We start from the raw sequence: 241,814 nt of genomic DNA, 5'->3' as shown, positions 1-241,814 counted from the left end.
GTACCATGACACGTGACACAAGACACACGAGATATAGTCGGATGGACGGAAAGGGCAACCATTGCCTGTAACCTGGTGTTGGATATACACAGTTCAAAAGGTCAGCAGGAAGTGGTTCAGTGTTATAGTTCGGTCTCTACTCCGTCATGCGGTGATGTCATCAGTGACGACAATGTACAATGACGTAGAAACGCAGCAGACTGAGTACTGAAGCTCAAACAAAAATAATTGTTGACAAAGTATAAGAAGACCACAGAGTCACTACAGCCTGTAGGCACCACACTCGTAGAAAATTCACTCTCAAATCGGTATATCACAGAGATTCACATAGACACATACGATCTGTCTCAAGCAGAACTATGTCACACTGATCGAAGGTAAAAATGAAACTGTAGAGAGCGGTCACCACTGATCATCTCCCGCACAACAGAACCGAAACCGAGGTCACCAGGATGGAAAGAGCATCATATCCAAACTGTCGCAGCCAGGCACGCTTCAAATTAAAGTTGACAGCAAAGCCTAGGGAAGCAACAATAACACATCAGGCAAGACCGAAGACAAAGTAGGTTCCACCCATCCGCCATCTTACTACGTCACTTTAGTTCTGTGTACCGTATTAATTACTCAGTTCTTTCTTTGCAACAGTTAGCAATGTGTACGTGTGTGACTGTTTTTTCTTTTGCAGTGCGTTGGAATAGATCAGAGATGTGGACTTTTTCATTGTTGCCAGGGGCTCATATGTGATTATCCCAAAGGTCGTGATAACAGGTATTGCCTAGTTCCAGCTCAGAAACCATGAACATCCTCTGACTTCTTCACAATGTGATTGGCTACTTTTGTCTCATGTCGTAGCCATGTATCAAGACATGAAGAATATTTGTGCGGTTTGATGCTAATAATGATCATGTCAGACATTGTCTACTCTGCTTGATGAGTAAAGGATAGAGAAATGCTTTACCTGTGTCAACTGATTTTTACTGTCTCGAGAGCGAGTTTTCCATTGTGTAAAACTTATTATTTAGTTTAGTGTAGTGGATTCATCTACCTTCAGCTGACGACTTCAAGCAGACCTCATGGTTGTTTTCTCAGGGAAAGTCTCGCTACACAAGGCTAAGGTCACCCTGTGATGTACGATCACCGACATTTTGTTCATATTTTTCATCCACAACAAACAAAACTGCTCCTCAGCACAAGTAGACTTTGTTTTATGCAGATTAAAAGCAAGTAGTTTGAAAAACCTTCAGACCTTGACACTGGATGAATTTTTACCCTACACAAAAACTTCCAAACTTTCACAAACATGTGTAATCGCGTGTTCACACACACACACACACACACACACAGCAACAATAATCTGAAGATAATACAAATATAAAAGACTACCTCTTTATCATACAAACATTAAAGAATAACAAGTACAAAGCATACAGATAATTAGTGTTACCAAAAGCTTAAGTTCCATTACATACTAGAAAATATTGTTTCCTACAAACACGCAGCATAAGAAAGGGAAAGGAACCTTCTACACAGGTACTCATTGACAGACGACACCTTTACACAGGTACCACACACTTGTATTGGTCGACGTTTGGCAGGTGCTTTTTCCCATCATACATATGATAAGCTGGTATGTAAATACGCAAACATTGATATTGCTTATTTGTTTTTTGCTATTTCCGACACGCGTACTCACTCTTCACCATTATCCCTGTGTGTGTGTGTGTGTGTGTGTGTGTGTGTGTGTGTGTGTGTGTGTGTGTGTGTGTGTGTGTGTGTGTGTGTGTGTGTGTGTTAGTGTGTGTGTGTGGGTGTTAGTGTGTGTGTGTGTGTGTGTTTGTGTTTGTTTGTGTGTTTGTGTGTGTGTGTAAATCTTTATGGGACCTTGTAGGTGTAACATCTGGTTAGACAACACTCCCTCTCTCTCACACACACACACACAAACACACTTGTAAACACACTCTTATTATATATTATTATTATTATTATTATTATTACATAAGTGTTTGTGTGTGTGTGTGTGTAAATCTTTATGGGACCTTGTAGGTGTAACATCTCGTTAGACAACACTCCCTCTCTCTCACACACAAACACATGAACAAACACACACACACACACAAACACACTGGTAAATACACTCTTGCGCAAACAGCTAATGGCAGCACAATATTATTAATCAATAGAATAATCACATATAAAGAAAAGAGGAGGAGGAGAATTTATGAAGCAAATAATTGCGTGGCTGTATATAATAAGCATGTGTTCTACGCTAGATACGACATGAAAGAACGAAAGGATGAATACCGCTATATAGCCCGGAACTTTCTTTACCAGAGAGCCCAATACCTAGGACCCAATAGAGTGATACTGAGAAGGAAGAACCAGAAAGAAGCAACATCTTCTGGCGATCGGCATCGATGGACATCACAGCGCCAATGTTACACCTGTGAAGGATTTGGACACATCGCTAAGGAGTGTCCCAACCATAAACACGAAGATCCCACGAGTGGAAATGAGAAAAGAGACAGCAAAGACACTAAGAATGAAAAGCTTGAAGTCGCTGAGATTCAAAGTGAGTTGTCTCCACCAAAACAACCATCAGTGCAGAGAGAATCTGATTTTCAGGAGGTTCAGGATGAACTGAATAACAAAATTAACGACCTGCAGAAAGCCGTAGCAGAAATCAGAGACTTGAAGGAACGTGAGAGAAGTCTGACCAAAGATCTTGAGAATATCATTACAAGAGTGAAATCTCTGGAGGAAAACTTAGAAGCAGAAAGAGCTGCTCACCTGGAAGCTAAACTTACCTCAGAAAATTTTCAGTTGCGTCTTAGGAACCTGGAGAAAACATTAGAAGCGGAGAAATCAGCTAACAAGTTTGATGGGGCAGAGAAAGATTTGATAAAACAAGTCAAGGAACTTGAACAGACATACGATGAGAGAAAAGCAATGAAAGTGTATCTGAGAAGTCGACTTGGGAAAAGGAAAGAAAAAGAAGAAACAAGTTACGGTCATCTTATCTAAGGACCATCAGAAGAACTTAATTAAGTCCAAAACCGAGCGGGGAAAAGTCAAGAAAAAATGGACATTTATAGAGGACTGCTGTGAGACAGCTTCCAAACACTTAGAATACCATCAGCTAAAATTTCATCAAGAGGATAGGAGCAAGGAGACAAAGACTATGAGAATTAATAAAGAAAGAAGCGAGATTCCAAAATTCAAAGAGGTACTTTTCATGATCCAGGAAGCTCCTCATAAAGATCCTAAAGAGGTTTGCACTTTTTCAAAATTTTCAGCATGCCTATGTACCAACAACCTGGAGACTCCGACAGCAATCGACAAACTGAGCTCGGAGATGGAGCGCTTATGGATTCACTGCAACCAGCCTAAAGTTGTTACAAGTTGTACAAACAATGATCCAGTATGGCGAAGAGCATATGACTTACTGTCATCGATTCCACCCTGCAAGAATTCAAATTCGGCATCAAACCTTTTAAGGGCACAAATAATAAATTAGCAGACGTCTTGTCATGAGCAGAGACAGATCAAGAAATCCCTTAGCATTATAGTGAGAAAAAGAGAGGTACAGCAAAATGTGAAATTCTTTAGCATTGTTGTGAGAAAATGAGCGGTACGGTAAAAATGTGAAATTCCTTAACATTGTAATGAGAAATAGAGTGGAACGGCAAAATTGTGAATCTCTTTAGTAATATAGTGAGAAAGATAGTAGTACAGTTAGCAAAAATGTGAACATTTTTGTTTTGTAAGAGGGGAGGAATGTCAGGGACCAGTTTATTAGGGACAGGAGGTTGTCGCCCCTGTCTTTCGTTTTGTTAAAGATTATTGCCTTGCATTTATGAGTGTGTTGGATGCGTCGCGGTTTCGCGTCAGAACCCGACGTCATTTTATGACGCAAATTGTAGAGAGACGCAAGTGAAAAAATATTTGGAAGAAAGCAGACGGCTGTGAGCAGGGAAGAAAGGCGGACGTAAAGTGTGTGTGGTGTTCGCTTGGGATATTGTGTGTGTGTCGATCCCTGCAAGTTTATCTGTGGTGCCAGCCTTGGATCATGTGTTGATCCCCTGGAGTATATTTGTGGTGCCTGGAGTATATTTGTGGTGCCGGGAGTATATGTGTGGTGCCGAGAGTATATTTGTGGTGCCGGGAGTATATGTGTGGTGCCAGCTTTGGTTCATTTGTTGAACCCCTAAATTCGTGCAGTGGAGTGTCGAGAACACCATAAGACGGTACACGGACTGTGTGTATGTGTGTGTTGAACGTTAATGAGCACACGAACAGTGCAGATTGAAACGGACTTTGTATATATTTCGTTAATATCGATTGCGTTAAAGTTTTTGTTGCCCTCGACAAATCTTTGTGTTATATGGTTGAAAGAACACGCAAGGGGACGCGTGTGTGTTGTGAGAGAAAGAGATTTTAAAAACACAGAGAGTTTCTGACAGTGTGAACGCCCTCTCAAGATATTACAATACTAATAGAATGTCGTTCAATATACTCAATGTTCGAGCTAAAATAATATTATCGTTAGAAAGTTCTCTCGGAATATTTTTCAGCAAAATCAATGAGACATATTATGTAAGTAAATCTTTTAGTCTTTAAGGAGAACTGGTAGGTGGACATCTGGTGAGCAAAACTCCCTCTCTCTCATACACACAAAAACACACGAACACACAAACACATGAACACACAAACACACAAACACATGAACACAAACAAACCCTCGTCCCCTCACCAAATTTCTAATGACTGTGCTGCAAAGCAGTTGAACTTTTTACCTCCAACATCCGCCTCCTCCCCACTGTGACTGCTTTCATCGCACACTCAGACACACCTATTGCCGAACATTATGACACCTGTGAATATGACTGTCAATAGTTTGTGGTTATAGTCGATTTATTTCTTCGGCTGCTCAATCTCCTCTCTATGTTTATGACACTTTCCATCTTTACTGTTTACCCTGATGGGTTTTTATTATTTGTTTTTATTTTCCGTCTGCGCAGTTTTTTCTCCTTCTGTCCTTCCCATTCTAGCCATGTCTCCTATTTGTCTGAAGCGCTGAAAGCATGATTTTTCGTGAGAGTGATTATAAGCTTAATGAGTCACACGTTAATTATCATTATTATTACCGCAAGGTATACATTTAAATACTGAGTACGTCTTCGAGAGACAAGTGTGGGGATGGGGAGGCTGCTAAAATCCAGTGTGAACACTAAAAATGAGCCGACTTTCAATTATATTCTTAGTTAAACAATCAACCAATAAAAGGAACTATCTATTGAGAATGTGTAAACAGTTAGAGATATTATTATGCAATGATAAGAGGTGAGTAATGCTTGTATACTGATAACTAATTTGATTTGAGAGTGATGTCCCTTGGCCTAACTGGATGAAGAGGATCAGCTCTCAGTTGTTTTGTTTCGTCTGTGGATTACGTCGCGTTTTGGTTTTTCCTACTCGTCTGTGATGTTTGTTGTCTCCTAAACTGTGATGTTTGTTTCTGTCTGTCGCTCTGATCTCTCTGTCTCTCTGTCTCTCCCTTTAGTTTTGTTCGTGGATGAGAAGGTCACACGGTCACTGTACTTTATCCTATCAACTCTGTGACGATGTAGGTCCTAGCAATCGACGATGATTCGATGTCTGGACAAGAACTATTTTTTCTGTCGCATTTGTTCTCTTACAGGTCACCGATGATCTGTAGATCTAACCGCGAGGTGTAGATAAGAAACTCTGACACATCCTAAACCGTTACACGTGGAAACTACGGAGTGTGGCTTGTATTCAGTTAATGTGGTGATGCTGCCTTTACTTACATTTTTATGATACAGAGGAAATGAACTACATAAATGAAGGAATTAAGCATTATAGAAAATATGGTAGTAAACATAAAGAAAGGTGGATATCTACCAGGTGATGGTTAAGAAGAAATATGCATATATTTACAAGGTTACCTAGAGCTGGTAGGAATCTCTAGAGGCCTCATCTATATGTCTGGAAAGTGTTCAGACAGAAGGCGTCGAAAGCAGTTCAGGGAGTGTAATAGTTTGAGATGGAGAGGGAAGGTGTTCCATTGCACGATTAATGAGTATTTCAGACTTGATTTGAAGAGGTTTAGTCTAGAAAGGGGATATTAAGTTTTTGGAAGGTTCTAGAGTTATTGAAGGAAAATAGTAGAGAGAGTCTTGGCGATAGTTTGCCCGTCAGTATTTTGTACATGAAAATGCATTTGTAAAATTTAAGTCTGGTTTTTAGCGGAAGGACGCCTAGAGAGGTTAAGTCACGTGGGTCTAATTTCGGTTTTAGCAGAAAGCACATTTTTACATCCAATATTAAAAGGAAACCATAAATGACATTAATTCTTAGTTGCTGCCATTTCGTTTAATGGACAATAATCAGACGATACATGTCGAGGAAGTTTCAGGTGACTGACAGCAACACCGACCTTCTGAGGTTATGGCGAACATAAATCTGACCAAGCACAATTTTATTTTCTTTATTTGGCTGTGTAACCGGAAGTGTGTCCAGAAGAAGGAAAGGAAAAAGCAAACAGGGTCACGTGCTGTTTAAAGTTCATAGACTATTGAAGATAAGATAAAGAGGTTTGCTTTCCGTGATTTTTGCATCTACTTTCCGTTGTTCGGACAGTACTTTAACATCAAGAACATTAATCAAGGTGCGGGCAGCAGTTGTCTCGCATTGCCCCGCCATGCTTCGTACTTTGGGAAATCCACTCTGATCATTAGGGAGTAATCGTCAATCGCTGCAATAAATCAGAGAGCTAAATGTGTTATATAATTAAATTGATGATGTTTTAGCTTTTTTAATCTACATCAACAACATCAACAACTTTACAGTAAACATCTGTTAAATAATGAAAACATTTTTCTTCTTATTAGCTTTGTTGTAAATAGAACAACATGTGTGATCCATCAATTTTGTTTGTTGTGAATAACAAGAGTCAAGCTACAAATTCTGTAATACCTTTAATTGTTCAACTTCCCGCATGAATTGTTTGATATGTCGGATAGTGGTCATAACCTCCATAAAATGTCCCCCATGAACCCTTTGATTTTGTAGATGTTTCTCTTTGTGTGGATGAAGCGTGACGATGTCTCCAACCACAGAGGGCTTCATCTCTGCTGTTTCTACACAAGATCACACACATATATATATATAAACACACACATATATACCGTGTGCGGACGTTTCACCAACGGACGTTTCGGAGTCGGACGTTTTGCTGACCAGCGTTTCGCCGCATTATGTCAGAGAGAGAGAGAGAGAGCTTACTTACTTCTCAAAGAATGAAAGTAACTACTAGATTACACAATAATTCTTTATTTCAAACAAATTTTACACACAGACTTCACAGACAGTTCACTTTGATTGTCACAGATTATGCGCAACAGCTTTGAGAAAAAACTTGATACAATGGCGAGAGAAATGTGTGAGCTAACGGTTCACATGAGGAGGGATAGTGAGAGAGTTCACTGATACATTGATACAATGGCGAGAGAAATGTGTGAGCTAACGGTTTTCTCACATGAGGATGGATAGTGAGAGAGAGTTCACTGATACATGATACAATGGCGAGAGAAATGTGTGAGCTAAGTGGCGTCAACACACTTGACTTCTTCGGCTAAAGTCCCGCGTGAAAATGCCGAAAATGAAGTGCACCGCGCCGAAACGTCCGTCGGCGAAAGTCCGTGTACCCATATATACACACACGGTTTCGGCTATGCTGTTCATGAGATTGTCGGCATTCTACCTTCTGATCATCTGTAAGTTCATTTCATGCTATAAATATTTTACAATTAAAGTTCGAACGATTTTAAAATGTGTGTGGATAGGGAGAGCGAGTGCAAATACCGTTGTTTTCTGCTTCTCAAGCTAAAATGATTCCAAATAATATTAAATGTGCAAAATTCTTGTTTATGATAGGTATCATCGTTGACGACATTATTTTACTCACATCTTCTTAGAGTAAAGACTTTGACTACATTTCAGGACCTTGCTAATGTCTCTTCATTGGCATCTTTTCTGGTACACGATTTTCTCATGACACCCGAGTCGTGTTCATAAAGCAACATTTCTGAGACGGTTTTTATTGTCCCCTCGATTTCTGCAGAATGCAATCCTACAGTATGCAATCGTGATAGTTAAGGTCAACGTCCCGTGACCATTGCCAAAGTCTTGCTCAAAATGTCTGGCTGTCAGGTTGGCTGCTGTCGGAAGAGGTCGGAGGACATTAGATTTCTTGTCAAACTTCTAACCATCACTAACAGGAAAGCGAACAAGCAGAAGCTGGTGGCGGGTGCGTTAGTGATTACATCTGTACAAGATTTATATTGTTAATAGTAAGAGGTTTGCTCGTTTGTCCAAATTCTCCGTATGCTATATTTATATAGAGCTATATTTATTAGCAGGTACACCATTGCACGTAGAAGTTAGGACACGTAAGCAAATCCGCGGACGAAAGAAATATCGATACGTTTCTTTAAAATGTCGACAGCCGGCATCGTCCACGTGACCACACACGTGACCTCAACGTGAAGCTAAAGGACCACGCAGGTGTCACAGGTTAACTTGGGGCTAGATGGTAATAAGATATGTGTATAATTACTACCTGCCTTTAACTTCAAGGCGCACTTTGTATCTTGATAACCGTCTGGTCTCTCGAGTTCCTTATCAAGAGAACAGAATATATTTTTTCCGCCATAACCGACCCATCATTCTCGGTTCTTAATTTTCGCTCACTAAAGTCAATAAGTTTTCAAGGACATAATCATTTTTGTACAAATCTTTTTAGTACATTATAAACATACCTTAGGGTTTGTGAAATGTATGTAGGGAGTCGAATTGCATGCGTGCTCGACACAAGGCGAGGTAAGCAACCTTCACATGTGGTCTTGACATCGAGATAGCAGACTGAGAAGGTTCACAAACAAATTAATTGTGTTTTAATCCTCAATTTTCATAGCTAGGTATTTATTTATTTTAAAAAGTTAGAAAACATTTTAGCTTGTTGTTTGAAATGGAGAGCAGCTAATCACATCTTCCGCGTTACAGATGTGTTTGTCAGCGTGATAGTTCAAATTGCAGCAGAAGGTTGAGCTTTTAATACCACACTAGTCTCTGCCGTCTGCGCCATGTTTATGAAATTAAAAGGTGAACGAGGGTTTCTCGAGTTCCTTTGTATTTCTTTTCTATGGAATTTTGTTTTATAAAAACAGAAGATTGCCAGGACATACAATATGCTTTGTCTTAAAACCAGCCGTGCTTAATAACTGAGGACAAAGGTTCTCTCAGCAATGACTGGCATAAGATGTCACTTCAAAGTCTCAAGACTTCAAGATTATTAGGTCAGTAAATGTCACGTTGACATTGATGATGACATGATGATGATATACAAACACACAAACACACATGCACACCTCAAATAAGCAATTATGAATGTATTTTTGGCCCCTTGAATAAACTACTTACTTACACATGCACACCTCCAACTAATACTAATATGATGTCCTCACAATCTATTCCCACATTCTAAACAACCTTTCGTTAGCATGTTGAATTTTCAACCTTTTTTATTATCCGCATTACATTGACTACAAAGAACAGCAACCCAGTCGTGTAGGCGGCGTGACTCACAGCCAGCCAATCGTCTTGAAGCACTAGTGACGTGTGCACGCTGTCTGGCTGGGCAACGTGGCAGGCGCCCTCTATAAAAGCCATTTACCTGCTACAGCTGGGTACCTGTCTTCTGCTGCTATCTACACAGGTAAGTATACATCACTGTTACCTGAAATTATTAGATGAACAGCAGTCTGTTTCAGTTGAAGCTAAGTCCAATCACTAAATGTGTTGATTAGTGTCTAAGGTAACATAAAGAACGGTGTTATACACAGTAACCTTTCTTCACTATTAACTAAACTTCTTTTTGCTAGTCGACTATGGACAGTAGTTGTGAGGCTAGGTTAAGCCATTACTATGGTTAAGTAATTCAAATGGGTAAGTAATGTTTTTGCCGTGGAACTCAAGGACAAGGCTCTTGTTTCCTTCTAACCTAAAAATCGAAGAATGTTTCTTCGGACATTTTCACCTCTTTGATTTAGGTAATAACCTTCTGTCTGACAACTCCTAAAAATAGTCCCACTCTTTTTTTCTCTTTGTCCTCGGGAATATAAACAGCAGCACGAGTTCTTCTTCTGGACAGACACACAGAAGAGGCGAAGATAGTCAGGTTACTTTTGTATTAATGTTTGTTAATGTTTTTATCCCAAAGTCATTTTACATTCAGGGAAAATTACGATTGCAAATTGCTTTTCTTGTATTTTTTGATTTTGTTGTATTATATAAACTTTTAACTTCTTGGATTAACAGTTGCAGTTCTTCTCGAAATCACCAGATCGTCCTTTTGATTATGAAGCTGATTACAATAATCATAATGATCATCGTGGCTTTGATGTTGCTACAAGCAGTATTAGGTGATGAGGTAAGTAGCGAATTCTTATTCTTAAAACAGTTGTTATAGTGCTAAAGGGAAATCATTCACCATAAGTGTTAAAGAACTATTAATAATTCTTCATATTTCTTTTTCTTCTACTTCTTGTTCTTATAATTATTGTTATAATTGTTTTTTTCGTGTTATTATTGTTACTATTATTACACATTTTAAATAAAATAGTCAAGATATAGTTTTTGTATTATTTATTGTAACATACTCTTTGCATCTCTTCCTTAATTCTATGTTAGACCTAAAGCCATAAATTATTTAATGTTTATATGTATAATTCTAGACCGCATCACTTCACTAAAATAAAATCTGAAATAATATATAAATAATGTGTCGAGAAATTGATAAACCATACTAAATAGAAAAAGACAAGAAAATGACATAAACATGCAAGAAAAGATATCATCATCAAAGATAGAACCAAGTATAACCAATCAACAATGTAAGTGTATGGCGGGATAACAATTCTACAGTTATAAATAAATAATAACAAGGAAACAGAAAAATAGTATAAACAATTTATGTGTAAGAATTTGTATTTCGTTTTAACTTTTAAACTATTTGAATCGATTGCAAAACTTTTTTCTTCTTTTTTAGGATAGACACAATGAAACCTTCCAAAATCATTTTACAGTATTAGACATCACTATTGCACAGTATAGTAACACCACCCTCCACCTCTCATTTTAGTGACACGTTTATTAAGTGTTTTTCTTACATTGCAAATTTTGTACATTGTCTTTTATTGCTATCCACCCTCTGTTGACTTGGATTAATTCTATTTACTACTACTACTCAACCTAATGTTTTCTTTTTTCCACTTTTGATCATTTCAAGATGTATACAGAAAAAATAAAAATTCCGTTTTCTTTCCTTTTTCGTTTGGACAACACATGAATAATGTAAATAAAATGTTGGATAACTCTGACACAATCTGCACTTAGTGTAATCTCTGTACACTCTTGTCACGACCACGTGCTGTTTGTTGTGCCACCTACAATATCACAACAACAACTTTCAGTCGGAATATTTGACATGAAGTCGACTGTATGATCAAAGCAATCCATTATAATTATTTTATAGTTACATTTTTTACAGCTAAATTTCCGCAAGTAGCTTAGCAACTAAATTGTTTACTTGTTGTGTGTGTGTGTTTTTTTTTTAATAGTTTGTTTGGTGATGTTTCTCTTAATTATTTGATGTCTTTTAGGTCTTACAATAGAAGTCGGACATCCCGTATCTCCTATATAATCATTTGTTCTCAATGCCTTCTACTTAATCATAATTAAAGCTACAGGGATAAAAAAACAACTGTCTAATGGTAGCGGGGATTTATTTTATGCTCAGAGATTTCAGTCACCAAAGCGACATTATTTGACCCTAGACAGGTCACATTCATCAGTCATCTTCTTGTTCAAAGTTGACATTTCAAATCAATGTACAAAGTACAAAGTTAGTATAGTAGGCTGAATGAGACTAAACTGCTTGATCACCAAACTTTGTTCTGTGTACTATATTAATAATTCAGTTCTTTCTTTGCAAAAGAGTTAGCAGACAGTTGTATGTGTGTGTGTGTGTGTGACTTTGTTTTGTCTGTTGCAGTGCGTTGGACGTGGACACACATGTCGAGGTTATACATGTTGTCAGGGGCTCATTTGTTCGAGTCCTCCACCACATAACTTCAGGATTTGCGACAATCCAGGTTAGAAAAGATGAGCATTCATTGACTTCTTCAGAATGTGATTGGCTACTTTTGTCACATGTCGTAGCCATGTATCAAAACATGAAGAGTATTTGTGCGGTTTGATGCTAATAATGATCATGCCACACATTGTCTACTCTGCTTGATGAGTAAAGGATACACAAATGCTTTACCTGTGTCAACTGATTTTGACTGTCACGAGAGAGAGAGAGCGAGTTTTCCATTGTGTAATATTTACTGTTTAGTATAGTGATTATTGTAGTGGATTCATCTACCTTCAGCTGACGACTCCAAGCAGACCTCATGGTTGTGGTCTCAGGGAAAGTCTCGCTACACACGGCTAATGGCAGCCTGGGATGTACGATCGCCGACATTTTGTTTAGTTTTTACATCCACAACAAACAAAACTGCTCCTCAGCACTAGTAGACTTTGTTTTATGCCACTTAAAAAATAGTAGTTTGAAAAAGCTTCAAACATTGACACTGGATGAACTTTTACACTGCACAAAAACTTCCAAACTTTCACAAACATGTGTAATCGCGTGTTCACACACACACAGCAACAAAAATCTGAAGATAATACAACTATAAAAGACTAACCTCTTTATCATACACACATTAAAGAATAACAAGTAGAAAGCTTACAGGTAATTAGTGTTACCAAAAGCTTAAGTTACATTACATACTAGAAAATATTGTTTCCTACAAACACGCAGCATAAGAAAGTTAAAGGAACCTTCTACACAGGTACTCATTGACAGACGACACCTTTACACAGGTACCACACACTTGTATTGGTCGACGTTTGGCAGGTGCTTTTTCCATCATACATACGATAAGCTGGTATTTAAATACGCAAACATTGATATTGTTTATTTGTTGTTTGCTATTTCCGACACGCGTACTCACTCTTCACCATTATCCCTGTGTGTGTGTGTGTGTGTGTGTGTGTGTGTTTGTGTGTGTGTGTGTGTGTGTGTGTGTGTGTGTGTGTGTGTGTGTGTGTGTGTGTGTGTGTGTGTGTGTGTGTGTGTGTGTGTGTGTGTAAATCTTTATGGGAGCTTGTAGGTGTAACATCTGGTTAGACAACACTCCTTCTCTCTCACACACACAAACACATGAACACACACACACACAAACACACTGGTAAACACACTCTTGCTCAAGCAGGTAATGGCAGCACAATATTATTAATCAATAGAATAATCACACATAAAGAAAAGAGGAGGAGGAGGAGGAGAATTTATGAAGCAAATAATTGCGTGGCTATATATATATAATAAGCATGTGCTCTACGCTAGATACGACATGAAAGAACGGAAGGATGAATACGCTATAGCTTGGGAAAATGGCAAAATACAGAGAAATCACCTGTACCATGGCAACGGGGTATTGATCCCCCGACTGCTGGTAGTGGAACAGCGACACGTACATCACATTCTCGAGAACCGTTCTTGTGTGGCGCTGATTAAATGCAGGTGTAAACGATGAAGTAGGTTTAAAAAGTTGATGTTAACTCGGGGTAAGTTCTGACCGTTTGGCTGTTCGCCCAGTACACGAGTCGATTCAACCACTGTCCACAGCCATAGTCCATAGATGATAAGACAAAATCATCATACCTATGATAAGCTGATATTTAAATAAGCAAACATTGATATTGTTTATTTGTTTTTCGTTAATTTTGACACGCGTACTCACTTCTCACCATTATCCCTCTGTGTGTGTGTGTGTGAACGCCCTTTCAAGATATTAGAATACTAATAGAATGTCGTTCAATATACTCAATGGTAGAGCTTACATGATATTTCGTTAGAAAGTTCTCTCAGAACATTTTCCAGAAAAATCAATGAGACATATTATGTAAGTAAATCTTTAAGGGACCTGGTAGGTGCAACATCTGGTTTGACAACAGCCCCTCTCTCTCACATACACAAACACAAACACATGAACACACAAACACACAAACACACAAACACACAAACACATCAACACACAAACAAACCCTCTTCCCCTCACCAAATTTCTAATGACTGAGCTGCAAAGCAGTTGAACTTTTTACCTCCAACATCCGCCTCCTCTCCGCTTTTATTGCGCACGAAGACACACCTGTTGCCCGAACATCATTACACTTGTGAATATAACGGTCAATAGTTTGTGGTTATAGTTGATTGATTAGTCCGGCAGCTCATTCTCCTCTCTAAGTTTATGACACTTTCCATCTTTAATGTTTACCCTGATGGGTTTTTATTATTTGTTTTTATTTTCCGTCTGCGCAGTTTTTTCTCCTTCTGTCCTTCTTATTCTAGCCACGTCTCCTATTTGTCTGAAGCGCTGAAAGCATGATTTTTCGTGAGAGTGATTATAAGCTATATGACTCATACGTTAATTATTATTATTATTATTATTATTATTATTATTATTATTATTATTATTATTATTATTATTATTATTATTATTATTATATATTTTTACCGCAATGTATACATTTAAATACTGAGTACAGCTTCAAGAGAGTACAGCTTCAGTCTTGATAATGGCAAGCACACAGGTGTTCCTCCGACTCACATGTCAATAATAACTAGAGGCAGGTATGAGAGAATGGTGAAGTTTAGAAAACATAAGCTCGTTTCAAATAAGTTTTCACAGGTGACATAAGGTGTAAAAAGCTTGCACAGCTAGGGTGGCTGAGGAACACTTTTTAGAGTGAGTTATTGTTTTCTTTTCAAATTGAAGAGAAGGAGAGAAAACAATGTAATTAACTGTCACCGACCAGCGCTTGATTTCCCAAGAAGACGGAGGCTGCTACAGTCCAGTATGAACAGTAAAAATGAGCCGACTATAAATTATATTCTTAATTAAACAATCAGCCATAAAAAGGAACTATCTATTGAGAATGTGTTTACAACTAGAGATATTATTATGCAATGATAAGAGATGAGTGATGCATGTATACTGATAACTAATTTGATTTGAGAGTGATGTAACTGGATGAAGAGGATCAGCTCTCTGTTGTTTTATTTTGTCTGTCGATTACATCGCTTTTTGAATTGTAATGAAACAAATGCGGCAATTTAAATTTGAAATTCATAGTAGAGAGTGATTTTTAGGCCTTGGTGGTCCGTAATATTTTTTACTTAAGTAAAGTGGTCCGCGGTCTGAAATACTTTGAGAACCACTGGCCTAGAGAGGTGAAGTCACGTGGTCTAATTTATGTTTTAGCAGACAACCTTTGACAGCTCGCCTGTGAACACTAGCTACAGGTTTGATGGCAGCTCCACTAGCGGAGTCCCAGTAGTGGAGGTATAGTCAAAGACTGACTGTAAGTAGGTGGTAGAGAAATGTTTTCTTGTGTGAGTGTCCAGGAAATGTTGAATTCTTGACAGCAGGTCCACGTCCATGCAGGTACTCACTACTAGGAGGCAGCTTAAAGTCGAAAAATGTCACAATAAGCAAATAAAGCAACCTTCTGTAAAAGTTAAACATCGAACATTTATCGATGACCCAAACAACGTTGACACGTGGTGTCATTAGATTAGTCTACCTTCATTGCTGGAGAACCAATGTTTAGCAATTAATCGGAATTTAAAGGTTTTGATGACGATGTACAATACATACTCATGTTATTTTGTAAGGTCTGGGCTGCTTTCCATGTCCCTGCATCGAATTAATTATCTGCTATAATATGACTCGTCCAATGAGTTTAATCTTGTTTTCGCAATTCTGTTGCAACATTGTAAAATAATAGGTGTTGTAATCTGCTTTAAAACTTCTTGAATTTAATGATTTTATTTAATTAAACAGCGATAAATCTGTTAGACATTTTATCTGAATTTAAATGAGAAGCATGATCTAACGCACATTTTGTTCAAATTTCCGCAGAAGGTTGAGCTTTTAATACCACACTAGTCTCTGCCGTCTGCGCCATGTTTATGAAATAAAAAGGTGAACGATTGTTTCTCGTGTTCCTTTGTCTTTCTTTTCTATGGAATTTTTCTTATAAAAACAGAATATTGCCAGGACATACAATGTGCTTTGTCTTAAAACCAGTCGTGCTTAATAACTGAGGACAAAAGTTCTCTCAGCAATGACTGGCATAAGATGTCACTACAAAGTCTCAAACCTTGAAGATTATTTTTAGGTCAGTAAATGTCACGTTCACATTGATGACGACATGATGATGATATACAAACACACAAACACACATGCACACCTACAACTAATACTAATATGATGTCCTCACAATCTATTCCTACATTCTAAATAACCTTTCGTCAGCATGTTGAATTTTCAACCTTTTTTATTACAGTATCTACATTACGCTGACTACAAAGAATTCCACGTACAGCTTCGGCGTGACTCACAGCCAGCCAATCGTCTTGAAGCACTAGTGACGTGTGCACGCTGTCTGACTGGTCAACGTGGCAGGCGCCCTCTATAAAAGCCATTTACCTGCTACAGCTGGGTACCTGTCTTCTGCTGCTATCTACACAGGTAAGTATACATCACTGTTACCTGAAATCATTAGATGAACAGCAGTCTGTTTCAGTTGAAGTAGTAAACGGTCGCCGCTTGAAAACGAAGCTGGACATTTTTTCAGGACAACTTTTTTAGTAAAAATACTCGTTGTACCTTATGTCCGCGGAATGGTATCTAGTTCTACGAGTTGCCGCCAGGTGTTATACAGAGTTCGGTCAGTGTTGCTTGGCTTACTCAGCTACTGAAACTCTGTCTTGAGAACAAATTTTATTTAATGTTTTATCATTTGACTGATGCCAGCTGACGGCCATGAAACGTGGAAAGACTCATCTGCCGACAGGGTCCCACCTAAGCTCATCTTCAAAATTTAAAATATAGACTTTAGTACAGTCAGGTTTTTTTCCCTTGTGAAGAAGCTATAGTCCCCCAAGGATCATCACTATATGTGTCGATTGGTGTCTAAGGTAACATAAAGAACGGTGCTATACAAAGTAACCTTTCTTCACTATTAACTAAACTTCTTTTTTGCTAGTCGACTATGGACCGTAGTTGTGAGGCTAGGTTAAGCCAGTACTATGGGTAAGTCATTTTTTGCCGTGGAACTCAAAGACAAGGCTCTTGTTTCCTTCTAACCTAAAAATCGAAGAATGTTTCTTCAAAGATTTTCACCTCTGTGATTAAGGTAATAACCTTCTGTCTGACAACTCCTAAAAATAGTCCCACTCTTTTTTTCTCTTTGTCCTCGGGAATATAAACAGCAGCACGAGTTCTTCTTCTGGACAGACACACAGAAGAGGCGAAGGTAGTCAGGTTACTTTTGTATTAATGTTTGTTAATGTTTTTATCACAAAGTCATTTTTCAGTTAGGGAAAATTACAATTGCAAATTGCTTTTCTTGTATTTTTTGATTTTGTGGTATTATATGAACTTTTAACTTCTTGGATTAACAGTTGCAGTTCTTCTCGAAATCACCAGATCGTCCTTTTCATTATGAAGCTGATTACAATAATCATAATGATCATCGTGGCCTTGATGTTGCTACAAGCTGTATTAGGTGATGGTGCTGTAAGTAGCAAATTCTTATTCTTAAAACAGTTGTTATAGTGCTAAAATTAAGTCATTCACCATAAGTGTTAAAGAACTATTAATAATGTTACATATTTCTTCTTCTTTTATTTCTTCTTATTATTATTGTTATAATTGTTGTAATTTGTTTTTTGTCATTATTGTTATTATTATTATTACACATTAAAAAAAAAATAGTAAAGATGTAGTTTTTGTATTATTTATTGTAACATACTCTTTCCATCTCTTCTTTATTTCTATGTTATACCTAAAGCCTGAACTATTTCATGTTTATATGAACAATTCTAGTCCGCATCACCTCAAAAAAATAAAATCTGAAATAATATATAAATATTGTGTCGAGAAATTGATACGGAATATTAAATAGCAAGCGACAAGAAAATGACATAAACATGCAATACAAGATAGCATCATCAAAGATAGAACCAAGTATAACCAATCAACAATGTAAGTGTATGGCGGGATCACAATTCTACAGATATAAATGAATAATAACAAGGAAGCAGAAGAATAGTATAAACAATTTATGTGTAAGAATTTGTATTTAGTTTTAATTTTTAAACTCTTTGAATCGATTGTAAAATTATTTCATTATATCATTTTACAGTATTAGACATCACTATTACACAGTATAGTAACAACACCCTCCAACCTCCCATTTTAGTGACACGTTTATTATGTTACATTTTGTTTTCTTACTTTTTGTATTTTTTCTTGCATTGTCTTTTAGAAAAATTTTGTACATTTTCTTTTATTGCTATCCATCCTCTGTTGGCTTGGATTAATTCTGTTTACTACTACTACTCAACCCAATGTTTTTTTTCCACTTTTGCTCATCTCCAGATATATAGAGACAAAATAAACATTTCGTTTTCTTTCCTTTTTCGTTTCGACAACACATGAATAATGTAAATAAAATGTTGGATAACTCAGACACAATCTGCACTTAGTGTAATCTCTGTACACTCTTGTCACGACCACGTGCTGTTTGTTGTGCCACCTACAATATCACAACAACAACTTTCAGTTGGAATATTTGACATTAAGTCGACTGTATGATCAAAGCAATCCATTGTAATTATTTTATTGATACATTTTTTACTGCTAAATTTCCGCAAATAGCTTAACAACTAGATTGTTTAATTGTTCTGTGTGTGGTTTTTTTTTAATAGTTTGTTTGGTGATGTTTCTCTAAATTATTCGATGTCTTTTAGGTCTTACAATAGAAGTCGGACATCCCGTATCTCATATGTAGTCATTTGTTCTCAATGCCGGCTACTTAATCATAATTAAAGTTACAGTGAAAAAACAATAACTGTCTAATGGTAGCGGGGATTTATTTTAAGCTCAGAGATTTCAGTCACCAAAGAGACGTTACTTGACCTTCGACAGGTCACATCCATCAGTCGTCTTCTTGTTCAAAGTTGACATTTCAAATAAATGTACAAAGTACAAAGTTAGTATAGTAGGCTGAATGAGACTAAACTGCTTGATCGCCAAACTTTGTTCTGTGTACTATATTAATAACTCAGTTCTTTCTTTGCAAAAGAGTTAGCAGACAGTTGTGTGTGTGTGACTTTGTTTTGTCTGTTGCAGTGCGTTGGACGTGGACACTCATGTCGAGGATATACTTGTTGTAAGGGGCTCAGCTGTTGGCCAACTGCCATAAATACAAGAACGGAATTCATTTGCGACTCGCCACCTTAGAAACGATGAACATCCTTTGACTTCTTAAGAATGTTATTGGCTACTTTTGTCTCATGTCGTAGCCATGTATCAAGACATCAAGAGTATTTGTGCGGTTTGATGCTAATAATGATCGTGTCAGACATTGTCTACTCTGCTTGATGAGTAAAGGATAGACAAATGCTTTACCTGTGTCAACTGATTTTGTCTGTCTGGAGAGCGATTTTTCTATTGTGTAATATTTACTGTTTAGTGTAGTGATTCATCTACCTTCAGCTGACGACTCCAAGCAGACCTCATGGTTGTGGTCTCAGGGAAAGTCTCGCTACACACGGCTAATGGCAGCCTGGGATGTACGATCGCCGACATTTTGTTTAGTTTTTACATCCACAACAAACAAAACTGCTCCTCAGTACTAGTAGACTTTGTATATGCAGATTTAAAAATAGTAGTTTGAAAAACCTTCAAACCTTGACACTGGATGAACTTTTACACTACACAAAAGCTTCCAAACTTTCACAAACATGTGTAATCGCGTGTTCACACACACACAGCAACAATAATCTGAAGATAATACAAATATAAAAGACTACCTCTTTATCATACACACATTAAAAAATAACAAGTACAAAGCTTACAGGTAATTAGTGTTACCAAAAGCTTAAATTACATTACATACTAGAAAATATTGTCTCCTACAAACACGCAGCATAAGAAAGGGAAAGGAACCTTCTACACAGGTACTCATTGACAGACGACACCTTTACACAGGTACCACACACTTGTATTGGTCGACGTTTGGCAGGTGCTTTTTCCATCATACATACGATAAGCTGGTATTGAAATACGCAAATATTGATATTGTTTATTTGTTTTTTGCTATTTCCGACAGGCGTACCCACTCTTCACCATTATCCCTGTGTGTGTGTGTGTGTGTGTAAATCTTTATGGGAGCTTGTAGGTGTAACATCTGGTTAGACAACACTCCCTCTCTCTCACACACAAACACACAAACACATGAACAAACACACACACACACACACACACACACACACACACACACACACACACAAACACACACACACACACACACAAACACACACATATACACACACACACACACACACACGAACACACTGGTAAACACACTCTTGCTCAAACAGGTAATGGCAGCACAATATTATTAATCAATAGAATAATCACACATAAAGAAAAGAGAAGGAGAAGAATTTATGAAGCAAATAATTGCGTGGCTGTATATTATAAGCATGTGTTCTACGCCTGATGCGACATGAAAGAACGGAAGGATGAATACCGCTATAGCTTGGGAAACTGGCAAAATACAGAGAAATCACCTGTACCATGGCAACGGGGTATTGATCCCCCGACTGCTAGTAGTGGAACAGCGACACGTACATCACATTATCGAGAACCGTTCTTGTGTGGCGCTGATTAAATGCAGGTGTAAACGATGAAGTAGGTGTAAAAAGTTGAAGTTAACTCGGGGTAAGTTCTGACCGTTTGGCTGTTCGCCCAGTACACGAGTCGATTCAACCACTGTCCACAGCCATAGTCCATAGATGATAAGACCAAATCATCATACATATGATAAGCTGATATTTAAATAAGCAAACATTGATATTGTTTATTTGTTTTTCGTTAATTTTGACACTCGTACTCACTTCTCACCATTATCCCTCTGTGTGTGTGTGTGAGTGTGTGTGTGTGAGTGTGTGTGTGTGTTTGTGTGTGTGTGTGTGTGTGTGTGTGTGTGTGTGTGTGTGTGTGTGTGTGTGTGTGTGTGTGTGTGTGTGTGTGTGTGTGTGAACGCCCTTTCAAGATATTAAAATACTAATAGAATGTCGTTCAATATACTCAATGGTAGAGCTTACATGATATTTCGTTAGAAAGTTCTCTCAGAACATTTTCCAGCAAAATCAATGAGACATATTATGTAAGTAAATCTTTAAGGGACCTGGTAGGTGCAACATCTGGTTAGACAACACTCCCTCTCTCTCACACACACAAACACAAACACATGAACACACAAACACACAAACACACAAACACACGAACACACAAACAAACCCTCTTCCCCTCACCAAATTTCTAGACAACAGTCCCTCTCTCTCACACACACAAACACAAACACATGAACACACAAACACATGAACACACAAACACACAAACACACAAACACACGAACACACAAACACACAAACAAACCCTCTTCCCCTCACCAAATTTCTAATGACTGTGCTGCAAAGCAGTTGAACTTTTTACCTCCAACATCCGCCTCCTCCCCACTTTGACTGCTTTCATGGCGCACGAAGACACACCTGTTGCCCGAACATTATTACACCTGTAAATATTGCTGTCAATAGTTTGTGGTTATAGTCGATTGATTAGTCGGGCAGCTCGTTCTCCTCTCTAGGTTTATGACACTTTCCATCTTTAATGTTTACACTGATGGGTTTTTATTATTTGTTTTTATTTTCCGTCTGGGCAGTTTTTTCTCCTCCTGTCCTTCTGATTCTAGTCACGTCTCCTACAGGGCCGCCGAGAGCCAGCCCGGGCCCCGGGACAGACCTCTCCGGGCCCCTTGTACTTGTAATCGTAAATTATTTTCCCAGTATTTAATGTATGTTTACAATTCTACAGACTTCAAACTCAACTTCTGCATGTGTAATGCTTGGGTGTTCTGTCCTTAGACCTTTCTTTAAAAGAAAAAGAAAAGGAGAAGAAGAAAAAAAAATCCACTGACCAAGGCCGGGCCCCCTTGACAGCCGCTGGCCCGGGTACACCAGACCCCCTGTCCCCCCCTCTCGTCAGGCCTTGTCTCCTATTTGTCTGAAGCGCTGAAAGCATGATTTTTCGTGAGAGTGATTATATGCTAACGGTCACAACAGCTAGCGGTCACATATATCTTGCAGGTACTCTACATCCTCTATAATACTTACATAGTAAAGGTGTCATACATAGGAGTAGAAGGCAGCCATGTTTTAATATCAGGTAGAGGACAGGTGTCACGCTGGTCTCTACATCTCTCTCTCTACAGTCGTAGGAGGCCAGCGCCTGTGAACAGTCTATGACTACTCCAACATGCTGATGGCTGCCTACAGTACTTCAGTGTGAAAACTGTTGAACTATCTATCTATCTATTCCTCTTCGTGCATCAGGTTGCACATAAGGCCTCAACCAGAGTCCGCCACCGATGTCGATCGGCTGAAACCCGCGCTAGGAGACCCCATGACCAGCCCTTTCCTTTCATCTCCCTTTCCACTGTTCTTCTCCAAGTTTCCTTTGGGCGGCCTCGTTTTCTTCGGCCGTCTGGAGTCCATCGTAGGGCGACTCTGGAAAGGTCTGCTGTCTGCTGGCGGAGCACATGTCCAATCCATCGCCAACGCCTTCGTTGAACCTGCGTGGTGATGGACTCGGTTTCAGTTCTTCGGTGGAGTTCTTCGTTGCTGATGGTATTTGGCCAAAAGATGTTAAGTATGCGCCTGAGGCATCTGTTTTGGAAGACGTCAAGCTTGTTACTGATGGTTTTGGTCATCTTCCAGGATTCTGATCCGTAAAGGAGGGTGCTGATCACATTTGACTTGAAGATTCTCAGCTTGATCTTCTGGCTGATGTTTTTTGCCTTCCATGTGCTCCTGAGTGAGGCGAAGGCCTGGCTGGCTTTCGCCAGTCGGGCTAGAATCTCCACCTCCGCATCCCCGGTGTTTGACATTTTGGACCCAAGATAGGTGAAACTGTCAACTTCCTCAATCTCTTCTCCATTTAGTTTGATGCCGTCTTGGACTCTGGCATTCACTCTCATACTTTTCGTTTTCTTTGTGCTGACCTTCAAGCCAAGGTTTCCAGCTGTTTCTGAGAAGGCCTTTGTTTTTTCATGCATGTCTTGGTGGCGGTGTGACAGCAGGGCAATGTCATCAGCAAAGTCCAAGTCTTCCAGCGTTGTTGTTGCTGTCATAGTCATGGTCCATCTGATCCCTCTCCTCTCACTGTCGGTGGAAGTCTTCATGATCCAGTCCATGGCCAGGATGAAGAGGAACGGCGACAGAATGCAGCCCTGCTTCACCCCGGTACTGACGTTGAAGGGGTCTGTGAGCTCTGTGTCACAGACAACCTGGGATTTGAAATCGCTGTACAGCATTGCAATGACCTGAACAAGTTTTGCAGGGACTCCGTAATGCCTCAGGATCTTCCATAAGGACTCGCGGTGGATGCTGTCAAAAGCCTTCTCCAGGTCGATGAAATTGATGTACAGCGGTGTGTTCCATTCGTTGCTCTGCTCCAGAATCTGTCGCAGAATGAAGATGTGTTCGGAGCAGGATCGCCCAGGACGAAATCCTGCTTGCTGTGGTCGGAGTCTTTCTCAAGAGTTGCCGTCAGTCTTGACAAAACAATCTTGCTGAAGACCTTGCTGGTGAGGGAAAGAAGTGTTATGCCCTCCAATTATTGCAGTCTCCAAGATCTCCTTTCTTGGGTAACTTGAAGATGAGCCCTGTCTTCCACGCAACAGGGACCTGCCCTGATTCCCAAATTTGCTTGAAGATTTCAGTCAGCTTGGGAGCTGTCACATCTATATCTGCTTTCAACATCTCTGCTGTTATTCCATCTGCCCCTGGTGCTTTGCCGCTCTTCATTGTCTTGACTGCTGCTGTCACTTCTTCCAGGCTTGGTGGGTCTGTGCAGATGTCAAGGTCTATAGCTGCTGGCTGGATGTCTGCAAGCTGAGGGGGATCTGGTCTGTTCAGAACTGACTCAAAATGTCCCGAAAGTGGATTTACTGAAGCCGAGGCAAAAGTTGAGGGTGGGGTGCTGGAACGTCCAGACCTTGTACCAGACTGGCAGGATGCTCCAACTAGTCAAGGAGTTTGACAACTACAACTTGGACATCCTGGGAGTCAGTGAGGTCAGATGGACCGGCACGGGAAAGAGGAGACTAGCGTCAGGACATACCATCTTGTTCTCAGGAAGATCAGACGCTCAGCACTCTGAAGGAGTAGCTCTACTCCTCAACAAGAAAACGGAAAAGGCACTGCTGGAATGGAAGCCTTATGGACCCAGACTTTTGAGAGCAAGATTCCATTCAAAGTACACCAAGCTGACAGTGCTAGCTTGCTATGCACCAACAAATGACTCAGAGGCAGAAGACAAGGATGCTTTTTACGATCAGCTCCAAGCAGCCTCAGAGAGCGTTCCAGCCCATGACATGTTGCTCATCATCGGCGATCTCAATGCAAGGTGGGAAGTGACAACACCTGCAGGGAGCATGTCATGGGCAAACATGGAATCGGAACCATCAATGACAACGGAGAGAGACTGGCAGACTTTTGTGAAGAAAACAACCTACTGATTGGTGCACACTCTTCCACACAAAGACATCCACAAGGCAACATGGACATCACCAGATGGGAGCACAAAGAACCAGATAGACCATGTCATCATCAACCGAAAATGGAGGAGCTCACTTCAAGATGTTAGAGCCTACAGAGGAGCAGACATTGCAGTGACCACACTCTTGTGATAGCCACAGTTTCTCTGAAGCTGCGTCGATCACGAGGAAAACAGGCACGTCAGCAGAGAGTGGACTCCGGCAAACTAAAAAATCCAGCCACCGAAAGGGCCTTTGCTATGGAAGTAAAGAACAGGTTCCAGGCACTAGGAGACCAACAAGAGATGACTTTAGACGACTTCAATCGAGTCTTACAGGAATCAGGAGAGAAAATACTGGGCTTCCAACGGAAAAAGAAAGAACAGTGGATCAGAGAAGAGACATGGAAGAAGATAGAAGAGAGAAAGTCAGCCAAACAAAGAATCAACAGCACCAGATCTGAACGCCTGAAAGAACAACTCAGACAAAGATATGCAAAACTAAACAAAGAGGTAAAGAGGATGGCAAGAACCGACAAAAGAGACCATATAGAGAAACTGGCAGATGAAGCAGAAAATGCAGCAAGTAAAAATGACCTGAAGACACTGTACAAGATAAACAAACAGCTAAACAACGGGTTTAAGAACAGTGATGTGCCAGTGAAAGACGTGAACGGTAATGTCATCGAGGGAGAGGCAGAAAAACTTCAGCGCTGGAAAACTGTTGAACATGCTCTAGATATTTCTCAGTGATTGTACAACGAACCTGATGAATGATCTTACTGCTAGAATTCTTCTATTTTTCTATGACTGTTTTTGAGAGCAACATCTATTATTTTGTTTGTGTTTTTCTTTTTAGTAAATCGTTTTGAGCCCACTTTTGATGGTGGGAATGTAAAATAAACATTATTATTGCTATTATTACCTACATGTATCGTGTATTTTTATTAGTGACTGTAGATTTAATTTAATTAAATGCATACAGGCCTGCAACAGGCAGAGAGAGTCGCTCTGTTTTTTTCTGAAGTAACAACGTACAGATAACCAGTCGTCTACGTGTACGTGAGTGTGACATAAGTATTTACTAGAAGAGTATATATAGTAACTGCCATGGAATATTCACGAGAGACTGAAAAACGGTATGTGGGAGTGATGTCCCTTGGCTAAACCGCAGCGAAATTCTGTCTCGCGCTCTGATTCTTTCTCTCTCTGTCTCTCCCTTTAGTTTCGTTCGTGGGTGAGAAGGTCACACGGTCACTGTACTTTATCCTCTCAACTCTGTGACGATGTAGGTCCTAGCAATCGACGATGATTCCATGTCTGGACAAGAACTATTTTTTCTGTCGCATTGGTTTCGTTACAGATGACCACAGATCTAACCGCGAGGTGTAGATGAGAAACTCTGACACATCCTAAACCGTTACACGTGGCAACTACGGAGTGTGGCTTGTATTCAGTTAATGTGGTGATGTTGCCTTTACTTACATTTTTTATGATACAGAGGAAATAGACTTCATAAATGAAGTAATTAAGCATTATAGAAAAAATTGTAGTAAACAGAAAGAAGGGTGGATATCTAGAAGGTGATGGTTAAGAAGAAATAAGCATATATTTACAAGTTCACCTGTAGTTGGGAGCAGGCCTGACGAGAGGGGGGGACAGGGGGTCTGGTGTACCAGGGCCAGCGGCTGTCAAGGGGGCCCGGCCTTGGTCAGTGGATTTTTTTTTCTTCTTCTCCTTTTCTTTTTCTTTTAAAGAAAGGTCTAAGGACAGAACACCCAAGCATTACACATGCAGAAGTTGAGTTTGAGTGTAGATATTGAGATTCGAATTGTAAACATACATTATATACTGGGAAAATAATTTACGATTACAAGTACAAGAGGCCCGGAGAGGTCATCTGTCCCGGGGACCGGGCTGGCTCTCAGGGGCCCTGGTTGGGAGGAATCTGTAGAGGCCTCATCTGTATGTCTTGAAAGTGTTTAGATGGATGCCGTCGAAAGCAGTTCAGGGAATGCAATAGCTTGAGATTGAGAGGGAGGCTGTTCCATAGCACGCTTCCTGAGTATTTCAGACATGATTTGAAGAAGTCTAGTGTAGGAAAGGGGATATTCAATTTTGGGAAGGTTCCAGAGTTATTGGAGGAAAATAGTAGAGAGAGTCTGGGCGATAGTTTGCCCGTCAGTATTTTATACATGAAAATGCATTTGTTAAATTTAAGTCTGTTTTTTAGCGGAAGGACGCCTAGAGAGGTGAAGTCACGTGGTCTAATTTCTGTTTTAGCAGAACGGCTTTGACAGCTCGCCTGTGAACACTAGCTACAGGTTTGATGGAAGCTCCACTAGCGGAGTCCCAGTAGTGGAGGTATAGTCAATGACTGACTGTAAGTAGGTGGTAGAGAAATGTTTTCTTGTGTGAGTGTCTAGGAAATGTTGAATTCTTGGATTAACACTTGCAGTTCTTCTCCAAATCAGCAGATCGTCCTTTTGATTATGAAGCTGATTACAATAATCATAATGATCATCGTGGCTTTGATGTTGCTACAAGCTGTGTTAGGTGATGTAAGTAGCGAATTCATATTCTTAAAACAGTTGTTATAAGGCTAACAGGAAATCATTCACCATAAATGTTAAAGAACTATTAATAATGTTACATATTTCTTCTTCTTTTATTTATTATTGTTGTTATTGTTGTTGTTGTTATAATTGTTGTAATTGTTTTTTGTTATTATTGTTATTATTATTACACATTTAAAAAAAATAGTCAAGATGTAGTTTTTGTATTATTTATTGTAACATACTCTTTGCATCTCTTCTTTAATTCTATGTTAGACCTAAAGCCATAAATTATTTCATGTTTATATGTATAATTCTAGACCGCATCACTTCACTAAAATAAAATCTGAAATAATATATAAATATTGTGTCGAGAAATTGATAAAAAATATTAAATATCAAGCGACAAGAAAATGACATAAACATGCAATAAAAGATAGCATCATCAAAGATAGAACCAAGTATAACCAATCAACAATGTAAGTGTATGGCGGGATCACAATTCTACAGTTATAAATGAATAATAACAAGGAAGCGGGAGAATAGTATAAACAATTTATGTGTAAGAATTAATATTTAGTCTTAACTTTTAAACTCTTTGAATCAATTGTAAAACTCTTTCATTATATCATTTTACAGTATTAGACATCACTATTACACAGTATAGTAACAACACCCTCCAACCTCTCATTTTAGTGACACGTTTATTAAGTTATATTTTGTTGTCTTTTTTGGTATTTTTTTGTTGCATTGTCTTTTAGACAAACTTTATACACTTTCTTTTATGGCCATCTCCCCTCTGTTGACTTGGATTAATTCTGTTTACTACTACTATTCAACCGAATGTTGTCTTTTTTCCTCTTTTGCTCATCTCCAGATATATAGAGACAAAACAAACATTTCGTTTTCTTTCCTTTTTCGTTTCGACAACACATGAATAATGTAAATCAAATGTTGGATAACTCAGACACAATCTGCACTTAGTGTAATCTCTGTACACTCTTGTCACGACCACGTGCTGTTTGTTGTGCCACCTACAATATCACAACAACAACTTTCAGTCGGAATATTTGACATGAAGTCGACTGTATGATCAAAGCAATCCATTGTAATTATTTTATCGATACATTTTTTTACTGATAAATTTCCGAAAATAGCTTAACAACTAAATTGTTTAATTGTTTTCTGTGTGTGTGTGTTTTGCGATGTTTCTCTAAATTATTCGATGTATTTTAGGTTTTACAATAGAAGTCGGACATCCCGTATCTCAAATGTAGTTTATTTGTTCTCAATGCCGGCTACTTAATCATAATTAAAGTTTCAGTGATAAAAAAATAACTGTCTAAAGGTAGCGGGGTTTTATTTTATGCTCCGAGATTTCAGTCACCAAAGCGACATTACTTGACCCTCGACAGGTCACATCCATCAGTCATCTTCTTGCTCAAAGTTGACATTTCAAATAAATGTACAAAGTACAAAGTTAGTATAGTAGACTGAATGACACTAAACTGCTTGATCGCCAAACTTTGTTCTGTGTACTATATTAATAACTAAGTTCTTTCTTTGCAAAAGAGTTAGCAGACAGTTGTATGTGTGTGTGTGTGACTTTGTTTTGTTAGATGCAGTGCGTTGGAAAAAGACAGTCATGTCAGGATCAGGCTTGTTGTGGGGAGCTCACATGTTGGAGTTCACCAGGATCAGCGTATAAAACTTGCTACTAGTCAGCTTGGAAACCATCAGGGATGGGCAAGCTACTTTTAATTTGTAGCCGGCTAGGCTACAGCTACTTTTTTTCAAAATGTAGCCGGCTACACTACAGCTACAATTTTCCAAAAAGTAGCCAGCTACTTTGGGCTACTTTTAAAATGTAGCCAGCTTCTTTTGGCTTCTTTTGGCTACTTTTAAAAGCGTGATGTTATAACAAGTTAGCTGTAGCCAGCTGGCTGTAGCAACATACACAAACATCAAACATACACACAAAACACTATTACTTGCTTTACAAAGTTTTTATTATAATAATGAAACGGAGAACTGCGATATACTGACAATTTTATTTAGTGAATCCATAAATGCTTTCATTCATTCCTTGCCCCCTTCCTCCCCCGGCCTTTTTCACACAATAAGTACACGTATTTTACGATTATATTAAACATTTCTGGATCTTTTTCCTCATCCTGTTTTAGTGACAAAAGAAATTATATAAGTTTTCCGATAACATTTGTTTTCTATAACTATTTGTTCCCTATACTTAGAAATGAAAACTAAACAGATGCTTAAGTATCAGGTACCTGGTGGAATTTTCAATAAGTTAGGTTATGTGGTGATGAAAAATGTCAACCTCTTATCAATACTGTGACAATGAACAACAGACCATTGAAATAAATGAGTTTGCATGGAATATAAGTAAACACTGCTTAATCTAATTTAGGCAAGCAGATCATAAGGCATTTTTTTCTAACACTGACACTGAAAACAAAGAAAAGAACACAAACTAATTGTTTCCAAAAGCTGATAGGGTGAAAAGTATAGTCCTGGAATACTAGAATAGGCTTTAATTATATAGTAGGATGTCAAGTGTAGCATATAAACACTGAAATATATTTTTCAAAAATGATCTGATACAAGATATATTTATTTTAAATCTTTAAGCTTGAATTTTTCTGTTTGTTGTTTTTGACATCCAGTCATAAACTATAAAAACATATTTCTCAAGATTGGCTTGAGTTACAGCATTAAAATTTTGCAATTTTGTTTACAAAGGCATAAGCTACAAAGTGATGCATTTGAGAATATGGTATAAACATTACTTGTGATAAAATTAACATTTTTCTAAATATTTAATTGCCACATTCACACTGAGTCCGGGGGTACCATGTCTGATTTTTTATATCTCCTAGAAATCTTGAGATATCAAAACGGCTTATGCATAATTTTCTTATCAGTGCCTCTAGTTTACAAAAAAACCAAAACCTTTGGTATATGACTTATGGTATTGTGTAAATTTGTTTTTAAAATGCTTGTACGTTTTGAAACAAAATCGTTGATTAAAGTCACAATTTTCACTTTAGGTACTCAAAAACAGTTTTAAAGTGCTATATTTATGTTATTTTGTTACTCTATATTTAAAAACCCTTAAAGATATTTAAAATATGGATTTTAATTTTTGGAGTGTACCGGTAACCTTAAAACAAATCTACATTCTTTTAGTCCTTCATAAAATTGAATTTGACCAGAACTTTGGCCTCGAAGTTGCTGTGTGTTCCCCTAGTGCGCAGCTTTGTCATGATAAGTCCTGCCAGACTGAACTATCTCTCAACCGCAGCACTGCTTGGCAAGACGGTGTTGGTGCGCAGATAGAGTTGTTTGACCGTGGGCTATTTGTCCAGATCACTGACATTCTGCGACAATCCAGACATCAGGAAGGTAGTTGTCTCAGGGGTGCATGTAACTTCTTTATAAATGAGGAAGTCTGCCTGTTCAGCTGAGCACTTGCTTGGGGATTGGACTGGCGTGTCCATCAATGCTGCCTCTGCAGTCAAGAGGGATCTGCATTTCTCACGCAGGGTTTGGTCCCCAGTCCACATCAACTTGCACCTGAACAATCATCAACATCATTCCTTGTTACTCCTCGAGGAGCATAGGGCCGCAACAACACCTCGCCAGCGAACCCGGTTTTGGGCAGCCCCCCTCAGTTGGGCCCATGTGGTTCCGGCAGCCTTTGCCTCGCTCTCTACTGATCTTCTCCAAGTCTGTTTTGGCCTCCCAACTTTCCTCTTCCCCTGCGGGATCCAGTCAAGTGCCTGCCTGGCAATGGTGTCAGCTGGTTTGCGCAGGGTGTGTCCTATCCAGCCCCACTTGCGCTTTTCGATGTCTTGACTAGTGGCATTCTGGTTAGTTCTTTCCCACAGGCTGCTGTTGGAGATCCTCTCGGGCCATCTTATTCTCAAAATATGGCGAAGGCATCGGTTGGTAAAGGTCTGGAGCTTGTTGTTGATGGTGTTTGTCACTCTCCAAGTTTCAGAGCCATACAGTAGGACTGCCTTCACATTGGTGTTAAATATGCGGGTCTTGCTGCGAAGGGATAATGCTCGGGAGTTCCAGATGGGGCGCAGACTGTTGAAAGCATGCCTGGCCTTGTTTATGCACCTGAACAATGCACAATAATTAATGCTTTGTTTAATTTGGTTAAAAAATTTTCTTATTGTTTTTTAATTAATTTTATAAAATGTACTGGCTTTTATGTACTTATTTTGATTTGTACGCAAGTGTCACAAGACCAGTGACAGTGAATATTATGTTTTGTTTTTTAAATCAACATCCCCCCCCCCCACATCAAAAGTTTATTGTTTCATTTATTTACGGATATTTGTATAGCGCTTATTCTCGTTTAATCTGAGCTCTAAGCGCTTCACATTCTTCTCATTCTCAAAAAAGCAGTGACACAGAGTAGCTTATAAATGAAGAAAAAATACACTGAAATAACGAAAACTCTCCCTCACCTTGGGTTCGACACAGTTGCAAGCAGGGTGCGGTAATCACGTTGATGCAACCCCTTACCTTTCCACAATCTTTACAACATGTACACTCCTCTATTCCAAAAGCAGACAAGCAAGAAGATGAAGAATGAAGATCGATGAAAATCTCAACGAACTTACCTGCAAGTGCGTTCTCAAATTAAACGCCGACGTCTTGTTCGTTGAGTACTTTTTCGTGCTGCCGCACCCATTCTTGCATTTGAAACTATAGCCACATTTTGTGGCTTCGCAAAATGTAAAAAATTTCAAATAAGGCTGGAAATTGATGGGTACGTCCATCTTCGTTTTTCAAATCGCTCCCGCCACATGGACGACCCGGTACTTCCGGTTACTGAGCGTGCGAGACACGTGGTGTCTGGCTGTCAACACACCGAGCAGTGAGAGCAGTGGCTGTCGTCGTCTTGCTGACACGCTGTCGACGAATGGTCTTGAAAGTAGCCAACATGTAGCCAAGCTACTTTTTGACGGCTACTTTCTAAAATGTAGCTACGGCTAAAAGCTACTTTTTTTTTAATTTGTAGCCGGCTAAGCTACAAGCTACAAAATTTGTAGCCAGCTACAGTAGCTGTAGCTAGGCTACAGCTACTCCCCATCCCTGGAAACCATGAACATCCTTTGACTTCTTCAGAATGTGATTGGCTACTTTTGTCCAATATCGTAGCCATGTATCAAGACATGAAGAGTATTTGTGCGGTTTGATGCTGATAATGATCGTGTCAGACATTGTCTACTCTGCTTGATGAGTAAAGGATAGAGAAATGCTTTACCTGTGTCAACTGATTTTGACTGTCTGGAGAGCGATTTTTCGATTGTATAATTCTTACTGTTTAGTGTAGTGGATTCATCTACCTTAAAATACTAATAGAATGTCGTTCAATATACTCAATGTTAGAGCTTACATGATATTATCGTTAGAAAGTTCTTCATTTTCCAGCAAAATCAATGAGACATATTATGTAAGTAAATCTTTTAGTCTTTAAGGGGACCTGGTAGGTGCAACATCTGGTTTGACAACACTCCCTCTCTTTCACACACACAAACACAGGAACAGACAAACACACAAACACACAAACACATGCACAGAAAAAAAAACCCTCCTCCCCTCACCAAATTCCTAATGACTGTGCTTCAAAGCAGTTGAACTTTCTACCTCCAGCATCCGCCTCCTCCCCACTTTGACTGCTTTCATGGCGCACGAAGACACACCTGTTGCCCGAACATTATTACACATGTGAATATTGCTGTCAATAGTTTGTGGTTATAGTCGATTGATTAGTCTGCCTGCTCGTTCTCCTCTCTAAGTTTATGACACTTTCCATCTTTACTGTTTACCCTAATGGGTTTGTTAAATATTTGTCTTTATTTTCCGTCTGCGCAGTTTTTTCTCCTTCTGTCCTTCTTATTCTAGCCATGTCTCCTATTTGTCTGAAGCGCTGAAAGCATGATTTTTCGTGACGGTGATTATAAGCTATATGACTCATACGTTAATTATCATTATTATTATTTTTACCTCAAAGTATACATTTAAATACTGAGTACAGCTTCAAGAGACAAGGAGTTGTAAGTAATTAGCAGCAACTTTTTAAAATTAATGTAAACACGGGATGTTCGACTGAAACAAGACTACCACTCCAGACTTGATAATGGCAAACACACAGGTGTTCCTCCGGCTCCCATGTCAATAATAACTAGAGGCAGGTAAGAGGGAATGGAGAAGTCAAGAAAACATAAGCTCGTTTCAAATAAGTTTTCACAGGTGACATAAGGTGTAAAAAGCTTGCACAGCTCGGGTGGCTGAGGAACACCTTTTAGAGTGAGTTATTGTTTTCTTTTCAAATTGAAGAGAAGGAGAGAAAACAATGTAATTAACTGTCACCGACCAGCGCTTGATTTCCCAAGAAGACGGAGGCTGCTACAGTCCAGTATGAACAGTAAAAATGAGCCGACTATAAATTATATTCTTAGTTAAACAATCAGCCATAAAAAGGATCTATCTACTGACAATGTGTTTACAATAAAGATATTATTATGCAATGATAAGAGATGAGTAATGCATGTATACTGATAACTCATTTGATTTGAGAGTGACGTCCTTGCCTAACTGAATGGAGGGGATCAGCTCTCTGTTGTTTTATTTCGTCTGTCGATTACATCGCTTTTTAAATTGTAATGAAACAAATGCGGCAATTTAAATTTGAAATTCATAGTAGAGAGTGATTTTTAGGCCTTGGTGGTCCGTAATATTTTTACCTAAGTAAAAGTGGTCCGCGGTCTGAAATACTTTGAGAACCACTGGCCTAGAGAGGTGAAGTCACGTGGTCTAATTTCTGTTTTAGCAGACAACCTTTGACAGCTCGCCTGTGAACACTAGTTACAGGTTAGATGGCAGCTCTACTAGCGGAGTCCAGTAGTGGAGGTATAGTCAACGACTGACTGTAAGTAGGTGGTAGAGAAATGTTTTGTTGTGTGAGTGTCTAGGAAATGTTGAATTCTTGACAGCAGGTCACGGTCCATGCAGGTACTCACTACTAGGAGGCAGCTTCAAGTCGAAAAATGTCACAACAAGCAAATAAAGCAACCTTCTGTAAAAGTTAAACATCGAACATTTATCGATGACCCAAACAACGTTGACACGTGGTGTCATTAGATGAGTCTACCTTCATTGCTGGAGAACCAATGTTTAGCAATTAATCGGAATTTACATGTTTTGATGACGATGTACAATACATAGTCATGTTATTTTGTAAGGTCTGGGCTGCTTTCCATGTCCCTGCATCGAATTAATACCACTGCTATAATATGACTCGTCGAATGATTTTAATCTTGTTTTCGCAATTCTGTTAAAACATTGTAAAATAATAGGTGCTGTAATCTGCTTTATAACTTCTTGAATTTAATGATTTAATTTAATTAAACAGCGATAAATCTGTTAGACATTTTATCTGAATTTGAATTAGAAGTATGATCTAACGCACATTTTGTTCAAATTGCAGCAGAAGGTTGAGCTTTTAATACCACACTAGTCTCTGCCGTCTGCGCCATGTTTATGAAATAAAAAGGTGAAAGAGGGTTTCTCGTGTTCCTTTGTCTTTCTTTTCTATGGAATTTTTCTTATAAAAACAGAATATTGCCAGGACATACAATGTGCTTTGTCTTAAAACCAGTCATGCTTAATAACTGAGGACAAAGGTTCTCTCAGCAATGACTGGCATAAGAAGTCACTTCAAAGTCTTAAACCTTGAAGATTATTTTTAGGTCAGTAAATGTCACGTTCACATTAATGACGACATGATGATGATATACAAACACACAAACACACATGCACACCTACAACTAATACTAATATGATGTCCTCACAATCTATTCCTACATTCTAAATAACCTTTCGTCAGCATGTTGAATTTTCAACCTTTTTTATTACAGTATCTACATTACGCTGACTACAAACAATTCCACGTACAGCTTCGGCGTGACTCACAGCCAGCCAATCGTCTTGAAGCACTAGTGACGTGTGCACGCTGTCTGACTGGGCAACGTGGCAGGCGCCCTCTATAAAAGCCATTTACCTGCTACAGCTGGGTACCTGTCTTCTGCTGCTATCTACACAGGTAAGTATACATTACTGTTACCTGAAATCATTAGATGAACAGCAGTCTGTTTCAGTTGAAGTAGTAAACGGTCGCCGCTTGGAAACGAAGCTGGACATTTTGTCATGATAACTTTTTTAGTAAAAATACTCGTTGTACCTTATGTCCGTGGAATGGTATCTAGTTCTACGAGTTGCCGCCAGGTGTTATACAGAGTTCGGTCAGTGTTGCTTGGCTTACTCAGCTACTGAAACTCTGTCTTGAGAACATATTGTATTTAATGTTTTATCATTTGACTGATGCCAGCTGACGGCCAAGAAACGTGGAAAGACTCATCTGCCGACAGGGGTCCCACCTAAGCTCATCTTCAAAATTTAAAATATAGACTTTAGTACAGTCAGGGTTTTTTTCCCTTGTGAAGAAGCTAGAGTCCCCCAAGGATCATCACTATATGTGTTGATTGGTGTCTAAGGTACCATAAGGAACGGTGCTATACAGAGTAACCTTTCTTCACTATTAACTAAACTTCTATTTGCTAGTCGACTATGGACAGTAGGTGTGAGGCTAGGTTAAGCCATTACTATGGGTAAGTAATTACAATGGGTAAGTCATTTTTTTGCCCAGGAACTCAAAGACAAGGCTTTTGTTTCCTTCTAACCTAAAAATCGAAGAATGTTTCTTCGGACATTTTCAACTCTCTGATTAAGGTAATAACCTTATGTCTGACAACTCCTAAAAATAGTCCCTGTCTTTTTTTCTCTTTGTCCTCGGGAATATAAACAGCAGCACGAGTTCTTCTTCTGGACAGACACACAGAAGAGGCGAAGGTAGTCAGGTTACTTTTGTATTAATGTTTGTTAATGTTTTTATCACAAAGTCATTTTTCAGTTAGGGAAAATTACAATTGCAAATTGCTTTTCTTGTATTTTTTGATTTTGTTGTATTATATGAACTTTTAACTTCTTGGATTAACAGTTGCAGTTCTTCTCGAAATCACCAGATCGTCCTTTTCATTATGAAGCTGATTACAATAATCATAATGATCATCGTGGCTTTGATGTTGCTACAAGCAGTATTAGGTGGTGGTGCTGTAAGTAGCAAATTCTTATTCTTAAAACAGTTGTTATAGTGCTAAAATTAAGTCATTCACCATAAGTGTTAAAGAACTATTAATAATGTTACATATTTCTTCTTCTTTTATTTCTTCTTATTATTATTGTTATAATTGTTGTAATTTGTTTTTTGTCATTATTGTTATTATTATTATTACACATTTAAAAAAATAGTCAAGATGTAGTTTTTGATTTATTTATTGTAACATACTCTTTCCATCTCTTCTTTATTTCTATGTTATACCTAAAGCCTGAACTATTTCATGTTTATATGAACAATTCTAGTCCGCATCACCTCAAAAAAATAAAATCTGAAATAATATATAAATATTGTGTCGAGAAATTGATACGGAATATTAAATAGCAAGCGACAAGAAAATGACATAAACATGCAATACAAGATAGCATCATCAAAGATAGAACCAAGTATAACCAATCAACAATGTAAGTGTATGGCGGGATCACAATTCTACAGATATAAATGAATAATAACAAGGAAGAAGAAGAATAGTATAAACAATTTATGTGTAAGAATTTGTATTTAGTTTTAATTTTTAAACTCTTTGAATCGATTGTAAAATTATTTCATTATATCATTTTACAGTATTAGACATCACTATTACACAGTATAGTAACAACACCCTCCAACCTCCCATTTTAGTGACACGTTTATTAAGTTACATTTTGTTTTCTTACTTTTTGTATTTTTTCTTGCATTGTCTTTTAGAAAAATTTTGTACATTTTCTTTTATTGCTATCCATCCTCTGTTGGCTTGGATTAATTCTGTTTACTACTACTACTCAACCCAATGTTTTTTTTTTCCACTTTTGCTCATCTCCAGATGTATAGAGACAAAATCAACATTTCGTTTTCTTTCCTTTTTCGTTTCGACAACACATGAATAATGTAAATAAAATGTTGGATAACTCAGACACAATCTGCACTTAGTGTAATCTCTGTACACTCTTGTCACGACCACGTGCTGTTTGTTGTGCCACCTACAATATCACAACAACAACTTTCAGTTGGAATATTTGACATGAAGTCGACTGTATGATCAAAGCAATCCATTGTAATTATTTTATTGATACATTTTTTACTGCTAAATTTCTGCAAATAGCTTAACAACTAGATTGTTTAATTGTTCTGTGTGTGGTTTTTTTTTTAATAGTTTGTTTGGTGATGTTTCTCTAAATTATTCGATGTCTTTTAGGTCTTACAATAGAAGTCGGACATCCCGTATCTCAAATGTAGTTTATTTGTTCTCAATGCCGGCTACTTAATCATAATTAAAGTTACAGTGAAAAAAAAATAACTGTCTAAAGGTAGCGGGGATTTATTTTATGCTCAGAGATTTCTATGACCAAAGAGACATTACTTAACCGTCGACAGGTCACATCCATCAGTTGTCTTCTTGCTCAAAGTTGACATTTCAAATAAATGTACAAAGTACAAAGTTAGTATAGTAGGCTGAATGAGACTAAACTGCTTGATCGCCAAACTTTGTTCTGTGTACTATATTAATAACTCAGTTCTTTCTTTGCAAAAGACTTAGCAGACAGTTGTATGTGTGTGTGACTTTGTTTTGTCTGTTGCAGTGTGCTGGAATGGGAGAGTCATGTGTTGATTCTTTTTGTTGTCGGAACCTCGAATGTTTTCAACATGCAACAGAGGAGATTAAGACTTGCTTCTAGTCAGCTTGGAAACCATGAACATCCTTTGACTTCTTCAGAATGTGATTTTGTCTCATGTCGTAGCCATGTATCAAGACATAAAGATTATTTTGTCAGGTTTGATGCTAATAATAATCATGTCAGACATTGTCTACTCTGCTGGATGAGTAAAGGATAGAGAAATGCTTTACCTGTGTCAACTGATTTTGACTCTCTGGAGAGCGAGTTACTCATTGTGTAAAACTTACTGTTTAGTGTAGTGATTCATCTACCTTCAGCTGACGACTCCAAGCAGACCTCATGGTTGTGGTCTCAGAGAAAGTCTCGCTACACACGGCTAACTGCAACCTGTGATGTACGATCACCGACATTTTGTGTTGTTTTTTCATCCACAACAAACAAGACTGTTCCTCAGCACTAGTAGACTTTGTTTTATGCAGATTAAAAACTAGTAGTTCAGAAAAGCTTCAAACCTTGACACTGGGTGAACTTTTACCCTACACAAAAACCTCCAAATTTTCACAAACATGTGTAATCGCGTGTTCACACACACACACACACAGCAACAATGTCAAATTCTTTGCAGAGCTTTATAAGTTCCTGACCAAATTTATTTATGCTAAGATCTTTGGATGAGCGTGGCAGGGGTGTTTCAGATGTCTCAAACAGAATTTTAAGGTCTTTTAGGGGGTGTACATGTCTATCGCTGTCATCATTGTCAGCATCACTAAGTTCCGCCATGCGGGCATTAAAGTCACCGCATAACAACCATGGTAAGTACGGATGTTCACTAGCTAATTGATTCATATGTTGACCTAAATTTTCTATCCCGTTACTGTTGTCATCCCCATAGATTACTGATCGTTCTGGTGCTACATATACACAGGCAACAATAATACCTCCCTAGCAGTTCAAAACAGACTTACCTATTTTAAGAAAAATAAAATCCTCTGCCAGCTTAAGAAGTCTAATATCTGACGACACAGTTTTATGAATACAAACAGCTACACCACCCTTGAGTCTCTGTTCGCGTGAAGATAAGTATACAACATAGTCTGAGAAGGCATCTTCTATCTCACTCAGCTGACATGACCAGGTCTCTAATAAAGCAAAAATAGTAAACTTTCCACAGAACTCTCTGAAGGATGGCATTTTTAGTTTGTATTTTAGTCCTTGAACATTCCACGACATTATCTTCATGTTTGAAACACAGATAGCAGGGGAAGTTAATGTTTCCTGTAGGTCACAGGGCCACATCCCTAGCTCCGGTCCGTTTCTTGTCTCTGTGTACCTCTCGTGCTGCCAGACCAAGTGGTGATTGGTGACCTCTGGCTAGCCCCATCACGTGACACTGTGTTGTCATGACGACGTTGAGTGGTTCCCTCTACGATCAGTCTGTCTCCCACGTAGTACGCATGTAGTCCTTGGGAGCGATGTTCTCTTAAAATCTCTCTCTGTCTGGCTGTAAGGTCTCCTGACACCTTAACGCCTCGTTCATGGAGTTTGTTCCTGCCTTTTGTGAGCACCTCCATTTTGTCTGCCCATCGAGTAAAGCGGACTATGACAGCGCGAGGTTTGTCCTTTTGATGTGGGCCGACACGGTGCGCGCGTACTATGTCGGACAGGGCCCACACTTTGTTGGGGACAGTGTCGTGTAACACGTCGACCACCTTCTGAGCACAAGTAGAAAATGTTTCTCTGTCCGATTCCTGTATTCCGTAAAATTTGAGGTTGTCTTTCCTTGAGTACGCCTCCAGCTTGTCTATCTTCTCATTTGTAAAAGACATGAACTCTCTCAGCCTACCTTCCATGTCCGTAACTGTACAAGTTGTTTCTTGAAAATTTCCATAGACTTGGTCGAATTCCTCCTCTAGATGTACAGTTCTAGTTCTTAGGTCACTGATGTCAGATCCAAGTGTACTCAACGCATCTTGGACAGAACTTAGTTGATCTTTCACGGAGTTAAAACCAGCCATTAACTGTTCTTGTTGCTGTTGAAACATGGCAGTGATCATTAGCTTCATGTCATCGTTAGAACCAACGTCTCTAGAACTTGCCTTAGGATCAGTATTCTCTGAGTCCTGCTCGGGGCCTGGGTTTAGCTCCACGTCCCCGGAGCACAACAACAAGCTAGCGACCACGATCGCCAGCAACACACACCGAACCCTCAATATCTGGGCCCTGCTGTACAGTCTCGCCGACGTCCGAGCTCGCTTCTGCATGAAAGACCATAAAGTCCACACAAATCGACCACAAAAGCTCCTGAAAGTTGAATACTCTGCAGGCATGATTAGCAGCACTCCATAGGGCACAAATCACAATGTTTAAATTGAAATTGCCTTAATTTTAGGAGGAAAAATGAAATCCAAAGTGACCGCAAGACAAAAGCTTGCGCACACGGTCTGTCTGTGTGTGTGTTAGTGTGAACGCCCTTTCAAGATATTAAAATACTAATAGAATGTCGTTCAATAAACTCAATGTTAGAGCTTACATGATATTATCGTTAGAAAGTTGTCCCAGAACATTTTCCAGCAAAATCAATGAGACATATTATGTAAGTAAATCTTTAAGGGGCCTTGTAGGTGAAACATCTTGTTAGACAACACTCCCTCTCTCTCTCTCACACACACACACACAAACACACGAACACACAAACACACAAATACATGAACACAAAAACAAACCCTCTTCCCCTCACCAAATTTTTAATGACTGAGCTGCAAAGCAGTTCAACTTTTCACCTCCAACATCCGCCTCCTCCCCACTTTCACTGCTTTCATCGCGCACTAAGACACACCTGTTGCCCGAACATTATTACACCTGTAAATATGACTGTCAATAGTTTGTGGTTATAGTCGATTGATTAGTCTGCCTGCTCGTTCTCCTCTCTAAGTTTATGACACTTTCCATCTTTACTGTTTACACTGATGGGTTTTTATTATTTGTTTTTATTTTCCGTCTGCATAGTTGTTTCTCCTTCTGTCCTTCTTATTCTAGCCATGTTTCCTATTTGTCTGAAAGCTGAAAGCATGATGTTTCGTGAGAGTGATTATATGCTAACGGTCACAACACTTAACGGTCACATATCGTGTAAAGAGCTAGTGGTCACATGTATCTTGTGTATAGAGCTAGTGGTCAGACACATCTTGTGTATACAACTAGTGGTCACATATATCTTGCAGGTGACATGCTCTAGAATATTTGCATAAGAATGGTGTCATACATAGGAGTAGAAGGCAGCCATGTTTTAATATCAGGTAGAGGACAGGTGTCTCGCTGGCCTCTACATCTCTCTCTCTACCGTCGTAGGAGGCCAGCGCCTGTGAACAGTCTATGACTACTCCAACATGCTGATGGCTGCCTACAGTACTTCAATGTGAAAACTGTTCAACATGCTCTGGCTATTTCTCAGTGATTGTACAACGAACCTGATGAATGATCTTACTGCTAGAATTCTTCTATTTTTCTATGACTGTTTTTGAGAGCAACATCCATTATTTTGTTTGTGTGTTTTTGTTTTTAGTAAATCGTTTTGAGCCCACCTTTAATGGTGGGAACGTAAAATAAACATTATTATTGCTATTATTACCTACATGTCAGGGACGTTGTTTTAGATCACACTTTCACTCACTACACGCACGCGTCCCCTTGCATGTTCTTTCAATCACAAATCACACAAGTTCCCCAAAACGGACAATCCATACACTCTGTCCGCTACTCGTCCTTTCTCCCAACCGTCTCTGTATCCACACGTACAGTCAGACAGCTCCTCAGTTTTCCGCCAGTCCTCTCTCTCCAAAAATCTTCACCGTTCGCTTCTCATCACCTCTCCGGCGGTTTCTTTGGGATTCCACACTCCCAGTGACTCCCTTCGTAGATCCTTGACTGGGCAAGCAACTTGTTTACTTATTACCGGTCCCTGTATCCACACGTACAGTCAGACCACTTTCCCGCCTGTCTTTTCTCTATCTCGTCTCCCGTCGTCTGCTTCTTCCAAAAATTTTTCACTCCCCACACAATCTAAAACTACGTCATGAAATGACGTCGTGTTCTGACGCAAAACCACGACGCAGCAAACACACTCATATACTGACTGGTAAGGGCGATAATCTCTGACAAACAAAAGACAGGGGCAACAACCCCCTGTTCCTAACACTACATTTATCGTGTGTTTTTATTAGTGAGTGTAGATTTAATTTAATTAAATACATACAGGCCTGCAACAGGCAGAGAGAGTCGCTGTTTTTTCTGAAATAACAACGCACAGATAACCAATCTTCTACGTGTACGTGAGCGTGACATAAGTATTTACTAGAATAGTCACTGCCATGGAATATTCACGAGAGACTGAAAAATGATATGTGGGAGTGATGTCCCTTGGCTAAACCGACGCGAAATTCTGTCTCGCGCTCTGATCTCTCTCTCTCTGTCTCTCTCTCTCTCCCTTTAGTTTTGTTCGTGGGTGAGAAGGTCACACGGTCACTGTACTTTTTCCTCTCAACTTTGTGACGATGTAGGTCCTAGCAATCGACGATGATTCCATGTCTGGACAAGAACTATTTTTTCTGTCGCATTGGTACTGTTACAGGTCACCGATGATCTGTAGATCTAACCGCGAGGTGTAGATGAGAAACTCTGACACATCCTAAACCGTTACACGATGCAACTACGGAGTGTGGCTTGTATTCAGTTAATGTGGTGATGTTGCATGTACTTACATTTTGTATGTTACAGACGAAATAAACTACATAAATGAAGTAATTAAGCATTATAGAAAAAAAATTGTAGTAAACAGAAAGAAGGGTGGATATTTACAAGGTGATGGTTAAGAATAAATACGCATATATTTACAAGGTTACCTAGAGTTGGGAGGAATCTCTAGAGGCGTCATCTATATGTCTTGAAAGTGTTTAGATAGATGGCGTCGAAAGCAGTTCAGGGAGTGCAATAGCTTGAGATGTAGAGGGAGGCTGTTCCATAGTAAGCTTCCTGAGTATTTCAGACTTGATTTGAAGAAGTCTAGTGTAGGAAAGGGGATATTCAGTTTTGGGAAGGTTCTAGAGTTATTGGAGGAAAATAGTAGAGAGAGTCTTGGCGATAGTTTGCCCGTCAGTATTTTATACATGAAAATGCATTTATTAAATTTAAGTCTGTTTTGTAGAGGAAGGACGCCTAGAGAGGTGAAGTCACGTGGGTCTAATTTCGGTTTTAGCAAAACAGCTTTGACAGCTCGCAAGTTCTCGCTTCCGTGACAAGTAAAAACACAAAGATATCAAGAAGTCAAGAAACCTGAAGAGAGTCACGGCTTTGATTACTGGCCGCAGGGCTTCTGCTTACGCAAAAAATTGCGTACAGTACGCATTAAAAGTTCGGAGGACCCCTTCAATTTTCGTCAATGGGGTCCCCTCCAAAGTTGGGCGAAGAACAGGGACCCCTTAAAAATCTGAAGAAGGGGTCCCTGGGACCCCAAAGAATTTAGCCTTAGCAGAAGCCCTGACTGGCCTTAAAAAATCTTCATTAATTTTAAACATAAATCAAGTGAAGAAAGTCTTTACAAGTAGAAAAATGTTACAATTAGCAAATAAAGCAACCGTCTGTAAAAGTTAAACGTGGAACATTTATGGACCTGTGGTGTTATTAGATTAGTCTACCTTTATTGCTGGAGAACCAATGTTTAGCAATTAAACGTAATTTAACTGTTTTGATGACGATGTACAAGACATACTTATGTTTTTTGTAAGATCTCAGATGGTTTCCATGTCTCTGCATCGAATTAATACCGCTGCTATAATATGACTCGTCGAATGAGTTTAATCTTTTTTTCACAATTCTATTACAAGATTGTAAAATAATAGGAGACGCAATCTGCTTTACAATTTCTTGAATTTAATGATTTTATTTAATTAAATAGCGATAAAATCTGGTAGACATTTTATCTGAAATTGAATGAGAAGTTCGATCTAACGCACATTTTTACATCCAATATTAAATAAAACCATAGATGACATTAATTCTTAGTTGCTGCCCTTTGGTTTAAGAGACAATAGTCAGACGATATATGAGCTATGTCGAGCAATTTTCAGGTGACTTACATCAACACCGACCATCTGAGGTTATGACGAACACAAAGCTGACCACGCAGAATTTTATTTTCTTTAATTGCATCGCAGGTAATTACCTTCTGTCTGACAACTCCTAAAAATAGTCCCACTCTTTTTTTCTCTTTGTCCTCGGGAATATAAACAGCAGCACGAGTTCTTCTTCTGGACAGACACACAGAAGAGGTGAAGGTATTCCGGTTGCTTTTGTATTAATGTTTGTTAATGTTTTTATCACAAAGTCATTTTTCATTCCGTGAAAATTACGATTGCAATTTGCTTTTCTTGTATTTTTTTACTTGTGTTGCATTATGTGAACTTCTAACTTCTTGGATTAACAGTTGCAGTTCTTCTCGAAATCAGCAGATCGTCTTTTTCATTATGAAGCTGATTATAATAACCATAATGATCCTCGTGGCTTTGATGTGTCTGCAAGCAGTATTAGGTTCTTATGTAAGTAGCGAATTCGTATTCTTAAAACAGCTGTTATAGTGCTAAAATGAAATCATTCACCATAAGTGTTAAAGAACTATTAGGCTGAATGAGACTAAACTGCTTGATCGCCAAACTTAGTTCTGTGTACCGTATTAATTACTCAGTTCTTTCTTTGCAAAAGAGTTAGCAGCTTGTTGTATGTGTGTGACTGTTTTATCTGTTGCAGTGCATTGGAAAAGGACAGAGATGTGGGATTTTTAATAATTGCTGCAAGGGGCTCAAATGTGATTTTCCCCCAAACAATTGGAACAAATATTGTTGCGAACCGTCAGTTTTCAAAATATGAACATCCTTTGACTTCTTCAGAATGTGATTGGCTACTTTTGTCCCATGTCGTAGCCATGTATCAAGACATGAAGAGTATTTGTGCGGTTTGATGCTGATAATGATCGTGTCAGACATTGTCTACTCTGCTTGATGAGTAAAGGATAGAGAAATGCTTTACCTGTGTCAACTGATTTTGTCTTTCTCGAGAGCGAGTTTTCCATTGTGTAATATTTACTATTTATTGTAGTGGATTCATCTACCTTCTGCTGACGACTCCAAGCAGACCTCATGGTTGTGGTCTCAGGGAAAGTCTCGCTACACACGGCTAAGGGCAGCCTCGGATGCACGATCGCCGACATTTTGTGTTGTTTTTTCATCCACAACAAACAAAACTCTGCTTCTCAGCACTAGTAGACTTTGTTTTATGCAGATTACAAACTAGTAGTTCGAAAAAGCTTCAAACCTTGACACTGGATGAACTTTTACACTGCACAAAAACTTCCAAACTTTCACAAACATGTGTAGTCACGTGTTCACACACACACACAGCAACAATAATCTGAAGATAATACTCCTATAAAAGACTAACCTCTTTATAATACACACATTACAGAATAACAAGTAGAAATCTTACAGGTAATTAATGTTACCAAAAGCTTAAGTTACATTACATACTAGAAAATATTGTCTCCTACAAACACGCAGCATAAGAAAGGGAAAGGAACCTTCTACACAGGTACTCATTGACAGACGACACCTTTACACAGGTACCACACACTTGTATTGGTCGACGTTTGGCAGGTGCTTTTTCCAGTTAACTGCTAAAGTGAGGCAAAAAGCTACAAAGCTTCCAGTTTAGTCTCATTCTTTGTTTTGGCTCGCTAAGACTAACAACGGATTACTTCGTAAGAGGGTTAGCGTTGATCTTGGCAGACAGACAGCAATCCACCTTTACACGTCCATGCAGGTACTCACTACTAGGAGGCAGCTTCAACTTCCCTCCGAGAGAAGGAGAGAAAGACAGACAATTGCTGGAGAACCAATGTTTATCAATTAATCGGAATTTAAAGTTTTTTGATGACGATTTACAAGACATACTCATATTATTTTGTAAGTTCTCGACTTGTTGAATAAGTTTAATCTTGTTTTCAAAATGCTATTCGAAAATTGTGAAATAAGAGTTGTTACTTGCTCCTGCATGAAAGTGCGCAAATACTTTATTTTACTTAATTTAACAGTGATGAACTCTGGTAGACATTTTATCTTGAATTGAAAGAAAAGTTCCATTTCAAGCACATTTTTTAACCAGTATTAAAAGGAAAACGTAGATGACATGAACTTTAAGTTTCTGCCATTTTGTTTAATGGACAATAATCAGACGATACATGAGCTGTGTCGAGCAATTTTTATGTAATTGACAGAAATGAAGACCATCTGTGGTTATGGCGAACTACAGGTTGGTCACGCAGATGTTTGTTTTCTATAATTGCATCGCAGATAATAAGCGTCTGTCTAAAAACTCACAAAAAATAATCAAACTATCTCTTTCTCTCTCTCTTTGTCTTCCGGTGTATATCCAGCAGAAGAAGCTCTGTTCTGACCAGACATACATAAGAAATGAAGGTACTAGGTTATGTTTTTATAATAATCTTTGCTTATTTATTAATCACAAAAATAGTTTTCATTTTGTCAAACTCAATAATTGCAATTGGCTTTCTAATACCTTTTAACTGTCGTTGCATTCGAGAAAAAAATTATTTTCAATCAAAATTTTCTTTTAAAGTCGATTTTTTTATCTACAAATACTTGTTTAACTGGACGCAAGATTCTAAGAATGCATAAGAAATTGTCAGTCTTATAACCACCTGATAATGTGTTAAGATAAGAAAGCTCTTGTCCACATTTTATTTTCGTTGTCTAGAGAGTTGTCTATTTTACACCATGAATTGTATAATGTTTGTTTTTATCAGTAAAAACTCTCATTAAACAAGGCGTGAATAAGATAGAAGTGAACACGAGGTAGCATCATTATAACAAACTATGAAAAATGGAAAGTCTCATTATTTTTTTTTCTTTTTGTCCGATTATGGGTTCCATTTTGTCTCGAAATCAGTGGACCGCTGTTTCCTTTATAAAGATCCTAATAACCATAATGATCATCTTGGCTTTTGTGTATCTACAAGCAGCACTTGTTGTAGGGGTAAGTAGCAAACTCTTATTCTTAAAACTTTTTGTGACAAACCAACCAACAATAAAAACTGTCTGACGGGATAACAGGTCTGTAGTGAGAAATGATGAATACAAAGGATGCAGGAGAGTAACAAACGGTTTTTGTGCTAGAATGTCTATTTAATTGCAAATATTCTCTTCCCTCTCTTTTTAAACAAAACTGGGATTATGATAATAACTGATGATAAATATGTACTTTGTACACAGCCTCTCCACTTACAGTAATCTCTGTCATGACCAGGTGGTGTTGGTTGTCTTAGCTACAATATCACAACACGGACTTTCAGGTTAAAATATCTGACAATGAGCATTAATGCCATGTATCTCAACGATTTTCTGTAGGCATAGACATTTGATACACCATTTCAAATACTAGCTTAAAACTTAGATTGTTCAGTTAGTGCGTGTGTGTGTGTGTGTGCTACTTCGTTTCGTCTGTTGCAGTGCTTGATAGAAGGTTTGCCTTGTGAGCGTGGAAACTGTTGCCCGGGGCTCAAATGTGCTGTTGATACAACAGGGACCCTTTATTGCCAAAGCAAATAATCATGGACGTGTGTAGGTGGATTGCTGTCTGCCAAGACCAATTCTAAGCCTCTTGGAAAGTTCTCACCTGTTAGTCTCTGCGAGCTTAAAAAAGAATAATACTAAACCGGAAGCTTTGTAGTAGCATGCCTCATTTTAGTAATTCACTGAAAAAACAATCGCCTGCAAACAGTCCAGTCATACAAGTTCGTGACAGAACTGCACGGAAACTGACGGATATCCTTTTTTTCAGCAGAAAGTAGTTCGCTACTTTTGTCTTATGTCGTTAGCCATGTATCAAGACATGAACATTCCAAGATTATTTATCCGGTTTGATGCTACTCATGATCATGTCAGACATTGTCTACTCTGATCAGTAAAGGATTGAGGAATGCTTTACTTGTGTCAACTGTTTTTGACTGCTTGTCCAAGTATTTCATTAGTTAAACCTCGCTTTTTCTTTTCTTGTCCATTCTGTCCTGTAAAATATAAAATATCTGTTAAAACAACTAAACACCTTCATAAATTTATAAACACATTCGTGTACAAGTATTCGTGCAGTCATCAAAGTTTACATCTATCGATACATCATAAGGTTCAACAGGCAAGGCTTTCTTTAAAACCTGAGTCTCATCTGTTTCACGTGCGATTGATATTAGTTGATGCGATAGACATGGGAGACATATGAAGATTAATTTTTAGCTCAGTGATAGAAATTCCGCATGAATATAACTAATACATGACCAGGTTTTTTATTTTTGTTTTTATTAGCAGCTTTGTCAGGACATTTGTGTGTTTTATATTCACGCACGTGTCAGGAAACGGTTCCTTAACGGGACTGGATTTCCACGATATCCACCACACTGGAGAGCGAACGACCTGTCGTACCTGGAAATACACCTCTACTACAGAAAAATAAGGAGGAAAAAAAGCAATAAATAAATAAATAAATAAAATAAAAAATTTAATTAAATTAAAAAATTAAATAAAAGGAAATAAAACAAGTAAAAAAGACAGAGTTCTCAGAATCACGTGTCTGTGTTATATACAACAGAGAACGGATAGATAAAGGTAAATGTGTTATTAATAACATAAAGGAAAGGTAAGAAGATTATAGTGGGTAAATAACACGACAATAATTCAAAACCTGAGAACTGTTCTTCCAAGAAAAAAATCAGTTCTACTGCAATTGTTAAACACAGATTTGGTACATAATCTTAAACTAAATACCTGCTTCTGCTATTTAAATTAAATATCTTACCTTCACAAGCTGACATCCTCCCTTCAGCTCACATCTGACTGTAGTCGCTACATTTCTGCCTCACTTATGTATTCTGTTCTATGCTTTTAACAGCATTGATCATCATCATCATCTTCGTCGTCGTCGTCGTCGTCGTCGTCGTCATCGTCATCAGTTAGCACTATTAGAGATGGTAGATATTGCGATTACCTGCATGGCAAGGCTTGGTTACACTTGTCACTGAATGTGTATGAACATGATCTACAATACCCTTCACCTTGTCGTGTTCACCATCAAACAAGGTCCGTAGGGCCGCTATTGTAGATGGTGAATGAGTTCTGTGGTACAGGTGTGAATTGTTGCCTATTTGTAAAGGTACAAACATTAAACCCAAATGCAGATGTACTTTATGTCAGTCTCTATGAGAATAAACTGAAAATGATGAGTATTGCAATCCCTTATAAGTAGACAAAGATACAGAAATATAAAGAAAGACGAAACCAATAAAAATAAAGTTTTAAAATTCAGTTGTCTTTGTGTTTGTGTCGTTTCCACTGTTCGTCTTTTTTCTCCTTTAATTTTTGTCTCTATTTTATGGAGAATACATTTGATTGTCGGTCCTAACCCTGACAGTACATGTATGTTCAATTGCAAACCGTTTCACCTCAACTATCTAAACACCAACACCAAGGACTGGGCTGAGAAAGACGTGTCATTGCTCAGGTAGTTGGCACCGCCTGTGATCTCCACCCGGCCCTAGGGTCCGGGTAGCAAGTAGAGAAAACAGACCGTGTGTAAAAGTCATCGTCGTGTACTTCTGCCTTCCCATGCACGGGCAAAAACTACTTTAGAAAACGCCCACAAGACGTTCCACTTTTAAAATTGTGAATTCAAGTTTTTCAAATGTCATCACAATTAGATTAAGTGAAATAAAAACTGATAATAAACATTTTACCAACAGCTGCCTCTACAGACATCGTTAAATATTAATTTTGAATCCTATAAGACGAAAATGATTTTTAAAATGAAACTTGGGCGGGGGGAATAGGTCTTTGCTTATTAATGGAATCAATCATTAGTAGAAGCCCCACATGCAATGCAGCTTGGTCGAATTCATTTTTTTTCTTTTTTTCATCATCATCTGTCTCGCGGCAAAGAAAACGCGATATAAAACTTTATTACAAGATGTAATGCAAACTAGAATATTAAAGGTGGCCTTTGACGGGGATGGCAGCTGGGGCAATCGTTCTAGGTCCCGCACATGTGCTGTGGTATGTGGTCAAAACTTACGACTAGGAGCTGTACGTGATGCTGCTGCTCATGATGATGATGATGATGATGATGGATGATTGATGATTGATTGATTGATGATGATGATGATGATGATGATGATGATGATGATGGATGATGGATGATTGATTGATGGATGATGATGATGATGATGATGATGATGATTATGATGATGATGTAATCAATGTTTTTTAAAGTATTTAATAAAATGCATGTGTGAATCACTTTTCTGTTTATAAGTAAGTGGCAAAAGTCTCTTTGAATCAATATAACTTTCACACTCTGAAGGAAGGATTGAAGACACATTATTAACGTCATTCTTTTTAATTACAATATGTCCTACAAACGTAAAGCAGCGCAGTTGTCATCCCTGCGAGACCTGACAGGTCTGAGTAGTGGACCTTGCCAACTGCCACGTCGAACCCCCAGCGGCGGTGTTTTGCCCTATAATGTAGATATTATTCGAGGGGATTGCTAAGTGACGACTTCAGCAGTTGGATTTATGATATTGCAACGTATATCGAAGGTATGCAGGTACGCTTGTCAGTTGGGTTTTTCCTGTAACAAGTGAGCGCCGGGCAACAACTCCTAGTTTCACATTCCCATTTTTCTCCCTGGCACTGCAACAGACAAAACGTAGTCACACACACTACGGTCTACAGAACTAAGTTTTGTGATCAATCAGCTTATGCACATTCCGCCTACTATACTTTGTACTTTGTACATTTATTTGAAATGTCAACTTTGAACAAGAAGACGACTGATGGATGTGACTTGGCGAGGGTCAAGTAATGTAGCTTTGGTCAAGAAATCTTTGAGCATAAAATAAACCCGCTAATTTAAACAATTATTTCTTCTTTATCACTGAAACTTTAATTATGATTAAATAGCCCGTACTGAGTAGCAATGACAAGAGAACAGCTACGGATGCACACACGTATATTGACATTGATTTAAGTTTAGCACTATTACAAAAAATGTTTCAAGAATAAAAATTTGCTACTCACTCCATCAACTAATGCTGCTTGCAGCCACACCAAAGCCACGATGATCATTATGGTTATTATCAGCTTCATAATCAAAAAGACGATTTCCTGATTTTGAAACGAACTGGAACTCTTACTCTAAGAAAATACGAGAAAGGCAATTGTAATTCGGAAGTTCAACTGAATGAAAAATCACTTTGCGATACAAAAATTACGAAAGTTTAATACAAAAACTACCCGATTACCTTGTTCTCTTACATATGTTTAGTCAGAACAAGATCTAGTGCTGCTGTTTACATACCCAAAGACAAAGAGAGAAACAGAGAGTCGGATTCCATTTATTTTTATGAGTTTTCAGACAGAAGCTTTTACTGCGATGCAATTATAGAAAACACAATACTGCGTGGTCAACCTTCTGTTAGCCATACTTATAGACAGTCAGCATTTCTGTCAGTTACCTGAAAAGTCCTCGACATAGCCCATGTATCGTCTGATTAGTTTCCATTCAACGAAATGGCAGCAACTAAAAATTAATGTCATCTATTGTTTCCTTTCAATACTTGATTGAACATTTTTTTTTTTTAGATTAAATTTCTCACTTAATTTAAGATAAAATGTCGACGACATTTAATGACTGCATGTTAAATTAAGTGAAATGAGTATATTTGTACATTCTTCCAACAGATTGTGCCACCTATTATTTTACAATGTTCTAATAGCATTTAAGAAAATAGATTAAACTCATTCGTAGCATGCAATCAGAAACTGAACGCAAACCTCATTTTTTACTTCGAAAATTAGTCTCATTATCTATCTTTTTTTTAACTCACACGCAAACGAGCTCACACACACACACACACACACACACACACACACACACACACACACACACACACACACACACACATAGACGCGCGTGCAAAATTGAATAAACTAAATGAAGCAAATTATCCTACAAACGTGAAACAGCGGAGTTGTCATTTCTGCGAAACCTGTTTAGGTCTAAGTAGTGGACCTTGTCAGCTGCCACATCGACCCCCTAGCGGCGGTGTTTTGTCCTGTAATGTCGTTGTTATTCGTGAAGACAACGATTCCTTAATGACGGTGTCAGCAGTTGGATTCCTGAGACTGAAGCGTCCTCCTAGTAGTAAGCACCTGCATGGTGGTGTGTAGATGGATTGCTGTCTGTCTGCCAAGACCAACGCTTAGCCTCTTGCGAAGTGATCCGCTGTTAGTCTCGGCGAGCCGTAACAAAGAATGTGACTAAACCGGAAGCTTTGTAGCCTAATGCCTCGTTTCAGCAGTTAACCGAAAAAAAATCGTCTGCCAGCAATCCAGTAATACATATTCGTTGTACCTGTGTAAAAGGTGTCGTCTGTCAATGAGCACCTGTGTACAAGAGTTCCTTACCCTTTCTCTGGCTGCGTGTTTGTAGGAAAAAAGTTTCGTGGTGTGTGATATAATTTAAGATTTTTGTAATACTATTTCCATACATGTAAACTTTGTACGAGCTATTCTTTAATGTGTGTATTATAAAGATGAAGTCGCTTTTATTAGTATTATATTAAGGATTTTCGTTACTTAATTCGCGTTGTGTTCCTTTTATTTTTTTTATCCAGTGCGCACCCGCACTCAGCCGACCTTGGAGTCTACAAGAGACCCTGATTTACTTGCTCAGACTAAAGTGTCTCTTCTATCAGAGCATCAACTCTACGGATCTTTGCGTGTCTTCTCTCTGCTGCTGTCATCACTACATGGACAACACAAAACTCACTCGCGCTATTGATACAAGTTCACCTCATTTACGCGACGAGGACACGGGTACTACACATTAGCATTCGTTCGCTGACACTGACACGCTCACATATGTCAACAGTTTCAAGACATATATTTATTTACGTAATGTACATCCACAGCTACTATATCTATGCTACCTACCTAGCATATTACAACCTAACACCTAACTCGATCATTGGGGAGGGGAAATGACAATGACAGTGACAATTCTTTATTTACGAGGGGTACAATAAGCAACTGAGCAAAATAAGCAATAAGCAAAAAAATTGTAGTAAACATAAAGAAGGGTGGATATTTACAAGGTGATGGATAAGAAGAAATATGCATATATTTACAAGGTTACCTAGAGTTGGGAGGAATCTCTAGAGGCGTCATCTATATGTCTTGAAAGTGTTTAGATAGATGGCGTCGGAAGCAGTTCAGGGAGTGCAATAGCTTGAGATGGAGAGGGAGGGTGTTCCATAGCATGCTTCCTGAGACTTGCAGACTTGATTTGAAGAAGTCTAGTCTAGGAAAGGGGATATTCAGTTTTGGGAACGTTCTAGAGTTATTGGAGGAAAAATAGTAGAGAGAAGGAAAGAAGGAGGTAGAGTGATGTGAGCCGCCGGGAAAACAGATGCAATCTATTTGTTCTGGACAGTGTGGGTACTACGTCACCCGCTGTTGTTGTCCGTCTCGAGCTGCGTGGGGTGGAAGAGGATGAAGGAGGAAACGTGGAGGAAACAAGCACTGTCAGCGGTACCCGCTGCCCTCAACAAGCGCTCCCACCAGTGTAAAAATATCAATATAATGTGACAGCTTATTAGTAGTATTTATTGTTATGTGTTGAAGCAGTTTTTACATATTTATCACGCATTTTTATATTTTTGTTATTTAATCTCTTCAGCCCTTGTGAATAACATGTGGAAAACTATAGCAATTTGATAGATTTAATCATCATTGTGTGCAACAAGGTTATTGGTTAATTTTGTCATCAATACTTATTTCTATTCGTTCTACTTTTTAACATATCGTAATTTGTTTTGAGCAGTACATGTAATTCCATGAGAGAAGAGAGAAAGAAAAAGAGTAAGTTTAAGCAACACATGTATTCATCAAACTCAATGGTATTACATAGCGTCACTAAAATATAATAACTAAAATTATAGTAATTAGTACCTACATACATCTAAAACCAAAGAAAACTTTTAACATATTATTATTAATCTACACAGCATTTGGACATATAAGCAATACAAGCAATACCACAAAAAAAATCACACTAATATTTTTTTTCTGTTGTCATATGCAGGTGACAGAGTGATGGTCAAGTGCAAAGTGACCTGTGTGACAAAAAGTAAGAAAAAAAATCACCTTAAAAGAGTATCATTTTTAGCTTTTAAAATTATTTAAAATGTGCTTTAAAAATCAAAATACTGCATAATTATTTTTATTTTATTTTCCTAGTGAGGTAAGCCAGTTAGAAAAGTGATAGTAATCAGCTTAGTCAAAGAAGACTACATGTCAGTAAAGATTTGATAATAAAATACCAACAAGTCATCTTCATGCAGTCAGCAAAAATAGTTAAGATAATAAATCAACAAAATTTCCAGTTAGTCAGATGAGTTGTTTACCTCCACTGTAAAACACTGTATTTACTCTGGGTCTTAAAAGATAGTTTATGTCATTTTTGTGTAAAGAGAGACTAACCTATTTGCTGTTTTGAGTGGCTTGCTTTACAACGGTCACCTTTTGGCGGGGAATAAAATTGCTGTAAAAAGAAAACTCACTTAATATAGTAATATCTAATCTAAATAAAATATCATTATTTTGTTATCCATTTCTTAATTACAAATGACTGTACTCAACAAAGATGTTTGTCCTAACCTTGTGCGTGAGTAGAATAAGGATGTGTGTGTGTTGTAAAACAAAAGCATGTCAGATGGGAAAACAATGTCTGTAACATAAGTTTTTATTTACAATAACAACAAATAAACGTGTTAAATGTACAGATCAATTTAGCAGACCCGACCAGTTCGCATGAACACAGAAGGAACGGAGATGTGTTATATACCTTAGTTTATATATCAATTGTGTAAACTACACCAGCTCTTTCCGAAGTCTCTGCTCTGGGTTTTGATAAGCATGGTTATTGCTGTGTAGTTAACGTGACTCACCATTCTTGTTCTCCCTGCGTGTCTATATCAGTACCACTGAAAGAGAAGACATCCTCTTCCATTTCTCCTGGAAACTCTGTGTGATCACTGAGTAACAGAAAAAAAAATTCTCATTAAAAAACATTTGATCCATCAGCAAACAGATAGACCATGAATGTAAGTGCATATGTTGGCAGCTAGAGCAGCTCAAGTGAAAAATAACTATACTGTAAAGGAAGAGACCACAAAGTCACTAGTAAACTTTACTAACAGAATCACTAATGAACATGGAAGAAATAAATACTGTAATATTTTTTCACAATTATTCAACTGCAAGTAAAAATGGAAATATCTTGCTTGCTTTTCCATCCAATCCTTAGTCTTGTACAAATATGCTTACAGCTGCACAAGTAACTGACCTTTCCATTTGTATTCGCATGTCACTATTGGCGCCATTTGCAGAGGTGGTCTCTATTCCTCCACTAAATCACACATCGAGAGAACAATGCGTAGGCTCAAATGTGTTCATTTGTGTGAGAACAGATCAACAAATAAAAAACTAGAATTTGTTTTAAAACATTATGTTGTCTTATAGCTTTTCCTGATGTATCTAGTTAACTGTTTTTTATGCACATGCACAACACATACACACACATGAAACAGAAAAAACAGGAAAAGACAATATGAGAGAGAGAGACCGAGTGAAGAGAGAGATGTCCTGCATAGCCTATGAACTGGTTTATAAGGGTAAATAACATAAAATTTTAGAGTCAAACCAACCTCTTTTATAGGTCTGTCAATTTTTGTACAATGCATTTATTTGTACATACACAATAAAATAGTGTACCTGTGAATGTCGACGTCTGTGGTATCACATGTGATCGTGCTGGTGTCTTTCTTTTCTTCCCCACAGTCAGTGCTAAGCATTGAGAAAAATGTCTTTTTTTAAATTAGTTTTTTTTTTTTTTTTTTTTTTAAAAAGTTTATTGAAGGAAAGAATAGGCCAAGGGAGACAAGCTAAAACATAAAAAAAAGAATGGTACAGCAGACAACAAGGGAATTTGGAACAGTTCATATTTTCCTTTCTACTCTAGTGCATCCATTTTTATGGAACACATTTTCTCTAAATCAATTCCTTCCCCCTGTTATCGATTCAGTGAATTAGCAGTTGTTTAAAAGCGGGGATGGAAAATATCGTCCTACATAATGCAAGTTTGAAAACACTCACATCTTAAGATAGATGAATGTGAGGAAATGTGTGTTTAGGTACGGATCTGTATACATGCTCTTGTTATATAATATATATATCTTATAACTTACCTTACTATCTGTACTGGTGTTTTTATAGGCATATCAATATCAGAAGAACAAACAGGATCTTCGGCTTCCTCTTCGACAACTGTGTTTTCATTCAATCTAAAAAAAAATACTGGAATATATTCACCCATTCAGACATTTTTTTTAAAATGACAGCTTACTGAGAAAACAATGACTTCTGTACTAGCATCCACTTACTGACATATAGGTATTTTCAGAAGCAAAGTGACATAAAAATAACTGCTTTACATTTGCAAATAAACATACAAACTTATCATTGCAGACATCAACCTTTTGGAATGAACTCACTTTCTCATTCTTTCGCTGGTGGTGATTTTGTCTCGAAATACAATAGTATCACAAGGAGGTACAACATCTGTGTCACTGTAGTACCCTGTTCTCTCCTTTTCATCTGGAATCTTTTCACTAAATGGGAAAGAAAAAAATATTTTAATTAAATTCAGGAGAAAGAACTCTATGATCGTTAGAATTCCTGGAGCATGATGCAATATCCATTATTTTAAAGAATTTTTTTTAAATCTAGTCACAGGAAAAAGTTGTTCAGCAACATAGCCACTTTTAGCAAGTATTACGTAGAGCTTGAAATTTTTTAATGAATTATTCAATTCTTAAGAATATTTTAGGTCTGAAAGGTAAGTATCACAAAATAAAACTTATCTAAAAAAGATAAAAGTCAGCTGAAGCTGTGTGTAATCCAAAGTAATAATTATAGTCTAATTGCCTTCCGTATCAACTGCACAGTGCTGGTGACAAGCACATTTGAAATGAGTGATGTCCCTTTGCTTTACTGGCTACAGGGCTAGAGGGTGATTGATGTCCATATTGTTCCGTCGTTTTCGCAGATCTGCATTACCCTTTGTGTCTACTGTTTGATCTGTGCTTTTGCTATACCACTGGCTGTCTTCTGGATTGTTCTTCTATGCCTGTGATACATAACTTCCTTGTAAGGACCACTTCAACTAGCAGACTCAATTGACACATCTGTACCATCTGGCTGCTTTTAGAACTATGCGTCAGCGGCATAATTTTACTCTTTTATAACATGATTTTGTTACTTTTGATGCAGCTGTTATGGCACTCATCATTGTTTGGGTTGGAATCAACAGCTATGTTTTCTGCAGTCTCATGTCTCTGTTGATTTGCAACATGTATTACCACTTCGAGCCTTTGGAGATGTATCACTGGAGTCGAGTTAGTGCGTAATATGATTGCTCCGTATTTTCTGCCAAGTTTCCTTCTCTAACTCTTATCATATATCTGAACAGATCTCTTCTGGAATTCATCTTTTTCTGCTTGCAGTCTACCAGTCCTTTCCTACGCCAAACCCTTGGCATCCTTCATGCACAGATTTTTCTGTCTGGCATGTATGTTGTTTTGTCTTTAACCGTTTTCTTGCTGATGTTTTGGTCTGTCATCGGTGTGTGTTATATATCTATATATATTCTGTATCAGTTTGAATGCGTGCTGTCAGTGTTTTGTGTTCTGAAAATATTTGTTAAGCAGATTGAGTCTATAGTATGGTAGAGGTATGTGCTATATTATAAATGCTTAGCATTATTATTACTATTATTATATGAATAAAACCTTTGAGTCCTCAGTTCCTGAGCAATTTTGAGCCTTCTGCCTGAGCTCGTGGGCTAAAATTAGCTAATAATGGATATACAATGTTTGCTGCCAATATTATAGTTGTAATAAAAGAGATAAGATTGATACTTTGCCTGACTTTGTCAATGGCATCAGTTTTGTTGATTGTGGTGTCAGTTTCATCAATAGAATGCCAAAAAAGCCAAGATAGAGAGAAAGCGCTCCCTTGACATCACTTTTCGAAGCTTTACTGTTGCTTTCATTTGTAATCTTAGCACAAAGCAAGCTTTAACCTCTGCTTCTGTTAACTTTAATTGCCTTTGAATATTTTGCTATAATAGTAGCCTAGCTGGCTTTGCTTGCTTGATCTGCATAGACAGCTGGTTTGTTTTGTTAACAGAATTGTCCCAGAAGCAATCATCCAGAAACAGGCTAACAAAATCGACTGCACAAAAACCTTCATTGACATTATCTGGAACGCACTCAGAATCATCAAGCGCCACGTCATTCGCCTGATATCACTTATTCCAGCCTTCTCAAAACATTGCCAACATCATTGAGACACGCCTTACATAATGCAAGTTTAAAACACATCTTAAGATGAATGTGAGGAAAGGTGTGTTTAGGTGCTGATCTGCCCATGCTCAGATTAATAAGTGTATAAAATAACTTTTATTGCTGATTATGCAGGCCGTGGTTCTTTTTCAACATCACTGTAGCCGAATCATTCGTGTCAGATATCGATCTGCCTCTCAGAGTAATAGTTTATTTAAATACTTCTGATAAATCATCAAACACATCGATGACTTGCTGCGTTCTAAACATGCAGTTGTTTTTGTTTCTGATTTCACCCCTGACGGGCCAGGTTGAAGCTCGGTACGCTTTATGCTAAAATAAATCAATCCAATTCTATCCAAAACACATCAGAAGGGAGCAGCCATGTTGCACTAAAAGTACCGATGTCAGAATGGTACGGGCTCTCTGATTGGCTAATTAAAAAAAATTAAGCCATTCGCGAAACGCGACGCAAGTGTGGCAAGGCATATGCGCCATTTTTCTCTGTGCCACCAAGAAAGCGGTGTCGAGTGCTCAGAAAGTGTCAAAGATTTACTGGCATACCATAGCATTAACTTTTCTGGAATAATTTAAAAGAACTAAACTGAAACATTATTCAACATCAGCATTAGCTAATAATATATATAAGAAAATATTCTACATTTTTTTCATATTTTACAGGTCCTTTGATATACCACTTGCAAATGGAAACGCTGTGTATTGAGAAACAAACACGAGCGTCATGTTTGCTGAAATATTTACCTCTCCGTTTTCAATAGTTCTGTTCTCTCTCCCGGCCTGTCGTTAGTGAAATCTTTATCTGCTTGAGTTTTTTCAGTCATCTTTCTGAACATTTTGTTGTATCTATGGTGAGAAACAAAAAGTCTATTAATTTTTTATTTCTTTTAGTCAGCATTGATGAAGATGCTTACCTCATTATATCTTTCTATTTCTTTCCCCTTAAAAATAATTTAAAATCAAAGACAGCAGTATATCATGTAACTATCTGAATGACATGATGATGGGGTTCATGTAAAATAATTAGCCTGATAATGTTATTCTAAGTAGGTAAGTATTAAGACCATTGCAAATTATATGATACAACAAATTGATAATTGAAAATTATTATTACTAATCCAATGATTTCATTAATTATACTTTTCCATGCTTGATTTGCTTTTTCATGTTTGCAGTTTGAGTAAAATTTACTGAAAGTCTCATCTCTAGCAACCATAAAATCAAGCCACTATCAAAATTCATTTATCTTTAATGTGACTGGAATAAAAAAAAAAAATGAAAGAAAACATTGACAGCTTTTAAAAATGATGTAAACTCCATTCCAGCCAAATAATAAAAAATCACAAATAATATAACTAATAGGTTATTTCCAGCTCCACATAACATCTACTGTTTAAAATATTAACACAGAGACTAGATTACTGACTTTGTTTAATTTATGAAGTATGAAGAGTGCTCTGACTGAAACCAAATGTTTGCAAATAGTGGAAGATGCTCTCAGACATGTCAATCATTCGGGACATTTTTATCCTTGGTCAAGTTAAAAAGTATAAGTGTCATAAGCTTCATTTAAAACTGAAATTTTAATTAATGATCCATAAATTGATATAACCTGTTTACTGACAAGAATGAGGTACGCAATCACTGTGAGAGCATTGAGCAGTTGCTAATTTGGAATCGATCAGTCACATAATAAATATACTCCCCAAATGGACCCCCCACGCATGAAAAAGAAGGAGAAATTGAGTCTTCCAGTATAGTGGACTAAACTCTTATTGTCAATCTGTTGCAATTATTATATGAAAAAGAACTTTGAAAATAGTGTGCACTTGGGTGAGCTGTTTAAATGAGTCAGTTTGTGAAACAAAAGCTTGATAGGCAATTTGCATCAGATCAAATTACTGTTTACTTACAAGGTCCACATCTTGCAAGTTTTATTCTCTGAAACACACAATTATATATGCTTTAAATACCGCATTAAATATTTACATCTTTTGTAGCTGAAAAGAAAACTTCACAATTTACTATATATGTGCATTTCAATCTTTTTTTCAAATTCATAAATATTCAACAGACAATTTTTAACAGGCTTTATTCAAATTAAGAGACCTTAAGAGATGGCAGTGAATGTAAGCTAATAAGCTTAGATTACTGAAAGTGCACCTTCAATGCTTGCTTATGATTTTAATAAACAGAAAGTTATAGAAATGTCATATTTATAAAATTTTTGTCTAAGCATAATTTTTTTTTAAATTATTCAATTGATATTTGAACTTGATAGAAAAAAAGATGCATTTAATGTTAAATTTCTGTACAGTTTAAATAATAGGTTCACAAAAGTCTGAAAACATTGAAAGGAAGGGTGTTTTTAGGACCTTTTAAGTACTTATAAACCCATTATTAGGACCATTACAGTATGTTTTCATTACATGTAGAGAAAGCCAACTACAGGTCATCTGTCTCTCATATTTTATTCTATCACAGATTTACAGATTAAAGAAGGAAAATGTAACCTGGGACACAATTTTGTCAACTATTTTGTTATCAAGGCTGAAAAAGTAACTTTTAGCTCTATGGTGCTTCTCCTTCTTCACATTTTTTTTTTCAGTTTGCTTTTAAACTACCATAGCCATAATAGCAATATTTACATATATTCATTGCAAAATCCACTGCCCTTTTGTCTTTTTTGACCTACAGAATCCAGATGATCTTTGTAATCTTTTTCTTTTAAAACTCTCTGTTGGAACCTTTTTGCAAATTGCAACTTTCTTGGCATGATGACTTTGTTCACTACCTTGCAACTTGTATGAAATAAATTTCCCCAGCTTGTTGAAAACTGATACCCATGCATACAAATCAAACTCATGCATTGTTGGGAGCCAAAACACATTTTGGGACTGAAGTATGGTCGAATCCATACACAATCCCACCTTTTTCATATCTGAAGTTCACAAAAGCTAAATGACTCTTAGTGACAAAAGTGAACTAAACTAAATATTCTAACAATATTATGACTTAAAGCATTTAAACATATGCATAGATATTTAGACAAACAGTTAAGCTTCAGCTTTATTAAAAGTACCTTGCATAGCTCAACAGGTAGGCAGCTCTTTTAACCTTGGGAATTTGATTTTATTTGTGTGAAAATTATATGGTTGTAATGATGTATGGTGTTAAAAGCTTTTTGCCCCCCAGACGTCAAAGAATAAATGGAATTGGTCTCTAGTAAGTAAGGCCATATGACGGCAAGGAAGCTAACCCTGTAAATAGATGCTTACTCTTTCCAATCCTTGAAAGTGGAATATGCATTAAAGCCAGCAACAATAAAGCAAGCCCGATGCCCACAGGAAGTGGGAGATTCATGGTATTATTATCTGTAATGTTAAAGAAAAAGTGTTACTTTAGTATTCTCAAAAAACATGTTTGTTTATAAATAGTTAACTAAAATGTATAGTGACACAAGAAAGAAAGAATAAAAAGGAAATACAATAAAAATATTGATCCATAGGTGCAATTAAAAATAGTGCTCATACTAACATACATATACATATACATGGTATGAAAGATGATATAAATGTACTTATCTCTCTCTCAAACACACACATTCCTAACAACAGCAGATACAGCGGGTAACTCTAGGCCACCTCAGGTTAGTACAAGATGACGGCCAGTAGAGTTTATCAAGTGAATGGCACACTCAAATTAATGAGTAGCAGTGATGATAGGTTCTGTATACATACACCGCGTACCTACAGGCAGACTGTAAGAGCGAAAACTCACATGCCAACGCATGATCAGAAATAGTCAAAAGTGAAAACTGAAATGCCAACACATGATCAGAAACAGAAAGGATGTGTGATGTCTTCCTGAGGATTTGCCGATGACATAAAGCTGCCAAGTCCCTCTGCCTGGTTTCGGTAATCTTGGAACAGATATTTATTAACAAGGGCGACAAGACTGTTCCTGTTTCTTAGGGAGATGATGTGGATCAGAAATATTTTGCTTTGGTTTATTACTCTGGCCATCAGAGGCTTTCTAAAGCAATTATTGGCTTAATAAACTTATTACAAAGAGAAAACATGAATTATAATTAAAAGGATGTCTTTTACGTTATTTAGGTGAACTACAATAAATTAGCCTTTGTTAGTTTTTATATTCTTGACCTTTATTTATATCCTATTTACGTAACATTTTTTTAAAAGATTACTTTTAAATCATTTAACAATCTAAGCACTTTATGTGCCATATTGATAAATTATGTATAACAATAATTTTTGAATGTGTATAGAAAACTTACATCTTATGGCTGCGTCTGGACTGAAAAGGGAGTTATTTCCTTAAGAAAAATAATACAAACATGTATTAATTGAGCAATAAGCAATACATTTCAGTAGGAGCGTAATTACGAACTTAGCTATAGTGATTACCTCTCAATAAACATGGTATCATTATAAATGTTTGTGTGCAGAGAGTTGATTTTTAGAAAGACTTTGTCACAAATTTCAGATGGCTTTATCATTATCTCTGTGGAGTGAGTATCAATGAGTTGTCCTTCCTTGTTAAAATTTTATTGCTATCACTTTTCCTAGCACTGTTTATCCATGTTGATATGATACCCATTTCTACCCCAGATTTACACTGTTTACCACCTAGCTCAATCAGTAGCCATATCAATAAAAGATGTATGTAACGTGAGACATAAATTTACCATTTGGAGGCCACATGCAAGACATGGAATTTTTGGAGTACATTCCAATTCCAGATACCTGACAGAAAAATTCTCCAGGTTCTGTAAAGTTGGTAGGAACTGTTATTTGAGTGGACGAACTGTCACCGTTCTTACAGCTGAAGCCATGGTCATTGTAAATGTCAAACCCAGGTGAATTACATGTAGCTACTTTCCCTGTAGAATTATATAGTGAAAATAAATGTACATATTTGAAATATACAACTACTCATTATTCAAACTTTATGCATTAATAATAATTCGTCAAGGTCAAAAAATAATTATTGAGAAAAGTCGGACATTTTGCATATGGGCTGCTTTTAAGCTAGTAGAGGTGATGGCAGCCTGAATTAAAGTAGCTCACTGTCCTTAAAGCAAATAAAAGAATAGAGAAAAGAATGTGTGACAACTGACCTACTGAAAGAAATTACATCTGACAAAAATACCAACTATAGCAGCTAAATCAAGAGTACCAATCTGTTTACTTATCATGCAGTTCTTCACTTATACATTTAGTTCATCTTGTCATCTGTTTTTTGACTCTTAATTTCATAAACAGATTGTCAGTTTGTTTGTGGTCTTGTAGACTGTAGAGCATACAGCTCTCATCTACAATGTGCTTTACTACTACTATAATCGTTATTATTAGAGCCAATATTTGCAAACATGTCAGAACAAAAGATAGAGATGAAATCAATTACTTTGTGATCCATTTTTGGGATGAAAATAGATATCAAGCGGATCCTTTCCTGGATTAGCGCACGTGAATCCATTTTCATTGGGAGCCAATGTTATAATTGTACAGTCCGGTGTCAGATGCCTACAACAGATTAAATTCAACAATGTAAAACAATATGGTTATTATTAAATTTTCCAGAAGCACCGTCGTTTAAGGAAAGAAGAGCAAAACACATCTTAACAAGTGTGCATTTTTTTATTTATATGCGGGATAATCACTTAAAATAAATTTTAACAAGAAAATGGCTATATTGGTCCATTTTCTTGGTATTTGACAAAAATCATATGTCACTCAAAAGCCTATATCACTTGCAACATTGTACAGAAAAAAATCAATCAAGTTCTAACTGACAAAAATGAATAAACTGTGTACAAAATGCAGAATTAGTTTGTCCTTTGTTAAACACAACTAGTAAAATACGAGATAGCTGTTAACTATAGTCATTACATCATCCTTAATTGTTTTCGTTCTAAATTTCCAGTTTAGGTACAAAGTTTCACCCTGAAATAATTTTAATTGGGAACGATTGGTCTTAAAAAGACATGTGTACAATATAATAGTAGGAGTGTGCAGGATTGAATAGAAGAAAAAGTAATTGACTACCACTTACATTTTCGATGGAGTATATAACCTCAATTTGGTCTTAAAGGCCTACGCCGGAAAGCATACTCACACTTTCGGTAATTCCCAATCTTACGTTAAGTAGGTTTCTTTGAGATTAGTTCATACTAATTTCGTTGCTGAAGCCTTCCCCATTAGGGTTTACAAACGTTGAATACTCTGCTTAATTACTATTAAAACAGTATTTCATGAACACGTATATCAAACACAATGACTAGAATATCTGATCGAAAGACATTAATGAATTAAGAGATTTATTTAATTCATCAAACTTCGTCATGATTAACCGTACAATTTTAAATGTCTCCTGCACTGGTATCACTGCTGTCATCAATATCATGGAATCATCGTCTTTCTTTGTTCGTACGAAAGTGAGACTGATTGACTAAACGATCGAGACAACCACGGAAACTGAAAATGATTTGTAGTATCAGTGTATTGCGACCTTTAAGATTTACTACTGTATTTTTGTTTTAGAAATATGGTAATATACAAAATGGGACAGTTTTCCATCATCATCTTCATCATCATCATCAATCATCAATCATCATCTATACGTTCTTTTCTACAAGACTAGAAAGTATCTGTCGAACAATTGGCAAACTACACTCGCTGTTCAGATTCAAAAGGAAGTATCAACAGTTTCAGACATGTTAGATGCTAAATCATAACTTCCTGTCCTCTTGCTGTCCTATATAAACTGACATCGTTAACACTATAGGAAACTAAGTTTTTAAGAATGAGTTCTGGTTTAAGGTGCTTGTGTTGGTTGGTTCTTTTTTATTTAAAGGGTGTATATACTTCAACATGTGAGTTATTATAATATATATATGATTAGCTACTACATCGATTAGGTGGAATCTGTCAGCCATACACCTATTTTTAAATAGATATATCTTTGTAGAGAAAATTTCTGTTGTAATAAGAATCTATGCACTGTTAAATATCTACTGCAACTAATGTTTAAATTTTAAAAAAATCAACTAAACCTATATTAATAATTATATATACAACGGCATATCTAAAAGAAATTAATATACAGATATAATTTTCAGGTTTTGTAATTTTCAATGAGCTTTCGTTGACATTAACAGTTTTCTATTCATGCTGTCAACACTTTTCTTAACTTTGGGTCATAAAAGCAGTCGTTCGTATTTAGAAGAATTAACATCAGTGGCTAGCAGTGACAATTACAAGATTACTGAATCTTTTTTACGTTGTAGGTGGATTCACAAACTTCATCGAAAGGTGGTATAAGAATGAAAACGAGATTGCAAACATCAGTTATATCCTTAACATCACGGATGGACCAGATGTTTCAGTCTCCTTAAACATCTTATTTGAAGTATGCGAAAACAACTACCTGCAAACTAGATGCAACTGCATTCTGTCAAAGCCCTCGAATGAACCGGTTTCTGTCGTCCAATGTATGGGAACTAACCAGGTTTGTGTTTTTACCAATCAAAGTCTTGGAAGCGTAGACATCCACATCTCTTATCCATTAAGCCTGCCATTGAGTGTAATGAGACTGTCGTGGAGGTCCAGAAGCTCAGCCTATGAAACGGCGAGGATGATACGTCTTCATGTCTCAAGTAAGTTATAATCATGTCGCCATCACCAACACTTTTATTGTGTTAGTCATTTTCGACACCACGCCGATGTTTGAGTAGTTATAATAGTAAAAAAATGTGCTTAATTGTTGTAAGTTTTTGTCATATTAAGCATAAAGAAGGGTAAGACTTTCTTTCTTGCCATGCACATCTCTTTCACTCCATCTCTTGCTCATTTATATATATATAGTTTTCTTACATGTCTGCATTTCAATAACTGTACAAAAAAGCAAGTACATATCATGCTTTGTCAAATTTGGTTTTGTCGTGACTGTATTAGCAATTACAAAACAAGTTTCAGGAGTATCTTTAATAGTAAATTAGTACACTGTATAAAGATATATATACTTCGTTGATATAGCTTGCGCGCGTTTGTGTCTCCGCTCTCATTTCTATAATGTTTGTGAGTGAGGGATAAAAATTAGTAAAAAAGAATGGTTTAGTCCGTTATATTCAGTCCGAGGAAATGTTCGAGCATACATTAATGTATGTGAAAGATAAAATTGCTGGCAGGTATGTTTTATTGTCTTGGTTATGAGAGTGAAAGTGAAAACTTACAGGATTTGCTTTGCTTTTGTAAATGAAGGTTATCCACCTACTAGTTATCGTCCTGAAGATGTCAAAGGTCAGACTCCGGAAACTGTTAAACACAAAGGTGACGTCACTTATTCAGCGAATAGTAAAGGTAACGGGCTGAGTACAGGATACCAAGAAAATGGTTTCGAACAGAAAACATCTGCGTCATTTGATGCCCCACGTAAGTACAAACATACAATCACATCTAAATTTCATTGGCCTTTTCACCTTATCGTCAAATATTTCACATATGTTAATCAATTACAACAGCTTTTTTATAAAATAAAAAATCATATATTCCAGTATGATAGAGAGCATTGCAATTAAACCATACTTAAAACAGATTCCCGATGTATGCATTGTACAGCATTTGACATTGGTTGCTTCTCATTCTAGACAGTGTTATTCAGGAAAAGCGGAATGAATTTTAAACTGAATTGGACTTTAGCTAACTTTATAGACTTCCCAGGTCCTCAAACAGGGTCACAACCTTCTTGAATTTAAATGCTTGAGCGGGCTTACGAAAGGAAAGATAATGACAATTTTATGAAAGCTATTTTGGGAGAACTATTTTACAACTGTACAAAACGTACAGTCTAGCTGTATTATGAATAAACAAAAATATGAATGTTTGTGCTTTGCGTGGACTTTAATTTTATTCATTTCTTTGGTGAGACAGCGACCGTCGTTTAAATTTAAAGAATTTACTACCGTGACATTTTCAACCGCTAAAAAAAATAAACAAACAAACAAAAAAACATAGAAAGCTGCTGGACCGACGACCTGAAAAAAACCTGAGAGGTATAAATTACTTTCTATAAATATTTAAGGTAAGTATTATACCTTCTATTTTTCTTTTTACTGTGCATTATAAATATTTTTAACTGAGTTTACTATTACAGAGCCCTACGATTATGATACACGCCGGTTAATAGAATGTTTGATATCTGGCGAGCGAGACTAACAGATTCATTAAATTACAAGAAAGAAAGAAAACAAAGAGAAAGACAAGATGATGTACAGATAAACAGACTGCACGCAGACTTAATATCTAACAAACAAAAGGAGAACCTTGCAAGCGACCTGTCAGTCAAAGACAGAGACACAGAGGATAGAAGAGTAAATAAAACGACCAACAAAATGTATTTTACCCCTCATGTATTTTTTGCACTCGTCTACTCTCTTGATGTGATCTTGACATTAGCATTTTGTGAAAATGTTGGTAGTGATTTATCTATATTTTAAATTTAATTGTGCTTTTTATTCTCATGACTGACTTATCTCATATTAATGTCAAGTCCACCGCTGGTCTGTGAGATTTCTGACCACTAATGTATACTATTGTATGAGTTACTTATTCACATCTAGTGTTTGCAAGTGGTTCAGAAATTTGGCGAATGTATGTAGGCTGTAGCTTTGCTTAGAAAAGGTTTTTACGACATGTGGATTTTAAATCGAAGAATCAAACTCAACAGACCCGATAAGAACTTTATATATATCATCGTGAAATTTTGACGGTCTATAGCCAAGCTTATAAATTAAACATCTGCTTGTTATAAGCAGGATCTGGGAAATGTTTGCTTCCTTATACTAAGATGCTTAACAGTATACACTTATGCTAGTAGGATACAGTTACATTGTGAACCAATTCACCCCTCCAGGCCAACAAGAATTTCTTGTACATCTGCACTTAATGCTAAAAAAATGATAACAAGCATTGCTTTTATATGTCCTTTTGAAATGACAATATTTCGTTATGAGTTCTGTTTTTCTTAAGAAGCATTCATTTGCAATATTAAATTTAAAAATTGAACTTAATTATAAAAGTACAGAAATGAACCAAACGTATCATGTGACCTTCCTCTAGACAAAACAAGTACTGTTAAATATGCATTTTAAGTCCTACAAAATGTGAAGATTTTCATAGTTATGCATGAAATTTATTATTTTAAAAAAATGGAATTTAGTCAAAAACTCTTTTCTATCAGCACTTTTTAAATTTACAAAATAAAGTATGTTTTTTCGTAGACAATGCGCGTGTGAGAGGCTTGAATATGTTGATGTGTGGATTTTGTTTTCTTGAAATCGTCGTCTGCTGTCAAAATATATATGAATGGAAAATCCTACACAGTTAAAAATTGCTATAGCTGTTACCATCAGTGATATGAAACGCAAAGTTTGGTGTGATTACATATAATGTCTGAACAGTTATGAACTAAAGGAACTGTGTCGGTTTTGCTTTATTTAGTTTTCTTTATTCTGCATGCATTATGTCAAGCTTTTTGTCACTTCTTCAACTGGTTTTTGTACATTTCAATGTACAATTTCAATTGTCTTGAATGTATGAAGTATCATTATTTAATATTACTTAACCTTTATAACTTGGATAATACTAATAAACGCATTTAAGAGAAGATTTGTTTTTATGTTCTTACTTTAAAATACTTCTCCATGCTATATAATAAATTGTTCAGAACATCTTGCTCCAGTCACAAACTTGTTATATTGCCCAAATGCATTAATATGTATTATGCACGCTTACCACACACAAACACACTACATCAAACGTTTTTATAAACAAAGCTTTCAAGAACGCATGTTAATGTATTCCACATGTAAAACTGAAGTAAAAATTCGTATTGTGCATGATGAAATTAAATTGGTTTCCTTGTGACCAAGCATGTGATTGTGGAATATCATGATATGATTATGTCATAAAAAAATACACATGTCGTTTAAGTGATTTCTTACCCTAGTCTGTCAACTGCTATATGTCACTCATAAAAACTAAATAATAATTAGTAGTGTATAAACAGAAACAAACAAATGAGGTAAAACTGAGTGCGACCTGTTATCACTTTTGTACTGTCATATGCGAATTAATATACCAATTGTGTCCCTTTGATCTCATCAACATTTTCATATCGATAGTACTCCAGGACAGGTACCTGTGTCAAAGATTTAGATAAATACCTGAATTTTTTTTAAAAGGTCTATTTATGGCAATTGTTTTTTTTTCAGCTGTCTTATTTTGACAGAAATCCTTAAATATGTGGAATATATTTCGATAACAACAGGCCTAGGTTTATATCTGTGGTACCTTGTTGCCATTAAGCTGTACCAAAGTCTCTTCTAAAAGTTATCCATTTATCATTAGCCGATATGACTCATGCTAAACAAGTGACAGCTGTCTGTCATTCTACATATTATCATAGACAAGTTACAGCTGTCTATCAGTCTGCTTGTTAAAATAGACAAGTTACAGCTGTCAGTCTGTCTATATGAACTAAACAAGATCAATACCATCAGTCACATTGTCTCTTGTCTGTGTGTTTGTTTTATCCAGACTTGATTACTACAACTCCTTGTTTGCTGGCTGCCCTGTATACCTTCTTCACAAGCTCCTTGCTTGCTGGCTGCCCTGTATACCTTCTTCATAAACTCCAGAAAGTACAGAACTCTCCTGCACGTCTGGTGCTTAGAGACAGGAAACGGGAGCACACCACCCTCTCCTTCGTTGTCTACTCTGGCTTCCCATCCTTTCTGGCATTACACATACATGTACACATACAGATACACAGAAAGAGGCAACCATGAAAAACAAGCAGATGCCAGCATATGCATGCATACACATGTAATAACACATACATATGCGGTTTCACTCAAAAGCATTTATTACTGGAATTGTACTTACAATTTAAAACAAAATATCGCCATCAACAAAGAAAAGCTGAAGCCCTTTCCCCAATGAACTTACTGATGTATAACTAGACTGAAGGTCCAGTTGTTGGCAGATCCAAACTAGTATGTCTTTATGTCTCCTTGTCTTCATGCAAACGTTTGTATATATGTACGCATATATTATGAATATGAGTGCCTGTTAATCAAGAACGCCTCTGTCCTTATTAGTTATGGCTCAGGACTTTATGGCGAACAACACAGATAAATATGTATCTACACTAAGTTCTCACTAGAGTTTGGTCAAAAGTCTATCCTATGAAGTACATGTATTAATTTCTCAGTTCATAACTTACTCATTAAAGTTTCCAAAGTTCGAGTTCTCGATATATCAGCCCTATCCTTGCACACTAACTCACCACCATACACCTTCTAAGCATCATCTCGGTCACTCTTTAAAATTTCAGTCGTCCATAACAATAGTCACAATTCTGCGTTCAACTATCTTAGGGTTGTCGCCCTTCGCATGTCCAGCCAACTAAGTAACAAATAACACAAATTGCACTTCCCGTAGAATCAGTTGAGGGTGGGGGTAAGAAACTTTCTAGTCGCTCATCGTAACTCATGGTTGACGACACTAGAAAGTCGTACACCTGGCCGTGTCAGTGAGGCGGTGACCGGGGTCACAGCGGGGTTACTCCACGGTGACGTCATGGGGCCTACGGTACTCCACTGGCGTACTCACTACTCCTCGATAGGCCAGTTGGTCAATCTCGTACAGTTAACCCAAGTGCTGTTGGGTGCTGGACAGAAGTCGGTCAAGGAATGGTCCTGGGAGATGATTTTTCTCATCCATAAGTACTTCAGTTCTTCCAGCCATAAAATATTGGTCATTTCACAAGGGGTCAGTACCACGTTGCATCGAGCGTCGATGGACACTACCCTAGTCTACTATGTCATCTCAACTCGTGAGATGTACATTTCGTGACTCGAGAAGGGGTTAAAATAATGTAAAAACATGGACACACGAACTGGTCGATGACAGGGTCTGTACCTCTAGTATGTCGTCGGTATCTTTACAAGACAATGTGTCCAGCCAGAATGATACACTGATGCTGCTGTTTTCTAGTATGTAAAGTGGGTTTCCAGTTAAAAAGTTAAACATCTACAATACCGTGATAGAATATGTTGAGATAAATGTATTTAAACATATAATAGAGCAAAAACTAAATTTACACAAAATTTTAAGAATACAATGTTTTCTTCAACCATTTCTAAATATGCCACCTGACTCATCATCTCTAATGGATAAGCATTGATGTATCCCCCTGCTTTAAAGTTAAATAGTGTATAGTCTTGATAATAATATTATTATACTTTGTGATCGTCTGTACAGATATAGCAGCACCGGACGTTACGTATAATATCTCGCATCATGCTATATCGTATTACATTGTACTGTATAGTTTTGCATATTAAGAGAGTGAAATGAACAGTACTAAACATTACATCTAGTTTGATCTTGAGTTCAGGAAAGACTAACTTCAGACTAAAGGCAAAGTAATTTTTGACGAGCATTACCAAGAGGTTAGACAAAGTCTTTACAGTTCGCATACCCTGCCAGGGTTAGCACAAGCATTGCTTGGAAGACACAGCTCCCACTTCTCCATCTTCGCATCTCCCATGTCTCCATGAAAGGTGAAGTCTTCATGGTTTATTATCTTCCTATGATCTGTGCCTTGGGTGGAAGACACAGTCTTCACTTCCCCACACTTAGTGTCCTGGCACTTGCTGTCTTCTTGAGAGATGAGATGAGTTAATTATACATCTCCTCTCTCGTATTGCTTCATCCTTTCCACTTCTCTATGGAGTCGGGTATCTATTTCCCACGTGACATTAAACACGCTCAGTTATGTACTCAGGTGAGAGTGTATATGTGTTTGGTGATGTCATATTTAGAACCTCTGGAATATTAGAGTGGTAAAGAAATGGTCTTATTAACTGCAAAGCATAAATATTTGTGCTAACAACTAGACTTCTGCCTGTTGATCAAAGTGGAATATCAGGCCGTTCTCATCTCAGACTGGTTTCAGGAACTAGAAAGCACACCACTGAAAAAAACAAAGAACTTCTTTAAAACGCAAATATAATGTAAACGCTAATAGAATATTAGTAAATGCAGCAACTCAAAATAAGAACACCAACTGTACCACCTAAACATGACATATCATCTATCAAGCAGTGGTGTCAGACCGATCAGGAAGCTGCAGGCTAGCAGCATCAGCACTCACTTTCCTAAAACCATTTTTATGCAACAGTATACATGTAAAAATACATTCATTGGGTGTGTATGTTGCTTGTGAGAGAGTGTAGCAGCTTTTGATTGAGATGGACTAAGCATCTCTGTCTAGACATCTTTAAATCTGACAGCTGACTGTGTGTGTGTGTAGGTTAGTGTGTAGGTTAGTGTGTGAGAGAGAGAGTGGGGAAGAATTTATTGGTATCATTGTAGCCAAAGCGTATCCACTCTGTTCCCAGAGGTACACTACACTTGACTTTGTGTGTGTTTGTCTCTTTCTCTGTTTTTAACATTATCAGAATACTCGTGAGAAACGCCGCCTGGAGCACTCTGATACCTGATTATTGACTTTTTCTGTTTGTTTATTTATTGTGTGTGCGTGTGCATGTGTGTGTGAAAGAGGGAGAGAGTTTGTGTCTTCCAATTTCAAGATGAAATGTTTTGAGCGTGTCTACTGAAACACCTCAGTACGTGATGCTGGACTTCTTGTGTGCATCTTAAATTTCTTCAGTCTCTTTGTTTTTTTCTTTGTTTGTTTGTTTGTTTTTTTTTGCTTGTTTTGCTTGCCACTTTTTCTTCTTTCTTTTTCTTAATTAAGCAGTCAGTATCAAATGGTACCTTAAATCTTAAAATCCTATCTAACACTAGCTCCTGAATGAGAGCGAAATGGGAAATATCCGATATTACGGAATCGACGATCAGTGGGCCTACGCTCATTTTCATAGACTTCCTTGATAAATATAGCACTAGACAATCTCAATGAGGTTTTTTTTTATGCGAGCGTATGTATATCGACATATTTACTATTGGTTTTATTTTCGTTTGGTACTTAAAAATCAAATATAACAATGAAAAGGAGGAAGAATTTGAATTCAGTTTCGTCATGTCACTTACTTCCTCTAGTCTTCAATATTTTGGAGAGCAGCCACAACACACAATCATACCCTAAAATTTACTGTCATAATTTAATTTTAGCCACAGATTTACCTTTGTGATATTAAGAACCTTGTTTTAATACTTACTGTCATCTTGCTGACTGTTCACTGGAATATTCTGATGTAATTGTTTTAGTTTTTCCGCCACATTTGTTTCCCATTTTATCAACAGTTTTGGCTTTAGGTCTGTAACTTTAGTCCAGTAAGGTTTACCGAGGAAAAAAGATTTTTATTAGATTCATGATAATGAAGTTGTAAAACCATTTAGGTTATACACAGGTACGGCACACACACACACACGGCACTCTATCTCACATACACACACAGATACACACGATAATACAGTCACAATAACAGGCACTTGGACATTGCCCATGAGACGATAGACATGACTAATATTGATATGATTTCCTAGAAATAGCACAAGGCTTAAGCCACTTTTTCAAAGAACTATGTAATTCATCTCATGCTGACTCGACTGTGCCTAAGCTTTCCAGACTATAACACCAAAAACATATAACTGTTTTTAAATTTAATATAGCAACAGTTAAATGCGTTATTTCACATTAAATATTTTATATGAATGATTTCCTTTCCTGGGCCTATTTTTAACAATTTGATCGTGAATTATTAGCCTCCATATTCCACACACTTTGCTCATAGCTAGAAGAGATTCAAATAAAATTCTCTATTGTCCCATTATTACACAATTTTACTATACTTACATTTTGTGTAAATGGGATACGTAGGTTTTTTCCATTCGAGCACGGCATCATTGTGTAGTTTCTCTTTTGTGTGTTTAAGATATTCTTCCTTACTCTGAGAGGCAGGTCCAATTAAAGATTCGGTATCAACGGCCTGCTTTCTGCAACTGATTAGTAAGTTATCTCTGTATTTTGATGGTGAACACTTTTGACTCATTTAATCATTTTTCTTGAGGCATCATATGAAAGAACTATCTTTAAAAATGGATTGTATGTTAGAGGAGATACAATTTTTATAGAAAAAACAAGTGCTTTACTTTAACTTACCATATGCCACTCTTGAGAATAGCCAGTGTCAAGGAGAAAATAGAAACACAAATGATAGTTTCAGCAAGTAGAACGGTCGCCCATTGCTCCTTATTTAAACCCTCTGAAAGAAAAGATTAGTATATAGCTTATTAAGGGAAGTTAGATGATAGGAGATAAATTACATTTATAAGGTTATCGAACAGCCAAGTAAATAACGGCTTAAAGAGAAAATTACACATTCTCTGTTTCTTAAAAACTTTTTGTAATTTCAACATTTCCGCCAGTCCCAGTCTCCTTAAAAATTAATCATTTAGTACAGCAGTTTTCCAAAAATGTTTGGCTTAAGTTTAACTATGTCCATCTGCTCAAATTAGTTTTCTATATTCTTTTTGATGTGCTAAGACACCTTCATGCTTCCACTTAAAATTGGTATTAAATTAATATATTTTTAATGCTGATGGTAGCACCCATGTTCATATGGTTAAATCTACTCCATTACATAATAACATTTTACATGATTTGCTGTTGTATACTCTTTCAAAATGGTAAGGAAAGGACTATTCATTCATGCATGGAAATAAATACAGTTGCAATATCTTAAAACTCTAAGTGGGAAAAGGCAATATTTTATTTTCACCTATTGGAAATTACTTACGTCTTTTTTCATTGCAATTTTCTTTCAGTGGAGTGACGTCCTGTTTGCCTACAAATTACAAAAAAAGGATGTAATCATGATCAGCTGAGTTGTACTCGTATGAACAAACACAACAGTATACTGCTAGATTCCTCGCACGCAACACACACGCACACACAGGTGCAGAATGCAAGAAAGCAAACGCTAAAACAGTTGGAAAAGATTTACACTTACAAAGAATTTTCAGCTTCACTGTACGTTGCCTTGTCTTCATTATTTGTTGCTCAACGTCTGTCCAGGACCACCTGAATGTAATTTCTTCATGGGATCGATTCACTATTTTATAAAGCTCTGCCGGGCCTTGGTCAGAAGTGCAGTGAACAGCATGTTCATATGTGATGAGACACTTATTGTTACGACTAACAAGCCGTCCATCATATTCATAAGTGCCATCACTTCTCTTCGTCTCTATTTCTAGTCTATAGACTTTACTGGGGCCTTCTGAAGAAGACGTGTTGAGCCAGAAGGTTATATTGAGGTAAGTGTTTTCCAAGATGTAAACTTCATCTTCTTCAAAAGAGGGAAAGTACAGATCCGGGCCTGCGAAGGATCACAAAATATTATGTGGGTGCCATACTCCACACCACTATGTATAAATGAAAAATTATAGAATAACTTATGAAACATCAAATTAAAGTTGTTGGCAGTTTAATAATGTCGTTATTTATTTGTTTCTGAATTGAAAATTATCTATTATTTTTAAGAAAGAACATATACGTGTGTGTAATTAATATAAACTACTGCTATAAATCAACTCATTTGAAAAATAAGTTTGAAATCAGGGAAGTCTTTGAATACCTTGGCCTGCTTGCACGTAGAAACTCATGATGGCCATGAAGATTAATCTCAATTTTATATCCATTTTGAACATCTGCAAAGAATAGCATTAACAGAACCAATCATACATAGTTTTGCATACCTAGTCAAGTCAAATGTAAAAAAAAGAGAAGAGAATACAAAAATGTATTCCAATAAGCTACCTAAATAGAAGCTCTATGTTACCACTGGAAGAGAAAGGACAGTTTAACAAATACTATTGTTTACAATACCTAATTATGCATACAAGAAGTCAGTAAGCTAAGGTAATAGGTCAAGCAACGAGCAGGGGAGAGGGAATAGGCGTGTTATGCAGACCCTTGCAAGTAAGGTTGTATGACGGGAATGCAGCCAGCCCTGTGAATTGATGTCACATGCAGAAAAGCACACTTTGCCCGATACGAGACCTAAATCCAGGACAGCCAACCCTCCCTGTATTAGTGACAGACCCTAACAGCTGTACCACCGGTCCACCCGTCAAAAGACGAGCAGCTGGGTAGCCCTGGATATACAACATGACTATTAGGCAAACTAAATAGTACAAAGATCAAATTCATATAAATCATCCACATACTTATATAAATCATGTTTAAAACATATATATAAACACTGATCATACAAAGACTGGTAAGCGTAAAAGTAGTATTCACCTTTTCGGATGTGTACAGCAAGAATATCCGGGATTTGAGAAGGTAAAACCTTCGTCTTTGCAGGACGAAACACTGCGGTAAACAGGTTTGAAAGCGGAGGTCTTGCCAATCCCTTCGTATGCAGCTAATGGTTTTTTTTTTCGTCGATGAGTGGCTGAGCAAAGACCAGCTTGCAGTTGGCTGAGAGTAGTACGCACGCGGCGTATTCAGCTGCAACGCGGAGAGAGACGCGCGCTGCAACTGGGTCAGGCTAAGGTCACTGTTGTAGCCGTAATGAATTCTGCTGGGTTAGGCCTCACTGGTGATCGTGCTAGTCACCGTTACTATAAACACGAGTACCATCACTACAGTGGGAAACGCTATATGTCGTGGGAGTAGCCTATGTGTGTATGAGTGACAGAAATTCATAGATTCGCTGGCAGCTGACGATCCTCTGACATGTCGACATTCACAACACACAACATTCCTTATCAATAGGTTGAGATCAGTAGCATTATATGCCATAGCAGTTCCCTTCCTGGCTTAGTAGAAACTCTAATACAGGGAATACCTGATGTTTCGTAACAGCAGTAGACAATCGGTTTGCATATATGAGCATCTCCAAAACTGATAAAGATAGAGTTTTCAGTTTCACGTGAACACAAAAGTACTTATTCAACATAAAATAATTTTGTGTGCTGGAAGCTACTTTAAAAATTGAAGTTATGTGAATTAGACTGGTAGCTCAGTAAATAGAATTAGGTCTGTTACACAAGTATTATCATAAGAAGAGAAAGACGATTCTTGTTTCAAGTACTATAAATAAAACACTTACATACCCATTTACATTTCTCTTTGTTTGTGCACAAATGCATGATATTAAATGTTTATACCGTTCTGAATGAATAAGATGATGCTGCAATTTCAGTAATGAACTTTGTGATGTTCACATTAATATTGAGAAAAGACAAAACTGAAAGCGTTATCTAATCTATAGCTGAGTGACTGACTTTTGCAAAGTCGGCTACGGGCGGCTGTGTAGAAAATTCTGTCAACACAAAGAATAATCCTACGAATAAGAAAATCCCTAGGCTAACCCTTTTTAAAGAGGAAAAAACCCGAACAAATAAACAACGCCAGTAACCGTTGTCATGAGGGGCCACAATGTTCCTGCATTTCACGTCAAGCAAAAGGATTGTCCTCGGGCAGCTGGGTGACAGTTTTCTATGAAATTCCTATCCCTCATGTTAACAAAATTTTAAAGGAAAATGTTTTGTAAATTAATCACACGTAACTCACCATCTGCCAAGACTGCTCTTACCATAGATGTAGGTAACCTTTTTCTCTTGCAAGGGCCATTTTGATATTTATAACATCATTCACAATTAGCTTGCTTCATTTCATCAGGTAGTTTTACCACTGTCTGTTAGCACTTTTGTAAAGTTTTCAGTCTAAGACTATCTGAAACAGCTGTCCTTCGAGTCACCACAACCCGCTTTTTCATAATGAAGTGCTTGAAAAATATACTCTGCTCCTATTCTTATGAAAAGTATAGAGAAACAACTGTTTGGTTTCTGTAAAATAAATGTTAATAATTATAGAGCCCCTAGAGTGGACAGAATGTATAGTAAAAAATGTTTTTTTTTTCTAATGCACAATTTTCTGTTTGTGGTTGTGCATTGAAAATACATTAATAATAAAAAATCCTCACTATCTAGAACACATATAGCTCCTCCTGATGGAGTTAGTGGCATTTACAACGTGTCTACACACATGCTTCACAAACAATTATTCTTCACTTGCACAAATAAACTAACTTATGAACCCAAACGAATTTTTATCAAAGGTTTTTGTTTATTTCCTCATCCTTTGGAAACCTACGAACGCATATTTCTGCAAAATCAGCCAACGAGAAGGAAATGTGTTTGTCCCGTCATGTACTCTGTCTATCCTTTAATGAATGTTCCTTATTTGTCCCTGAGTTCGCGGGCCGGACTTCCCCATCCCTGTCTTACCCGGACACAGATGTGATGGAGATGTAGTGGTGCACTCGTCAAACTTTGTATTTCCTTATGTGGTGGTGGAGACAACCCAGGTCATTTCTAAGTGGATTTATGTGGCGGCTTATTTTAGCATTTGACTGGTTTATTCATCTCGTGGCCTGCATGGCGAGGTACTTCATATTAAAGAAACTTTGTTCAATGTTTAGAGATCAGTTGTGAGGAAATTAACTTTGTAATTTTGTTTTTCTTTTTCGGCCTGCCACTTTCTTACAAATATTGAGAACAAGGTTCTGAAGGGATGCTCAAAATCTCGAACAGGAATCGCCAAACCAATAATTTTTCAGAGAATACTATAGCCATTCTCGTAGAACACTGAGGACCTCTTTTTATAAGCGATTTTCGTGCGGTTAATGTCACCTGGAAGGATACGCTTAGGGTACCTCGTGGGGTAGTTGAAGCCGAGGTGGTTAGAGGAAGGACTAGCTGGCAAATGTCAAAGCACTGACTGAACAATATCCCCACTTAATACAGGTAAAAGAGGCAAACCTTGTCAGTCGCTGCTAATTATGTATGTATGCACGTATCTGTGTGTGCTTGCATAATTGCAATCCCTCAGTATGTATGCATGAATGCAACAAACATCATAGGAAATTATAAGGTGACAATAAAACCAGACAGTGAATTCAAAGTATACCAAATAAATAATTAAAAAAGTCAACCATTAATAATATTTATTAGAATTGATTTTTTTAAATAGAAAACCTGTACAGAAATATACACAATCACATGGATAAGAAAGCACAAACGCAACCTCAGACAAACCTTACATACTTCTGCTTTCTGGTCCAAAGGTCCCAGGTAACATAAATTGTTTGTGTAATAGCTCATTATATACCTTGATGATAAATGTCATAGTTTCTGAAAGTTGGAAAAACAATTGCCAAGTTAAGCGATAAAGGCACATAGAAATAAAACTCCATTGAAAAAGAAGGTAGTCTTTTTCTGAAGCACAGTACCAAGAAGTCTACATACTCTCATTTTGTCTAATTGTCCTCTTCATTGGGACAAGCTAGTAATCAACAGTCTTAAGTTGTGCTGACTGGCTGGTGTGTCAAACACGTCGGGAGTCCTTTTTTCTTACTGCAATAAATCAGGAGAACAAAATATGATACAATATCTGGTAAGAAATAGTGAAATATTTGTTTTACAAATTGAAAGTTGGCCCTACTAGTTCTGCCAAGTGTTTATAAAATCTCACATTTAATACAGAAAATAGTTTGTTTAAGATTACTCTAACTTCAGAAAAAATGGAAAAGAATTAGGTTCAGGTAATTAACATACCAGAAGTAGAATATAATAGCAGCCACAACAGCCACAGAACAGAGCGGCACAAGTATAACTGCTACAATCCACCCACGAGAGTCTTCCTCATCTGAAACAAATACATTGGTACTGATAATGATGTTTGGTTATCAAACTAATGATATAAAATGATAGCAGCTTTTTGAATAATATGAAAAAGATCTGGTTTTGCTTTGTGTTATTATAATTATAAAACGTTAACTTTGCTTCTCACCATTAGTTGGATTTACTACAGGTGGAGATGTAGTCCCCACATCTGCAGAGAGAATAAAAACAAAAGCAATTCACCATCTGTATCTCGATTAATTCTTTCCCAGATGCAAGCATGTGCATGATGAAATGTTTGTTTTAGCTTATACAATTTTTTTTTTATTTCTAGCAATGGGGATATACTGTCAGTTAATTAGGAGGTGCTGGAGGAGAAATCCATAATTCCTTCAGGATATCTGTCTACATCTTTGACCAGATGTAACATTTAGAGACAACCAAGAAACTATTATTTCTAATAACCACGTTCTCTTCTTGTTCTTGATCATGTAATTACTGCTGCTCTTGCTCTTGTCTTTATATTTGATCAAATGTACCCTTTCCTTTTCCTTTTATTCATGATTTTGTATCTGTTGCAAATAATGCCACTTTCATTCCAAAATGTTACAGGAAACATTAGGACTACAAACTATAACCAAACCTAACTTTTGAAAGAGTGTTCGATGAGGTAGTTCCATCGCTTGTGAATGTCTTCAGCCCTGAAAATAAAAAAAAAGCGTATAACCTTCCTTCACACAAAACTAACCCTATTATAAATTAATGCTCTAAATAAGTCCAATTGCTTGATAACTTAATGTGTACATTGATCCCTGTGATTTATTATTATTATTATCTTTTGTGGCATAATGCCACTTATTCAATTCTCAAATAGGTTACCAAAAAACAAAAAAGGAAATAAAACAACTAAGTTATCAACGTAAGTGCTGTATCAGGTATGATAAGTCATTTGGTGATTGAGTGAAAGAAAAATGAAGATGTTAAAATTTAATTTTGTATTAATGACCTTATTACACTGATTCTCTTACACACTCTTGAGTTTACTGAGATGCGTTATTTTACACTGAAAGCTTGATAATGATGCAAAGCAGCATATGAGTTGAAAAAACTTAAGTCTTGTCCTTTTAGTGGTGTTTCTTACATTTGTTTCCTATTTGTAATCCAGTTTCCAACAGTTTGGCATGATAAGTTCCAGGATTATAGAAAAAATCAGTCTTAGCTAAAATTACAATAAAATTAGTTTCTTGACCAATATTGATAATAATAATAATAATAATAATAATAATAAGAAGAAGAAGAAGAAACTTTATATCCACATTTTCCCATCGGAAGATAAGCACAGGTAAAAGCGAAGTAAAAAAAATGAGTTGTGAGAGAAAGAAGAGAAGAAAATATCATATGATACCATCTTTTTCATTTTTCAGGCTTCTGGCCCAGTTTCATGGAAGGGGGTACATTATATGATGATACAGAATATATAATATGTTTAAGCACGCTCACCTCTACACCCAGTAATGCATGTACAATACACATGATATAACTAAAGACATATTAAGTCATTTGACAACATACAATCATGTAGACACAAGATAATAGTTATCGAATCTTTAACCATCTTTTAGCCTTATATTAACAGCAGAACCTTACTATTAAAACTCTTGTTAAAAGGGTCGGGAGCAGAAGGACAAATTTTGAACGATGTGAAACAGGTTGATAGGTTGTATAAAATTGTATTAACTACATCTACTTGTTAATCCTCCCAAAATGACTTACCATTTTTAGATCGACATTTAATACCGTCTTTTGGACCATAACCAAGCTCCAAATTATTGTTTTTATCACAGTTGTCAAAACTGTTTAAAACAGCTTCAAAAGTCCCATTTACATGTGCAATGCAGTTGAAGCTGCCGCACTGACATTCAAAATGATCTGTTTGCCAGTCGCAGAATAACAAATTGGCTGTAACAGATAAAATAACCAAATATAAATAAATATTATGCAAATTAAAATAAGTCGTTTGAAAAATGTTATAGATAATTATAAAAATCTCAAAATAGATTTGTATATTAAATTGAAGGGTCTAAATGAACAGTGCTCAATTATCCAAAGAAATGTTGCTCACTACAGACTAAGGAGAAAATGGCAAATATACAGGTTTGGCTACTTCAAATTAGTCCACCTTTGGCACGTATTAAAGGGGTACTGTACATTTCAATGTTTCATTGTACAGATATCGTATTAAGAAGGAAGCTACGAGTGTGTCTGTGTAACAGAAACTTGACATTTCTAAGTCGGTGTTATCTCTGAATCCGGTAGACATTTTGATAAAACTAATTGATAAGAGAGAAAAATGCAATACTTAAAAATAAGGGTTAAATAATTCTTTTCTGTCATAAGCTTAAAGTTTCACTTACAAAGTGTGATCGCTCCATCTGTAATTATTTTATTTCTGTGTAGTGTCCAAACATGAATATAACCTGTGTGATTGTTTGAATAGAGATGTCAATAAATTGTTATCTTATGGTCTTCTAGAAGTAAGGTGTCTTACCTTTCGTGTTGTTGGGGAAGCGGTGGAAGACTTCAAACGATATATGTTTTAATCCGTTTGCTGATATTTTTTTTATACAACTGTTAGCTTCCTCCCACACGCAAAATGCATTGTCTGCCACAGGACCCACTCGAATAAAATATAAAAAATAACATTTTGAATCTATACTTTTGAATATGGTACCATATCAGGAGGGTAAATTTTTAGTTGTTCTAGTAATAACAGCATGTTTGTACCCATTAAACTCCACACAAAGAAATGTAAAATAGTTGAAATAGATAAAAAATTTTTAGTCATTTATTTAATTATCCTAAATCATTGTAATTATAATTATTTTCTTGGTGTATTCATATGTTGATTGTACGCAGTTATGTCTAAAGATTCACTTCCCTTTTAAATTTTTTTATTCAGTCTCGATTTCATTAAATTAAATACGATAACTGACTATATGAATGCACTATCTGTTCTCATGACTACAGAGATAGTTCTGCACACATATATAAATGTACATACCCAGTAAACTCATCAAGCTAGCAATAAGGATGGACGTGTTTATGCCGGAGCCCATTCTAAGAATCAGCAGCAGAGGCGCAAAATCAGTCAGCCTTTAGAAAAAAAGGAACATAGTTTACACACATTCGTACTTGTTGGTACGACAAATATATGACCCATTGCCCTCCCCACTCAGACTTACTTGTGCGCATTACACTTGCTCAATGTAAAAATGCATAATAATGACCGTTTTGCTCAAAATAATTTATAAAATTATGTTTCAGTTATTAACGATCTTACCTTGAGATTAAGATACTTTTATACAACGTAACAGAAACAAACACATATACACTTACTCCACCAGTGTCAAGGCTTCACACGACTAATAACTAACTTTGGCAAATAAGTTATGGATTTACCAAAAAAGAAGGATCATAGACAAACTAGCATGCTCCATGCGGTATACGATAAAGACAACACTCTGAAAGGCAGGAATGCAAATTCCTTAAATATCAATAATTTTTTTGCATTTATTTTACATCATATCAATGACTTCAGGGTGGAATACTTTTGACAATTAAAGACAATTAAGGTTTTTTGATTAGAGTGGACCAAAAGAAATGATAAGGTTAAGTTGTACTCCATCAGTTTCAAAGTTATGTGTGTAGCGAAAACAGCCGAACCCTTTGTGAATCCTGATAAACTGACAAAATCAGAGGATTTGTATTCTCCAGATTATTGGGAAATGAAACAGTGCAGCGGTCTAGTACAGACAAGCACATAAACTTCGTGTTTACAAATGTAAATGTCTCTCCTAATTAACTTAATCGAGGACTAGAGTTCACATGAAAAGGAATAATCTTTGGTCTTCAGCAGTTACAGTGCACACATTTGTGTCTAAAAATGGGCGGGCGTATAAGTATTTTTAATGATGTCCATCATTAACACTCGTGATAGGCAGTAGGGAAGAAGACATTTTCCTGTTCGAAACTTAGTCGAGGCTCATCCTTGTTTGCTCACGGGCATGAATTTGAATCTTGTTTCAAGCAAAGAACAACTGGCTGCAGTATGTTCATGCCGGAATTTTTCACTCGATGCAGTTTTGAATGTTCGCTAAAAGTATCAATCTTCATTCAAAAACAACTTGTTATCTTAACATGGTCATATGGCAAAGCCTTTCAGTTCTGATGACTATTTTGCTGCAACATAAAATTGGTGCACTATACAGGAGCTGTAAGTAATGTTTTATAATTATTTTATAATTTATGTTATGATTATCAGTAAATTTCGATTAAAATTTACCTATTAATAGAGGGGATGTGCAATGGTATTTTCAGTCAGGAATCACTTTAAATATACATGCAGTTTATTCAGTAGTGACAATGGAGAAATTCATGTAATGGCACCGTCTTCAACTAAGATATTTGGGATTGTCCAAAAGGTTCATAGTTAAACACACTTACAATAAATGATCTTAAATAATAAAAAGTAGTATTCAGGTCACACCCATAAGTTGTAAAGTCACTTATTTGTCAGTGAATAACTGCCGATAAATCATACACCCTCCACCAGTTGGTGCAACTCACCTTGTAGTGGTGTGGTGGCTTGAGCTCTTTGTGGATCCGCAGAGCGATGTCGGTGGGAGCCTTGTGCTCCTGGCAGGTGTAAGCAAGCCCAACACGTCTGTCAGGGGAGAGGCCAGACTAAAATGTTGCACCCTGGCCCTCCAGGTTGGATGTTTTGTTTTGGGCTGACAATCCACTCATAAAAAAAGGTGTTACAGAAACCGCAACAGTATCACATTAAGGGCCAGGTCGGGAAGATTCCTCTCTAGAAGAGCTCATGAAGCATCCTGGTCTTAGGGAAACCAGCTCCCCGATTCATCTTTTGACGACCAAGGCAGGATCCAGGATAGGGACCTGGAACATCAGAACCCTCTATAAAAGTGGCAAGTCAGCTCAAGTGGCAAGAGAAATGAGAAAATACAGCATAGGGGTTCTTGGATTATGCGAAACCAGATGGAATGGAAGTGGCTGGACCAGACTAACATCAGGAGAAACTATTATTTGCTCTGGCCACTGAAGATCTGAAGATCATTGAGGACAAGAGACGCTTCACCCATGAACTGACAGAGGAAGCAGAGACAGCAGTTATACAGGGAGACATGAAGCGATTACACGAAATAACATGATCTCGTTCAGGCAGGAGCATCAACACAAACAATCCAGTGAAAGACAAAGACGGCAAGACCATAACAAACGATGCAGAACAAAGAGACCGCTGGATGGAAAACTTCGAAGAGATCCCGAATAGACCTCGTCCATCGTCTTTACCTGACATACCACCAGCAAATGAACAACTTCATGTTAACACCAGCCCCACGCTAAGACATCATCAAAGCTATCAAAAGCATGAAAGTGGCAAAGCAGCAGGCGTTGATGGCATACTCTGAGAAGCACTATAGCCAAACCCAGAAACAACAGCAACAATTTTACTAACCCTAACCCTTCTACACAAGATATGAGAACAAGAATGGAAACTAGGCGAATGTTACTGAAAAATCACTTAGGCAATAATTTAAATTCCTTTGTTCACATTTTTCTATTGTATGCATGTTAACATATAGAAACTTACACGTCATTATCTTTAATAATAAATGATTAATAATGAAACATTTTGCTATTCTCATTACAGGTCCTGACTTGTACTTTTACTCTTTAAAAACTGACACAGTCTGCATCTCCGAAAATGCCAACATCAGTCTTACATTCTGGCTGAATACATCTCTTTGTGAAGACATTGCTTCATATTACAGACTGGAAATACAGACGTTGAAAAGCGATGGCACTAGTGAATTCGATGGTCGACTCGCTCACCGGAATAATAGGTGTTTAATCACATACAAGAATACTGTCCATTGCATTAGTGGTACTGGCCCAGCTGTGCTCTACAAAACACTCAACAGTTCTGACCAAGAAATTGTTTGGCGATGGTCATGGACAGATAATGCATCTAGAAAAATGGAAAATAGACAAAGGACTTTGAAGCTGAACGCATCTTGTAAGTGTATTTTTAGTTGATTTGTTAATCGTTTTCCTTCTTCAGTCTCCCTTTGCGATCTGGAGTAATTTGATGACATAGGTTTTGACAAATTGAAGAAGTTTATTTCTATATTTAAATTCAAAATTTAGCATTTAATTATAAACCAACTAGAACAGTCGGTGAGACTGGGATGGGCTTAGATAATAGGTAATATTTTGTGTTTTACTGTTATTTTTTATTCAGGTCCAGATGTTCAAGAGAAGAGTACTGACTCAGGCTACACGAGTGAGTATCAAAACTAGTGGCCTTAAGCATGCACATCTACTATACAAAGCAACAAATAGTTTGTAAAAATGCTTTCTAAAAATGGACTGACCCAACATTTAAAACTCCAGCTGAAATGTTCAATGTGCTAACAATTGACATATTGATGACCATTAAAGAGGATGGTTTCTTTTGATATTTTTTTGTAAACTACGGAAATAATATGTATTGTATTTCACACTTAGACGATACAAGCAAAATGCATACTACTTAAATAACCGCGTGTAGGGTTCAACATGTACAGGACGATTCCGCGAGTTTCCGTCCGCCATGTATACACTCCTTGATAAACATCGCATTATTTGAAATTAAATGGGAAGCAGGAAGAGTGTCAAGTAGATAGCAACATTCAGCTAGGACATTGAAAGTGTTAAACACTAGGCTCAAGGGTGTGCAACAAGGTTTAAACAGACTGAACTTGAAGAGCACGTTAGTGTAAATCTGCGTTGAAGGTTTAAATGAAGTTAAGAGAGAGAGACTGACTTAAAATAAATGCTTCAGAAATTAGTTGGCTTTTTTTTTTATCAAATCTACTCTGATTTCAAAAGCCAAGTGAAATAACAACTAAAACAATGTGATTGTGTGCATTTTGTTGTAAATAAATCTGTCAGTAAGTGAATACGTAAGAGAACTAGTGAGTGATTCAGTTACTCGGACAGACTGTGTGGTAAAATTCAGTTTTTGATTTCTATGTAATTAAGCATTTTATGTACCTAAAATTTCAAACATGCAAGCACAAAAATGTTGCCACATACAAACCAATTGCTGCTAGCATCCCTAGTAAAAAGTTGGAAGCACTCAGTCAATAATTTCTTGCTCGTGAAAAAATGGCAGGTCTCTTTGGAACTGAAGTCTCGTACAACGATACTGTTACATACAGAGGTAAGTCGAATTCATTTTTCTTAAAACGAGCTGACATTCTCCTTTGTTAGTTATGCCTCCAACAACCAGAATAGTATACCTAAATAGCGCTCCGAATACTGTTAGTATCAAACTGGACTGTGCGTTAAAAAATAGAAAATTTCTTCTATTTTTTTCTGCACTATTTTACGGGCATCAAAGTCGACACTGCAAAGTGAAAGAACCAAACGAGAGATAAACATTATTTTACACCAATAAAATGATTCGCATTTTTGCGCTGATCGAATCAATCTGAGCGATGATTTATACCTCCGGAGAAGGCTTTGAGAAAGGAAAAAAACTTTACCACAAAGTCTACTTTAAAAAACGCCTGTTAATCGACAATCTCAAAGCAACAATCAAGGCTTCATCCAGTGTCAAAGACGAGTTTTCAGCAAGTTGCCACACAGTAACAGCAATTATCAGATCAACGCAAAGTTCTTTAAGGTAAGTTTGGACCTCTTTTGATTGTAAACTAAAATTTCCTCCCATCCACCCAACCATAGACGTAAGTACACACACCCACACACTGACACATACACACAAACACACACACACACACTAGCACACAGACACACACTCACACAAGGTAAAAAGACAGTGTTACTTGTAAATTTGCATAAATTAAATGGTGCTTTTTTCACATCCAGCACGAATCGGTTGGTGGTTGCATTCGACATCCTCATTAAATGGAGATACAGTAAGACTGGTAAGTCCAGCTCTGAAAGTGCTTTTGCCAGACTCTTTTTTTAAAGTGAAGAAAGGGACCCGCTATCTGGCCTTCGCTACAAATGCTGAAATACTGGTTCAATGTATTTACACGAAAAAAAGGACAAAAGAATAAGGTAAGTCGAAAGTTAGCATAGAGAGAGAGAGGATACGATATTTTGTGGCCCAATTCATACGGAATACACTATAATAATGCATAATGTATATAGCACGTATTTAAGCATGCTCGATAGACTTGCATGTGTTTATGTACAATTCACAGGGTATAAATATAAAATTGCATAAAATCAAATCAAGCATACGCGCATACACAGATGTGTATCAAGACAATAGTCAGTACAATCATGTATGAGCACTTACATGCACAGGTACAAGCAAATATTTGCATTACGTCATTCAACACCATACAGTCATGTAACTATACAGGTACAAACACTAATATGTATCAAAACATTATTCATATTACATTATGTAACCAATTTACATTAAAATTTCTATATGGCAATTCCTTGCAATGGGCTTTAATTAACGCCACAATGTTTTTAACGTATTGTATACAAAAGAGGAAAGATAAACTGTAAGAAGCATCTGTTATGAGACAAAAACAGTGTGGAATGAAAATGGGAGGATGCTTAGAGTATTTTATGGAAGAAACGTTTACAAATACTTATTTATTTCAGAAATACTAGCAGAAAGTGTTGTTCAGTTTCAGGACAAAAGCAGCAGTTCAAAAAATCTGGGGTAGTTAGACAATAAAATTGCTGCTTGCATTTAAATAAAGTTATACTCATTCTAACTTTTATTAAATTCCCTTTTATGCCTGTGTGCCCCATCCACACAAGATTGTTGCTTAAAATAATCTAAGCAGGGGTAGAAATAGAAAGTGAGCGATTGGTCTATTTTTTTTTCTATTTTGTTCATCAACATTAAAAGCGCTTCATAATCAAATAAATAATTTTAAAAAACATTTCCCGCTGAATGTATCTGATAATATGGAAAATATTGATCTTTTAAGTATACTGGTATGCAAAAAAACTATGCAGCATTTAACGTTTAAAGTTTCTGTTGAGCTCGTTTTGTTTACTTATTAAAACCATTCACAAAAACATTTAATGTCTGGCAAACAAACATCAAACAAGCCTTATCTTTTATCACCTGTAAACGACATTTTACCTGTGTCGTTAAACATAAAGATTGATAAAAAATGTAAAGAATTAAACAGCTACGACTTTTGAACATATCTGTAGTCGTGTTAGCATGGGTCACTGTCTACGCTATAAAATGAGACTCATTTTCTCAATGGAGTGTAGAGCTTTCTAGAACATGTATATTATGAATAACGGGCTTCCAGTGCAACTTACTGCTGATAACGAGCTCTAGTTGTACAGTAAAGGAAAGCTTACCTCTAGCGTATAATAAAATATTTTAGAAAATAGAGCACTAAACGTAAAGATACTTACCGATATTTCTATGTATTCTTGTTTGTATCCTTTACACACAAACATCACAAATGTCAACTTTAGTAGATGCCGCTTGTCAAGTACCAGCAGATTAAAAGACATATACACTTTTGCTGCAAAAAAAAGATGCAATACACAACCATCGGTATGTATGCTACTGGCTTTTAGCAATTTTTTACATGGATATAGCGAGACACGAGGAGTACAGAACTCTGCTGCAAAAAGGCTTAGGCCTTCAAATGTTTGCGCCTACGGTGAAGGATGACTAATAGCTGTTACCTTCGTCCCCTTCTCTCCGTTTGAGGAAGTCAGTGGGTAAGGAGGTCTTTTTCTTCTTGTTGTTTCGTGGATTCTTTTATAATAAATAAAGTTTAGAAGAAACTAAATAATGTGATAACACTTAATTTATTTGGATCCCCCTTGTTTTTATTATTTTTTTTAAAAAACGTGTTAAAATGGCTGCCTGTTCTGTGGGTGACTTGCTGGTTCCTAAAAATTGTGTTTGAGAACTGTAAATAAGGTAAAAGTCTTTGTTTGGATGCGTTAATCTTTAAGAAAAAGTCATTTTTAATGTTTCTAAAAACTTTGTGAAGGCAACCTCATTTTCGGGGTTTTTAGTGTTGAAATACTAGTTGCTAGTTGTATCCACATTTCAAGCTCAATAATATCATTACAGAAATGACCTGTCTCCTAGTATTAAAATTGGAATGTTGTGCAGGTCAGAGTTTTCTTTTTTTTATCACTACTATTCTTGTATGGCAGATTTCACAAGAGCGATTGTGTCCATCCATGTTAAATGTCTAAATTAATTAAATATTCTTAATTGGTGGACTTAAAGCTTCTTTTTCCCTTCCTATAATCATGTCAGTTTTAGCCAAATGTGTCTGTTTATCTGATCTGTTACACAGGTTGGCAAGATGTAAAGTTTTCAAATATTCCTGTTTAAATAGATGACTGGAATTAAGCCATAGCTTATTTTTTTTTTAGGTTTCAATAAAGATAATTTTATTTGTTGAGTATATTGGAAAAAAATGTCCTCAACTGCTAGCACTATCAAACATACTGTTGAATACCTAAGAGGTTTGTACAACAGTCTTACCTAATTCAATTTACGAATTTTTTTAAAGAATTTGCACACACCGTTTGTTAATGGGCCCATGTAATTACAATCTAGATTAATTATAAAGTAAATTATATCCTGTTTGTTTGAGCTTTGGTTTTTTTTTTACTTTTGAGCCATTTGTATTATTGGTATTAGAGATTGAAAATATTTCACACTGTGTGGATAATAGTTTTAATGAATAGTGAATATCAGAATACAATTAATTAAATTCTGAGGCATTTCAACCTTTCATCTGATAAAAAAAGAATTTTCTAGACAGTATAAAATCCTCTACAATTTCTGAATTTTTATACGTCAGCTTCTGTTTGTTGTTTGCTAAATGCCATTCTGACAACAACGACCACCCAAAACGTCAGTGTGTGTGTGTGTGCGCGCTCGCCCTGTGTTTTTCTGTGTGTCTACTCGTAATTATCATGGTAAAGTTACTTTACTCTATGTGTGTTAAATGACACGAACGAGACCAAGCCATTCTTACTTCCCTTTGGAACCCCTTTGCCAGATTTGAGATTCTCTCCATCTGTTTCTCTCTCTCTCTCACATACAACATTAATACAGTTGTAATGGTTGAAGAGAAAACATAATGAAAATATCTAAAAACGGAGGAGGGAGAATAAATAAATAAAAACATGAAATATAACCATCGTAGTGTTATTGTTATTGACTGGTAGAGCTTTTCAAAATATTTGTGACTAATGATGTGTGACATCCAGACTTTCAAATGCGGCCAAATGTTTATCACATACAGCTCCACGCGGTCTCTTATTTACGACACTAACAGAGCTGGGTTAGTACTGAATCTGTGTTTAGGGAATGCCCGCCATGAAAAAGCGAGAGAAGATGAAAGGTGAGGGGAGGGGAGAGAATTAATGGGTTATGCAAAGCTAGCAAATAAGACTATATCACGGTAAGTCTGCCAGGCCTGTAAACAGATGACACTTGCAGAGAAAGAACAGTGTGCCCAAACGAGAATTGAACCCCGAACAGCCAACCTTCGCTGTACTGGTGACATTACGCCGCCGGACGGCCCTGCGAGCAGGTGAAGCCAGACAGCTTATCCCGATAAGCGTGACAGAATACGAATCCAGAAAGTACATTTATAGTTTGTAATTCTAAAAAATATAAATCAATAGCATTTTATAAAGGAAAGACAATGTGCTTACCTTACTAGCTTAGCCTTGATGGAGCGTAGGGAGAGCGAATAATCGGACGAAATCTGAGCGGCATGTCATTTCACCACGACAGGAAGTCACTGCTTGCCGAGCCCAATAAGTCATGTGATAAACTGTCGGCGCCATTTTGTGCTCTAAGCTGACGACAATCGCACACATTTAGTGATTTTGGAAGTGGGCCACAATTAATTTTCTGACGGAAAGCAATATCAAAGAACTTTGTAAATCAGATCTTCTTACATCGTCCGTTCCTATTACTCGTTAAACAATCACCGGCGTGAATAAAGTGACAATAATATATATATATATCGATGTTGTCAACTACCTAGCTGTAGGGTAAGCTTTCATACATCAAGTCAAGCATAATATTAACAATACTTTCGTCACTAAAATATTTTAAAATATGAACCGTTGAACTGGATTATTATTTTTTTTCTTTAATTTGAATGCTTACTCGTTTTATCTATAAAAGTACTTAATGAAATTTTATTTACCTTATATAATAAAACTTGGTAAAAGTGTGCGTATTGACAAATTGCGTCGAGTGTTTTACCTGTTGTTGGTCTGAAAAGATTCTACAACTATGCATAATATTAGATGTTAGATTTCATAAATAATGAAATATGTTTTTGACATATCAAGGACAAAATGAGATACTTTAAATTTGTAGAGGTGTATAATGTATTTTGAAAAAAAAATGAACACAGAAAAGAGTCCATGTTGAAATCAAGGGTCTTTATATTAGAATAAACCAAGGTGAAAAAGTAGCAATATTATTTCTTGTATTGCTTAATGAATATTTAAGCCAACTGTGTCGTTTTGCTCCTGTTATGTAAATGTGTATGTTGTAAGAAAAGTATTAAAATATTGTGATGATCACTTAGGACTGGCATTTAAAGAATTAAAGTAATGAACACAGACATCAGGAAAAGTGGAAAAAGATAGATATATCATGAGATCAGAAAGAATGAGCTTATTATCAGTCTTCCCTTGACCGCCACATGTGGTTTGGGGGATCACATGGATAGAGAAGGCAGGTGACAGGTCCACCACTCTTGCCTATTTTGGGCGATAGTCAGCAGGTCCGGTGCAGGACGACCAGTCTTTGACCTTAGTAATACAGTTCTTTCATTGACCACTACAGCGTCGACCACCCTTCAAGATTTCGTGCCGGGTCACATGACCAAAGAGGACCAGCTTACGTTGCCCGACCGTTGAAAGTAAAGGTTCCTGGTGTTCTGCGACTGTCGCCATCTTGTTTCTTACAAAGTCCTTAGTGCTTTGTTCTTTGTTTGAGATAGTGTATAAGTTTATTATGCAAAATGCAAGTCAACGCTACACATTAATTCTTGTCTGAGTAAAATTTAAGCTACAAACCCTACCCAGATGTCTTGTAAAAGATCTATGTCACAATTAAGTTAAAAGATTTTTTACGATTGACCTCTTAAATAATGAACTATAACGTTTCACTCATAAATATGAGTTATTTTTCCAGGTAACTTAAAGCACATTTCAGAGAAATCTTTGGAACCAAGGATTATAATTGAAATAAATCTGTCATCTGTCTATTGCACTTTCATGGCAGGACTTGCTGAAACGTGCAGACCTGTGAGGATAATTCTTTCTTTTTTAAAAAAAAATATGGTATCTATTTTACTTTTAAAAAACGCTTTTTACTGAAAGGTTAAACTGATTTGTTCCTGGGGTCTCAAAGTTTTCCTTAATACATGTATATAAAAGATCTAAAAGAGTGGAGCTATTAAAATTTGTGATTTTTTCGATGCAAAGCAAATTTTAGCACAAATTCGTCGAATTAGACTGAAGTGTAATGAACTTCTTTTGATACTGTCATTTAATCAGCGGCAATACGATTTATGCTGAGCAATCTTCAGGTTATTAACAAAGTTTTAAATCCTCTATGGTCACTGCAAAAAGGAGATTGATCACGTTGTGTTTTTAATTTGAAAAAAATAATCCATTTTACAAAAATGTTACCAAGAAAAAATCCAAGAAACTGTTTGGTTTTTCTAGTACTTATTATTGAAGTTTTCATCCCAAGAATTTTTTGTAAGCTAAACTCATCTTTTAGTAAATCATTTATTTGCTTTCTTCTTCTTTTCATCTTTTGTAATCAATTAAGATTCTAAGCTGTAAATTAAGCTGTTAGATTTATCTATCTTCAAATGTATACATTTTAACGTCTTGTCATTTCTAGATAACAATAATATAGGAAATATCTGATAATAGGTCCAGAGAAAAGGCACTTCAGCACGTTTTGTCTTCATATCCTGGTAGTCTCTTCCTTTTAATTGCTCTTTTCAGCAGCCGCGGAGATAATAAAATAGAAAAAAATCAAGCAAGATAGCTATTTCAAACTGAAAATTCAAAGTATCTACAATCTCTAAATTTGTGTCTTCTTTCTTAGAAAACATTGACTTTTTCTTAGCAATGAAGCTAACTACAACAAATATCTTCACTTTGGTGTGTCTGCAAGCAACACTGGCGAATGGTGTGAGTAGAAAGCTCCCTTGTCCTCGAAACATTTTAAGAAAATAGTGATGAAAATAAGTTCATTTTGACTTTCACGCCAACTGTTTTATAAAAAAACTTTAAATTAGATTACGGATATTTAAAGCTTTTACGAATTTACTACAAATGTGTTTTTGAATGTAATTATAGCTTCAAAAGGAAATTCTGCATATTGCGAATAAAATACACTCATTGCTGGACCTTCATTCAAGACACCGAATTGTTGTCCCAGCTGAGGTTGTTGTGGTTTCAGGGAATGTGTCCCTCATGGCTTGTTTACCATGGAAGTAGTCTAACATCTTAGTATTACAGACTTGTATATGTAGACCTTTGTCATGTGGACACACCAACAAGTGGTTCTCCTACCTGGCAATAAGCAGGTTGATTGTTCTGATTTGCATTTTTAATTATCTTGGCCTTCAATCGGCTTGCAACTTCCTCTTCTTAATTAGTTGTGCAATTTATAGATAAATATAATTGTTAAATAGTTAAAGCGCAGTTCATGGGTAAGAAAAGCTGTACATAGTTATAATTGAGAAAAAGTGTATGGATTGTTGTTCATCCAGTTGGCAATACTTTAATTTAGCAATCGGTCTACTCCTTCCGTATATTAGCAGTTGTAAGGTTGGTGCAGACGAAGGAAGGTTGAAGAACGCTTGGAATAAAATCATACCATACAGTTACATTCTGTTTTTTATTGACTTACTACATTAAATTGAAGACACACTTCCAAATTTCGTTCCTTACAATCATACTCCAACTGATGACTCATATTCCTTCATTTCTCCAGTAAAAATAAATTTAATCAGAAAACACTTAACAACAGCAGTTTATTTCCATCAGCATTATTTTTTCTTCTTATTTACAGAACTCAGATTTGTAATATTCTTTTGTGTATGCAACATTCTTTACGAAGACATAAGGCAGTCACTAATTCTGAGTTAATATACGGATTAGAAGTGATAAAACTAAAGAGATTGAAAAATCAAGGCGGGTTAAAAAATAACTTTTCTTTCTTTTCTCATGAGCACATTTACATGATAATCCATCGGCCCTTGGTGCACTGCATCTTACCTCCCTTTACAAACGAGCAGTCGCCACAAACGACGACAGTATCAACATTGGTTATCCAACGACTTGGCTGATGAGTGAAGTCGACATTAAACCACTCTATAGGCACATCAATATTAAGCCTTTAGCCATGTTTTAATGAGTAACTGGCTCTATGCTCTCAAACTCTCTATATATATAACAGATAGTAGTTTTGGTTCTGTAAAAATGTATGCTTTTTCTTGTAGGAAATGTATACATATAGATAAACGTTTTTACAAACTCCATTTTAAAAGTTATTACTTTATCAACACCATTGATTAAAAGCTAATGAGTGGCACTTAACTACCTGGAAGGTATTTTATTTTACAGAGATCTCTTGAAGATTGCGTGAAACTCAGTTGTTGTAGATATTAACAAACTATATAATATTACATGTTGTTTTATCTCTGTATACGAGTATAATGCATAAAATCCTCAGACTGTTCACAATATCGTGTACACATACAGTTACAAACCAACATGCAAGCATGACAAACATACAAAATGCAGATCCTTGTATTTGCATTCATGCGCCTGCACACAGTGATGCAATAGGCGTCATAAGCAAAGAAAAGCTTAAGCCCTTTCTCTAATGAGATGACTAATGCATGACTAGACTGGAGGCCCAGTTGTAGATGTCTTGGCTGGTAACTAGGAACTGAGCAGATATGGTAGTTTTTGTTGATGCATCCCATCCGTGGATGATCAATGGGTAACGAGAAACAAACGCTTGCATTTTATAAATTATATCCCTGATACTATATGAAAATGTTGTCAGTAATCGAGGCAAAACACGATCTTCCAAACACGCATTTTGATTTCTATATCAGACTATATTTTGTAGAGATAAAAAACAACATTAAAATTGGAATTTAAAAAATTAATTCTATTAACCAAATTAAATAAAAATAAAATTTAGCTACGCATCAGCCAGAAAACTTCCCTCGTCATTTGAAGACATTCTCCTAACTATTCCTTTCACCAGAACCAAATATGGTCACAGTATTTTTAGTTATTGTACAGCAAAACAATGAAATTATTTCCCTGCAGCCAAAAAATTATTGAATTCTTTAAATCTGCATTAAAAACGCGTCTCTTCCTTGAGTATTTCTCCTAACAAATCCACACGATGCTAATCCTTTCCATCCTTCCCTTTTTTCCCCTTATCTCTATTTCCCTACTCGTTTTCGTCTGCAGAATCACGACAGTCTCAGTTCTGTCTCCAGGCGTTTTCTATATTTTCTATTTTTCGTCAGTGCTGTTGTTTATTCCTCCGTCACTCCTACGCTGCCCATGTTGTCCATGTATACGTTTTGTTTTAAGCATCAAACGGAGCACATTAAAAAAAAATACTCCAGGTCTCTTTCTACCCAACCAGCCATCTCTTTCAGCATTTGTTTTGACCTTAGGTAAACGTTACATAGCACATAGGATGAGAGCATCGATGTTTCGCACAATGTCTCTCCGTTAATATTTGAATGTGAGTCACTTGTGTTAGTTTCTCTCTCTCTGTATGCATGTACTTGCGCACAAGACAAAGACATTCATCCGTTTGACACGATTAGCAAGGGCATGAACCTTTCGACGCTCTATGTGGTGCTTGTAGATGTGTATCGATTGTGACCTTCATCCTACCCTCATTGCCATATTCTACATGCAGAGCAGTATATGCGGGGTACGCTAAATTTTTGGAGGATGCAACCCACCCGGCTAATACATGTTCCTTCTAAAACCCTCTTGGCTTAGGTTTCGACTAACCTTGCCCAGACTTCCTGGTTTCAAAATAGCTTTTTTGGTTGGAATAAAAGCCTTTCTGAACTCTGACATCCCTCGTGTCGGGTGTCGCGGATCGACCCGAGGTCGCCGGGTGCACGTTCGCAACCGCTCACACAGCCCGGCACGAATACACAACCACTCGCTCAGCCACAGGCGACAGACGACATACCTGTCAAACCTTTGATGACCTTAGACCACAACAAAGACGTTATGAAAGGTACAAAAAATTTTTCAATCACATGTAGATGAAAATGAGAAAAGAGAAAAAAACATTTTTTGAAGAAATACACTTACGCGTCCACGCACACACGCAAGAAAATAGGGGACAACCCCCACGCCCCAAAAATGGTAATGAGAGAAGTTGGTAACAGTAATAAGATAAACGCCAAAGACCAGCACAGTACTGGCAGAGTTCTTGCCCTTGAGGCCTTCAGGCCTGATGTTAGATGTGGAGCACTGTGTACTCTGTTGACCCTATCTCCTTCAGCTTCTCGCGCTGACTTCCACTGAACTGTCTGTCTGATGTGCGCAGGAACCCTCTGCTGGTCCACAGTCCGGGCTGTCTCGTTGACCACTCGACGCAGGAGCGGACGACGAAGGTGACGGAACGAAGAAATGAAGGGAGGACGAAACGTAGAATGGTTGAGACTCCGCACACACAAGGGCGGAAAGGGTGAAGAAGAGGAGATGATGAAATTGAAGAAACACAGCAAGGACAAGAACCAGGACCTTGTTGACTAGATCACATGAGGATACGAAGAATGTAACAAGTTAACAAGAATAAGATGACGAACAATGCAAGGATGATAAAGATGATAAAGGTGATAACGATGATAAAAGCCTGCGGAGACAAACAAAAACTAAGAATTGGTCACTTTGTGGCCTCAGCATGAAATAAAAAACTTCCCCCTCCTAGGGCTACAGGACCTACCTATGTAGCCCTATTGAGTACTCCTTAAACAATTTAATCAATATAAAGGGTGCGCACCATATGTGCTACCCGGTCTACAGATCTCTAAATCAGTAACCATGGGGTACTCTAATACAACCCCTATCTTAGCAAATAAAGTTTTAACTATGGTGCAGAATAAACATAGACTATCACACACACATGCGCAGTCTCTCGTCTGTTAATCAAGGCTTTCACGTATTTATATAAATGTAAAACCGCGAAGAAATCACGCACTTACCCATGCGGCTTGTGATGGGTCCGGCGGTCACCCACTCACAACCAACAGTACCAGAAGCCCACTTACGTCTCACACAGACCCTGGTGGTCAAGCTTGAATGGTCATTCCTGGCTACTGTGTCCACAAACAGTACAACCCCTAGCCTGCTGGTCACTCAAGTACAAACACGGCACCTTTCCCAGGTGGCTTCTCACCTTTCACAACCACCCGCTCCTCTCAGCGCCTCACGAAGATGCCCAAAGGGACGCTACGCTGTGGGGTTCGCTACATTGTCTCCAAATGGAACCAATGGCTAGCGCCCACAACACCCACGTGACGCTACAGCGCGTGAAGGCTTTTCGAGCCAAAACTGCGAACAGGTTTGGGAGGGGACATGAACAACGAACCCCCATTGGTACAACAAGCAGCAGACAGCATCAAGCAGACTACATGTGTATAGCATGGACATGGCGTCAGGCGTTGCTACAGTCATCGAAAAAAGCCTGGAACCGCGAACCCGATGAAATAGCCTGGAGTATGACGTCAGATGTAGTCTGCTTGCCTTTCTATTACTGGTACGGACGTGTAGAGGTGGACTGCTGTCTGTCTGCCAAGACCAACGCTTAGCCTCTTGCGAAGCTCTGCGCTGTTAGTTTTGGCGAGCCTAAACATTGAGTGTGACTAAACCGGAAGCTTCGTAGTATCATGCCTCGTTTTAGAAGTTAACTGGAAACATTCTTCTGCCTGCAGTCCAGTAATACAAGTTCGTGAATGCCGGTGCCTCACGAGCGCTGAGAGAAAGTCAGGCACAAAAATATGTCTGACAGGCGACATCGCGAACAATATTAGTGGAATATGTCCTTCATGGGGTTTGTGAGGGCCATGCAGCGGACAACCAAGCATCCATGTAGGTTTACTAACATATATACTTTGGTATCTATTGTGACTGTGCAATGTGTGGGTCATGTCCAGTCAATGTTGGCAGTGTCTATGTATGTACGTGCATTTTTGTGTGAAGTTAATGTACGGGGGTGTGTAGCCAACAGTGCAAGCTGTAGCGTCTGCAAGTTAGAGTGTGAGTGTGATGGGTATTTGTTGAATAATTGGTGACCATCATCAGGCCTAATTCCTCCTGGACTATCACTCACTAAATAACTTTTATTTTATAGGTTTTAAATTATCTTTTAGCAGTTACTAAATAACTCTTTATTCTCACCAATAAATAAATAAAACGTTGTCCTTAACAATAGTTAAGTATAAGTAACATTTTGCCACAGATTAAATTTTTTTTTTAAAAACTTACTTAAAAAGTAAAAGAACCCAAGACCGGTTACATTATTTAATGCCCATACAATGCTGCAGAATCTACCATATATCATACATCACCTGGATTTTCTCTACTTACTTGAAGTGACACGCAGTGTTGTCTTTGCTAACCCTTTCTCGTTTTCAAGAAGCAGCATCCAGTTTCCTTGGACAATGTTCGTTTCATTGCGTAGATGAATAGTTAATTCGAGATCAGGAGGTTTACCCTTCAAAGTGCAGTTTACTTTCTTTATGGCTCTGTCTTCTAACGATACCGATGTCAGAAGACATGAGTTGATGACTATGGTGTGGGCCTTGACACGAAGTGTTATGTCATCAAGCAACAAGGAATTGAGGATTTGTGTCGAGTTGTCTACAAACTGAACAGCACCTGTAATAGTTAATTTAAAGAACATGTCTCAATTAAATATTTATTTTTATGTAGTTTACATTAGATATCATATGCTTAAACCAGATTACCCGCAGGACTAAAATTTTTAGCATAATATAACGCCGTTGACCATTTGTTAGAAAAACTGTCACTCAGACCAAAATACAAGTTTCCAGGATTAAATAAAAGATATAAAAACATACATAGTGATAAATAATGCAGCAGCATGCAAATATGTTACTAGCATTGTTTAGTGAGTGCTAGTCTGTGTGTGTGTACAAACTTAAATAGTTAGGGAAATTTTTAAAACCAAAAAACCGCAGACAGTACTAAAGCAACGAAATACCTACATTGGGAAAAAACACATAATTATAGGTACAGATAAGGAAAATTTGTTTATGTTATTTACAATTCACTTTTTAATATCAATAATTATAGAGTAAATAAACGTGTGAGGTGTACAATTTTAGAAATAATGTGCACTTACATCTGACAAGAATTGCAACGGATCTGTTGTACTCAGACCTCTCTCCCTCACACCGAATGATCGGCCAGTCATCTTCACAAAGTACTGCAACTGTAAGACTGATATTTTTGTCATTATCAGCACGTTTGAGCTCCTTTCCATTTTTATTCATCAGATAGAAATTTGCTGCTGGTCTCCCCTTTTCAAAGAAACAAGTCACAGTTATCTCCTGACCTTCATTAATAAGATAATCACCTGTGACTTCATTGTCATCAACTGCGAGACTCGTGACCTTTGGCTGGTCTGTAAAAGCAAAAAAGAACATATATCTCTCTGTAAATAAAATTAACTAAAATACATGAACATGAACATAGTGCTACATTGGGAAATGCCTCTAAAAATAGATAAGACTTGAAATAAATGGGTACACACTCTTCATTCTATTGATAAACCGTTTTCCACATATTCACAAAGAAGTTAAGTGTATAAACATCTGGAAATAATAAGAAATAGATATTAAACATAAGACAGTTGACTTATGAAACATTTTTAATGTTTAGCATGCTGGATATACATTAACAATGATAAAATCTGTAAATTAAAAAAGTTCTACATAGAATAAAGTTTTGACACATTTTCATTATAAATGATTTGCATAAGTCTGACATATCTATACTTACACAGCACTTCAAGACATAACAGACTCAGTGTCTTGGGTTCCTCATTGCTGGCAGTTATGGACAACTTCAAGAAGCTAAGGTGGCGACGGACCAGCTGGGAAATGTGGAATTCAAACATGTCTAAAGAGCTGTTGACATCATGGTACCTCGCTGAGCAAATTGTTTCATTGCCTGGGTTCCAGTGTACAATTGTTATGTTATTAGAAGGTTTTCTCCATGTAAAAGTGCACTGAGGTGTTGTTTCAAGCTTTTCACACACTTCAAAAATAACTTCGAATTTGCTTGAATATTTGGAATCAGCTGTTACGTTGAGATAAAAGCTGTCGTCGACAAACTCCTTTTCTCTCACTTGCTTAGTTTCATTGAAGTGTTTGGTGTCACCTGAAAGAAATATAGTATACCGAAGTTGCTTATATTTCGTTATCACATTTTAACAGTAAACATGTCCAGTGTCAGGCAGGGGCCAGATAAATGACTGACTAAATGATGATGGTGATGGTGATGATGATGAGGAGGAGAGAATTAATACTCACATGTGTTTGCATTATCCCCTTCTCCATTCTCCATAATGAGCAGTACAATAAATAAACAGAAAAAGTATTTCTTTGTCTTCATAATTAAATATGTATATTCAACTGTTCAGCTTGCTCTCACTGCAGTCTAAACGTTTTTTTGCTAGAGACGACCGGTCCTTTCTTTTTTTTCCAAAGCGTCCTAAAATGGCTCACGGACAATGAAACCGGAAGTCCTCTACAAAAAGCCTGACTCATTTTATATCTGGTTAATTCGTATATCTCGGTCTTTGTAAACATATCTCCATTAAATGTTTAAATTTTGCGTCGGGCACACTGTGATCGTCAAGTCTGCTGAAATCAGTGTCCTCAGAAAATAGTCACACAAGCCTGTACACAATATATATATATATATTTAAATTGTGTAACATTAAAATGTTAAACACGATCGCCTGAAGTAAATAACAACCAAAAGGCTACAAGTAAAAGAAGGCCTTTTTTTATTACAGATGTGATAATGTACTATTCTTTGTCTGTCTATCAGTAAAATAATTTACTGGCGAGTTCCACTCTGCAGTCTCACCATGATAAGACAAAAGTGAGATCAGTTGCATTGCAGATTGGACCAATTTTTTAAGTCAATGTAAGTAATCAGTGACCTGAAATGCAGAAAGCTGTTATATGAAATGATTTCGTTTATCGTTTAGATATTATGATATTTTATATTAATCAATGAAATTGAAAATACCAGACACTCAGCCATGCGATCATTTGGCAAGGAAAATATTTCATTGCCCTAGTCTACCCTTGCTTCATGAACAGGGACCCTAGTCTACCTTTGCTTTATAATCAGAGACTTGAGTCGCCTTTTGCCTTCATCCTTCACTGCTATAGAAAATATTCAGTACTCTATGTTAGCACCAGGCTTGTGGGGTTAGGATGGAGGATGTCAGACCCGGATGGCGCCCAAACTTGCTGACCTTATGTTTTAAGTTCAAGTCAGTGACCACTTAAATAATACATGTGTAAAATAGAGAAATATATATATATCAATAATAACTCTTTCAATTATAAAAGAATTAATGTTCAAAGGTCAGCAAAGTACTTGATTTATTTCCGCCCATTTGTGCGCAGTTCACTTGTGAAACCAGGTCTTTGTTGGTCTCTTCAGTAGATGCTAGTGTGTAGCTGAGCTTTGGGATGTTCACACTTCCACATAATACTCTTCTCTGGTTTTCCCATCGGTGCAGTCAGCTAAGCAGAGATATTAAATGACAGTATTTAATTTTCAGAATCCATGAAAACTTAAGAGGATTAAGTGATTACATTCAGTTTAGAAATCCAACTCCAAATGGATTGCAACAACCACGTTTTGTTCTCCTCCGCTTTGACAAAAGGTGGCTTTGTTCCATGAATGAGATGCTAACTTTTGTCTTCCATAGAGAAATTGCACAGATTGCTAAGTTTTGGCCGTGTAAAAATCTACATCAGCACACACGATAATGAGAATCGGGTTCAGTCGTGGGTTCAAATTTCTACGACATACCTCTCTCTTTCTTTCTCTATCTTTTCGGCTAAAGCTCACTTTGGTGCTTGAATAAAGCCAGATAGAAATCATTCTATCGCTGTAACATTAACATTTTCTCGAACTCTTTCTCTCTGATAACAATGCATGCACGCTCAGTCCGCACTTTTTTTCTCTTTTACACATAAAAGGCAAGTATACTGTCATTGACACACAAACAAACACACCAACATAGAACGACGCGCGCGCGCGCGCGCGCGCACACACACACATAGTATGTGGTGGTCATAGATAAACAATAAGCGTGTTGTATAGATATATGCGATACATTTTGTTTTTGTATTTATGTTTCACTCTGTGATATGATCCTCTTACTCCAGCGTAAGCATACGACTGCACACAACAGTGGGTCTGAAAATCCCAAAGTGCAGAGCTAAACCTTGCAGCTGGTGGTCTTTACAAGAAATATTCTAAATGCTTAAGGTCAGGGTTTAAATTAATGCGCACTTACCGATATCATTCCCGGAATTACTCATTTTAGAAGAGGCTTAAGCCAATTTTAGTGGCTAATACAGATACTTGTTCACAGTATAAAAAAATTCGCCATTTTCCATTTTAAGCTAAAACCTTCTTATCTGTCAAAAACTTATTAGCACAACTTTACTACAGACCTAACTGTTATCTCCAATGCTATTTCTGTTGTACAACTGTAAAATCAAGTTCCATTAACTGTAGCTAAGCTTTTATGTTGAAAAGTTAGTAAACACGATCGGAAATATCCTAAAGAAAGGATTCTTTTTATAGCATGTAAGGCTTAAGCTAAATTGAGTTCATTCACAGAAGCCATTTTGCTGCAAGACTTCCAAGGAGGAGGACAGAATTTAATGGAGCTGAATCATTTTGTAATAGACAAGTGGCATGATGTTATCTGTTGAAGCTTAAATTTTTTCAGTATATTCTAAGCCTATACGTATTTTAAGAGATTGTTCAGCCTCGGTAGCAGCATTGAGTGAGGTCAACGATCTGAACAACTCTACGAGGCCTGGTAAGTGTAAATAGAAATAATTAATGTAGTGCATTAAAAATGAAAATATATCAGAAGGAAATCTTTTCTCCAGATATGACAAAACTTAAAAACAGTCAAAGTTAGATAGTATCAACTGATAATAGTGAAAATAAAAACCTTTGCTAGCCCCTAATATAATAATGAATAATTTTCTGTAAAATGTGTAGGGCAAACTTATACAGCAAAGTAAGAAAAGTGCTTGCAATTATTGACAGCATGCGATATAAAACGGTATGAAGGAATAATTGCAGACTGTTAGGAATAGTTACAGAAATGAATAATGTATTAACTTACATATATGGTATGTCAATGAGTGGGATGTTTGTGGGTGTTTTTTCCAGAAAAAAAAGAATGACTTGTTATATTGAGAGCAGCCGCCTGCACTGCACATCGACAAACGAAATCCAAGGATTGTCTCTTTATTCCAAACCAGACGGTGGCGATGAAAGTAAGAAGAAACTAATAGAAACATCAATGACCTCGCCATCCCCTGTTCTCTCTCTGTCTTTCCCTCCATCACACCTAATTTGTACTGAATTTTATGTTTAAATGGTGCTGCTTAATGTTTTATGCAATAATCCTGCTACTTAACACAGGCATTCCATGATTAATTTCCATTATTTAAGGTATTCCAATTAATCTACCAAATTTATTTACAAAATGCTAATTTATCGCACAATATTTATTAGAGCGATACATAAACTATGCTCTAATTGTACATATCCTTACAAGACTTATCTTCCTTCTTTGTTTTTCCTTATCAACCAGGACGAGTTTTCATTTGTCCGTCATTAAACGACAACGAATGCAGTAACTTCAATGGAGTCCGACTGATAAATCATACGCATGTCGAAATAACATTGTCTGAACATGAAAATATAACTTTTAGATGTGTGATGAGAGGATCGCAATCATTAGAGACACAGCGCTGCAGATGGACACCAGGTAAGGCGACAATATTATTAAACTTTTGATGGCTTTCGTTGGATTAGCAGGCTTGATATTGATTACCATCTAACTAAACATATGATTTCTCTTGTCTTTTTGTGTTTAGCGAATCATTACTAATTCTTTTTTTGCTTAAACTGTTTTAAGTAGAATTTAATTTATAATTTATAATGTTTTCAGAACACTACTTAAAGGATTTTTGAATATATATTCTAAACACTAAATGGTGGTGTATAAATAAGTCTGATTTGAGATACTAGCTGTATATCTACAGCAGAAGTTTCCATTTAAATGAACAGTAAATGTAAATTTTCTAAGTCTTTCTATCATCTACTGATTATTTCAGAGAAATGAGTGTGGGTACCGTCGGTAGCAATGCTGTGTTTGTGTTTATATTTTTCTAGGAGCTGAAAGTCAGAATGGTACTTCAACGGTTGAGACACATATCGGAAAGATGAAAGAATTAACCCTTGGTAAATTAATTTCGATTTGTAATCATAGGCTTTAAAACACTGAAATGAAAAGTTCTATATATCACCAATTTATAGTATGAGAAAGGAAATATACCTGTAGCCCAAAGAGGATGAATGAAATACGACGTCCACCTTTCCATCACAGCACATTGTAATCGGTAAGTATTGGCAGGTTTGTATACTCCAGTACAAGTATGTCAGATCCCGGAGGTTCTGTGGGACGTGATTAAATGGTGGAGACGCTGTTTTTTCACCTCTTACCGAAGGTTTCCTAAAGCAGACCCGCTTACCAGATTCTCCTTTCAAAAAGTGTTGCTATTAATAAAGATTAACTTTTTAAAGAATTTTCTTAACTGAATCATTAATTCATCAATTTAACAAATTTAATTGCTTTTTCTACATTAAAATGCCACGCAGTAAGCTTGTCACTTAAGTTTGGAATTTGTTAAAGTGGTTCAGCAGGAAACACCTCCCTTGTCTGACATATTTAGGAGGTTATTAAACTTCTCCTTAGCAGGATCCGACCCTGTTGTGCTAATTGTAGCATATTTTACAAATAACATAATAATGCAATATTTATGATGATTCACTGCTACACTCTCCTCACTTACTGGACGACATGAAAAATACTTTAAAGGGAAAAATTGATTTTGTCATCAGCAGCTTTGTAAAGGGTTTGCTGCCTCCTGCTTTCAGGTGCTGACCGGACTATAGAATATAAACAGTATTGCAGTACTTCTGTTTAACAGCTCAGGATATTTATTCATATTTTTCTATTCATAAGTGCAAATTTGGCTGTATTTGTATATAGATATATTACTATCTAGCTTTATCTAGATAATTATTTGTAAGTATATCATCCTACACTTCACTACAACAGGTTTTCAGAAATAATAGTTATTAAAGATAACCATCATCTATGGCTTGACACAACAGATTAACAAACGGAATCTGTCATAGCAGGCGGCTTTTTGTCTTTTCCTGAAAGGGGAGGTAAACATCCTTCTTCAAAGTAGGAGAGTATTACTTGGTCAAACACTGAAGGATTTTTTTTTTTACTTTAGTTAATAACTAATAACGACATATTTTATTTTTATTAAGGTTGTCTTCGAACTATTTTAAGCTATATTGTCTCGCATTACTTTACTGAATATTTTCCAGTATGTATTAGAAGATTATTAACTTCTGTCTACTTAATTTTTGCAAAATTGGCTACAAATGCAAATTGGTAACATGTCTTGCTGTTGGGTGTTTATTATGTTAATTTTAATGGCAGTTTTTTTTCAGAAATGTTTTAACCTTTTGATAATATTTTTATCCAATCCCAGTCCAATCTCCATCATGTGCAAAAACGTTCTCTTAAAGACTGTTAGAGGACTAGGAAGTTTTCTTTTGGTTTTTAAGACGAAATGTTAGACTTGCTAACTTTGTGATTTTTTACTTCTAGGTAAGGCTGCTACCTTTAGTCCTGAACCAGAAATCAAAGGCGAGTTTCTGAAATTGCTTGAGCAGCTGCTGAAATCATTTCCTTAAAATTCTAGATGCTTTTTAAGTATGTGCTTCTTTACTAATAGCAGAATGGAGCTGTCATAACATCAGGTAAGGTAAGAGAAATGTGTAAGATGTTCGTCTCCGCTGTACATTGTATACATAAAGCAATAGCACAAAGACCAGGCTACTGCTACTCAAAGTTTTTTTTAACAATTAAAATTAAACTTATTTTTATTAAAATTTATTTTTTTCTCATAGCATGTCATAGCTAGATCATAACCATGAACCCATTTTTTAAAACGACAAATGAGTGGTGCACAAGGGAAACAAAAGAAAGAGAATGTTGTTATGTTAATATTTATGTTGATATGTTAATATTTCTTATAATCTAAGCATTGTTTATGTTTTATGAGTTGTTTAATTTTTTTCCATAGATATTTCAACCGAAACAATCATTGGTGCAGTTTTTGGAGCTCTTGTAGCAATTATTCTAATCATGGCAGTAGGATATCTGCTATTCAGACACTTCAAGTCAAAAAGAAGTAAGTTTTTTTTCAAACATTTAAAAATAGAAAGAATAGAAAGCATAGGATCTTAAAAATAAAGCAAAAGATTCGAAGTTTTTTCATGAGTGTACTTAAAACGCGCAATAATGACGAAACCGGCGAGGTAAACTTGGTTCAATTTTTAAAAATTACTCGATATATTGATAAGATATTTAATTAACTGTTTTCCTAAGTCCCCAAGTAGGACAAGTAGTAAAAGGTTGTTAATCTACAAGGGGCGGCATGTGTGCGAACACTTTACATGGATTTGATGACCGAGTGTTGTAGATGATGACTGAAGAAGATGTGAGGGAGAGAGAGAGAGAGTGAGAGGGATAGAGAAGCTGATTGATCATTAATTCAAATTTCTGTACTAATTCCACAAAACCATGAAATCATTTTTTTTTCAATCCAGCAATGAGCTCAAGGGTCTTTCCCTCTTCTCTCATTTTTCTCAGTTTGCTTGTCTATTATTATCTATTTACTTTATGCTGTAGTAGATTATTTCACGATGTAATATTATTATTTGTTTTTTAACTTTTAAGATGACTTTTTCTTAAAATCCGTATACATAATGCATTTGAATTCTAAGAATATCATGTATTCTGTGTAATACCTACTTGCATAAGTTATTACTTAAGTAGTTCTTGAAATAACTAAAGATTCTTAAATCTACAGTCAAAGCTAAAATTCAAAAAACTTTAAATGATATCATTTTTCTCATATTTTACCTTTAAAAAAAAATAACATTTTGAATGTTTCAGATCTTGAAGGTCCTCGAAAACGCAGCATGTGAGTATATTCCAACTTCATTTTTGGAAAAAATGTAGTTTGAAAGAGATGAAAGAGGTCATTTTAAAGTTTGTATGATTCTTTTAATTCCTTCAAATGTCTTTGTTCTTAAGAAAAAATTGCAATTAATTTTCAATGTATTTATCTTCATTGCAGTTCATGTATTAAGGCACAGAAAAGTGAACTATGTGCCTGGTACATCTGCGCTGACAATGACTTAAACTCACAAGCTGCCGTTGGAGCAGATGCCTCACCGACTCCATTACTTACAGTTAACTCAGCTCATACGCCAAACAGGTGGGACGTTAGGTCAACTTTCTACTTCATTCTCATCTCCAATAAAAATAATTTTACCTTTTAAATTGTTCGGCAAAATTATAAGCAAGTTTCTGCTCTACGTCTTTTCGTATCTTTAAAAATTGTGTCCTTTATAACGTGTGCTTCCTATCATTATGTATAAATAAATAACAGTCCTAACAGAAAATTGTGTTGGACTGCCACATCGTTTGTAAATGAATTTTTTAAAATGTGGAGACCGATTGAAGGCTATTAATCAAATATGATATTATTAAATTACTGACACTTTCTACTTAAAATTTTTGTTCTCATTTTGAAGGGAGGAAGAAAATTCAAAGATGAAAGATGACGATGAGGTGTCAACATCTGTCATAAAAATTAAGAATGGAGGGTTAGGCACTCTTGGTGAGAAAAAGCACATTAACGGTAAAACATAAAGAGACACAGAAAATCGTAACGTGCAATGAACGAAAAAAGGTGGCAAGGCAGCTGATACATCATCATTAGTGTTCAAATCATGAGTGTTCGATAACTGGTGAAAAATCGTTCAAAGGACAAGAAGTCTGTGAGTGAGGTTGTGCCCCCTACCTTCACATTTGCATTTATCAGATGAAAAAGTCCTGAATGGCGTTTAGAAAACTGAAGACATCAAACTTTTTTTAAAAAGTTGGAGCTTTAAAAGAAATCCTTGTTTGAGCACATCTATGTCATCTTTAATGACTTTGTTTTAAAAAAGTGGTGTCATGTCTCTAAGTAAATGAGTGAGTGATGAGAGTTGACAGGAAGTGTTGAATGCGATGGGGTATGAAGTGCAAAAAGTGATCTTATTTTGGTTTGTAAATAGTTGATGCCACTTCTATTTATGTCACATTTCTCTTGTTTTATGAGGTATTTATGTGGCAATACATGTTTTTCAAATAAAGGAAATTTTTTTAATTGCATGACTTATTGATGGATCGGTGAAAAACGCATCTATGTATGTACTAACACTAACACAGACGAACTAAAACGATCAGTCACCTTAATTAATCTGCGAAACACTTAAAAGAGGTTCATTCCTTTTATTTCAATTAAATTATAAAACACATTTTGTTTTTCATTGTAGTCAAATTTCTTTCTGAATTTTTAGTGACAAATAACACATGCAAACTCTTCATTTTTATATTTTCATACTTTAATATTTAGTTGAGCGTTTACGCTCAATCGGTTTGGTCCTCATAATTTTAAATATCTAAAGATATCGTTTTATGTCATTATCATTTTGCATGATATTGTTTAGAAATTTCAAACTTCTTGGCAGGTGTCAAATATTTCTTCCATCCAGTTCTTTCCCCTTGTTTGTTGTACACGTTGATGAAGTCTCTGGATTGTGTGGTAAAGAACTAAGAAAAATGAACCAAAGTACTTCAAATTAGACTTGTAGCTTCTACCCATCCATCATTTTCATGCCTTTTTGTTACTTCTACATTATAAACTAAATCGTTTTAAGCTGATTTAACTGAGACAAAACTCTAACTTGTAAAAAGAAAAAAATATGTATATGAAACTAATATAAATAAAGACTTTAATAAATAATTAAGTCGATCAAAGGGCCATCATGCTTGCAAGAGGATCATTAAAGATCGAGCACTATTAAAACTAAACTATTTCTTGTCAGATTGTTAATGATTGTAAACAGTCTACCGTTGCAGCGAACTTACACTCAGGAGGGAAAGTTTGAACTCAAGGGGAAAGAACTGAATTATTTTAAATGACGAAACTTGTACACACCTGTCACATTGAAAGAAACGTGTTAATCAAAGTATTTTTTTCCATTTCTTCTTTCTTCTTTTGGTGGGGAAAGGGGTAGTTTCTATTTTTGTCTTCACGCATAAGACCAGAACAAATAATTTACACAGTAAACACTGATGTCTTTCACCTAAAGATAAAAAGGCTCTATTTAACTCTATACTATTCGTTCAAAATAACATTTTTGTTTATTATTATTCACATTTCTTTAATTAGCAAGAATTTTTAGTCCTTAATCCCTTCAAAACCAGAGTAAGCCAGTATTATAAACGACCACGGAAAATGGGTCCACGGGTTACCTTGTTGAATATTGTTGAATTTTGTGAGGTGAGACTAACGGTTTCTGCTGCTCAATATTTCCACCGAGCAACTCTGGCTTTTAAATCTCCTAAAGTATTTTGTCAAGTAAATTTTTAAAATATCCCTTATTCACTTTCTTTCTCACCCGTTCTATCTTCTTCCTTGTCTATAGAGTTTAAAATAATCATAGGTACACTAATGCACAGACACCTACCTAAGTTGCTTTGGATTACCTAATAAGTGACTGTTCATGCAGGATTCAAATGTAAACATTTTTGTTTCACACAGTTTGATCTCTTATTATTAGTTTACATTTTTTTCTATCTCTTACAGTTATTTTTATGATTTTTTTTAAAATCTGTGAATTTAATACTTACGAGGGGAATGTGACCTCGGTGAACTTTTCGACTGTAATGAGTTAAGAAGATCGCAAGTTTTTTACGATAAGCTGAATCCGGGTTTATCGCACTTTTAGATTCTAATAATATAAAAAGGCGCTGAGATGAAAATACATTTACATTATACTTGTGAGACTTAAGGCTAACATCCTACTCCTACCTTTGAACAGTATGGCCACACTAATGTTACATATACTACTGGCCTTATTTCTTTATCATTGTTACACCAAAGCTTAATCTAGATTTCAACAATAAGATGTAACCAGTATTAAATTTAAATTACGCCTGACACATTTGCAATTTAACATTTCTAGGAACTCAGAAAAGTGATAGGCAGCCAGGTTTGAACGTATTATCTTGATAATAATTGTAAGGACCATAAAGTAAGAAATAAAGCCCAAGAACTGCTGCTGATGTGGTGATGACAAACGATAAGAAGATAACAGTGTGAAGTTGTGAGGAGAATCTGACACCTCAGCTCGCAATAGCGATATCAACAATGTGAAAATAACTAGAACAGAGAGGGCTTACTTGACAGACATGAAAATAAGAAGACCACACTCGCTATCTAGGTGTTTTATAACATTCTAAACTCTCAAAGGAAAGATGATGTATATCATATAGTATGAGTATAATCAAAAGGTTTTCATAATCTGTTTGACCATATATGTTGTGGTTACGACTTTCAGCACCTACCAAAAAAAAAAAAAAACAAGAAGAAGAGGACATTCACATGATTGCCGGTTTGTTGATAATATAGTGTGTTAATAATCATTCATATACACAAGTGGAAGTCACAAACAAGACAACATTAGCGCTAGAAAGTCATTGATAGATGAGAAATATTTTATGCTCACAAACATTTTCTGTAGTAAATACAAATAACTGCCTCTTTTAATTTCCAGAGCACAAGAGGTCTTAAAGAGTTGATGAGCGTTCATGAACTCAATATGCTACACGGAAGAGGAGAACTTCCTGTTAGTTTTTCTAGTTCCGAGCAGCATTGCCCTTTTCAGTCATTCCAGATATTTGGTCATGTGAGTAACATGTCAAGATGTTCAAAGCAAAGTTTATCATGCTGATTTTACTGTTGCGACAACCAGTAAACGCACAACTGAAAAGATGTAAGTCTTACGTATGTCACATAATTTATCTATCAGTAAAATATGAAACAGGAAAAACAGCCAGGAAACAAAGAAAACCGGATCACACTTTAAGCGTATTGTGAGCTATTTAACAGAAACGTTTGACATGTCAAAGATTTTATTATTCAAAAGTAAATTGTCACGGACCAGTCCGTGCCTCCTGTGTGTGTGTGTGTGTCTTTTTGGGAGAGTGTGAACGTGCCCGTGTTAAAATGAAATCCTCGTGCAAACCGGGCACAAGTAGTGAGTAAAGTTCACCCCAAGCTTAGGCTTAGAGAACAGTGTATGAGCATTCCCAACGAAACCGCCAAGTCGGATGGTCTTGCTGTACGTGTGGTTACAGGGACCGGGAATGATTGGTTTAAGTTCCTTGCCTAGTCAAGGTAACAGATTAATTGTTGCAGAAATAGTGAATTTTGATTGAGGATGTAAAGAGAGGTGTTTCTAAATGATTTGTATAAATGATTTAATTTTCTAGAGTAAATATATTTTTCACTTGAAGTTTTGGCACAATATGTAGCAGGATATAAATTCAGTACATTAATTAACCCACCGAGTTACAGGAACTTATGGAGAGAGAGAACTTATGGAGACCAGGAACTTATGGTGACCTGGAACTTATGGAGCGAAGTGCTTGCCTAGTCAAGAACTTCTGAGAGGGCTTCTAAGAAACTTATGGAGAGAACCTACGTGGAAGAGAGAGAGAACTTCTGCGAGAACTTACGGAGAGAATGCTTGCCTAGTCGAGGAACTCCGGAGAGAGCTTCTGAGAAACTCCTGAGAGAACCTAGGAGGGATCCACTGGCAGTGAGCACTGGTGAAAGATCCATTGGGAGTGTGTTGTCCCAAAGAAGCCGCTGAGACGTGGAAGGTTTTACAGTGCAAGTGGTAGCTGTCCGCGACCCCAGCGTCGTGGAGTATGTGTTCTCAAGTGTATTAGCCTAGTGTGAGCTGGCTACGGAGATTCCGTGGGAATATGTGTTTTCATGTGTGAGTCAACCTGTACGCTCGCCGTGGACTGCGAGGGAGCACTGGGATTCTATTGGAATAGGTGTTGCGTGTGTAAGTGAGTCTGTACGTTCGCCGTGGACAGTGAAGGAGCGTTCGTGCCCCAGAGATCGGACTTTTATGTCGCGGCGGAGACGTGAGTAAACAAGTAACTGTAAGTGTTTAATCTTTATATACAATATCTGAGAAACTATGTGCGCTCGAGACTTACTTCCAGAGTGGCGCTTTGTATTATCACACCGCGGGAATTGGACAGGCACGGTGGACTACCACCGTTGAGAGAGGACAGTGTGAATGTCATGTGTATTGGATAGCTAGTGAATGTTTATGCTTTGTGGTTTTGTTTAATTTGTTTTCGGGTCTACCAGACCTATGACCCGCTTTCCCCGAGAGAGAGGATAAGTAAGGGCTTTATTTTCTTTTAGTAAAGTACACGAGAAGCCCATTGGCAGATCGCAGTGTTTTGTGTTGTGTGAACGCGCGTGACGTCAGTGTGTGACGTGATTTGTGACATATTTGGTGACCCCGACGTGATCTGTCGTGGGCCTGTCTCGTTTGGTATTGTGTTGTGCGGAAGCTGTACTTTGTCGCTTATCATCTTCTGTTAGCACTACAGTTTTGTGTGTGTTGTGGTCACCGTTTGCGGTCGCCACCCATTGCCTCATGACTTTATTTTGAACAAGTGCTGCCAGAACGTGTTACCAGCACTTTGTATTTTTTTGATTAATTATTTGGTATGTGTAGTTACGCCATGCTGTGATCCCGTCTCCAGTTTTACGGGTCTACGGGTGTGTATAGTTCTACCCGTAGTAAGGGACTAGTTACTGTGCCTTCCTGTCTCTCGTCTGTCGCTAAATTTCTCTGTTCTTCTTGATTGGATGTGTGAGTGAGTAGGAGTAAGAAGTCTTTCTCTTTTAGGGTCGCTTTTGCTCTCTTACAATTTTACGAAAAATTTTTTTGGGCTTTCTCTAATTCACTTTGCCATTTGATGCTGAGTGTGAACTTATAATATTTAATTCTTTCTGTGATTCATGTCCTAGTTTTGAGTGGGAATTTGAAAACGATTTGACAAATTCCTTGAAAAGCACTTTACCTTTAATGATATTCTGTTTACCTTTGGTGATATTTTGTTTAAGTGTAGTATGGTAAAATTTTGAACGAGAGAGTTTTGCAGGTTAGTGTAGTCACTGGTAAATTTGAGTTTGCTAACTTGTTTCTGGCTAGTGACAGGGTATACCTCTGTAATTAGAAATTTTGTGTTTTCTTTTTAGAAGTAATCATGGATATTGAGGCCTTTAAAGCGCAAGGGGAGAGCATAGGTTTAACGGGCGAGGCGCTCACTAAGTATTTAATTCAGCGAATAGAGAAATATGAGAAGGCGGAAAGGGAAGAGAGGCTTGAAAGGGAGAGAAATGAAAGGGAAGAAAGACGAGCGAAAGAACAGGCAGAAAGGGAGGAGAGGTTGGAAAAAGAAAAGATTCAGCGAGAAAGAGAGAAAGAACAGGCAGAACGGGAGGAGCGCGAGCGAGAAAGAGAGAGGGAATTTGAACTAGCTAGACTTAGGTTAGGAAATGGTCAACCTAATGGCGAGGCACAAGTAAGAGAAGTAACCCCTAAAGGATTTATTCCGAAATTACCTCTATTTAAGGAAGATTTAGATGACATAGATTCTTTTCTTTTCCGTTTTGAGGCCCATGCGGAAGCCCTCCGATGGCCCAGACATTTGTGGCCATTACATTTGTCCGCTACTATTCAGGGAGAAGCTCTCAAGTTATATCACGCACTCTGTGCGCAGGGACAAGTGGCGTATGAAGAGTTAAGAAAGCAATTGTTGTTGAAATTCCAGTGTACGGAAGATGGATTCAGAGAAAAACTGAGGTCAGTGAGACCAGCGGAAGGAGAGTCTATGCCCGCTTTTCTGACTAGAGTAACCAGCTTACTGGATAGATGGATAACGTTGGCAGGGATAGACAAGTCATTCGAAAGCCTGCGAGACCTCGTCTTAAGAGAACAGATAATGCAGAGCATTTCTAAAGATATGGCAGTATTTCTAAAGGAAAGGGATCCTAAATCGGCAGCAGAAATGATAGAGTCGGCTGAGAAGTATCGGAAGGCCCATCCCGGTAAGAACATAGCGCGCCGACAAGAGACGACCATGTTTGCGAATGCAAGCTGCACAACTCCAAGGACTGCTAGGCCGCAAGGGACAACTAATAGACCAACCCCTCCTAGTACCTACTCTCATAGGACTCCACCAGTTGACAACAGAAGTAGGCCATCGACTAACTCGCCACCAGTACACCGGCGACCGTGGAGTGAACAAAAACGAACAGTATCGCCAAACCAGTCCAAGCCGGATTCTGTCAAACCAAGTACCAGACTTCAATGTTTTACATGCCAAGGTTATGGACACAAAGCACGCTTCTGTGCCAATAATAGACAACGAGCTCAACCTGCTTCGGTGTGTGATGTAAAGCAGGAAGTGGCAAACGTCGCAGTCTTGTGTTCTACCACCACGCAAGAGGCGGGGTCATTGCCTCTTTACCCTGGGATGGTAAAAGGAAAAGCAGTGCAGGTATTAAGGGATACTGGAGCGACTACAGCTGGCATTCGAGCGAGTTTAGTGGCACCTTCAGAATATCTGGGAAAAAACCAAACGTGTCTTACCTTCGGAGGACGTAAGGAAGTATTTCCTCTAGCACGAGTGCAGGTGGACACGCCTTTCTTCACTGGACCACTTACATGTTGTGTAATCAAGAATCCAGTAACTGATGTCATAATAGGCAACATTCCAGGCGTGCAAGAGGTAACGTTTACAGCCGAATACCAACCTGTATCAACAAGCGCTGCAGTAGTGACAAGAGCACGAGCCAGGGAAGCGAACCAAGCACCCGCACTCTTGAGTCCAGCCTTACCAGCAGTAGGCATTTCTAAATCGGAGTTAATCCAAAAGCAGAGGGAAGATCACACCCTAACGCCTTACTTTACGAAAACCGACTGGTTAAACAGCTCCTTCAAAGTGGAGAAGGGTATCTGGTACAGACATTTTCAACGGCCACAGCAATCAGATGTCACTCAAATAGTTGTGCCACAGGCACTAAGATCTACTGTCTTGGAATATGCCCATGACAGCCCATTCGCTGGACACCAAGGCACGAGAAATACCCTAGAAAGGGTCTTCAGCCACTTTTGGTGGCCTGGCATACGGAGGGACGTACGCCAGTATTGCCAAACTTGTGACATATACAAAAAAACGTCAGCTAAGGGACGGAAATTAGGATAGTAGACGCTCTAACCTTGAAAACTACTGTTTTAAGTTAAAAATAGAATAATTATTGCTGTTGTTTTTTTTTTGTAGAGAGTGGTGGTCATGGTCAGTTTGCAAAAGTTTTTAGAAAAGTTGATATAAAATGTAAATTATGTGAAATGTGAATAAGGAATGTTATAATAGTTACTTAGAAAAAATGTTTGTAACATTTTTTTATTTAGAGGAGGGAGGTATGTCACGGACCAGTCCGTGCCTCCTGTGTGTGTGTGTGTGTCTTTTTGGGAGAGTGTGAACGTGCCCGTGTTAAAATGAAATCCTCGTGCAAACCGGGCACAAGTAGTGAGTAAAGTTCACCCCAAGCTTAGGCTTAGAGAACAGTGTATGAGCATTCCCAACGAAACCGCCAAGTCGGATGGTCTTGCTGTACGTGTGGTTACAGGGACCGGGAATGATTGGTTTAAGTTCCTTGCCTAGTCAAGGTAACAGATTAATTGTTGCAGAAATAGTGAATTTGATTGAGGATGTAAAGAGAGGTGTTTCTAAATGATTTGTATAAATGATTTAATTTCTAGAGTAAATATATTTTTCACTTGAAGTTTTGGCACAATATGTAGCAGGATATAAATTCAGTACATTAATTAACCCACCGAGTTACAGGAACTTATGGTGACCTGGAACTTATGGAGCGAAGTGCTTGCCTAGTCAAGAACTTCTGAGAGGGCTTCTAAGAAACTTATGGAGAGAACTACGTGGAAGAGAGAGAGAACTTCTGCGAGAACTTACGGAGAGAATGCTTGCCTAGTCGAGGAACTCCGGAGAGAGCTTCTGAGAAACTCCTGAGAGAACCTAGGAGGGATCCACTGGCAGTGAGCACTGGTGAAAGATCCATTGGAGTGTGTTGTCCCAAAGAAGCCGCTGAGACGTGGAAGGTTTTACAGTGCAAGTGGTAGCTGTCCGCGACCCCAGCGTCGTGGAGTATGTGTTCTCAAGTGTATTAGCCTAGTGTGAGCTGGCTACGTGGAGATTCCGTGGGAATATGTGTTTTCATGTGTGAGTCAACCTGTACGCTCGCCGTGGACTGCGAGGGAGCACTGGGATTCTATTGGAATAGGTGTTGTGTGTGTAAGTGAGTCTGTACGTTCGCCGTGGACAGTGAAGGAGCGTTCGTGCCCCAGAGATCGGACTTTTATGTCGCGGCGGAGACGTGAGTAAACAAGTAACTGTAAGTGTTTAATCTTTATATACAATATCTGAGAAACTATGTGCGCTCGAGACTTACTTCCAGAGTGGCGCTTTGTATTATCACAACCGCGGGAATTGGACAGGCACGGTGGAACTACCACCGTTGAGAGAGGACAGGTGAATGTCATGTGTATTGGATAGCTAGTGAATGTTTATGCTTTGTGGTTTTGTTTAATTTGTTTTCGGGTCTACCAGACCTATGACCCGCTTTCCCCGAGAGAGAGGATAAGTAAGGGCTTTATTTTCTTTTAGTAAAGTACACGAGAAGCCCATTGGCAGATCGCAGTGTTTTGTGTTGTGTGAACGCGCGTGACGTCAGTGTGTGACGTGATTTGTGACATAAATGTAAAATGTTAAAATTCTACTGCTAGAAGTAAGTTAGCGAAGCAAACAATTTTTGCTTTGTGCTTTTGCAAATCAGCTGTGAGCCATTAAGACGAAAATAAGCTAACTAAGCAAGTATTATTGCAACATTAAGTCACTTTTTCATTTTTTGCAGGCCCAGAGCTCTCCATTTACTCTCTAAAGGGAGACACAGTCTGTACGTCTGAAAACTACAATCTTGTTCTTACGTTCTGGCTCGACGTTTCTTCTTGTAAAGACCCGGATGCACTCTTCAGACTGGAGGTACAGACGAGAAGAAGCGACAGCACATACGTCAATGATGGAAGAATTGTTAGCTTGAACAAGAAGTGTGAAGTAACTTTCAATAATTTTGTTCAATGCATTTCTGATGACGGTCCAGCAAAGCTCAACAAAACAGTTAACGGATCACACAAAGAAGTGGTATGGACAATGACCTGGAAAGGCCAGGATTCATTTAAAGCAAACACCAGGCAAATAAGAGTGAAATTGAACGCGTCGTGTAAGTAAACTTTTTACATCACAGTGAAATAAGCGTCTACGTAGGTTGTGAAGAAATGTATTTTCACACATGTCTCTCTTTTTTCTAAGGCTATCAGATAACCAGTCTATTGACTAAGAAATTACATCTGTAGTCAAATCGCCTTCAGCGACCCCAAGATGTTTTGGGGAAGCAATACAGAAATGCAAGAGAAGAAGCCAATGCAAATTTAGTTAAAAATAGTAACTCACAAAATTATATTTTTGAATACCAAACTGATCAGTAAATCAGAGAACTATTCTGATTATGCAGGTGCGGATGCTCAAGATAAGAGTAATGCCACACATGTAAACAGTAAGTATAAAATATATAGTGCTTAAAGCTATTTTAGAGATCTTAAGAATAAGAACAAAAGTGTAATTTACATGGTACATAATCATGCACTTGCGTGAGAATAAACTAGAAAGAAAGAAAAATAGAAAGACAGAAAGAAAAAGATAGATAAAATAGTATACTGAATTAAAGAGTTGCGCTCAAGTAAAAAATGGGCTTGAATGCACATTTAAGAGACATAATTGTAGTTGGTGCATATAAAAAGGGTGTTTCACTTTTTTTCGCCGTGATACAGTCTTAGCTGGTGGCACGGCATATAAGTCCATCAGTCAGCCAAACAGACATCCGGCCAAGTTTTGTACTTAGTACATTTTATAGAAAATCTTTTCAAAAAACATATGCTATAATGATAATGATAATAATAATGATGATGATAAATAGAAGAAGAAGAAAAAGAAAAAAAACGATTAGAGTCCACATTTATACGCTAAGATACATGTGCTTAGTACACTAATGATATTTTCTCGTTCACGATACATCAAATGCACTAAGTAAGTGATTCGGCTTGCATATTAATGTCATTCAAAAAAGTGATTTAGTAATTTACTAAGACTAAAGACTGAAGCTATTAAATTTGGAGGTTAAGTCTACTATTAAGCAATTTGAGTGTAATACCTAATCATAAGGCTGGAAGGAATATGTTTATTGTGAACTGAAATAGTTTTCCTATTCTTGTAAGAACATCAAAGGTCATTCAATTTAAATGACATTTAATACGCCAGTGCAATAAAGAATGGGACATGGTTCTATTTTGAATCATACAACTCAGTCTTTATTATGATCGTTCTATTTGTAAAATAGAAGAAACTGCATAATGACACTAGAAAATTCAGCGATGTTGAAAACTGACACAAGCTAAAATATGATGGGAGTAGTTTAGACCTCGGTGCTATCTGCCGACCTCGGCGGGTACTTATCTGCATGCTGAGATCCACGCGTCACCTTTATTCCCTCTCTATCTTAGAAATTATCTTTCAATCCTGTAAAACGATGTCAAGAAGGCAACGGTCTACGTGTCAACGGCGGTACACCTACGATCAATGCGAGGAAAAATTAACTACACCTATTTCAAACATTCGAGGAAAATCTTGTCGCTGTCTGACTACTTACGAGAGTACAGGTAAAAAAGGAACATCAATATAGGTAAGTCTCGTAAAATATATGAACATAGAAACACACATTCATGCAGGTATATGAGCACACATATGTGCACACCTACACACACACAGAACCCGACAAAGACTCACTCGAAGAGGAATTATTAGTGAGACCGACATTTGATAATTTTGTTTGCAAATGTTGCCTTTCATAAACAGCATCATTCAACCAATTTTGGAGCGATTTATTTTATTTCAGCTGCAGGCATACGCCAATCTAGCTGGTACACGAACGTCTAATCCTGGATTGCTGGCAGACGAAAATTCCAGTTAACTATTAAGACGAGGCAGGTGTGTACAAAGCTTCCGGCTTAGGCACATTTCAGATGAACCACTAAAGCGAGGCAGGTGTATATAAAGCTTCCGGTTTAGTCACATTCTTTGTTTAGGCTCGCCGAGACTAACAGCGCAGTACTCCGCAAGAGAGTATAAGCTTTGGTCTCGGCAGACACAGCAATCCACCTTTACACCTTCGTGAGCTGGGAAGTAAGATCATGACAAGCCGTGGACGGATCAGTGCGTATTTTATATGTAAAGTAAAAAATAGACTATACTAAGACTAGCTAAGGTAGCTTTAGAAGAAGACACAACATTTATGGTGAATTATTTCTTTGCAATGTAAATATCAACACTGATCCTACTTCAATTAAAACGTATTTTAAGTCAATTTCTAACTTTTATTTTAACAAAACAATGTATTTTCCTGATAGTTTATGGCCAAGGAATCCATTTTTAAACAAAACTCAAACTGCACAAAACTGACCCCTATCACCTTTCGGGGCCTCTAGCACACAACTGCTCCGCGCGACTTAAGACTCATTTCGTCGTGGAGGGTCGCACATATATATTTTTTCAAAGCCGAACGAAGGATAACAACAGATTCAAGAAAATGTAAAAACAATTACCATGGAACCTTCTTTAGAAAAATGAAAAATTAACGGGAAATTAATCAACAGAATAGGGACATACCCTGCACATATCATTGTATGAACATTATTGTATAACAGCATTATTATAAGAGCAAATGTTTTAAATCTGGTTCAGCACCTTATGCATGTATTGAGCACTTTAAAAAGATAAAAATTCGTAAGAACAATACGAATATGATCATTGTTATGCTTTTATGTGATTTACCGTATTCATAATGTGTTCCTTTAATTTATCTGTCTTAAAAAGAATCCTTATTCATATTAGGATGTATTATCTTCTTTTATAGGGCACGTCCTAAATATTTAAAGTATTTTATATTTATTTTTTTATTTCCTGCTTAGATATTGCAAAAAACAACAACAACAAAAAACCAACAAAAAACAAACAAACAAACAAAAAACAAACAAACAAAAACAAACAAAGAAAAAAACTGAAATCGGCATGAAATGTCTACTTCGTATATTCCGATTCGACTCTTATAGCCTCTCTTGGTCCTTATCTTGCATTTGAACAAACGACAATGACATGAGCCAGGAAGAGGAAGTAACTATTAACTCTGCTATTTATTATAAATGTGTTTGAAAACACTGTGTTTATGTTTCTTTTACTTTTGAATTACTAATACTTTTGTTACTTTAAGCTATTTTGTTTCTTTTTTCCCATTCTTTGTTTCTTTTGTTTCTTTCTTTCTCTCTCTCTCTTTTTCTTCTTTAGTGCAGCTATTTATGTATTGTTGAGTTGTGCATAGTTTACACAAATCAGTCAAGTTGTTGCTTTGTAATGAGATTTTATTTTCTGTGTTTGCTTTTTCTTTCGCGAGGATTTGTTCCTTCGTAAAAGTGTAATTATTATTTTAAGAGGAAAAGAGTGTCAAATCTAAGGCCAATTACGAAAGGCTACAACTGTAATTAGTAAAGCTTACTGTAATATTTTATTTCCAATTAGTTTTTGTTCTACATTCAACCTGGGGTCACCAGCACTGAATCCTAGGGAAAGATGAACGAGCAATAACTTTAATTTATAACAATGTGCTAAAGATGTTGATGTTTGTTTGTTGGAAACACTAGAATCATTAATTTAGAGCGTTCAATTGGGAAACGAGATACCCAGAAATTCCTTTGAGAGGTCAGTACTATATAGGCACTGATTTCGATGAAGGTCCTACACTAAAACCCATGAGAAACAGTATTTAACAAATTAGCTTTTAAAATAATTTTTTGCTAGAAGTTAGTGTATGGTACTGATAATACAAAGTGTGTTTACTAAGTGCATGCCATATACAAATCGATTGACTGTTTCTGACAATATTTTTGCATGTATCGACCTGTTTTTTGAGTCTAGATGAAGTTGTTTGGTGTAACATGAAAAGTGTAGTGTAGCAATAAAATGAAACGAATGTTTTCATTATTTCTATTCAGCTGTCTCTGTTTTGTTACTGACTTGCGTTTTAAAGAGTGAGAATATTCGCGCGCGAGAGAGAGAGAGAGTAGAAAATGAAAGGTTTCAGGCTGTGTGTATTCAACTTCGTCGGAAAAGTTAAAATATGTGCATAGAATTATAACTTTTTTGATAATAAAAATGTTTATATTACAAATCTATACAGTCTTTTGTTGAGAAAAGATTGGAAAAGATGGCAGAGAAAATACATTTTAGTTAACATCTTATTATTTATAAATCCTCATGATTTGCTGCTATAAATTAAAAAATCCTCATGATTTGCTGCTATAAATTATCTCCAATGCCAGGGCCGCCGAGAGCCAGCCGGGCCCCGGGACAGACGACCTCTCCGGGCCCCTTGTACTTGTAATCGTAAATTATTTTCCCAGTATATAATGTACGTTTACAATTCGAATCTCAATATCTACACTCAAACTCAACTTCTGTGTGTAATGCTTGGGTGTTCTGTCCTTAGACCTTTCCTTAAAAAAAAAAAAAAGAGAAGAAGAAAAAAAAATCCACTGACCAAGGCCGGGCCCCCTTGACAGCCGCGGGCCCGGGTACACCAACCCCCCTGTCCCCCCCTCTCGTCAGGCCTGTCCAATGCTAAAATCTTTTTGGTATACACATCGATAAATGCATTTTTATAAGTTCAATACATGTACACAAAGCAAACCATGCGAATAAACAATGCTTTCTTGATGTTCCCTTTTTGTTTATTGCTGCTTGAATATTTTGGATTACTCACTTATGGAGGAAGGGTGTTTTCCAATCTTTCTTTGCTCAACTTTTTTCTGCCCACACCAAGTGCTGTAACATGGATACCGATCCTCTCTTGTGGCCTTTGTTTAATATGCTCGCGTCCAAAGAGCAGCAGAAGGCACTGCTCCAGCCTCCCTCTGTTGATAGGATTGGCTGTGTTGATGACCATGCTCCAGTGTCTCGACCTCTGACGTCCAAATGTCCACCGTGCTATTCAAAGGTCCAGGTTGACCTCCGTACCTGAAGTGTACTCACCGGTGAGCTGAGCGTGTTTGGCAGAAGACTGGACTCACCATCCACAAAGAGATTTATAACATCGCGATGCGAAGCGTTACTGTGTCAACAAGCCCAACACATTATATTTTCAGGCTCAAATGATCGAATGCACCTTTTCAAAGGGCTATTTGACATCTGTAATTAAATGACTGGACTTCTCACAGTAACACCACTGCCCGCTTTCTACTCTGCTTAACATCATTTACACATTTTTAGTGATTATTTCACAAGCAGGGCATCAGACATTCGTGAAGGTGATTATTCTAAAAGCCATACTAAGATTTTGTTAGTTAGACCCAATGACCAATAGTCTTCTTTTTGTGTCTTTAGAACCGTTGGCTCTATGCACCGTGGCAGCAGTTCCCATGTCGTTTATTATGGATTAAAAAGAAATGACAAAGTTTACAGTACTAAAACTCCATTTAGACACAAACTTTGATCATATACAGATCGGCTCCCTCGAACGCAGTCTATCATTAAATATACAGATAACACAGGCAACGAGCTTAAAAGTTATTAACAATGCTAATTTATCTTTTCATGTCCTGATTATAAAGGTCAGCACAAAGGGGAAGATGACTCACACTCCTAATCAGATAACGATGGGTGTCGCTTATGAACACTTTCTAGATAAGGCTTAGATTTATACAGCTATACCTAGCTCAACAATATTGATGTGGTAACACACAGTGACTTCTTTTAAACTTAGAAAAAACTAATACAGATTTATATTTTAATTTGTGTCCACTTTAGGCCCATACAATCGTCAAGGGTAGTCGTTAATCTAAAAAATGGAAAAACAGAGGCCACAGCATGCATAAAGTATCTGCAAAAGAAAAGTATGAAACCCAAAGGAAGTCCTCGAGGACAGGGCAAGACACTTGCTGAGGTTTCCTCTTACTACACACCTGTGAAGAAGTCGGTTGCTGTATTCAAGCTGGCTAGGGTTAGCACAAATGACCCACGGTCGTGCTGAACCCTCAACTGATGATGAGCGTGCGTTGTTGACAGACGTTGAGCTTATAAACGTGCATTCACAAATTTATTTCTGAAATCCATTTTTCGCAGAATTATGTCATGCTTAATATTTGATTTAAATTTGTAGTTAGTTTATTTTGAATTTTTCGTATTTAAGGAGCTACTACACTTATCGCACATTTAATTCAAGATGAAACACAACAAATTTTCTTATGATTTTGCAGCCCACACATTTTTAGGAAGACTATACAGCGATAATGCACTTATTATATATGTTACCGGTGAATAAAGTTGCAATTTAGTAGAATTTCACGTACACATATTATGACAGGATATCGAACAGCATTAAAATAGGGACCAGAAACAGAACTCATCTCTCGGTATTTTTTTTTCTTCGGCAAGATGTACTTCATCTATCCATGGCCCTTACTTCACTAATATCAGGCTAACAACAGTTTCGAACTAAACAGTAAAATCATATAAAGACTCTTGATAGTTTCTGCTTTGGTTTACAAACATACTACGTGCAATTTGCTTGTTGACAATATAGTCGCACACGATTACAATGCACACCTTTGTTTTAGCTCTCGGCTTTGTTTTCTCATCCCGGATGAAATCAATTTCTTTCTTTCTTTGAACTTCTTTCAATGAGCAAGCTAGTGTTAGATTAGGCAAGAGAAGAGACTATATGTCAGATCGGTGAAATCCCAGAAAAAAAACAATATAGGCAAGCAGTATAACGGATTAATGAAGTGTGCTAATAGAATCCAACCAGCTCTGAAAAAGTTGAATATATATCAAACACAAGCATTCTGGCTGACTAGCTCTGTATATCATATCTAACAACGCGCATAACATGACAGATAAACATGATAAAATGATAATTCCCAATGACTAATAAGCAGGCATATACTAAGCCAGCCAGCGAAGAAGAAGCTACACAGTCAGTAAAGGCGCGACACAGCTGAACATCCAAGGTAGTATATGGTGACTAATGTTACAAAGGTAAGCAGCCAGCGACAACGAACATCCTACTAGAAACTATGCATTAAATTGTTTTACAAGGGACTTTTGACGAACTGTATTTAGCTTGCCGAGTCAAGAATCTTAAGCGGTGAGTTAATTATAATTATATCCTTTTGTAGATTTATAATCCAGCTACATACTTTGTTCCTTTCTAAAAGCAAAGAAGTCTTAACTCTACAGTGACACCTAGTACGGTGATGGGTTGTAGAGACTTACACAATTTCTGTTGTCTTATTCATTATAATAAATAAGGTACACACACATACTCGATATGTAGACATAGGTCCATACGTATCAGCTGGACATAGACAAAATCGTTTAAGTAATAAATTGTTTTAAAGGAAATATAAATCCTATCTAGATTGAAATAAAAAATATCTTGTTGAAGAAGAAATGTATTTCCGAAAAACAGGGTACACCTGTCACAAAATTGTGATGTTTTATATCAGTATGATATCTTCAATCACAATAGCTGACGAGTGCTTTCCCATATTCTCACACACCCACTCTCTACTCTTAATCATTTTAACAGTAGTTAATGTCATCAACCTAAAACTTTATCACAATGCTGGTATCTACACCCACGTTGTTTTCCTGCACTTATTCCTCTGTTTCTTTAGGATTTTTTTGTGTTATTTTGTTTCTTTCATATTCGTAGTTTTCTTTCATGCTATTTTCATTTTCTTACAAGCCTGTACCTGGGAATAACAACAGTAGTAATAAAAACACACGCAATCTCTCTCTTTCATGCCCTTATCACACGTCGAGCAACCTCTGCTGCCTGTGTCATTGGCATTGAAACAAATCTGAATATACAGATATTTAATTATAATTATTAATAATTACTTATAATACCATGTTTCGACAGTACATTTTGCTCTTTTCACGATACTTTAGGCTATATTCTTAGGAATTGACCAATATTATCAGCATGTAAAGCTGCTACTAATTACATTATTATTTTAACTACTTATTCATAAGGTACAGCTCTCATGTATTGTATTGTTACTCTACAGATTATGGATATGAAAATATTTCTTCTCATGAGCGTAGTTTTGAACACGCTCTATATTCAACCAAGTTCTTGTCAAGGTATTATAAATCTTTGATTGCCCTTTTTTCAGAATGACCAGGAAAAACCACATTGAATGAAATAAAGATTTTTAATATTGATATTAGTGGTAGTCATTGTATTATTACTTTTAGTAGTAGTAACAAGTAGTGAATCAAGCAGCTTGAACCAGTATATGCCGCTTCAATGCAGGCAAGAAGAAATAGAAAAAAAATTCAAAAGAAGTTTAAATAGAAATAAATAAGTAAATAAGGGTTTAAAAGAAGATATCGAAACAGTAAGGCATGGTTATATCGTGTTATATATCTTTTATTGCAAATAAGTATTTAAATTAACAGTTTTTTTAAATGCTTAGATTATTGAAATGTGTCAGTGATATTTTCTTACTTTATGCAGGTCCGCAACTGTACTTCAACTCTTTTAAAGAAGATGCAGCTTGGGTTGTGGAAAACAGCAACCTTTCCCTTTCATTCTGGATAGACGTTTCTTCTTGTAAAGACCCTGATGCTCTCTTCAGACTTGAGGTACAGACAAGAAGAAGCGATGGCAAATACGACGATGATGGAAGAGTTGTTCGGTTGGAAAACAAGTGTGAAGTAACTTTCAAAAATTCAGTTCAATGCATATCTGATGATGGCCCAGCAGAACTCAACAAAAAGGTGAACAGTTCACACACAGAAGTGATATGGACAATGTCCTGGAAAGACGAAGATTCTAAAACAATACACACCAGGCAATCAAAATTAAAGTTGCACGTATTACGTAAGTAAAATGATACGAGTTTTGTAACCATTCTATCTGATATGTCTTGACATTTATTTGTATTTGCTTATGTGTTCAATTGTGCGTGTGGATGTGTGTAAAATTTTTTACAACTGTAGACAAAACCGGTGAAATTGTGTTAGTATATTATAATTTACGAAGTTGAAAAGAGTGGGAACAACGATTAATCACTTAAAAGTAGCTGTGATCACTCAGAAGCAGAGTTAAGCAAATTTTCATCTGTCTCAAAACATTATCAGTATTAGCAGAACCTCTACCACAACTTACTTGACGTTAGAAAGGCTTATAACAGAGCCTGGGACAAGAGGCTATGGATTGCAATGTTACAATGCAACGTTTAAGTAGGCGTCGTTCAAGTCATCAAATACTTGTACAATAGTCCAACAAGAACAGTATTGCTGAACAACCAAATAGGAGCTTACTTTCGCACCACGGTAGGCGTATGTAAAAGATGTTCATTATCACCGATGCCTTTTAATATCTTCTTTTAAAACATCCTGCTCGAAGCTCTCCAAGACCATCTCAAATGATGGAAGATGCACCTTGGCATTAGGCATAGACCTAATAGCAGGCACAAGACTTCCCCAACAGATTGACAGACAGTTGAAATGCATATGGAATGGAGACCAATACTGAAAAAAATGTTACGTTCAATAGCAGTGGCAAAGCAGACATCTCTATGAACGGGGTACAGCTCCAAGAGGTCAGCAGCTTCAACTACTTGGGAGCCACCCTCTCCAAAGACTGCAGCTTCACGTCAAATATCCGTAAGAAAACCGCGACAGCAATAGAGGCAAGGGATATACTAAATAGGATCTAGCCTGCTTTTTGTCTTCTTCTTGTTCCTATTCACCCCCCGTAGAGCATAAGGCCACAACTACACCCCGCCAAGGATCCGGTTCAGGATCCTTTTTTCAGTTGGGACAGTGTTATGCAAGCTGCCTCCACCTGATAGGTCGGCAAGCTGGCTTCCTGATGACTTTTGACAACACGCATAATAAGCCCTTCCGAAAAGAGGGATCTTACCGTTTAGGCTCTCGTTCTGTTTGTGTTGCGTTTGCGGTTGCTGTAGCATGGTTGTTTTGAAGGGTGGGGCTGCTAGTGTCTGAGGAGGCTACTCCGGATCTCATACAGAGAAAATAAAACCAACGACTTTCTACGAAATAAGATTGCCACATTGTAGGACACTAGGAACCTCCACTTTCAACCGTAAGCTGATCTTCTTTGGCCACGTGACACGGCACGACACCCTGTCGAAGATTGTCCTTGGATGGTCAGATGAAGAACTGACTTACGAACAAAGACTGGAATGATCGTCCTGTACAGGACCTGTTGACGATCGCCTACAATAGACAAGATGGCGGCCTGTCAGTTGCCGCGTCTTTTCATGTGTCCATCCCCTCAACGACAGGTACTAATCAAGGGACGGCTGACTGACTGTGCAAGGTAATAGATGCTGAAAATACTGGATGCATCTGATAATAAGCATGAAATATATGCTTTTTTGTATTACTTTAAACGTGCCTGATGGGTATGTCATACATATTTTTAAAGCTCACATTTATAAATGTTTTCTCCAGTCTGTTGGATCTATTATCCTCCTTAGTCCTTTTAAATTCTGTTTGATCGGTTATCAGCGTTTTTTTAAAACGTTTTCGTTGTATTACTTGTTGTGAAGAGTGCACTTAACAAAACAATATCCTTAGCTTGTCTGCTAGATGTGGATTCTCTAATATGCAGTTTTGTCCACTCCCTAGTTGTAGAGCACTGTACAATTCACAACAAATACAATATTATCAACATTATGACATTAAGTTCCTTATATTTTTGCTTTTCGATGCTTTGTACTTAATTTTGCTTTACCATATAATTTTTTTCAGTCTCATTTTTTATTTCTGCAGGGGAAATTGTTAAGTCGGTTTTCAAACCAATCATCGACTTGAAAACTACTTTACCTCCAGAGGTAACCGTACCCGCTCGTTTCCAAGGTATGTTGTAATTTTCCCTATGAAAAAGTTGGCAATTTTCGTAAATACGAACCCGGAGTTACAGTTAAAAACTTACTCTCCACCCAGATTACATCTTTGGTTCCTAAAACAAGGATTAAATAAGAGTAAGTGGCTTGTACAGTGCTACAAAAAATGCTTTTAAATAGAAAGTACAATAAATACTTGGAAGAAACTTTCGCGAAGCCAGCGATATGACCTATAAACCATTCCTTTTCTAATATTTGCAGAACAGTATGTTTTTATTCCCTCTTCAGAAAATAAAATAAAAATCACGCTATTAAGGATAACCAATATTGTCATTATTTTACTATATTTAATAATTGTAATTAGTGTTCTTTCTATGATAAAAGATGAGCCTGTAACATGTGAACTCGAATTAGATGGAGACTGCATACAGAATATATTGTTTACTGGCGTAAACTTGTCCACATTCGATGTCTACCATTCATATTCATATGGCAAAAAAGGCAAGTATAATTTAATTTAAAATGTCTTTAGAAAATTAAATAATTTAAAAATTGGGCGAGGTTTATATAAACTTTTCAAGGCGTTTTTTTAAATATTCATTCTTATTGTTTTTATGCATTACTTTTCAGATGTCCCCATTTCCTCTCAGCTGCCATTATTTTAAATAAACGATGTAAGAAAAGAAAACGAAAGTCTACGTACTGAGAAGCACAATTATATCTATGTTTTATATACAGTGGTATCCAGTCTCTCTCTTTCTCTCTCTCTCTCTGAGTGCAAGTAGATAAATATAATGGCAGACAATTCACGTTGACTTGAGGTTCCCGCTTTTCTTCTTTCATGTTATTTGGATTATAACTTATTGAGCTTTAAGTATCATCTTTAGAGTTTAAAGACAAATGTGCAGTAAGAATGATTTTTGCATTTTAAACAAATTTTATCCAGGTTTTTCTGTTTTATTACAGATCTCGTTGTTGGCTGTGAGTTGTTACAAAATAGAATTTTTACGTGCTTATGTGATTGCCCTTACAGCTACCCTAAAAGTGGAGTTTTTTCAATTTCTGTATCGTCTGTAAACAGTTGTGGTAAAAAAGAGTTGAAATTTACACACGAGCACACTACAGTTGACTGCAAATATAGACAAGGCAAGTTATGAGTTTATATTGTTGTTGCCGTAATAACCACAACCTTATTAGTTTTTACAACATTTTTAAAGGCTTGACTATTGCTATTCTTCTTACTGGAGTTATTCTCTTGGACAGAATTCTATCAAGTTTGCTTTAATAATTCAGTTGTATGCATGCTTTTGATTGTTAACCAAATGCCAAAACGTATTTTTTCTGTATTCTGTCTGGGTCAGATAAGTACTTACTTGATTGGTTTGCTTTAAAATTTTATTGCACGTAGTTGTTATTTTTAATGTTTAGACCTAAAAACGCGCGCCTTGCCCCAGCCTAATTTTGGGACTCTTTGAAAATGGTCAACCCCGTATGAGGGATAATTACAAAGTCGTTAAGGCCAATTTTTAATTCGGCCTGGCAGGTACAACTTTATCGGTCACTGTTTGAGGCGTACAAGTTAATATGTATGTGTGTGTGTGTGTGTGTGTGTGTTTGTGTTTGTGTGGTATGTATGTGTGTTACTATTTTACAAAAGCGAGGGCTGTAACTGCAATTGCCAACGTCACCTTGAACCCTGAAAGATCAGGTAAGTCCCGCTTTTACGCACACAATTTTGTTGTAACTAATTGAAAAAGGTATGTGGTCCGTATGAACTTAAGGCAGTAGAGAACAAGCAGCCTATAGGAACACTTGGTCTTAACTGTTCTATACCTAAAGCAGTGGTTCTTAACCTTGTTAGAACCAACCTGTTTCATATGCACATTCACCGAACCCTTCTTTAGTGATAAATCAAATAAGATTTTTTTTCCAAATTCAAGACATAGGTATATCTTTTTTTTTACTGGTACACAAAATGAACCGTGCATGAACATCACCTTGATCAAAGAACAAAACCAAAACAGTGCATGGTGTAGGTCCTAAAGGTTGTTATTAAAAGTTTCATTTTTTATTTTGTTAGATTCAACAATGATATATCTAAGCTAAATAAAAGAGAAATTTCGTGGGTATTTTAAATGCATCGATCTTTTTAAAAGAGATTCAAGCAATACCCATTGTCGAAGAGTGAATAAAATTGTATATATACATTTTTGCATAGGGAAGAAATAATATACAACATACCTTTTGTACCATTTGACTACAACAATCTAAAAGCTATACAAATTTAATAACAGTAGACTACAAAAACATTACTTTTGTTGCATTTATGAATACGTACAAAGTACACTGAAAGAAATGAAGCTCATGTTAGTTTAGATTTATTTTAACTTCAAAACTGTATCTTACTTATCATTAACGTTTTTCTTTTCTGTTTATTAATCATTATCAAATAAATTTAATTAGAATTGATCATAGTTTTTATTAACCTTTTTGCTCTCGTGGACTATCTATTTTACCTGCTCTTATCTGCTTATATTGTTTGTTTTTAATTTCTTGTGCATAAACGCGCTGTATATTCAGAAGACGACGTGTCTACAGTATCAGTCGCTGTACCTATTGGAGTTCTTGCAGCCGTCATCATTTCTGCGGTCATTGGCATTGTACTGTACAAGAAAGGTTGTAAGAAGGGTAAATGCATTTCATTTACAGAACAAATTTAATCATTAACAATTTTACTGGCATGTGACTATTATTTGTCTATTTATCTGATAAAAGACGTTATGCTATGCAAATTATGAAAAAACGATTATAGTGTTAATGTTTTTTTATCACCTAATTTTATTTAATTTTTTTTCTTTAGAGATAAAGACCGAGTCTGATACCTTGACCCCACTGACACAGACCACTGAGATGTAGAGCAGACAGTCATCCTGTATGCGAAGTGTGTGTCTGAGAGTTACATCAATCATGAAAACGAAGGACTGCACATGTGAGATGACTGTTGGATCCTAAAATTTAGCTGTATGTCTTCACATAATGTTTAGCTACAAAACAGTTTTGGGTTCTGACTGGTCACCGAAAGATTTAAACCAACGCCTACAGAAGCAAAGTGGTTAATAAAATTAGCAGCACATCGAAGACGAAGATGGACGTAAAAAGAAAGTTTTCGATCAACACCTCTCTATGAAAATTAAATTAAATTATTATCTTCAGTGTTGGTGAAAATCATGACCTTTTGGGACCTGTATAAAAATTCTGCAAATATGGGCCAAACGCTGTAAGATTATATCACCAGGAATCTATTAACCTGCATCAATTGTTTAAAATGTTCATTTAAATATTATGTATTTTGCGTGCTTTCCTTACATTATGACACTTTGCTTTAAGATTGGTTCACATCCTTTTTTTAAGCGTCGTGACCAAACATTCTGCACGTTTTGCAATATTAATTTACGTGTGTACCTATTTCACACAAAAAATTTCTGGTTTATAAAACAGACACTGAGTTGGAGAATGCATATACAAAAGGAGGAGTATAATGAGCTCTTTCTCTTAAATGTTACCATTGACGTGGTGGGGCCCTTACCCTTGCTGCCCTTATAAAGAGGCTTATTCTGTTATTAATACACAACTGAGTTAATGTATTTTTTCTTAAATTCTGCGTGGTTCACAAGGTATCAAATGCAGCACTTTTATGCTATTAATCTTACTTTGAAATTATTTTGTACTTTCATAAACTTTTATTGATTGATATATATAAATATGGCACGAAACTAATGGAATACACCGCAATCTTTAAAACTTTGGTTTCATTGCTTATAAATATTTGTTTATTGTTCTTGATATCGAGCTTGCACACTCAATTTTCTCCTTTTGTTATACTACCTAAGGACGTACCTAGTTTCATTAGCTGCTAAAACCTATACATTTTCCCTGAGGTATTATACATGATGTAAGGTCCGGGAAAACATAAAATGTGTTCTAAATCAGGCAAGAAAAGTGAACCACTGTCTATAGAAGTATTTTAACTAAGTGACAGTTGAGCAATAGTTCTTCGTAACTAGTCATGAAAATTCGAAGAGAGGTTTTTCAAATTGTTTTTCAAGTATGAACAAGTTTCTTCTGTCAGGACAGATTTTTCATTTGAGCTCCTGAGTGTGAATATCTTCCCTGTGTAGCTTATCCTAGAGATGAATGTGTTACTGTATTTGTTTCCCTGACATATGTGTGTGCACGTGCAGATCCCCCTTTTCTGGAAATTTTTCAGATTAAGAAGTACACATGGATGCTTGTGCCTAGTCTCTTACCCCTAACCCCACATACAAGCACATACAAGCAGACATATACAGATAAGCAGACATGCTACAGAAGGACAAAGCAAACGACAGACATATAAAGATTATACACACTAAAGCACGAAACACACACACACACACGCATTCACATATTTTTGCACACTCCTGCATGCATGCAATGCGATACATATACTGCTAAAATCCTTTCTGCAAGCTCCAAAGATTTAGCAGAACTTTAGTTTCGGGCATTAGTAATCTTATTAGTAATCCTCTTGACATGGTTGCGAGCTACAGATGTCGAACATAATACCAACGACAGTACCACACGTCCTCCTGGCATTAGAAATTAATTTTCGGTTTACTCCATAAGGAAGCATCTCTCTGGAACTATAAACGACGCTGTTGTTTACGGTGTTGCTTTTACTAAGTATGGAAGTTAAAACAACGTACACTAAAAAAAAAAAAAAAAAAAAAACTAGAAAAAAACTAGAAAAACTATTACGTTTCTCTGTAACATTTCACTTTAAACTAGTCTTTTTCTTCATTGTGTCCGGTTTTTTTGGTATATTGTTTGTTATCTTTACACGATGAATTAAAACGCATTAAACATAAAACTGTATTGTATTTTATTTGTTTTTGTATAATAATGTTCGATTCATTTGAAATATATCAACTACATTTTGTGTCGTGGTTTACTTACTTTCAGAAACTCTAGGAAGTCATTCTTAGTATAAAATCGCGGAAACAGATATTTTGCTGTTGCCTTTAGGTAGAAGATTAACTTTCAGATTCCTGGAAAATATCATTCATCCAGCATTAAAACTGTAAGTACTAAGACCTAATAGCCACCGTCCAACAACTGTAGACCTGTAGAATTGGAGCAGTTTAAAACACGAAAAAAACGAGTTTAATCACATATATCTGAGATATATATATATTGCATTGCTTACTTTGTATTATTTTCACAATGGATTGACATATTTATTTAGTGTTAAAAGCTTGAAAATCCAGTTGTATGGGTCAATAAAGAATGTGAGTCTTGTGTTATCTCCCTTTCCCTCATTCGCTCTTTCTACTAATTACTTATATATAATTCATACACAAATACACTCAAATGAATTTAAACGGAATTTCAATATACATTCAACCATTTAAAGAAAAAGAAATTTCTACAAAGACTGAGAGACTTAATTTGTGCAAGAGACGGAATCAGTTATGCTACATGATGTTTTAGATAAAAAGTACACAGCTACAGAACTTATTAGCAAAGTGTATTATTTGAAGACAACCAGCTGTGACATCATGGGATGCTGCTTCTACATAGTCTCTTTGAGGTGGACAAAGGACTTGATGAATGCCGTAATTGTAATGTTGACAGATATGGTTTTCTTAATCATCTTTAGCTCCATGTCAGGCTTAACAGAGTACGCAACTTGACATTTTTTGTTTTATATGTACTAATGTTTACTGAGGAAAGGAAAAAACACTTTTCTTCAGCATAAAACACTGCATGCCACGACATGGATGATCTTTAACTAAACGCATTCACGCCGCACAAGTGCTCTTTCTTTCAACAAAAAACACATTGATTGTCTTAATCTTACATCATCGTATATAATTTTTATTTCAAAATTTGGAACTTGTAAAATAAAGAAACCAAAACCGCTGGACAGAAAGAAATCAGCTAGACAACTGATTTTTAGAACAAGTCAACATACATTAGAAACTGACTACTGTGAAAATTGTCTGATGTAAAAATAAAATATAGTTTCAGGTTTAGGGTTAGTCAACGCGGTGAATTCTCTCACACTTATAATCTCTTCATTTAGCAACTGAAATATCTCGGTACGCTCGTCTGCTCATTATCAACAGAAATAACTGGCACAAAGTGCAGGGCTTCGTGTTCGAGAATATCCGAGACAAGTGAATTATTAAAAATTCACGAAGCTTTACGAGGAAGGACGCTGGTTAAGCCCACACTCTTGGGATACCCTAGATGTTGCTAAGTGTAGTGACTGATTGTTCAGTCAACGCCACAAAATGTCGATGATGGTGCTGAGTAATTCCACACGACAGGAATAGGTCGCGATCGTGAGAAAGTTGGGCTATTGCTGAAAACCATGAAGGTTGCCGAATGTACTTGGTCCTGTTAATGACGAACTTCGCCTGTTCAGTTGAGCTTGTTTACAAGCATGACGTTTGAACAATCCGCCTTTTGACTCTTGTTTACGTGTGCTGGATAACGTGGCCGTGCAGTCCACACAGGTTAGTAAACAAGTGACCACTCTAATTACTCATTGTTTCCGTTTCACACCGTCCTACTTGGGTAGTGTCATAAAACATAGCACTTTGCTGAAATAATACAGAAGAGAAAGAACTTTTGGTACATTCAGAATTTTTCTAGTATAAATTACTTCCCTTTAACAGCTGAAAAAAAGTCAACCAACCAGGTACTTTGTTATGTTTGAAAGTAGGCAAGGTCTAGTTGACTAAGCGCTATTTTTGCAGAAGTTTCGGGTTACCCAATTCGACATTTATTTATACTTAAACAACTGTGAATTTCAAGAAAATAGTAAGTAATATTTAAATCCCAATGAATATTCTAATAAAATGTATGTGTTTTGGCTTTATATGTTTGCATATAGTGTAGAAATAATTTTAAAAGAAAATTCGAACTTTTGACTTACTTTCCCGATTTTCTCTCTGTCCCATACGATTACAATCTTTAATTTTAATTGAGTAGAACACAACAAAACCTATAATTCTTAAAAGTCACCACATAAATTTATACATATTTCTATTTAAAACGGTTATCACATTTGGTTGTTTTTTTATTATTAAAGGCTAATAGTTAGAAATATTTAAAAAAACATTCATTCGCAGACTTTTCACCCCGAATTCACTAGTAGCCAATGTTTAACCTGTAACTTGCAGTTTTTATGCAGTGCTGCATATTTTCTTTTTTCACGACTAACCCATTCACCTTTCATTCCTTACTGAAAATTCACATTAAAGTACCTTGAATTCCCTGGAGTTCAAAGAAGGCTTCACAGAGTGTGTAGAATGTCAGTGAGATTCCTGTTCACTGAAAGTATCAGTAATAGAAAGAAAAGGTTAGAATTAAAGTAATTTGGATTTGCAAGGTATGTACGCATGAAAAATGAAGCTCTGCACACAACATGTGTTCGGCCTGTATTTTTGTGTGTTCACAAATAGCCCCGTGCATCGATATACACAACGCACGCAACAAACATACACGTTCAGCCTCCTCCCTCACACATACTCAAATAATAATTATATTAATATAGGCGAAGTTAATCTAATTTTCACAGTTTCGGCGTGGCTGAGGCAATTTTTCTCCCATTTTTTTTTATTTACCAACACACTTGAAACATTCTTGAGCATTCTCATGTAATTATGACTGACCATAAGAATGTTTCAAAGTGGCCAGAATTGCACACAATGCCGCCTTATTTTTTTGCGACTGCAATTATAAATTGTTTTAAAAATAAGCTGCTTCTATATTATCTTTAATACGAAATTGAAAACTTAACTCCCGAACCATTGTTTTTGGGAGTGGGGTTTATATATATCACTTATCTAAGGAGCAGTTTGTTTATTTGCATGTGACTTGTCTTCTCGTGCTCGAAAGACTGAAGCTTAGAACTTACGTCTCAGGTGGGATACTTACAATTTTGTGATGATTGTTTTTTTATCATCCGCTGATTTTGGATAACGTCTCTTACTTCTGGATTCATTGTCCTCCCCGGTTTCCCCATTTGGTTTAAAGTTGTGATATTTTCTTCGTTTGCTGTTTATGAAAAAGATTACTTTAAAATGCAGGCCAGCAAATAGCAAAGTAGAACCACAAATCACTAGACAATATGTCATATCTTTATCCTCTTTCAGTCCATCTATATAACCACACAAATGCACATACATGCACTCATTATATACACACACTAACGTGTATACACAGAATTGCAAAGGGGAGAGACCCAGAGTGACGGATAAAGGGAGTCCTAAAATAGCAACTCTGTACTGTGAGTCATTTCGGCTTGAGCCTTTTTCTCTAAACCTTTATTATTAGACCACTTGACAATCTCTGCCTTAGCATTTCCTGAGTTCGTGTTAAGCAAAATCCTGCACGCCTCAAATTGTTAAATAAAGAAAATTATGTGTCGCATAAGTGACATGCAGTTGTAAAGATATACACGAATTTGATAGCTGTATACTTTTAAATTAATGTATTGTTTTTAAAATAAACTTTAGGAGGTTTGATGCATAGAAAAAATAAACTGTTTTAAAATATCTTATCATACTGTAATGGTGATTATAAAAGAAACATTAAGTTTTCGCAATTAGAAAGTGTATGTTAGACTGGTCGAAAACTTACATTTATGAAAGTCATTATCCTTGGTTTTTTGCCCACCAAGAAATCCGTCTTCGGATTCCTCGTTTGGAGGAATTAGGGATTCTTTATCATCCTTTACATATGATGTCTTCTTTCTGCATCTGATTAATTGAAAAACAAAAACAATATTGCAATTAATCAAGCGAAACACTTTGACCTTTAACACTAAGCTCTCTGCGAACATATATTTGTGAGTTAGACAAGGTCTCAGCATCTGTTTTTTGACTACTTCTTTTGACTGGGGTTTTGTTTTAAAGCTCTGGACTCTTACCATTCTGAATACTGTTGGGTATGAAAATTAAAAAAAATTTAAAATAATTTAAATCTATTTTAATATAATGGTAAATGTAATTCAATATATGACTTACCTAAACAAAATAGATACAACAGCTGCAATAAGTACTGGCAGGGAAACGATTCCCGCCACAACTACTATTAGAAGGTTATCAGAGAAATTATTTTTATCAAAGAGATGCTGATTGTCCTTTGATGGAACAATTAGTGATTCTTCCTTTCTTTTTAAATTGGTTGTCACATTTTCAGGATTACCTGCAACAGAAATCACACAAATTCATCCGTGATAATTTATTAATGTTTATATCTTTCATGCACTAAATCCAGAATACATGCATGCAAGACGTCTAAGTATCATTACATAAAAAGTATTTAATCAGGAGTTGTAGTACTGTCTAATTTTGTTTGTATCATTTGAAACAGTTTTAGAGCGAGGAGGGGGGAAAAGATAAATACATATACTTACACGAGAAATTTAGCTTTAGAATTCGCGTGCTCTTTTCCAGCTTTTGAGAAGAACAGTTCTTCCAGGACCATTCAAATGTAGTTTCCACGTGTGACCTGTTTATTTTCTTGTAGAGCTCTGCAGGTCCGTCATCAGCGACGCAGCGAAGTGAATTATTATATTTCATTACACATTTTTCGTTCTCACGTAGAACCCTTCCGTCGTATTCGTAGCCGTTGAGAGTTTTAGTTTTTACCGACAACCTATAGGTGATTGTCTCTGTACAGTCTGACACGTTGAACCAGAAAGATAGTTTCAGATAGCTATTTTCAGAGACACACACCGTGTCTCCTTCAAAGGAGTTGAAGTACAACTCTTGGCCTGTGTTGAATTATAGAAATTATGTATATTATTCACATATGATAGAAGTGTGAGAACATCTACAATTATAGCTTTTATTATAAAACTTCAAACACATTCATGATAATTATCAAGCTTATTTATTATTACTTTAAATACTTAGGCTCAAGAATATTATGTCATGCATAATTGCTCTTCACATGCACAAGTCTTAGAGTAACATTGTTTCATCCCTAGCCAGTATAAATAAAATACCTTGACAGCAAAATGGCAGCGCGAATAAATAGACAACAGCAAAGGCCACGAATCTTGCTTTAAATGCCATTTCCAGCGTCTGTAGAAAAGTCACAGAGGTAAATATAATACACGAATAATCCAAATTACAGTTATAAAACTTCGATAAAAATACATTTACGATTCAGAGTTGATAAAAGGACTAAGAAACACAAGAAGGGCATATGAGACACAAGATTTCAGAAAAAAAGGAGAAAACAAACAGATGTTAAAAACAATCATAAAAAATTAAAAACCAAAGAACATAAGTATGCACCAAGAACATGCATATTAATGCAAAGATATATCTTTTTAACTCACATCTTGATTATCGAAGACTGAGCAATTTGGAGACGATCATAAACAGTTGAGAAGAAGCCTTCACGGTTGCGAAAGAGAAACGCAGCTAGTAACAGCACTCTTCTGTAGGTCACACCCAAAAAATATGGGCTTCTCTCCGAAACGTGTACTTTACTCAAGAGGTGAACAAAGAATAGAATATCTCAACTTTTCTCACAGTATGAGGTTTTACTTATGCAGTAAAATTTCGCTATAGTTAACAGTGGCGACTGCAGTCGAGGAACTGTACGAGTGAGCTATAAATATCTAGAAAACAGCTTAGGCCCTTTTCGTCGACCAGGATAAGGGTCGTTTATCATCTGCCGCATAAGGCAAAAACACAGTGTACTAAACACTTTTTAAAAACTAGCTTTAGTGACTCTTACTTTAGTTTTTACATTTTTATGGTGCATTAGGTGTTCCGTACTTTCCTGTTACCATATTTTACTTTTTATTTTCTGGTACCCATGAGCACAGTTTTTAGAAATTGAATTTTCGTAGGCAAAACCGAAACTGAAAGTATTACACAATCAGGCTGCTCACCAGTTTCGTAAAAATCATGCATTAGGCATGGTATTATATATTAAACATGGAAGGTAATGGGGAAAACACCTCACCCAACAGCTTATAGAAAAAGCAAAGCGCAAATAAGTAGTGATTATTATTTTTTGTAAAATATTAAGACATTTACTTATAATGGTTCTACTTTCTTCATTGTAAACGGTTATATCAGAGTACATCACTTTTTCAAATGCAAAGTTAAATGTAGGAGTATATTTTAAAAGTCAAGATGAAAAGATCAAGACAGTTCAGGAGCAATTTTCCTAAAATTATGAGCTGCATGTAACTTCAAAACTTTAGCTAAGGTGATTCCAAAGTCTTTATTCCTTCCGTATCACAATGCACGCTATAATACATGGTTGAAGTGTTAAAAATTATGACTTTTTAGAATAGATATTGTAGATTTGATATCAATAAGTAGTCAGTACTCTTATGTGCAGGAATGACGATTTATAAATTGTAGTACATGTTTAGCTTTAGTTTGCCTTTAGTAATTTATGTTTAGAAACATAAGCAAGCGCAAACACACACGAGAAGCGCTAACCTCTTTCACTATTCATTTATCTTTCTCTGGTTGTTACACATAATTTAAAGTAAGGCATACATGCATTAGATATCATTTTATCATAATATAGTCTTGCTCCTTTCTGTATTGATCAAAGTATTCTTATAGTTTTGTTTTTGTCATATGTAGAAGAAGATAAATCTATTTCTTTCGTTCTATATTTGTTTTTATGCCTTTATGCAACCATTAAAAGTGACAAAGTTAATGTTAGTATCATATTTTGTAACAGCTTGATACGATAGAAAGTTTCCTCTTTCATCTGTCAGTGTTTAATTAAGTATACATTTTTCTCCACCAATCTCCTATATAGAACGCTACTCTTATTCTTTCATCGGAAAAGATAGTTTCTGAAAACAATGTTTTGATGTTTCTCACACACTATATTCTCTCCAAATATCCTGTACGCTTTTAATACATCCATCCAGAAGCTATTTCCATTTATAAAGTGGTAAACTGCAGGCCACAGTTTGTCTAAATAATCTATTATTTTATGTGTAGACAAAAGACTTTTTTCCTGATGTGACCGGTTTACTTTATTTTTCGCAGTCATGATAATTTTGAAGCATTCATATAACTTGTAACATCAGGCTTGTCCATGCCTCCAGCATAGATATTTTTAATGGATATTTTTCTATTAATTTTATATATATTTTTTAATTCGAAACAAACCTAAAGATAGATTTCTGTACGACATTTATAATAAAGTCTGGAGGGTTAGGTTCTAGTAACCACAAGTGTACTAATTTTGAAAAAAATTAAGGACTTATAGAACATATAAAATTAAGAATAATACTCCAACTAATACCGTTAAAGTTTTTTTTTTAAAAAATCAAGGCATATTTGTCGTTTATTTTCATTTAAATATTCTATCAGATCGTATATCAGTCTAATATTATCCCCAAGATATCTTCCACGGATAAAGCCAGAATGTTGTTTAAAATTGGATGAAATGATAACATAAATGTTGATTGGCATGCTATATTTAAAGCTAGGGCTAAAATAAAAGATATTAAATTAAAATAGTTTCACATCAGAGTGTTTCATAGAACTCTGGGAACAGAAATAATATTATTCCACATGGTATGAGAAGATGATATCTGCAGCCTTTGCAGAGATTAAAAAGAAAATATTCAGCAAATATTTTGGAATTGTTGGAATTGTAAATATGTTTCTGATTATTTGAAAAAACTTAAAAAATTGTATATTAGCCCAGGGCTTCTGCTTACGCAAAAAATTGCGTACAGTACGAATTCAAAGTTCTGAGGACCCCTTCAATTTTCGTCGATGGGGTCCCCTTCAAATTTGGGCGAAGAACAGGGACCCCTTAAAAATCTGAAGAAGAATTTAGCCCTAGCAGAAGCCCTGGTAATGGTGAGTTTAGATAAAGAAGGCAAGTCTATGCATGACATTATATTGTCATGTCTAAATTGGTCATCGAGACATAAAAGGCTTAGGCCTAAACTCAAGTCTACGAAGGAAGGCTTAGGTCGTGATTACTAGACCACCAACGCAATCTTCAGTGAGCTGCAAGTAGTTGGTGCTGGCTAAAACGTATGTGAAATATTACTGAAATTAGTTTTAGATAAAGTTTTTAACATCACTTTAAGCTGTTTTCGTATTTTTGGGTGATATTTTGTATAGACTTCCTTTTTTAAAATTTTACCACGAATACGAATGTCACCAAAAGAAAATAGAGTGAATTTTGAGAATATAGGGTGATTAGCTAAAAAGGGGAAAAGTCATATAACCTTCCCTTTATCTCTTTTATCGCTTATCTAATATGGTTTTTGTAATTGAGAAAGTGAAACAAATGCCTCGAATCAAACTGTTTTCTAACCTTTTTTACACTATTCCAATTTTTTCATCTCCTTATCCGCTAGATACTTATTCCTAATAGTCAGTCTAATGCATCTAGGTATACTCCAACTTAATGACTGAAAACGATTTATTGGTAACTCTCCATTCCGAAATTAAAGTAAAAAATATTGCCAGTGTCAAAACAAAGAAAAGAAAAAAAAAACCAGTTAAGTAAAGTCTTACAATTTAGACACATGTACTTCACCATCCTTTGGATCTGTTTTGGCAAGCCGCCGAGCTATAGCAAGGTCTTCTTATTTTGTTTTATTTGTCTGTTCACAGTATTGAAAGAATGATTGCTTCCAGTCAAAGACTAGGTTCATTATACACAGGCCTCTTTCTTTTCCTTCTGTCGGTCTGTCGTTTGACTGCCCAAGGTACAGTAACCAGTCTTTTTATTTATGTACAGGTGTCTAAAAATTATTTCAGATAATCAGCATTTCTTTTGACGTTTCGCTTTGAAAGAAAAGAATGAGCATTTCTCAAGTTTCAGATATTTTCGAAATGTGTACAGAAACAAACAAAATATCAAATAAAAGGCAGTCAGTGGTGAGCTGTTTGGTGTCAAGAATTAACATGTGCTTGTTTTGTTTATGATTTGCAGTGTCCAGTGCCACTAACTGCGAGGACAGCGACTCCCAAGCTGTCCATTCGCTCCTCTGTACCTTGCCTATAAACGTCAACATCACACGTAAAGAGTTTACAGTTGTCTTCGTTCCGGACGATGGTAGTGAAGGTATTGTTGTTTTTATCCTTCATTTACAGTTTCCACAATTAAAGGAATTTTTAAAGAAGCTTAGGACAACGGCTTGTTCTGATCATTGATCTACAAATAAATATCAACCTTAAGTAGATGGCGAAGGATGACTTTTGCAGTACCAAACTATACATGATAGAAAGAAAGAAAGAAAAATAGAAGGAATGTTAAGTCTATAACTATCTCTTAGTTAAGACGATTAAAAGAACGAAGAAAAATCTTAACTGGGTTTGTGAAATGTTTCAGTGTCCTTGGTGGACTGCAGGTGGCCTGGAGAAGATTTTTACTGCTTCAAGAGGAAAGGTGTGGACTGTGTACAGCCAGTGTCAGACCGGGTCAACATCACTGTACCTGGAAGTGTTGCCTGCAAGACAGGACAATACAGAGTCAAAATATTTGACACCAGCCATCTGGGCAAGGCAACCTGTCGTCCCGTCAGCCAGCCTGGTAAATAAAATAAATAAACAATAAAAAGTTTTTATTTGAAATGCACTAAAAAGTGCAAAATATATTTTGTTTTCATTAGGATTCAGGATTTTCTTTAATACTATAACTTAAAATGAGAGTTTTCCATGATCTAAGAGTTCCAAGAAGTTTCTAACACAAGTGGACATTAAATTTTAGCCTCTTTTCCAAAACCAAAACGAGAATGAGCAAAAGACTTGTATCTTGCGAAAAGAGCTTGACTTTTGGCTATTAGTTATGAAAAATTAAACACAATTATTTTCAAAATAATGTTTTTACTTATTCGGTGGTGAAGAATAAATTGAAATGAGTTGATTTCTGAAGACAAAATAAGTACCTTGTATCACTCAGTAGCCTTCGCAAATCTTATCCTGTCTTATGTTACACAACATAATTAATTATTTTTGTACTTATTTCTGTTTGTGTGTTTTGATTACAGTTGGACAAAAGGATCTTGTAACGCAAGCCACAAACGAAGATATGGCACCACCTATAGGTAAGTTCAGAAAATAAATCCTCGTTTAATCTCTTTTTACAATAAAATTATTATGCCATACTGAATGTATTTCCAGCATCACTGCAAAAATTATTGGTCCAATTCTACTGTATATTTTAATTTATATGTTTATAGTATGTTCTTTATATTTGGGATCATAGAGAGTAGATAACACTTTCAACGATACAATGTGCTTTAAACAGTTGTTGATAAATGACATTATATAATTACATTGTCAACATTACCAAAAAATAAATAAGTAAATAAGCCACCGCTCCCTTTTTTGTTGTTCATACTAGATGAAGACACAGACTCAACAGTCATGATAGTCGGTGCATCGGTAGCAGCTGCAGTTGCGATGATTCTGCTTGTTATTGCAGTTGTTTTGTACATCAAGAGAAAAGAGTGAGTGGCTAACCAGCACAAAATATATAAATAACCAAATACATACATGATACATATGCATGCCAAGAAAACAAGCAGCCAGAAAACACACACAAGCACGCGCAATGACATTATTTTTGTTGTCAGAATTTAATTGCCAGAATGTATTGCAAGAACTATTTTCATCATTGTATTATTTTATCCTTTTTCTTTGTTTTTCACTCTTATTTCTTGAACACAAAACGATGTATAACGAAAAGCAAATTTCATGAACATTTTAAATAAATATTTTTACTTTTTAGGTTAAAGGAATGGTAAAACTGCAATTAATTCTCTTTTTAGCCAAAACATTCAAATATTCTTAAGACTAACGGTCCAGGTATATGTCGCACACGACAGGGAATTAATGTTTTGCTTGTGTTTGACTTTGAAGGTTTCAAGATTGGCTAAAGCGAAAGGCTTCAGATAAACGACCGAAAGTAGCAGACTACCAGCCTACTCTTTCAATCGACCTCGCGCGTGTGTGAGGTCCGCTACGTCTGTCGGCGATGACGTGTTCCTGGTGGCGACACTTCGGTTCACCTCTACACTGACAGGTGTTCAAATCACCTCTACACTGGCAGGTCTTCAGCTCACCTCTACACTGGCAGGTCTTCAGCTCACCTCTACAATGACAAGTCTTCAGTTCACCTCTACACTGTCATGTCCTCTGTCCTCTACACTATATCAATGCTATGTCTGGTTGAACTTAATACATTCAACAGGTGCCTGTTAAAGGGACTTACTGACATATTGATGTGACTGATAGCTAAAGCCAATCAACTGACATGTAAATTTAAATGTTTTGCGCGACATGTGCTTCGGTCATACAGCAATTCTAACTTCGCTATGCGTTCATCTGTTAGACAATGTTTTTTCCCTAGGTTTTTTGTGGCTTATGAAACCAGCGTAAAATTTGCATTAAAATAATATACTATTAATCTAATCCATTCATTAATCCATCCGTACACACTTACACTTAAGCCGAATAATAACAATAATAATATCATCACATTATGATTGCTAATATCTGTTAAATATTCGGATATTTTTGAAAGAGCTGGTTGTATCATTTGAACTTCCAATATTTGTTATTCGTGTGTTTTCCCTGGAAGATGTCAACAAACGTGAAGAAGTGGTTTGCCAGATTCTCATCTGTATTTCAGCTCTTGCATGTCTTTAAAAAGTTCAAAAGGTTACAACTAAAGAGTCTAGAATCCCACAAAACATCGGTGTACACCCCCAACCCCCACCACCACCAAGTTCAACGTTTCAGCGAGGACATGTGACAGGCGTGTGACACATGATGACATGTGTGACACCTGTGTGACGTTTGTCAGCGGTGACGTGCTTTCCTGGCGGCGACGCTTCGGTTCACCTCCAGCTGACATCTGCCCACCCGGGACTGGACTTGCTGCCTTCTGTGACTTGTGGTCTGGAGAGGTTGGGACACCTGGGTTCCTCCAACACAGCTCCAGGGGTGTTGACTGTCATGCTGATCATTGTTGAGTTATTATGTCGAGTGACATGTCAGCCAGTGTGTTAAATGTAGCTTGAGAATGTCAGAAGTAGGTTTCAATACATTTTTCTCAGGAAAATCAAGACAATAAATTCAGACTTTTGTGATATAGATATATATATAGATCATCACGGATTTTAAACAACGAGCTTGACACAATTATTGTGAACAAAATTCATTCGCTTTACTTAAATTTATGTTTTACACACATGTCACTGTAGTGTGTAACCAGATTTTTTGGAGTTTGGATAAAAATACTTGATAAAAGATAAATTTTCTCAATAGTTATACTCTACACTTCATATCACGTGACCTTTTGTGAAGACAGATTTGTTTCAGAAGAAATTGTCAGTGATGATCTATAGAACAACTATTGCATAAGAATAATAGAATAATAAAACTGTTCCAGCATGTAACTAATACTTTGATTAGCTGTTACTTATCATTGATGATTTTAATCATTTGTTTTGTTTTATGGGAGTGTTGCTTCCATGTGATTGGTATGTTGCGCAAAGCTTGGTTTACACTTTGTTTTATTAAACAGATTTTCAATGCAGTAAATAAAATTTTTAATACGCTTTTGAAACTTTGAAGTTTTTTGGTTTTGTTTTGTTATGTCTTGTTGATGTATCTCCAGCAGATGTAAAACGAAGAGAGTAGTATTCATCAGTATCGGTCAGGACAAGTGTAAACATTGTTTGTCAGTATGTTACAACAATGCTAGTTTTAACAACTAGTCTATCTTTATTTTATTTTGACAGTACTCTCAACGAATATGAAGTTCTTTCTGTCAACAGAAAGAGAAAATTTAACATCAATCTTTTTCTTTACGGACATTCTCTCTACAGAAAAACAAGAATAATAATAAATGTCACATGAAGTTAATCTTGACCATTCAAAACCTTGCCGGGTAGTGTAGATAAATGTCTTGTATGTCGTGCTGATAGGGCTGTAAGACAGGTTTCGTGAAAAAAAATCAAATTGCTGACTTAACTATACACATATACTGATACTTTAACATTTACAGATACTTTAGGTGGGGTGTAGTTGCGGCCCTTTGCTGCACTGGGGGCGATGAGGAACAAGAAGAAAGAAAAGATATACTTTAAAATAAACAGATACTTTAATACATGTTATGTACACGTTGCAGAAGGCCTCATGGTGTTAGTTTGTTTTTTTTAATACACTTGCACAGTCCGACAGTTACTATTTAACAAATAACAATACAAAATTAAAGTTAACTGAAATCATAGAGTACACAGAGACCTCATGAAGTAAATCACTCGAATATTGTTGTTCTGGTTTTGTTTTCCAGCAAGCTCAGCATTGATGAATGTCTAAATTAATTGTCTTATAGCAATGGTCGGCTATACAAAGTTTCAGGGAGAACATGAAAAACTCTGTTAGCTCGTGCGTTAGTCATTCTGTCGAATATGTTAATATGCAAATCAAGCTTGTAGAAGAGAATTTTTGAAAATTGACTTACTAAATACAAAAAATAATCTTTGGGCGAAGAACAGGGACCCCTTAAAAATCTGAAGAAGGGGTCCCAGGGACCCCCAAAGAATTTAGCCCTAGCAGAAGCCCTGTTAGCCAAATGTACAAATGCTTCTAAGATAACTATCAATGAACATTTGGTTTTGTTTGAATAATGTCATAACTTTGTGGCAGATGTTGAACTTGATTTAATTTTACTGCTTGCGAAAACATAATGTATTCTTGTAGATTTAAAATAAAAGTCATCTCCCAGTTAGAACACTTTATCAAAATGTTGAAACGCAGATATAGAATTAAAAAAGTAATGCATTTTTAAAAATAAACGAAGAAAAATCCGCTAAACACTGGCTACCATATAAACAACTTGTTAACTTGACTAAATGCTGACTATATATATAGATTACTTCATGATTGCCTCAAACTACATGTGTTTTGACATGATATTCTTTAATATTGTTGTGCTGTCAGCGTAAGACACATAGGATCCAAGGTGCGTTCTATGATGATTGTTCTGTGTGAGATGGGAAAAAACCCACATACTTTTCTGTGGCGTAAAATTTTGTTTGCTGGCTTCTCTTGAAAGATGGATGTATTCTTAAAATGTCTGCTAATCTTTGTGCATATGTTTGTTTTTATGTTGGTATGTTGTAAAATAATGCTTTATTTTGAAATGTATGCTTATATTGCTATGTATCTGTGAAAAAAAGTAAATTACATATCCCCTATATCTTCTTGTAGTCTGGATACCCTATACCTACTTGAAAGTGTTTGTGAGTAGATATGTTTTCCTATATGCTTGAAGATAATATTTAAGTGTGGTATGGCTTAGATACAACTAATGTCATATGCTTATAAATAAGTCAAGTGTATGGTTGAAATGTGCAAGTGCCTGAAAAAAGAGTTTGAGTATGGTAGCTTTTTTTAAATGATATTTTTATGTGTTATTTATTGACGTGTGTTGAAAGCCATCTATATTTGTGTAAGTTACAGCTAAAAGTTAAAGACAAACCACTACAACCTTATTATCTATTGTCAGCATCTCCTTGCATAGGGTGGGGTATGATGAGGTTGAGAAAAGATTTGTGTACATTTCCAGGAATATGTGTGTTTATTTATCTATGTAAGTTGTTTTATAATGGTAGTTTTTATGTTATGTGTATGTATCGTTTAATAAATAAAAACAGAATATCATCTAAGCCTAAATCAGCCTAATAAGTTTCTGAAATACATTTTTGAAACAACAGGAAGAAGCATGAAGCCGGGACCGTTTCCTTCATTTCCTTTCTCTTTTTGCTGGTACTAGTTAGTTAGCGCTTATGCTGGTCAAAGGGAACCGTTTACGGGGTGTAAACAACTCTATAGTCGCAGCGGCTGACAAGCCTTCCCACTCAGAGTTACCTTAGGTGGCGGTTAGAAAGAACAGTCATATCTTTTATATTTGCCAGCCAGTTTTTTTCTCTAAAGCAGAGACTGACACGCGGTCTAATAATAAAGTCTAGAGAAAAAGGCTCAAGCCGAAATGACTCACAGTACAGAGTTGCTATTTTAGGACTCCCTTTATCCGTCACTCTGTCTCTCCCCTTTGCAATTCTGTGTATACACGTTAGTGTGTGTGTATATAATGCGTGCATGTATGTGCATTTGTGTGGTTATATAGATGGACTGAAAGAGTGTAAAGATATGACATATTGTCTTGTGATTTGTGGTTCTACTTTGCTATTTGCTGCTTCATTTTAATCTTTTTCATAAACCTCAGCGTCGACTCTCGTCCAAGTTACCATAAACTGCGATCTTAGTCAAAGTGTTGTGATGGGACACATGGCTAAAGCAGACCTCTTCGAGTATCTTTATCTATATATAAAGAGAGAGAGGGTTTCCGATGTACCATTAGTGTGTCGAACTTGCTTTTAAGTTATTAGTTTTGTTTGTTTGTTGTTTGTAGAAGTTATTGAGTAGCCTTCTCTGTTCCATTCTCTAGGTTAAAAAGATTATCCTCTTCATCGACAGGTTTACGTATCACATCAAACAGCAGGATTAGGCCAATGAAGTCTGTACTAGGTAGTAAACGCGATAGTCTGCGACTGACTCTGTCCAATCTAGCCATCCATTCTTGTTTTTGATGCTAGGATTCTATGGAAATGTCTTTAGAAACGATTACTCCTTAGTAATTAAGTCTCTTCACTCACTCAAGTTGTTCTCCTTTCATGCACTTCTTTAATTATTTTTTGATGGGGGTGTCAACAAGGACTTTGCTGTCACCAGTTCTAGTATCTATTCCACAAACTTCCGGTCTTTTGCTCCCTCTATCAGATCAAGGTCGTGTTCAAGGTACATATTGCACAATGGCGTGATGGAATTCATTTGATGGAAATAAATACCAATGAAGATATATTTCACCCTATTTTGAAAGGGCCGTTTTCCTATCGAATAAACAGTTAAGTTCTCAGTTAGTTCTCTCTTTTTTTTCTGATTGATTCCTCCTAGTTTGGATATTTTTGTTCCAGTCAATCTATGATTACTACAATTTCAAGCTGAGAATTTTGCGTTGAATGGGAAACTTCCATGATATTTTTCATTTCAAAGATAGACTCTTTAAACTCCGTTTCCTCTCCTTCCTGTTGTTTTACCACTAATTATTATTTCTACTAATAGAATGCTTTAAGGTTTCATAATAACATTCTTTTTTATATGCTTGTTTAAATGTGGTTTTGATTATGCCTCCTCATCCTTTTTTGGCTCTTTCGTTTCCTTTCCGCTATTTTATTTCAAAGAGCACACAACGTGCGTGTCCTTCATTAAAAGTAAATAAAGGTATGGGAACAAATTGTGATCAAAACAAAGGACAAAGGCACTTTAAAAGAATCTTTTAATATTAAAAATCAAACACATTACAAAATTTACTGTACAAAACACATTAATAAAACTTTACTCAGTAACACAATAGTTTGGAACAAAGCATGCACCTGTAACATTTTTTTGATTTACTAGTGACTTGCTGTGGAGTGTGTTATAAATTAGCTTTTTCTTCTTCTGTTGCATCTTCCTGCTGTTGTTTCCAGCAAAGCAGTTTCCTGATTAAGTAAAGATAGGTAAAATATAATGGAAAGCAAAGAGAAAGGGAATTAAACTATATTAGTAGCAATGAAAAGGATAGCCCATGATGGTTAACCCAATCATTTTAAATCATTTAGGTACAAAGGTATGCAATGTTTCCATTTACAATTTTGACAGTTTCATAAAAGAAATTCGGAAAGTGCAAGTTTACTATCCACTCCTCTGAGTAAGTATGACTGCAACAGTTGCTTTCTAAGTAAAACCGTTAATATACTTAAAACTATCTACTGCATAGTCCGTAGAACTGTAAGGTAAAACTGTGAGTAACAATAAAATGCTTTCATGTTTACAGTTTAATAATGCATAATTTTTCCTTCTTTATTATACACTTTGTTCTTCTCAGATGATTTTGACATATCGTCAAAATAGAAGTGATCTAGGAGAAATGCTACACAGAGAACAATCTTTAATACATTTTTACTTAACATTTAAATACTACGTACTAAAAAGAAGTGAGTCGGTATAACTTACTTTTTCCACAGGATGACTAGAGTCAATACTACTCCTAGGACGACTGGGACGACTAGGACGACTAGGACAGATACAATGATGGCTGTTTGTTGATTCGAGTTATTTCCATTATCTACAAAACACAACAATAGACTATAATATTCTTATAGTATTCTAACTACTTAAATGTTTTCTTAAATCGACAACTATATCATATTCAAATGGGATTATACAGATACCATATAAATAATTGAATTACACTGAATGAAAGCGCTCTTTGACCTGTACCAACAGCATTTGTAGGTCAATATTTCGCAAGGGTTTTTCTAACAATCTCGCCTTTTTGCGTTTTTACTTTATCCAGTTCTGCAGAGCTACCTTTTTCTTCTTCCTGACACCCCCGTTAAATGATTTGTAATAAATAACTATTTTGGGACTACAGTTTCTTTACCCCTCTCTGGTCCCAATAATCATTAATGTCATTCACGATTGACTTTTTTCTTTTATCAGATACCTCCCAATCACATTTTCTGCTGATGAAAGTAATACCAATTTGATTATTTTGAGTAAGGATTCTTGAATTACAGTGTACAGAATTCCGGGAACAAGGTTTGCAACTTCATCTTTTATTTGGTAATTTGGTGATTAACGATTTCCTCGATACTTACGTGTTAAAGCAGTCTCGGACATGTTAACACAAGGATGTCGTTTGTACGTTAGCGACTGGATGTGATATTGAATAGGTTTGCTTAATGCTGTATTTCGAACGCCTTACAGTAATATGAAGTCGATTTGGTTATGGATGTATTAAAATATCTCAAACATTTCAAGCTGCCGCCCTTAAGTGCTTGTGAGAATGAAAGTATAGATTGAAAGACTGTGATCATTCACTGTCCAGCTTGAAACTCATTTTCTTCGTCTTTTTGTGCGTGGAATTAGGAACATTTGTGTAGACAATGAAAATATTAGGAAGGGTGTAGGGATGCGAATTTAGATCATATTAAAGTAGATATACAACTGATTACGACTGCAACCAATTAAACAGGTGTGACAAAGCCATACTTTAGTCATTTTTTCGGACAGAGGTGTATAGTAGGAGACAAAACATATGCTTAACCACATTCACAATACAAGGAACTGTATGTAATATCTTGCCATAGTTTCAGAGGTGTGCACTATGATAGAGAAAGACGGAGAGCACGTAAAAGAAAAGAAAACAATTAGTCGCCTTGAACACCTGAATGTTAATATATATTGTAATAGAAAATGACGCAATGGTTTTATAGGATACTTGATATTGAAAAAAATAGGTACAAAAATGTGAGAGAGGGAGAGACAAAATGCATAAGAAAAAAATGTTAAACCAACATCAATATTTGATCTAATGTCACACTTATAAAAACGTTTCACTGTTTTATACCAATCACGTTAGATGCTAAAAGAAATAAACACGATGCAAATAAAGTCAGTTTAAAAAGTAGAATGAGTAGTTGTTTAAATGCTAGAAATTGATTAATGTAAGAGCAAATATTAATTTTAAAATTAAAATGAGTCAAAACTTACTTTCAGGCGTAGGCGAAACAGACTCCCTGTCAGTCACGACAGATGTGTCTGTCATAAAGAAAAATATTCAGAATGGAAGAAAAAACCCACTTGACTCCACTTAAAGGTGCTTTTGATTGACTGAAACGCTCTTTGTGATTATTTTGTGTTTATTACAGGTATTGTTTGTTCTTTTTAAGACCAACTTCCTTAATTTCTAAGCATTAATTCCGTTTAAAGACAGCATATCATACTTTATTCCATCCATGAGTTAATAAAAAACTGATTTTTAAAGCTTTTTTTATTACATAAAAAAGCAGTATTTTGGATATTGGGGGTAAAATGTTTTCTTTCATGAATTTTCGGATACATTTTTCCGTAAATTTTTGAGCTTAGGATTAAAAGCTGAGCTATACTACCAGTTCTAGATATGCAAGTGTATTAGCCAGTCTTGTATTGATAGCTATTTGTAAAAGAAGGCATATACTTTACATAAAAAACCTGATGGAGGCGTGGTCGAATTGCAGTTATTGCCATCATTGTCCTTGATCTCTGCAACAGACAACGCATCAGACGAGTTCATCAGTGCATACCTAGAAGATTCTTGTTTCTCAATCAATAATAATTTTTTGTTGCCTCAGGAAGATTACATTACACCAAAAGAATCGTGCTTAGTTTTAGCGCTCTATTTAAATTTTAGCTAATATACATCGTATCATGTAAAACATTAAACCATGTTTACTTACTTGAACTTTGAAAGCTAAAATATCGTTTAACGCAACCTGATACTTTCTATGTCATCATGTAAACTTTAAATTAAAAAAGGATAATCAAAACAATTCCATTGCATTCTTTTACATTTCATCAAAAAATTCAATTTATTTATATCTTATATACGAGAGAAATAAAGTAGAGATATTATAAACTAACAATCATCCCGCATTTAGTTTTGATATCTCAAAATGAGTTAAAGTATGTTAAAGTCGAACTACTTTATCCTATCAACATACCAACAAGTCACAAGCAACACAAAATGTTAGATTGCAGCAAATTTTACTGAAACGCAAATACCAAGCTAAGACATCAGGGTTAGCATACTTACAAGTGTATATTTAGAATCGTATCTCTGTATGATACTAACACATCCCAATGTGAGAGGCTTTAAGTGGTGTGTTATGACGTTACTCAAAGGAAAGCAAAGGTTATGGGTACGGGAAATATGTATATAAAAGTTTCTTTCTACTTTCACTTTGCTATCCATTTAAAGGTAGTTAAAGTTGTCAGTTACAGGGAAAAATGAGGCGACGATGGGAAATAACACAAACACTGTCAGGCAGGAATATTAACGCAAACACGCCAGTGACAGATAAATACGGCAAGACCATAACAAACGATGCAGGATAAAGAGATCGCTGGATGGAACACTTCAAAGGGATCCTGAATCGACCTGACATACCACCAGGAACCGAACAACTTCATGTCAACACCCCCCCCCCCTTCTTAGCCCTCCACTAATACCGAAATCATCAAAGCTATCAAAAGCATGAAAAGTAAGAAAACAGCAGGCCCGGAGAAGAATTAAAGACAGATCCAAAAACAACAGCAACAATTTTACAGCCCCTTCTACACAAGATATGGGAACAAGAGATAGTACCAAGAGAAAGGAAACTAGGCCATCTGGTCAAGTTACCAGAAAAAGGAGACCTCTCTCAGTGCAACAATTGATGGGGGATCATGCTGCTGTCCATCCCCGGTAAAGTTCTATCAAGGGTAGAAAGAGACTAAAGAAGACACTAGATCAGAGACTGAGACCAGAACAAGCACGTTTTTGACAGGATAGGTCATGCACTGACTACATTGCCATCTTCTGTATCATAAGTGATCAGTCTATTGAGTGGAAGTCCTCCCTTTATATAACTTACGTAGATTTTGAGAAGACATTCGACAGTATAGACTCGTCCTCCCACTTTAATAATAACGGCCAACTTACTGAACCTTTCGTAATGAAGACCGTTGTAAGACTGGGCTGAATATTATCACCAACAATCTTCCTGATGGGCATAGACTGGATTATGCGCAAGACAACCCAAGACAACAACACCGGTATCCAGTTGATTGTCACCAAACAGCTACAGGACCTGGACTTTACAGATGACATTTGTCTCCTACCTCATCGGCAACAACATGCACAAACCAAACTGAGTAAGATAGTAGAGGAAGCGGAGAAGACTGGCTTAAAGGTCAACACAAAGAAGACCGAAGTGAGGAGAATCAACAACAAGCAGGAACTCACAATTCAATTTCAAAGAGAGAAAATTCTAGAAACAGACTACTTCACGTATCTGGGGAGCATTGTTAACAAGGACAAGGAAGCGGATGATGACATCAAAAGCCGCATCAACAAGGTCAGACATGCTTTCAACAGCCTGCACCCCTCTGAACTCCCGAGCATCAACCTTCAGTAGTAAGACCAGCATCTTCAACACCAATGTGAAGGCAGTACTACTGTATGGCTCTAAAACCTGGAGAGTGACAAACGCCATCAACAACAAGCTCCAGACCTTTACTAACCGATTCCTATCCCACATTCTGGAAATAAGATGGACTGAAAAGATCTCCAGCAGCAGCATGTGGAGAAGAGCCAACATAATGCCACTAGCCAAGACATCCCAAAAGGCAACTGGGGCTGGATAGGACACACCCTGTGCAAACCAGTTGACACCATTGCCAGGCAGGCACTAGACTGGAACCCTCAGGGGAAGAGGAGAGTTGGGAGACCAAAGCAGACTTGGAAAAGAACAATAGAGAGCGAGGTAAAGGGCGTGGAAACCAACTGAGGGGAGCCGCTCTATACCGGGTCCGCTGGCGAGGTGTTGTTGTGGCCCTATGCTCTTCGAAGAGTAACAAGGACTGAATTAACTAAATATGTCAGTAAATACAGAATAAAGTTCAAGGTACTCAAACTTACCGTTAAGACATGCTTGTGAATTTCTTGCGTCAAATGTTTCTGTTAACAGAAAAGGGAATGAACTCGGTTAATATTACAGCTATACAGAAAAAATTGTTTTAAGGCAGACTCGTAATGCTTCTTAAAATAGTTTTTTCTTTTTCTTATAAAGATAGCATTCTTCTCGTTTTACAGTGGGAGCTACTGCATAAAAACAAGCAAACAGCAGAAACATAGGGCTTACCTTGTTTCATTGAGCAGTTCACTGGGCTTGTGGAATATACAGAAAACTCAAATCTGCCATTTCTCATACAGTTTAAAGTAGTATTTATTTGTACTTGAACAGTGCCGTTATGAAAGTCCGTGTAATTGTAGCCTCTATCCGTGTTGCAGCTTAGAGTATCAATCCAGTCACAGTCAAGAGCAGGATCTGTAGCAAATAAAATAAACTGTCGACAATAATCAATTAAAAACTGAATAAACTATGTAACTTAAAGTCAAAAAATCCTAGCTAAAAATTGTACAGTTTCTTCCATTATGGTCATTAGAGGATTTGCTATATAGGAAGCTGTGTGCGTATGTGTTCAACGGCCGTTTGTGCGCATGTTTGCGTATTTGAGAAGGGGAAAGAGACTGAGAAAGCTTTATGCGCGTTTATGTTTTCGTGCACCTATGTTTATACATATATCTTTGTATCATCCATTAGTCTTGTGCATAAAGATACTGCTATATTTACAATTTTAAAATTGTACAAAATTTTCTTCGATGTGAAGTCCTACAGAAATGCAGGTGACTGTAGTTGGTAAAGTTGTGAAAATGATTTGGTAGTTACACTAAAAAAATAGAAGAAGTAGACCTGTTGATTGTGTCGAAATGAAATATTTCAAATGATCGTTATGGCATCTTACGTTCAGTATTGTTAAAGTCTTTGTACACCAGTTGAAAAGACTTTTTGTCCATTTGTGTTGTGTTCAGCACTATTGATGCGAAGCACTGATTTCTTGTGTCAACTGTCGTCTGGCACGCTACATTTCGCTGCATATTCCCTTAAACCATGAACATAATTAATGCCTGTAAGAGGTTAGTCTAAGCTTATTTTCAGCTTTTGTTATATTGTTTTAACGTAACTAAGGAATGAAACAGGTCCTCATGGGTAGTAGCGACATAAAAGAAGAATAAATTGCCAGTAAAGAACAAAATACGAAATGAAACAGCCTCTTGTAAATGCCTTTAAGTATGTTATTTTTTCCAAATGAAACGTTATATGATTCGTTGTAAATTTTTTTGTATGGATGATGTTGATATCGTTCTAGTTACTTACTAAAAACTTTTAAAGCAAGCCATGGATATTAAAGTTTTCTGTTGTTATAACGCTCATAAATATAGTAATAATTTTAAACTTCATTAACTTGATATTAAATAAAGCACATTTTCAAACCGTTATCTTTATTACATACCTTTTGCAAAAATCAAGAGTATGCTCAAGGTCGTAAGATGACTTGGCAATATAAGCATCCTTCGGGGTTAATAGATCTCACCTGAACAAAAAAAAAAAATAATAATAATGAACACCGAAGGTAAGATTTATTAATCTTGACGGTTGAAAGCTACACAGACGCTTATGTATACAAATAAACACCACACGTTTATAGAAAAAAAAATGTTGTGATATTAGAAGAAAAAAATTTATTCGCGCCACTGTTTTTGGAGGTTGTTGTGGGAGGGGAGGACTTAACATATGACTTAACTGAGAGGCGCGCCGGTTCGATACCCGAGTAGTGCACCAAGCTTTCCCTAGTCGCCTCAGCTGGAGAGAATTGGTACCTGACACCAGAGAGGGCTCGGGAGGTAAGAGAGAAGGAGGAAGATGGGCACCACCCTCAGTTAAAGCTGGCCCCGAGACATTAAGGTCTGTAACACCACACCTCCTTCAATGACATGAAAAATGGTTAAGGGAAGATCTTTATCTTTATCTTTTGATTTTATTGATCTTTTGAAACCATTTTATACACTTTTTGAAAGGTTACTACATAGATGATTGTCTCAATCCGTCTGCCGGTTTTCTGTACTTTTGCTTATTTATTCACTGAATCTTTCATTTGTTAACAATTATATTAGTACAATTAATGTAAACAGCGCCATATCCCTGTCCTATGTATAGCATTATGGAATTTTACAGAACAAACAAGACCCACACAGACCCACACGACATAACATGCAAAATTATTGTCTATAGAACGCCATATGAGAAAAATTATATGAAACAAAACGCTGCTTGCAATAAGTTTTTTTTTTTAGTGGGTGTGGCCTTAAACAGTTTTTTTATTTAAGAAACTTAAAAACTGGTTTTCAGAATTTGACAGCTCTTAGTCTTAGTATACTATACATTAGAAGATTGAGGATCATTTAAAATGAAGCTTTCGTTGTTGGTAAGGTGTGTCCGTTTTTTTCGATAAATTGATAGCAAAGTTTGCTCCGAAATGTTGTGGTTTATTATAGATGTCTAAAGAAAAGGACAATCATATTGGCACCCACTAAATTTTATTTTGACCCTCTTTAATGCAAATGGTTTCATTGTTCACATCCTATACAAATCCCAAAAATAGTAAAAATGCTTTTGAAGACACTGTAAAGTGAGCAGGTTACAAGAATATAAGCTCAAACTGTCTTCACATCGAGATGACATATGAACTTAGAGAGATTAGATCTCCCAAAATGAATGTAATTGAATTTTCTCCCACCATGAGTACCAACTCTTTAGTAAGTATACACACTCGTTCTCTTTCTTTATAAGCATTTGCAATTTTTGAGATGTCTTCATCATCGTCGTTGATTTTACCAGTATATTATTAAGACTTGCAAGCAGAATTCATCCTTATGATAAGCAAACATATAAAGACTTAAGTACAGACATTTAAAAAAACAATGCTCTCTTTCTTTGCTGCTATGAAGAGAAACATTGTAAAGCTTTTCGTGTTCCTACTCTGAGAGCAACAAGGAAGAAAAGGATTTCCTGCTCATATGTGAACTCTGATTTTCGGGAAGATTTACTTCTCACTGCACACAGAATTGCTTTACAGATTACAGAAGTGTATGCAGGAGGAAGACACCATGATAGTGAAAGAGCACCTAGTTCTAATGATCGTATTAACTGTTCTCCATATGCAAGGGACAGTATACTCACAACTCTGGACATGTAAGTGTTTGATTTTTTAAAATGTTACCTAAAATATAAATTTCATTTATTGTTTCTTTAAAATTGATTGTTTATTCGTAATTTAAATGGTACCTTTTGATCTATAAATCTTTTCCCCAAGAAACGGTTGAACATGACATATGCGTTTAAATGGCGAACGCTAGCTGGTCCGTGTCAAAGCGATTTACTTTCTTAGCCTTTCTGTTGTAACTGTTGGTCAAGCTGTTGACTATATAGAAGGCTGTGACGAAATGACAGACAATGGAATACTTATTCATCATTATTTTACAAAATTTTTAAGTGCGCTCGTCCATATTTAGAATTTATTTCTTATATATTTATTTCAACAACAGAATGCTAATTTAATATTATTTTATGCTGTCTTCGCTACTTGTTTTTCATGTTTATAGGAATTCTTTTATCACTTATAACCTTTAGAGCCACGAAATGTAAAATGAATTCTTCAAATCGATTTATAGAAAAAAATTCTTGAGGAGGCACACTAGACTTGTTTGCATCTAAGTTTATTTCAGCTATACAAAAATATTTCAGTGTATAAATATAGCGAAATGAAGTGATTGGAGCATTACTGAACATTTACTCAAAAAAATCTTACAAGTACATATGCAAAATAATGTACAAACAATTTACTTTGTTGCTAGAAGAAATAGCTGCTTGAGTGATATATATGTATATATGTTAATAATGGCTAAAGAAAGGAGTATTGGTATGGATACAACTAATTTGCAAGTTATTTACCATCACTGTCCTGTACACGATACTTTCTAGTAATGAGTCTTAAAATCCTAAAATAAATCCTTAAACATCAACTAATGAGTAATGTAAATGAGCTTTTACATTTATGTAAACTCTTGTTAATTTTTTTTACATGAAAAGAGGTAAAATAATCACCTATAAACTTCTTACAGGTCCGCATCTACTTTTTAGTTCTCTCAATGGAGACCAAGTCTGTGTGCAAAATAACCACCTTAATATACATTTCTGGTTCAACACGTCAGTGTGTAAAGAGCCCATCACCTACAGAATATCGGTGAAGACCAGAACATTTGACGGTGGTTCCGAACCTGACGGAAGAGTTCTGCGCCAGAATAACACATGCATGGTCAAATATTCAGAGTCAAATGCTCTGCGATGCAGCGGAAAGGACGGACCAGCAACGCTTTCCAGAGCATTAAATGATACACACAAAGAAATTGTTTGGTCCTGGTCCTGGAATGATTATCATTCTCAAAAGCTGATGAGTAATGAAACAACAATAAAACTGAACATGTCATGTAAGTACCTGCCTACAAAATGCACATTCTTCACATGCAATACCATTCTTCTGCATATTTTTTGTGGACATCAGAGAAAGTTTTTTTTTTTTAAATAAAGCTCACATAAGTAATATAATAAAGCAAATTATTGTTTGAGAAGAACATAAACATCCTTTCTAGGAAAGCACATAATCACATTTTCCTGCTAAATAAACTGAACTTTGGTGTCAAGTGGCTCTAAACGTTAATCAATATAAGGCATTCTGATAAAAAGCATTTTCACATTTACATAATGTCAGTGACATTACTTCAAAGATAAGATGTGTTTCATGAGGTTAGTCTAGATTGCCAGCAAGAACATTGGTTTAGCAAACATTTTGAGCAGAACTAGCACATGTACCTAGTCAGTGTTTTTATGTGTTCCACTGATAATCATTTGCTGGGAAGGACGATCAGTGTTTAGTTTACTGCTTACGAGAGCTCGCAACAAAAGAACATTTTTAGCTCTGTTGTGAACAGAAGTAGATAATAATCACACAAAAATTACGAGGCAATTACAGTTTTGAGGTACGAAATATCAATAAAGTGTGAAGTACAGTAAAACACTCTGGAATAAACTAAAACTGAAATGCCACATTGTACTAAGTGAAGTGAAAAGTACGCTTACTTGAAGACATTTCACACCAGGGAATTATCGCAGTGGTCTGAGATGATTGTAACCCAAATGCACTGACAAATCCTGAAACATTTCGTTACTTCAAGGAGGCTTTTTGTGCTAGATATTGAGCAGGAATTGTGTAGAACCAAATCTTTTCTCACGATTTACTTCAAAAAGTTCTCATTTAGAACACAATGAACAGTGACTTTGTGGTTGTTTGAGTTATTTTCTGAAAGACCATTTTTTTGTGGGTGGATTTTCTGTATAAGACTATCATGTATATATTCCTGAAAGCTAATATGTGTGCTTGTTTGTGGGAGTTAGTGAGTGTGAGAGAGAGGGGGGGATAAAAATAAAGAAAAAATACATGGTATGCTTCGTCGATTAGGTGAGTATTTGAACACGAAATGGGTACAAATGAAAGTGTACAAGTTTTGACAAAAGAAAAAAAAAATCTTATTATTCTAATATTAGTAACTCTCTTTAGTAAATCCTTTTATTTATTGACTGACATTGAATTTTTTCACTACTTTTTTCCCATTGATCTGCCAGTTGGAAATTTTGGCAGAAATGATTAATTAATTATTAATTAATTATTAAATAATTAAGAGGATACACAAATAAGTACCCTGATGATGTTGATCTGTACTTACATTCCTCTACTCCAGAATATTTTTTCCGCCGCTTCATAATTTCGGTTTCTGTGTAGAAACAAATTAGTTCTCGGGATCTGAATGATACTTTAAAACTTGTGGCTCAGAGGCAGCGACTTACACTCGTTTTTTGTTAAAGCCTAATATTTTTTGGAGGAAGATCTGTACTTGAGCAAGATCATAACACAACCCAAAGCGTGACCGTGTCTCTGAGGAAACAAAACTAGGATTTACCCGATTTTTGTATGCTCGGTCGCTTAAAAACCGTATATTTAAATATTTCGACAAGGAACAGTTTCACATAATCCAGCGTATCAAACTGGACCAAGAGAGGAAAATGCAAAGTTGGTAAGTCACACAGATAAACGCCGTGAGCAGGTAAGTTAAATTTTCATCATTTGTATTCATACCTACTAAACATAAAGAACATACAGCACGTGCATGCATGTATACGCAAACTGAAAGACAGACGCAAAAAAAAAAAAAACCAATTACTTTGTATACCGTTATTACTTGTTGCAGATTCTCCTGAAGTACCGAAAATTACCTACCATAGACTCGACCAGAAACTATATCCTTGGCATTCAACTACATTGTTAAAAGCATATAGACATATAAATTTGTTGACATTGTAAGCTCACTCATAAACTTCTAATCCGTTTTGAAAGTTAAAGACACAGAAAGCAAAATATAATAGTACTAAGAACTACATATTTAGCTGAATCGGTGCAAAAAGACTCTAATAAATATGTTTTTATATAACATCAAGAGAGTCAAGCAATAAAAGATAAGAATATATCAGATTTCCTTTTTAACGTTTTGTTCATAGTTTACTGTAATTACTTTGTGATAAGCTCAATTTAGGTTTAGCCAAGAGTATTGTTATTGATGAAGGCATGTATTTAATGTTATATCTCCAGTTAGTTCTATATTTTTTCTCGAGTTAAGGGTTTTGTTTTCCTTGTACTTTAATTCAGATTCATTAGGCAGTGGAATTCTCTTCCACATAACATACCCCACTCTCAATCGAAGGCTACATTCCAATGTTCTTTGTCAACAATACTTTTCACAAAGTACTATCCTGCAATATTGTTTGTCATGTATAGCATTTTGTAACCACTGTCTGGTAAGCAGGTTAGGTGCGTACGTTAGTGAGTATGGTCCGGATAGAAAGCGTGGGAGTTGAAGGGAGCACTGGTCGACGAAGTTCACTCCGTAAGCATGTATGTACATGAATACATTGCTGACGTGAAAGTACAGCAAAGCTGAAGTGTGTGAGAAAATCAGAAGTCAGTGTACAAAATATAATTCCTTGACTACTCAAGCTATCTTTTGTAGCCCCTCTATTTACTATTTATTTATTGTTATATTTTTATTTCAAAACTGTAAACTATTTAATGTGCGGCAGAACCAACGAATTGGTATTATGCAGTAAGCAAAATTATAATAACTGTGTGGCAGATGAATAATTGAGTATTGCGCGAAAGAGAAAGGAACGTTATATCTAGAGAGCTAATAGGAATGAATTTACTAGTAATTACTTAAGGAAGAACAAACATTGCTATTTTCCAAGATAAGCAATAACCAGGACATCAGGGACTTGCACTCCACTCGTCTGTTCTTCCCCGTCAGCATATTACGCCGGACTCAGCTCGAATGAAAAAAATCCACTCTTTGTGGAGAAAGAAAAGATTTCTTTCGAAATTACGACACTTACATTAGTAGATGACTACCACCCCAGCCACGAGAACTGAAGAAACTTATCGAAAGGACTGCAATAAAGCCTATGTGTAGCGTGAGCAGACGACAAGAGAGAAGGGAGGCAACTCTCACGCAAGAGAAGGACATGATAACGAGTGTTAGTCGTTTACAATATTAAATGTGGTATAAAAGGATCTTCATCTGATGTGGAAAGTTAAGATACTTTGCTTGCTCAAAAGCTGAACATTACAGACCGCAGGCCCAAGAGGCTGACGACTTTTTATAAGAACTGCGTGCTCGAGGATGAAAGATTGCGGGGGTGTGAATTAATGACTCGATATTTTACATATTCGATGTGATGCCGCCAGAGGAATTAGAACAAAGCAACGCCTACAGTCCTTTGAATTTACACTTTTCCAAAACAACTAATTTTGATTGTGAAGACTTTGGGTTTGTCTAGATTGTCTAAAGCATTATTATTTAAAGTAGTTTTATTTAAAATTGTCTAAGACTTCATTTAGAGTAGTATTTAATTAAATGTTTAAAAGGTCAACTAACTTTAGTATATGTAAGAAAAAATTTTAGCATTAAACAATACTTTAAATTTACACATTTACAATAGATCATTCTCTGTATCAAAGGAACAAGATCATTTAGAAGATAATGTATTGGCTGTAAGAATAACATTGCATTTGTTTTTTTGTGGAGAAAAGAGAATTTAAAATACACGTGCACATCAGTAAGCGTAAATACAACATCACACAAATGAAATGGTTATAAACATTTTAGCAATATTTTTTAAAAAAAATATGTCTCGTTAAATAAAATATGTAAACTCATACTTACAATCACAATGCCCTCGTGCTAAGTAATAAATATCTTGCACGTCAGAGTTAATTAAAAATTCACCAAATTATCGCGTGGGTGAACACTAGAAAAGTACTTGCGTTTAAACTGCCGTTTTAATTATTTAAAACCTCTAAAACCTCAAGGTTTTAATCAAATGCAATACACCTAAGCAGCTTGAACTTACCGGTCTTTATGTGGGAAACAGAAGTGCTTCTGAAAAAAGAGAAGAGCCATAACACATAATGGGATTTCCCACAGTCCCAGTTCACAAGGCTGGCATTTAAGCAACTTAAGATATAAATCGGACGTTTTGGTCTACACAATGTTTAACTTTTTACCTATTTGAGGTTGTTCCAGGTTAAGCATCTGTATATCTTCAGTAATTCGTATTACTCTTTATCCCTTATAGGTGCGCATGTTCTACTGAAATACCCGGGAGGCTTAAGCCTTTTTCGCTAGATTATATTCTCCAACGAGAAAGTAAAAAAAAAAAAAAAGACTGAATGACAGAGAAGAAAAATAGATTGTCAGAAAAAGAGACAGAAACAAATATCCAAAGAGAGAGAGAACAAATAAGACAGAGATGTGTATGATCGGTTTTGCCTGCATAGTTTACATTCTAAGTGTTTTTTTTCAATTGTTGTTATTGTCCTTCAATTTATCCAATCTGACATTTACCTTTATTTGGCGCTGAAAGAAACTTAATTGCAAATGTCTTTAAAGCATCTTCGGCAAATATAACAAAGAGATGGATCATTTTAGCCTAGTTAAACCTATCAAGTAAGGTGTAAGGGGAGTTCATTTTTTAAAGTAGGATGCTTCTTATTAAAAACGTGCGAAACTACACCTATTAAAAGGTTTGACAGGCAAAGTGGCCTAAGTCTATTTTACTAGAAGCGTGGGAGTTAGAAAAACTGATGTTAAATTGGAAGGTAAATCGCATATATTTCTTTAATTTTGCAGTTTAGTGTTAGAGAATATATAGGAACACTACTGATAAACAGTAATTAGTGGCTTCGGTGACTACGAATTTTGATATTGTTTTGGTAAAGAGTATTTATTTCACATTCATAGATTCGTCTGCTTTGTTACCATATCGTAAGAGAATTGAAAAGAGTTTTCTCATTATATCTAATTTTATCAGGGTCCTAGCCAGTGCAAAGATATGACAGAAGAGGAAATTATTGATAGGGACATGACTGATAAATCTGACAATGATTAGAAAATGGCAAGGCAAACATCTATCGATATGTATGAATAGATACAGCGTTGAAAACTGTACTAACGTATTAATCGCATATTCTTGTTTGTTTTGTTTTTTTGAGTATTTGTTACAAATAGTTTTCGAAACGTAGTTTGCTGTTTAGATACGTTGCCTTGTTTTCAAATTAAAAAATCACTTTTGAAAATTCTAAATACAATATTGTACGATCTCGCTGTCTATTAAACTAGGAAATGAAATACGAAGTTTGGTTTCACACTAATCGTTTCCTTCTCAGCAGCGTAGAACTAATTGTCAAGCCTTAGATTCAGCCTACGTTTCTGAGTACAGGAAGATATCCCTTATTTTCGCATGTTGGAGACGACACACCAGTCACAGACAACACACTGAGTCCCACACGTGTCCTTTCTGACAACAGATTACAAAGATTTGTATGTGGGCTTACACTACTATATTATTTAGTAGCTCGTGTTTATTTTAGAGGAGGACAACAATGCTTACGAAACTCAAATCAACACATAAAAATGACTGCAAACTGTAAATACCGCATCATTGTCATAGATGACTCGCAACCTCTCCGTCGTTCAATCTATATAAACACATGTTACTTCAGTAGTTCCAAACAGGAACGTTCACTCTTACACACCTATACACTTCCTTCAATAATCTTCCTTGCAAACTATAATCTGATGCCGGTGGGGTTTACGAGGTCAACATGCCAGGCTGACGACGACACAGTTTTCGTACCCCAAAGCAGCGAGTGTCGACTGGACTGACACACCTGGCTGACGATGATACACTTCACACTGCACACTTATGAAAATTGCATTATTTCAGATTTTTTACAACTTTTCAGCTGCAGTAGAAAAACGTGGACTCCCTTTATAAATAGTAGTTTTTCACATGAGTTATCATAATTTAACCCATCTGTATAAAATCCCTTTATGTGGTGGGTTCCTTATCTTTATAAAGTAAAAGTTATTTTTGAAAACTTAAAAATTACACTTACATGCTTGGGTTTTGCTGTTTTGAGAGTTATGGTTAAGGTATCCTTCTAGTTTGCATGCTCCCTATGAATTTTCCAGAAGGACCTGTTAAAAATGCGAAAGTGAATAAATAATGAAACATAACAACTCTAATACTGGTTTAAGCCAAAGAAGAATCTTAAATCATCTCTGTGTTTGTGAAGTGGTATTGTGAGCTGAAAGCATTGGCATTGATCTTGGCCTATTCATATAGGCTGACTTATTAAACAATAAGAACATTAAATACAGAACACCTTTCGAGTAACTGGATGAATGACGTGATTGTTAATAACTAAATTTGTAATTTATGGGCATATCTTCGGCTATGTAAAATTTTCTAAGCCTCTTATAGACGCAAACTAAAAGAATGTATTTTATGCACTTTTCTTCAAAATGCCTTGAACAAATCTTAGCTCTCAGTGGATTGAAACTTTTGTCTGAACGAAAGTCAGAACCGATGGCACTCGTCTTGCTCTTTCTATATACTTGCCCACGGAAGCCAAAAAAAAAAAATTCTTTCAGAGAAAGATGTGGTACTTGCACAGTTGCATTCTATCAAGCAGAAGTATGAACCACCTTTTGTGTGTTTCTTTATTATTGTTGATCTTCCCGACTTTGCTGACATAGCCATTGAGGTCGTTCGCTAAACAACGTGGGCCAAACCGGAAGCTCTGTACCAACCAGCCTCTTTCTAGAAGCTGACTAAAACCAAAAAATCGTAGACAAGCAGATCAGAGATATCCCTTCTTGCTTATTATACACTTTCATCACTTTCCATATTTTTGTTACGTTTACAGAAATATTAGTCAGTTGGTTGTTCTCACAGTAACCCACCGGCTTATTCTGAAACTAACAGAAGATATACTTCCTTTCCATTTCCGTCTGTAACAGAGATTTTCTTGTTTTAAACTGCTTAACATGGATCACAACTGCCCTTGAAATCACTTGTCAAGAAAATCATACGAGTTTCGAGGAAGTAAAAGTTCGATAAAATTAATAGCTTGTTAAACAGTTGAAGTGGTTCATCTTAGGAGAATCAAAATCTCTTGAACTTCTCCTAAAGTATCGCGTATTCATTTCTGCTAAATATTAGAAAGCGGATCGAATAAGCGGCTATCTACTCCTACGTGCGCACTACATATCACTCATCAGAATTTCCTCACATGTTACTTACCTCTCAACTTTACAGATTCCTTGGTTAGTTCCACTGTAAAATATTTCACAACACCTTTTGTGCAACCAAAATGGATATTTTTATATACAACAGTTGCAGCTGTCGTTTAATTTAAAGGAGGGTCATAATTTTGCACTCATTATCGGCATATGTACAAGACAGTTTATAAGAAGCGTGAAGACGTTTACGTTGCATAATGATTGAAATATTTTCCCCTCGCATATGAGATTAAATTTGCACTTCTAGGCAAGCAAGAAGTAGTGACATTTTCTTCTTTTTTTTAACTTTCTTTTCGGTTTTTTTTTAAATTCTTTTTTAAAATCATTTAAGTTTATGTGTAAATATCATTGATTCTTCATTTTATTACACTTCAAATGTTTTGATTAAAACTGTAAGTGTGTATAGTATATCATAAAAACAAATGATTTTCTTACCCTTGGTAAGACGATTTTAGTTTCTTTTGGTTTCTCGTGCGACGCCTGGTAGTGCAGCGGATAAAACATTCACTTTTCACTCGTGCAAAGGGAGGCACCGAGCTTAGATCTCCTCTTGAAATACCCGTTGTATGTGACAACTGTTCGCAGGGCCTGCCGTTCAATGTTTTCTCTTGCTACTCCAGTTTCCTCTCCCTCCCTTTCCACTCATTGCGAAATTACCTGTAGGTGGAAGTATTTTCCCGCGAAAACAAACAACCTTCCTACCAACCAAAGCTGATCTCGTTGTCTTCTAGAGTCACTTGCTTTACATGCAAATTGTTGTGTAAAGTTTTAGTCGTTCAATGATATCGACTCGCCTGAAACTATGTGACAGCTATGGTTACACAATAATTTGTATTTTTATTTTACTTCTTATCACCATAGCCAAATCGGATAGCAATTGGCGTAAAACATACACACTTTTAGTTCAGGCATATTTTTTTTAATAAATCAGTACAATATTGAAAGAAACACAATACATTTTCATATAGTGTTTACATCAATATTCACTTTAACAGCGGAAAAGAAACAGGAAGCTTCTTCGAGTTCTCTAACTGATAAGTTGGTAGACCTAAAATAATCGGTTGAACGACATTTGTACCACAGAGCAGTTAAGATGTGCAAATCTTGACCACAAAAGATAAAACCAGTAATAGCCAAGTCCCAATCACATAGAAGTCGTTTTCTTACAACGTGCTTATGAATCTGGCTTAATCGAACTAGATTACTCGCTCAGCTGCTAATAATTTACTGGTCGTTGTTGTAACAGGTCCTCGCAACATGCTCAAATGTCACCACAGTGAAAGAGAGAAACAAAATATTGATATTTACTTGATCTTTACGTTGAAAGGTCTTGGCATGACAAGGAATAGAGCATAGTTCTTGTATCAGAATGCCTCCAGATAATAACGGGGCCTAAATCTGATTCTCCAATATCCAATATGATTGGTAATTAATCTATTATCATATGTTAAGGTCGGAAACCTTTTAATACAATGCTTTGTAGATATTTTATTATATATATATGGAAAGGGTATGGTAAGAATAGTACAATACAAAGGTTTCAAAATAGGCTACAAAATTGACAATGGAAACATTATCATTTTTATAACAATTAATTAGAGTTGAATTACCCTAGCTTATCCCGCATAATTTGTAAATTAACTGTAGGTTAAATTCAGCGCTTTCTAATGGTGGGGATATAATATTAATTTTACAGACTTACTTTTGACGTAATCCATGTCTCAATTGAATGTAAGAAAAGAAGGTCACTTACCATCGCCAAAAATTTTTAAGATGCTTTGAAGTAAATAAAGTTAAATAAAGCACCAACATGGTATTTCCTCCACCCTGTTAAAATCCACTTACTGTAAGCTTTAAGGATGCTCAGTGTCTTCTTTGCCGAGCCTTTTTCATTTCGAAGAAGTAGGATCCATTTTCCTTCCATAGACGTGGCTTTCTCCCCAAGATGAAGGCTTAAAACAAGATCTGGCGGGGTACCGTGGAGGGTGCAGTTTACTTCTTTTACGATATCATCTTCAGAAGACATTGGTGTCAGGACACACATGTCTGCTACTGCCGTGTGGGCTTTTACTCTAAATGTTATAGTGTCACGTTCTGATGGATTGATGGTCTTTGTCCCATTGTCAACAAATTGAGGGGGACCTGTGAGGGTTAAGAGAATTATGTAAACTTAGCATTAACAATTTATTTATAAAATTCATTGCGCTCGAAACAGTAATCTATAAAATGGAAACTTGAATTTCATTTAAGAATAGATTGGTTGATTTTTTGGCAAATATAGAGTTACAATCTGCAGCTATTTAAACTAGAAGAGACTATCAATTTCTACATGCAGTTTTCGTTTACTGAATGACTATTTAAACTGTGTCAGTATAGAGAACAACTGAAAAATAAAAAAAATAGGGTCAAGTACATAGCAGAAAGGTGTATTTAAATAAAATATGAAATAACCTTCACATACATTTGACAAGTATTAACACCGATTGGTTGTATTCAGACCCCTCTCCTTTGCACACAACGACCGGCCAGTCATCTCTACAGCTGGCGAAAAACAAGTGAGTAATATTTCCATAATCTCTGGTATATCTCAGTTCCTGCCCAGTTTTGACTACCATATGAAATGTGGCAGGAGGGTTCCCTTGATGAAAGTAACAGGCAATAGTTACTTCATGACCCTCTTGAATGGTATAACTCCCATTTACTTCAAGCCCGTCTATTGTCAGATTCGTGACCTTTGGTGGATCTGGACATAAAATACGCTGCGCATAAGTCGAAGAACAATAAAGTGTGAATATGGACCCTTTTGAAAATATTAAAATATTAAAAAGTACTATTTTAATCAATCAATTTCAAACAGAAAATCTGTAAGTATATTACTACTGTTACTACTGAAATTTTCTGTAGTACAGGTAGTCCTCGACTTACGACGGGGATCCGTTCTTAACGCGGCGTCGTAAACCGAATTTCGACGTAAGTCGGATCATACGTTCATACAGTACTGTACCATAATAACAGTACAGTATTGCAAACAATTAGCCTATCCAAACACCTATCCTAACACAGTACCCTACATCATTATCAATAAACATAAGTACAGTAAAATATTGTGCAGTACAGTACGCTTTGTTATCATTGTCGCTGTCATAGGAGCAGATCCTGTCACGTGTTCAAGGATACGATCTTTATCCTTGATAATCGTAGTGACAGTCGAACGACAAAGTCCTAAAGACCTGCTAATTTCTGTTGCTGTTTCCCCCTTCTCAGATTGCCTTATGATATCCACTTTTACCTTCATGGTGATGGCCTTCCTTTTCTTTGATGGACTGACCTCGTAAGTCGGAATGAGCGTCGTAACCACGAAACGACGTAACTCGAGACTGTCGTAACCCGAGGACTACCTGTATTTCCACTGTAAGATCTTTTGGAGGACACAAATACTTACACATTACTTCTAGCCGAATCAACCGCAGTGTAGTAAACTTCTCCTCGTTGTCCGTAATAGATATTTTCAGCAGACTGAACGCTCGTTTGACTAGTAGAGCAATCCGTATCTCGAATGTAAAGCTGGAATCGCTGATGGCCCGATGCTTTCCAAAACATGTGGTTTCATTTTCTGGACTCCAGTTGACTGTTGTCAGTTCGTTTGACTGCTTCTTCCAGATGAATGTGCAGAGAAGTGCCATTTGGCTCTCTTCGCATACCTCAAAGAGCACTTTAAACTTACCTGAATAGTGTGACCCATCCATAATATTAAAAGAATAACTGACATTTGCACAAGTGTTTTCTCTTTCCTGTCTGATCTCATCAAAATTTGGAATATTGCCTGGAAAAAGCAACACACATTTCAACCACAAAGAGCGTTGTATGGTTATACCTTATCTCTATCCTGGATCCTTATGGTATTATACACTATAACTTACACACATGTAGTTAGGTACTCGAAGACCAGTTGAGTGCTGATCAATTTAAATGTTGATTACATTTTCCCATTTAAATAATGTAAATGTATTTAATTGGCCCTGACGCCGACTAAAAGCTAGTCAGTCTAAAGTTTCTTACCGCGTTCACTTCTTTCGTGAGATCACTTGCTTAATATTTAACCATGTAGACTAGGGGTGAGCAATTAATTTTCCCAAAGGGCCGCATGAGAAATTGGGATGGTTTTAGAGGGCCGGACTTATAAAGTTAACTCAGTTTTGCCCAATACTGTATATCTAGTATATATACTATCCCAGCGGTTCTCAACCTGTGGGGCGCGACCCCCTGGGGGGTCGCGACGTGCCTACAAGGGGGTCGCGAAGGTGGTCATTTTTTAAAAAAGTTTCTTATACCGGTATTATTGAAATTAGTTTACATTGTGTAACCGAGTGGTGAGGGCGATCAAACTCCAAATCTCTTCTCCCTATTCAAGTACACTGTCTCGGCATGCAGTGACTTCTCACTTCCAAAACTCAAAACACAATCCCCCTCTCAACAATTAAGCCTCACATCTCCCTCCTCTCGCCTTTTGCCCTCTCTCTCCCCCAATCTCTCATCGCGGACTCCCCTCTCCCTCTCCAGCAATGAAAGTTCTGCTGCCATTTTCAACTTCGTATGTGTGTGAGCAAGGATTTTCAGCATTGGCAGCACTGAAGTCGAAATACAGAAATCGTGTGGACGCAGAGGCTGAGCTGCGAATAGCAGTGGGTACGAACATCGCACACAGGTTCGCTTCTCTATGCAACAGCAAGAAGGATCAACCTTCTCATTAATCAAAGTGAGTGTTCAATAAATAATATTTATTAGCACCACAGAATTTGCTTTAGTAAAATTTCATTAACAGTTATACTTCTTGCAGATACGAACTTTGTTCTTCCGTTGTTGATTTCCTCGACGTGGCGTTCGAGGTTAGCTAAGGCTCCCCCCCTCTTCCACCGACCTAGCTGGCTAAGGGGGGTCGCGGACGTACCGGTGTTCGTCAGGGGGGTCGTCACAAGTAAAAGGTTGAGAACCGCTGTACTATCCCTTCGCCAGCGGGCGGGCCGGTCAGAGACAGGAGGCGGGCCGGATCCGGCCCGCGGGCCGGCCTTTGCCCAGGTCTGATGTAGACACAAGTATGCAGCTCTTATACTTGGTAATATACTTGGTTATCGCTGTTTCCTTTTTGAGTTATGGAATGACGTGTTCGAACACAGAGCAGGTCCAGAATCGAGGTACTAGTCTATATTACTTTAAATTAAATGCTTTTCACATATCCTTTCTCATATATTTTATTTAATTACGAGTAATGAACAATATGTTGAAAGCATACAAAAAAAATAGAAGCAATAAAAAGTAACAAATTACCTAAAATACTTACAGTTATTGGTTTGCGATTTATTTGTGGGTAAAAAAAGTAACAATAAAAAACAACGTATATTCTTAAATATTCCCATGATGATTTGACACCAATGTACGCTCATATAGGAGTGAAAGTAGTTTCTTCCCGGCTAACTAGTTATACACTGACTTTTGTGCTGTCATTTAAAAATGTTCCGTTTCGTTTTCCGTGAAATTAGTGAAGAAATACCTTGGCGGCGATGTAACAGATTAACACATTTTTGATGACTAGCTATAAAGAAACATTTACTAAATTTCTACCTGTAGCCACTGTATGCAAAATCTCTTTTTAGTAGTGATAATAGTAAGCAAATTAATATCATACTATATTACCCAGAAATGTTCAACCCACGAATCTCACAATCGCTGAGCAACAACGATACGGCAGAAATAAAAATCAACACATGTGAAATCGCGCTTTTTACAACTACTTTAGTCGTTTGTGGGAGGTATTTTAGTCCGTGTAAATGTTAAAACTATCTATTAATAACTAGGCTAATTCAGCAAAAGGTAAATGGAACGTGAAGATGAACAACATAAAGCTCACTTTGTACAAGCTACTAAAAAGTAATTAGTTTATCTGTAACCGAATCAACTTCAAAGCATGTATTTTGTTGCTATATAAAACATTGCAATAAAACAAGTTTATTATTATCTTCTTACCTACTTATCCTGCGCAAATCCCCGAATATATTAGCGCTGTATAAGTAACTTTAGGCTTAAGCTTTTCTCCATAGATTACCTGCGCCATTGCTGAAAAGACAAGGTAAGCTGAAAGTTGTAACTAACATTGAAAAGATAGAAGCTTTAAGATTACACTTTACAGATGTTCACAATATTTCTGATTCCATCTGAATTCAAAGAGTGAAATCGTAAATTTTCAGATTAGTTTTATTATTAAGATAATCTACATAAGACGTAACCACAGTAATATGTAATCATATGCAGGCTTAACACTCAAATATTTCTCAAAAATTATTTGTCTACATCATTGCTTTGTATATTTCAGATATTTCACAATGAGTTGTAGTACACAGCTTACACAAACACGTCAACTGAAATGCTACTTTCCGAAGATCACTACAGAGAAAATAGGCATAGCGGTGTATTTCAAGACAAAAGGAGGAAACGAAAGTACGAATAAGACAAAAGTGTTCGTTCCTTGTGCATTTCTACTTTTGTCTTTTTATGCCTTTTATTAATTGAAAGCTATCACTTCTCACTCTTTTTCCGATTATTGTATTCGTGTGCTCTTATATCTGTCTTAGCGTTTAGCTTATTATTGTTCTGATTATAGATAAATTCTATACTATTATTATGTAATTATTGAAATTATAATGTCGATTCTAACACATCTCTGAAGTAACAAGACTATTTCTTATCAGAATCCTCTACTTTCCAAAGGAGACAAGGAAGAAAAACAAGAAAGCAAAATAACTTATAAAAAGTTTTTGCATGCAGATAATTTTCAAGCTACATTGCACATCTTATTTAGAAGTTTCACTGCCTCGAATTTGTCATGTTAATCTTCACCGGTTGAAACGGTAATTATATCACACATAATATTTACTAATATTTTTTACTTGCCTTTTGATCTTACAGTAAGAGTAATTGACTGTGTAATTCTTGAAGACTTGGACTGCAACGGAGAAAGAGGCTTTAAGTGTGAGGAGTTGTCTTCGGATTATGCTGAGTTCACAGTGCCAGAAAATTTTAGTGAAGGTTCTTTTAGGTGTCAGACACCTGGGTTAGCAGCTTCACAAATCACGTCGTGTCAATGGCCTCCTGCAGGTAAGATGGTTACATTTTTCTCGACATCGGTAGGTAGGGGGAAGACTAGGTAGGTAGGGCGAGTGTGTTCGTTAACTACAATATTGCGAAACCGTTAACTTTCGCTTTAGAGAAACAGATGCATATGCAGAGACCAAATCATAGTGCCTATGAGATAGTTTTAGGGTATCGAGGAAGGTTAATAATATTGAAAACATTCGTAGATCTAATTGAAGTATTGACGTAATTCTTTCACTAAAGATGTGAGACAATGTATTGTGAATCTTATTGTAAATCACCAAATCTTACTGAACCCGAAACGTATCTCTGAACTAATTATCTAAGATGCCATTAAAGTGTTGTCACTGTGTGTTGCTAGCTAGACCTTATATGTTGATGTTGAGGCTCATGATCTGTTTCATACCATTTTCTTTTGCGCAATGAACTGCATGAAGTATGTTGAAATCTTTTAATAATATTTCATGGGTTGAACATTTTCTTGAGAAGATTGTTTGGTGTTCCCTTTTTGACAATATGATTGTATTTACTGGATGTTGTCAGCTCCAAAAGGAGTCTTATTGCTGCTTTTACTGCTTTAGGAGAATATTAGGTAGCATTGGCTAGAAAGAGGGAGCTCAGTATCTGCGTCTGCTTTAATTTTCTGACTCTGTAAATCAAAGTACCCTTGACATTATTTGAAAAAAAAAAATGTCCTGAAAGGTAGCAGATTGTAGCGGCCTTCGTCACGAGCGCAGATACTCTGGCACTGCCGCGTGCCACCACGTCTCTTCCTCACGTAACAGCGGTCAAAGCTTGACCCCGCCAAATGAGGACCATCGCTTCTCTATCAGCCTCCCTCTGCTGTCTGCTGATGAGGAAACATTGTACACTCTGTGATAGAGCGAGTCTTAGGCATCTCTTGAGTCAGTTCTAAAGCAATCACGATTCAAAGACAGACTCACAGCAAAGAATCTGAAGAGCCTTGAACAGACCTTTGTTCCAACTTTCCTCCTCGAGAACCCAGTGTGAAGACAACGATTCTTCGCCGATCCCAACGTTAAATCCTCATCTGGGAGGATCATCCTGCCTCGTGGTTGGTCAAGCATACCACAGACTTCCTTCCAACCATTCCGCTACCTAGATTCATCTAATCCCTCCGTAGCTAACGCATAATAGACATGTGGTTACCTTGACTTACCCTTACCCACACTGCATCCCCTCTTTACCCCCACTCACTAATAGCGTGGTCTGATACTACGACTCCATCCAGTCTGGGTTCCTATTGACTACCTGTGTCCAGTGGGTGGCAAAAGCAAGCAGCCCTGATGTCCTGCCCTAGGTATACTTAAAATTAAGGGGCGTGTTCTGACCGGTGCTGTCTCCTTCTCTGAGACATCTCCTGTAGCGACAACTACCGTCCTTCATTCCGACCTCACCCTACTCCATGTCCGTCGTGACGTAAGTAGTCCTCAGTCACAGGCCTACTGATCCCAGGGGAGATAAGCGGTGGTGGGACTTGTGTTTTGTCCATCCGACGGTCCATTATCGCCAAAGGACGACTACTGTGTCGTCGCTGAAACGCTATCTCAACCGCTAACTCATTCCCACCATTACTCATTTCATCTTATATCAGTCTGTTCACTAGAGCGTCCGCTCGACTCGTAAATGGATCAGTTTTACTACAACACTATAGCGCTATTAGTAGTTATCATATGACACATCTTAGTGATATTACTGTTTTAATCTTTTTACGTTGCTTTCCTTTACGTTTGTTTACAATCACTTTTGAATGTGTGTGTGTGTGACTTCTCTTCTATAAATGTAAAATTGTTAACATGTCTTATCCATCTGTTTGGAAGAAGAAACATATTATTTACGCGTGTATATATATATGTTAATCCTGTAATTATATATATAATAAACACTTATCTTCATTTTCCCTGGTGATGTTGTAGATTACAAGACCAGCGCAAGTGATTCAACAACATTAAGTTGTAAGTTGTAAATGACGAGCTATTTATTTTTTTCTAAATAAATATTTTTTCAGTAATAGATGTTTGTCCTTACACACACATAAACACACACAGGTACATGTGAATACATTCACATTGGTATCCATACTATTTTGAGATAATTACGATACTTATAGTTTTAACTTATTATAAATGATTTTTTAAAGTGCATGTAGTTATTATTGAGGGACAGACGCGGATGTAAAGACAAGAATTAACAAGGCAAGAGGCGCTTTCATAAAGCTTGGAAAGGTCTGGAGCTCCGGGAGCATAGGCTACACGACAAAGATCCGTCTCTTCAACTCCAACGTCAAGTCAGTCCTACTATACGGAGCAGAAACATGGAGGACGACCAAGGGCACAACGAAGAAGATCCAAACGTTTGTCAACCAGTGCCTGCGCAGAATCCTCAGAATTCACTGGCCAGAGAGGATAAGCAACACCGACCTGTGGCAGAGAACGAAACAACAGCCCATAGAGGAGGAAATCCTGCGGAGAAGATGGGGTTTTCTAGGACACACCCTAAGGAAACCAACATCCAACGTCACAAGACAGTCGCTGACGTGGAACCCCCAGGGAAAGAGAAAGCGAGGAAGGCCGAGAAACACCTGGAGACGGGACCTCGCCGCCGACACCAAGCTCACCGGATTTGGATGGGGTCAGCTGGTGACGGTAGCCCAGGACAGGAGGCGTTGGAGGGCGGTCGTCGATGGCCTATGCACCAGGAGGGGCGAAGGGCATAACTAACTAACTAGTTATTATTGAAGGTAAAATAGTAATTGCGTAATGGTATATCAGACTTGTTGGTCTTGTCATTCTGTTCAGAGTTTATTTATTCCAGATCACTGAGTTAGACTGTTATTTTAACTTTTTCCTTAATCCTTAATAGTAAATTTGTTGGGTTTCCAATATGGGAATCAGTTTTGCAGACTTAAGTTGTCTTTTTTATACAGAAATTTGAACATTGAGCTCGATTTCTCTAATTTAGTCTTTTTATAAATCGCATTGGGTAATAACAACAGTCTTTCAAGCTTGTGCACACACTGATTGTCTTTGGCAAACTCATGAGGCGACAGAACACATTTTATTTTTAGTGACAGTTACTAAACATTAAGTAACCGAGCTTTAAATAATGATGATATTTCTATTTTCTTTGTAAAAAAATATAGATGTGCTGCTGTTTTTATCACATTGTCCCTTTCGTGTAAAATTCTCTTTTTGCAGAATCCTAATTGGTTTTAGTTTATCTTTGGTTTAATAATGGTACATACCAATGAAGTGTGTATTCGTACGAAATATTTTTGCAGTAACTGACGCTGCTGCCGCTACATCAGTTAATGTTTCATCTCCTGATGGTTCTGCTTTAAATACTGACGTAATTGCTGGAATAGCTGGTGCAGTATTCATTGTCGTTATTTTACTGATCATTTGCATCATATTCTTGATGAGCTCATACCTGAGCAAAAAGAATAAAAGCAAAAATGGTAAGTGTAAACAATTCAATGTTATTATACAATTTTATATCATAATGACAAAAGAGTAAGTAATAACATATTTATTATATTTATTTATTTATAGACTATATTTATTTGCTCATTTTGACTAAGTATTTTGCATATTTTGCTTTTTAATTATTTTTTTTTAATGTTCATTTTAGTTGTTTAAACACGAGGATTCATGTGGGACTAGTATCTGAAAATTGTATGATCTTACCACCATCACATGCAATATGAACACTTACGCATTTCCCATGACATTTGCACTTTCTCTTGTTCCTAAAAGGCTATATCTCTCCCATAAAGGTCTTGTATATTTTTTTATTAGAAACTAAATGACAGCTATTGCTGTTTTGAATGTACAATTAAAAAAAACCATTTCTAATCCACGTAAATCAAATTGTTATTACAATTACACATCACTGATAGTACTAACAAATTGTCATAACTTTATATGCGTTATCAGTAGACGTTTTGCCATATAAATTACCTGAGCTGCAGAAACATGAATTAGTTGTGTGCGTACTTAAACTAAAGTCACTGTTATCCGGCAACCACACACAAAGCTGTACTAACGCAGAGCTTACTCTGAATTCCTTCACCTATATAGTGTAACAAATTGAAAGACAACCCTTTCCAGAATGGTCGTTATGAAGACAGGTACGGCCACGGTGGTTTCTCAGGGATACCGACTTCTGGCTCAGCGGAATCCAATCCACCGAAGCTCATTCGTCCGACGAGCCTAATTGCATGTATTCCTAGGCTTTGTTATTATCTCTTTCCTCGGAAGCAAAACCACCATTTTCCGCTCGTAATGTCTTTGTACCTGCCAGGTCTAAATGGAAAATGGATAAACACTTTACTCGCTTTTCTACAGTAGGTGTTTCCCAGTACCTTTCCTACTACAGCAGTTAGCTGCAAAAACCGGCCTTTTTGGCTGCTCTGTATGATAATGGTCACTTTTTAAAAGTTTTCTAACACTTTTGAACTAATTAGTCGATATAAAGTTGTTTCTTTAACAATAATTCAAAGGAACTTTAGCTTTTGTGGTTACTACCTACTATAATTTAGTGTCACAGATTTTTAATTAAATGAATTGTTAGATCTTTTAAAAACCTTTTCATAAAAAACTTTAAAATAAAAATATAATTTTGCAAAAAAGTCAAACAAATTTTGTGTAAGGTATTATCAAAATAACTGGCAAACAAATCAAAAAGAAGCTTTGAAATCGAGCACTTTGTTCAATAGATACATTGGTTTCTGTGCAGCGACTCACATTACCCTGTCTGCACTTAGATGGCTGTCATTGGCAGCATGCATTTTCTACACTCTTAACTGTCAGATACACACACACATATGCCATTTCCTGTTAGCATTGACAACAGAAAGAAACAAAAGTAGCCACATTTGCATCAAAGAACTGGTATTTATATTTGCATTATCAAATTGTTATTATTATCCAAGAAAATACACCGTCTTTCTGTCAGGCCATTACTGGCTGATACAGGCAGTCTACATGTGACACTATCATTTTGATAAGATTTCATCTTGTTCTAATTCCCAGATTGGCCGGCAAATGTTTTCCTACTGTCAGAATTATTTTGCAAGCTTTGTATAAAATCCGACGCTGATTTAGTAGATTGTCACATATTTCTGCTCATGATTTGGTCAGTTGGCAGATGCGTAACACAAACGCCTCAAAAAGTACACAAAACACGCACATAAGTGTCACTTCATGAGTAAATACCTTTAACTTCTTTTTCCCGCATTGGGATACTGGTCAAGATAGGCGATTACTGTCAACTGTGAGAGTACGTTATTTATACTTTCTTTAAATGTATTCTTCTTTTTATACCAGTACCTTCAGATTGAGTAATATGTATTTCGCCTGATTTTCAGCTATGTTGCGGTAGATTAATATAGCTACATTTAAACTGTATGTTCTCTTGTTTGTTTTAGAGACAGAAAGCTCAGACTCAGCAACAGCGTAAGTAAAATGTCATATTATTTTTTATGGGGAAATGATTTTGGTAAATTGTTGCAAGGCATTTCAAATTAGTTGAAGTTATATATAACATTAACTTCTTTTTATAGCTCTTTTTGTATTTTAGAGCAATGTTTTACTAACCAAAAATTGCAAATTGTTGTGGTTACCAAAATATAGTAAAATCGACAGGTATTACGACAATAATGTCAAATCTTTCTTTTAAAGTGAAGTTGTAAGCTATCGCTGTCAATATATATTATTTTGCAGGAAAGTAAATTTTGTGTTAGTGCGTAGAATGTATGCATACATTTATATATACATATACAGGAATTCCATTCAACGGTTTAATTTGTGTCTTCATATCAAACATTCTAACAATTGTGTAACAGGACAACCGCTGGCATATATAAGGGCTACAGTAATTTACATTAATATGTCTAATTTCATATTTTTGCGCTGCGATAAGTAGATATTTTTTCTTCTTAAAATTGTGATTTTCATTGTAGAGAAGATGGTGAATGTCCAAGAAACAACACCATTTCTTCAGTAGAAGGAAACAATACTCTTGATGCTTCGCTGTCAAATGAATCAGAACAAAATACAATAAGGTGAGTGCATAGATATGCGAGTTGCTTAACGACTATGTTTATATAATAAAATCTATAAATGCAATAAAGTTTTGTACATGACTTTTTTTCCAAGAACTTAATCGTTACTTACTTTAATACTGATTAATGAACTAAATAATAATCACTTTATTAAATGTGCTGTACTATCTAAAGCTTGCTTATTCTACAATGAATGTCATAATCATTATATAATTAGATGTTAGAAACTAACCATTTTTATACAAGTTTTAGTGTCTTGCGTATCACGTGTCGCCAATAGCTTTCGTATGTAAAAGCCATGATGCGAGGACTCAAACTGTGTATGGATTTATCTTTCTAAACAAATGATTTTCTGAGACGTATCACAACATAAGACAACAGGTATAAGCATCCCAGTTAACGGAATACAAATTGTGCAGTATAACATTTACTAAGACGACAAACACCTACAATACATAATACCAGAATGCAATGCTGTTAAAAAGTCAGTCCCTTAATAACTTATGAGTATGAGTAACCTGGGTTAAGGGAATAAGGTATAAATAAGTGACAGAAATAAGTTAACCATTCCTTATCTTCTCAAAAACTTTCGCCATATGACACGCATTTATATATAGAATAGATAGTAAAAACTCTATTTCTCTGGTATGAGATCATAATTCCAAAACCCCCGCGAATCAAACACTACCATGTTAAAGGAATTATATCTATATATATATATACGTAGAATCATAACTTGCTACTGTCATCTTATTCAATCTAACGGCAGCCCTGTTCACAACATTCACCGATCTTCAGCTCAAACTCATGAAGTCGACTGCACTGTAGCAGACACGAAAACAGGGTCTCGGTAAGCAAAGTGCATGCTTTTCAAATCCAAATAACTGATCCAAAAGGAGTTCAAATAGATGTTACATATCTTGGTTATTTAAGGAATATGGTTATATCCAAAAATTTTTAAACTTCGTATCAAAATAGTTTATTTTATCGTCCTAAAACCAAATAATTTCCTCCATATCCTTATTATATATCAGTAATGTGTCGCTTGGTGTTTGTTGCTGTTATCTTGTATTTGCTGGTGTCATTAATTATTTTGTAAGATTTGATGCTTTTGTTTGTAGCGAAGGTTTGTTTCAACGAAACCAACAATCTAACGGCAGTCCTGTTGACTTTAAGAACATTGACCGACCTTCAGCTGAAGCTCATGAAGTCGACAGCACTATAGCAGACATGAAAACAGGGTCTCGGTAAGTAAATAAAAACTAACTAAAAGTCATTTTATAAGCCTCCGTACTGTAATGTCAATGTGGCACATTGTAATTTAATATTATTTCTGTTTATTAAATTAATAATTTATTAATTATTTATTTATTAAATATCTATTTTATTGTGGTTTATTTGCTTATTGCGGTATTGCTTACTGTCAGTTTTTTTGTCGCATACAAATATACAGATGTAGAAGATATTTAGTCACGACTTAAAAAGTTTACAGTTACATTGAATTCCTTTAAAGCAGTGATTTAAGCTATGTACTTTTCAGAATACAAAAAGTAAAGCATAGATATCACTATTCGATTAAAAAAAAACCCAGCATGTATAGTTCATATATCAATAGGCTAATGTTTATTCCATGTTTTGATCTTGGTGAAGTTATGCTTGCAACTTGCAGCGGGAACAAAATGTTTGCATTATGTTGTTTTTATGGCAAGTGTGATATTTACGGTTAAAGATACAAAATAAAGTGTCATTTAAAAGATCATTGCTAGTTACTAGAAATTTGTCTGTATGATATGTGAGATGTTTTAGTATTATTTATAATGGTCATCATTTTTCATGACTACAGGTATAAAGATAGCGAAACACAACAAAATATCTCTTCAGAGGAGGTCAAGGACTTAAAACTGCCCCTGCTGACTAACGTTTCAACAGACCATTATGAATGGTACGCCAATGTGTGCCAAATAATCTGTTTTAATTTATCGTTTTAGAATTTCTCATTATTTCCTTTGTATTCCTCTTTTTCGACCACTGTCAATTCTTTCGGTGCATGTTCAGTCCGCCGTGGTGGTTCGCTGTGTTGGTTACCGGATCCCTTGTGTTGCTTTTTCATGGGTTTTTATTTTGGTTTTCCATAAAGTTGATACCTTTTAAGCTTGTTTTTTATGATTTGACACTTGTTTAACATTGTGTTTATTTTCTAAAATTCTTTTTAATGTCAGATTTTTACTTATTTGAGTCTTGAATTGGGATGGCTGGTTACCAATGTTACCACAAATGATAGTGTAGTATGTCATAGGCCTTTTGGTAGGTGAGAGCAGCTGTTTATGTTTAGTGTCAGTCGACACTTTTCTCAAACCTGCTTCAGTTCTTCTCTGTCTGGTTTTTATTCTTCATTACAATCTTCATTTTCACCATATGTGCATGTTTTTTTTTTATTGGGGGAGTGCGTTTGAATTTAGTCACGTATTCTCTATTAAGCCCCCTTCTAGCTGCTATGGTTTGATTGAATATCTTCGCTTTGAAGAAAAGCAGGATATTATTAGGTTTGTCATCTAACATCTTTATGGTTCCTTCGCCTTTAGTCTGTATTTTTCTGGCCAAATTAGATAGCTACTTTTCATGGTTATTTTTCCTCCTGCTGGTGGAATAGCGATGTCTTGATTAGTGATTAGATAGTTGGCATTTGGTTTTATTGCTCGTTAAGCTTACTAACCTGTCTCCTCATTTAATTTCATTTAATTTAATCCCAAGATGAGTGAAAACCCAGAGGAATCTGATGTTTCCATTTTATTTTCTTTGTTAATCTTATTTATGAGAATCAGTGTTTTATATACTATGTCCATTTTATCCGATGGCTTGTTTTTTCGTCCTTAAGTCTTGACACTGAGTTTGAGACTAATAACTTTTGTCACTGGGTCGTGTCTTTCATTCTGTCAGATACTGTCTAAAGTAATGTTTGTATTGCAGCCACTTTAGCTGTAAAAATGGAGAAATGCGTCTTGAGTATGGTGGTGACGGACATGTGGTTTGGAAAGTATACTACCAATCAATTGGCTTGTGGCTCTGGATCATGCCATCCGTTAGTATATATCGTAGCATGTATTTTTTTCTAGTTTGAGCCTTGTGTCTGCTGTGATTTGGTTCTGTTTTCTTTCTTGTTGTGTTTGGTACGACGTGATTGTGGAAGTGTCAAGGTAGGTGTTTGCTTCTTGATTTGAGGGCATGGTGCTGTGGTGTTTACTTCTGCTACCTTGATTTGCTTTACATGCTGGATGTGTTTTTGAATAGTTGGTTTGGTGTAGAGCGAGCTGGTTCTTTTTTTTTTCGCCTGTGGGGCTGTGAGTGGATTTGTTGGGCTGGTTGTGCTGGCGGAAGGCCTTGGGTTTTGTAGTAATAGTTGGCTGGTTTTGCGACTCACTTGTTTCAAGTAACTGCAAAAACATACAAACAATAGACGTAATGTTTGTTTTTGCCGGTGGGGTTATTTATGTACACACAAGGTCCAGTTTTTTTGCTGAAAAATGTATTCATATGCATTGCACTTCTGAGCTGTTATTCAGTGTTGCTTTGTTCAGTGCTAGTTATGGAGTTAATTTCATTCTTTGTTTCATATATATATATAACCACTGTGACCTTTTTGCCATCTGTTGTAGTTGTTTTATATCCGTAATGGAAATCCATCTTGTAAGATTTAATGGTCTTGTATGTAGTGATGGCGTCAAGACAAGAGCACAGAAAAGCAACAGACCACGTAACAACAGTCCTGTTGACTTTAATAACAAAGACCAATCTTCAGATGAAACTCCTGATGTAGACTACGCTGCGGAAAAACAAAGTATTAAATTTAGGTAAGTAAATTAATAACACTAGATACAAGCCATAATAGCGTTTGCAAAACTGTATACTATCCTTTTTGAAGTTTACACTATTTCTTATTTTGTCATTTTTACTGGTTTCTTTATTGTAGGTTCCAAATGAGTATCTTAAACATAATCTGTGATAAGCTTAGAGGAATTTTGTTTGTAGTATCTAAATAATCAGATGTAGAAGATATTTAATTTTAAAGATTTCGAAAGTTTAGATTTAGGCATTCAGTTTATCAGTTGCACTAAGAATATTTAGAACGGAGATTATTCAATGCCTCAACACGTTATGTACTCTTCAAAAGACAGAAAGTAAAGCACAGATATTACTATTTGATAAAAAATAGCTAAGCAGCATGGTAGTTTATTTATAAACTATAGACAAACAAGAATAGCTATATTTTTAACACTGAATATTTTGATCTAGATATATGTTTATAAAATTTGTTTATTGGGAATTATGCTTTCTATTTGCAGAAACAAACCAATTCCATTAGATTTACTCCGCGAATCGGGGTATTCAAGGTAAGTACAGACTGCAAGCACTCTATTAGTTTTTAGATGTTCCTCTTTCCGTTTTCTGTACTATTTTTTTTATTCATAATTAGTACTGTTGTTTTTATTCTTTCATAGTTCATGTGTTATTTGTTTGTTTTCCTAACTCTCGTATGTAGTCCATGTCTTGTTCTTGTTTTGAAGTGCTAAGAGCATGCCCCTAAGGAGTGTAAGTCCGCACTTTACACATTTTGCATTTATTATGTCATGATTATAGTGACTATAAATGTTGTTACGATTGTGAAACGTTAAACTACATAATAATTATAGTTTTTAGAAGGGTATGTTTGATGTTTGAAACTAACAATTGAAAACCGCTATGACATAAGTATCCAGTCACGGTAAAAATAAATAATGATAGCGATGATTATATATATACCACCTTTTTCCACAAGGGTGAACTCAAAGAGCTTTACACAAAGAACTCACACATAAATGCTGGCAGTGTACAGTTGTCAATTCTGGAATCGATGAAGGATAAAGACAAGTGTTTCTCTTCTTTTAAGAATCACCGAAAAATAGCCGATTTTTTGTAGTAAGATCATCAGACTAGTTTTACAATCACTGAGAATTAGCCAGATTGTGTTCCGAAATTTCCGTACTGAAATACTGGCGGCAGCCTGCAGCATGTTGGGGTAATTAAAGATTGTTCACAAGTGACGGCCTCCTACAACTATAGAGAGAATTGTGGAGGCCAGTCAGATACACGTGTCCGCTAGCTGCTATTAAAACATAGCTAGCCTTTGTCGTGAACTCCGGGGAAAGAGCACGTGAAGATGGTCAGGGGTTGCGATTGCCGTTGCCTCGAACTTCACATCCTTTACACATCTATCAACTCACGCCGACATTTACGTGTAAGCTCACCCTTACACTAAATTGCTAATGCCCTTTACTTGAATCTGAGCCCCCACTGCGTTTCCCCAATAACAAATATATGACATTATAGTGTGATGAAGAAACTATTAATGATCGAGAGGTTTCCAGATCAATTTACAAGTTGACGCAAATCCAAATATGGCAGTTCTCTACGTGTACTGCTACTTCCCTTTATCTAATCCAGGTATCGTGAGCCACTAATTCACTTATTTAACACAGCACACTACACTCGTGTAACACACTCGCCACTTATCTCTTCACACACTCTTGCCATGTGGAGGCCCTCCGATGTTGCTGACGTCCGAGAATCCGTTGATGTCGCTCCGTCGAACGTTGCTGCCTCCTTCACGAGCGAAGAGGCTCTGGCACTGCCGTGTGCCACCACGTGTCTCTCTCGTCCTCTAGGTCGGACTGCTTTCTCGTGGGGAGGTGATGTCAGAAGGCTGATTGCTGGTGGAGAATTAGACGACTGATATTAGGAACAAGCGTTGTTACTGACTTCTCTGAATTTCGTTTGTCTTTAGCCTCTTTTCACTTTTGAATCTATGAACTTGACCAGCTACTTGTTTTAGCAAGTCGTCTGCCCAAGGGGCCGTGGCGATTCTCAACGCTCTAAGTTCATATCTTCATGTCGGAAAGCCGTTGTTTCGTCAAAAGGGACACCTGCAGAATTCATTAACAGACACTCGGGTCAACGCTCCGTTGTCAGCTCCTGACATCGCCAGAAGACTGCTCGTATCGATACAATAACAAAGCAGAAGAAAACTGCATAAACTTTTTTAATGTAAAAGACTGAATGTGAGATCTTCAAGACCTTCGGAAGAAACCGTTAGGCAGAAAAGTCCGGCTATTGACGGGAAAATCAAAAGCCATACAGTCCTGCACAGCAGCGACGCAACAAAACACAACGAAATAATACAAATACCAAAAAAGGGAAGAGACGCCTCTCTCAAACCTGCTAGGCGAATAAAATAAATAAGAATAACATTCACTGCTCGTGCTTTACTCTTTAAATTCCCTCAAGTGTAGGAAAGTACAGCCTTACCACATACGAAATAAAATAATTAACAGAATTTGCTCACTTTCGCGAAAAAAATTAAAAACGCTAAAAAATCTCAGCTTGCTCTGATATTATAAAACCCAATATTAAACACGGCATATGGTATTATTTGCTCAAAACTGTCTATTTTGGCTATACATTTCTAATACATCATATGATGTTACTACAGATATGAAATCAGAGTACTGTTGATAAAGACATTTAAATATCATTTCATTACTGTAGCTAAAATTAGTAAGCAGACCTCAAATTGATATTTGAGTTTTTATTCACAATGCTTTGTACAATGCTAGTTTTTTCAATCAGTGGTAATTTTTTTTCACGAAGCTCAATAGAGAATGCAAGTGTTACCACATGCTATTTTTGAAGAAAATTGTTTCAGACTTTGTGTAATCCTTTATTTTTACTGAAAAGATAATTTATACTATGCATACTTGTACATTTTCTTAATTTAATGAATTCGCTTTATTCTTATAATTGCATGTCATTTTCAGTGGAGTGTGGGATACAAGTTTTCAACCAAATCAACGTTCTTCTCAAAATTTCTGAGGTAAGGACAAAGGTACACTAAATGATTCACTATAAACTGTGTTCATTTGATCTGTATTAATTTAGTAGATACCTTGTTTATAAGTTTTCTTAAAGAAGAAAGTGTGACAATAGCTTTCTTCCAGAATTGCCAAAAGGAAATGTAGTTTCTTCATGTACTAGATGATATATTAGTAGAAACCAGTTTATAACACCATCGCGAATACTCTCACTCTATGAATGCCAGAGGCTGGGTGTTTCTGACAGGGTTGCTCTTGCTATGGTCAGATTATACCGTCTGACTGTTGTTGCTCACACGTATTGTAAAGTCACATAAGTTTACTTTACTTTAAAGTTGCTGCATGCTCACTGGTTAGATTTATTTTATACTTATTGTTTAGTTAGTTCTTATTTGTGGCTTCTACACCCGATAATCATAATGTCAATAGTTATTATAAGAAACACAGACTAAATAATGAAACATCTTCAGAATAAATAATGAAACCTCACCCTCGTGAACGTGATTAAACTGAAGTCGGTACAATAGTTTAAGAAATAAATTTCTTACCTTTGTTTTATTTTTACTAGCAAGTTTAATTTTACAAATTTTCGTGGAAGTGTGAATCGTCTACCCTCCTGGTCATTCACTTTAAGTAAGAATTGTAAATACCACATATCGTTTGCCATATAAAGATAAATATTCTGATTAGCCATCTACTAGTTACAGTGCATGGGTCATTATCTATTTTTCCATGAACATTCGAGGAACTAAGGAGACCTAAATACTAGTCATTTATCATAAACCTTACATCATGATCATTAGTAGATACCTATCTTGGAACAGAAGGTAAAAAAGCGCATGTCTAATCTCTTTGAAATGCGGCGAAACTTCTTTATCTCTCTCAAATATTTTTTTCTACTTCCAACTGAGCAACTGAGCAAAGCGAGAAGAATGAAAACTCAATATTAATGACAACCGCCATCAATGACCAGAAGTAGAGGGAAACATAACACTGTCGACTTCAGGATTCAAATAACAACAATGACCATAATGTAGCATTGACTAAAATAAACCGATTACAAGCATCACTGTCAGAGAAATCAGTAAAGAATTCTCTTATTTTGTAGCTAATATCACAAACATAGAGGTATTAAAAAATACAGAGTCCATTTACACATATGGAATAAATATTTCAAGCATTTTATTCTACTCATTCTGTGTGGGTATTCAGTGCAGCTTAAACTTTAACTCTTTAACGTATATTTCTGATCATCATGTTTTATATCTGCAGGGACAATGGAGTTTCAGCAAGTGTCTTTACTAGCCTTGATTCCTGGATGCAAGAACAACACATACCTCTCACTGCTGTTATTTCAACTAAGCTATCGATGTTCCATTTCATCACCTTAGGAACTATGACAATTCTTACAAAATATTAGGTTTTTATGTTTACGATTCAACGTAACCCCACACAGCATGCAGGTGGAATAAATAGTGGTGGTAGAGCTTGTTTCTATGTGTACTGCAGATTATACCGCTGACAGTGCTTTGCTTTATATGATCTTGTGGTGGAGGAATTTTAAAAAAATCATATAACAAAGAGGTATATCTGCTATTATATCCAAGGGGTAGATATAAAAAGCATACGGTATAAAACTTTTGCTTATCCTGCTGCTCTTGTAAATAAAGATTTTGCATTTGTTTCTCCTACACTGCACCTCCTTACCTTCCTTTTCCTTGACAAACCATTTGGCTGCTGCTCACTACCTTGAAGCCCCTTCTTTCCCCTTAGTCATCAGCAACTAAGAAATATAAGTAAAACATAAAAAATTAGTCATTGAAAGAAGTATGTGATAAGTATTAACTGTTTAGAAGTTAAATGTGTGGGTATGGAGGAATAGGTTTGTCAATTCGTTTTAGGTTTACATATTTCTTTTGTGTGACTTTCAAGTCTTTCCCTACATACTAGTCAGAATATTTCCCTCTGTGTCTAATGGACTGGTCTTTAAAGTATTTTGTGACCAGGACAATACACTGTTACAGGGTTGTTAGTTATTGTGGACCTAAACAATGGAACTCTCTCCCTTTCCACATCTACCACCTACCATCAATAGACTCCTTAAAGGGATTCTAAAGGCAAAATAAAAATGCTTACAATCGCGTAAAGAGTAGGATCGCATTGAATCTCGTCTATTTTCGAGTCTGTTTATATGGAAAAGTTGAAGGTTGTGTAGCATGCTGTTTTTAAGAAAAGCAATTACCTAGGACTCTTTCGTTTACTAAGACGAAGTCTCGTTCTCCGTCACGTGGCCTTCTGACATATGACCAAGACTGTTTACTTAGTGAGACAGTTTTCTATAATTTTTAAAAACTTTGATTTGAAAAGTTCACTTTGAAACCTGAATGAACTCACGAGACACCATCGATCACGAATTCAAATCCTAGCAATGACCACAGACACTTGCTGTACGTCACAGACTGACGTCACACGCCGGTTGATCTGCTTGACCATCTCGGGAAGCTATCGTGGTTACTCGGCGGAAGGACACAAGGGTCGATTTCACTGGATTTTTTGTATTTTTATAAACATCGGTTACAGAAATATTGCTAATTAGTGGTAATTAAGTGAGAAACGAATCCTTTATTTCTCCTGTGTTGCTCTCGTGCTGTGTAATTGTTACTAAATATAGTTTTGAAACGTCTGACCGTCGCCACAGCCTTATCACAAGCCTTGAGTATCCCTTTCAAAGCTTTAAAAACAGAATTATTTCTTAAGCAATAATGCTATCAACCGTCCACACACTTCTAGTCCATCTGCAACCTTCTCAACTCGTCTTCCTCAGAACAATCACGATACCCTCAGTTACCCGCTTTCATTTTGCCTTTTGGCTTTCATTAGTTATTAACACTGTTGTTGATTAACCTTCCTTTCGTTTATATTTTTTAATGTGTAAATTCTTCGTTTTATTATTATTGTTGTTCTTATCATCATCATCATCATCATCATCATCATCATCATCATCATCATCATCCCTATTATTGCTGTTGGTTGTCTGTTCTCAGTTTTCATGTTGCTTCAAAAGAAAGTTTTTGTACCTTTGATTTTGAATGAAAGTGACAACCTCTCTTTTCAGTAAGCGACCACAATAAGTATTTGTGATTATTCAATTGTAAAAGAAGTTGAAGGTGCTATACAGATTGTACGTATGCCTTTACTAATTTAGTAAAAGACATAATTACTAGTGAATTAAACTTTGGTACTAAGATATATAATGTTTTCATAGTGTATAAGATCTTAGCAGTTGTATGGAGCAACATTTTGATGATTAGAAAGCTAATATGACTATTGTTAATATAGTATATTTTGTAGCACTCAAGTAGTGTACTCAGTTATGTCTTTGTTTGTAGAGGTAGGCGTTGAAATGACCCAAGACTATCCATTTCTTCCGCCGGCTGCGTATGTAGTAGCCAGCCTTGAACTGTCCACCCGCGGCTACTGGCTACTGAGTCTGCTGTTACACCCGAAGTTACGAAGTTGACTGAGCCACTTAGAGAGACAATGACCAGACAGGGCGAGGTCAGTGGGTCCAGTGGCGGCAAGGGTTTTTAAAAAAGGACCTGGCGAAACCGTAGGAAAGGGGTACATGGTTCTGAAACGTTCGACGGGGATAGAAAAAGTAGTGTAGCTTTACATTTTAGAGAGGCTTTTCCGTTTGGAAGTTATATAGAGATGGCAGAACAGCCGGAGAGTGAATAAAATCTACAGTTGTGCTGCAATTTCGATTTTTGTTGTGTTTTTGTACGACTAGCCCACCCCTACGTAGTCATCAGGGACTGAGGTGTTGATTACATACTCATGTTTTTTTTATAACAGATTCACCGTTAAAGCAACAATCCTGTAAAATTGTATAGTTTAACAGATAGCAGGATATTGTGTTTGCAACATTTTTTTTATTTTATGATATGACTAAAATAATAATTTTAAAAACTGAAAATTTTCAGAGGGAACTGTTTAACAAAGAATGAAATTTTGACAAAAACTACATAAAAACCATTTAAGCAGAAATACAGTTACCTTCCTTTTTTGCACTTTTGTTTTTTGCTTAAATTTTTTTCTCTGCCTACACAGAGACATGGCGATGCTTTTATATTAGAGAGAGAGAGAGAGAGAGAGAGAGAGAGAGAGAGAGAGAGAGAGAGAGAGAGAGAATAAACGAGATAACGAGTAAGAGAGAAATAAATGAATGAAAGTGTGACACAGAAGGGACACAGAGTAACCAAAAGGAAAAGAAGGGAGAAACGGGGATAATATTTTGCTCACTAATTCCGATTGCTAGGGGAGGAACCTGGCTACACGCAGCAGCTAGTTTTGCCACCTGCTACAGTCATACGCGGTCATGGGTAGGTTCTGCACGGAGCTGTCTTACAGTTCTTTATGTGTGACCCTCCACGATGAACTGAGAGCAGTTTTGTGCTAGAGGCCCCGAAAGGTGACAGGGGCCAGTTTCGTGCAGTTCGATATTTCTTTAAAAATGGATTCCTTGGTTATTAAACTATCAGAAACATATACTGCTGTGTTAAAATAAAAGAAATAGACTTAAAATACCTTTTAATCGAGGTACCCTACTGCGATCCGTACTGCTTTCAGACGAAATTCAAACTCTGTTTCTCTACTGTTTCCCTGTCATAACCCATCGTCCTATACCTTGTCAGAAAGCCCGGAGTCTGTACGTTCAACTTCTTCAAAGAGCGATTCAAATATTTGCCGATCAAGACATTTTTCTGCAAAAGTTTAGGAGTAAACAAACCTAGTCGGCCATCTTGGCGCTAATCTTTGAACCCGCTTTTCTCAAAATGGCCGCCACCGTACTGTCACACTTCGAACGTTCATAACTCACTCAGTGTTAGGATGACAAGAACAACTTTTGTATCAAACAAAAGTTCAGAATCTTTACTTTTTAAAAATATGCAATTTGGCAAATCTCAAATTTCCGACTTAAGACTCATTTCGTCGTGGAAGGTCACATATGTTTCTTCTGTGGGACCCTTCTTCAACGGAAGCTTGGAGGACAGTCTTTTGATAAACTATCAAAAATGGTGACATAATCAAATCAGACCAACCTACGCAGTTTCCCCTACTGGGGCCTGCAAAGGTGATTACTACGCTATTTGAAAAGACACACAGCATTATTTTCATGACAGCCTTTTTCTAAATATACAATTCAGATATTATTTTTTTTATTTATTTTCAGAGCTCTACTACATATAAAATCGGTATGTGCAAAGATAATATTAATACTGACACACTTGGCTTATTACCCTATTAAATATTCGTCCAAGGAAACAGAGTTAGTTTGAAACTAGACAAGTGCTTTCTACTACCATCACATTAAAATCAGGCTTTCCCGATTAACTCTAATACATATAAATCACAACAGAAATCACTCATATTACTTTAAAGATAATAGATTTTAGAAAAGTCCCATAACTGATTAACAGTAGGAACAGTTGACGTAGGTGATTTATTGTCCTGGACATTGAAGTGGTTAGCTTAGTTTAACAGGGTACTTCTGCCTGTGCCATCCAGACCTATTTCGGCTAATTAAATTCTAAATGGCCATAAGAAGATTTTCAGCTACAAGACCAAGGAGCTTAAGTGAGTAACCATTTGCTCCAAGGTCCAAATTAATCTCTTCCTTTAAGGCGATTTCCCTTTGCCATAGTTAACGTCGCTTCGTGATAAAATCGTCGGTGCTGGTGCACCTATCATTGCTCAGATTAATTTCTATCCTTAACTTTTCCAGATTTTTTGTCAGCATTTCTATCTCTCCTCATTTGAGTCAGACATTCATTACAGTCAAAGCATTAAAAAAACTTGTACTCTTTTCCAATGTACGACTTTGAAACTGCCAAGCGACCTGCCCTCTACCTCCTTTTCTTCTTTGTGCTCTTGTGTGTATGTGTGTGCGCTCGCGTGCGCGTGTTGGAAGTGGTGATGAATAAGTGTTTTTCTCCGAGCCAAGGCTATATCACGGAAAGACAGACAACCATGTAAAAAGACGCCACATGCTTAAAAAAGCAGCGTTCCCCAGACGAGATGTGAATTCACGACAACCAATCTTCACTGTATTGATGACAGATAACCGTTGCGTCACCGGACAGCGGCGTGGGCGTAATAGGTGATGTGTGAAGAGGTGATTGTGTCAAAGTTTGTTTTGCGTAAGCAGTTTTTTCTGTTTATCATTATTTTATCTGCAACCGGTAAAATAAAAAAAAACACAAAAAATAAACACGCTTTTAGATCAATAAACAGCATTTAAACATGGGCTACTGAAATCGAAGCGAATATTGAAGTCACATGTAGTGGCTATCGGTGACAGACTGCAGATGTGATTTGACATTTCACACACGCGAACACATGCTCCTCTTTATCTCTGTCCGCCTGATGGATATTGTAAAGTTAGAAGAGAGTATATGAATTTATTGAAAAGAAACAATGAAGTTTCTTTTAATGAGGCTATAATAAATAAGCTCACCACTTCCATAAAACAAAACAAAAAAATGCTTTAGAGCGATTTGCACAAAATTTCTACAAAACATAGTAATTTCATAACAACATCCTTGTTGACTTTTAGTAATAACACTTCAAGAGTTCGCTAGAGAAAGACAATGGCTGTTACAGTAATGATATACCTGTGGATAATGATAACATTAACTGAACAATTTCAAAAGATGTATAGTGTGCTTTGTGAAGAATCAAGAATAATAAAAGTGAGCATTTGGTATAGATAGTTATTATAGTTTGTGCTGCATGTCCTTATATACAACTACTCTGTGATATGTTGATTTTACTCCGGTGTAAAACATCAGTGGAACGGAAAATTCCAATTATTTAAAGCTAGTTCTTGCATGTGGTGGTCTTGAAAAGAAATGATCTAAATGATTCAGTTCTTGTAACTGATTCCTTTCTTCGCAAAATACAAAGTGCCTTTATGAAATTGAAAACAGTGGATGTTTGAATAAAGGAAGATGGTGAAACATCTTGGTTTACATTACTGCACACTTACCCAAATAATTCCCGGAATTACTCATTTTCAAAGGGGACAAGAAGCTTAAGCAAATTTTAGTGGATAATACAGATTCTACCTTACAGTTAAAAAGAAGGATCTACCTAGTTCTGTTTTTAAGCTAACAACATTTTACCTCTGAAAAAATCATTAGCACAATTTTAATACAGACCTAAATGCTATCCTCAGTGCTATTTACTGTTGTACTACTGTAAAATGTTGCTCTATTTCTTTATCTTTGTAATGTTTTGTGTTGAAAAGATAGTCGATGCGATAGGAAATATCCTGAAGACAGGATTCTTTTTATAGCAATTAGGCTTACGCTTAATTGACTTCACTTTCTGAAGCCATTTTGCTACAAGACAACAAAGGAAGAGGATAGAATTCAATGGAGTTGAATCATTTTGTAATAGACAAGTGTTATGATGTTATCTGTTGAAGCTTAAACTTATTTACTATATTCTAAGCCTATACTTATTGTAGGAGATTGTTCAGCCACTTGCTTTAGCATTGAGTGATGTTAACGATCTGAACTACTCTACGAGGCCTGGTAAGTGTAAATATAAATAGTGTAGTACATGATGAATGTATATATATACGCAGGAAATGAAATGTTTTCTCCCGACAGCCCAGGATCTTGCAAAAAAAGTTAGAAAGTATCAACTAATAATACAGATAATAAAACTGTTGCTATTGCCTAATACGATATTAATACAACCCTGTAAAACTTGAATGACAAATTGATAAAGCAAAAAAAGGAAAAAAATTATATGTCAATGAGTGTGATGTGTGTGGGTGTGTTTTCAGAAAAAATGACAATTACTTGTGATATTAAGAGCAGCCTGCACTGCACATCGACAAGCGCCATACAAGGGTTGTCCCTGTATTTCAAACCAGACGTTGGCGATGAAAGTAAGAAAAACTGATTAAAAACATTAACAACCTCCCCATCTGCTATTCCTTCTCCATCTCTCCCTCCACCACATCTAATTTCTATTGAATTTTAGGTTTATTTGCTGTTGTGTAATGTTTTATGCAATAAATAGTCATGTTACAGGCATTCTATTATTTGTTTAATTCCATTATTGATGGCATTCTAACTAATCTACCTCATTCCTTTACAAAATGATATTTTATTGCACGATATTTTTGAAGCAAAATATGAACTATGTTTTTATTGTACATATCATTACAAGACTTATCTTCCTTCTTTGTCTTTCCTTATCTACAAGGACGAGTGTTCATGTGTGCCTCATTAAGCGACAATGAATGCAATAACTACAATGGAGTCACATGCCGACTGTTAAGTCCAACACATGTAGAAATAATATTGTCTGAACATCAACATGAAAATGGTACTTATAGATGTGTGATGCGAGGAATGCAATTATCAGAGACACAGCGCTGCAGATGGACACCAGGTAAGGCGACAATATTCATAAATTTCTATGTCCTCTCGTCGGATAAGCAGGCTTGATAATCATTATCAATTAACTAAATATATGAAATTTCTTGTCCTTTGTGTTGTGTTTAGTAAATCATTTCTAATTCTTTTGATGGTTAACCTCTTTTACTAAGGATTTCATTTATAGTTTATAATGTTTTCAGAACACTACGCAAAAAGTGTTTTCAATATGTATTCAATACATCTGAACCACTAAATGGTGGTCTACAAAAAGTCTAATTTGAGATACAAGCTTTATGTATGCAGGTGTAGTTGCCATTTAAATTGGTAGACGGAGCTTCTATAATTAGTAAGTATAAGGACTTCTAAGAGTTTCTATCACTGAGTGATTATTTCAGAGGGTAACGTCGATAGCAATGTGTTCGTGTTCTATATTTTTTCCAGGAGCTGAAAGTCATGATGGCACTTCAACGGTTAATACATACATCAGCAGGATCACAGAATTGAGTTATGGTAAATTAATTTCAATTTGTAACTATAGGCTTTAAAACGCTGAAATTGAAATGAATAGTTCTAGATAATCATCAATTTATAGCAGGAGAAAGGAAAGACACCTACCAAAGACACCAAAGACAATATACCAGTAACCCAAAGAGGAGGAATGAAATACGACGTTTAAACTACTTGTATCTTCACTCCTAACTGTGTGTTAAATGTCTGTATGAGTATGTATGCCTGCCCTTGTGAGCGAAGACAAATTTCTGTCCTGGGTCTCCTCGACAGATAATAAAGTTTGTTTTGATTTGATTTGATTTTTTTATTTGACCTGTACATCACAGTATATTATAATCGATAAGGATTGGCAGGTTTGTATACTCCAGTACAAGTATGTCAGATACCGGAGGTTCTGTGGGACGTGATCAATCAGTGGAGACACTATTGTTCACCTCTTACCGAAGGTTTCCTACAGCAGACCCGCTTACCAGATTCTCCTTTCAAAAACTGTTGCTGTTAAAATAACAACCTTTTAAATATGCTCTAAACACAGTTCTTCATTTATCAAATTAATTGCCTTTCCAAGAGAAAGATAACACGCAGTGTCTTAATCACTGAAATTTTTATTTTATTCTTAAGTTTGGAATTTGTTAATGTGGGTCAGTAGGAAAAACCTCCCTTGTCTGACATATTTAGGAGGGTATTAAACTTCCGTTTCCGTTTCCTGTCTACAGCTTCATGTCGTTTTTACTGGTCTCAGACTGATCACTGCCTGTTGTTCTCATTGTAGGTTATTTAAACATAACATTTAAAAAATAATGTATAATGATTCACCATCCTAACTTGCTGGACAATATAAAGAGTCTCAGCGACTTTGTAAAGGGTTTCTTCCACCTTCTTTTGGGTGCTGATTGGACGACTACATATAAGCAATATTTCAATACTTTTGTTCAGTTCAAGATATGTATTTACATGTTTTAATACAAATGTGTATGTTTGGGTGTATTTGTATGTTGATATGTTTATATATATATATCTGAAGTAAGAGAATTATTTGTACATATATCAGCTACACTCCACTACAAAAAATTTTCAGCTCCACCATATTGTATATTTTGAGCATTCTATACAAGATTACTTAACTTCTTTTATTTGAAGTGTTGGTACACACGTTTGAAAGTGGTAGAAAATAGTTAAAGTGCTTTGATACTTTATGCTAGAAATAGTTATAGAATTCATTAGTTTATTGTGCATTTGAAATACCACCTTTTAAAAAAATGATTTATTAATTTGTGACTTGGGAACACAAAGTGAAGATACTGTTGTTTATACTTGGCTTTTTGTCGATTTACCATGTTTATTTTTATGAAAAAAACATGTTTATCATTTCAAGGCTGACATATACATATGCTTGATAAACCATATATGTAAGTTTTATGCACCTTTCTTACTTTTCTTAGCTTTAAAAGTGATTGTTTGAAAAGAAATTTCCTTTAGATCAGGTAGGTTTAGAGATAAATAAAGTTTTTTAACAATTTAGTTTATTTTACCATTGCATTATACATTGATACCCTGTACCTGCAGTGTTCATTTTAAAAGTAAAACTATATTCATTTTCTTAAAGCCTATTAAAGTCTTAAAGCACACTATTTTAAGCCGGATTCAAGAATTATCTCCGATTAATTAACTGAATGAACATTAATTCGGTAGCTATTTTGTTACTCGTTTACTTTTTAAGTAATTTCTGCAAAATTGGCGACCACTTCCACCCGGCAACATTACTTGTTATTGGTCGTCTACTATGTAGTTTGCACCGACAGTTTTAATTATTGTTTTTCTTTAGAAAATTATTTTAGCTTTTTAATAATTAACCAACAGCAAAATTTGTTATCAAGAGTACAATCTGCATCATTTGCAGGAAAGTTTTTTTTCAAGACTCTCAGTTAACCAGGAAGTGTTCTTGTTTATGAGATCAAGTATTGCACAAACTATGTGATTTTTTTCTACTTCTAGATGAGGCTACTACATTTATTCCTGAACCAGAAAATAAAGGCAAGTTTCTAAAATTGCTTCAGCAGCTACTGAAATAATTTTTAAACTTAAGTATAGATACTTCTTTAGTATGCGCTTTTTTGCCAAATGTAGAATGCAGCTGTCATCAAATCATATAAGGTAAGTCTGTAAGATGTTTGTCTTTAACTGCGCATAATGTAGAAGCATCAGCTCGAGTATCAAGCACCAATAAACTTACCTTAATTTCAAGATGAAAATATGTGGTACACAAAGCTTTTTCTCATAATTGAATTGAATTTTGTTTTATTTGAATTCATCTTTTTTTAATATCATTCCATTGCAAAACCAGTCATTATTTCTGCAAATGAAAAAGTAGTAGTGGTGCACAACAGAAACAAAAAGAAAGATTTTATGTTGATATTTCTTTAAGTATTTTAATTATATTTTTTCAATCTTGTTTTTTTTTTTTAGATTATTCAACGGAACAAATTACTGGTGCTGTGCTTGGAAGTCTTCTATTCATCATTTTCATCATGGTAGTGGGCTATGTGATATGGAGATTCCTCAAGTCAAAGAGAAGTAAATTTTTCACACATTAAAAAGAAAAAAAAGTCCTTACAGAAAAAAGCAAAAGATTTAAAGATATTTTTTGAATGTACCTAAAAATTATCGTAGTCGTAGTAAACGGCAAGATTTCTAAATTTCACATCAGGTGAAAAATGTCCCAGATCTTTTGATAAAACATTTAACTATATTCCGGAGTTACAAAGTAGCAGTATACAAAGAAGTATAAAGTAAGAAATATACAACGAGAGCTCTATTTGTGACATCTTTACTTGGATATGATGACCCAGAGTTGTAGAGGGGGACAGAAGATGTGAGGAGAGAGAGGGAGAGTGAGGGAGAAGCTGATCATTAATTTGAATTTTCTATGCTAGTTCTTTCCACAAAGCCATTTTTTGTTCAATAAAACAATGAGCACTAGGGTCTTACCCTCGGACTCTCTTTATTCTTAGTTTTCCCTTACACTAGTTTATTTTTAGTTTATACTGTGGTACATCGTTACACGATGCATCTCTAAATGCATCTCTGAATTACTAAATGTGTGCAGTCTTAATAGCTCCTCTAGAATACTATTACACTTACTTCTGGGTAGGTTAGCATTATTCACATAATATTTGCAATTAATATAAAAGGTAGCATTTTCTCAAATTCCATCTGCAAATGAAACATACACTTCACTTCTAATAAATCGTTTACTCTGTGTACATAACTACTTTAATAAGAATAATTAAATGGTTAATTAAATACAGATTCTTAAATCTACAAGCTAATTTTTTAGAAAACTTTGAGTGATACCTCTTTTTTGTCGGATTTCCTTTTTTAAAAAAAACTTAATTTGTTTCTGTTTCAGGTTCTGAAGTTCCTGAAACGTGCAGCATGTTAGTATATTTTTCAAAAAAGTGTGTTTGACAGAGATGAAAGATCTTATTTTAAAGTGTACTTTTTTTCTTTTTTCTTCCTTTTTTTACTTCTAAAGATAAACTGCATTTAATTCTTTTTATATTATTTTTTTAGTGGAGGTTCTATTTCACGCAGGGATGCGCAGAACTCAGGACTATGTAAGTGGTCCATCCTCACTCACAATAGTTCAAACTCACAAACTAACGTTGGAGAAGATGCCAAACAGACTCCACTACTTTCGAGTAATATGCCAAACAGGTGGGCAATTGGGTCGACTTTCTACTTTTTCTTTACCTCTAATAAAGAGGATTCAACCATTTAAATTCATCATCAACATTATGATAAAGTTTCTGTTTATTGTCTTTTATCTGTTTTTCATTACTTGTGTTTCTTAAGTTGTTGTTTCCTCTCATTTTCTATAGCAAAAATAACAGTCCGAACAGAATATTAAGTTGGATTGCTATATCGTTTGTAAATATATTTTTTAAAATGTAAAGACTGACAGACGGCTATTAATATAATGTGGCTTTCTCATAAGACTGGCACTCTTATTTTAAATTATTGTTTTCATTTTGAAGGGAGGAAGGAGTTTCAAATACCGAAGATAACAAAAACGAGTCAACATCAGTCAAGATAAATATTCAGGACTTGATGAGAAAATGCAGCTTGAAGATTAAACAGTGACACAGCTACTGATGAAATAAAAATCTCAACTTGCAGTGAAATATGAAAGATTGGAAGGCAGCTGATACACCATTTATATTCAAATCATTTGTGCACAAAAACTGATGAAGAATCGTTCAAAAAAGAAGCAGTCTGTGTGTTGGTGTCTTCCACCCTCTCATTTACATTTGTCAGATTGAAAGTTTGAGAATTGAACCCAGATGCTTCGAATACTGAACATATAAAACTTCTCAATGCTGACATTTGCAGGGAAATACTGTTTCAGCTGACTATATCACTGGTTACGACTGTTATAAAAAGGAATTCAGTCTCCATTGGCTAGTCAGCCAGTTAATGAGTGAGTGATGGAAGCTGGAAGGAAGTGTTAGATACGATGAGGTACGACGTGTAAAGTTTATCTGTTTTTGGACTATTTTCATTCATACGTGAATGTTAAAATGTTTTGCTTGAGGCTACTCCTAATGTATGTACAAAATATGTTTCTGCAATAAATAAAACTTCAAAACTTCGTTACTGATTGATGGGTCGGTTGTAGATATTAACACCTTTAAATGAACTAAAACGAGCACACTCGCCCTAACCTGCCAAAAAACGAATGGTTCCTTGTTTTTATTAAATTATAAAACGAAAGTTGGTTTTTTTCATTCTTGTCAAATCCATTTCTGCAATTTTACTTACAAACAACATACGACAAACACTTTATTTTTATAATTTCATACTTTAATATTTAGCTGAACGCTTACGCTTTTTCAGTTTTCTCTTCAAAATTCTAACATATATGAAAAATATCCATCTTTGTCATTGTGAATCATTTTGCATAATATTATTTAAAAATGTCAACATTCTTGGCAGGCGTCAAATCTTTTCTGAGATCCAGTTCCTTCCCCTTGCTTGCGGTACACATGGATGAAGTCTCATCTTTAATAAAAGGTCTCGGATTGTACGTTTTGTCTGGTAAAAAATGAGAAAAATGAATCAAAAGGCTTGCAATTTGAATTGTTGCTTTTAATCTATTATTACCTTTCATACCTTTGTTACGTCAATCCCGTGTCCGATCAGGTAGGTTATCCTATGATTATTATCCTGAGTGGATTTTGTAGGCCTGAGGTTAATATCTTAAACATCTTCCATTTATGGTATCGTATAGCAGACTACCTTCCCAGATAGCATGGAAACATTATAAAAACGTTTAAAAATGGTTTACGTGGTTTTAATAAGGTTTAGGTTTTATATGAAACATTTTAAAAACATTTTTTTTAAATTTACCAAAAAACATTTTAAAATGAAACCTGTTTAAAACATTTTTAAAGTGTTAGAAAATAAACCATTTAAAACCTAAATGTTAAATAAATGTTTTATAAACATGTAAAAGTTAACGTCTATCACTGCGCGTCATAAGCCCGCGGATGACGAAATTTTTTTAAACACCTCAAAATTTTATTTGCGTACCTATGCGGCGTAGATACTGACAATCCTCGCAAAAAACATTTTAAATACTTTGTTATATATTTTCTTATCACTAGGTTTGATATTCTAAAATCATTCGCAGTTTATAAAACATCTATGCTACGTAACTAAATATTTCCTATTCTCGTTTATGCGTGTACTCCCATGATTCCACGCGGCGCGAAATTTTGTCTGCTGCTTACGACACGCGTGCTTTGCGAAAAACATTGGGTTGTAAAACGCTTATATACCGTGTTCTAGTACACCACAGATTTAATGTATGCTTATTAGGTGTGATTTGTCAAACAAAGTTTTCGTTTTGAATAGTGCGCTCGTACATAATCTAAGACGTTAAGGCAACTGATGTCCAAATCATGTCGTCCTACTGGACGAAGCGGAGTAAATAAAATTGTTGAAGCAGAGTTGGCAGAACCGAAAGAAAAAGACAGATCCGATACAAACAATGGAGTGTGAGTATGCGCTTTACAAATTTTGCATTTATTATTGTTATTAAATCATGCATGTCTTCGTATATGTGTGTGTGTTAACACCGCTACCATTACTATAGTTATGTACTAACTACTTGCATTTGTTGTTCATTGCTGTACCATTATCTATGGCAGAAAGTGCGAAACAGTACCACTTTTATTGTATAATCATTTTTGGTTATGATGTTTATTTGTTTGTGTTTTATTTTCTTAAAATATCCTTCATTGATGATAGTTTTATTTAATAACATTTTATTTCTATGGCATCATAACATTGCATACCAGAGAAGTAAATTGCTGTCAGTACAATCATGTCAGCTGAACAGTAATTGCTGGCTATGTTTTCTTCATTCAGCATAATTCCTTGAGTATACAAGTTGGACATAAGTATATGCAGTCATAATCTCTAGATTAAATATGACAAATAAAATGAAAAGTTTAACCCACTCCCACGACAAAAAGTTAGCCTTTCTGGGAAGGGTTCTTGAATGATGGTTTATTTTTTTTTCAGCACACAAATATGGCAGCAGACTTGCCACCAAGTAAGGTGACAAAACATGTGAAGGAGGGAACTCTGCCAGACAGGTATACCTAGACTCTGCATGTTTGCATTTTGAGTTCAAAGGGGTACTTTTATACTGTTTGTTCATTGTCACATATAGATATATATATTCATAGATTGGATGTTGCATCAGCCTGGTTAATATTGTTTTGGTCAGTCTATAGATACAGTTTCAAAGTATTGTTCCTATTTATTTTTTTTTAAAAAAGCTTTGGGATATTGTCAGTGTCTTTCACATAGACCTTGCTTTGGGTTTATTGTGGTTACAGACTGGAACATACAGCCATATGACAATTAACATCTAAATGCTCTGTGATCTCAGTGAACAGACTGATTTTTCATGTAAAATTTGCACAGTATTGTGTGGTAAAACAGTGCATTTCATTATTCTTGAAGTATTTTATAGCTTGAAAAGAAATTGTCTTTTCAGATGAGTATTTGGTTGTCAGACAAGCAGTTGTTAATAGCTAATATACAGCAAGTCTTGAAACAATAGATGTTTCCTGTTTTAATTATAGAATAACAGAGATCAAGGAATTCATAGGTTTGGAGAGCACCTGACAAAATCAGCACAGATTCCCATTATTGTAATTTTTCAAAAATGCTTGAGTGCTGTTGATGGGGCATTTGTATGAGTCCAGTAATTAGAATTTTTGTGGTCTGGAGCCATGAAATGAGAATTGCCGTTTAACAATAACCACGGCAATCCCAGTTCATCCTTTCAGCAGTTCATTTCAATTTTTCATGAGGGTAATATTGATATTATGATTGGTATAGCATAAGAATTATTTATTATTTTATTCTTCAATTTTTGACATAAGAAATTATGTTAGGCCGAGACAGCTCACAAAAAAGACTACTTTAGATCTGTCAGCACATGCAGCACCACCACTGCCAGACTCACTACAACCGAAAGTGATAAACAACCATTTATGCCCACAGGTGAATGCACTAACCACCAGAATATTGGCATCATCACGAGAGCACCCCATTGATGCTCTGCAAGGAAAACAAGAAGAGACAAACCTCAAACTGCAGCAGTAGAAGGTAGTATCCAGGGAGTGTCTAACGCAGGTAATGTAGACAATTTTATATTATGGCTTTTTTTCTTATTGGTTTACCTATTCCATTTCGTTGTGAATTCCCCTTCTTAATCTGATATTGCAGATAGTGTTGGTTATACAAGAGTTACTGCTTCACAACCACCATTGATAGGCTTTGCTCACCAATAGTCAAAGTATTTAAAAGTGAATTGTCCACTTTCAATCACTGTGCTGTATTCATGCTGTTGCAGCATTAGTCCATTTTCCATATTCGTTTAAGGCAGGGATGCAGTGAGACCATCCAAGTCTCAGGCTAGCAACATCATGTGGTCTGACCCTGCTAATACAATAACTAAATGTTTGACCAAATATCGCAGACTCTTGGCAGAAAAAAGGTTCTACGGGTTTTGTTTTGTAGGCGTGTAAATGTTGAGCATTTTGTGTATGGTTTAAGCTTAACTAGGTGATTTGTGAGCACAAATAATCAATGCCATGTATATTTTCACTACACCCTGTCTTGCCTATGACATGTGGAATATTTTTGACAGATGTGTTTACTGTTTCTAATGCATTTGCAGAGCAGAAGCCTCTCTTGTGTGGGTGGTACGGATGCAAAGGATTGCCTGAAAAGGATCATGCGGCGAATCTTGGCCGACAAGGTTTTATAACTAAAGGCCAAAGAGGAGAAAAGTGTGCATTCAAGGGGCTTTCAAAGGTGCAGACCATGATATGCAGTAAGTGATGATGCATAAATATTAGTAATTATTATTATAAAGTTACAGATAGAGGATTTGTTTTATATACATATTTTGAACCAAAAAGGAGAGGTGCTGATAGAAGTGCTTATTTTTGTATAATATAAATTGACATTTTTCATCACTAGTTCCACAGTGTGGTGTGGGACTTCTTTTAGTCTGATCTGTAAACCTTTTAACCTTCTTTAATTTACAAATCCCAATTTTACCATTTTTATTATCTTCAGAAGCAGTACAGAAGAACAATGGGTGCATGGAGGCTTCGGATAATATCATCGAAGAAAGCAGCAGCAGAAAGAGTCGGGGTAGAAAGCAGAGGAGAGAACGAAACTAAATGCTAGCATATTTCAAGGAAGTGACAACTGTGTTTCTGTGCCCTGTGAATTTACTGGAATATTATGGCAGAATTGTGTAGCTATGTTTCCTCGTTGGGATTTGGCAAAAAGAGACTTCCAAGAAATTGAAAGTAAAAACTGTGAATTGTTATTATCCTCATCTTCAATTAAGGCCAGGCACCTGAGATAAAAACTTTTTTAAGTTATTTAAATATGGCGATAGGCATCAAAATTAACTCTTTGATTATTTATTACTAGAATAGTAATGTATCTCAGAAAATAGAGAAGACCGAAGATTCATAAATAATACCTCTTTCCGACCGTACATAAGAAAGCCTAACGCATTGATGACGATCACTTAGGTCCTTACAAATGCATGAAAGGTCCTTACCTGGCACCATCCCTGATTCCTGGGAACCCTGGAGAAGTGCAGCACCAACACGATATCCCTATTCTTAGTTATCATAGGACAAACTGATCATGTTCAAAATAAATTTCTTAAAGCCTCTTTACAAGAAGTACATGAACCTTGTTCAGCTTTGCTTTACAGAGTTTGTAACACTAAAAAGCCTGGTTAATTGGAATATGTCTATTGTATAAGGATAGAGATTTGAATGTTGTTATCTACAGAGGGATAAACCATATTTTTGTGTATTTTGTGCATCATTCAAATGTACATTTGCATTTCACTCTTTTTTATAGTAAATCTAAAGTTCTATTTAATTTTAGTTTAATTATTCCTTGCGACTTGTCCCAATGGAGCACGGGGCCCCAACACCTCTCCTTTAATCAATTGAAATATTTAAGTCTGTTCATTTAAGAAAATTCCTTTGCTTTCATTTATCACTGTTTAATTAATTCCTATACTTTTTTATATTTTTTTTTTTTTTTTTTTTTTTTTTGAGTATCATTGATTCATCGTTATCACAAATGGTCACCATTTGTTGTACAAGTAAGATAAATTGTTATTGTATGATGTAAATGTTTCCTGGGTTTATACTCAATGACATTAAATATGTTTTCATGAAAAGTAAATGAAAATCTGTGTATGTCATTCTTACCAGGTTTGAAGTGGAACTTCAGAGAGTATGTGTGGTTTAAAATTAAACGTTTTTAAAACCTATCTTTAATGGGCATATTAAACGTTTAAAATAACATTTTCTGCAAACATTATTGAAACATTTTGCTTAAAACATTTACAAAAATACGTTTATAAAACTTTTAAAACTCGTTTCCAGAAGCTCTTAATTAAACGTTTTTAAAACGTAATTTTAATGGGCATAATTTACGTTTTATGAACATTTTGTGCAAACATTATTAAAACATAATGCGTAAACTTTTTATAAACATTTATAAAATGTTTCAATGCTATCTGGGTTTGATCTCTAAATCCCTATACGACAACGCCCCATAACTCGGGGAACTCCAGGGACAAATCAAGAGTAACTGGCTGATCAAACTGTTACTAAGTTTATATTAATACTAGTCTTAGATGTTTACAATCGTCAATTAATGATTTTATACACACGAGCGTTACATCATAACTTGAGGTTTGATTATTAGTTATTATAATTACTTATTCTTAGAACTGCAAATTTTTAGACGTTTACTTATTTTCCTCAATGATCATGCTTTACCACATGTGTGTGTGTTTGTATGATATACAATAATTAAAATTAATCATCGTGAAGCGAGCATCATATATAATATATTGAGATTTGTTTATCATCAGTGTAAAACAACACAAAACAGACTTAAACCATGTGCTTTATTTTCATAGACACTCTCTTAAACAGGATTTGGTTAAACTATGTGAAAATTGTTCGGTTTATTTAAATTTATTAGTAGGTCTGCCTGGAGAGTCACAATAACAAGAGAGACTTTGTAAAAGTTTAGGATATACGCCCATAAAGAAACTAGTCATTGCAAAGAGTGCTGACTAAACCCAAAGAAGGAAATCAAGCTGAAACTAATTTCTTACAATTATCATAAGGTAAACTTTTTCATAGAAAATTATAATGACTTATTGATATAACACTGTGCAAAGTAATAATGAAAAATCTGGCTAAAGAAGGGTGTTCTTAAAAAAAACTATTGGGTGTTTTGTTGATTGGTGTTTGGAGAAATATTCCGGGCCACCGATCAAGTTAACATCCGAGCGACATAAAGTTTTAATCATTTACCACATTCATTGAAGAATCACTTTTGCTGATGACGACTGATGAGACTTTGTAATGGGTGTCTGAACATCTGACCACCCTGTCGACAAGATAGCATAACCTTATTCGTAAAAGCGTTATAAAGTCATCAATCTGATGAAACAAATTATATCATAAATGTGGTAATAGATAATTTAAATAGATAAACTATTTATGAACACAATAAACGGAACAAGTAAGGTTCTTGAATTTGATACTCTGCTGTTGTTGAGATTTGATTGGTCACCGCACACTTCATGATCCAGCTGGGACAAACCTATTATTTGTGCTGTCAATTAATATCGGATGTTATCGACAAATCTCATTCCCCCTTTCCTTTGTATAGGTGAAGGAATGAGAGAAAGAGAAGTCTAGTGAGGCAGATTGGGACAGAGAACAAAAGTTAATAAAGACAAAGAGAGATAATAAGTTTGAATAAGCACATACATATCATGCCTTCATGTTATCATTCTCTTTTACTTTCCTCCTTCAATGATCATGAATACTAATTGTTACCTTCACATCGGATGTTGGTAACACACAGAAGTCCTTCTGAGTCTTTGATTCATTTTCGTCTTGTTTTTGATTAAATTATTGTCGCTGGCGGATCATCACATAGTAATATCTCCGTAGCCTCTCAGTCCATCGCTTACTTTGTAACACTCACTTCCGTTAGAACTTTTTATTGGCCGAAGAAAATAAGAAATTCCGGAACACACGATTCGGTCAAGTTACAGAGGCAGCCAGATGGGACTAAATTCTCTATTGAATACTCAGTCAAAACAACCACACAGCTTTGTCATTTCACATTTATTTTATTTAAATCATGTTACAGACATTTTTAAAATTAACGCAGGATAACTGAGTGGTGAATGCTGTATGCATCAGATTTATTCCTGAATGAGTCTGCATCATTAATTTTAAAGTATTTTCAGGATTTTCTATATAATGTCTTACAACCAAAGAAATTGGTCTTTTTTCTTCTGTCAGTATCATAGGTAAGAAAATGGGAATATATTTTAAAATATATCTTTTTGTAAGACATTTACCATTTTATTTTTATATTTCTTTAAGCTACTTACTTGAAACATCAGCGATGAATAGACTTGTGTTAGCAGAGCCTACTTCATTGCGAAGAGTTAGGATCCAGCTACCCTGGGTTATGTTGGTCAGGTGCAGGTGCAAGTGTAAATTAGGAGTGTTTCCACTTAAGGTGCAGTTCACTTTCCTTGTTTCGTCCTCTTTCAGAAACTGAGATGTCAAAAGACATTCGTCAACGATGGCAGTGTGAGTCTTGACGAGGAAGGTTATGTTCTCAAGAGAAGAGGGACGGATGATTTTTGTAGACTTCTCGAGAAACTGAGGAGGACCTGTGATGAGGAAATGCTATAAAATAAACAGCAACCTAGCAATCCGCTTTACTTGTCTTAGCTATTAATTTACTCAACAACGTACTCTTCACCTCCTTTGCGGGCTCTGATACCGCTCGTAGTCCACTTCCGCTCGACGGGCGTACAGGACCGCCGTGTTTTTAAAATTTTTTTGGCGTTTACAGCGCTTTTTTTGGTAAAGAAATCGCTTAGTTACGATAGCTTGTGCATTTCTGAACACAGTTATTTCCTTGTAAGGGAGGTACTCTGTCTTGACTTAACTATCGTCAATTTTCCAGAGTAACCTTTTCTTTTCCCTTGAAAAAAAAAATGGCGAGACGATGTACGATAAATATGCGGCTAGTTCCTCGGATTTTCAAAAATCTGGCATCATTTGTGAATTTCTATGGACAAGGACAATGTGTGTGCATTTCTTTTTGGTTTTCAAAGATCAAAATGTGTTCCTATAAGTCATCTTCTTGTTGGACTTCGTGTACGGTGACAACTTGTGTAACCACGTGTAGAAAAAAATTTCTACTTCATCTACCCGATTCTGTATGGATTACAATAATAAAAGTGAGCTCTCAAGCAAGTTTCAGGTAGGATTGTTCAAATTTTACACATTTTGATCTTTCATTATCAATTTGAATTATTCTTCTAGCTCTTTTAGTTATTTTTTTTTAAATTTTTGAAAATCCTTAAAATTCGTGCGTACCGGTGTGTAAAACTGCCTCTAGCTCTTCCGTCCGCAGTGAGTTTCTTGATTAAAAATTGGCTATAACTACATAAAATTATTTTCTCAAAAGCTTCTCGTAAATCAACTCAAATCTTACATTTACGAAAACATAAACTGAAAAACACTTAATATTTTTTTGTAATTGTAAACTTTTAGATGACGAGAAGACTTATAGCTAAAATAAAGTCAAGTGACAATTCACAAAAACTGGAAAGCTTCTTTTTGATTTTCAATTTAAGACTGATTTCTGTTGATTGAGTTTTCTGATATACACCTGTTCTTTTGTCTTTCGCATGAAAACATCGTGTGTTCTAGAAAATGTATTTAGAGAATGGTTCTTCTTACATCTGACAAGAAAGGACACAAATCTTTTGTATTCCGAGTCGTCGCTTTTGCACAGGACCATTGGCCATTCATCTTCACACCTGACAACAACAGAAATGCTGACTTGTCCACTATCTTTAGAACTGCTCAAATGCTTCTCGTGTTTGTTTAGCAGACGTACAGGCACTGGAGGGTTTCCTTTGTCAAAAAGGCAGGTAACGATGACCTCCTGATCTTTTTGTATCAGATAATCACCGTTAACTTCATGGTCGTCCACAGTAAGACTTGTGATCCTCGGGGGGTCTGTCAAACACAAACACACACACAGACAGACATATAAATACGTGCATGCATGCAGATGCTTACATGCAGAACTTCATCTACCGAAGCGAGTACCCCTTATGACATAGACATTACAAAAGAATAGCCAATGAAATAAAATGAAAACCCATTAATAGGAGCTATATAAAGAGGGAATATAACTGGTAGTAAATATTTATTTATGCTCGTGATCTTATTTTAAACTTTAGTTTGGTTTTGAAAAGTAATTGTGACTACAGGCTTTAGAATATATTCTAAATTAAAGTAGAAGTGAGGTGCAAGATAGGTTAACATTTTAAAAATTAATTCGCTACACAGACTGGTACTTACATAGTACTTCAACACATATGAGACGTAATACATCGGCTTTGTTATTCTCGTCAGTTATGGACAGCTTAAAGAAGGTCAGAGGTCGCCGCACGAGCTGTGAGATCTGGATTTCATATGTTGTGACAGAGGTGCTGATATCGTCAATCTGCCTCGCAAAACAAATTGTTTCATTCCCCGAGATCAATGTCCTAAAAACGATTGGATTTTTCGACTGTTTTCTCCAGAAAAACGTGCAGTGGAGTGTAGTTTCCTGACCTTCGCACACCTCGAACAGCAGGTCAAATTTGTCGGAATAGACTGATCCCTCCGTTATATTATAACGGTAACTGATATTTGCAAAGCTGTATTCCCATTCTGTTCTTACTTCAGTGAAAGTCTCATTCACACCTGAAAGATTGAAAACCAAACATTACATCTCAAGCATATTTCTTACTGTTATATTAAAGAAAGTATTTTTTAAAGAAAAAAAATTGTTCGATTTGTGTAAAGGCGAAGCGTTTCTTAAAGTAGCTGAGCTTTACTGTGTTCATTTCTGGTAATGATACTGAAAAATTATTACGTTTTTGCTTAAAATATCACACTTTTTATCTATTTTAGTAGATGTAAAAGTTCCTGATCTTAATGTAACATAAACAACATATAATATGAAAACAAATAATATGAAATTAAGCAAAAACATGCATTTAGAACACGCAAGCGGTCTGATATCCAAAACTGTGTTTGTCAAACAGAAGCTAATATAGTATTGTTATCGCATTTGTTACATACAAATCCTATTTACCACTGATAGTTTTCTCTCTTCAAGTTAATTACTTATCTTGCAGCTAAATACAAAGTCTTAAATAAACTAATTTTGTCGATGTCAAAAAATAAATAAATAAACTGCAGATAACACTTACAGTTAGTGGCGAGCACTGTTTTCTGTAGCAAAAGGAAAAGTAACAACAAACAGAAAATTTTGTTCAACTCTCTCATAACTGAGATACTGTGTTCTGTTAGCATCGTCATCTTCACTGCGACTGAGCTTTCCCTTGTTGTAAGGGACTTAACATCAGCAACTTCAAGCTTTCCATGAAGCTCTTTAAAGTGGTTTTCGTTTTCCGTGAAACTTTTATCCTCATCTTAGGCACTATTTTAATTACTGTGCCTGTACTATTTTGATAAATAAATTAGAATATTTCTTTAAACCTTAAGTCGATCATAGCTGTAAGAAGATCCTTAAAGATCGAGAACTATTAAAGCTAAATTATTTGTTGGCTGATTGTTAATTTGATTGTAGTCTCCTCTTGCATCGATGCTCCATTGAAGATGAAAAAAGGTCAGAACTCAAGAGGACAGAAGTAAATTATTATAAATGATGAAACTTGTACACAGGTATCACATTGAGAGAACCGTGTCTGTGAGAGAATTTTGACGAGGTCTGAAGTCTGTATCATCTAGTGACAAGCAGACATTGTACTATTACTGTACAAGGCAGTAGATATGTTAATACTTATTAATGCCGCGGAAGGTAGAAGGAAGTACGGAGTCAGTCGCGGAAATCGTGAGTCAGAGAAGATAGAGTTGGCTCAGGCCTGTTTGAGTCGAACCACAGATCGCTGCAGATTAGATAAACTATAAGTATTGACTGAAATACTAATAATTTATAAATAATGTTTACATGACAGGAAAAAAAGCCTCCGTGTCTTGATATTATATTTTCAGTTATGTCCCTTTATGACGACGATGATCAACAAAACTTTTTTTTGAGAAGTTTAGCCTACGATGAATTCTGATATGAATAATCCAAGTTCCGACAGTCCATATTTAGACATTCTACCGACAGCTTTACATGAAACAGCTAGTAAAACATCACTTCCCACAGCCGGAAGACAAAAAATATTTTAATCAACAACTCAACACACAAATCTCAAGCTTTTTTATATTTAATTAATCAAACAATAATGTTTTTCACCTTCACCCTTAATTATAGAGGTATGCTATAGCTGAATATGTGTAGATAAAAACTTATGTAACTTGCAATCGGGGCGACCAGTAAAATATTAAAACGACGAAATTAAATGTGTAAATTAAAATAAATTCTTTATATAAATTATACAAGCAAATCATTGTCATTAAATATTCTTCCTGAATTTGGTAAGTGCCAGACAAACGATGTGAATCTGAATTATTTCTGACCTGCAAAAACAAGATATATCTGCCTGTCCGGTATACTTTATAAAGTTGTTGAAAGAATCCTAGATATGTTGTCTTAGTCTTGATAATTATTTAATTAGCTTTTACACAGCTTTTACGCACTTATGAATCGTTGACAGAAGGATATGGATGTTGCTGATTTAAAAAGTCTCTCCCCTAATGGCCATCTGTCACTGTCGGTGATGAGTACCTTGGGAGATGTTGGGGGAATGAAGGATGGGAGGATCAAGGCTAAGGTAGTTATGGGAGGAGGGTCTCTGTACTTTCAACTGCTGTTTGTTGTAGTTTGACAGTTTCCCTAGTTTCGGTAAATAAAACTCCCACTCGAAGTCTACTGAAAATATAATGCTGTATAGGTCTTAATAGCTATTCAAAACTCTGCAAAACTAATCAAAAGGAAATTCCCAAATTTGTCAATTCTGTTTTAGGTAAAGGTTGGCTTAGGGGGCTTAGGCCTTTAGGGCTTAAGCTTTATTGCGTTAATTCGCGAAAAGTATATCTTAGTAACCTTCTCTAAACATGGTAAACAAATAGGTGAGTATTTCTAGTATTATTTTACTGTAATGTATTATACCATATTTAAAACAATCCTACATATTTAATCGACATGTTTCAAACGTGGTAAAATAAACATTTCAACCGGTTTGATGAATGCTCATTATTAATGATTAAGTAAATAGCTAACCTATTAGACACGGATGTTACCTTCATCCCTTTATTTGCGGCTTAGAATGTAACCATTATACGATTATTTTAATTATCTAGTTAAACTGTAAAGAAATTGGGTTTAACACTGTTTGTATATTATCGACAACAAGGACAGACTCCTAGTTGCTGTTTTTGGGAAATGCTGTTATATTAGTCATCTATTCTATTAGGCTCAAGCCTTTATGACAATGTTCGCTCTAAATAAATTTTACTAGAACCTTGGAACAATGATCCATAGCCATTGTAAAAGAGGTAGGGAAACTGCAATAATTTATTTCGTGATTTTGTTGGTTTTGTAAAAATTCACATTGCACTAATTTAACCCAGATAATGAAGTAAAGAAATATGTTCACTATCCGTCGTACATAAATATTCCCCAACTGATGGTAAAAATCTGGACAGTTTACAATAGAGAACACATTTTTTTAGGAGTTCAAATTAAGCCTGGATTTAAACTGTCGCAATAAACTTCTACTTTTAATTGTCACTCACGGTTTACCTGAAGCAATCGTGTGATATTTTTTTAAATTTCAGAATGTAATGAACAAAAAGAATATTTAAAATAAGGTAATATTAGTATAAAGAAATAGTTCCTTGTTATATTAAGGTTTCTTCTTAAAAGATTATACAACAATAAGTTCGGTGTGCGTATGTGTTTTGCAGGACACAAAAATGAGTTGTACTACAGAAGTTGAAGAGAAATCTCAACTGTTCTGCACTTTCCCTCAAAGTGTCGACAGGATAGAGGACATAGTAGTCTACTTCAATCCCTCATCTGGAAATGAAAGTAATTAAGTACAAAAAAATAGTCTTTCCTCTTTATTTCAAAAAGGCTTCTTTGTTATTGCATTATTTACTTCTTTACTTTTCTTTCATTTTATCTTGTCTGTACCAAAATATGTTTGAATGTTTTACTGTTGTTTATTTTTCCACTCTGCTCAGGGATGGTGGTCCGATGTATGATGCTAGAGGAACTTGAGTGCAACAACGAAAGAGGCTTCAGCTGCAGAGTGCCAGATCCTCATTTAGCTGAAATCACATTACCTGACAGCTTCAAAACAGAATCCGGCAGCTTCAGATGTCAGACTTCCGGTCTGGCTAAGTCTGAGATAAAGCGATGCATGTGGCTTTCGGAAGGTTGGCTTTACTTTTTTTAAATAAGCTAATTTATATAAATATCGTGTAAACTATTAAATCTTAGTTTACTATATATATATATTATTTAGGTATCAGCGAGTTTACACTTATTTGACTGTCATCGGCGGTGCAAATAAAATTGCAATTTTTTAGTCATAGTTTTGTTAATTTGTGCCCTCTAGGGATGTCCGACACAAGGTCTACAAATAGCTTTTAATAAAAGGTAGACTTCCCTGGAAAGAATCATTCTTCGTCCGAGATTATTATAGGAGGCAGACGACTTAATAAGTGGTTCACCATGTTTCAGGGATAATTACAACAATGTTAAGGCCACTTTATAAGTTACTCGTAGCAAGTACACTTTTATTGGTGATTAGCTAAATAGGCATTCTGTATCTGCAATAAACTAAGTTTTATGAATATCTCATAGCCTGTTAAATCTTCACTTAATATATAAAAATCACAAAATTAAGGTGTGAGCGATCTTTACGTTTACGTGACTGTCAGAGATGGTGTGTGTGTGGTTTTTCTTTTCCAGAAAAGGATTCTGCTGGCGGAGCAATCGAAGCCAACACCACTTTGACCCATGAGAGACTGCGTAAGCATTTTAAAAACTCAAAAAAAATTTTGATTTATTAAATTACAAAAGGTAAGTGGTGCTTATGAACTTCGAACAGTATAGCACAAGCAGGCTACGAAAACACGTATTCTCAACTGATCTTTAGCTGCAGGTAGTCATTTACTGTCTTGTCCCTCTTTTTTCCTACTTTTCCTACACAAGCCATTTCTCAGTTATTTCAGCTCGTTTAAGTTCACAAAAATTTAAGTCAGTTTTTACTCGAAGAAACTTTTTGTCCAACAAAAGACTTAACAGTCATAAAGTAAAAAAAACATCCTCTTTTGTCGATAACATATCTAGGTATTAGTAACACTAAGTCTTCACGACGAAAAGTGATGGAGATTAGAGAAGAGAAAAAAATAAAGGGTTTTGATAAAAAAAAAAGATAAAATAATGTTTGTAGAAAACCTACCTTTAAGAGCAGAAGTAGCTTCAGAAATAGTGCAGGTAATTGTGCAATATGAAACTAGATCGATCACTTGAAACAGCTCTTCATTGTAAACCTGATGGCCAACAGAAACGTGGTCAACCAAACCAAAACAGTAAAGGTCAGTATACAGAAAAGCTAAGGGAAAAAACCCTGATGTGGAACAACATACCTAACTTTCTGCTCACAAACAAAAGTGGAGGTCTCTAGTTGATGCCTGAGGTATGAAGGAGACTAAGTCTTTATCTGGAAAGCTCAAATGTCGGACAACCCAGGTTCTGTCAGATGTAACCGACGAGCGGAGACGCTCCTCGACACCTCTCACCGAAGGTTTCCTGCTTCGTGTCCATTTTGACAAAATTTCATCCAACATAGGCATTTAGCTGACAAATGTATAATGTATTGGCAGTTTACATCATCATTACATGTAACTGAATAAATGTGCAGATTTGCAATGGAACAGTGGGAAACAACCCCGGTTGTCTGACATTTGACTCAAAAGGTCCAATTCTATTCTGTTTCTTAAACCCCTTTGTTAATTTACTGTGCTTTATCTAATTATAATTTTTGTATTTGCTTTTATTTGTTGTTCATAAATGAACTGAATATCCAGCAGACGGCATGTCTACTGCAGCAGTCGCTGTACCTGTTGCAATCATTGCAGCCCTCGTTATTCTTGCTGTCATCGGCATTGTTCTGTACAAGAGAGTTTATAAGAAGGGTAAATACACTTCATTTATGAAAGCAATTCAATCAAAAATATGTTTTTATCATGTGGCTATTATTTGTCTCTTTATTTGCTAAAAGAACTTCCACTCTGCAAATTACTAAAATTAGTAGTAGTATTAATTTTATTAGAACACCTTAATTTAGAAACTATTTTAGACAGTTTCAATATAGGTATGTTGATTTTTTTTTGTTGCAGGTCCGTCACTGAGCAAAAACCCTAAATTGTACGTTAACCCACACTTTCTATTTTATCTTGTTAAGAATTTTTCTGTCAGTATATTGATTTCACGCATTAATGTGTATTCGAAAAGTACTTTTTCTGGAAAAGAAACAGTTACTTTGGTTTTATCTAGAATAAAAGACTAAAATTGAGCATGTCACCCAATGATTTTACTCTAGTCAGTATTTTATCTTTTATCGTTTTTTCTGCTTTCCAGTAATTTTTGGTTGGTAAAAATTTTATTGACAACGAAATATTATTGCTGTCATTTACAGGAACACAAAGGTACCAAGTACACCATCCACCAATGAACGATGCACACAAAAGAATGTAAAAGATGAGAACACTGACTCTCTCTTACAAAATGATTCTCCATCAGAAGAGGGGAGGTCACACAGTCCTTTACTCCTAAACAGCACAGAAAATGATAGAAGTAGCACTGGGCATCATCCTGTGTGAAAAAATAATTGTGTATTCCTGGAAGAAAATTTTCTGAGAGTTACATCAGTCAGGAACACGAAGATCTGCAAGCTAGATTGGCTGTGGGTCTGGCAACTTAGTTTATGTGCTTACATGAATCTTAACTACAAAATAATTGTCGACTCTGGTCACTGAAAGATTCAAACCAAACCCACAAAAGCAAAGAGACTGAAACAACAAAACATTGAAGATGTGGATGGAGTTTCAAAAATTTTTTGATGGTCCTGTATTTTCCTACACATTTTGAACACCTTTAAAATTTGTTTTAGCTCCAGGGGTGACAATGGCGACATTGAGGGAAGTAAGTCTGAGCAAATTATAGAAGGCTAATAGTAATTTTAAACGCGGCTACCTCCCTTGTAACATTAATCCCCTTTACAACGTTTTATTCAAGAGAAATGTAATGTGTAAACTGTTTAGGGATTTATAGTATCTCTAAGTTCAATATTCTGTTATTTTTAACGAGTGACTGAGTAAGAGGAAGCTAGAACTCAAAAGAAAAAATAATAAAATACGTGTAAAGTTTTTTTCTACATTTAAAAGTCTTTCGCTCGCGTTTGTAATCATTAGGTGTTGACTTTCGATTCATGATTCATCTGCAAGTTATTAGCTATTATGTATTAGCTGAATAGGAATAAAAAAAGCATTTATAGCTGAAACATACTTTTGCTTTGTTGTTGTTTTTATTTTCTATGTTCGACCTTTATGCACACTTGATCAAATGGATGAATGTGATGGAGAAGCACAAAGCATGTTATATTTTGATAAACACTTTACTACATCAGGATGCCTTACATCGACTTACAAATGAGAATCGCCTTCAGAGCTTTACAAGCCGAAGAATCAAACAAGTGTGGAACTAACCAGACAGACAGACAACCTAACAGACAAAGTTTGCGGTAGAGACACTCGCCATCTTACAAGCAGCTTGCGGGACTTTAGTACTGTGACCTTCGGTCGCGCATTCATCTGCTCACCCTACACTGACAGTGAGTGAGAGTAAGAAAAGAAATGAAAGAAATAAAGCCGATGACTTTCAGGGTAAATGCAGGCTTTTGTAATTTTAAATAATTAATGCTAATGATGGAAACATCTCTCAAACTCGCTGAAACTGATAAATTGGCATGTTACATTGTTACATTGTTACATTGCCAGTTGTGTACTAACATTGCGGCCAGTAAAATTACTAAATTTTGGGTACTGGATGATACACTCTGTGATTGGTTTCTTTTATGTTTTGTTTTTCTATTTCTTTTTTCAATAAACCAGACAAAATGAACAGACTTCCATTAATTAAAATCTTTATGGAGAGACATTTGTGTATTCAACAGTTATTGCTTTTATATAACAGCCACACACAGCTGATGTATGTGCAATATTTTGATTAACCTACATATAACTGATAATCGTTAGCTTGCCAAGCGCTGGGGGAAGAAATGACAGATGGTCTCACTGCTCTGTGCAAAATATTCTAGGAACACAGAGAATAGACAGAGCTGGCCAGAGTTGGTGGTTTTATCTGTAAAAACACATTTTTCTTCACCTAAATGGTTTTGTGTAAAGTCCTGCTGATAAGATGTATTCGTACATTTATAAGATGTACTCGTATATTTCCCGTTAAAATATGGAACCACACTAGTTGTGTGTTGATTCACCATTTTAGATATACATAACACATCTTTAGCTTGGCTCCAAACACGACCTACAGGAGATGTATGACTATAGGAGAGGAGGCAGACGGCCGTTCATCTGTGTTTATCCACGACAGGCCTCAGCCTTTATCAGGGCGATAAGAAGAGTTTGTGGACCACAATGAGCTTTTTCGCTGCTACATGTCCTACATCCTGTTCAGAAACACGAGATAACGGCTTGATTATCTAAACAAATCCCAGATGGAGAACAGGTTTCTATCGCTGGTTTGTTTGACCTGTGTGGACATGAAAAATTAAATGACTGAGTTGAGACAAGCAAGTTCTGCTTACGCCATTTTTGTCTTGGTCATGATTCAGTCTCCGATCAGTGTGAACATCTTACTTTGAGTCTTCTGGACAGGTAATCTTTTATTTTTAATTGATTCATCTTTCCACTTAGTATCGACATCGCGAGTAGTCAGCTGTCAAAATATTTGCATGTTAGGGTCTTTGGTGCTGAAAGCGACTGAGTAAACTCTTGTGAACAACTCGCTATGTACATGCGTGAAACCAGTTAGAGGAGATGCTAGTTATACAAAACTGAACAGCCTCGCCATACTGGATGTCTTGGTTGTAAAATATCTTCCTCAGCTCTGCCACGGACTTTGACCACCATGCTATCTTAGACATTAGTCACTGCCTGTACGTCACCTATGTCACAAAGATGTCAAGGCGTTCACTGACCGATTTCATTGTGGAAAGCCTTTCCTTTGATTAAATAAATATAAACTAACCACGAAACCAGTATAAACAGTATGATACGATACACTTGATCCCTGCCAGGCATCACGAGTGTCGCCGCCACAGTCACGTGACCTCTATTTCTGTTATTTTCTCTTTTCGCTCTTCTGATCGCGTCCTATACCTCTCTATCAGCAGATCTTTGTTCCAAGGCATCATCGGTGAATACATGTTTCAAGCTTTTGGTTATCCGGGGTAATACCCACGATAATATATCCAAGACACTATGCCACTGACACTATGCCACTGACACTATATTACCCTATGACACACATGACAGTTTGCTGGTTTCCAAGAAAAAGTGCAGACTACCACGTTACATGTATACCTCCGTGGTGCAGGCCCTGCCTCCGACAAACTTGGTCCTTTACAGGGGAGACCACTGTCAACAATGTCTGCTCATCCGTCGTCTGGTCAGGTGAGCCACTCCTTCCTGCACTCTACAGTACTTAACTAGTTTTATCATCCTACTTTTGTAGTATGCTGGTCTTTTAAGCTAGGATAATGATGGTACAGATATTGAATGTCATCCTGTACATGGTCATCTCAGTGATGTACCCAGTGCTCACTTCTCCTCTCACTGTAATAACTGTCACAGGGACAGGAACCTAAGGGAGGAGATGGTAGACAGAGTTCTAGAGGCGGTGGTCGGGTCAAAGTTTACCTACACGCTGTGACTGATGAACAGGTGGCACTACTTACAGATACAGGTAGGTTGTATTTTTAAATATGCTTTACTTTTTAAAACTGACAATAGACGGAAGCAGAATTAAAAGTAGACAGGAGAAAAGTAAAGAGATAGCATTCACATGTAAACATCAGAAACAGTAAAGTCATGAAAATGGCGGACAACCGACAGAGAAATGAGAATCATAATGATTATGATAAATATAATGACCAGCATTATGATTACGAGTACAGTATTGATGATCTGTGTTCGATGTGAGGCTTAAAAAAATAGCATTTGCGCAATCAACCGTTTCACCTCCTCGTAATAATAAATAATCAGTTTTAAAAAAATGTCTGTTATAATTTAGACAATTGTGTATGCGCATTGACAATCAATCATAAAAAAGTATTTCTTTTTAAAGTAAACACATGTCCTCTGGAAGAGTAAGAAAACACAGGCGCTGACATTACAGTTTACCCCAACCCCTCACCTTGTACCAGGTATGAAGATCTTATCATCCGCGGGTCTTCCTTCTCAGATCGAGCTGCAGTCAGGCTCATCACCAGAAGACTGGTTTAAAGGTTTGTTTGTTGACAATCAAATAAATATTAGAACAAGTGTGCAACACATTATAACGTAGGAGATAAAAAAATACCTTACTGAATGACAGAAATACAAATGGCCATCTCCCGTACTAAATTGCAGTAGCTAATACAAGTAAAGTCTGAACAGAAACCCTCAAGTGACTTAATAAACAGTTATTATTTAATTGACCACACTGGTCTTCAGGACCATTACCAGACCAGGCCCAGACATTCTGGCTAAGTGGGTGGAGGCCGGTTCCTATCTCGACTCTCGCGCCTACTTCCTGCCTCCTGTCTAGTCAACCGCGTGCCCATGACTAGACAGACAGCTGCTGGTCAGGAGGTTCTCGTCCTACAGTCAGCACCTGGACAGGCTGGTCAGTCTAACCAACTACCGACGAGTTTATTTTTTGCTGCTCATCCGTCCATTTCTCAGCCTTCTCGTCCTCAGGACAGTGATGTCGGAGACGATGCTGCCATGCAGCGGATTTTTGTCTGTCTTCAGAAAATGTTTGAAGAGAACAGAGATGTGATGGTTGGACTGACTCAGCTCCAGTTCCGACAGTACCTGGGAACCTTGTTACGCTGCCGCCGCTACCCACCTACTCGACCTCCAACCTTCCTCCTTCTCTACCACAAAGATGGAAACAGGGAGACTTTGATGTGCTTCTCATTCACAGACAGTACGGACTGGTAGTCTGTGAGGTGAAGGCAGTTGGTGACAATATCAAAGATTTAAACAAGTCACAGCAGGATATAGACAACAACATTAGACAGAAACTGAGTAACGCCGTGTCACAGCTGGACAAGGCGGAGGCCATGTTGTCTCACCTGGTGTCCGACATCGCTCCCGGTCTTCCCGTCACTAAGGTCATCGCCTTCCCGAACATCAGGGGTCAACAACTTCAACAGGTCATCTCTGGTGACAGCCTCCTCATTCAGGTTTTAGTACCTTTCAGTTACCTTACATGTCTTCTATAATATACCATTCAAAGTATCTAAATGTGTAAAAAAAACCTTTTGGTCAATTGAAGACAAACCGATAATGTGGACAGTGCATGTGAATGAGAATGTAATGTGGTGATAGTGTATCTCTATGTATAAAAAATAGAAAATAATTGTTTGGGGGAAGGGGTGTATATAAATACCAGTGCCAGAAGCGGCGTCCTCACGTGTGTGTATAAGTGTCGGTTGTTATCAAATAGAATTAACAGTTTAGTGTTACTTCGCAAATAAACTTCTTCTTCTTTAATTTTTCTTCTTTGGTGCACATTATTGTCTTCACGCCATCTCAGCACGATTTGTTTCAATAAACTCATTGAATGTAGACAGTAGTTCTCTCTATTTTAACAGCAATATAATCCTGTTGGAGCCCTTCGAAGCTACTGTTTCGTATTTAAATTGTAATTAATACTTTAATGTTGAGGGTTAGTTAATTTCGTTAAGTTTACTTTCATCTTCTATCTCTATATTTAACTCTTATCGCATGACATGATTTGGATACTCTACAGGACCTGTGTCGGTGTCTGGGAACAACAGATCCCTCAACATCCCAGGTTGTGTCTGTGCTGTGATCAGTTGTCTGACCCCAAGACCGTGTGACGTCAGTAGTCAGTGCTGAGTGAACTCGGACACTGGTGGCAGCGACGTGTGGCTGGAGCTGGCTGACAGTCACATGACATCTAAGTTGTACAGACACTGGTAAGCCAGGTAAATTGACAATAATGTGTAGTACAACACTGTCACAGTCTAAGCCTGTCGTGTACGATGTTAGATGTGACATCAGTGCTCACGCCGCTGTTCTAGTCACAGAAATAGTCAACAGACTATATTTCATAAGTAAGATTTTCATTTCTAAAGGGGTGGGTAACTGTTACCAGATGTTACACAGAAAATGTAGAAATGTGATCTTGATAGGGGACGAAGAACAAATCCAGGCGCCGATGGCTTATTCGTTGGTCCTCAATCTACGGTGCCAACCGTTCCAAGAAACTTAGTCTTTGCAGTCAAAGAGATTTCCAACAACACTTTATTCACATTTTATACGACAGTCCTCACTTACAGACACGCTGGTAAATCGGCGACACGCGCTGTAACTACACTAACAGCAGCACCTGCTGACCTCACGACTACACGCGCCTCACACCTGTAGCCACAGTGACACACCTATGTTACATTTTATATTGTAAACATGTCATTATCAGCAGTCAGTTGTAACTATAAAATAAAAATGACCCTCAGATCGCACTTTTTATAAAATTTGTTGAAAACACTTTTGTCCGGAACATGTAGAAATTCGTTAGATAAAAAATGTTCGTATGTTCACAGTGTGAATAGAATATATGTCAAACGCGACCCTACCTAAACAGGCCAAAGGTTCTTAAACATTCACCAAACAAAACATACAAACACCCCTACTCCAAATAGAAGAACTCTATGGTCATGTAATAATAATAATAATAAGAAGAAGATGATGAAGAACACGAAGAACAAGAAGAAGAAGGAGGGGAAGAAGAAGAAGAAATGCCAAATTTTTACAGCACATAATAACACTCCTAAGGAGCAAGCTCCTACCCTAGCAGCATCGGAAACCATAAGCTCAAGGGGTCCACCAAGTTGTCTGATCCGACTGTGATACGGGGGTCATCTATCGCAATGATTGACTCGTCGGCATGCGCTACCAGCGCATGCGCACACAAGCCAAGCTCCACGCTCGCCGAGGCGAAACCAGAGTGCGGGAGATCATGCCACATATAGTCGTGACCCTAACAATGGCAATGACTCTTCGCCATGGCGTGCTACATACGACCACATGCGTGCAGGCAAAGCCGCATTTTCAAATTGAGTCTACACGTTTCAACAGAAAAAGCTTCTCAAGCGGTCAATTTCTATACTGATACATGTTTTCGACGCTTCGATAACAGTACGTATAATTTTATACTCTATTAACATAGTTATTGAGTTTTAACTACAGAAATGTCAAATTTAATGCAGAATATCATTCTAAGAGAAAAAAGATTAAGAGTAACATTAACGCAATAAAGCACAAGTTTTCCAGACAGAGGTAGAAATCGTGCTCACAGTTCTGAACGCTTGCATTTGATAATTCTTTAGCCGTTAGCAATGAGAGAATTTGGAGCTGTCAGAATTTCCTCAAATTGCGATTACGAAAGTGGAACGTAAAAAGAGCTTCGACAGTTCCGTCTGTTTACTGGTACGATAGCGTTAAAATGCCAGGTTTCTTCGGGCAGTATATATTTTTTCTCTTATTTATGTGGGTTTGTTTTTTTTTTTTTTTGTCTTGCAAGTCCGGCTGTGTGTGAACTATGCTGATTATTAGGGCTATACTTCGTGTTTATTTGTTCAAGAAGCAGTGTTTGTATGGTAAAGGATTTTTTGGTGTAAATGTACTTGCTTTGTCACATATTGCTGATAATGTTGACAGATTTGGTCTTTGGACTCTTAACTTGCCTCTCAATTTTATAACTTTTAGGCTAGCTTAAACGACTTTTTCAAAACCAAACTTTCCACTGCAGCAGCTAATTAAGAATATTGTCAAAGAGCAGCATAGGATGTGTTCAGTGGTGACCAAAAAAAAAAACTTATATAGATAGCCATTGACAACTGATTGTGACTGGAAGTATCATTTCAGAAACTTTAATGGTCTTTTTCACAACAAATCATAATAACTGCATAATGGTCATAATTATTTTACTGTTATTCTAGATAGTGGCTGCTGGCATTTTAAGATGAAGTGGTCACAGGGTGTGCAACTGCCCCACAATCTATTGAACCAGATGCAAGCTTCATTTAATTAGAGCTATAAAGCTGATTCCTCATGTCCTATGCTTCCAGTTCTCCTGCACAAGTCATTAAGTAAGTGCAATTTACTTTTGAATTCATAATATTCATAATCCTTGTGCAGAAAGAAAATTTATGAAGCATGTGACCATTATGTCAAAATGACTTCTATGTTATTGTGTGTGCAGATTTAAAAAAGAAGAAGGAGAAAAAGATAATACCTGAACTGTTTGAACACAGTCATTACACCACAGATAGTGTAGCTTTTTGTTGTGATGCTGCACTATAAGAGTGTGTTATTATTATACTTCTTGATCTTTGATTTGTGAAATCTTATTTGCCTTCTATATTTATTTCCATGCAGGTAACTACCAAGAATCTAGCTGAATTGCAAGGGACAAAAATGTCGGAGGTGGAGAGTGATGACAAAAATGCTCCACTCAACCAAAAAGGTACGGATAACTCGATTAGATTTCGGTCTGTTTTCATTTCCTCTGCTTAATTTTAGGGATTTTTTTGGTGGACATCATGTAGGGACAAACAAGGCTGTGTCCTCTTTCTGGTAAAAGATAGCATACAGTGATAAACAAGTTTTGTGCAATAACAATAAAATTTCTTAAAAAAAATTTTAACAACCTATCAGCAGCTGACAGTTTTAAATGTATAAGCTGAAAAAAGTTATGCAAATGTATTCATTTGACACAGGGATGCACAGCTAACAGCGAAGGAGAGAAGGACGAGAATCACTATATGCTGACCATTCAGTTATGCAGCAATGTCCACCACCATTGCCATACTCTTTGCCACTAGTGGTTTGCACCATCTCAAGGGTGTCCCCAAGTAGCAGCTTTTTCAGAAAAAGGACTGTTTCACCTTTGAACCTTCACACCCCCAGCGCCTTCGATTTCCATTGTCTGGTTTTCAGCCTGCCAGCATAAAGACCCAACCCCTTGGAAGGTAATTAAAGCCATTTGTTTTAATCAATTTTAGCTTTTTTTTCTTCTTACCTTGGCCAAGAGTTATGAACAGTGCTTTTATGAGTTAAACTGGAAGCGGGAAATCCCAGCCTTTTGCCATAGTGAAAAAATTGAAACAAATATGGATCACATATCAAATAGATATGCAAATGGTAAAGAGTAACCAAAATTCATGGATTTCCAGGCATTGTGAACTATAGCCAGCTAGCAAAGATCAGTATTTTACATGTTTCTGCTATGTGTTCTTAGGTTAGAACTAAACTAGAGAACAGTTGGATGCAACAACTGTCTCTTCTGGAAGAGATGAAGAATTGATACAAACAACCTTAAAAGAGTTTACATGGATGGAGGACACAAGAACAGGAAAGGCAAATGACACGGAAATCTGAGAGAGCGGGTTCCAGTCTCCCTTAACAATCAGCAGAAGATGTAGAGAGTCTTGAGGGAGATATGAAGACAGACCCATAAAAAAGGACATGCTTGTATGTGCTTTATTCTGATTTGTTAGTAGGAGGAGTCAAATCTTTTTATCTGATTCCCTTTAAAGTTTCCATACCATACCATTCATTGTATAAAACTAATGACATGTTTGCAGTACTAAAAAGTAATAAAGGCATTTTATGGTGGCATTGCTTAGAGCAGATAGTAAATTTCTGTACCCACTTTTGCTTGGTCATGTATGAAACTTCCTGAATTGTTGCTGTCTTTTTTTTTGGGGGGGGGGGTGTCCTTAAATACTAGTGTCATAACAGGTTTATAATGTTGCCCACTGCAATTTTTTTTAAATGATGTGTATTATTTTTGTCTGTTTTCAGGAATGCCATTCGGTGATGCGTCGGCTTCCACATTAAAAGCATGTAAGTGAGGGGCATTCTATCTGTGCTATTTTCAACTGAGTTTGGCCTGATCTTACACTTCAATGGACTCAAGAATACCCCTTCATTTTACAAAACAGTTCAGTAAGGATTTAATATTGACTCTGTGTGTGTGTGTGTGTATACGGTACATTAATACAATGCCTGTCATAAAATAGGACTGTTGGATTGTTTTCTTTATCTTTTAGTTATGAACCTTAACCTTTAGACTCTGCTAGGTGCAGACAAGAATTTTCATGAGTCATTAAAAAAAAAAATGACAGGAAGTAAAATCAGGCCTGGAGAACTGTCCCTACCTCATTTATTGTGATTGAATTACATTGCCAAAATAAAATCATGGACCACATGTTTTACGCATATTTCTAGTGACTGTAGTCCTTTAATCAGCTGGTTAACACTGTGTAGAAAGGAATTAAAAATGACAGTTTATAGAATCTTTACAGTTCCCATGTATTGGGATTGTTTTTGAAATTAGAATTTCCAGAGTTTTTCTGCCTATAGAAATTCTAACTGAATTCAAATGCAGTTCCACCACTTGTAGTTCCTTTCTGTTTATAACACTTTAAATTTTTATGCACTTTTACATATCAGTATAATTGCTTGTACCTCTTTTTGTTTCACATTATATTCTGGATTTAGGTCAGTAACCTACAATTAAGTGATTACTTTTTTATGCAGACTCATATTCTTATATTTGTTTCTATTTTTAGATGCTGCAGAGAAAAGTTATCCTGAAGCTACGGATGCTGACTTGCATGCTCAACTTGGTTAGCTGGTGCTAAGGATCAAGAGAATGGCAGATGGAAAGGGCTGAGCACAGCCTATACGTCAGTTAATTGTTCTGGGGTGGAGGACAAGTAAAGCTGTGCAACTTTCTACCTACAGTTGTAAAATTCTTGTACATTAAACCTGCATATACTAATCTGGATATATAATTATAATAAAACTGTGCTGTGATTATTATTTACTCTAACCCATTAATTTATCAATGAGGATATTTCACCCGATCCAATAAGAGATGTGTTGTGGTAAATTCAGAATCATTTATATGTTTACAGATTCTTTTCTAAATACCTTCTAAATTCTTGAACATAATTGTGTTTCAAACATGTGTTTTGATGGTTCGCTTTTCTTAGTGATAAAGGTGCAATTTAAAATTTAATCTTTTAAAAGATTGTAGTTAATACCATAAGCTGCAATCCAACCTAGAACCTTTTATAGTTAATTTCATGACTTTGAATTTATTTTTAGAAATGTCTATTAAAGCATCACTCTTTTTTGACACAATTCAGTTCATACTTATCATTTGATATATTGTCATAGATCTTTGAACCTTTTTCTTTGGAAAATGTAATTAGTGTTAAGGAAACTGCAATTTAATTTTTAATTGTTTTGTCAAATGGATACATGTTTTGCATCGTTTCTACAACTTATAATTAAATAACGAATGTTGCATTAATATATCAAATGAGGAAACATCTTTTATGTATGCAAACAGACAATGCTTTAAAAAATTTTATATATTTTAAAATATTTTTTTTTATCAGTTTGCTTTTTATCCTATTATGATAAACATTTTTACCTTGATAAATGTAAATTGTTTATGTATACAAATGAGACAATGCTTTAAAAAAATTGTATATTTTTTAACATATTTTTATTAGTTTGCTTTTTATCCTATTTGTGATAATATTTTTACCTTGATAAAGATAAATTGTTTACGTATACAAATGAGACAAATGCTTTAAAAAAATTTATATTAAAAAAAAATTTTTTAGTTTGCTTTTTTATCCTTATTTTACCTCAATAAACGCCAATAAATGACAAATCATGTTTGTTTTTTTATAACATTTTGCACTTTTGTGCACTCTTTGCTGCTTGTATATATATAATTATTGCAAAATACAACAAATTATTAATCATTTGATATTGGTATTTTTTAGGAATTTTGGCATGTCTTGATTAGAAATATGTAAATCAGGATATGCCGAAATCCCTAAAAATACCAATAATCTGAAGATATAAATAGTGGGATATATAAAAAAAAAAAAGATGGGACGTAACCCATGAGCCATCAGGGTTGACTAGCGGTCACAAGGGGGAGAGAAGCGTCCCACGCTTGTTTCACAGGTAAAACCGACATGACCCCGTTGTTACGGCCCGGTTTCACTTTCGCTATGGGTCGGACGCCATTTTGCCACATGGCCCCCGGATACCCAAGACATGCGTCCCACCTGTAGCCAATATTCCTTTGCTGCTGGGGTAGCTCCTAAGAACAAGAACTAAGCATGGACAACATACGTGGGACAGAAAAACAAACAAATAACACACAAACTAAACAACAGCACTGAAGATGAATAAAATGAGATACAGAAACCGCACAGGAACCAAACAAAACAAGAACTGAGAAAAACATGATATTGTAAAAGGAAGACGAGCAGGGAAGGGTGTGAAGAAAAAACTAGCATGGTGGGAACGGGTGTTAGGAGAAACAGTCCAAGTCCGACTGTTTGCCAGAGGCTAACGACTGTCACAGTGTTATAATTATTCTTTTGGGTTTTTTTTTCTGAATACTTGTTTTTCTCCCAGCATACTAACTGCCTGCTGTACACTTGTTGAAATATAAACAAGTTTTTCTGTAAACCTTTTTATTATGCTACTTAGCATTGTGCTGGAGTACTTTAATATCTAAAGTTGAGCAGATCATTGTGTCCAGCATAGAAGTAAGATTTAGAAAGTTTCTTCAGTTAGCATAAATTAGAGAGTGAAAAGAAGTGTTTAGTTTTGACAGAAATTACTAATTTTTATTTGGAAAAAATTAAATATAGTAAAGAACTATCTTATTATTAATTGTAAAATAATAGTAATAGTTTTTGTAAAAGACATCAATTGATGTACTGTACTAGGTTCTGTGGTCCGGCGACAACAGTGACTGTGCCATGTACAAGTCCTCCACGTGTGAGTGTCAAGACCCTGGGTCAGGCCGTGTGGTGGACAGGAGAGTGCTATACTGCTGTCATCACACTCTTCCCGGAGCAACTTCACCTGCTACACACGGCGCCTCCCAGAGTGTATGTCACCGGACCGCCCGGTACAGGTAAAACTGTGGTGCTGCTGCTGATGGCCATACAGTGGCTGCGATGTGGTCACCACGTCTACGTTGTCAATACATGGTATGAGAGTCGTGCAGCGTGCATGATGTTGTATCACCTGTTGCTGCAGACAGTAAGCACACAACAGTCAGCAGGTGTATCATCCGGTCAGCCTCACCTGCTGCTGTTTGATCTTTATAGCTATAAGGATGCGGAAAAGGCCGTGAACGACTTGTCACAGGCAGCAAGAGGAGGGTCGTTGTACGTCATCGCTGATGAAGTGAGCGGGTGAGTAGTACATCGTGTGATGTGATGATAGATACACCGGTAGATGTCGCTCGCTGTGATGTTAGAATCACAACCAGATGTTTCACATGTAATAATTCCTCAATGAAAGGGACACCTGGCCTGCTCACCCAAGATACGCTGCGGTATGCCACATCTGTACCTCCATCTTGGCTGACTATGCTGCCAAGGTAGGTGAAACAGTCAGACTCTGTTAAACATTCCCCATGTAGTTGGAGTGGGGCTTCTTGCTTGTTGTTGACCCGCATTACCTCCGTCTTCTTGATGTTGATGATTAGGCCAGTCATCGCTGCTTCTTCTGTGAGCCGAGCTTTGTCTGTGCGTGTTGTTGCTTGTGGGACAACAGGCTGATGTCATCCGCAAAGTCGAGTTCCTCAAGTTGCCTGGCGAAGGTCCACTGAACGCCCGTGTTGCTGTTAGAGGTTGTTCTTCTTATGATCCAGTCTATGACGAGCAGGAAGATTGTCGGTGAGAGCAGACAACCTTGCCTCACTCCAGTCCTCACTGTGAAGGGGTCAGTCAGCTTTCCCTTGTTGATCACCTGGCATGTTGAGTTCCCATACAGCTGCTGGATGATGGGAATAAATTTTGGTGGAAATCCGTAGTGCTGAATCAGTTTCCAGATGGTTTCGCTGTCTTCGGAGTCAAAAGCCTTCTCAAAATCTACAAATGTTATATATGGTGGCGACTGCCATTCGATGGACTGTTTAATAATGTTTTGTAGTGTAGCGATTTGGTCTGTGCCTGATTTTCCATGCCAAAAGCCTGCCTGTTCTTGCCTCAGTCTTTTGTGTAGCGCATTCTTCAGTCTCTCCAGGATATTTCTGGTCAGCACCTTGCTAGGAATGGACAACAGCTTAATCTCACGCCAATCGCTGCACTGTGTCAGGTCACCTTCTTTGGGGTAGTTTTACTAGGTAGCCAAGCTTCCAGTCTGCTGGAACTTGCTCCTGCTTTTTTTTTCTTTTCTTTTTTTTTTGCAGCAAGGGATGTAGCATCTCTGCTGCGGCTGTTGGGTCTGCCTTGAGTGCTTCTGCAGGAATGCCATCTGGGCCTGCCGCCTTGATAGAATTCAAGGACTTGATGGCTTTGATGATTTCTGCCTTGGTTGTGGGCTGGTGCTTACTTGGAGTTGTTGGACAAATGGGACAGTGTCCATAGTAATTGGTTGTGGTATTTCATCAGAATGTTCCACCCATCGTGATCTTTGTTCTGCATCCCCGGTGATGACGCTGCCATTCTTATTCTTTACTGGTCTGCACGCATTGGTGTCTTTCCTTCCTGACAGAATTCTTGTAATTTCGTATAGTCTCTTTGAGTTATTTTGCTCAACCCCTTGTTCTGCTTCTTCTGCCGTCATGTGTGCGAACTGTCTCTTGTCTTCTTCACTTCTCTGTTTATCTCCCAGTATTTTGCTCTGAATTTGTCTTTTTCCTGATATTATTGACATTGGCTGGTCTTCTGCTTCAGCTCTTTCCTTTTCTCTATCTTTTGCCAGGTCCTTAGAGTCAGCCATTCCTTGTGCTTTTTCCTTTGTTTCCCAGAAAGAGTTTGCAGGCAGTCTTCCACGTCTCTTGTAATCCTGTCCAGGGGTTGGCCTCTGTTTCTTCCAGGAGTCCTTCCAGTGTCGCAAACCTGTTTTTAACTTTGCAGTTCAGCTCTTCTTGCTTTGTACGGTCTCTAAGAAAGTACACGTTGAATTTGTGGTTCGATCTGTCTGATGTGTTATTGAAGGACCTGAGCTATTTCTTCATGGTTGCCACAAGCAGTTGGTGGTCTGTGGCTGCATCTTGCTTTACCCTGACATCCAGCAGACTCCCACTAAACTGGTGATTAATGGTGAAGTGATCGATATGGTTTTCTGTATGTTAATCTGCTGAAGCCCAGGTGGTCTTGTAAATGGTTTTTTTCTGTGTGTGTGTGGGGGAGGGAGGTGAGTAGTACATAATGTGATGTACTGAGAGACACACAGGTAGTGCCACTCCCTGTGATGTTAGAATCAGCACCATGTGTCTAACAGGTGATATTTCCTCAATGAAAGGGACACCTGCCCTGTTCACGCAAGTTTAGCACCAGTACGCCACTATGTTTTTCGCACACACTTTTTGCACTGACATGTTGTACGCATGTGCGATCTGCCATACGTGGTTACCAAGGTGACAAACCTTGACCTCGACCTTCCGAAAGAAACGGTAGTTCGCGTGACGTTAGCTTTCATTCAAACAGTTATACGAGTAAACAAAGACGAGATGGAGTTGAAGACAACGAAGTTGAACAACGATGTGCAACAGAAGACAACATCATTCGATGGATTCAATATATGTTCAACAGCCACAACAATGCTCATAATACGGAATGTGTATTTAAGAGTCTATTTTTTTAAAGTATGCAAAGAACTTCCTTCTTAAAAACTTTGCTTGTGTAATATATTTTAAAATAGAATTTGTTTTCTAAGTGACTTATTAATGACAACTATATTTACTACTTATCTAGGAAATCAGTTTCACCCTCCCATCCTCTGTCTCCCATAGACCATATATACACAGAAAATAAGATTATCCATTCTTTCCAATTTACACCACAATTTCTGCATCACCTGCCATGTAAGCGTTGAGCGAAATGAGACCTAGGTTTTGTTCCTTAAACATCAGTTTCGTACATCTGTACACAATTTATTTGAGTAATAAACGTTAATGCTTGTCAATTGCTTAATTTTATTTGTACAAGATACATTTACGTGTATATTTACACATTGTGTGTCAGACAACAGGCATATACTCTGTCATGCCTCCCTCCCTCCCTCATGCATGTATACATATCTACACACACAACCACAGCATTCACCGCTATTCACACACATTATTATGTACAGTGTCAGTGAGCTTAGTATACAAGTAGCCTCCCCTTGACATCAACGTGTTACACAATTACTGTCTAGTCACACACAACACAGACATTACTCTGAACACGTGACAAACAGCTGTTGTTTATTGTGATTTAAAGTGATATTTGTGTTCCTGATACTTTATAAAATACTTTGACAGGAATTGAACACTTGTAATGTTCGTGACTGACGATCTTCCAGCAGCGGGAAGCTGTGTGACGGTAACTATAGCAACACTCATGTCTGTCACAGGTCAAGCTACTTCTGCTCTGTGTGTGACAAGCTTTTGACACAAGTTCCTCATCTCCATCTTTGGGCGGCAAGTTGTTACCATGGAAACGCAACTGTCGGCTGGCAAGTGGAATATTTAACCAGACCCCTCCGCTCTCCACCGGCCGTCGTCAGGGAAGTGGAGCAGGATAGGAGTTTCACTAATGACCGTGATGTCCTGCCGTACAGTGAGCGAGGTGTGCCCGACCACACAGACGGCCCGCCAGTCAGACGACTGTATCACCAACGTCACGGTCACTCAGGTGACAGTCCAGGTGACTGTGTGACGTGCGGTCGTGAGGTGGCCAACTTCCTACACAGTCTCCGTGTTGGTGTTACAGGTAGGTGTGTGTATTGTGTAGTGTAACGTGTGTTGAGAGATAAACAGTTAACGGTGTGATAACAGGCAGATGAAAAACAATCCTTTGAAGATGAGAGTGATGTGATGTCCCTTCGCCTAACTGGCTATAGGGTGACAGATCTTCATCACACTTTATCTTTGCTCTTTTATCTGCGCCAGGGTTTGTGCGTACTCAGTTTTCTAGAACGTTTGTATTCAACTGTAACATCTTCGCCATATGTTACACCTGTTCACCATTTGTATTACTTGTATCTACTTCACTGACAACCAATGTTTGGTACTGCTGACCACTCAGTTCTCCATTTTGTGATGTCCGGACCTGTGCCTCATGACTGCACTGTCTGTAGAGTAGATGTTTGTGTCCTCTTCATCTCAACGATGTAACTGACGATGACTGCGATATCAGGGATTGGATGTTGTGTGTCGTCTGCTCTGTCGTGTGTTTGAGGCTGCTGTCACATGATCTTGTGTCTGGATACTTACCTATGATGACTACAACTGAAGTATTTAGGTGAATCTTTGTTCACCTCCTCTTGACTGTGTGACACCTGTAATGTTGCTGTGTGTGACGCGTTGTTTGTGTTGTTTACTTGTTATTATAATAAACATTATCATGATTATTATAGTTATATACTGTATATATATATATATCAGTATTATCAATACACTCACTGTGTAAGTCAGGTGTTACTGTTATTTTACGTGGTGTTTATATCCATGTGTCTGTCAGTGTGTACACTGCATCTCCGACAAGTAACTAACAGTAGAAACTTACTTTGAATGTTAACAGAGAATGTCACGACAACAGCCACGACACTTACCTCCACCAACGGCGGCACAAGATCGCCCTGCCTGCAGTGGAGAGACGTGCTGGTGTTGTACTGGATTAAGATTCGTGACGACTCGGGTATGATGAAGGGACTTGAAGAAGCGGGTATCCCAGTGCGGGTGATGAAGGACGATGACACTGAGGACGTTGCCACGGCCCGCAGTGACGTGGTGTGGGTGACGAGTGGAAGTCGTGTTTGTGGTCTGGAGAGAAAAGTCGTCGTCTGTCTGGAGGATCAACTTTTATCCCGGTTCTACTCCATGTCCAGGTGTACGTCACAACTTCTGATTGTCTACTCTTAGGACAAACCAAAGGGTATCTGACGTCATCACATCGTGTGTATGACACATTTATATCTACATGCTCTGTATTGCACTCACAACAGTCGGTGTCTCTCTTTACACAACAACTAGTGTTAACTTTAATATCATACGTATGCACACAGATGAGGTGACACTTTTATTGCAGCATGTAAATACGTTTTACAACATAGCACACCACACATAAACTAAACTTTTTAGAAGAAATTCTACTTTTTTATCAACAATTCGAGAAAGTACATGCACTGTAGCTGCAACATCACCAGGAGCAGCAGTAACTGTGTGTCGGGCTGTGGCAGTAAAACGTTTAAGACAAAAAAGATTTTTTAAATATTAACTTTCCTTGTTCTTTTCTGCAGTGGACTGTTGAATATGTTCCAGTAATTTCTTTTCCTGTATTTGTTTATGAATTCACACACAGACTGTGTCATACTAAGTCGTGTACAGACCTCCCTTCAAACCGTTATTTTGCCAGAGCAGCTGTCAACATGTCTCCAAGATCTGAGAATGACGAACCTCACGTGACCTGCCCAGTTGGTTACCCAAATAATAAAACTCATTCTCGTGTGACTTTGTCGTTTTTCTCACAGTTACCTTCTACTCTCCTCAGGAGACGATGTTGATTCTGTTGCTAATTTGGTCTCTGAATGTTTAAACGACAAGAAGTGAACAGGTCGCGACTTTCAAATGAATAAAGACTTTTAATTGTTATCCACCGAGTTCATGTTTACAAGTGTCTGTCAGTCCTTTCACAATCACACTTCTTGCAAGACCAGCATGTGGCTCCACGGTGTTAGTCTGAGTGAGGAACCTGGTCAGTCCCGCTACACTTGTTTGTTTGTTGTCACAGTACTTTCAACCCAAACACTTGTAGCTACACTAATAATTCTCATACTTTGATCTTTGCGTGTGTGTTTTCCCATGTGTGTGAATGTCACGCTGGTTATCTTGAACATCTTCTGCAGTAGGGTATAGATATAAATGTTTTATGTTCTTTTTACAGCATAAGTAAAGTAGACAAAAATACAAGACCCATATTATTCAGTGAAGCTTGTCTCGCTCTATCAGCCAACTGACAGACATCCTGCACCAATGGTCACACCCGTTACAACATACCCTGGTGTTGATCAAAACAATTTTTGGTGATTTTTTCATTCATAAACATAACAACCTTTTTTGCTATATCTATTCTCGCTGCAGACATGATGATTATTCTACAAGCATCGCGACTCTTTTTCGCTTCCTTAAGTACTTATCCATTTAAATCTTGTCTAAACTTTTAAAATATTTCAACTCCTCTAATGTGAATCCTCTTGTTTCTCACTAATTCCATATACACTGCCACCCTCAGTCTCTCTTTTCTTTCTTTGCCAATAAATATGTGTGTGTTTGTGTGTGTGTGAGACAAAGATTTCATATTACCCTTGTCAGGAACGCTGATTTTTAGATCACACTTTCACTCACAACACGCACGCGTCCCCTTGCGTGTTCTTTCAATCACATAGCACAAAGATTTGTCGTGGGAATCAAAAACTTTAAATCAATCAACATTAATTGTAATACAAGACTTTCAAGCAAATCAATTGGAACCATACTGCCCAAGATCACTCCTGTCTGTTCTAAATCCTAAGGTATACGTGAAATATTATTCAATACCGAAACTACGACAGCGCACAGGCTGCTACAACAGTTCTCTTCATGTCACCAAGACGACACACACATGTCCATTTCAATACACTCCTAACGATACGTCTCTCAAAGCACTTTTCTAGCCACCAGCTATGTCCGTGTGCTCATTAATGTTCATGACACATATACACACAGTCCGTGTAAACCGTCTTACTCTCCCTCTTACGTTGACGGTGGAGATAAACAATGAGGGTACGACCTAACCCTCTCTCTCTCTACAGGTAAACTCAAAAGGCAAAAGTCTTACTTTGAGTTGTCGGCATCAGCGGACAATCAAATCGTCAGTGTCCTCGACACTCCACTACAAGAATTTAGGGGATCAACACATGATCCAAAGCTGGCACCACAAATAAATCCGCAGGGATCGACCCACACAATATCCGAAGCGAACACCACACACATTTTCTGTCCGCCTCTCTTCCCTGCTCACAGCCGTCTGCTCTCTTACAAATATTTTTCACCTTCATCCAAACTAAAATTGCGTCATAAAATGACGTCGGGTTTTGACGCGAAACCACTACGCAACCAACACACTCATACATGTAAGGCAAGGGCAATAATCTTTGAAAAACAAAAGACAGGGGCAACAACCCCCTGTTCCCAATAGACTGGTCCGTGACAAACCTTGATACATTTTTTCTTGCTGTTCGCTGGTCTACATCACGTATAGATGCCATAAAACAAATCCTTGTGAGGGAAATGAATATTCTCGTTGGTAAGTATTCACTGAAGAAGGCAGTGCAATAACAACTCCAATTCTTCCGGTTTTGTCTGAAGTCATTTCCACGCTAGAATCTTCCTGTAGTTTACTTTCAAGTATCATGTACTTCCCCAATAAATGACAGCCAGATGGGGAAGCATGTACCCGAGTGGTTAGAGCGATGGCGTTCAAACTAAGAGTAATCTGTTTCAATTCCCGAGTAGCAAAGCATGCTCTCCTAATCACCCACCCAGCGAGAACGGGGTATCTGACTATATAGGGTAAGACATCGCTCTCATGTAAAGCTGGCTCCAAGAAAAGTGAGGTCTCTGACACCTTACAAACGACCTCAAAAGATTAGGAGATAACCTTTACCTACCAGCCATTGCCGTCAGTAAAATGTCAACAGAAAATCCAAGAAACCGTCATCAAAGTTAGTGGTCAAGTACCGTACTAAGGCAGATAAATCCGTGTTTAAAAGGTAGACGCAATACATAAAGAAACGTTAAAATTATTATTATTATTTACAAAATTTGTAAAGCACATACTCACTCTCCTAAGGAGCATGCTCTTAGCGCTTAAGAACAAGAACAAAACATGGACAGCATAAGAGGGACAGGAAAACAAACAAATGACACATGAACTAGAAAAGAATGAACAACCGTACTAAACGAAGAATAAACAACTGTACTAAACAAAGAATAAAATCAAATACAGAAAACACAAAGAGGAATCAGATAACAAGAACAAGAGTCCGACAAGTGACTTACAGTATAAACTTTGAATGTTAACAGAGAATGTCACGACAACAGCCACTACCGTCACCTCCACCAACAGCGCCACAACACCGCCCTGCCTGCAGTGGAGAGACGTGCTGGTGTTGTACTGGTATAACATTAGTGACGACTCGGGTATGGTGAAGGGACTGAAAGAAGCGGGTATCCCAGTGCAGGTGATGAACGACGATGACACCGATGACGTTGCCACGGCTCACAGTGACGTGGTGTGGGTGACGAGTGGATATCGTGTTTGTGGTCTGGAGAGAAAAGTTGTCGTCTGTCCGCTTCCACTCCATGTCCCGGTGTAGCTCACAACTTGTGATTGTCTGGTCTTTTCACAAACTGAAGTATATCTGACGTCATCACCTCGTGACATCATACACATGTTGTGCATGACACATTTATATACACATGTTGTGTAGGACACTTTTATACACGTTTTCTACACTACAGGAGGTGTAGTCGGTGTCTTGATCTCTTTACACATCAACTGGTGTAAACATCAACATCACACAATGGGTTTTGTTTGTATAACAACTGATGTCAACTTTAATATCCTGCACACTTTGTCTTGTTGACAACTATTGTTATATCAGACCTCTAACACACTGGATCTTGTTTACTTAACTTGTGCTAATATCAAACTTACACACCCTGGGTATTGTTTACACAACAACTAGTGTTATCATCAATATCAGATGGCGTACACACTGGGTCCAGCTTGTGACTAGTGTACATCTGTACAAAACGTATTTTCTACTTTTATCAATGTTGGGTAAAGTTTGGTTAAAGTTAATTGGAATAGGGACATGTGGGCAAGCTGGCACCACATCAGCCTCGACTGTCGCGACACCCGTCTAGTTGACACATTCAGGACCAGTGTCCAGTCGGGGGCAACGAAAATATACGCCCCCCCCCCCTTACCTGGGCGCGTATCTTTTTTTCTTGAACAGTGAAGCAGCTTCGGAAGCGTGACGTCAGCGACCTTGCACACTTCCCTTCTAAGCCAACCTCCGCTTCACTCTTTGAAAACTATGAAACTTGTTCTGGGGGACTAATTCTACAACTTTTAAATACTGTGAAGGGTGGCACAAAGTGAATTGTGACAGGCAAAATAGCTCAAGGCCTTAAACTGATGACAGGTCAAGGTACAATCAATCAGGGCCCATCGAACACGAGCGACACGATGTTTCTACAAGTACGTTAGATTACAAAGCTTTTTGAACTTTGCTTCTGTAGTCTAGTGGTTAGGTGTGAGGCCTGATGATTGAAAGTAGGTGTGTTCGAAACTTGGGGTGGCGATCGTTTTTATTTTGCTTTGGAATGTTTTTCGTTCTCTAATATGATCAATTTTCTATCAAGCCTTTCATTAAAACCTGTTGATTGCCCAGAGAAGTCATGTAATCTAGCTGCGTATAGTCTTAAAAGTGATATAATGTTCTCAAATGTTCTTTACTCAATTTTGTTAAAGATTCAACAGCATTAAATAATTGCTGATAAACCACTATGGTATTCCGCCTAAATTCATAAATAATAAAATTTTACTTTCATAAGTTTTAGATTTAAAAATATAAGTATCACATCAAACGAAAAACATTCCAAAGCAAAATATAAACGATCGCCACCCCAAGTTCAGTGAACTATGTGAGGACAAAGAATAAGTAAAGTCGCTTTCCTTTCTGAGCAGAACTTTGCATTGGTGAGGAATGGTTCCACTTTGTAACTGGCACTGGATCTTGGAGGACATTGGCCACAATTGCCTAAGGAGAGTTTTCTTCAATATTTTATTAAATTAGCTTTTCATTGCATTCAGACGCGGAGCTGCATTACAACTAATAAAAAGCTAATAACGATTACATTCTTAAGCTAATAATTTAAATTATTAAAAGCAAGGTAGCTTTGAGTTCTAATGCATTTAAAGATAAAATTAGAAAATGTACTGAACGGTCACTACCGTTAGTAATATCAGTGATGTTTATCACCAATTATCATTGGTAATTGTTTTACTAGTTTTAAAAATGTTGGTCGTCTTTGCTAGAGACATTAGCAATGCATATAGGGCCAGTCCTTTTTTTTTTGATAGTACGCATGGTCTAATAAAACTACTTAAAGATTTCTTTCTTTCTTTTATTTGCTTACCATACATACTACAAGATCATGTTTTTCTTACAATACAACTACCTGATAATAGAATGTAGCGGTTTCTCTGTATGATGGTAGTGGGGCTTGTCGGAGGTGGTATTTACTGACCTGACTTTTTTCTTCTCAACTTTGTAAAGGGACCCCTTAGAGTTAGCCTGGGACCCCAAAGAATTTAGCCTTAGCAGAAGCCCTGCGCCGGTAAACATGTATGATTAAAGGTGTATATCAGAGATTTCTATCATAAAATAAGTCATGTAAAAATTAGTGTACATCGTCACATGCACTGCTTTGCGGCTTCATTTTAAAAAGGTTTGTGATGTACTGCATCTCACGGCCATTAGACTTGATAGACATGATATACTCTCTTTCACGATGCCACAAGTATTCTCTCCTCGAATGAGTTATCTTCTTCATTAATAGGTCACAGATCAGCCCAATAGTTCTGGAAACTTGAATTTGTTTTTGAGAATGGTGTATGCTTAGCTGTCTAAGGTTTTGTGGTATCAGATTGTGAAAGAGCCGAGAGAATTGTGTGTGTGTGTGTTTGTGTATGTGCGTTTATACATATATGGTCGTAGTGTTACAGTCTCATAGTCATTTCACAGAACCCAGCTGCAAACCGTCCAGCACAAAGAATTAATTGTCACAACGCATGTCGCTCACTCACAACTTGTTCTAAGAACAGAACCACTGACCTTAATGCACGATGACTTGGTCGCTAGGCCAGCGAGGTTAGATAAGTATTATTGTAGGTTCACATACACATACTGATAAGGAAAACATGTATTAAACAGATAGACAAGGTAAGTAGAGTTTAT

At 36.5% G+C, this 241,814-nt stretch overlaps 17 protein-coding genes and 4 long non-coding RNA genes across 35 annotated transcripts; 13 read left to right on the top strand and 8 right to left on the bottom strand.

The window, feature by feature from the left end:
- Nucleotides 1-35,489: 35,489 nt before the first annotated feature.
- Nucleotides 35,490-38,507, top strand: LOC112569170. Its single transcript, XR_003100321.1, has 3 exons — nucleotides 35,490-35,561; nucleotides 36,516-36,630; nucleotides 38,252-38,507. It is a non-coding gene; the product is annotated as an uncharacterized LOC112569170 (long non-coding RNA).
- Nucleotides 38,508-53,581: 15,074 nt separating this feature from the next.
- On the bottom strand, nucleotides 53,582-65,026 carry LOC112567783. Its single transcript, XM_025244613.1, has 14 exons — nucleotides 64,956-65,026; nucleotides 64,308-64,426; nucleotides 63,589-63,783; nucleotides 63,178-63,216; nucleotides 62,159-62,254; nucleotides 60,794-60,821; nucleotides 59,625-59,726; nucleotides 57,012-57,128; nucleotides 56,706-56,801; nucleotides 56,233-56,304; nucleotides 55,805-55,867; nucleotides 55,407-55,493; nucleotides 54,940-55,000; nucleotides 53,582-54,572 (listed from the first exon to the last, which is right to left on the bottom strand). Coding segments are annotated over exons 1-13 (1,077 nt in total). The 5' UTR covers nucleotides 64,958-65,026; the 3' UTR covers nucleotides 53,582-54,572.
- Nucleotides 65,027-65,603: 577 nt separating this feature from the next.
- On the top strand, nucleotides 65,604-67,890 carry LOC112567790. The gene is made up of 3 exons (XR_003099883.1): nucleotides 65,604-65,775; nucleotides 66,190-66,558; nucleotides 67,163-67,890. It is a non-coding gene; the product is annotated as an uncharacterized LOC112567790 (long non-coding RNA).
- A 2,915-nt stretch (nucleotides 67,891-70,805) lies between these two features.
- LOC112567789 lies at nucleotides 70,806-77,523 on the bottom strand. Its single transcript, XM_025244622.1, has 8 exons — nucleotides 77,238-77,523; nucleotides 76,570-76,642; nucleotides 75,946-76,311; nucleotides 75,733-75,780; nucleotides 75,096-75,198; nucleotides 74,790-74,935; nucleotides 74,152-74,256; nucleotides 70,806-72,941 (listed from the first exon to the last, which is right to left on the bottom strand). Exons 2-8 carry the CDS (start codon nucleotides 76,640-76,642, stop codon nucleotides 72,904-72,906), a joined length of 879 nt encoding a protein of 292 aa, XP_025100407.1. The 5' UTR covers nucleotides 77,238-77,523; the 3' UTR covers nucleotides 70,806-72,903.
- Nucleotides 77,524-79,933: 2,410 nt separating this feature from the next.
- On the bottom strand, nucleotides 79,934-92,541 carry LOC112567788. 3 transcript variants are annotated; one of them, XM_025244620.1, is made up of 9 exons: nucleotides 92,405-92,541; nucleotides 85,253-85,585; nucleotides 83,688-83,779; nucleotides 83,175-83,303; nucleotides 82,400-82,585; nucleotides 81,274-81,327; nucleotides 80,796-80,837; nucleotides 80,561-80,651; nucleotides 79,934-80,359 (listed from the first exon to the last, which is right to left on the bottom strand). In XM_025244620.1, the coding sequence occupies exons 3-9, from the start codon at nucleotides 83,740-83,742 to the stop codon at nucleotides 80,305-80,307; spliced, it is 612 nt and encodes a 203-aa protein (XP_025100405.1). In that variant the 5' UTR covers nucleotides 83,743-83,779; nucleotides 85,253-85,585; nucleotides 92,405-92,541; the 3' UTR covers nucleotides 79,934-80,304. The 3 variants fall into 3 exon arrangements, with proteins under 3 accessions (XP_025100405.1, XP_025100403.1, XP_025100406.1); XM_025244618.1 differs by lacking the exon at nucleotides 92,405-92,541 and adding an exon at nucleotides 90,122-90,250; XM_025244621.1 differs by lacking the exons at nucleotides 81,274-81,327; nucleotides 92,405-92,541 and adding an exon at nucleotides 90,122-90,234.
- LOC112567787 lies at nucleotides 83,817-88,762 on the top strand. The gene is made up of 4 exons (XM_025244617.1): nucleotides 83,817-84,899; nucleotides 86,361-86,726; nucleotides 86,952-86,993; nucleotides 87,867-88,762. The coding sequence occupies exons 1-4, from the start codon at nucleotides 84,773-84,775 to the stop codon at nucleotides 87,962-87,964; spliced, it is 633 nt and encodes a 210-aa protein (XP_025100402.1). The 5' UTR covers nucleotides 83,817-84,772; the 3' UTR covers nucleotides 87,965-88,762.
- A 5,497-nt stretch (nucleotides 92,542-98,038) lies between the features above and the next one.
- On the bottom strand, nucleotides 98,039-102,677 carry LOC112567784. Its single transcript, XM_025244614.1, has 5 exons — nucleotides 102,355-102,677; nucleotides 101,822-102,202; nucleotides 101,163-101,444; nucleotides 99,001-100,675; nucleotides 98,039-98,651 (listed from the first exon to the last, which is right to left on the bottom strand). Exons 1-4 carry the CDS (start codon nucleotides 102,434-102,436, stop codon nucleotides 100,377-100,379), a joined length of 1,044 nt encoding a protein of 347 aa, XP_025100399.1. The 5' UTR covers nucleotides 102,437-102,677; the 3' UTR covers nucleotides 98,039-98,651; nucleotides 99,001-100,376.
- Nucleotides 102,678-104,426: 1,749 nt separating this feature from the next.
- LOC112567786 lies at nucleotides 104,427-110,406 on the top strand. 2 transcript variants are annotated; one of them, XM_025244616.1, is made up of 9 exons: nucleotides 104,427-104,907; nucleotides 105,266-105,372; nucleotides 105,693-105,869; nucleotides 106,277-106,345; nucleotides 107,793-107,831; nucleotides 108,271-108,378; nucleotides 109,146-109,173; nucleotides 109,330-109,470; nucleotides 109,790-110,406. In XM_025244616.1, the coding sequence occupies exons 2-9, from the start codon at nucleotides 105,276-105,278 to the stop codon at nucleotides 109,905-109,907; spliced, it is 777 nt and encodes a 258-aa protein (XP_025100401.1). In that variant the 5' UTR covers nucleotides 104,427-104,907; nucleotides 105,266-105,275; the 3' UTR covers nucleotides 109,908-110,406. The 2 variants fall into 2 exon arrangements, with proteins under 2 accessions (XP_025100401.1, XP_025100400.1); XM_025244615.1 differs by having other exon boundaries at nucleotides 104,429-104,903; nucleotides 105,267-105,372.
- A 2,945-nt stretch (nucleotides 110,407-113,351) lies between these two features.
- On the top strand, nucleotides 113,352-117,407 carry LOC112569193. Its single transcript, XM_025246918.1, has 2 exons — nucleotides 113,352-113,484; nucleotides 113,665-117,407. Exon 2 carries the CDS (start codon nucleotides 115,389-115,391, stop codon nucleotides 117,390-117,392), a length of 2,004 nt encoding a protein of 667 aa, XP_025102703.1. The 5' UTR covers nucleotides 113,352-113,484; nucleotides 113,665-115,388; the 3' UTR covers nucleotides 117,393-117,407.
- An 8,918-nt stretch (nucleotides 117,408-126,325) lies between these two features.
- Nucleotides 126,326-130,917, top strand: LOC112567482. Its single transcript, XM_025244176.1, has 6 exons — nucleotides 126,326-126,401; nucleotides 127,439-127,514; nucleotides 127,891-128,256; nucleotides 130,179-130,265; nucleotides 130,637-130,753; nucleotides 130,883-130,917. Exons 1-6 carry the CDS (start codon nucleotides 126,381-126,383, stop codon nucleotides 130,915-130,917), a joined length of 702 nt encoding a protein of 233 aa, XP_025099961.1. The 5' UTR covers nucleotides 126,326-126,380.
- Nucleotides 130,918-131,906: 989 nt separating this feature from the next.
- On the top strand, nucleotides 131,907-135,022 carry LOC112568353. Its single transcript, XR_003100071.1, has 3 exons — nucleotides 131,907-131,960; nucleotides 132,833-132,940; nucleotides 133,113-135,022. It is a non-coding gene; the product is annotated as an uncharacterized LOC112568353 (long non-coding RNA).
- Nucleotides 135,023-136,153: 1,131 nt separating this feature from the next.
- On the bottom strand, nucleotides 136,154-140,928 carry LOC112569229. The gene is made up of 8 exons (XM_025246962.1): nucleotides 140,655-140,928; nucleotides 140,316-140,394; nucleotides 139,722-140,081; nucleotides 139,330-139,510; nucleotides 138,944-139,062; nucleotides 138,239-138,358; nucleotides 137,566-137,632; nucleotides 136,154-136,899 (listed from the first exon to the last, which is right to left on the bottom strand). The coding sequence occupies exons 2-7, from the start codon at nucleotides 140,383-140,385 to the stop codon at nucleotides 137,595-137,597; spliced, it is 888 nt and encodes a 295-aa protein (XP_025102747.1). The 5' UTR covers nucleotides 140,386-140,394; nucleotides 140,655-140,928; the 3' UTR covers nucleotides 136,154-136,899; nucleotides 137,566-137,594.
- A 2,343-nt stretch (nucleotides 140,929-143,271) lies between these two features.
- On the top strand, nucleotides 143,272-147,903 carry LOC112569043. Its single transcript, XM_025246686.1, has 7 exons — nucleotides 143,272-143,349; nucleotides 143,938-144,032; nucleotides 144,260-144,391; nucleotides 144,659-144,859; nucleotides 145,317-145,373; nucleotides 145,673-145,778; nucleotides 146,191-147,903. Exons 2-7 carry the CDS (start codon nucleotides 143,948-143,950, stop codon nucleotides 146,282-146,284), a joined length of 675 nt encoding a protein of 224 aa, XP_025102471.1. The 5' UTR covers nucleotides 143,272-143,349; nucleotides 143,938-143,947; the 3' UTR covers nucleotides 146,285-147,903.
- Nucleotides 147,904-151,663: 3,760 nt separating this feature from the next.
- LOC112569275 lies at nucleotides 151,664-165,670 on the bottom strand. Of its 8 annotated transcripts, none has more exons than XM_025247015.1 (10): nucleotides 165,384-165,649; nucleotides 162,006-162,077; nucleotides 158,323-158,403; nucleotides 157,774-157,911; nucleotides 157,110-157,295; nucleotides 156,887-156,925; nucleotides 154,411-154,470; nucleotides 153,940-153,987; nucleotides 152,398-152,509; nucleotides 151,664-151,883 (listed from the first exon to the last, which is right to left on the bottom strand). In XM_025247015.1, exons 3-10 carry the CDS (start codon nucleotides 158,378-158,380, stop codon nucleotides 151,820-151,822), a joined length of 705 nt encoding a protein of 234 aa, XP_025102800.1. In that variant the 5' UTR covers nucleotides 158,381-158,403; nucleotides 162,006-162,077; nucleotides 165,384-165,649; the 3' UTR covers nucleotides 151,664-151,819. The 8 variants fall into 8 exon arrangements, with proteins under 8 accessions (XP_025102800.1, XP_025102802.1, XP_025102804.1 ...); XM_025247017.1 differs by lacking the exon at nucleotides 162,006-162,077 and adding an exon at nucleotides 158,613-158,793 and having other exon boundaries at nucleotides 165,538-165,621; XM_025247019.1 differs by having other exon boundaries at nucleotides 165,538-165,602.
- Nucleotides 165,671-166,111: 441 nt separating this feature from the next.
- On the top strand, nucleotides 166,112-190,862 carry LOC112569569. Its single transcript, XM_025247383.1, has 15 exons — nucleotides 166,112-166,131; nucleotides 171,117-171,174; nucleotides 174,987-175,111; nucleotides 175,580-175,768; nucleotides 177,703-177,741; nucleotides 179,067-179,243; nucleotides 181,215-181,242; nucleotides 181,749-181,850; nucleotides 182,620-182,700; nucleotides 182,972-183,097; nucleotides 183,694-183,792; nucleotides 185,561-185,698; nucleotides 186,191-186,238; nucleotides 188,699-188,754; nucleotides 190,025-190,862. The coding sequence occupies exons 3-14, from the start codon at nucleotides 174,997-174,999 to the stop codon at nucleotides 188,751-188,753; spliced, it is 1,197 nt and encodes a 398-aa protein (XP_025103168.1). The 5' UTR covers nucleotides 166,112-166,131; nucleotides 171,117-171,174; nucleotides 174,987-174,996; the 3' UTR covers nucleotide 188,754; nucleotides 190,025-190,862.
- On the bottom strand, nucleotides 169,491-174,052 carry LOC112569568. Its single transcript, XM_025247382.1, has 4 exons — nucleotides 173,958-174,052; nucleotides 172,062-172,442; nucleotides 171,081-171,362; nucleotides 169,491-170,761 (listed from the first exon to the last, which is right to left on the bottom strand). The coding sequence occupies exons 1-4, from the start codon at nucleotides 174,031-174,033 to the stop codon at nucleotides 170,388-170,390; spliced, it is 1,113 nt and encodes a 370-aa protein (XP_025103167.1). The 5' UTR covers nucleotides 174,034-174,052; the 3' UTR covers nucleotides 169,491-170,387.
- A 5,290-nt stretch (nucleotides 190,863-196,152) lies between the features above and the next one.
- LOC112568564 lies at nucleotides 196,153-202,351 on the top strand. 2 transcript variants are annotated; one of them, XM_025245895.1, is made up of 9 exons: nucleotides 196,153-196,350; nucleotides 196,608-196,712; nucleotides 197,033-197,221; nucleotides 197,650-197,718; nucleotides 199,714-199,752; nucleotides 200,185-200,292; nucleotides 201,128-201,155; nucleotides 201,313-201,435; nucleotides 201,756-202,351. In XM_025245895.1, exons 2-9 carry the CDS (start codon nucleotides 196,613-196,615, stop codon nucleotides 201,859-201,861), a joined length of 762 nt encoding a protein of 253 aa, XP_025101680.1. In that variant the 5' UTR covers nucleotides 196,153-196,350; nucleotides 196,608-196,612; the 3' UTR covers nucleotides 201,862-202,351. The 2 variants fall into 2 exon arrangements, with proteins under 2 accessions (XP_025101680.1, XP_025101679.1); XM_025245894.1 differs by having other exon boundaries at nucleotides 201,292-201,435.
- A 279-nt stretch (nucleotides 202,352-202,630) lies between these two features.
- Nucleotides 202,631-214,205, bottom strand: LOC112569432. 2 transcript variants are annotated; one of them, XR_003100429.1, is made up of 6 exons: nucleotides 214,068-214,205; nucleotides 212,669-213,367; nucleotides 211,770-212,156; nucleotides 211,140-211,421; nucleotides 208,674-210,058; nucleotides 202,631-202,812 (listed from the first exon to the last, which is right to left on the bottom strand). XR_003100429.1 is itself a non-coding variant. In XM_025247198.1 (5 exons), the coding sequence occupies exons 2-5, from the start codon at nucleotides 212,775-212,777 to the stop codon at nucleotides 209,763-209,765; spliced, it is 1,074 nt and encodes a 357-aa protein (XP_025102983.1). In that variant the 5' UTR covers nucleotides 212,778-213,367; nucleotides 214,068-214,205; the 3' UTR covers nucleotides 208,285-209,762. The 2 variants fall into 2 exon arrangements, 1 of the variants encoding a protein (XP_025102983.1); XM_025247198.1 differs by lacking the exon at nucleotides 202,631-202,812 and having other exon boundaries at nucleotides 208,285-210,058.
- On the top strand, nucleotides 203,326-206,627 carry LOC112569433. The gene is made up of 5 exons (XR_003100430.1): nucleotides 203,326-203,777; nucleotides 204,307-204,380; nucleotides 205,300-205,431; nucleotides 205,979-206,134; nucleotides 206,383-206,627. It is a non-coding gene; the product is annotated as an uncharacterized LOC112569433 (long non-coding RNA).
- Nucleotides 214,206-214,406: 201 nt separating the features above from the next.
- Nucleotides 214,407-218,948, top strand: LOC112569223. Of its 3 annotated transcripts, none has more exons than XM_025246954.1 (7): nucleotides 214,407-214,499; nucleotides 215,337-215,460; nucleotides 215,616-215,810; nucleotides 216,349-216,408; nucleotides 217,473-217,577; nucleotides 217,782-217,809; nucleotides 218,081-218,948. In XM_025246954.1, exons 2-7 carry the CDS (start codon nucleotides 215,346-215,348, stop codon nucleotides 218,262-218,264), a joined length of 687 nt encoding a protein of 228 aa, XP_025102739.1. In that variant the 5' UTR covers nucleotides 214,407-214,499; nucleotides 215,337-215,345; the 3' UTR covers nucleotides 218,265-218,948. The 3 variants fall into 3 exon arrangements, with proteins under 3 accessions (XP_025102739.1, XP_025102737.1, XP_025102738.1); XM_025246952.1 differs by having other exon boundaries at nucleotides 217,470-217,577; XM_025246953.1 differs by lacking the exon at nucleotides 214,407-214,499 and adding an exon at nucleotides 214,862-214,925 and having other exon boundaries at nucleotides 217,470-217,577.
- An 11,852-nt stretch (nucleotides 218,949-230,800) lies between these two features.
- On the top strand, nucleotides 230,801-235,668 carry LOC112567481. Its single transcript, XM_025244175.1, has 3 exons — nucleotides 230,801-231,004; nucleotides 234,159-234,451; nucleotides 235,328-235,668. The coding sequence occupies exons 1-3, from the start codon at nucleotides 230,820-230,822 to the stop codon at nucleotides 235,666-235,668; spliced, it is 819 nt and encodes a 272-aa protein (XP_025099960.1). The 5' UTR covers nucleotides 230,801-230,819.
- Nucleotides 235,669-241,814: the final 6,146 nt, after the last annotated feature.

The sequence above is a fragment of the Pomacea canaliculata genome, linkage group LG7 (genome assembly GCF_003073045.1).
Source record: "Pomacea canaliculata isolate SZHN2017 linkage group LG7, ASM307304v1, whole genome shotgun sequence".
Classification (NCBI taxonomy): Eukaryota; Metazoa; Mollusca; class Gastropoda; order Architaenioglossa; family Ampullariidae; genus Pomacea; species Pomacea canaliculata.
The sequence above is the reverse complement of the archived record's forward strand: the minus strand, read 5'-3'. Positions and strand labels throughout refer to the sequence as shown.

What these genes read in the sequence shown, in the direction of transcription:
- LOC112567783 (XM_025244613.1), bottom strand. An exon ending in TCCCAAAAATGGATCACAAA is followed by an intron (nt 63,784 to 64,307) that starts GTAATTGATTTC and finishes ATAATTCTACAG; the next exon opens with GGAAAGTAGCTACATGTAAT. An exon ending in ACACCAGTACAGATAGTAAG is followed by an intron (nt 56,305 to 56,705) that starts GTAAGTTATAAG and finishes CTCAATGCTTAG; the next exon opens with CACTGACTGTGGGGAAGAAA.
- LOC112567789 (XM_025244622.1), bottom strand. Translation starts at nt 76,642, where the DNA reads ATGTTCAAAATGGATATAAAATTGAGATTAATCTTCATGGCCATCATG. An exon ending in AGTGAAGCTGAAAATTCTTT is followed by an intron (nt 75,781 to 75,945) that starts GTAAGTGTAAAT and finishes TGTAATTTGTAG; the next exon opens with GCAAACAGGACGTCACTCCA. An exon ending in ATTCTCAAGAGTGGCATATG is followed by an intron (nt 74,936 to 75,095) that starts GTAAGTTAAAGT and finishes CTTACTAATCAG; the next exon opens with TTGCAGAAAGCAGGCCGTTG.
- LOC112567788 (XM_025244620.1), bottom strand. Translation starts at nt 83,742, where the DNA reads ATGGGCTCCGGCATAAACACGTCCATCCTTATTGCTAGCTTGATGAGT. An exon ending in TAGCTTGATGAGTTTACTGG is followed by an intron (nt 83,304 to 83,687) that starts GTATGTACATTT and finishes ATTTTATTCGAG; the next exon opens with TGGGTCCTGTGGCAGACAAT. An exon ending in GCTATTATATTCTACTTCTG is followed by an intron (nt 80,360 to 80,560) that starts GTATGTTAATTA and finishes GATTTATTGCAG; the next exon opens with TAAGAAAAAAGGACTCCCGA.
- LOC112567787 (XM_025244617.1), top strand. Translation starts at nt 84,773, where the DNA reads ATGTTCGCTAAAAGTATCAATCTTCATTCAAAAACAACTTGTTATCTT. An exon ending in TGGTGCACTATACAGGAGCT is followed by an intron (nt 84,900 to 86,360) that starts GTAAGTAATGTT and finishes TTCTCATTACAG; the next exon opens with GTCCTGACTTGTACTTTTAC. An exon ending in TTTGAAGCTGAACGCATCTT is followed by an intron (nt 86,727 to 86,951) that starts GTAAGTGTATTT and finishes TTTTTTATTCAG; the next exon opens with GTCCAGATGTTCAAGAGAAG.
- LOC112567784 (XM_025244614.1), bottom strand. Translation starts at nt 102,436, where the DNA reads ATGAAGACAAAGAAATACTTTTTCTGTTTATTTATTGTACTGCTCATT. An exon ending in AGGGGATAATGCAAACACAT is followed by an intron (nt 102,203 to 102,354) that starts GTGAGTATTAAT and finishes TATTTCTTTCAG; the next exon opens with GTGACACCAAACACTTCAAT. An exon ending in CGTTGCAATTCTTGTCAGAT is followed by an intron (nt 100,676 to 101,162) that starts GTAAGTGCACAT and finishes TAACTATTACAG; the next exon opens with GTGCTGTTCAGTTTGTAGAC.
- LOC112567786 (XM_025244616.1), top strand. Translation starts at nt 105,276, where the DNA reads ATGACTTGTTATATTGAGAGCAGCCGCCTGCACTGCACATCGACAAAC. An exon ending in GATGAAAGAATTAACCCTTG is followed by an intron (nt 106,346 to 107,792) that starts GTAAATTAATTT and finishes TTTTACTTCTAG; the next exon opens with GTAAGGCTGCTACCTTTAGT. An exon ending in TCAGCTCATACGCCAAACAG is followed by an intron (nt 109,471 to 109,789) that starts GTGGGACGTTAG and finishes CTCATTTTGAAG; the next exon opens with GGAGGAAGAAAATTCAAAGA.
- LOC112569193 (XM_025246918.1), top strand. Translation starts at nt 115,389, where the DNA reads ATGGATATTGAGGCCTTTAAAGCGCAAGGGGAGAGCATAGGTTTAACG.
- LOC112567482 (XM_025244176.1), top strand. Translation starts at nt 126,381, where the DNA reads ATGGTGACTAATGTTACAAAG. An exon ending in TCAACCAAGTTCTTGTCAAG is followed by an intron (nt 127,515 to 127,890) that starts GTATTATAAATC and finishes TACTTTATGCAG; the next exon opens with GTCCGCAACTGTACTTCAAC. An exon ending in CGTACCCGCTCGTTTCCAAG is followed by an intron (nt 130,266 to 130,636) that starts GTATGTTGTAAT and finishes CTATGATAAAAG; the next exon opens with ATGAGCCTGTAACATGTGAA.
- LOC112569229 (XM_025246962.1), bottom strand. Translation starts at nt 140,385, where the DNA reads ATGGCATTTAAAGCAAGATTCGTGGCCTTTGCTGTTGTCTATTTATTC. An exon ending in GCTGCCATTTTGCTGTCAAG is followed by an intron (nt 140,082 to 140,315) that starts GTATTTTATTTA and finishes AATTCAACACAG; the next exon opens with GCCAAGAGTTGTACTTCAAC. An exon ending in AAAACAATCATCACAAAATT is followed by an intron (nt 137,633 to 138,238) that starts GTAAGTATCCCA and finishes TGATACTTTCAG; the next exon opens with TGAACAGGAATCTCACTGAC.
- LOC112569043 (XM_025246686.1), top strand. Translation starts at nt 143,948, where the DNA reads ATGATTGCTTCCAGTCAAAGACTAGGTTCATTATACACAGGCCTCTTT. An exon ending in CTGTCGTTTGACTGCCCAAG is followed by an intron (nt 144,033 to 144,259) that starts GTACAGTAACCA and finishes TATGATTTGCAG; the next exon opens with TGTCCAGTGCCACTAACTGC. An exon ending in TTGTACATCAAGAGAAAAGA is followed by an intron (nt 145,779 to 146,190) that starts GTGAGTGGCTAA and finishes TTGACTTTGAAG; the next exon opens with GTTTCAAGATTGGCTAAAGC.
- LOC112569275 (XM_025247016.1), bottom strand. Translation starts at nt 158,380, where the DNA reads ATGCTTATATTGCCAAGTCATCTTACGACCTTGAGCATACTCTTGATT. An exon ending in AGACTTTAACAATACTGAAC is followed by an intron (nt 157,296 to 157,773) that starts GTAAGATGCCAT and finishes TATTTGCTACAG; the next exon opens with ATCCTGCTCTTGACTGTGAC. An exon ending in TGTTTCGCCTACGCCTGAAA is followed by an intron (nt 152,510 to 153,939) that starts GTAAGTTTTGAC and finishes TGTGTTTTGTAG; the next exon opens with ATAATGGAAATAACTCGAAT.
- LOC112569568 (XM_025247382.1), bottom strand. Translation starts at nt 174,033, where the DNA reads ATGGGAATATTTAAGAATATACGTTGTTTTTTATTGTTACTTTTTTTA. An exon ending in TAAATCGCAAACCAATAACT is followed by an intron (nt 172,443 to 173,957) that starts GTAAGTATTTTA and finishes TGCTTTTTCCAG; the next exon opens with GCAATATTCCAAATTTTGAT. An exon ending in GGTGTTAATACTTGTCAAAT is followed by an intron (nt 170,762 to 171,080) that starts GTATGTGAAGGT and finishes TAACCCTCACAG; the next exon opens with GTCCCCCTCAATTTGTTGAC.
- LOC112569569 (XM_025247383.1), top strand. Translation starts at nt 174,997, where the DNA reads ATGAGTTGTAGTACACAGCTTACACAAACACGTCAACTGAAATGCTAC. An exon ending in TCAGAACAAAATACAATAAG is followed by an intron (nt 181,851 to 182,619) that starts GTGAGTGCATAG and finishes ATCTAACGGCAG; the next exon opens with CCCTGTTCACAACATTCACC. An exon ending in CGCGAATCGGGGTATTCAAG is followed by an intron (nt 186,239 to 188,698) that starts GTAAGTACAGAC and finishes TGTCATTTTCAG; the next exon opens with TGGAGTGTGGGATACAAGTT.
- LOC112568564 (XM_025245894.1), top strand. Translation starts at nt 196,613, where the DNA reads ATGACAATTACTTGTGATATTAAGAGCAGCCTGCACTGCACATCGACA. An exon ending in ATTCCTCAAGTCAAAGAGAA is followed by an intron (nt 200,293 to 201,127) that starts GTAAATTTTTCA and finishes TTTCTGTTTCAG; the next exon opens with GTTCTGAAGTTCCTGAAACG. An exon ending in GTTCCTGAAACGTGCAGCAT is followed by an intron (nt 201,156 to 201,291) that starts GTTAGTATATTT and finishes TTATTTTTTTAG; the next exon opens with TGGAGGTTCTATTTCACGCA.
- LOC112569432 (XM_025247198.1), bottom strand. Translation starts at nt 212,777, where the DNA reads ATGACGATGCTAACAGAACACAGTATCTCAGTTATGAGAGAGTTGAAC. An exon ending in AACAGTGCTCGCCACTAACT is followed by an intron (nt 212,157 to 212,668) that starts GTAAGTGTTATC and finishes TCAATCTTTCAG; the next exon opens with GTGTGAATGAGACTTTCACT. An exon ending in CATATGTGTTGAAGTACTAT is followed by an intron (nt 211,422 to 211,769) that starts GTAAGTACCAGT and finishes TGTGTTTGACAG; the next exon opens with ACCCCCCGAGGATCACAAGT.
- LOC112569223 (XM_025246952.1), top strand. Translation starts at nt 215,346, where the DNA reads ATGAGTTGTACTACAGAAGTTGAAGAGAAATCTCAACTGTTCTGCACT. An exon ending in TTTGACCCATGAGAGACTGC is followed by an intron (nt 216,409 to 217,469) that starts GTAAGCATTTTA and finishes CTGAATATCCAG; the next exon opens with CAGACGGCATGTCTACTGCA. An exon ending in CAAGAGAGTTTATAAGAAGG is followed by an intron (nt 217,578 to 217,781) that starts GTAAATACACTT and finishes TTTTTGTTGCAG; the next exon opens with GTCCGTCACTGAGCAAAAAC.
- LOC112567481 (XM_025244175.1), top strand. Translation starts at nt 230,820, where the DNA reads ATGATGTTGTATCACCTGTTGCTGCAGACAGTAAGCACACAACAGTCA. An exon ending in ATCGCTGATGAAGTGAGCGG is followed by an intron (nt 231,005 to 234,158) that starts GTGAGTAGTACA and finishes TGTCTGTCACAG; the next exon opens with GTCAAGCTACTTCTGCTCTG. An exon ending in TCACTCAGGTGACAGTCCAG is followed by an intron (nt 234,452 to 235,327) that starts GTGACTGTGTGA and finishes GAATGTTAACAG; the next exon opens with AGAATGTCACGACAACAGCC.